The sequence below is a fragment of the Equus asinus genome, chromosome 8 (assembly GCF_041296235.1).
Source record: "Equus asinus isolate D_3611 breed Donkey chromosome 8, EquAss-T2T_v2, whole genome shotgun sequence".
Taxonomy (NCBI): Eukaryota; Metazoa; Chordata; class Mammalia; order Perissodactyla; family Equidae; genus Equus; species Equus asinus.
The window spans coordinates 62,071,991-62,331,309 of record NC_091797.1 but is presented as its reverse complement, the minus strand read 5'-3'; the positions used below and the strand labels follow the sequence as shown (position 1 = coordinate 62,331,309).

Here is a 259,319-nt window from a genome sequence, read left to right as displayed (position 1 = left end):
GCTGTCATGAGTATGCCCCTTGCTAACTGGTCTCTTCTTTAGAACTGTATTTGAGTGGTCCTGCTCACATGTCAAAGCATTTCCCCTAAGGATTCATTCAAGCCTCTCTACCTCCACCTCAAGTGGAACCAATATGCTATTTACAAGGGAGGTCTCTGAGGCAGAGAGATGGGTGAGATGACCTGTCCACATCCCCCCAAAGGTCCAGTGGCAGGTCTCTGGTCTCTTATCTGGGGCTCTGTTCCCACCCTGCTACCTCCATTCTCCTGGAGATCTCACCCACTACATGGTTTCTGGTTTGCTCTGCTGGGTGTGAGATGTATCTGAGAAGATGATGAAATGATAGCTCTTTTGTCACCATCCATAGGGCAGGGTGGGGGAGGTTGGAAAAGAAACTGTGGAGGAAGTCACTATGGGCACAGAACTAGCCCCATGCCTTGCATGCAATGACTTGGACGGAAACAGATCCAGTTGTCAAATTGATGACTTGGCAGTTGGACACCCAGCTGCTGGGTGTTTCCATCCTGATTGAAAACTCTGTGTGACATGGCCATGAGCAATAAACCATGGAAACTAGTGCGAAGTAAGAGTTTGTTCACCTCTTGGCCCTCAAGAATCCTGCCTCAGTGGGCACCACGATGCATAACAGAATATGGTTGGACCAAGGGTGGTCTAGCATAAATGCAAAGTTATCATTTCAGGAGCAGGGGAAAAGCTGCACACATCCCCAAAATTTCTGAGGAAAAGAGAAATTAATTCAGAAAATGTGAACACAAGCAAAATAGAAAGAAAAAATTTTATTGAGGCTTGCTACTGCAGACTTCACTTTTAAGATTCATTTCAGCAAAACAAAAAGGAAAAGAAACATTAGTATCTCTTTCATGAACTATATAAAAGTAAACAGACCCATAAAACGAGTTTAAAGAAAGAATCCAAACCACTTTCTCACCAAAGAATCTTTAAGAAGAAAATATGCTGCTTTTAAAGATCCCAAAATATTCAATAAAAGATTCAGAAAGAGTTGCTGCAAATGTTTTGTTTAGAATTTAATTTTCAGGTTGAATCCATTTAATTTTTTAAAAACCCTGAATTTACAGAAAACAGATAAAATGGTAATAAAGACTGAAATTGGTTGTATATTCAGGAAATAAACCTGCTCTAATGCTAACTGTTGTACCCGCTTCACGGCTAATGCTGGTGGCCTGAGTCCTTTGTGTTTCCGCCATCAGCCAGACTGACAGTCAAAAAGCGACTATGAAAGTCCAGATCACTCGTGCCCACTCGTCAGATGAATGGAAAATGCTACCTTGTAAATAAAATCTACCTTTATTTTCTTCCCAATCATAAAAGCAATATATACCCACTGCCAAAAACTGAGCAAACAAGGAAAATCACAAAGCAAAGAAAATTAAAACTGTCAATTTCACATTCCAGAGGTCCGCATTGTTAACACTGGGGAAAGCCTTTCCATATTTTTTTAGTTCTTATGTCAATAAAATAAATAGAGAAATAAGATTTAAATATAAATGATATGTAAATATAAATAAAATATGCATAAAGCTCTGCAAAATGAGTGCATTTTATTTCATCATATAGCTCTACCATAATTTACTTTATCAGCCCCCTAGTATTAGTCATGTCAATCTTTTCAAATTTTTTAGTTATAAAACTGACAAAGTTCTCTTTTTAATGTTAAAAGTAGATTTAGTCTCCTGACCTTAACTGAAAGCAAAAACCAAAATATTAAACAACACATCCAATGCTATGCTTCTACGAACTTCCCATGTTATTTTAGGCCCCAGGACCTTTGCATGTGCTAATCCCTCAATCTGAAATGGTCCCTCCCTTCTCTTCATCTGCCTACAAACTCCTGGCTTTTGGTGGAGGGTGCTTAACTACTCAGTCCCAAATGTTTCCATTAGGGAGAAAGGACTTACACTTCATTCCCAGAAGTGAATAATATGGGAAGCATAATTCCATATCTTCTCTTCTTCCTCTCTCAGTGCTCCTGAGACATGTCATGTAAGAATATAGCATTAGTGGGCCCATCTTTCTCCAGTGGATAGAACTAATGCCAAAGCTCAGGCTTTCCTGTGACTTCCTTCTACACTCTTGCTTTAGTTGTACTTGATACAGGAGGAGGCTGGCCATGGTCACAGTCCTGGCTAGGTAAACACGTATCTTCAAACTCAGTTGCCCTCTTGCTATAATCCACAGGTCTTCACATGGAGAGGAGGGCTGGAAGCTCCAGGGAGGTCCACGTGTCATTCTTCAAACTAGCTTAATTAGTTATAAAGTCATAAGTGGATATTTCGATACCTATCTGATTTCTATACACAGAAATCTATGTCTGCTTCAGCGTCCAGAACTGGTTCAGAACTCAAAGGTCTTCCCTGGACCACATCCCTCACAACAGAATTAATCTTTTACACACACATTTTATAGCACTCAACACAGTGAATCACGATTATGTCTATATATATGCATATGCCTTTCAAGTCTAAGACCTCCTTGGAGGCAGAAATTATCTTATTTATATTTTTATTTCCAGCACCTAGTATAGTACCTGGCACATAAGAGCTACTTACTAAAAGTTTGTTAAATAAGCAAATGGCAAATTGTCAGCAGCATCATATATTTTTAAGCAATCAGACCAATTTTTATCCAAATAGGTTCCCTAGAAACATTGGATTCTTATGATCATCAGAAGTCCCTAGAACAGTGATTCTCACATTGTAGCATGTTTCTGAATCATCGGGAGCACAGAACAACTGCTAGGCCACCCCCACAGTTTCTGGTTAGTAGTCCGGAACCCCAGGATTTACATTTCTAACAACTTCCTAGGTGTTGCTGCTTCTGCTGGCCTGGGGACCACGCTTTGAGAACTACTGTCCTTGAACAATATTTTCCAAGCTAGCTATCGTCACAATCACCTCTGGTGTTTGCTAGGTTTCCAAATACCACTATGATATTCTGATTCCGAAAGGTGGCCACAGGAATCAGACATCTCATACGTGATTCTACTGTAGCAAATCCATCCACGGACCACTGGAAATCACTGGACTTGAGCCACATTCACAAGCTAACTTTGGAATGAGATGTAAAAAATAATTTCCTAGCGATTTTTCTGTGACCTAGCTGAATTATTAACTAAAATAATTTTCTGCGGAAGTCTAACCCAAGATACCTTAGCTGCCCTCTCTATGATTTTGGCTAAACTTCACTATTTAATTCTTGACTTTATTATATACTATAGGACTCTGTCCTTCTGAACTTTCTGATCTGGATACAGCAAACCTCAGGATAGCAATTCCCAATCAATAAGTATTAATTAGGTGCCTGCTAAGTGAAAACCACCATGAAGGCACCAAGGGAGAGAAAGAAACAAAGTATTCAGTTGTTATCCAGAAAGACCTTATCAGCTGATTGGGAAGATAAGAAGTAGATACATTTTTTAGAAAGATAGCTAAAAATTCCAAATAACACATGACAATTATCAAGGACAAGGAATGCTAAAGTAACTTGAAGGGAGAGGCGGATGGATAGCTAAAGCTGGAGATGTAATGAGTAACCATATGAAGGAGAAGGCGCTGCTGAGCTGCATCTGAAGATAGAATTTAGGGGGCTGGATTATGCCTAGAATCAAGTTCCAAGGAGAGCTTGAGACCCAAGCCAATTGTAAAAGGAAAGTCCTAGTGAGAGAATAGGACATCTTGACTTCTATAAAAACAGCAAGGGTGTCTTTGTCAATTAGCTATTGGCTCTCTTCTGCAGGTGACATTGCTCTGGAATAGTACGAATGTGATTCCTCAGTGCCATCTGGCATTTTCTGGCTAAGAACAGCTCTTGCACTGAAATGCAAAAATGGTAGCAGTTAAAATAGTACAGAGAAAATGGCAACCTGTGTTTATTGACATGTCTTAGCATATAGAAGTAGGAGTCAATGACTACTAGACTTTACAGAAACCACATTCATTTGGGGAGCCCCAAGACCCTGGAATGCCTTTCTGCACTACGCAATAAAATTGTACAGTAATTGTTGCCTTTGGGAAAAGAAGTTAGAGTAGAAATTAAATGAGCTTATGATGAATAACGGCCTTTGATTTTTTTTTTGGAGCAGGCATGTGTGTGACCACCTACCCTTTAACTTGTTGAAGTAAACACAAGCAGCAATGATACCATCAAGGAGTTCCTTAGTTATGGAAAACCTTGTGGAACCTCCTAAAATAATTCTATAAGGTAATATTCTATTTATCCCATCAGTGAATATGGGGCCACATATGGAATCAGAAACAGAAAATATTCAATATTTCTAAATCAAAGGCAGAATGCACTGAGATAAGATATAATTGTTTTAGTATCTACACTAGCACCATCAAGGACTACCTGTGGATGAACAGAGTACTGAAGAGGCACGTCATTGCCTTGTTGCCTTCAGGCTGTTCAAAAATCATCTGCCCACATCTACATCTTTGGCTAAGGGCCATGACCAGATGGCTGTGCTTTTACCAATAAACTCATCTCCTAGGAAGCAGTTTTATGGGCAATGGTGGACACGACTCAACCTTGGTCAATCAGATTCTCTCTCATGGGAAATTGGATTTGGCACATTGAGAGACTGGGTCAGTTACTATCAGGAACCAAGACAAAGTCATGGAGACTTGAGGCTGATGGCCACATTGAGCCATAAGCAAGCAGAGGGTCCGGACTGTGTGGGAAGAAGGTTGAAGATACTCTGGTCATGCAACCTGATAAGAAAACTGCCAGATGACTTTTCAGTTCTTACAAGACCCAGCGGACTCCCAACACTTTGTTTCTCATCAGAACTTAAAGAGGGAGCTGAGCATGGCTCCTGAAGGGCCTGAGCCGTGGTGCAGAAGCTCTTGTTCACAGCAGCTCAACTTACGTAGCCCAGTAGGTCCATGGTTTTGGTTTCAGAACCTACTTGCTTAACTGTTCATAATCCTTTTAAATATCCTTTCCTTCAGCAAAATGAATCTTTACAGCTTTCAAGTGAATAGACATTATTGCTGGATCCAAATGGGACCACACTGGCCCCGTTTTAAAATCTAGAGTTCCTCGGAATGCTGTGAGAAATCAGCTGACAGTATCCCAAGGCTGTCCTGTGGCAATAGCATGAATGCCATGGGCACTGATGTTTCGTAACCACGAACTTTTCAAGGGATTTTTTGCCCTTCTCTTATTCAGGAAAGAAGTCTACCACGAAGCTTATCAATCTAAATTCAGAAGAAACAAAAACTGGGTAGTTATCAATATGAAACTAATCCTTCATTCATAAATATGAATGGACAAATAAGATCACCAGACATTTGAGCACAACCACCAAAAGGAAACAAAAAGGCCAAAAGATACAAAGCCTCAAGGAAACAGAAAGAATTCACTACCTAGAAGAGATTTTTTAAAAATATTTAATGAATATCTTCAAAGAATTTGAGCAGATATTGTATTTATAAAACAAGAATAGTATGATTGAAAAGGGAAAAACTAGAGAACAGGAAAGAGTTCTTATAAATTACAAATATAATACCTAAAATATGAAATTCAATAAAAGACCTGAAATATAAAGCCAATGAAACTCTCCTAGTGTTTACAGCAAATGGCAAAGAGATAGCAAATTTGAGGGACAGAGATAAGATTCATAGAGGAGTAATACAGGAGTTGCAGAAATCCACCAGCTGGCTAAGAGGAATTGCAGAAAAAGAGAACAGAAAATCTGGATGGGAGAATTTTTTAAGGAAATAATAGAACATTTCCTCAAACTGAATAAAGGCAAATCCTCACATTTGATGAGTCTATTGAGTACCAAGCAGGATGAATAAAAATAACTACGCAACTAGTACATCCTTTTGAAATTTCAGAACAACAAAGATAGAGAAAAAAATCCTAATAGCTTCCAAAGAAAAAAGCAAGGAACCACCCAACTTTTCCTTAGTCACATTAGATTCAGAAGATAATGTCAATGTTTTCAAAACTCTAAGGAAAAAAATATTTTGAACCCATAATTCTATACCCAGTCAAACTAGCAATGTAGCATGAGAGTAAAATTAAAATATTTTCAGACATACAAAGACCCAGTTTATATTCCATATTTTCTATCTTAGGAAGTCTTCTGAGTATGTATTCCAGTAAAACCAATGAGAAGACTGGAAAGATGACATATGAATTCTGGACTGGCCTTTAGTCCAGGAGGTCGTTGAAAAGAAGCCCAAGGATGATGGCTGTAGAGCAGATCTGGACACAACAGGTCCAGATTAGAGCATTCTGGGGGGGACCTTATCATGGAGGGCCATCCAGGGATAAAAGGATTCTACACAGTAGTAATTAGCTTTATTATAAGACTGGATACATATGAGCTTATGGTGAAGACCTAAGTTTCTTTCTTCAAGTAAGAAAAAAGAATTCCAATTAGAAGCACCTGGTAAACATAAAGAAAAAACGTCAGGATTCAAAAATGAAGGGAAGAAAAATATGACTTGATTTTGAATGACTGATATAAAGTGTAAGAACAGAAAAATTCATGCGACCTTGAAGCCAGGAACATTCTGCTTCAAATGCACAGGAATCCTGACCTTAGACCTGCAGAGCAGGAAATGTAATCATTAGCTTCTTCCTTGTCTCTGAAGTCAACATCTGTATAGTCTTAATAATGTCAATGCTGCTTATTAGTTTTCCAGTTTTAGAATCCACAGAGAGATAAAGCACAGAAGATTTAATTATGGTCATAGAACAGAACAGAAATGTTTTCTGTTATCAACTTTGACAAAGTAAAAGCACAGCACAGTGGACAGAAGATGGAAGGTGAAAGGGTGATGAGAGATAGAGGGAAGGCCGGGGAGTTGTGATCCTAGAAGTGTGAATCAAGAGATAAAGTTTGTGAGTGTAGAATGGTGGTGACCAGGGGCTGGGGATTGGGGAAAATGGGGAGATGATGGACAAAGGATACAAACTTCCAGTTATAAGATGAATAAGTTCTGGCTCTAACGCACAGCACAGTGATTACAGTTAACCATATCGTACTGTCTATTTGAAAGTTGCTAAGAGAGTAGGTCTTAAACATTCTTACCACAAAAAAGATACGGTAATGTTGTGACGGGCTGGAGGTGTTAGCTAACCAGACGGTGGTAATCATTTTGCAATATATAAGTGTATCAAATCAAACCTTAAACTTACATAATATGTCAGTTATATCTCAACAAAGATGGAAAAAATAGACAAAGTTTCTGGAATAATAAGTGGAGATTTGTTATTAATATTTATTGTTATAAAAGTAACCGAAAGAAGAATTACAAATTAAAATATACCTGTAATACCTATAATAAAGGAAGGGAGAAAAGGAAATGTGATAATTCATCAGTCCTCATCTCAAGGCAGTGGTCAATCTCTTGACCGACAGTACCAGTTAGTCCTCTATTGTAAACAGCAGAACTCACGATGACTAGTTAAAACAGAAAATAAATTCCTTATGGGGTTCTGGGTAGCTCACAGAATCCCCAGAAGCTCATAGAACTGGGCAAACAGTTTCAAGCGGTGCTGAGCCCAGCTATACTGCAGGGGCGGGCACCGGAGTCCTGCTATTAAACCCACAGACAAAGAAAAGCGAATGTCACCTCCTTCAGCAGCTCTGCAGGAGCGGTTGTATAGACTGCGCTCCGGCGATCGCCCATCCACACCCCGCGGCTGGCGCAGCCTCTGCAGCGTCCCCACCGGCGCTCAGGTGTGGAGGGCAGACGTTCTGCCGCGGTCGCCCCACGAGCTCCGGCACTATCACCTCACTCAACAAAGAAAGTGGATTCCATACTCCTGCCTTCCTCCCTCCGCTCCCTTCTAGGTCACAGTCCAGGGCCGGTGTTTCTGGTTGGCAGAGCCAATGCCACAAACCTGCTCCTTTCCGGCAAGGGAGGCTGGAGAATGAGTTTTGGTTTCTACCTTAAGGAGGTGTGACCCATAACGTGGGACATCTCCAGATAGAGAAAAGGTGTTCAAAAGACAGCGGACATCACAAACCTGGTAACTGCCCATCACACTCAGTGTGATAAATCAAGTAATAAGCATATTTCAAAACACGGCAGTAATAAGCATAATATTGGGAACTATGGCATTTGTCCACCAGAAAAGCAAGGAGAAACAGGTAAAAGTAGTTGCCTCCACATAGCGGGATTGCGGTGAAGAGGGGCGTGGTGGGAGACCAGAGCTTTTCATTATAAATCCTGTTTACTATTGTATTTTACACATTACCTGTGTTGCTTGGATGAAGTTCTTAAACTCACCCTAAAACACTTTAACGATGATATGGACTCAAAAACGTCAAAAAACCTACCAGTGTCACCTGCCCCGCATAAATTCCTACTTAAAAAAACTCAGTTTTTCATGTTTAAACATTAGCCAAATGCAAGTTGATATTGAACTTATCGGAAACTTTTTCTTTTCCTATAAACACTGATTTTCTTTTATTTCAAGAGAGGAATTTTTTTTATTGTCTGTTGTCCTGAAGAAATATAGGTGAATGTACAGCATCCTGGCAAATGATCCCGAAGCTGGGAGGTTCTTTATGACACAGCAGTTTATCCAGGCAGAGTGGGACTTGAGCTGCCAGGAACAGGGCGCTGAGCCTGCCTCCCGATCTCAAAGGCAATGCAGACATCGCCTCCTGCGTCCCAGGTCTTCTCTGATGTTTCCTAATAATCTATATAGAAACCAAGCTGATACGATTTCATTTTTCTTCCCTTTTTTTCTGCTTTGTTGTGCATAAGGTTTGTAAAAGATCATAGCTAGTTTTGACTATGAGCCTCTCATTTGCCAGGTGCCTTTTCACTGGTTCTTTCTTTCACTCATTTGTTCCGCTAAGTTTACTGAGCACCTGTTATGTGCCAGGCCTGGTGCTAAGTATTGAGAATACAACAATGAACAATATAGATCGAGCTCTATAAACTCTGCAGTTGTATAGGGCAGCATAGTCGTTAAGGCTACGAGCTTGGGGCACAGACTCACATGGGTTCAAGTCCCACATCACCATTAACTAGTTGCCTGACTTTAAACCACTTACCTTCCTTCTCTGTTCCTTGGCATCCTTGTTCTGAAATGGGAATATTATTTATCTCAAAGGATTATTGTGAAGATTAAATGATATATATGGAACACTTGGGACATTATTTCAGTGAAGGGCAGTCAGCAGGAATAGGCAATTATGACAGTTACACAGCAATACGCACTGGAATAGGTTGTAAAAGGAATCCACATGGGGCCACCTATTCTTGCCTGGGTGAGTCAAAGAAGGCATCCCAGAGGAAGTAAGATCTAAGCTAAGGACAAATAAATGAGTAGGATTAGTAGCTGAGAAATGAGAGGAGGAGAGTGTTCTAGCTGGAGGGAAGAAGGCCAAGAGAGTTTTGCAACTTTCAATTACATTCAGTGTGGCTGGATGTGGAGCATGAGTCAAAGGCTCACCAGAAAGGGAAGCAGGAACCAAATCAGGGATTTGTAGAAAACGTTTTAAAAGTTTATCTTTCTTCTAAGAGCAATGGGGGGGGGGGGCTATTAAAGGGTGTTCAACAAGGGAATATTTTGATTGGATCTGCTTGTAGAAATATCACTCTGGCTGCAATGTAAGGCATGGAGGGAAAAGAGGAGGCTTGGGATGAGGAGCCCCATGAGAAGGCTTATATTGACTAGGAGAAATAATGGTGGTGGGACAGGGACAGTGTGGGGACACACGGAGGTAGAAACCATAGATCTGGGCAAAAGATTTAGTGGGGGCAAAGGAAGACAAAGGGCGGTCGAGGACGATTCAACTGGATGGACATGGAAATGTTCACTGAGATAGAGAACACAGTAAGAGCAGCATATTTTGGGGTGAAAGCAATGAGTTTATCTTTGCACATGTTGAGTTTGAGATGCCAGTGGGATATCCAAGTGAAGATATCTAGTAGGCAGTTAAAGAAGTGTCTGACACCCAAGAGAGCTCTGGGCTGGAGACAAGGTAGAGACACTCTAACAGCATTTCCTACCAGAGATTTTTCTTTTCCTTATTGAAAAAAGTTGCCCATAATTTCATGGTCCTGAGACAAAGAGGAAATCATCTTAATGCAGATCTTTTTCGTTTGGTGAAGAATTATCTTGCTCGGTATCGCATTTAGTTACATAAGTGTGGACCTCACTGTCTCATTAGACACGTATAATAAGTCCTTTGTGTTTTAAAGGGCTTATTTAAAGGGAGTATGTACTTGAGTGGGAAAGAGTATGTATTGATCAGGATAAGCTAGGTTCTGTGGTGTAACAAATAATGTGAACAATGCTAGGGGTTCATGACAGCAAAGGTCTACTTCTCATTCTTGCTACATGCCCATTATGGGTCAGCAGAGAGCTCTGCTCATTGTGGTCTCTGAAGTACTCGTAAATACAGAGTAACTGTATTTCTAACCTTGTCCCTGCCTACCAGAGGGGAAAGAGAGCTCTGGAGGATCTAGGACCAGCAGTAACATGCTTTTGCCTAGAAGGGACCCATGTCACATTTGCTCAAAAGTCATTGCCAGAACTAGTCACGTGGCCCCACTAAATCAGAAAAGGGCCAGAAAGAGCAATAATATCATATGCCTGGGAGGTAGAGAGCTGGACAATTTGGTAAATGGCATTAATGACTAACACATGGGGGACCATGAACCTGGAGCCTATCCCAACACAGCTCTCACGGACCATCCTAGAAAGTGGCCACGTGCGTGAGCCAATCCTGAAAACCTTTAACACTTAAGGATCAGGAAAGAAGGATCACGCTGTCTCTTTTGGGGTCATTAACACAGGGGGCTACCTTGGCTCCCAGATCTGCTGGGAGAGGGCTCCCATCAGCACCTATGGTCGCAGCTGCTGGCGTCATGATCTAGACCCCCTGCCGTTCCGGCTTCCTGAGCACAGGAAACACTCCCCTCCATGTAGCACCATCTTCCACTGAAGGCTCAGTTGCCCCCACTTTCCTGAATAGCCTCATTTCCTCTGAGGGAAGACTCAAATGCCTCTGTGTATCTGTGTGGCCTGTGTCATCAAAGATGCTTCAGCATCCAGCTGCTCGGGGCATTAGATGCAATCTTACGACATTAGGTGACCAACACCACATCTTCTATTGCATTGAACCCAGTGCCCTGAGTAAGTACATGGGGGAGCAGATGGAATGATTTTTAATCCTTCAGGCTTTGCCCAATTTGGGTAGGAGCCCCTGTCCTTGATAGGAACCCTGGGAAATGGGAAACCCACGCTCAAAGAGTCACTACCATCAGGACAAGACTATCCAATCCCTAGTGATCACTGTGGAGATGGAGGTTTGATCCACTGTCCACACTTTATGTTCAACTCACCAAATTCAGCCTCTGCTCAGCCGGCAGCATTCACCAAGCCAGCAGAAGCCAAGATAGGGCCAGGCTGGATTGGACTCCTCCCCCTCAAGAGGCCTGCTGGCTCCCTGAGACTCCTGGACCCATAAAAGGGAAGGCAGCTGAGGCTGGGCTAGGGAACTGGGGGCTGGGGATGGGTATGACCTCCACATTTCGCACATCAACATGTGGTGCCCAACCACTGACAACTGGAGACGACTGGAATATGCTGTTTGAACATAAATTGTGTGGTGGACATTCCAACATATACATGATAATTGATGTCATCAATACGAATGGGACTGTGTAGCAAAGATTTATAGAAGAAGAAGAAAATCCAGGACAGAAACCAAGTACCATCAACTTTAGAACAGGAAGGAGAGAAGACACTGGAGACTGAGAAGAAGTGTCCACAGAGGGAGAAGGAAACAAGCAAAGTGTGGTTCTTGGAAGCCAAGGGAAGACAATGTTTCAAGAAAGTGGAGTTGGTCAATGTTCCTGAGAAGCTGCCTAAGACAAAGACAGTGATTAGTAACAGAGATGGCACTGGTGACCTGATCAGGGCGATTTCAATGGAAGGATGGGGGTGGGAACCACATGACAAGACGTGGACAGCAACAGGGAGATGAGAAAGGACAGGTGGGAATGTAAGCAACATCATACGTATCACCTCCAACCATCATATCCAACCTGTAAGCCAGGTATTATTTCCTACACTTTAACAAGTAGGAAACAGAGTTACCCATGGCGGCCGAGCTGGGAGACAGCAGAGCTGAGATTTAAACACAAGCCCGCGTGGCAGAAAGACAAAGTCCTTTCCACATACCACTGCCTCCCCCAGCACCCCTGCCACCGTTTGTGTCCCTAACCCTGCCGACATGTCCCATGGCAAATATTGGAATGAACCTTTTATACTTCTGATATAAAAAAGCACTAAGCAATAGGATGGAGGTATATGCATATCCTTGTCTGGTAGTCAGAGAAATGGAGTCAGATGAAAAACCGGAAGAAAACAGCAGCAGCTTCATCTTCTTTTCATGGCAACGTGTGTGTTTGTTTTCTTGGGCCCAGTTCATGAGTCCCGGCTGCACATCTCAGAATTGGTTGGACTCAGATACCCCTTTGCTGTGGTGCAAAGACGCTGAACTGCCAAAAGCATGTTACAGGCTGTGCCTCTTTGAAGAGCCAGCTTGAACTGATTGTTCTTCAGCTTTTCACATAAATTACAGAACATGAGGCCCACAGCTTCGCCCAAAGTTGTCAACAGGTTTTAATTGTCTCTGCTTTTCCGTACACACAGATGGTTTCGTTAAGCTGCTCTGAGCAGACCTCTGCTGCTGTCTCCACTAAGGAAAATCAGACACAACAAGTGGAAATCCATTTAAAAAGAACAATTATAATAAAACAAATTCTGCAGTAACTGTTGTTAAATTTTTCCGGAAGGTAAATGCTATATAAAGGAAAACAGAAGTGACGGGACAGAGATAGAGGTAAGGTAAGACACACCGTAACGAAAATGTGGACGTTTAAACGCAGGTACAGAAACTACCAAGAAAAGTAAGGAGAGGTGTTGGGAAAAGGCAGATCTCTTTGATTAACCGTATGTATAATGGGACCTCAGTTTCAAGCTTCTGTTTCCAAGTGCACTAAGAGACGCTACCAGTGATGCAGCAATTCCACCTCCAGGAATCTCACCTTCACATATGATGGGGAAAGTGTATACAGTTATGTAGAAAGGTTACACTAGTGAAGCCTAGTTTATCTACATGACAAAACACCGTTTACTTACTTGTTAAAGTTAATGATATGGCCTATACGTAACGGCATCAGATCACTGTAATTTCTTTTTTTTTTTTAAAGATTTTATTTTTTTCCTTTTTCTCCTCAAAGCCCCCCGGTACATAGTTGTATATTCTTCGTTGTGGGTCCTTCTAGTTGTGGCATGTGGGACGCTGCCTCAGCGTGGTTTGATGAGCAGTGCCACGTCTGCACCCAGGATTTGAACCAACGAAACCCTGGGCTGCCTGCAGCGGAGCGAGCGAACTTAACCACTCAACCACAGGGCCAGCCCCTGAGATCACTGTAATTTCTTAAGTGAGAAAAGTAGAATATCCAACAATGATTCAATCTGTATACACAATCCCTACCCTTACAGCCCTCTGTGAGCAGGACGACATCTGGTAGTAAACTTGTCAAAATGTTCACAGTACTTAAGTCTTAGCAAAGAGCTTTTGGATTATTTTCATTTTCTCCATCTTACCGCTCTCTATTATCTGAATTTCTTACTCTTTAAGAAAATACATTATCTTTAGAGTTATAAAAAACAATGAAGCAACTTTTATTTTGAAAAGGCAAAAATAAATTATGAGGTGACCAAAAACTATGGGATATCACCTGCTGGAGCCACTGTGGACACAAACTCGGAGCCTTCAGTGTGCAGGGCAGACCGCGCTCGGTGTAGCCCTGCAGGGCAGAGAAGGGAGGTGACGAGACAGGGGCGCTCTGCAGGTGACAGCGCCCCATGCACTTGTCCTCTGATGACAAGGACAGCTGCCATACCCTAGTTCTGTGCACATCACCTGGCTCAAAAAGCAGCACTCGATTGTAGATATTGAATAATATATTTCCCTTAGGGGAGAGACACACATGCGCACTACCAGGTACTCATTTGAGAAGAGTGATGTGTGATAGCCCCAGAAGGGGAAAAAGGCACAAAGTTAAGCAACCTGGGCTTCAAATCCCTCCTCTAGATTCCAACTATGTGAACTTGTGCAATTTTTTTAACTCTCTGATGCTCAGATTTCTCATTCGAGAAGTGAAAGATAATAAAACATACACAGATAAAGATGATCAAATAGGTAGAATGAGCGACATAGTGTATTTAAGAGCCTACTATATATATAGTGGGTGCTCAGCATGTACATATTGTTAGCGTAATATCTGTAAGATTACCAAAACAGTGAGAACCCCATGGTTAGCAGATGGATGATCTGTGCTCTAACGCTGGTTTCGGTGGTGACCGCGAGACTGGACGGCGCCCTGGGCTCTGTGTCTGGATCGTATCTACCTCAGCTCTCCACTGTGGCCCCAAGACGATGTTCTATGAGGAAGTGCCTTGCAGAAATGTAAGGATGCTTACCAAAATACTCACAGTTGTCCTTTAAAATAGGAACCAACACAAAAAACAACAAACATATGCTTGTTTCCATTGCAGTCTTCAGTTCTAGGAAGCCGTCTTAAGATCAGGTCAGCTTAGGAGAAGTTCTCACAAAGTGATCGTAATCATGGTCACTTAAAAAACACATTTAAAAAAATAAGCAATACATCCTCATGGCACAAAATTTGAAAGGTATCAAAAAGAACACCAGCAGAAGGAAGAGTCGCTTTCCCTGGTTCCGTCCAGTCTCCGTTTACCTTCCTTGAGGCAACCACTGTATCCAGTTTCTCGTGTCTCTTCCAGAGATATTTTATATGTTAACATGTATATACACAAACACATATACACTAGACATATACTTGTGTGTGTGAGAGCACACACACACACACACACATACATTTTGTTTACCCAAACAATAACATAATGCACTCATTGTTCTGTACATTTTTTAAAACTAACAATGTGTTTCCCATATCAATATATAGAGTTGCCCCACTCTTTTTAATGACTGGATAGTTTTCCGTAACATGGATTTACCATAGCTATTCTCTATCAACAGGATTCTACGTTGTTTCCAACATACAATGCTCCAGTGGGTAGCCTTATATATAAGTCATTTCACACATAGGAGTATATCTGAGATGAATATATAGAAGGTTAAAGGGTACAAGTAGTTTACATTTTGAAAGGCATTGCTAAATTGCACCCCACAGAGTTTGCATCAAATTACGTTCCCACCAGCAATGTATGAGAGAGCCTGTTTCTCTACTTTCTAGCCAGTGGAGCATGTGCTATTAATGTAATAGGTAACAAACAAACAGACAAAAAACCAATGTGTCATTATAGTTTTAGTTACTATTTCCCTTATTACAAACAAAGTTGAACGTCATTTTGCTTGCTTGAGAACTATTTGTATTTCCTTTACAATGAATTATTCTTTCATATCTTTTCTGCATTTTCCTGTTTGGTCGTTGGCTTTCTTATTGATTTGAGTTTATCAGTCTTTTCTTTGATGGTGTTACTCATTCTTAGGAAGGATTTCTCTACTTAAATTTTTTAAATCTTATATATTTTTCTAATACTTGTAATTTCCATTTTTAATATCTAAATTTTAATCAACCTGTAGATTTCTGTGTGTTTGATCTGTAGGATGGGAATCCAAACGCTTTCTCAGATAATTATCAAGGCAATCCAAAACTGTTAGCTCTATAGTCCCCATTTTCTCCGGCTATTTTGAAATTCCACCTATATCATTTACTAAATTTCTGTATCTATTTGAGAGTGTTTCTGGACTTCCTTTTCTGTTTTATTTATCTGTTTTTCTAGCCGTGTACCAACATCACATTGTTTTAACTTTTGTAGCTTCAGGATATGTTTTGATATCTGATGGAGACAGCCCTCTCTCTTTCTCTCTCTTTTTTTTTGATGTTTTTGGCCATTCTTACTTATTTGTTTTTTTCACATGATGCTTACCACCAATTTATCTGGTTAAAAGATTGCTGGAATTGCATTACATTTATGGATTAACTTGAGGAAAGCTTTATGAAGTTGAGTTTTCCACCCATGAAAAGGCCATGGTCTTTTGTAGTAGAGTTCTTTATTGAATGAAGGTAAACAAAAGTCAGTCTCCACTCAGAACTCTAGCACGGAGTTTATTCAGAATCTACAGGCCTATTTATTTGATTGACACAAAACCTTGCTTTGCCTTAGATGCTCTCTTTCCATTTTTGTAGAAAAAGATACTCAATAGCTTAAATAAGGCTTCTGTGAATGTCGCATTTGCACACCAAGGGCAGAACCACGACTAAATGAGTCACTCACACGTGGACTGTGTCTATTTAATAATGCATCAGCCTCCAAATGCTCTAAAATCAGTTAGATAGGTTTGCCCAACCCAAACACAGCTTAGTTCCGTTCCTTCATCCCAAATACTGCATGACACATCACTCAACAAAAAAAAAAGATCTACAATGATCTCATTTGGAACCACTCAAGAAAAGAAGGATTATTGATTGGCATTTGACAATTAACTTTGGAAGATATTAAATTTCTTTTACAACTGATGGTCTTAGAAATTTTTATTATTGAATATTCTCTTTATATAATCGTCACAGTATCTGACAATTTAACAGTGTAATTTGTAATCAACTGCCATCAACTTCCTGGATAAAGAAGGAGACCTTCCACTGATTATTAACTGATTTTTCTAAGGTCGCACAGAGACTCCATCAATGAGCTGATTAAAAGAAGGAACTACCGCCTGATCACAAGAGTGAACCAGCTCACCCAGCGCTGTTCCAATGAAACGTCATTCTCGAAACACAGTCTGTTAGCTCCGGGCTCGTTTTTAAACAGCTGCATGTTCATTAGCTGATTATCTCCCTCATACATAGTTCTAGGCTGGGCCTAAAACTAGCTAGTTTAAGCCCAATAATTGTTCTCCTATTCTCACTACTAATCCGTGGTCTGATATGGCAGGGAAAAAGGATGGATGTAGTTAGAGACAAATAGCCCTCCATTCAATCCGAAGCCTGCCCCTGAACTTGAACAAGTTATTGAAATAAGTGTTTCTGATGATGTGGCCCATGGACCACATGTACCAGCATCGCCAGGGTGTTTGTTTAAAATGTGCACTCCTGGGCCTCATCCCTAATGTACTGAATTAGAGACTGTGGGGCTCGTCAAGTCATCTTCATTATTAGCAAGCTTCCCAGGAGATTCCTGTGCAAATTGCCCCACTCTTATTTGCTCATCTGTAAAATTGCACATGACCAACCTTCCTCACAGGGTAGTCTTGAGGGTTTCAAGTAATTATATATGCAAATCTCCTGGCACATAGAAGTAACTCAGTAACGTTACTTGCCTTCCTCTCCTCTTTTTCTCTTCTACCAAATAATAAGGAAAAATGAAGACAAATACAGTATGTTATTTTAAAGTTTTATTTTGTTCTTTGCTAGGAACTCATGAAGCCACTATTCTCTTCTTAGAACTACATAAATCCTAATTACTTCAAGCTCAAAATTTTTCATGAAAAGCATTTAATTGATGTTACGGATGTAAACTCACCAGATGACCAGCCAATTTTAAAATATGATAGGCAGCAAGCCTCCACAACATGTATGCCAGTTATCAATTTATTGCCTCTTGGTTCTAAATATATACTTCATTACCTGCTCTCGGAAAATGGATATGGCCCCCTTAAAGTTTTCCTCTGCTGGATGGCATAATATTAAGCTTTGCCAGTAGAAGAGGAAAGGATTTTGCTTCCTGGTTTTGGTGTGCTTGCTTCACTAGGCTCCAGCAGCGAGCAGGGTTTCTCCAGCACCCAGCTCCTGTAGCACGGGTGGCTTCCCAGTGCCCAGCTCCTGTAGCACGGGTGGCTTCCCAGTGCCGGGTGGCTTCCCAGTGCCCAGCCCTATAGCATGGATGGCTTCCCAGTGCTCAGCTCCTGTAGCACGGGTGGCTTCCCAGTGCCCAGCTCCTGTATCATGGGTTGCTTCCCAGTGCTCCGCTCCTGTAGCATGGATGGCTTCCCAGTGCCCAGCTCCTGTAGCATGGGTGGCTTCCCAGTGCTAGCTCCTGTAGCATGGGTGGCTTCCCAGTGCCCAGCTCCTATAGCATGGATGGCTTCCAAGTGCTCAGCTCCTGTAGCATGGATGGCTTCCAAGTACTCAGCTCCTGTAGCATGGATGGCTTCCCCAGCACCCAGTTCCTGTAGCATGGGTGGCTTCCCAGTGCCCAGCTCTTGCAGAGTGGGCAGAATCCCCAACACCAGATTCCTGCAGTGATCATAGCTTCTCCAGTGCTCAGCTCCTGCAGAGCATGGAAGCCAGCAGCTTCCCAAACTCTCCCTTCACGGTTGGATGCAGACTTCTACTTCTGGCCACAGTGAGTTAATGGGAGCCTAATTGAACCTTCTACCTTAAACAACTAAAAAATTGGACAAAATGTGTGAAATAGTTTTCAGTTATTAGATAACAGGCATCCCAGGACAGTTATCTCTGAGAGAAGGGAGGCAAATAAGGGGACTGTCCAGCTTAACACCGGGAGTGAGTTTGCAGGCCACAGTGAAACGAGGGGAACTCAAACAGAGTCTAGGGTCTCCCCGAGTGGAGGAATCAAGTTTAATATTTGCTGAGGCCAGAGTTGCTAAACTTCTCAGGGCACGGTGCTAGAGAAAAGAGAGCTGACCAAAGAGAGAACTTAGGAAATCTTCAGAGGATCCTCGTAAGTGCTTAAGATGTGTGCACACATGTGAAGGAGCAACAAATGCCAGACGGAAACACCCTGGAAGGGAACAGGTGGAACAATCCCCAGGGACAGAACTTGTTTGTATCCCACTTGCTAGGATAGAAAGACCTCCAATTACACAGAGTATTGAGTAGTGGGGCAAAGTATAAAAGCCATTCTAAACTTGCCATGTCAGTCAGCTCAGGCTGCTATAGCAAATACCATAGACGGGGTGGCTTAACTAACAGATGTTTATTTCTCACAGTTCTGGAGGCTGGTAAGTCCAAGATGAAGGTGCCAAGGAGTCAGTTCCTGGTGAGCGCCCTCTTCCTGGCTTGCAGACGACTGCCTTCTCCCTGTCTTCATATGGCAGAGAGAGAGAGAGTTGGTGTTTCTTGCTCTTCTTACAAGAACACTAATCCCATTAAGGGACTCCACCCTTATGACATCATCTAAACCTACTTATCACCCAAAGCCTCCACCTCCAAATGCCATTACATTGAGAGATAAGGCTTCAACACATGAATTTGGACAGGATACAAATGTTTAGTCCATAACACCTGCTTAACAAAACTTCAAATTGAGCCTCTCAAGGATCAAGCAGTTTCCAGGTAAATGAACTGTATTCCAGAGCAAAGTCCAAAAGTATCTAAAAGAATGACCTCCCCCCCCAAAAAAAAATCAAGCACAAAACCCAAAAAATTCACAATGTCTAGCATCCAATACAAAAACAGCAGGCATTCAAAGAAATAGGAAAATATGGGTCATAATTAGAAGAAAAATCGGTCAATAGAAACAGACCCAGAAATGATAAAGATTATAGAGTTAGTTGATAAGGATGTTAAAATAGCTGTTATAAGTGTATTCCATATGTTTAAGAAGGTAGAGAAAAGCATAAGCATCACAAGGAGAAAAATTAAAAATATAAAAAAGGCCCAAATTAAACCTCTAAAGATAAAAAGCACAGTAGATGGGAATAAGAGCAGATTCAACACAGCGGAAGAAAACATAGTGAACTTGAAGTCATAGCAATAGAAACTATCAGTTATGAACACAGAAAGAAACCCCTCCCCCACAAAAAATGAATAGAGCTTGAGTGAGATGTGGGACAATATCAAGCAGCCTATCGTATATTTAATTGAAATCCCAGTAGGAGATGAGAGAGATGGGGTAATAAATAATGGCCTAAAATTTTCCAAATTTGATGAGAGCTGTAAACCCACAGATCCAAAAAGCTCAACAAATCCCAAGTAGACAAAACATGAAGAAAACCATACTAAGAAACATAATCAAATTGCTAAAAACCAGAGATAAAGGAGCAAAGCCATTTCAATGAACAAAGAATAGTCTTTTCAATACATAGTGCTAGAACAATAGGATACCCATATGCAAAAAAGTGAACCTTGATCCACACTTTACACCATATATAAGAATCGTGGAGTAGATCACAGACCTAAATGTTAAACTTAAAACAATAAAAATTCCAGAAGAAAATATTTGTAACCTTAGATTGGTCAGAAATTTCTTAGATGAGATTTCAAAAGTATAAATCACATTTTTTAAAAGTTGTAAATTGAATTTCACCGATGTAAAACCTTTTGCTTTTCAAAGTACACTGTGAAAACTATTAAAAGACAAGCCACCAACAAGGAAGAAATATTTTCAAAAAACTATGGTAAAGGACTTGTATCCAAAATATATAAAGAATTCTCAAAAATAAGAAAATAAAATGCCAGTTAAAAAAAAAGAGCAAAAGATTTGAACAGGTACTTCGCCAAAGACATGTAAATAGCAAATAATCAAATGAAAAGATGCTCAATATTGTTGGTTAGGAAAATGCAGATTAAAACTACAAGAAGTAAATATGACACCAAAATCACAAGCAACAAAAGAAAAAGTGGATAACGGGGCATCATCGAAATTAGAAACTTTTGTGCCTCAAAGGAAACTATCAAGAAAATGAAGACAGCCCAAATAATGAGAGAAAAATTATTCAAATTATGTATCTGATAAGGGACTTGTATCTAATATACATATATTGTGTTATATATGTATATATAATAATTCAATACATATAACAATTCAATAATAAATGACCCAAAGATACTTACCCAATTTAAAAATGGGCAAAGGATCTAAATAGATATTTCTCCAAAGAAGATATACAACAATAAGTACATGAAAAGATGTTCAACATCGTTAGTCATGGGCAAAATGCAAATCCAAACCGCAAGGAGATAGCACTTCAAACTCTCTAAGGTGGCCGAAATAAAAAAGATAGATAATAACAATAACAAGGCTTGGTGAAGAATGGGAGAAATTGGAACCCTCACACCACTGGCAGGAATGTAAGATGTCACAGCCCCTTTGAAAAATACAGTACCTCCAACAGCTTGACAGTATCTCAAACAATTAAACATAGAGCTACCATATGATTGAGCAACTCCGCTTCTAAGTATATACCCAAGAGAAATGAAAACATACATCCACACAGACGCTTGTACACAAACCTTAATAGCAATATTATTTATAATAGCCAAAAAATGGAAACAACCCAAATGTCCATCAACGAATGAACAGACAAAATGTGATATATTCATGCCATATGAGATTATTTGGCAATAAAAATAAATCATGGACTAAAACATGCTACACCATAGATAAACCTTGAAAACATTATGATAAGTGAAAGAAGCCAGTTGCAAATGACCACATATTGTATGATTCCATTTATATGAAATGTCCAGAATAGACAAATCAATAGAGAAATAAAAAAAGAGTAGTGGTTGGCTAGAGTTGGAGGGGATGGGGGGACTTGGGGGTGATGGCTAAGGTGTATGGGGTTTCTTTGGGTGTAAAGAAAATATTCTAAATTTGAATATGATAATGAAGGCACAACTCTCCAAATATACTAAATGCCTTTGAATTGCGTACTTTAAATGGGTGAACTGTGTGTTATCTGAAGTATACCTCAATAAACTTGTTCATAAATAATAAAGAATGGAAAAAAAACCCGTACAATCTGTTGCCATTAAACACCTATTTTAATGACAAAACAAACAAATGAAAAGCCATCCCTAAAGTGAAGGTCATTGTGTTTTGGGGAGAGTTAATGTCTGGCTTCCATAGAAGAAATAAAGTCTCAGGGGGGCACATGGTGCCCTGGAGGGAATGTGTTGCTTACAATTGTTGAGGCCCCAAAGTGGGACCTGTATCAGTCAAGGACACAGGCTGGTATTTCTGACATGGCTTCTGGTTGGCTGTTTGGCTTTAGGGTTCCCAGCCAGTTCAAATAATTGAGCTTAGTCCTCGTTTTTGGAGGGACTGCCACGGGGAGAGATTATAACCTGTCCCATTGGTCCACACCATCAACCTGGTGGCATCCGTCCACTCCATGGAATGGCTGAGCTTCACAGACGTTTTATGTGACAGGCTGAGTTGCTGGGGCAATCCCTTGCTGTTTCCAAAGGATTTCTTGGTAAGATTAAAAGGAATGGCTGTCTAATAGGGGTCTGGGCTCTCTAGTGAGAGGTGGCAGACCCAGTGGTGAGTCTAATTTCAGTTGCCTGCAATTGTAGAGCAAAAGGCTTTGTGGGGGGCGGGGCGGGAATTCTGAAAGACAAAGGTCATTAATGTCCTTTGTCCACTAGTCACCCTGCAATCTAATGTGTTCCCTCTCCAGGTGTCAAAGTTGTTGTCCTCACTCCACAATCATGAACTCAACATTTTCCAATCCAGTAGGTGTAACTTCACCTTTTGTACACTCATTCCCTACTTGCACTCAGGCCTTTCATCCAGAAGTGCCAGGTGCAAAAAGCACAAGGATGTTTCATAAAACTTACAGAGATCCATTTTGTCCCCCACCTGGGACACTATAGAGGGACTCAGACAGCAATGTACTCAACCAAATGGTCATTATCCTTATGATCTAGGCTAGTGGCAATCACACAATAGAATCCAGGTAGCTGAACCTGAAACAAATTTGAATCTCCTAGGCCCCTTTTGGCTGGGCTGCCACCCTGAGGGTGCACAAACCAGTCCAGCTTGGAGTTGCTGCTAAGGGAAAGAAAGTAGCATCATGCCTAGGAATTGTTGGAGTGGAATCCCAGATATTCATATAGAACTAAAGAGCCCCCCATTGCTTTCATCCTGATCATTGCCTAGGAAGCAGCCAAGAGATAATCCTTTTCTTGGGACAGCTGGATTACTAAGGTATGTGGATCAAGAGGACATCTACATGAGTGACTTGGACAACTTGATAAGCAGCTGTGATTGATTTCCATAGTTCACGGCCCCAAAGAGAGATGTCTTTAATCTGACAGTCTGTTGTTCTCCAAGCAGCAGGCCAGATGCGTAGGCCATTGGCAACAGTCCAAGAGTCAGCAAAATATGACAAAGTTCATCAAAGACTGCTTTGGCTGGAGCTGAGAATGGCTTGTGCGATCCAGAAGTGCAAGAGAATTAACTCCCATGGGGCTCACCCTGGACAAGTAGGATACCGGAGCAGGTACATAATTCCCTCTTCTCCCAGATGGGCTGTCCTGCAACACAGTTATGTGGCTTCTTGGAGGACAGCCACAGGAGATGGAGCAACTGCCAGGCACACCTGAAGCCAATTCACTCACGCATCTCCCTCTGCCTCTCCCATCCTTCTTGCTCCAGCCCTTGGTTCCTCACTCTTGCTCTCTCTGAGTTTACTTCTCAATAAAGTAGTAGCACAAAGGGCTACCAGACAGACTGAGACAATGAGAAAAAACCCCAGTGAGGAGTTTCGCTTATTACATTGCTCTAGAAAAATCACCACTTTATAGCATGGTGACTAGTTGTACTAGAGAAGCTTATTGTGTTGCAACTTTTGTGATCAGCTTCTTTGGGGAGGGGAATGGTAATTTAAAAGCAAAGTCTAATGTAAAACTCTCCGATTTTCTCTTTGTTAACAACACTTATATTGCTGAGCTGTACAGCACTATCATCCACCTGCTGCCTACATATCCTAATCGCAGGCAAGGTAGGTGGGAGGAAATAAACAGCCTCCTGAGTGCTGGCCTTGCAAAACCAAATCTGTAAAGCAATGACAAATGACACATTTTGCAGCAGAGCAGGACAATAATTGGATTTAAAACAAAACAAAAGAAAACTGACTGAAAAGCATCTTTTTAAAAAATTTGTGAATCAGACCTACAATTCATTAGCACACCATTTCCCACTTCCCATCTGGAAACCAGAAATATTGACAATATACATCATGTAGCAGCATCCAACAAAATCATTTAAGAATCATACATTCGAATGTGTGCAGAGAATTTGTATTTTATTTGTGTTTTTTTGTGTGTGAGAGGGGTGCTTTCCCCTCTTGGAGGAGTTATGATTTAGATCAATTTTTCCAGCACTGACTCTGAACTCAACACATTCTGGGGTGTTTCAGAATTTATGTCCAACTTAGCATTCTTCAGCCCCACTATTTCTTTGTAAGGTATCCCAGTGGGAAACAACCAAAAAAAGCATTTCTTTTTTCTTCCCTAAGACTCTTAAAAGTCACGTAAGAAAGATGAAATGACCAACAATGGCTCCTAAGGGGAGTCTGAGAAACAGAAGATTCATGAGGGCTTCTTAATGCATGAGTTTCTCTACATTCACAACCCCCATAAAAGTCAGAACCCACAGGTTGGAGGATGCAGGGCCGGAGCTCTGCTTACACTTTTAAGGAGATGACTAACGGGATCAGATGTCCTCCTCCTCTCGCAAGGCACGGCCCACAACCCATTGGAACACACTGTCCAATTCTTCCTAGTTCAACCCCTTCCACTTCTTGTTGGAAAGACTTGAACTACATGAAGATGGCCAAGCTGAACAAAAAGTTTTCCACACACCAGCCATTTGACTTAGCCCTGAAACGTGCTCCAAGTCAACACTGGTTGAATGTCAAGGACGCAGCAGAATATATTCCACCACTGGTTCCCAGCGTGACATCCTCCATAAAAGGCCTGTCCTTGCAGGAAAAGCGATCAGCTCAGGCATGCCATGCAGTTGAACGCATTCTGTGGACACCCTAGTCAATAAATATTTACTTTGCCTTGATTAAGCGTGCTATTGTCTGAATGTTTGTGTCCCCCCAAATTCATATGTTGAAATTCTAACCCCCAATATGATGGTGTCAGGAGATGGGACCTTTGGGAGGTGATTAGGTCATGAGAGTGGAGCCCTCATGGATGAGATTGGTGTTCTTATAAAAGAGGCTCCAGAGAGCTCCCTTGCCCTTCTGCCGTGTGAGGATACAACGAGAAATCCCTGACTCGGAAGAAGGCCCTCATCCAACCATGCTGGCAACTCATCTCGAATTTGCAGCCTCCAGAGCTGTGAGCAATAGATTTCTGCTGTTTATAAGCTACCCAGACTGTGATATTTTGTTACAGCCCAAATGGACTAAGACAGAGCGTATAAGAGGCAGAGCAGAAGAAAAACACTTGGATGGCGGAGCATTCATAACCTAGAGCAGCAGATTGCAAAACAAATCATACTTGCTCTCTCGTAACAATATAAATTCCTTACTGAAGACCAGGGGAGCAGAGAAAGGCCAGGAAGGGAAGGCCACAGCTGGGAAGAGCCTCCCACGCAAGTGGAATCACGCTAGTCCATGGGCTGGTGGCCGAGAAACATGGGACCAGAAATTTTCTGTTAAGAAAAAAACAGTTTCCACATAGTTCAACCTTTTGATTAAGCATGACATATAAATGAAAAAAAAATCACATCTAAGATGCTGCCTCATCATGAAAAGCTGCTGATGGAACAGATTGAGGAAGCGAGAACAGCATTAACAATCTCAGTGTTTGGGGCCTGGAATTAGACAACACAGATACGAGCACAAGCCTTTGGCATTTAGCACAAATTACCTGTTCTCTTTTCCTTTTTTGGGTCTTGATCCCAAAGTTCTGCAGGCCTTTCTTGAAGAGAAAAATCAGCAACAAAAGCCATTTGACCAAGGGTCAGCTATTTTCAGTGCTATTGTTATGACAACTCTGGCTTCCAAAAGGATTATTAAGAAAAAGGGCCACCTCTTTGAAATCTACATCAAGTTGTTAAGGCAACAAGACCAAGATTAAATCTGGAAATGTTCGCTCCGCCGCCCCCTTCCTCCACCCTTTTATCTATCTCGCATGTTCCTGTTGGTCGTGCCAACTAGCTGAAATCATCCTACATCTCTGCCACCTCATCCCAGCAATCAAAGAGAAGTGTGGATCTGAAAGGTGGCATGATGCATGCATTGATGTGTAGGTTACATTTGTACATCTGTGGGCTCGTGTGCAATTCTGGAAACAGTTCAGCAAATTTCCCCCTAAATTCCATTTGTCAGATTTAGCCAAAGAGGCAGCAATCCCTTCTCCAGATAAAGAAAGGGCGTCAGGAAAACCTCAGTAGCATGTGTTGGATTTCAGCAGGCAAAGGCTGGAGGAAGGACAGTCCAAACGAAAGATACAGCACTTACAAAAACCCAGGGGTAGGGAGTTACGAGATGTGTGCAGATTTAGCTAGAGTGTACGTAGCGTATACGTAGGAGAGGAGGGGACAATAAGTCTTGAGAAACAGTGAGGACATCTGGGAGTCTTTAAGAACCAAGTTTGTAAATAAAGGAATGAGTGACATGCAGAGTGGAGCTTTACTAAGAGTGACACAGCAGCAGTGTGAGAAGGGACGAGGACATGTGGGGCAGTGACACTCAGTGGTCCTGTCAGTAGTCTCCTCCACAACGGAAGAGAGAGCTACGATTCTGCCCCTGAGAATGGTAATGAGAGGTCACTGGCAGGAGGATGTACGGTGAACTCGGCAGGCAATGATGAAGTGCAGGGGGAGGGAAGGAGGGCTGGAGAGGAGGGGAGCCTGGGAAGGAAGCATGGTGGGAATGGGAAGTTTAGAGGAAGAGCAGTTTGGGGGGGCAGACAATGTGTTCTAATTTGAGAAGTGTCCAGCAGGCAATGGGGAATTCGGATGTGGAGCTCTTGAAAGAGATTTGAGCCAAAGATTCAATCTACATCAAATACAGTGAGAAGATGAGCCTCCTGATGGCAAGATCATGAGAAACGAGAAAGGGACTGAGAATGAGACTTCAGTACTCAGTCCCCTTTCTAACCAGGCCATTTATTGGTCCGGGGCTTGCAAAACCAAACCCCAGGGAGCCAGTGAGAAGAGAGACAGCTTCTCCAAAGCAGTGCATGTGGTCTCCTGAAGGCTAACGAGTCTGCCGGATCCCAACAGTCAGTGGGGGGGTTTGGCCGTTTCCCCATCCCTGGACGTCTGAGCTAAGAGGGGCCTGGGGAAAAGCCTCCAGCTTCGCACAACTTGCGACCCAGTTTCCATCTGGCTGACAGAAGCTCTTCCGGCCTCGGATGACAGGGCTGAAAGCAGCTTAGTAGAATGGGTGATGAGTTATACGAACACACTTTCACATTAATTGAATTCTCCTCAGTTGGACTTCTGCAAAATGAACTTTTTTTTGAAGTGCTACATTTTATCTCACTAATAAGAACTCAACTGGGTGGAGGAAGACTGCTGATTGAGTGGCATTTTCTGCACATTTCCCTAGAGGGATGAGGCTGGTCTTGGAGGAGGTGGTGGGAGGAAGGGACCCAAGGGGCCCTGTGTGTGAAGTTAATGCTTCTGGAGAGCCCTCCACCTTACCGAGACCATTGGCTCCCATATCTGGGCAACTTACCTTGGGGAGTTCTTTTATCCTACCGATTCCTTAATCCAACCAGACCCTCCATTAAACTCTCAGGAAGTGGAGGGTCACCATCTCTCCAGGTATCTTTGGGACAGCCTGCACAAGGGCACCTTCTTCATGGATCACGGCTTTGCAAGAAATCCATGCTCTGTGATTTTCAAAGGTTGCACGAGAAAGGAATTTTCTTGGCGAGCTCTCTAAGAGTGGGGATGAAGACTTGCTGATTGGAAAAAAAAATGTTCTAAAACTGTCATTTGTTTTCACCGTGATATTTGTAACATCAAATTACATAAAAGCTTCACATAAGATTGGTGTCTTTAGCAGAAGAATTTTGGATCAAAAATGGCTGAGAAACTTCACAGCCTGAGATGATGCTACACTTTAGTTTTTCAAATTGATATCAATTTTAGCAGAGTCCTTTCCTGTTTGAGCTCTGGACAAGTGCAAACTCTGGTGTCCAGAGGGACACTGTGGTCCCCGCATTAATTAAGGAGAACACACAGCATCCAGGTCAGAGCCTTAGCTTCCCCCGCAAAGCTGACAAAAGAGGGCACCTCCCTCTCTTTCACACCGTCTGCAAACCCTGGCTTACATTCCCGGGGAACAGAAAGGCATCTCCATCACAGGGAGACCAGCTCAGGAAGCAGTTCTTTTCTCTTTCCTCCAGCAGCAAAACCAAACATCAAAACCCACAAAGCTGAGAGCCAGCATTTAGGCGCACATCTAAATGGCTTTCTTAGTTTGTCTGACTCACACCCCCTGCTCTTTTAAAAACCTTAGGAGACAGCGAATAATTTGGGCAGCGAGTAGGAAGATCTAGTCTCAGCTCTTCATCTCCTCTGCATCTGTTTCTTCATCTCTAAATGGGAGCTAGTGATTCCATCCACTTCACAAGAAGGTTTGGAAGGTCAGAAGGGTTCACCAAGTCATGGCAAGGGACGGAGCTGGGGACAGGAACCCAGGAGCAGCTACACCATGGAGCAGAGGCTTCACGGTGTAAGCCTAGCTCCCCTGCTCTGATTCTGCTCTTTTCTCGTACCTTTCTAGGTGTGGGTAGAGCATTTTGCAGCCATGAGAACTCTCATGAGCCTAGATTATCAACAAAAGATGGTAGAGCTCCAGGCTCCCGCCCCAGTCTAGGTTTTTGTTTTTTCGATTTGGGTTTGTGGCTGCAGCTTCCAACCTCCTCTCTCAGGGAATACAACACAGATTCAACCTTTGAGTGTTAGGTGCATAAGAGTTGGGCTTCCAGGCAGGGGCACCTTCCCGGTGAGCACTGGGCCCAGAGCCACGCCCGCTCAGGTCTGCACTATATGTCTCCCGTGTCTTAGAGCTCCTGACCCTACTTGCTGACCTGGCCTGAGGCTCCAACCACAGGCTGCCACACTGCAGCCAGCTCTGCCTGCATCCAATCAGAAACATCTCCTTCTGTCACATATGGGAGGCAATGGGGAGAAAGTCCTTCCGGCAAGCACTAGGCCTGTCGGTTGACATTTTGTGACTTCTTTTCCAAGAGATTCAAGCTCTTGGCCTCTAAAAGTGGCCTCTTATGGGTCCACAGTTTTTTCTGCCTCATGCCAAGTTTCCAGGGGTTTCCCACATTACCCCTCACCTGCCCAACTCAAGGTCTCAAAATGGCTCCCGGGTCCTGAGGCTCTCCCCTTGACCTCAGCACAAACTGCCAACTTCTCTGTGGAATTCTCACCACAAGTAGGAGACCAGCCTCATTCCTTCAGTTGCCTCTTCTTTTTCCACTTTACCCTCAAATCTCCTTTTAAAAAAATTTACCAAATACTTATAGAACAGGCTCTGTGCTGGGGCCTGGGGATTGTTTCTCTGCCATGTTGAACACGGGCCCCTGGTATTGACTGCACTCACTCAACAAACATGCACTGAGAACCTACAGGTGTCAGGCACTAAGAATGTCGTGATGGGCAAGTTGGCAGGAGCTCCTGCCTTATCGTCTATCCAGGTAAGGAGACAGCAAACTAGAGACAAAATGAATAAATAAAATGACTGCAAGTGTTAAAAGGGCTGGGAAAAACCAAAAGGACTGAGGTAGAAAGTTAGGAGGTACACCTACTCTAGATATGGTAGTCAGGAAACCTCTTTGAAAAGGTGACATGAAAGCTAAGACCCAATGGTGAAAAGGAGCCAGCAGGATAGAATGGGGTAGATGCATTCCAGGCAGAGGAAACAGCACATGCCAGACCTTGGCCTATTTGAGGAACTGAAAGAAGACCAATCTGGCTGGATGTTAATGAGAGGAGGTGAGTGGACTGGTGAAATACTTGGACAGATGATGATAAACACTGCATGTGAAGATATATTATACAGAATCTTGTAGGCACAGTAAAGAGTTTGAGTTTATTCCACTAATGAAATTTACAGTTCGTCCCAAGGGTTCTGGAACCTTCATGACAAGGAGCTTTGGCAGTTTCTCTTGGCATATCAGAGTTCCTGATGTGAGGCTGCATTCCTGCCTTCATCGTATATTTTTGAGAGCTGCTCTGTGCCAGACACCCAGTAATCATATTAGCTTCCTGTCATGAGCCCACACCAATCCACATGCACGTATATTGGCCCACGTGTGTGTTTTTTATTTCTTTGTGGTTCTGAAACAGAATCATATTACATGCAATCCTTTACAACTTATGTTTTTTTCACTTAGCAATGTATTGTGGCCATCTCTACTGGTTTTTGCTCAGGCTTCCTCAGTATGTATGCCTCACCCATACATTGTCATCAGCCTCAGCGCCTCCCTCCCCCAAATATACACTGGGGATAAACCATGATATGAGATTACAAATGCGCCTTTAAAAAGGCGTAGCATAGACTTGCTCACTACACTTTTTTTCTTAGTGGAGCAAGCACGCACCATTGCAGATGAGTGGTCTCTGTCAAGTAACTTTTGGGTTTATTTCACACACCTTACCCAAGGTAATTTCCTTCACACTATAAAATATGATGGGGCGGCGGGAGGTAGGGGGTGATTCTGGGAGATGTGAAGGATTCCCAGCCACACATTCAGTGAGTCCTCCTCCTAGGCAGTTGAACATGGTGGAAAGAGCACAGGTTTTGGAGCCAGCCACACCTGGGTTCAAATTCTGGTTACTCTGCCCACTGGCCTCAGGGACGCATCTGAACCTCACTGTCAGTTTTGTCATCTACAAAAAGGGGATAGCAACACACGGTGGAATATTGTTCAGCCCAAAGCACCTTGATGACGTCATGCTCAGTGAAGTAAGCCAGTCACGAAAGGACAAACACTGTAGGATTCCACTTGTACAGGGTCCCTAGAGTAGCCAACTTCATAGAGACAGAAAGTAGAATGCTGGTGCCAGGGGCCGGGGGAGGGGGGAGGAGTTAGTGTTCAATGGGGACAGAGTTTCAGTGTGGGAAGATAAAAAGAATTCTGGAGATGGATGGCGTGATGGTTACACAACAGCGTGATTATAGCTAACGTTACTGAACTTTATCCTTAAAACTGGTTAAGATGGTAAATTTTATGTGATGTGTTTTTTATCAAAAATTTTTTTAAAAAGACTAAAAATAGGGGATAGTAATACCTACCTCATAGGGTTAGTAGGAGAAGAAGAAAATACTTAGTACAGTGCAGTTCCCCCGCCTCCCCAATATACACACACAAACGCACAAATACATACACACACACACACACACACACACACACACTCCTTCCACTCAGCTATTTCTTCAGCCTCCCTTGCCAAATTTCCTTGTAACATAGACACCAACAGTAAGAACAAGTCATGTGCAATGACCTCTGCCCTCAGGAGTCTCCTCCGTCTGCATTCTGGAAGATTCTTCTGTCTCCTATCTTTCCTTACATGAATTCCCATTCCAAGGCATTTCAAGACACTCTTCGAATAACGGTTCTTAAGTTAGGGACATCTGCTCTTCAGTCTCTGGAAACAATTTATTCCTCTAGTCAGACTCAGGGTTTGGAGAGGCTAAATTGACAAAACATTCATGTGTGCAAACCATCTTCACGGGGTTTCCGCCATGCATGCGCCTCTCTGCAGTTGGAAACGTGAGGCCCTGGTGATTTCCCGCTCTGAACAAGCAGTGGGCTCCCAAATTGTCCAAGAAGCGTGAAAGAGCAGTGCTCAGATCCAGATCACTGCTGACGGCTGGCCCTGCGGGACCGACTCCACGCCTTCAGAGCCCTCCCCTGCACTCCTCTTCCCACAGATGTGCCTTGGCATCTGGCAGGATGTGGCCTTTCATGTAAAGAGTTGATTCGATTTCTTTTTCTTTTCTCATTCTCCAAACTTCTACAGTCTAAACCAATAATTAACACACTTCTCCTATGATGACAAAGTTTGTTGAAATGACTGTGCTTGCATATGCTCACAAATAAATTCTAGATTTAGGAAAAAAATCAATAGATAGGTTTCCTGGTAGGAGATGGATAAAAGTGAGTGTTTTTTGAAAGGTGTGAATAGCTCTATTACCTTCAGAATCCTACAATTTAGACATGGTGGGGGCTGTCGAATCTGAGCTATGTATAATAAGACATAATATTGACTTCTATTTCTATAATAAGCACTTAAAATTTTTACAAAGTGTTTTCAGATACATTAACACATTTAACTCAAAATAAATGAAGGAGATATAAGTGTCCCCTTTTTAACGAGGGAAAAACAGCCTCAAAGAGTTGAGGTGTGTTCAAAGCCACCCAACTGGCACAGGGCAGAGGTGGGCTCCGAAATAGCCATCTGTTGGCTTCAAATTTTTTCTGCTTTTTTCACCTCATCACTGAGAAAGAGAGAATGGATCAGACGAAAACTATCTAAGGACTCAGGAGGCCCTGGGCATGCTGCCTGGATCAGGCACAGGCTCAGAGATGAACTAGAAAAGAGGACCCAAGCTTTCCCAAAGGCCTGGAGAGAAGGGCCGGGCCATGAACAAGGAACTCAGGTAACGGGACATGTGAACTTTTCAGAGCTTGACAGTAGAAGCAGAGACTTCTTCTTGGGACCAACAACCACACAATGTGTAGCTGCTAAAGGCTTAGTTTTGATGGAAGGCTGTAGGAGCCAATGGAAAGGCTGTGTCTCCAAGCTCAGCATCAGAAGAAACACTCCAAAGGGAAACTGCCAAAGGCAGGGCCGCCTCGTTTCATTAGATTGCAGTTTCACCTTCCTAAGTATGTTCTAAGTAAAGAGCTCACATAAATCAGAGACTCCACGCAACAGCAGTAAGCAATATAAAGGTTACGGAGAGAATGAGACCCCCAAACCTGTTCTAAGTCCAAAAAATAAGATTTAACTTTGCTCCCTCAGAATCTGCAGAAGTGTGCTGAGAAGGAGAAGAAGATGCTCTTTGGAGCGGTTGTTGCTGTGGCTGCCACATGCAGTCACTTGAAACACAGAGTATTTGTTCTCATTGTCCCATCCTACCCCACTGCCAGGATCTGGGGTGCACTGAGTATATGAGAATATACTGTGCGCCCCGTCCCTGGCCATTGAGAAAATGGTGCCACCATTGCTGCTTCCCAGTGTTGGGGTGGAAGAGAAAAGATTTCTTTTTTTCTCTCTCTCTACTCCTGGCCACCCTGACTTGGGCTCACAGGTTAGAGTTCTGTAGCCACATGGTTCTTTTTAATAGATACAGACACAAACACACATACTTTCCCCAAGACCTACCTGCCTGCCCCCCAACCTCCAGATCCCCAGATTTTCAGCAGCTGAGACATTTTCTTCTAATATTTTGTGCTAACCACTTCTTGTCCCAGGATAAATCATATTTCTCCTTGGTAAAACTCCACATTATAACAGTTTTCATCCTGATTCAAAAGGCAGATGGGCCTTTTACATAAGAGAGAAGCATCAGAACTGAAAGGATGGAGTATGGTTTGGGGGACAGAGTATTAAGAATAAGTTGACTGGATCAAAGAAAAAGGACGCCCTCAGAATACAAAGATCTGGGCTTTTCTTCCCTGAACAATTCAACTGAGAACCATACCATAGCTCTTCCCTGGAATGATGGAGTGAAGATAAAACAAAACCCTTTGGTCCCCTCAGGTGAGCCCTGCATGGCAGAAAAGGCATCTAATGATGCAGATTTAGTTTTCTTTCTTTTTTAAAAATGCCAAGACTCACACTTTCTATAAGTGAGTTTGAACATATTAACCTAAATCTCACTTTCATGTTCCAAGAAAACCTGTCCTGTAAAACCACAGGAAAGAGGAGACTCTTCGGTTGGGCTCCCCAGAAACTGATCCTGAGATGAGGATTCAGGTGCAGATGACTTTGCGAGAAAGGGCTCCTAGGGAAAGGTGATAGGTGAATGGAGGAGCAACAGAGAGAAGGGAAGAAACCAAGGCAGAAGGCAGGCCCAGGCAGAGCCCTGCAGAGGCAGCCTGAGCCTCCAGGGCGCTCAGGAGCGTCAGGGGTGTTCTGCAAGACAAGGGTACTTGGGTACCCACCAGCCACTGGACAAGGGGCATAAATTCCTCTGGCACTGCCTGCTTTCAGACTGTACAGCCCAGGAAGGCTCCAGTGTCCTGAGGCTGTGGAAAAGGAAAGCACCCTAGAACCAATGGGCACACAAAAATGGCACAAAAGAAAGTAGAGGTGATCTGAGCAAAGCACTGACATCATCTGCTATGAGGAGCAAAGGTTGCAGTTAGAGAGACTCAGTTTCCCCATACACAAGATGAGGTTGGCTGACCACCCTGTACTCCTGGTGCCTTATCTGTGAAATGGGGAAATACCTGCTTCACTGGGTTGTTGTAAGGGTTAAACAGACAATTCAGGAGGAGCACATATTAAACACTGAGAAATAGCAGCTGCTACAATTATTTATAAGCAAGTATAACAGTACTCTCACCTGGATCTATGACTCCAGTTATTTTGCCAAAAGAAATGTAGTGACCCCACATGTATCTAAAAGTCTCAAAGACCTCCGCCACCTCTCAGCAATTTGGAGAGTGCATTCTGGGTTACCTAGAAATTACAGGTCTCTGTAAAGCATGAGAAACTCGGACAAGATCTATGAGCAATTTTAAAAGCAGCTTAAACAGCAGACTTGTTTGGACTGCACACAAAGCATCTTTTTAGATGAAATTCATCTTCAGGTCTATACAGGGGTTTCTGCCTATTCATCTCTCAAACACAATTATAAGGAGAGCTTTTAACGTGATAGTCTATGAGCATCAACCTACTATTAGGTTATCTCGCAATAAGCTAAGTTAGGAGCCACGAGGGAGCTGTTTTTATGACATTAGAGTAGCACAAAATGTGATTTTTCTCTAGAGAAGACTTTTGAGGATTAGAAGGAATTAGTCACATCTTCCATGTGGGGGTTTTACCAGTTGTGAAATTATGAAGAAGACCCGGCTCAACAATTCCAATATTGCAATATGTCACTTAGCTGTCTTGTTACTTAAAATTACATGGTTTAGAAGACAGTGACTTTAAAAAGAATCCAACTGAGGCTGGAAAGAAAAGGGAGAGATGCAGACAAAGCAAGGGGAAAGTATAAAATTGCTGAACATTTATAGAGCTAAGTTTAACAATTCTGGGCTCATTTAATACATTTCTTTCTTAAATAGCACACTGAATAGACATGTTTATCCTCTCAGTGAATTATATGTTGGAAATGCTCTCATTAAACAGTGTTTTTTTAAAACCTACAATATTGAATCTGAACTGGGTTTAATATGTTGCTAAATATTCAAATGAGTCACCTCGTTGGAAGGTTAAAAAAGATGAATAGACTTTCACTGGATAAAGATGATTAAGCCAATTCAAGACCACCCTTGTGCTATATTTTTCTAGCCTCTTCCTTAGCTTACTCTCATTAACTACCCTAAATGAACTACAAATAATGACCAGGTCCTGTCCTTTATATATGAAAATTAGGCCATTAGTAAGCTTGTGACTCCTGAGGTGTTTTCCAGGAGTGGTGAAGGGTGTCAACTTTTTCAGGTCCACTCTCCAGGTTCCCCTTGTCCTCAAAAGCATAAGTTTGCAAGGTGGTTGGTCAGGGTGAGGTGGAAGCTAAAGGACTCTGAAAGAGATGGTTCTAATGAGCTTGGTCTCATTAACATGGTGTGATAATTAGGTAGCCTAGCAGAACAAATGCAACACTAGGCAAGTTGAAAGAGATATAAATAGCTCTGTGAAATGTTAAATGCAAAGCTAGGAGTGGTATTATCCCTTCAAGAACTAAACAAATCACTGACTAGGATAAACACTAGCACTTATCATCAGAGATGATAAAGAAAAGACGGTAAGTGTTATGGCTAAGGGATTATTGCCACCTACAACTAACTGAATTCCAAAATATATATACATATTCTTTTTTGTGTTTTGCTCCTATCATGATAAAACAAATCAAAGATGTCAAGAGAGTCCAGGTTTATTCCAGACAATTAGGAAAGAGTATCTAATTCAACCCAAAGAAGTTTATTTCCATATTTTGACTTCAGAGACTACTCACTCTGTATACACTTTCAATGAAGAGTTAATTTGTCTCTTTTTACAAAAAGCTTGATTGAACCAAACAGTTATCCCCAAATTGACAGATAAATTAAATATGATTCTAATCAAAATTCCAGCAGGATTTTGTATGACCTTGACAAATTCATTTGAAAAATTATCTGGAAGAAGAAAGCAAGGAAACTTGCCCAACCAAGATGGATACCTCCAAGATGAAGTAATTAAAAAGAAAAAAGGGTGGTCTTGGCATCAGAAAAGACAAAGAGACCAATGGAATTGAATAAGAAGTATAGAAACAAACCCAAGTAAGTGTGGGAATCTGTTACATCATAGAGATAGCACTACAAAACTATGGGGAAGGATGGAATTTTTAGTAGCTGATATCAGAATTAGCTCACAGCATGAAGAAATATGTCTACCTAATGACATATAAAAATACAAATCTAAATTGATTGAAAACCTAGATATGAAAATTAAAACTCTAAAGCAAATATAAAAAATATTTTTTAAAAACTATTGTGACATTAGGATGCGTGGAAGGACTTTTTTGTTATTGTTGTTGTTGTTTGCTGAGGAACATTTCCCCTGAGCTAACATCTGCTTTTTGTATGTGAGCCACCACCACAGCATGGCCACAGACAGATGAGTGGTGTAGGTCCACACCCAGGAACCGCACCCAGGCTGCCAAAGCGGAGCACATCAAACTTAACCACTAGGCCACCAGGGCTGGCCCTGCAAGGAGTTTTAACACTCCAAAAGCATAAGTGAAAAAGGTGTTGACTATAACAAAATTGAAGGTTTCTATTCAGTGTAGAATACTACAAAGTTAGTATATAGATGATAGAACAGGAGAAGAGATATGCAACAGCTAAAACAAACTGAAAGTTAATGTCAATAGTCTAGAAAGCACTCCTACAAATCAACAAGAAAAATATAGAAAATGATTTTAAAATGTCCAATGAATATAAATATGTAATTCAGAGAAGGAGGAAACCCTAACAGCTAAAAACTTTATGAAGAAATATTCAACCTCATTCACCAAGAATCAGAGACACGTACATTAAAACCACTCTATGCCCATTCTGTTGGCAAAAATGTGAACGTTGGTAAATACCAAGTGTTAGTGACATTGTTGGCATATAGGAAACTTATGCACTATTGGTGTGAGAGGATATTGGTTATGGTATATTAGACTTTTGTTTGAATCTATTTGCTACCTCTCCACCACTTCCATAGGAGGGATATATTTCCTCTCCCCATTGGGCTTGGCCTTGTGACTCAACTTGGTCTCACAAAGTGGGCCTCCCTGTGTACTTCCTGCTCCTGGACATCAAGCTTGGTCATGTGACTTTTTTTGACCAATAGTATGTTAACAGACTTGAGCAGAGGCTTGAAAGGGCTTGCTTGGTTGGGCTTGATCCCTTGTGCTTCTGTCATTGCCATGAGAAGAACACGCCCTAGCTAAGTTTGTCAGTCCAAGGAGGATGAGAGATGCATGGAACAGACCTGAATCCAGCCTGAAACCTAAGTCGTCCTTGCTGAACTCTCAGCTGATCCATAGATGTATGACCGATAATAAATTATTATTGTTTTAAGTCATTGAGTTTGGGGACAGTTTATTTCGCAGCATTATTTTGGCAACAGCAGACTAATACACTGATATAGTATTTGGTCAGTACTTAGTGAATGTAAAAAGCATATATGCTATGTAGTAGAAACTGCCTCACAGCCTCTTCCACTCTTTTCTTATTTGGACAGGATACCTCTTGTATTAGGTTACTCCAGAGAAATACAATCAACAGAATATATATATATACAGCTAGAGAAAGAGATTTATTATAGGAAACTGGCTCACTCAATTATGGAGGCTGAGAAGTCCCATGATCTGCTCACTGAAGCTGGAGACCCAGGAGAGGCAGCGGTGTAGTTCCAGCCCAAGTTCAAAGGCCTGAGTTCCAGAGAGCTGATTGTAGAAGTTCTGGGCCAAGTGCAGGGGAAGAAAACCATCCTAACTCAAAAACAGGGAGGCAGACAATGCAAATTTTTCCTCACCCCACCTTTTTTTCTAGTCAGGTCTCCAACAGATTGGATGAGGCCCACCCACATTGGGGAAGGCAATCTGCCTACTCAGTCTACAGATTCAAATGTTAATCCTGTCCAGAAACACCCTCACAGATACACTCAGAACACTGTTTAACCAAGTAGCTTGGCACTTCATAGCCTGGTCAAGTTGACACATAAAATTAACCATCACACTTCCCACTCTGAGAGTCAAAAATCCCAGACACTTGCTTCCCCAGTCTCTATTGCAATATATATAAATGCTAGTCAATGAGACCCAAGGGAACACCTACGAAATGACTTGTGGTAAAAGTTTTCCTCTATGATAAAAGAGATACATGGGAAGCTGTAACTCTTTCTTCATGGTTGTGATCATGTCTGCATGTGATGGCCAGAGCTGCTGCAACCACCTGTGACCGCTGGGGAAAATAACACTGACTTACGGAGGATGGTAGAGCAGGAAGGTGATTACATTATCTGATTGCATTGCTGAGCTGCTGATGCTTCCTCTAGAATTCGTTATATGAGACAACTTAGGTTCTTACTGTTTAAGTCACTTTTAAGCAGGAATTCTAAAAGCATCCCTAATTATCTATGAGTCGACCCACTAATCTCAACTCCCAGATACGAATAGGCTCATGCGTAAGAGGACAGGTGGGAGGATGCCCATTGCAATATTGTTTTGTGACAGCAAATACTTGGAGGCCTGCTAAGTGTCCACCATTTGGAAATAGATGAATAAAATGCCTACAATAAAACATTATGTAATAGTCAGAAGTAGTGAACTATATCTACACAAGAAATTTGAATATATCTCAAAAACAGAGTGAAGAAATGAAAGTAAAAACTGGAATGAGATATATAACACAGTGCCATTTATGTAAGTAAAGAATGCAAACACACAAAACTATAAATTTTCCAATAATTCACATATGCTAAATGAAAATTGTTAAAAAGATTACAGTGCATGCTTAAGTGGAGGATGATCTACTTTCGAGCTCATTCATGTGGTGATTGGCAGGATTCAGTTCCTTGTGGGTGGTGGACTGATGGCTTCAGTCTTCACTGGCTGCTGGCCAGAAGCCTCGCTCAGCTCCTGTCCTCTACAGAGCAGCTCACAGCACGGCAGCTTGATTCCCTCAGAGTGAGGGAGGGAGGGAGGGAGGGAGGGAGGGAGAGGGTGTCCAGGACGGAAGCCAGGACCTCACTTTTGCCATATTCTATTTATTAGGAACAAGTCACTGGGTCCAGCCCACATTCAAAGGGAAGGTATTACACAAGAGGGTGAGGACCAGGAGGTGGGAATCACTGGGGACTGTCTTTGAAGTTCCCTACCATGGCCCTCAAAACCATGACCAGTGAGGATCACCTACAATGAATTGAAGAGTATGATTAATTCAGCTTTGTACACCTGAGGTTCAAAACATGAACGTGAGATCAAGTGGCAAAAAGAAGCAGTTGGGCTTTGACTTTTATATATTTGTAGGTCAAGTGGTGGCTAATTGACATGAAATAATGCCTTACAGAGTAGTTATTTAGGTCAAAATGTTGGCTTTAGCTTTGCAAATATTAAGAAGCACAGAAAGAAAATCACAGTTTTTAATTATTTAAGATCAATATGAAGAGACAGAAAGAAAAAAAGATGACTATTACTGTAGCTTCTATTGAAAGAAGCAGATCCAATTCAGATTTAGAGTAAAAAAATCCCATTCTACGTGCTAAAACTTTTTGCTGTAGATTCGGGGAATTTTATAATAGGAGAAGCTTTTAACATTTCCTCTTTTAACAGGTGGATAATCAAAAGTCCAAATGGTCAGTGGCTTCCCTCCGGCCAGAGCAGCCACCTCTTCTTTGGTCAAGCAACTCTTTCTCAGGCAGACTCTCCTGCCAGGGGAGAAGTGTGATCATTACAGTCTCTAAGCACCTTCTGGTCTGATTCTAAACGGGCTAGACTTGGCACAACCCTCCCTCCTCTCCCAGGAAATTCGCACCAAAGACTTAATTGCATTAAAATGTTCTGTATTTAACTTCTGTCTCTGCTAACAAGCAAACTTTCAACAACAGTCTCCATGTTCTTTCTCGAGCAAGGCTTCTTTTACTTTGTTTCAGCACTATTTTACTAAAGCTCTCTCATCCTTTTCATGCTCCTCATCACAGTGTAAGTCCATGAAAAATTAACGCCCTTGCTCAGCAGGGAAGCTAGCTTCTTTTAAAGGAATTTTCTGGCAAACCCAACACCAGGACATGCATCTGCAAGCACATCTGCCTTAGAGAGGTACAATGTGTTACAGAAGCTTCTCCCTAGACACTGTGGATCTCAAGGCTGCGGCAATTACAGTGGATTTCCTTTATGTTTCCTTTATCATCCCTTATTTAGCTCTTTCATGTGACAGTACTTTTTGCCTCCATGAACTTGCGAAACTAAAGTAAGTCACTGTAAATCTGTAGGAGTCATTATGCTTTCTTGGACTCCATGGCCATGAGGGAAAGCTGGTATCTCAAAGTCCATTGTCTACAAACAAAATGGCATTTGTAGTTGCTGAATAAAACAGTTGAACTTTATAGGTAAGACATTTGTCCATACCAAAGAGCTTAAAATACGTGTCAATTAGAAAAATATGCAATGGAACAAGTAGATCCAAGAGCTCATCACTGTCATGAAAGTTCTAGTCAAAGAACTTGTGTAGTGTCGCACTTAATGAAAATTAAAATTGTGTACTTTCTTTAAGCTAAAATTATAATTACAAAAATTATAATTTTTTTCAATGCATCAGATTATTTTTATTCGGTTGCAACCAACCATTTGGATTAGGATTTTAGTTACATCATATTGTGAAAGAATTCCTCTGGGTATATTATGTAAGAGTAACTCAACCAGACTTCACTTGGTGAATTTGATCCTATGGCCAAAAAGAACACAATTCTCCACTACTATGCCCATCCCCCTTCATTCTCCCATCTCTTTGACTTAGCTTACTCCGGAGTCATACCTGTTAGACATCATCTCAGAAACTCACAAAACCCCCAAGTAGCTCAACTGCTTTAAGATAGAAGAGGGCACGGTCACAGGAGATTGATACTGGTTGATCGCCAGTGGAGAAACTTGTCCAAGTGAATTTGCTTTTCAGTGCCTTCATGCACCTGTTTCCTCCCTCTGTACGAGAGCCCACAGGACTCAGCAAGCTGTCTGTCTCCTCCGTTTGTCCTCCATCTCTGCTTCAACAGCCTAGACAACTTTTAAAATCTTAGTCAGCAGAATCAACCTAGATACTCAGTTTAGTCTATAGCCTTTCACTCTGCTCATGCCCTTTCCACCTTTCCACCATGCCCTCTAGGTGTGCTATTCCATGCATCCCATCACCCAGCTCCAAGAATAATGCTCACATTTAAGTCAGTTCTTGGTTCTGACAGACGAGCTCATTCCCTAAAGCCTCCTCAAAGGTCGTAATAGCCCCAGAACTTAGAATGAATGGAATAAAATATATGGTGTTTTAAAGTCAGCTTCACACATAAACATGCAATGTTACTTTCTTTCAAAATATTTCACCTGTCCACCACCTTCTTCCTTAAGTTTTTCAGGTAATAAAATGAATGAGCATAGGACATTAATTTCCGTGGGGTGTATGCATTGTGACAGGCGTTAAAACAACAGTAGTAATGATCATACCTCTTTGATGAATTGGAAGAAAAATCAGAAAAACTCTAAAAGGTCTTTTCTCCCCTTTCCAAGGTTGTTCATGAGAAGAGCTAAATCTCTCAGAATCAGATCTAGCCACTTCCATTCCTCTTATATGTGCTTCAGTCCACATAGAAAGAATCTGTTAACCATCACCTTTATAGGATGCACAGTGTGAGATGGCTGCCAAAATAGCTAACACAACCTAGTGCTACACTAAGGGAGGTGTAGAATCCAGAGCCCAAAAGAGAATAGTTACACTATGTGGTCTGAGAGCAGCATACAACAGACAGGAGAGAAAACACCCATTTAAAACACAATTTTAAAAAGTAGTCCCTTAGTCAAAAACTACTCTGGTCCAAATCCACTCTAAATCACTGGAAGATTCAATAGAAACTCAAAAGGAAGTGCACACTAATGGATTCTCAAAAGAAAAACATATTATAATGGAAGCATCTTACTCCTCGGCAAACGCAACAGCTGCTCTGATCGCACATGGAGTATTAGGTTTGATTCTAGTGCCATATTTTAAGAGAGTCAAAGATAAACTGGAATACATTCAGAATGAGGCAACCTATTTTGAAAATTTTTCATATGATATATATGGTTGAAAGACCTGGTGATCTATACCCACCAGTGAGGGAAATAAGATAGCTGTCTGAAATAATAGGATAGGCTAGCCAGTGGGATTAGAATTATAGAAGAGTGGTTTAGAAGATTAATCAAGTAAAGTCATAATCAAATAAATGCAAATTAAAACAACAGTGAAATGCCGATTACACATCCCCACACGTCAGGGTACTGGGATATGCAAACACATATATTTATTTTTCAATGGAAATGCCTAGTGTTTCATTAGTAGGAGGGCTGGGAAAAGCTTTTGTGCTACTCAATGTGGAAATAAGAATTAAAAGCCTTAAAAGTGTCCATACCTTTCACCAAATATTTTCACATCTAAGGAGTTATCTTAAAGAAAATGACCAGAAATGTTTTTAAAGACTTTTGTAAATGAAGGTTCATCAGAACATTAATTATGCTTACAAAAAAATGGGAGGAATACTAAATATCCAATAAAAATCTCTGGATTTTCTACACTAATAATTACATAGCATTTGCAAAGTGCCAGTCACTCTAAGTATTTTCCTCATAACTTCTCTAATCCCCTCAACAGCCCTAGGAGGAGATATCATTACCCCCATTTTAAAGATGAGGAAATGGAAGTGCGAAGACGTTACACAGCCGATGGTCTCATAGACAACGTGTGGTAGAGCCTAAATTCCAAAACAGTCATCTCGGCCTCAGACTCTACATTCTTAACCACTACATGAAGTCGGTTAAAAAGTCATGGCATGTCAAAGTATAGAATACCATTTTTAAAAATGAAATGAAGAAGGAATATGATGAGTTTGATGTGGATCAAGGCTGCCCAAGGGAGAGTAGCCAAAGGCGTCCTGGCCTACGTGTCAATCTATATGACTCGATTCATATCTAAAGTTACACGACCACACGATAACCAGACCCCACCTGCACTGAGACCATTTTAATGACTTTTTACATCATCTTTCCTTTGTCTAGTAAAAATAAGTCATGTACCCGTGCCTTATAAATTTAGCCCTAACCCTCAATACATTGCAGCTCTTCACTGCCCATGGGTCCTGTCCCCATGCTATTCTCTGAATGAAAGAGCACTACTTCCAGACCTTGAGAGTCCAAGAAATCTTTCTTTTGACTCCTCGGCTGGCTGAGCCTGCATCAAGCTCACTGGTGTGAGTTAGCAAAATCTACCTCAAGCCCCTTCGTAGAAAACTAAGACCACATTTGCCCTTCTTCAGTCATCTGGCCCCTCACCTGTTCTCCAGCTGTTCAAAGACCTCACCCCAGCGCCTTGAGCTGGAATTCCTTCAGGCCAGAGGTTCAGCCCACTAGAGTAGCTGAGGGGGCAATTACAGTCTGCTCAATTTTTATTCTCCTTTTCAGCGGCCACTGTTTCACAGGATCAGTGGACAAAAGTTTCTAGGAAGCACGTTTTTGCTTTTACATTCCTCACAAAAATGTTTTCAGGCAAATTAAAAAACCAAAAGTTAACTATGGGTTATTTTTTTCTTTTCATTTTAGGTTAATTAGGAAAAAATGGGATGGTGGAAGTCATTATTAAGGGAAATTTTAAAACAACTTAGGTCAAGCTCAAGCACCTTTCAAACGAGGTCAAAGCTTTTTGCATCTGTGAGATAATGGGAAATATATGTTGCTCTCTGCCGCTGGTTCCTGTCACACAGCTCCTAAAACCTTCATAATTTCCTAAATGATAAGACACTAGGAGCATCTTTTGTTCAAATCTTGGTCTTTGACCTCTGTTCCTGACGTAGAGCTCCCGAAACCCTTGTAATTTCCTGGGTAATAGGAGTGCCTTTTGTTATGATGAGGAGACTCTGGGTGGGCTCCTAGATGGCTCCTGGATGAGAGCTCATCACTGGAAAGACCAAGCCATGATTAGAAGCTTGGAATTTTCAGCCCCCCGCCCCCGCCCCATTCTCTTGAAAAGGGAGAAATGCTGAAAATGGAGTTAACCATTGATCATGCCAATGTGGTGAAGCCTCATGAAATCCCAAAAGTATAGGGTTGAAAGAGCTTCCAGGTTGGTGAATATATCCACACAGGGAGGATGATGCACCCCAACTCCCCGGGGACCCTCCCAGACCTCGCCCTATGTATCTCTTCATCTGGCTGTTCTTCTGTATCCTTTATCATATCCTTTAATAAACTGGTAAATGTAAGTAAGTGTTTCTTTGAGTTCTGTGAGCTGCTCTAGCAAATTAATCAAAACCAAGGAGGGGGTCATTGGAACCGCAGATCTCTAGCCACTTGGTCAGAAGCACGGGCGATAACCTGGTCCTGCAACTGGCCTCTGAAGTATGTGTGTCCGGGAGAGGTGGGGGCAGTCTCGTAGGACTGAACCTTTAACCTGTGGAATCTATCTCCAGGTAGATACTGTCAGAATTGAATTAAATGGTAGGACACATAGCTGGTGTCACAGAGAATTGCTTGGTGTGGGGACCACCCTCCCAAATACTGGACTTGGTACACAAACCATTATGGCATCTTTCCCTCTTCATGCTGAATAGTTCCCTGTTATGCTGTAGAGACAAACAAGAAACATCTTGGATAACAAAAAAAAAACACAAATACAATTGTTGTTTCTTCTGTATTGGAAACTATCTTGTTTTGACTTTTGACTCACTTGTAAATACAAGCACATGTTTTAAACTCGTGCTATTTTTCTCCACAAATTCCTAAGAGCTAGATAAAAACATAAATGAGCAGATGGAGGGTTTTATAAATCTCCTTATTAATACCAATCAGAAGTAGAAAAAACACATAGGTGGAATTGCTTCAAATGATACAAAGAAGTTTGTCATAGCAAAATAAGTATTATCTCAAGAACTGTTCAGCTTTCTCAGTATTCCTCCAGAATTCCAAGTTTGATGAATAGAGAGTCTGTGAGAGCTGGCAAGAGCCGGGCGTCACCTTAATCTTTTAATTCCTTTGGCTTGAACAGTATCAAGATTTGTGGACAGTCTGATGTCCTGTCAAAGATATGTGACTTCCCAGGGGAGCCTGACATTCCCACGGTCACTCCCGGCTGTAAGTCCCTCGTTTCTACTGAATTAGTTGTAAAAATGAGTCATGTCAGCCTCCTACATGCTGTTTCTGTTCTGTGCCAAATCAATCCAGATAGGGAAATGGTGCTGTCCTTCATTTTCATAAAAACAAACAAATCTCACCAAACAAGCAAATAAGTAAAACTCAAGCTCACACCAATGCTCCATGTGGCAGATTTATTACAAGTTGGGGGCGATCAAAGAAATTTATATCACAGCAATGCAAACAACCGGAGCTGAATGGAGTCCAGCCCTGTTCCCAAGCTGCTTTTGTCACCTGGTCAGGGACTGTGCACTGGTTCCACCAACACAAATAAAGCCTCTGCTGCTCAGCATCCTGCAAACTGCCCTCTCTTCAGTTCTCTGCGCTCGACCGCTCTCTCATAGCAACGTAAATATACACCAAGAACAGGTTATTTCCAGCGCAGAACATTTAGCTCTTTCATTTTCTTTTCTCCTGCTAAACCCACGTGATTTATGTTATTTTTTTTAACAAAGGCATTGCCCTCCAACAGGAATGCTAATGTGGCTATTAGTAAGTTTTTTTTAAATGCCACTTCCATTGTAATGATAGACTCTTACAAGTCATTTGGGCCAAGACTCTTAACAGGTAAGAAATCCCAAAAAATAAAGATTAAATGACTTACCCCAAGGTCTCATACCTTCATAGTGACAGAGCTAGCAGGAAAATCCTGTTCTTCGGATTCTGTCTGGTGTATTTTCCATTACTAAATACAAATATTAAAATATCTCAATACTTACTAATACCAACCAGTGGGAGAAAGTTTTAAATTCTGTTTATTTATTGAATACATTGTAAGAGAGTAGAACATCTATTTAATGCACAACAGTCCCAGGAATTTTCCATAAGTAAATATTTTTGAGCATATATTTGTGCTAAATGTCAGCGTAGAGATGAAGAATTCAAAGTTGAGTAAAATATCTTTGTCTGGCATACAAATCCTCTGTATCATGGAGCCAAACTACCTTTCCAAATCTATGACTATAAATACTATCTGTATGCTGATGACTCCCCAAACTTAGGCATCTCCACCTTGACCTCAGCAGCAAGGTCCGTATTTGTGCACCTAAATGCCTTCTTTACCATGCCAACAGGTTGACTAATAGGAAAAATGGAGCTCTTGAATCCTTTCTCAGCAGCTCCTTAAATAGTTCCTTCCTTGGATATGCCATTTCAGTAAATAGCATCACAGCTGCCCAGTGGCTCAGGCCAAAAATCCTCAGAATGATCTTTGATTTGGCTCATTCAATTATAACCTATGCCTACTCTATCAGCTCCTCTTCCAGAACACACTCTAAATCCTTTCCTTCTGTGTCCACCATAACCACCCTGTGTAAGCTCCACGATCTCATGACTAGGTTGCTATAATCGTCTCCTTACTGGTTTTCCTCCTCCGTTTCTGCCTCCTGTCTATTATCCACAAGGCAGCAAAGGGATTTGTTAAAAACATAAATCCTATTACAATAATCTTCTACTCAAAACCCTCCAATTTCTTTCCATGACAGCATCACCACCGAGTTCCTTTCTGGAGCCTGTGATGCCTGCTTCATCCGGCCGTCTTTGTCCTTGTGGTTAAGTGTATCAACCTCTTCCTTTAAGAGTCTTATTTTATGTCTTGTTTAAGAAATCCTTCCTGGGGCCAGGCCATGGCTGAGTGGTTAAGTTCACGCACTCCACTTTGGCAGTCCAGGGTTTTACAGGTTCGGATCCTGGGCTCGGACCTGGCACTGCTCATCAGGCCATGCTGAGGCAGCATCCCACATGGCACAACCAGTGGGACTCACAACTAGAATAGACAACTATGTACTGGGGAGTTTTGAGGAGAAGAATAAAAAAAAAAAAAGGAAATCCTTCCTATTGCAAGAACATAAGGACATTTCCTTAAATTGTTTTCTCTTCTGCCTGGAACTGATTTTGGTATATGATGTGACGAAGGGATCCAACTTCATTTTTTCCACATAAATAACCAATTACCTCCATACTGTTAATTGCTATTAATCCCCACTGGGAAAAATCACATTTCTACGAACGGGGTCTGTTTCTGGTTCTCAGTTCTGTTCCTTTGGTCTATTCTTCTGTAGATCTGAGCCAATACTGCATCATAATCATGATTATAGCTTTCTACTAAATCTTAGTGTCTTCCGCAGGAGTATATTGGTTATTGTTCGATCTTTGCTCTTTCACATACATTTTAGCATCGGCATTGATTATAAATCAGCATTGATTCCAAGCATAGCATTACATTGAATTTATGAATTATATTGAGTATGAACGAATATCTTTACAAATTGAGTCTTCCTATTCATAAATATAGTATATCTCTCAATTTATTTACATCTTAGTTAATAACTCTCAATACAGTTTTATAATTTCCCCGATAATCTTTTGTTAGATTTATTACTGGCTGAAATGCTTTTATTGCTATTACAGATAATATCATTTTGATGTATTTTTGAAGTGTGACTGCTACCTTCTTTATACTGATCTTGTATCTAACCACTTTGTTAAATATTTATAAATCTCATAATTTACCCATAGTTGTTTTTTTTGGATGTTCTTTGTAGAAAATTATATTATCTGTAAATAATTATAGTTTCATTTCTTTCTTCTTTTACAGTTCTTACCTTTTTTCTTTCATTCTTGTTTTTCTTTTTCTTTCCTCTCTCTTTTCTCCCTCTCTCCTTCTCCTGAGCCATCTTTGATCTCCAGAATAGCGTCAAGGAGAAGTGATTAGAATTTGCAGCACTGTGTTGAACATGAATTTATAGGGAATATTTCTAATGTTTCACCATCACATATAATATTTGAAGAATGTTTTTGTTAGAGACACCATATCAGATTAATGATTTCTAATTTCCTAGTAATGTTAATTATGAATAGATGTTGAACTTTATCAGATGTTATATCTGCATCTGTTGAGATAATCTTAAAGCTTTTTTTCTCTAATCTGATCACTGATAAATTACAATAAAATAATCTTCTAATAATAAACCAATTTTGCATCCTAGTATAACCCAAGGTGACCATGTTTTTCATATACTGCTGGATTGAATTTACCAGTATTCGACTTAGCACATTGCATCTATGTTCATAAGTCAGCTAATACTATCTCTGTCCAGTTTTGGGAATTAAGATTATACTAGCCTCATAAAATAAATTTCCTCTTTTTCTACTTTCAGGAAGAATTTCTAAATATTGTAGTTATCTCTTCCTTGAAAGATTGGGGAAACCCACCTACAAACCCTTCTACGCCTTTTTGTGTGTGGGTGGGAAGATTTTAAACTACTAATTTTACTTTTTACTTAAATGGTTATAGAACTGTTCACACTATCTAGTTTTAGCTTGATCTGGTTTTGGTTAGTTAGATAGTCCTAGGAATTTAAGTCTTTTAAGCCCTTTAGGTTTTCTAATGGCTGGCATATACTTTTTCATAGAATTTTCTTTGGTTATGTCTTCTGTGTCTATGACCATGTCCCTTTTTCCATTCCTAATTGTTTACTTGTGCCAACTCTCATTTTAATAGAGTAAGTTCACTGGAGGTTTGTCTATACTATTACTATTTTTCAAAGAACCAAGTTTTGACATTATTGATTTTGTCTGGTGTGTTTTTGTTACTATTTTATTAATTTCTGCTCTTCTCATTGTTTTTATTTTTTTATTCTTACTACTTCCTTGGGCTTACTCTGTTTTCCTTCCTAACTTAAGTTGGCTATTGAATTCAGTAATTCTTAACCTTTCTTCTTTTCTTATGTAATCATTTAGATCTTCCTCAAATTACATCTTTAGCTTCATCCTCAGGTTTTGATATTATTTTCATTATAATGCTGTTTTATGTCTCTCAGATAGTAATTCTTTGATATTTTTCTAGACCTGCTTTAAGGACTAGCACATGTTAATTTTTGCAAATGCTACATATACTCTTGAGAAGAAGATGTGTTCTCCAGTTATTGGGTACAGGGCTCAATATATACCCATTAAGTCAAATTTTTAACTATGTTTCACATATTCTCTACCCTTGCTTATGTTTTCTTAACCAATCAAATACCAGAGAGGTAATTTGAAACCTTTCACTATGACAGAGGATTTGTCTATTTCTTCTTGAACTTGTGTAGATTTTTGCTTTCTATATTTTGCATCCACTTTATTAGTGCATATAAATTTAGAATCATTATGCACTACTAGTGAATTGAATCTTTTAACATTTCATAGTCAACCTCTGTATCCTCAATAATTTGTTTTGTCTTTGGTTTGATACAAATATAGATACCCTGGTGTGTTTCATTGTGATGTTGTTTGTCTGGGCTTTTTGGTTTGGTTTGGTTTGGTTTTAGGCCTGGTTTATACTTTTCCTTTTAAATTTTCTATTTTCTTAATTTGTAGGTTTGCTGTCTCTAGAGATCATATAGCTAGATTTAGTTTTTTATTCAATCTGATTAAGCTCTTTCAATTGGTAAGTTTAGTCCTTTATATTGATTTTAATTATGAAATATTTGGATTTATTCCAATCATTTCAACCATACTACCTTGTACTTTCCAGTTATCCCACGTTTTCCATGCCTCTTTTTCCTTTCCTTTCATGCTTTTGGATTGATTGAACTTTTTTTCTTATTCAATCTTCCCCCTCTGTTAATTTGAAAATTGTAAACTCTATTTTTATTCTTTCAGTGATCACTCTTGACATTTTATTATGCAAATTTAACAATGTCAAGAGTTAAGCAAGCCTCTACTCTTCTACCTGAATAGACATTTTTTCCAAGAAGACATACAGATGGCCAACAGGTACACGAGAAGATGCTCAACATCACTCATCATCAGGGAAATGCAAACCAAAATCACAATGAGATATCACCTCACACCTGTTAGAAAGGCTATTATCAAAAAGACGAGAGATTGCAATGTTGGCAAAGATGTGGAGAAAGGGGAATCCTTGTGCACTGTTGGTTGAATGTAAATTGGTGCAGCCACTATGGAAAACAGTATGCAGGTTCTGCAAAAAATGAAAAATAGAACGACCATATGATCCAGCAATCCCACTTCTCTCACTTGAACTCTGATTAGACATATGTTAGACCTTTTCATTTTGCCCTCTATGACTGTATACTTCTCTTCTATATTTTTTCCTCTCTTGGCGCTTTGTAAGCAATATCTTCAGAAACTTTCCTCTAGTTCACTAATTCTCTTTTAACTTATATATAACCTTATTAAAAACACACAGTGAGTTCTAAATTTCACTATAATTTTTATTTCTAGAAGTTCTATTTGCTAATTTTGAAATCCCTCTAGTCATTGTTGATAGTCTCTTGTTCTTAACTCATTTTGGTGATCCTACTTTTTGTTTCTTCAAAAAATTCATATTTTACATTTTGTATCTGAGAAGTCTAATATCTAAAGTCTTTGGTGGTATAAACCTGTTGTTTACATCTGCAAATTCGCACTAGCTGTGGTTTGCTTTCTTGAGTGCTTGTGATTTTAATTCTGAGCTCATATGTGGTGGAACTTAAACCATGGGAATTCAGACCAGCTGCAGAGGAATGCTTCCTTTCATGGATGATTTATGTTAGTTTCTGCAAGGTGCCTCGACGCCCTTAAATGAACATTTGTCAGTATCCATGACATTTCTGTGCACTCTTAGGTCCTACTGTCACTTTAAGTTATAAACACAGTTGCAATTTAGAAATTAAAATAGCCAGTTCATGACAATAATCAAAGCCCTTTGATTTAATACCAAATCTAGTCTCCTCCAATCACCTGCAGAGGGAAATCTGGATATTGTCGCTCTTCTCCTCCACCTTTTCCCCCAGCATTTTCCTCCCACCACAGCTTGCCAACTGCAACCTTCGACCCTTCCAGGATCAGAACCATGGGGGCAAAGATTAGGAAAAAAGGAGTCACACAGCAGCAGGGCCATTTTTGTGCCAGATGTATGGTTGGCTGCCTCACTCTCTCATCGACACTTTCAGGGGCACTTGAGAGAGTCTCCTTTTGGGTTTTTCCAACTGCAACTCCTAAGACATGGAGGATGCTCTTTTTTTCCCAACTGAACTGGCTGCTTCCCCTCAGCCCCGGCTCCTTTGGCAGTTTCCCTTGCACAGCTTCTCAAAGTTGGAGTCCATTATTTCCTCCATCCAGGCCTCTTGGGCAGACTTTAAAATGGCTCCAGGCCAGCTCTCCCTCCCACACAGACCACATCTGGCCCACAGAAGAGCATCCTATGGCCTGAAGGGAAGCACAGTCTCTTTCCCCACGCTGCAGAAACTCTCTTTTGCTCCATCTTGCTAGCCAGTGTCTCTTACCCTCCCGATTTCTTGCCTGGTGAATGCAAAACATCGTGTGGCACTGCAATAGGTTATCTTCTTCCAGAAAGCCTTCACGTTGCTTGTGGCAGAAAAGAGAGTCCATGAAGGCAGTCTGCCTGCATCCTGGCAGGAAGTGAGGCCTTTTGGGCCTGTGCTGGATGTTCTGTGAGGGCTCTTCTCTTGCTGCTTGTTCTCTCTCTGTGGCTTAGCCTTTGGAGTCTCAACCGATGGCCTGAGCTGTCTACAGGACTCCTCCTCCTTGGCAATCTGAACTGAAAGTTATGTCTACGCAGCACCATGTGCATGTCAGCATCTTTGTTCAGCTTTTAAGCCTCTTAGCAGCTGCTTCTGTTCAGTTTGTCAGCCTTTCACTCTTCACATGCACAGCTTAGAAGTCAGGAAACGCCTTGAAGAAAAATTGCATGCAAACTCAATTCTCTTTGGTTCCCTTTTCTCTGTGTCCGTGGCCCATCAAGTCCTGGAAGCCTTGGATCCTGAACTCCAATTTTTTTGGCTGTGGCAAGCTACGAGCTGCCACCTTCTGCCTGGGTTCCACACCCCATGACAGGACCTGAATCAGCAAATGCTCTAAGGGGACAAGGACAGCTGTAAAGAAAGGACTCACTTCAGCGCATTTTCCTCCCATCTGGTATCTTGGCCCTTGGAATCCTGGCAACCCTGATTGCTCTTTGATGCTTTCAGACTATTTTACATTTTATGTTATTCAGCTTTCTCTATTCTGATACGAACTACTCCTTCACAGCCAGGAATGGAAATCTCCTTCAAGGTTTCTTTTTGTTTTTTCTTCCAAGAAATGTACCAAGTGGCAAATTTTCTTATTTAATGAAAATGTCTTTCTTTTGGCTTTAAATGTGAAAGATAATTTGACGTAGGACAAAATTCTTGGTTCACAAACACCTTTTCCTCAAAATTCTGTAGATGTTGCTTCGTATTCTTTTTGCATTTAATGTTTCAGAGGAAAACTCTTATGTGAGCCTGATTTTTGTTCCTTTGTAACAGGTGTTAAAATTAATTAAATTAATATTTCGGGCAAGATGCCAAAAAGAACGATGCCAGTTACAAAGCCATGTCTGCAGAGATTGTCCGGGCAGGTGGTTGAGAAGGGATTTCACAGAGTCCCCATAGATGGGGGGGTGGGGGGGGTGCGGGAGGCGGGATGAGCGGTGAGGAGGACTTCCGGGAAAACCTTTGGAGCCAGGTGAGTCCTACCCCCTGGCTGGCTCGATCACCTGGACTGTGTGTGTGTGTGAGTGTGTGTGTGAAAGAGAGAGGAAGCTCAAAGAACTACTCAGAAACCTTGAGATTAGGAAACCTTTTTCGCACAGACCTTCTCTTAATGTTTGTATATGAACCATGTCTAAAAATTAATAAATATCATATGGGCTCGACTAAATTAAACATGCACAGAAAAAAATATTTCAAGGAAACACACCGAAAGGATTAAAATATAACTTGGGATCTGGGTGATTTTTATTTTTGTCTTCATATATTTCTTTATTTTCCAAAAATTTACAAAGATATATACTACTTTTTATAATTAGAAATCCCGTTTTTAAAATATCTAAATATTAAAATTTTACCACACACTATATATGTATGTATTTTTAACATACAACTATGTAAAAAATAATCATCCGGCAAAAAAAAAAAAACCCCAGATAGAAACCCCCCGCCCCAATAACTTTTGTTTTTCTCTGAATAGTGATTTCCCCCGAGATATCGGTATTTTCAAACTTTTATATAGTGGGGGGATGGGTTTGGGGCAGTACCAGCTCCAGACGTTTGCTAAGCCCATCTGTGTACTGGGTGGTCTGAGGAGCAAACAGCAAGCTCTCTCCAGCCCCAGACGCAAAGTTGGCCCCAGGCCTCACTCTGCCCCCCTCTGCTTGGCTCTTTCCCTTCCCTACCTGCTCCCACTCCCTCCACCTTCCCTCCTCTGGACACCCATGCAGCTGACAGCCCCGCTGAACCCGCCCTTGGTAAACATCCTCGCCCCTTTTGAGCACATTTCCGAAGGCGTCGCGCAGCTTCGAGGGCAGGGCCGCGCCCGGGCCCAGGCTCGCTCCCAGGCTGAGCTCCGGCGGCGCTTCCCTGAGGCCGTGCAAGGGGACAGGCGCCTCTGCGCGCCCGCCGGCCCGCGCCCCGGAATGCCTGGCCCCCAGCTTCCCTCGGGAAACCAACCAGGACGCAAGGGACAAAGAGGCGCACAGCGTGAGAGACACGGTCCTCCCCCCAGGTCAGTAATTAGCGCGGCCGGGGGAGGGGCCGCCCCGGCACGGTCGGGCCCTTAATGGCTCCCGCCCCAGGGGCCGCCTTCAGATCGACAGCCAAGTGCAGTGCCATGAAAAATTCATCAGCCTCTTCCCGGGCATGTCCCAGATCCTCGCGTAGCCCACGACCCGGCAGAAGCGAGGGGGCCTTAAAGCAGCCGCAGCCGCAGAGGGGAGGCCGCGCGCCGGGGAGCCGGGCGCACGCCGGGAAGGCAGGCCCCGGGCCTCCGGAGGCCGCTCCAGCCGGGCAAAGGGGTTCTGGGAACCAGCGGGCCCAGCCCCGGCCCGTCTCCAGTCCTGCCGCACCCACCTGCCAGGAGCGCGCGCGCCGCCCGGGCGCTCAGGGGCTTGGCCCGGCTGGGAGCCATAGATGTTCTCCAAAACACCAACGGGCAGCACGTCCTGGGCTCCCAGGCCCCCTGGAGCGTGTGGACAGGCCAGCCCTGGCGACTAGGCCTCCCAACGAGGGCCTATTCCCTCGCCACCAGCTCCCGCAGCCACCGCAAGCCAGAGCGCATCGCCCTCGTCTTGCGGGGCGGCCAGGGCCCGGAGGTGCTGCGGTCCCGGAGCTGGGGTGGTGACGGAAGGTGCGAGCCAGAGTTGGAGACGTGCAACAGAGCCGCAGCTTTCTGGAGGCCTCTGCAGCCCCTGCCATCTGGGCATTGCGCAGCCAGACGCTGCGTGGGCCCCCGGAGCTCGCCACCTCCGCTCCACGCTGCCAGCCACGCGGCCGCGGCTGCAGGAAAGCTCCCCGTCGGGGACTGCGGGGAGGAAGGCCGGCCCGGCTCTCCTGCTCCCCAGATCTCTGCATTTTGAAGTCATTTTCCTAAAATCGAACGTTAAATAACCACCGATGGCTTGCCTACGGGCCACGCAGTGCCTTGAGATGCTATATTCTGACCTCGTTGGGATGCGCAGCATTTTTCTGCTGTTTAGCTTTTGAGTCAAACGCGGTGACTAGGGAAGTTTTAGATGCAGGTCAGGCTTTCCCAGGACCTCCAGGCCAGGGAACGCGCTAGAGCTTAGGCCAACAGCGCCATCTGGTGGTTATGGTCGACACGTGCGGGGAGAGCGGGCAGAGTGATGTAATGGCCCACATCGGTACCTTAGAGTGGGCCGCGCAGCAGGCCCCGCGCTGCCACGTGTTTTATAGTCCACTTTTGCTTGTAAACGAGTCATCGTGCAAGGGGTCTCTCCACTGGACCAATCGGTTGTATGTTGTAACTGAAATTGCCCTCTTTGACTACCCAATATAAAGCTGAAGGGGACATGGAGATCAAAACCCAGCCTCCCCGATTCACAGCCGTGAAGCAGGGTGGTTGGGACCTTTCCCGGGTCCAGCCAAGCCGGGACGTGAATCCACGCCTCCTGACTCCCAGCTGCGGAATTGTTTTACATTCTTATGCTCTCCACCACAACCAGCTCTTTCATTGCCTCAGGACCGAAGAAGAGAGTCGTCATTGCCTGAAAAACTTTGGGGACACCATTCTGGGAGGGGTCTTCTCAGTGCCTCATCTCACCAGGGCTGTCTCTGGCACACTCTGACCCTCTGCTCTTCCTCTGCTCTTTGCCCCTGACCCTCACCCTGGTGCACACTGAGCTACTTGTCATGCACCTTTTCGGGCCAAGAAGAGAAGGTCACCATACTGGGGACGGGGCAGCGGCAAATTTAGGCTACTGGACTTCAGATGAGCCTCGCTGAGACTTGGGGCATTCAATATTTGTTGATTCCTGCACTGCAGGTATTCCAGATATTTCCTTCCAGTCTTGGGCGCTTGCCTTTAGGATACCTCGCAGTTTGAGAAACAAATTCTCCCGCTTTCCAGAAATGAAGTTTGCCTCCCGCAAGCTTCCTTAGTGTGGCCTCTTTGCCCTTAAAATGCTTGTATTGTCTCCTATCTTTTCATTCTCTGTTGCCTCTGGGAAAAAATCCTTTGTCTTTTCCAAACCAAACGCATCTACTTTTGCCTCTAACATAAAATATTAAGCCCGAACAAAACAGAAAAAAAAGGAACTCAAAAGAGAAAATACAATAAGTGGAAGGAAACTTCAAGAAACTATCCATGGCATTCTCAGGAGAATGGAAAAAAGATATTGGAGACCTGAAAAAAAGATGCCACAAGAAAAGGAATACTCAGAGGCTAGAAAAAGACCTCTGGAAATTAAAGAATATTATAGCAACAATGAAAGATGCAAAGGAAGAGTTAGAATAAAAATTTAGAGAAGCCTCTGAAAGTCGAACAAAAAGGCAAAAAGGTAGATAAAAGAAGAAGAAGAAAACTACAAGATGAGTTCAAGAGGCAGAATCAGCTACATAATATGAGGGGTTCAGTGAAAAATAATAATGTGGGGTCCTTGTTTAAAAATCATGAAGAACTTCAAGGTGGTGGCTGCAGAGCGAACCAAGCCTGGGGCTGGTGCCCTGGACACAGCTCTCTGGTCCCTCCCCTGTCCCTCACAGTTCAGGGATCGCAGCAACCCATGTCGTGATGACCCCTCCTGATCAGAGTTTTGACCCACAAGATCACTGCCTTTTAGACTGCTTTCCAGTTGGTGGGAGGCCAGGGTGCCATGTGCAGTACAGTAGCCTTAGCCACACGTGGCCATTGAGACTCGGATGTGGCTAGTCTGATGGCGACTTGCTCTAAGTGGAAACACACACCAGATTTTAAAGATTTAGTGTGGAAAAAGAATGTCAAATAGCTTATTAATAATGGTGTTGTATTGATTACATGATGACGTGATAATGTTTTGGAGGTATTGGGTTAAATAAAATATATTATTAAAATTAATTTCACCTGATTCTTTTTACCTTTTAAAATGTGGCCACTAGAAAAAAATTTTTAGTGTGGCTCCTGTTGTATTTCTGTTGGACAGCACTGATCTAAAGAGATTATTACTGAGCCACAGGCACTAACCTAGTTACTTCTGTTTTATTTCTCACTCTCTTCTTACAAGGTTCCAGGGCAGCAGGGCTGGCCGTGGCTGTATCCATCAGTTTCCAAGAAGAAAACAGCAACCACTCTAGATATTTCAAAATGAAAGGGATTTAATGTAGGGAATTAGGTTACCAAATTGTTAGAAAGACTGGAAGCGCAAAGGGGAAGGTAGTGTTTCCAGAAATCCAGAACTGCAGAAAGGTGCCACCCCCCACCCAACCTGTAGGAGCTGGTGCTCATGGGAGCCTGCGCCACTACCCCTGCACTGTCGTTCAGCAGCTCCAAGAGCTCGTGGTCATGTGCTGGCTGCACCCAGCCAGGAGCCTACTCACCTCTAGCCGCTGTGGGGGGCCTGGAACTGTTGGCACTACCAGAAGAGCCACCAGTCACCCTCTGCTGTCACTGGGCTGGAGTCACTGACACTGTTGTTGGGAGAGGGACTGCCAGAAACATGATGGCGTCTATCTTCTCAGACTTTCTGATCCCTGTGAATGCCTCCAGTCGGCAGACCTAAGTAGAATTCACCTGGCAAGGGAGTCTGCAAAATGTAGTCAGCACGCTTCCAGCTCTGGTAGGGAGAGTAGGGTGAGGCACAGGGGCCTTCCACAGAATCTGTTCTGGAAGAGGAAACTGGTAAATGGAATTGCATGTGCTGGAAGGAATGTACTGAATGGGAATGAATTACTGATAGGGACACAGAAAACTAGGATAGCAATAAAAATTTTAAATAAGTCAACTATAAACTCTAGGAAAAATAAAAAGCTGTGAAATAGAGGAGATATAATCAGAGTGCACTATGTGATTCGGCTGTGAGCAATGTTTCTCTGGTCATAATAATATCAATTCTGAATGTTAATTTACCGAAAATGATGTGTAATTTTATTGGGGTGATGGGGCAGGTGGGAGGGTGCAGATGACAGAGCTGGTGAATTGGAGCTCTAAATTTTCAGCCCCCATGGCAGTAATTTAACATATAAATTCAAACCTGAAGGAGAAAATCAAGAAATAGCAGTACAAGTTGGTTAATTATATGTTTGAAAGTGAATCCTCAAAGAAAAAACTAAATAGTTAAAACAGAGAGTAGGAATCTGGATTGGGGAGTGGGGCAATGGCCCCGCCGTTCAGGGTGATAAGCGCTGGGGAATTATAGAATGTGCTTTAATGATGTACATATATTCCTTTGAAAAACATAAAATTCAAAAAGAAATTTTTAATTTCATAAGTAAGGAAAACTTCCGCCTCCCCCAAAGCCCTCTACTTCTCATACAGCATTCATTGTATACACAAATTTATGGTAATGTTGAAAAGAAAATGCCATTACTGTCAGAGTAAAGCAATGCTTGACAGCACTGAGTGGCATGATTTATTTATGGAAGGAAAAGTTGACTGAGCAAGAACCAATAATTACCTTTACTCAGTATTCTTTACCATAAATCCATATAAGTCTAGTCATTCTTTGGATGAGCAATTATGGTTTCAAATACTGTTTTGGAAGGATATATGGAGCATGTTGTTTCAGTCTGTCAGCCATGTCAAGGTTGTTAGTAAGATAACTTTGAAATCTATGTTAATTCTTCGAAGCTAAATTGTATCTGGACAGAAACATTTACTGCTCACCAAATATCCACCTTGATGTAGTCAGGTAGGGCCAGGTGGCATTCTAGCCAATAGGCTATGAGTGGAAGTGATTTGTGTCCCTTCTGAGCCAGAGCACTTGGAGGCCAGTGCTCAACCTTTCAGCCCTGTCCTTTCCAACCCTGGTGAGTGTTGAGAAGAATGTTACAAGACTGCGGCAGCATCTCGGGTTGCTGAGTCACCACATGGAGGAAGCTTACCCTAAGAGTTGCCTATCATTCAGTGGACCTCGAGTGGTTGAGAAATCAACTCTTATTGTTTTAAACCTCTAAGATTTTGGCATGTATAGGTTACTGAAACATAACTCAGTCTATCCTGACACAATGTTCTCTTGTTTCACTTACTATATGTAATTTTAATATGTGCTATTTGTAGAAATCACTTACTAATCCACCATCATAAATCCGTCAATGGGTGTATTTAAGCCATGATTCCAATAGGAGCAATGGGTTTATGCTGAGTCCTGTGTACTCCCTTGCTCAAGTCTCCTAAAATGACTTTCTTTGAGGTGATTATTGGGACAGGGAAATGCAACAGGTGGCCACATAACAGATCTTTTCTCTGTGTGAAGTTAACTCAGCTTTGAGGGAATTGAACCCACAACCAAATAGCCATCATGCTCTGGCTAACTGACAACTCACAAAGGAAACAGAATGAAAGAGGTTAGACTGTTTAGACCGAGTCAAACATTTCAATCAATCAATCAATAACATTAATTCAAAGCCTGCTGGGTTCAGTGTGTTGAGCCTTGTATGATGCGAGCCTGAAAATGAGTGGGAGACATTGATTTTCCCCAACATAGGAAAGAAGAGTCACCGTGGGAAAACAATGTTAAACATTTCCATAAGACAGCATCTCAACAGAGACACAATAATATACTTCAAATTTCACGATTGTGCTGAGGCCAGTAGAGGAGACTGGAGAAGTCACTTGGTGGAGGACTCACGGGGATGGTGTTTCAAGCTGGGCTTGTAAGAGGCAAAGACAAGTATTAGTAGAAAGGTGAACAGAACACACACCAGATGAAGACAGTGGCACAGAAAGAGGTTCAGGAAAGAACAGGTACTGTGCGGAAGATCAGATCAGCATGGATGGAGTGAGAGTTCCTGTAGGGGATAAAAAAATGGCATGGGGTCAGGGACACATTAGCCAGGGACCTTGAAGTCAGTGATGTAAATATTTAAGGAGAATTGTTTGATATAAAATGATCTGGAAAAGAGAGAGATTATAGAGGTGGGGAAAGAATACCAACTAGGGTTTAGTGCACTGATTCAACTATGAATCAGGGGTTTGGGGTTTGGAAAGGAAGGGGAAAATCCAAAAGAAAGACTCATAAGGATTTGAAAATGGATTAGATGCGAGGGTGAAATGGGAGAGAGACCATATGACTGATTCCGAGCTTCCAAGCTTGGCCCAATGGAAGGGTGTCTGCTTTGGGGTAAATGAGGAGCTTCCAGATCCAACACCAGGATTTTCCTATAATCCCAGGGGGAAGGACAAATTAGACCACAGCAAGAGCTACAAGCGAGCAGGTAGGGAAGATAACGACCCTAATCTGTTAGCTTTTTGAGGCCAATGATCACATGTTTACTTATCTTTGTGCCCTCTTCATTCATCTAATACAAGGACTGGACCCTGGAACCAATCAAAGAATAATTATTAAATGAGAGAACAGATCGATTCAAAATGATTGAGCTTTCCTGTATACCAGAGATGTCAGCATGATCTATAACTTTCCACTACACACCTCAGGGGTTGAGGTCTCTATTCAGGAATCACCAACGGATTTCTCATGAGAAACTGACTCTGAGTGGCAAAGGAGCCAGGTTTACCAACACTGAGCTCGTAATAAAACCGTGGGCAGCAAAGGGAAGTTGTGATTCAGGATAGATGGTTAACCGTCTCCTGGCCAATTAACCGGGCACTGGTCTGAGTCCTGGGCACGGGGCCAAAAGACCGAAGGGATGCTCCCCTGCCACCACAGTGGAGCATAAGTGCAGGCTCTAACACCCATGTGACTGGTGGCTCGAGTGCTGGGTTGGCCATTGTAGAAGCATGAGAAGCTACAGTACCCAGAAGATCAGAGATGGGTGACAACATGCCGGCAACTTGGAAGAGCAGTGTCAAGGCTGCAGCCCTGTCACGGTTTTATAGAGACCATTGGAGCATATTTATTCATAAATTCACTTAAGAATTCTTCCGCGATCTCCCAGAAGTACTTGAAGACATGGGAAGTACTGCAGGGAGCTGAGGTCTGAACGTCAGTAAACAGAGGCCACATCAGACATAGTCAGGGCATAATCAGAGCCTTTGCCCAGAGTTCATGAGACTGTAAGGGTGGCACCAAAGCTGGTGCCAGCTGTGAACATTTGAAGGTGCATCCAGACAAGAGGGGCCACTGCTGGCCTGGGAAAGGGGAAGCCAGTCAAAGGTTCTGGTCAATAAAATGTACCCCATATGTTGTATACCAATTTCTTGCTATAGTAAAAAAGAAATTTGCAAGGAATTGGTAGACAGTTAACTGCCCTACACAGAAACTATTGTACAGACTTCTGCTCCACTGAACTTTGACCTCCCAGCATACCTTGCACTTTCCCACTGGTACCTAACCACCCTCCACTCTCTGCCTCTTCTTTACCAAGAGAGCTTCTGCTCTGTTCTGTGTGGTAATGCGCACGGCTAGTGCTTCCAGCTGGTGTGGGTGGGGGGAGGCCACGTAACACACTTCTGGGAGGAGGCAGAAGTCTCTGGGTGATGCTTCACTGGGGGCTTCCTTGCCCTTTCTCCTTCCCCTTATTCTTGCACAGAATGGAGGCCCCCAAGCAAAGCGGGAGTGACCGGCTATCTTGTGAATACAAGGCTAAAAATCACAAAAACCATGCAGACTCAAGCCACGTGCCCAGGAGAGCTAAGCAGAAAGACAGAAGGAGATTAGGGCCCCAATGGGGTCGAGGAGCCACTATAGCAATCCTGGGTTGCCTACCACCTCGAGACGTCAGACGATGAGAGAAAAATAACGTTCCAATCGAGTTAAGCCACCCCCTGGGCTTCCATCACTTGTAGCCAACACAGCCCCAAACTGACCCACTGTTTCTGCACCTTTGCTCAAGCAGCTCCCCCACTGAAGGGCTCTGTTCCCTCTTCTCAACTGATCATTCCTTTATACCCCACCGCAAACCCCGCCTCCCTCCCAGGCCCTCTCTGCAGAAGCGACCCCTCTCTCAGATCCCTCCTCATCTGGCTCTGCACTCTTCGATGGTTGTGTCACATGAGTGGCGTTTCTACCTCCCTGTATTTCCAGTTAACTTATCCTCACGATGAACACGATGCATCTTCTCAACTACTTTGTAATGTTCTGATGGCAGAGACCATGGCTGACCTGTTGCTTTTTGAAGTTTTGTTTTTAACTTCCACAGAATCTTTGCCCTCAGTAGAACCTGGTTCCTACTGAGTGCTTCCCTTCTCAAATGCTGGGTTAGAAAAGCAATCTAATCCTTGTTTATGCAGTGTGGACGGTGAGGGCAAGAGTGGGAAACTTGTTCAAAATCTTTTTAAAATGTAATTCCGGAGGACTTTTGCATTAAAGTTCATGGGCTATTTGGTCTCAATTTCAAATTTATAGTACACTAATCGTGATTCATTCAGCATCATAATGCCAGACCGGCCCACACACATAGCACCAGACACAGCCAACTACTCCCAGAGCTGCTGGAAAACGCCAGCTCTGGAGGTTCCTTTATTTGAGCATTCCTGACTATTCCCAAGGAAATGCTGAGTGACTCATCCTGTCCAACACCTCCACCTCTGCATCCTGTGCCAGGTCCATCTGGCTTCCTATGGCCAAAATAGCATCCTGGGAGGACTGTCCGACAATGCACCAGAATGCAGAGATGGAATGGTGAAGCCTTTTCAGAGGCTCTTGGATGATTTTCTGCAACAGAAAAGAGCAGTTCTTTCCTGAACCAGAATCTTTTGTTGACCCCATGGACTAAAGTTTCCCACGCCACCCCATCTGCCCCCACCCGGTCCATTCCAATTCATTATTTTCCGGTAGGAGTAAACTATGCCGGATGTCCAGGAAATGTATTGCTCAAGAACTTCAGCTTGTCTCCTCGGCTGGTCCTCTCCAAGGTGGAATGGATCGCCACAAGGCAGCTTGCTGAAGTAGGCACCTCTGATGTCTCTGCAGCTGCACAGTTCATTGATTCTAATTTCCACGCTGTTGCGCGACTGGGGAAAATTCTACCAGGGTCCCAGGGTCTGTCAGTGCACAGTCAGCCCGGGCAAGTGCTGCAGCAACTCACACACACCCAGGTGCGGAACAGAGCAGGCTCCGGCCTCACGACGTCGGTCGGGTGCAGATTAAGCCACAGAAACCTGCCTTTGACTCATCCCTGTTTCCCCACCACACTGCGTTTAAATTTGGACTCACGCGGGTCCTGCATTCAAAAGTTCTCAGCGTTTTTCCCTACCTGGCCCTGCAAACGGTTTCCCCAACCCCGGGAGCCTTGGGAGGCGGGGCAGACCAGCCAGATGGCCACTAGGGGGCTCCCTACTAGCATCTGTCAGAGCCAGAGGGCTCAGTCCCTGGAGTTTTTTGGTATATTCGACACGATTTGTCAAAGTGTTTATTTTCTCCTTCCGTAAAGATTTGGAAAGCAATAATAACGTAGCAGACGTCAAGTGAGGAGGAACTTCTATTGTTTTTTTTCCGTTTGCTTTTGGAAAGAAACTGAATTTAACATTGACCCTTAGTGTGGAACCGGGGTGGGGGTGGGGGTGGGGGTGGGGGTGAGGGACAGCAAGTCACCCGTGGCAAACCTCCAGAAACCCCCCAGCAGGGCCAGCTGATCCCACAGACGTAGGGCACAGGGCATCTCTGTCCCTGTAGAAGAAGGAATCTTGTTAGAGCTACCCAAATACAGTATTTCAGAAGGAAAGTCTCGGTATCCTTCTTTTTTATTGAAATTCACATGCAGTTTTGAGAAAATGCTGAGAGATCTCATGCATGCTTTACCCACTTTCCCACAATGGTAACATCTTTCACAGCTTTAGTACAATATAACAACCAGGGTTGGGGCCGGCCCCATGGAATAGCAGTTAAGTTCCTGTGCTCCGCTCCAGTGACCCTGGGGTCACTGGTTTGGATCCTGGACACGGACCCAGCACCACTCATCAAGCTGTGGCAGCATCCCACAAAGAACTAGAATAACCTACAACCAGGATATGCAACTATGTATGGGGGCTTTGGGGAGAAAAAAGAAAAAAGAGGAAGATTGGCAACAGATGTGAGCTCAGGGCCAATCTTCCTCAGCAAAAAGTACACTTAAAAAAAACAAAACAGGATACTGACACTGATACAACCCATTGATCTTATTTAGATTTCCCCAATGTTATTTGTACTCCTGTGTATGCAGTACTACACAATTTTATCGCCTGTAGGTTCATACATCCACCACAGTCAAGACACTAAACATTTCCGCCACCACAAGGATTCCTCGTGTTGCCTTTTTACAACCACCTCTCTCCCAAGACCGTGGCAACCACTAATCTGTCCTCTGTTCCTAAAATTTTGTTATTTCAAAAATGTTATATGAATGAAATAGTACAGTATGCACATTGCCAGGATTAGACTTTTGTTTGGACTCAGCAGCATTCCCTAGAGAGGCAAGTCACAGTGGGTCTGCGCCCTGCCCTGTGCTTGACCTTCACCTGTCCAAGTGCATCTGGCTGACTGAAGATTTGGCTGTTAAAGAAAACGGCTATGAACCGTTGGGCAGTGTTTTTAGCACTGCTGGCTAATGATGCTGAACGTTTTCTTGAGCTTACTTCCTAAATGTATACCCTCTACAGTGAAATATCTCTTCATCTCATATGCCCATTTTCTAACTGAATTGTTCTTTTTTTGACTGTTAGGTTTGAGAGTTCTTTATGTATTCTGGATACTACTTCTTTGTCAGGTATTTGGTTTGCAAATATTCTTTCCCAGCCTGTAGCTTGTCTTTGCATCCTCTTCACTGGACTCTCACATAGCAAAAGGTTTTCATTTTAGTGAAGTCCCATAGATCAACTTTTCCTTTCATAGACTATGCTTTTAATGTCAACTCTAAAAAGTCTTTGCCTGGCCCTACATCCTGAACATTCCATCCAACTTTTTTCTCAAAGGTTTATGGTTTTATATTTAAGTCCAGGATCTATTTTGAGTTAATTTTCATATTAGGTGTGAGGTTTAGGTCAAAGTCAACTTTTTTTTTTTGCCAATTTTGTCCAGTTGTTCCAGCACAATTTGTTGAAAAGCTATCCTTCCCCCGTTGTGTTGCTTTTGTACCTTTTTCAAAAACCACTTGGACATCTTTATGTGGGTCGAATTCCGGATTCTCTATTTTGGTCCATTAATCTAGATGTCTATCCCTCCCCCGATACCTCTCGGTCTTGGTTACAGTAGCTATGCAATCAGACTTACTATCAGACAGACTGAGTCCCTCCTCTTTATTCTTCTTTGTCAAGACTGTTTTATCTATTCTGGCTCCTGTGCCTTTCCATGTAAATTTTTTAATAAGCTTGTTCACTTCTATGATAAATTACTTTGCTGATTTTTATGGGGATCCCATTAAATCTATAAATCAGTTTGAGTAGAATTCACATCTTTATTATGTTGAGTCTTTCAATCCATCAACTGCTTTCTTTCATTAGCCTTCTCCAATTTTCAGCCTACAGATCCCACACATATTTTGTTACAGTTATCTGTAAGCGTTTCATTTTCTTTCAAATGATTGTAAATAATATCATGCTTTTTTAAAAAATTATTTTATTGAGGTCATATTGGTTTATAACACTGTGTAATTTCAGGTGTATGTTATTATATGTCAGCTTCTGTATAGACTGCATCTTGCTCACCCCTAGTAGTCCAGTTTTTATCCATCACCATACATATGTGCCCCTTTACCCCTTTCACCTAGCCCCCACCCCCTTCCCCTCTGGTAACAACTAAACTGTTCTCTTTGTCCGTATGTGGTTATCTTCCACATGAGTGAAATCATACGGTGTCATCTATCTCTGCCTGGCTTATTTAGCTTAACATAATATCCTCAAAGCCCATCCATGTTGTTGCAAATGGGACAATTTTGCCTATTTTTATGGCTGAGTAGTATTATATTGTGTATAAATACCACATCTTCTTTATCCATTCATCAGTTGATGGGCACTTGGGCTGCTTCCACATCTTGGCCATTGTGAATAACGCTGCAATGAACATATGGGTGCGTAAGTCTCTTTGAATTGTTGGTTTCAAGTTCTTTGGATAAATATCCAGTAGTGGGATAGCTGGGTCATATGGTATGTCTATTTTTAATTTTTTAAGAAATCTCCATACTGTTTTCCACATTGCCTGCACCACTTTGCATTCCCACCAGCAGTGTATGAGGGTCCCCTTTTCTCCACATCCTCTCCAACATTTGTTACTTCTTATATTGTTAATTATAGCCATTCTGACAGTTGTAAGGTGATATCTCATTGTAGTTTTGATTTGCACTTCCCTAATAATTAGTGATGTTGAACATCTTTTGATATTGTGCTTTTAAGTTCAGTTTACACATGTTCGTTGCTAGTATGTAGAAATATGATTCATTTTTGTGTGTTGATCTTATATCTGGTGACCTTGATGAACTCACTTATTTGTTCTAGGAGTTTGCTTTTTTGTGGATTCCCTGGGAATTCCTACATAGACAATTATGTCATCTGCAAATAGACAGTTTCTTCTTTTCAGTTTTATTCCTTTCCCTCCTTTTTCTTGCCTTATTCCAGTGGCTAGAACTCCCAGTACTATGCTGAATAAGAGTTGTGAGAGCAGACGTCATTGCCTTATTTCTGATCTTCAAGGGAAAGCATTGTCTTTCACCGCTTAGTGTGATGTAGGCTGTGGGTTTTTTGCAGATGTTCTTTCTCAAGTTGTGGTAATTCACCTCCATTCCTAAATTGCTAAGAGTTTTTGTCATAAAACGGGGCTGGATTTTGTCAAATTATTTTGTTACGTCGATTGACATGATCCTATGATTTTTGATTACAACATGATAGATTACATTGATTAATTTTCAAATGTTGAGCCAGCCTTGCATAGCTGGAATAAATCCCACTTGGTCATGGTACATAATCTCTTTTATATAATGTCAGATTCAGTTTGCTAATATTTTGTTGAGAATTTTTACATCTAAGTTCATGAAAGATAGTGGTCTGTAGTTTTCTTTCCTTTGTACTATCTCTCTGGTTTTGGTATCAGGAAAATACTGCCCTCAAAAAATGAGTTACAAAGTGTTCCCTTCTCTTGTGTTTTCTCCAAGGGATTATATAAAATGGTTTTAATTCTTTAGTTTTTCTGTCGAACTCTTCAACACGCAGGAGAGAGTTAAAGTTGCAGACCTGAGACGGTGATCCTTGTCAAGGTCAGTTGATGTCTGGTAACTTGGATGGTAAATAGCTCCCTACAGTGATATACCACATTCCCTAAATGCTGGGAGTGGCTCACCGTACCTAAACTGTTAGTGTGATGTGGCTCATGCTGAACCACCGCTTTCCTTCTGGCATCTGGAATTTCAGTGACTGTGTCATTCACGCAGGCAGTGTATGCCTAAATGAGCAACCCCGGATAAAAACCCTGGACTCCTGGGCTCAGGCGAGTGTCCCTGGGAGACAGTAATTCACACGTGTTGTCACACCTCTTTGCTGGAGGAATTAAGAACTGTTTAATTCCACTGGGAAATGACTCTTAGAAGCTTCCACCTGGTTTCCTCAGGACCTTGCCCCATGTGTCTGTCCCTTTGCTGATTTTACTCCGTACTCTTTTGCTGTAATAAATCTTAACCATGCGTATAATATGCTGAGTCCTATGAATCCTGCTAGTGAGCCAACAGACCTGGGAGCAGCCTTGGGGACCCCCAAGACATGCTGTGAAACCATCTGGGCCAAAGGATTTCTTTTTTAGGATGGTTTTAATTGCAAATTCAATTTATTTAATGGTTATAGGTGTCTTCAGATTATCTGTTTTATCTTGGTTGAGTTTCAATAGTTTGCTTTCAAGGAAATGATGCATTTCTGCCTGGTTTTCAAATTTATGAACATAAAGTTGTTCATAGCATTCCCTTGTTATCTTTTCAATGGCTGCAGTGTCTCTATTTCATTCCTGACATTGGTGATTGGTATCTTCACCCTTTTAATTTTTGTCAGTCTTACTAGAGGTTTTTTAATTTCATCATTTTTTTCCAAAGAACTAGCTTTTTGTTCATAGATTTTCTCTATTATTTTCCATTTCATTGATTCCTGTTCTATATTACTTCCTTGATTGTGTTTGCTCTGGGTTTATGTTGCTATTTTGGTCTAATTTCTTGAAGTAGGAATGTAGATTATTAACCTGAGATCTTTCCTTATTTCTAATGTAATTATTTAGTGCTTTAATTTCCCTCTCAGCTCTGTGTTAGCTGCCTCTCACATTTTGTGGCATCTTGTGTTTTCATTTTCATTCAGTTTTGTGTGTTTTCAAATTTCTTTTGAGACATCTGCTTTGAACTATGGATTATTTAAAAGTGTGTTGCTTAATTTTCATGAGTCTAGAGATTTTCCTGTTGTCTTTCTGTTATTGATTCCTACTTTGGTTCCGTTATTGTCAGAGAATTTCAATTCTTTTCAATTTGCTGAAGTTTGTTTTACGGCCCAGGATGTGACAGAGCTTGGTGAATGTTCTGTGGGAGTTGAAAGGAATGTGTATTCTGCAGTTGTTGGATGGAGTGCTTTATATATGCCAATGAAATTCAGCTGGTCAATAGTTCTACCTACGTACTGTCCGGACGTCCTACACACTTACTGATTTTCTGGCTAGTCGTTCCATCAGTTGCTGAGAAGGTGTCATTGAAGTCTCAAACTATAATCGTGGATTAGTCTATTTCTCCTTTCAGCTCTGTCAGTTTTGATTTGTGTATTTCGAGGCTCTGTTTTTGGTGCATGCATGTTTAGGATCATTATGTCTTCCTGGTGGATTGATCATTTTATCGTTATGTAATGTACCTCTTTTTCTCTTGTAATTTTCTTTGCTCTGAAGTCTACTTTTTAGATACTCGTGTAATCACTCCTGATTTCTTTATTATTGTTTTCATGATTTATCTTTCCCTATCATTTTACTTTCAGCACATGTCACTGAATCTGAAGTGAGTTTCTTGGAAACAACATATAGATAGGTCATATCTTTTTCTTTTATCTATTCTGCCAACCTCTATCTTTTGATTGGTGTGTTTAGACCATTTTCTTTTAAAGTAAATGCTGATATATTAGTGTCTAAGTTTGCCATTTAATTATTTCTTTTCTGTTAGTTTCTTTTGTTTCTCTTTTCTTGTCTTCCTGTGGGTTACATGGACACTTTTTAGTCTTCCATCTTGATTTATTTATGGTTTTTTTAGTGTATCTCCTTGTATAGTTTTCATAGTGGTTGCTCCAGATATTATAATATACATATGTGGTTTATAACAATCCACCACTATCAACATAAACACTGAGTAAGTGGAAACCTCGCTACTATTTAGATCCCTATGCCTTCCTCATTTTCAAATATTGTTGTCTTGAGTATAAGATGGCAGTATAATTTTTGCTTCAGTCCTCAAGGATGATTGATGCAGAGTTCAAGAGTCCCTAACTTCTTCACACTGCAAGTTTGAGGGTTCTGAGAACACACTCACTTATTACACTGACTGCAAGTTCAGGGGATTCCAAGACCACAGGAGTCTTGATAATTTGCTAGAAGGACTTACAAACTCACTGAAGGCTATTATGCTCAAAGTTATGGTTTATTGCAGCAAAAGGATACAGAGTAAAAATCAGCCAAGGGAAGAGGGCATGGGGCAGAGTCCAAGAAAGTTCCATATGTGGAGCTTCCAGTTGTCCTCTGCCAGTGGAGTCATGGACAGCACTAACTTCTCCTGTCAATGATGTGTGACAGTATTCATGAGTATAGCCAACCAGGGAGGCTCACCTGAGTCTTAGTGTCCAGAGTTTTTATTGGGACTTGGTTATGGCTGGATGGCTGCCCTTAGTCTCCAGCCCCTCCAGAAGTTGAGTTGACACCAGGTGACCCAAAGCCCCCACCGTAAATCACTGTTAGGATGGACTATCTGATGTGACTCAAGGTCCCCAGGTAAACAAAGACACTCTTATAGGTAGGAGATTCCAAAGGCTTAGAGATTACCTCCCTGGAGCCAAGTGCAAAGGCCAGACCTCTCTATAGATAAGGTTAATTCTTTACTATACAATTTTCAAAACTTACGAGGAAAGGACAGTCTACTGTATGTTACCTGTATTTCTACTCTTTCCATTATCTCCCTTTCCTTCCTGTTGATTCATGATTCTTTTTTTAATCATTTTTGTTTGAAAATGTCCTTTAGCCAATCTTTAAGCATTGGTACAATAGCAGCAAATTCTTTTAGTTTTCCTCTGTCTCAGAATGTCTTTTTCCCTCTTCATTCCTGAAGTATTGTTTTACTAGATAAAGAATCTGTGGTTGACAGTTCTTTTCATTCAGCACTTGAGAAATATTATGCCACTTCCTTCTGGCCTCCAAGGTTTCTGAAGAGAAGCTCACTCTCATTTGAATTGGTGTTCTATAGATAATGTGTTGTTTATCTCTGGCTGCTTTCAAGATTTTTCCCTTGTCTTTAGTTTTCAAAAGTTTCCTTATGATATGTCTTGGCATAGATTTCTTTTGGCTTATCCCGTTTGGGATTTTCTCATCTTTGTGGATCTGTTATTTTGTGTCTTTTGCCAAATTTGGGAAGTTTTCAGCTATTATTTCTTCAAAGTCTCCTCCTGCTCACTCTCTTTTTCTCTTCTCAGACTCCAATGATATAAATGTTGAATCTTTTTGATTTTCCCACAGTGCCTGAGGCTCTGTTCATTTACTTTCAGTTGGTTTTTATCCCTGTTGTTCACATTGGGTGAATTCTATTGTGTGTCCTCGAGATCACTCATTCCATCTGCTCTCAGTGAAGAGTGCTGCCCCTGGCTGCTTAGCGCTGCTGGGACACCCAATGGCCAGTGGTATTGGGCACACTTACTGCAACCCGAGGGATTCCCATTCGATGTGGGGGAGGAATCAGCCTGCCTGGGCTGCCTTCCAGTGCTAGCTTGGAGTTGGGAAATGCCATTCTGGGTGGCCTTCATCTGTTGGTTGCAGGGGATATAAGATGCCCAGCCTCTATGTTGTTCCTCCAGTCCCAGAATCCTTAACAGGTTTATCTTTTCTTCCAGAGTTTTCCTGTGGTTGTCTCTTGCGTTATTTCCAGGGTTTATAGTTCTGCTTCAGTGAGGAGGAGCACTGAGAAAAGAGGACTCAACCAGTCCTTGGAAGCCTACAGAGGGCTAAGCAGGGATGCCCAGAGACCAGATTTAGGATCTATGGGTCAGAAGAGTCAATATATTTGTGCATATATAGGGGCCTGTGCCTATACTTGGAATAATTCTGATTGGGTGGAGAGAGGAATTAGAAGTGACCCAATGGCCAAATAGCACAGCATGACCTGTGGCTACTGGGATAGCTTTGTGGGGCATGTGAACACTGGGGAAAGCTCAGTTTAATGGGAGAGGAGGGCATCACATTTATAGAGTCATGAACTTCAATAACTATTATTATACTTCTTCATCATTTATAAATAGGGAAACTGAGGCTCAGGGAGGTCAGTCAACTGCCTCTAAGAGGGAGAACTGGGCTTTGAAGCCAGATCTGCCTGTCCCTAGAATGCATGCCCCTTCCACTGCACCTCCCCACCCTCTGTGAATGGGTCCAGACCTCTGTCTCTGAGGTGAGGAGGACACGCTTCCCAGCAATGGGGCTAAATTGGCCTTGGTTCTCACTTTCAGGATTCTCTCCCTTCTTCAGACTTGGCAGCAGTGAAGTATCTGGGCTAAAACCAGGGAAGGTGTTTTAACTCCAAGCATGAGAAAACTCTAAAGTTTCTTTAAAAGAGCAGGTGTGAGGTGACCGACCTGAGCCATATTGGCCATGGGTCCCTCTTCTTATCCTGCCCATTGCAGCCTCATCTCTTTAGAGGCATATCCTGGGCCCACTCTGCACATAGCATGGTACTGTCCTCACTGCCCCTCTGCCAGCCTCCCCACTCCTGGTGAGGATTCCTCACCCTTGGTGCAAACAAACACAGGTACATAAATGTGGTTGGAATCAGAAGGAAGCTGGATGAGGTGCGGTTGTCATGAAGAAATGGCTAGATCGGTGTTAACACAGCCTGGTGGGGAAGAAGGATTTGTTTTGTTCCTTGTAGTTAAACACTGAAAAAGGCTGAAACGCACGGAGACAAACTCTCCTCCATTCTCATCTCCAGTAAGCCCAAATTGAGATATTTATTGGAAGTGAATTTAAAATTTTTTAAAATCTCTTTCATCCTAGAGGGAAAAAATTATGTGGAACTGGTATGCCCTGTAATCATGGCTATAATGAATCTGTGGAAAGTCTGTGCAATTCGAAATGCAACAGACCGGAGCTGTGCTGCTCCTTGGCTTTGCAGCCTTGGCTCCAGAGTAAAGACTGCAGGTTTGAGAGGTGATGATACAGCATAAAACCCAAAGGACATCTTTTGTCAGCTTCTCTGTTACATCATTATCTACAACGTCCTGTGGATGTCACTTTTGGGGGGAAAGTTTTAAAAATCAACTTTCCCAAGTTTGACTATAAATCTTCTGGAAATTAAAGATGAAAAACACATTTCTTTTTCATTGGTCTCATTTGTCTAATAAATGCTCTAGGGACTCACAGCTCAATCAAGGCTTCCAATCTCCTGAAATTAAATTATCTTCCTTTTGTAAGCTAGATAAAAATGATTTAAGTAGCAATAATAATTTGGTTCTTATCTTAGTGTTATTGACTCCATGGGGTTATCATCAGTGTTTTTCCTCTCCCATGTTATTTATTTCAAGAACAACCTGGGATTACTGCAAAAGAACGAGAGATTATTTCACTAGAGAGTATGTTTCCAAAACAGTCATACTCAGTAAATAGAGGGTGCCCCTTTTATCTTTCAGAATAAAAGTGTAAACTCGAAGCTAGTGGCCTTCCCTAAATGAAAGTGGATTTAGTTTCCCCAAAATCAGAGCATTCATAATAAATATAGAGCATTGTTACATAAAATGAGATAAACATGCACATTAGAATTACAGAAGAAACATAGAAAAATGTCACTATCCTTTGATGAGGATAGTTCATCTTGGTATGTTCCACTTATTTGTTTATTATACAGTCATGAGCCACGTTAACGATGTTTCAGTCAGCAACCGGCTGCGTATACAAGGGTGGTCTCATAAGATTAGTACCATATAGCCCAGGTGTGTAGTACATTATACCATCTAGATTTGTGTAAGGACACTCTATGATGTTTGCACACCAACAAAATCACTAATGACACATTTCTCAGAATGTATCCCTGTTGTTAAGCGACACATGACTGTACTTACACAAACCTAGATGATACAATGTACTACACACCTAGGCTGTATGGTATTAATATTATACCATCACAGTCACATATGTGGTCTGTGGGTGACCAAAACGTCCTTATGCAGCACATGGCTGTACACTCTATGATGTTCACCCAATGACGAAATTGCCTAACAACGCATTTCTCAGAATGTATCCCCATTGTTAAGCAACACATGACTGTACAAACATTTATTTAACTAGACACAAGGCCAGCCTCTGTGGATATAAAGATGAATAACCCAGAGGCTTGGAACTCACACACTTTACAGATGGAGAAGTACACGTATTAATAAATAATGTTGACATAGTGTGTAAATGCTATAGTTGAGATATATAACTGGGCCCTAAGTGGGAGGGAGTTTGGTATGGGGGCAAACCTGGAATGACATATATTCCAAAGTGTCACTGTTCAATAGAAGTTTTTGTGATGATTGAAATGTTTAATCGCTACACTGTCTGATATGATAGCCACTTAGCCACATGCGGTTATTAAAAACTAGAAATTTTTAGTTTTATTTCATTATGATTAGTTTAACAGACACGTTCAGCTAGCGGCTACCATATTGGATAGCATAATTCTAAGGCAACTGTTCTCAAGCCTTTAGTCTAGATCATAACCACCTAAAGATCTTCTCAATTCCGATTCACTAGGTCTGGTGTGGGTCCCAAGAATTTGTGTTCTTATAAGATTTTGATACTGTTGGTCCACTGACCTCACTTTGAGAAGCACTGTTCTAAAGGACTCAAGTCCTTGGAGGCCAGCATAGGGCCAACATCTGCTCTTTACCAGGTAGACTTACTGTGAAGCAAGTGAAGTCAGCTCCAGGGCCCTCACTTCCACAGCCCCTTCCAAGACCACAGAGGGGCCTCAGCAACGTGTTCACATGGTCAAAATTTGTAAAACCAGGGATTGGTTAAGACCACTATCTTCCACTCTGACAAACTCTCCATCACACTTGCCCTCCTGTTGGGTGATGTGGAGGGGCCGACAGCACTTTGGGGACAGTGCTAAAGGGAGACGGAACTGGGCATCCATTGCTTGGCTAAGTAGGGTATATTTTTGTGGTTTCCAGTCACTTACATGTATAGAGTTACTGAAGGTAGTTCTGATGTAGGAATTACATCCAGGAATGTTCCCACCACTCACTTTACTGACTCACCAGCACTGAGTAGAAGGTTCAGGACTGGAAGTCATTGTCTCACAGAGACTGTATAGCACCAAACAGAAGTATGCAAGTCATGGGGGAGAAACAAGACTCGAAATGGAATCTGTGGAAAATGTTTCCAGTCATCAGACATTTATAATTGTAAGTGGAGGATTCAGTTCATATAGGCACCTAGTCAAAATGGAAGTTCTCTCCTATAGAAATATATTTAATGACTCAGCTAATACAATTATAAACAAACCATTCCCTTTTTCCCTTTTTGAAAAGAGAAAAATATTTTAGATAGAGCTTGAAGACACCGTTTTACCTGCAATTTGGCAAGTAGTTTTGGAATGTATCTATAAAAGAAGTGAAAAATTAAAGAGTACCAATTTGGATATAGAAAAGGGGTATTTATTTTGGTCATCATTAAATTTATTTATTAAAAAGCTAAGAGAAAAATCCAGCGAAAAATTAATGGAATATAAAACAAAAGCCATCAAGATAAGTGATGTAATCAGCAGGAATTATTCACATTTTGAGAAGTGAGTTGTAGTAAAAAACCTTTTTCTTTATATTAAACCAAAAGTAGTAATTCATTAAGAAGAAGTGATACATTTTGAATGGAAGTAAAGAATAGGCTCTTTGGTTTGTTTAATATTCCAGTCAATGAAGAACAATAAGTTCTCTGAGCAAAATGGGAAAATATTTAACTCTCACTGGTTTGGTACAACAACAATAACCTAAACTCAAACGAAGCCACAAGGGGGGCTGGCCCCATAGCTGAGTGGTTAAGTTCGCGTGCTCCGCTGCAGGCAGCCCAGTGTTTCATTGGTTCGAATCCTGGGTGCAGACATGGCACCACTCATCAAACCACGCTGAGGCGGCGTCCCACATGCCACAACTAGAAGGACCCACAACGAAGAATATACAACTATGTACTGGAGGGCTTTGGGGAGAGAAAGGAAAAGAAATAAACTCTTTAAAAAAAAAAAAAGAAGAAGAAGAAGCCACAAGGGCCTTGATGACAAAATGGTTTACAAGTAATGCCAACTCAAAGATTTTTTTAGAGATTAGCCCATGTACAAGACAAGTTGAAAAGTCCTTAAATCTTATAGCTATTATATGAAAGAAGCTCAATAGATGTTTTCCCAAATTTGACAATAATTCTAAAAATTAACCAGTAACAAATTGGAAAATTAAATAGTCATTTTTTGTAAACTATCAATAATTCAAAAGACTTCAATTAACAATGCTAGAGGAAACATTAAGTTATCTTTCTAGTTTCTTTGCAAGAAAATATTACAAAATTGCCATCTGAAGAGAGTAAAGCCAAAAACATCTAGGAGATTTTGTAAGGACATGAGGACATGTGCAGACTGAAAGTGAAGGGGTGGAAAAAGATATCCCAAGCCAATGGAAATCAAAAGAAAGCTGGAGTAGCTATTCTTATATTAGACAAATAGACTTTAAAACAAAAGCTGTAATAAGAGACAAAAAAAGGGGTACTACATAATGATGAAAGCATCAACTCAACAAGAAGATGTAACATTTATAATAGTTACACATGCAACATAGGAGCACTTAAATAGAGAAAGCAAATATTAATAGACCTAAAGGGAGAAGTAGACAGCAATACAATAATAGTAAAAGACTTTAACACCCAACTTACATCAATGGATAGATCATCCAGATGGAAAATCAATAATGAAACATTGGCCTTAAAAGACACATTAGACCAGATGGACTTAATAGACATTTACAAAACATTCCATCCCAAAGCAACAGAATATACATTCTTCTCAAGTGCACATGAAACATTTTCCAAGATAGATCATATGTTAGGCCACAAAAAAAGTCTTAATAAATTTAAGAGGACTGATATCATATCAACCATCTTTTCAGAATACAATGATATGAAACTAGAAATTAATTACATGAACAAAACTGAAAAATTCACAATTACGTGGAGAATAAACAACATGCTACTGAACAACCAATGGGTCAAAGAAGAAATCAAAACAGAAATCAAAAAATACCTTGAGACAAATGAAAATGGAAATGTAACTCCCGAAATTTATGTGATGCAGCAAAAGCAGTTCTAAGAGTGAAGTTCATAGGGATAAATGCCCACCTCAGGAAACAAGAAAAGTCTCAATAAACAACCTAACTTTACAGTCAAGGAACCAAAAAAAGAAGAACAAACAAAGACCAAAGTTAGTAGAGGGAAGGAAATAACAAAGGTCAAAGCAGAAATAAGTGAAATAGAGACTAAAAAGACTATAGAAAAGGACAATGAGATTAAGAGTTGGTTCTTTGAACAGATAAACAAAATTGACAAAACTTTAGCTAGACCGACCAGGAAAAAAGACAGAGGACTCAAATAAATGAAATCAGAAATGAAAGAGATCTTACAACTGATGTCACAGAAATACAAAGGATTATGAGACTACACTAACAAATAGCACAACCTAGAAGAAATGGATAAAGTCCTAGAAACATACAACCTGCAAAGACTGAGTCATGATGAAATAGAAAATCTTAACAGACTGATTATTACTAAGAAGATTGAATCAGTAATCAAAAACCTCCTAACAGATAAAAGTCCAGGGGCAGATGGTTTCACCGGTGAATTCTACCAAATATTCAAAGAAAAATTAATGCCAATCTTTCTCAAACTCTGCCAAAAAAGAGAAGAGGAAGGAACTCTTCCAAACTTATTTTACAAGGCCAGCATTACCCTGATACCAAAACCTGACAAGGTTGTCACAAGAAAGAAAATTACAGGCCAATATCTCTGATGAACATAGATGCAAAAATCCTTAACAAAACATTAGCAAACCAAATTCAACAATACATTAAAAGAATCATACACTGTGATGAAGTGGGATTTATTCCATGGATGCAAGAATGATTCAATGTCCACAAATCAGGCAAAGTGATACACCACATTAACAAACTGAAGGACAAAATCATATGATCATCTCAATAGATGCAGAAAAAGCATTTGACAAAATTCAATATCCATTTATGATAAAATCTCTCAACAAAGAGATTACAGGGGAATGTACCTCAACATAATAAAGGTCATATATCACAAGTCCACAGCTAACCTCATACTCAATGGTGAAAAGCTAAAAGCTCCTCCAAGATCAAGAACAAGACAAGGATACCCATTCTCACCACTTTTATTCAACATAGTATTAGAAGTCCTAGCCAGAGCAATTAAGCAAGAAAAAAAAATAAAAGGCATCCAAAAAGGAAGATAAAACTGTCACTACTTGCAGTTGACATGATAGTATATATAGAAAAAACCTTAAAGAATCCATCACAAAATAGTCAGAACTAATAAATTCAGTAAAGTCGCAGGATACAAAATCAATACACAAAAATCTGTTGCATTTCTATACACTAATAATGAACTATCAGAAGTAGAAATTAATATAACAATCTCATTTAAAATTGGATCAAAAAGAATAAAATATCTAGAAATAAATTAAACCAAGAAATTCAAAGACCTGTATATTGAAAACCTCAAGATCTTAATGAAAGAAATTGAAGACAATACAAATAAATAGAAAGATATTCCATGCTCATGAACTGAAAGAATTAATATTGTTCATACTACCCAAAGCAATATAAAGAGACAATGCAATTCCTATCAAAATTCCAATGGCATTTCTCACAGAAATAGAATAACTAATCCTAAAATTAGAATGGAACCATAAAAGGCCCTTGCATAAAATAGCCAAAGCAATCTTGAGAAAGAAGAACGAAGCTGAGGCATCACGCTCCCTGATTTCAAACTAATTACAAAGCTATAGTAATTAAACCAGTATGGTATTAGCATAAAAAGAGACACATAGATCAAAAGAAAAGAATAGAGAGCCCAGAAATAAACCCACACATACATGTTGAATTAATTTATGACAAGGAGCCAAGAACATATAGTGGGAAAAGATAGTCTCTTCAATAAGTGGTGTTGGGGAAACTGGACAGTCACTTGCAAAAGAATGAAACTGGACCATTATCTTACACCATACACAAAAATTAACTCAAAATCAATTAAAGACCTAAACATAAGACCCGAAACCATAAAACTCCTAGAAGAAAATGTAGGCAGCAAGCTCCTTGGCATAGGTCTTGGTGATGTTTTTTTAAAATCTGGCACCAAAAGCAACAAAAGCAAAATTAAACAAGTGGGACTGCATCAAACTAAAATGTTTCTGTACAGCAAAGAAAACCATCAACAAAGTTATAATGCAACTTACTGATAGAAGAAAATATTTGCAAATCATATATCTGATAAGGGGCTAATATCCAAAATATATAAAGAATTCATATAACTCAACAACAACAACAAAAAATCTGATTGAAAAATGGGCAGAAGATCTGAATAGACATTTTTCCAAAGAAGACATACAGATGGCCTCCAGGTCCATGCAAAGATGCTCTACATCACTAATCATCAGGGAAATGCAAATCAAAACCACAATGAGGTATCACCTCACACCTGTTAGACTGGCTGTTATCAAAAAGACTAGAAATAACAAGTGTTGGCAAGGATGTGAAGAGAAAAGATCCTTTGTGCACTGTTGGTGGGAATGTAAACTGGTGCAGCCACTATGGAAAACAGTATGGAAGCTCCTCAAAAAATTAAAAATAGAACTACCATATGATCCAGCAATTCTGCTTCTGGGTATTTATCCACAGAAAATGAAAACACTAATTCGAAAAGGTACATGCACCCTCATGTTTAGTGCAGCATTATTTACAATAGTCAAGATATGGAAACAATCTAAGTGTCCATCAACGCATGAATGGATAGAGAAAATGTGGTATATAGACAATGGAATATTATTCAGCACTAAAAAAGAGAATGAAATCTTGCCATTTACAACAACACGGATGGACCTGGAGAGCATTATGCTAAGTGACATAAGTCAGAGAAAGACGAACACTGTAATCTCTCTTACATGTGAAGTCTAATATACATATGTCAAGCTCACAAATACAGAGAACAGAGTGAATTGCAATAAAGCTTCTATAAGCAAATGTACTTAGGAAATGCTTTCTTCACTATTGCACCCCCAGTGCCTAACTTGGGGCCTAGCACATAGTAGGTGCTTAATAAAAACTTGTTAAAGACTAAACGAAGAGTGAAGCCCATATGGAAATAATAGCGAGCGATTATCCGCAATAGTGCTATAGCATCCGTGAGGGTGTGGGGGGCAGATCAGGGGAACCTTCTTTTTACACACCCCATTTTGCTTCTCCTCAGTAACCCAGATGTCCTGGTCCTGTGAACAGCACTCTGCTAGATGCTAAAGGTCTAAAGTTGCATATTACAGTCCCTCAAGGAGCTCTAAGTCCAGATGAGGACAGAACCCATATAAAATAGAGCGCACCCTTTGATAAGTGCCCTTGGGGTGCTGAGGTAGTGTGACGGACACCAGAGCAGAGAGCCCACCGGGGGCCAAGGCAGTAGGGAGACGATGGTGGAAAAGTAGCTGTGAAGCAGAGGAAGGGAGAGGAAGTGGGGGAAGAGGGGGACAGACAGGGCGTGGAGCTGGGACCCACATGGCCTGCTCAAAAGGAGACAGAGGCAAACCACTTGGTGTGAACAGGGAGGTCAAACAGGAAAGTTCTGAGGGGAAAGGTTGGAACTACTCTGGGAAAATCAACTGAAAGCCAAGAATACCAAACCAAGGAGCTTGACTCCATCCTGAGGGCAGACAAGATCATGCAAAGGGTTCAGTGCAGGAGGAGGCGGTAGGGGGTGGGGGTGGAGGTGGGGGTGGGGGTGGAGGTGGAGGAGGGGGGGTGAGGGGGGGGGTGGGGGGCTTCAGAACACCTCCCCACCGCACAGAGGAGCACTTGGAAGCAGAGACTCCTGCTGAGCAACCAGACTGGAGCCCATTCCACCAGCCGGGGAGAAGGGACCACAGGCCCCGGGTTGAGGAGGGGAGTGAGAACAACAAAGGAGGGATGTGGCTGAGATACAACGCAAAAAAGAGGAGCTTGGGGTTTGGGTTTTTTTGTTTTGTTTTTAACATTTATTGAATGTCCAGTGTACAGCAGATGCTTTCATGGACTACTTTATTTCATCCTGAAACTACCCTGGGAAATGGAAGCCATCATCGCCATGACACATGCAAGGAAAGTGGGGCTCAGTGAAGTGAAGATTCTCACCGCAGGGCAAGCATGACCCAGGCCGGGTATCCCGCCATCACATCCTCTTCGGGCTCACGCTCTTTCCACCCCACGCTGCCACGAGAGGGCAGAGAGAGGCTGAGTCAAGAGTGGCTTCTGCGTTTGCAGCGTGGAAACAGGGAGAGTGGAAACAGGGAGGTCTGCCCGAGAGCTGGCTGGCGGAGAGGAGGGGATTGGCTGATTTTACGGGGAACCTTTTGGAGGCGTTGATTTCTCTTCAAACAGCTGGAGGACAGCGTCATTCTCCTTGCTCTCCCAGCCTGACAAGTATTTTTGGGCCCTGGGACTTTGAGAGAATCACTCCGCAGCTGTCCCTGACATTCTAAAATCTGTTCCCAGTTTGAACTGAGTGGCGTCTTCCGTCTTGAATGTGAAAGCTATTGCAAAAAAGGTTGTAGAAAGCAGTTTATTTCAGCTTTTCTTCATTGCTGCAACTGACCTTCTAAATAAAAATACGCAATGCAAACAGGCCTCCTGTCTCCAGTGAGGGGAAGTCTGGGAGGTGAGGTCCAGAGACGTTCAAAGTTGGACGGTCTCAAAGCTATCTTCCAGAGAGGCGCTGCTCTGCCTTTCTCCCAAAGGGCAGACCACGGTCACGCCTGACGTTAAACCAGCGCCGCGAGAGTGCTGCTGCCGTGCCTGTGTCCTCCGTTTTCACCAACGGTTGGAAGCTCCATCCTTGGAGAAAATTCAGACACTGGGGGATGCTCAGGAGAGATGTTCTGTCCAATAAAGGAGGAAATATATATGAATTGGCACAAGTGACATTTCAAGAAAGACGTGATTTATTTAAATATTTCCTGACAAATCGGTGTTAACCTCTTAGATAAATCTTCCAAAGACAACTCCCTGCAGCTCGAAACATCCCGCTCTTACAAAAATCAAACCAGCACATCACTCTAAAGTTTCCTCCTGCCGTGGAAAGTGTGAAAATTAAAGAAGCACAAAAATGGTGATGCCACAACAGGAAGCTGGCTTTGAAGACCCTGTAGATGGCCTTTAACGTTTGGGGAAATGGTACTAAAAATGAAAGTAACAATCTCGGCTTGCAGCAACGAGTTGAACACTATTTTTAACTTTTCTTTTTAAATTGCACAAGTGGTATGTGGTCATTGTAAAACACGCAAATGTTATAGAAATATACTTCTAGAATATCCCTGCCTTCACTGCCTAGCACAGATTGTTAGACTTTTGCAAAAATTACGTATAGAATTTCAGCATAAAATTCATAGTATATATTCCAGGGATAATGTAAAGAATTTAGATGGTGCCATATAGGATCATGCATGGCTCTACACCACAATAAAATGACCCCAGTGTCGGCATCAACTCAGCTCAAAATACCTTTTTGAGGTGATGAGCAGTGGTTTGGAAATGCCCGCCCACAAACGCAAGGCGGGACATGAAATATTTTTACCAGGACCAAAAAAAATAAGAATAATACAAATGTCGGTGTGAGGTTGCCAATTGTCTTCATTGTGAAGAATTCTCTTTTAAGCTGAGAATCTTTCTTCCCCTCTTTTGGTGTTAAAATATCCTTCCTTTAAAAACAATTACAGCAATAGTAGACGGTAGTTTGGAATTTATTTTCTAAAGCCATTTATTGCAAAATAAAAAGTTATTAGCGCTAGTTTAGCTCAATTTTTTTCACTACCCCAAGCAAATATCCTATAACCATTAAATAGCAACTCCCCATCTCTCCCTCCCCCAAGTCCCTAGTAATTTCTACTCTACTTTCTGTCTCTATGAATTTGCCTATTCTAGGAAACTCAGATAAGTGAAATCATACATTTGTCCTTCTGTGTCTAGCTTCTTTCACTCAGCATAGTGTTTTCAAGGTTCATCCATGTTGTAGCAAGTATCAGAATTTCATTCCTTTTTAAAGCTTCAGTAATATTCCATTGTATGTATGTACCACAGTTTGTTTATACATTCATCTGTTAATGGACATTTGGGTTGTTTCCACCATTTGGCTATTGTGAATAGTGCTGATATGAACATTGATGTACAAGTATCTGTTTGAATCTCTGCTTTCAATTCATACCTAGGAGTGGAATTGTGGCATCATATAGTAATTCTGTTTAACTTTCTGAAGAACCGCTAAACTGTTTTCCACAGTGGCAGCAGCGTTTTACATTCCCCCACCATGCACAAGGGTTCAAATTTTTCAACATCCTCACCAACACTTGTTATTTTCCATTGTATCATTTTATATATGTATATAATAGCCACCCTAATGTGTAAGAAGTGGTATTTCATTGTAGTTTTGATCTAAATTTCCCTAACGACTAATGATGTTGAGCATGTTTTCATGTATTGTAGATCTTCTTTGGAGAAATGCCTATTCAAGTCCTTGGCCCTTTTTTGAATTGGATTATTTGTTTTGTTGTTGAGTTGCAGGTGTTCTTTATATATATTCAATATTTATCCCTTATCAGATGTATGATTTGCAATTATTTTCTCCCATCCTGTGTACTATCTTTTCACTCTCTTGATAGTGTCCTTTCATGCACAAAAGTTTTTAATTTTGATGATGTCTGTTTGTCTAATTTTTCTTTTCTTGACTGTGCTTTCAGTGTCATATCCAAGAGGTTATTGCCAGTCCAATGTCATGAAGATTTACCCTTATATTTTCTTCTAAGGGTTTTATAGTTTTAACTCTTAAGTTTAAATCTGATTCGTTTTGAGTTAATTTTTGTATATGGTGTAAGCTAAGGGTCCGACTTCATTCTTTTGCATATGGCTATCTAGTTTTCCCATCACCCTATATTGAAAAATCTATCATTTACCATTGAATGGTCTTGACACCCCTGTCAAACTCACCATATATGTGAGGGTTCTAAATGACCAGTGTAAGCAGTGTAGTATGTTACAGAATGTGCAGTTTGTATAGTATGATCCTGGGCGGGGAGGTTGAAAGAATATTTCACAAGATGTCAATAGTGATTATCTCTGGGTATCAAGATTATGGGTGATTATTTTTCCTCTCTCTCCAGGTTCCCTGCCCCATCTCTCTAAAGGGAAGGGTTTTCCTGTATATCCCCAAAGTCCTTCAGTTAGAAATATTACTTTAAGAATGAGAATCAAAAGAAAGAAAAGGAAACTGTAATGTACTTTTGGAAAAAGATGTCACACTTTGTTAACTTCTTGGGGATCATAAACTCTTGGGTGAGGGAGAGCTCCTTGCTTTGCCTCACTTGTATGGCCCACTGAGTCCAGAAGTCCAGTTGCCTAGGCCAAGAGGACGAGCTTTTTGGGCCATAGCCACCCTCTGTATTTCATCCACTCAGACTGAACTGTTTCATTGAGTCCCTCTTATGTACCTAGGCACTGGGTGTACAATCGTGAAGGGGGAATAAAAGAGAAAGAAAAAGAAGGAAAGAGGGGAAGGAGTGAGGGAGGCAGATTTCCTGGTACATTGCGAGGGAATCTGACCTTAATGAATGAGCCTGTGAGCAGTGCTGTGAAGAGGTGACGTCCCCTGGCTGCACAGCCTGTTTTAGGGGGAGGCGCCCCGTCATGGCAGAGAAGCTTTCTCCAGGAAGCAAGTGTTGAGCAGAGCTCTGACTGGAGCCCAGGCAAGGAAGGGGACCAGAACTTTCCAGAGCGAGGCAATGTCATCTTCTAGAGAGGCTGGGACAGTGGAGAGCAGGTCACTATAGGAACTGAGTGAGGGTCACGGGGCTGGAGCGGGAGAGACCACACCAGGCAAGGCCTTGTGGACACGTTCAGGGGGCACCACTGAAGCGCTTTGGCAGGGCATCTCTTCACAGACTTGCATCTCAGCGGGGCAAGTCTGGGTGCCGCCTGGAGAATGGATTTGAGAGAGGGCTGGAGTAGATCCTGGGAGACCATGAGGAGCACCCCCCAGGCAGGGGGCAGAGGGACTAGGGATGGACAGACATGGATGGAATGAGAGATCCTTGCACAATCAAATGGAAGCACCTGGTGGTGGACAGACTATTTTTAAGTGACTTCATCTTTGAGTCCCTGTTGGGGAGCCTCCAGTCTTGCAGTTCAAAAGCTCAAACAAAGGAAAGATCAGCTTTTTCAGCAAGAAGTGACGACTCAGAGCCATGGCTTTTTAACACAATTAAATTCCAGGTGAGCAGAGGCCACAGCCATGTTTTGCCTGAAAAGTACAAAGTGCTTTTTCCCCGCTTTATTCACCAATAACCTTACAATTGGAGCTGACACATCCAAGCTTCAAAGGAAAAGCAGAGAGCTCAGTTTCTGAATATTAAGCGACTTGCCGTGAAATTGGCTGACCCTTTGTTTCAGTGGTGTCCAGCAGAGAGAGGAAAGGGGCCATTCATTAGACTCTTTCAAGGGCTCGCCATTTCACCAGGCACCTTCCATGGCCTCTCTCTTCTGAACTTTCAAGGTCCTGTTTTCCTTTGTCACTTCACATTTCTAATGGGAAGATATTTCTTCTAATGAGAAGATATTTATGTCCCACATAGGCCCATCCATTTAGTCACTTGCCATGGGGTGTAGGGCCTGACTTTGACTGAAGAGCAAAGCCTGCAAACTAGATTACTGAGAAACTCTTGAGCCTGTCGCTCAAGGCATCTCCCAGTATCTAGTTTACTCTAAAAATAAAAATATTAATAAAAACAGCTACTATTGATTATTGTTGACCTTTTCAAAGGTAAAGAAACTTACATTCAGAGAGGTTATGTGACTTGCCAATGCCACACAGTAGAGGCGAGATTTCAGCCAGGGGCTATCTAACTGCAAAACTGTTTCCTTTTGCATTGCTCCAATTTGCACACCCCTCACTGCCATTCTTGCAATTCTTCTCTGACAGAGAGAGAGCTAGGGTCAAGCCTGCCCCGTGAAGCTACAGAGGCCAAGGCTCCTTAGTTTCCAAGGACTGGAGATGATTTGCTTTGATATCACTAGAAGGGAAGGTGAGCGAGCATGAAGGCAGAGGAGCAGAGGCCATTTTCTCAGGGGTCGAGAACTTGGGCTCTGGAGTCTAACTGACTTTCAACTTTGCCCCACCATATGTGTGATCTCGGACTAGTTACAAACTATGCCTCAGTTTCCTCACCTGGAGAATGGAAATCATCACAAAACAAGTGCGGAATCGCTTAACTGAAACCTTCGGGTACAGCTGTATTTTAAAATTCAGAATTTCTTTATTTTAGAAAGGTAGTGGGGTTTATATTTCCTAATACCCCAGTGGGCACCGGTGCAGGGTCCATTACCCATTAACCAATCAGGTTAATATTTCTGCAATAAAACAAATTGCTATTCATCTAGGTGAGATAAATTAAGACTGTACATTAGGATTACTAAACTGATGAGACTTTTTCCACCAAAAGAATATTCCAAAAAAAAAAGGAAATCTTTTATTTCTCAAGACTTTGAGATTTCGAAGTTGTGGATGGGGAGTCACGGAGCGGCAGCTGCCTCTTTTGTGAGACTTCAGTAAGTGAGAGAATATACATTAAAGTGCTCAGAATAGTGCCCCGCAAATTGTAGGGTCCCGCTCACTTGGCTATTCGTATTCATTCCAGAGTAGAAAAACACAGGCTACTTCAAAGATTATTATTCACACCTTAAAATTACTGCTGAGTAAACTGACTACTTCGGGTAATAGAGAACTCTCCATGATACTTCAGAAGAATTCTAGGCGAATCCAGCAGCTACAGCAGGAGAGAGAAGTCAAGAAAATTTCCAGGGGTCTGCTGCAAAGAACAGGTAAATTATTTTATTCCAACTACCACCTGCCAGTCCAGCAAAATGTGCTCTCAAATAATTTGGACTGACTGTGCCAAGTGCAATTCCCATAGTGACCAGCTGGAAGTTGTGGGACCAACTGGAGTTGGAGGTAAGTATTGAATCCTGAGCTTGGGGGTCAGGTGACAACGGCAAATTAGGAGCGCTCTTCAGATCGCGTCAAAGAAGTCTCTCCATTCTTTACCACACTTCTGGTTTCCTCCCTAATGCCTTACCTTCAGCTTGTTAAAATCACTTCAGTCTTATCAGAATGAAATCTTGAGTGCGTTCCCAATGTAAGGAGAGTTTTATCAAGAAGTTGCTAATTTATCCCAAGCTGTAGAGAATGTTTAGACAATGTAGTCTTTTCAGACTATCTTACCTTCTCTGAATCTCAGGGCAGTTTCTCCTGCTTTGATCAGATACTGCAATTTGTTGCCCTTTTGATCATTGGGAAACTGATCAGAATCCTCTAGAAAGCCCACCTCTTCCTTGGCCCAGAGTACCTGTTTCTCAAACAAGCAAAAATCATTTCTGTTTGTAGTTTGTCACAGAATTTATAGACCCATTTAGGAACCAAGTACTTTACATATTATATCCCCAGAATAACTAAACATTAATAATGATAATAAATGGAGCAATAAGAAGGAAATTGGAGAAGGCAGTTTTTCAGATAGACTTGCTACAGCTTGTCTGTTGGAGCAAACAGCTATTGGAAAGCCCTGATGAACGACCAGTCTGGGGCAAATTAAAAAAAAAAATTAAAGGGTTGAGTGTATACATGCAATAGTGAGCTGAAAACATTTCAGTAAGCACAGTCCAATTTTCTATGTGAAACCCAGGCAATTTTTCAAGAAGTGAAGTCTCTTTTCTTTTATAAAATAGTTGTACCAAACAAATTTGTTGGCTGTCTCCTCCCACTAGGAATTAAGCTCTGTGAAAATAGGGACTTTGTTTTACTGTATTCCTGGTGCATGGAGTTCTATCTAGCACGTTGGAAAGCTTAATAAATATTTGCTGAATAAATGAGTGAATGAATCTGAAGTAAGTAGACAAATAGATGAACTGTTCCCTGTTTTCTGTAGAAAGCAGGCTGTTTTTACACTCTCTGTCAGGTACATACACATAATATATGATATTAAGAATCCAGTGGGCTTTATGGGGATCTCACACTTTCCTTGGGAGGAGTCTTCTAGAAGTCTGGGAGACTGTGGAAAGACTCTTCTGCAAAGCTCACTAGGCTGGCGACAGCTCTACAAGATATTGGTGTAGCCCACATAACAGTGGGTGTGAAAATAGTCAGAGTAAAAGCTCAGCAGTCAGCCCAGGTGGCTGCTAAATAGTGTTACACAGGAAGTAGCATGGCTTCCTGACTTCTGCACACTAGGGGAGCTGTTTTTAGGTTGCACTCAATCTGGAAGACCATCGCAAGAAGAGATCAAACCTGTCTCTTCCCACTATAGTGTGGCAGAAAGAGAGGAAAGGAGCAGTGGCAGTGCTATACGAAGGGAAGCCGTTGCCTAATATAATAAACATCTAAGGAGCATTAAAGGAGAGCAGCCATGGTTGAACACGACGATGAGGAAAACACATTTGCCATCAGAGACAAAGAATGCTGTATTATCAGTGTTTAGTGTTAAAGAATAGTTAGGGCTATCTGCCATCTGCTGGCACGTGAAATTGGCCCAAAGCCCCTTCCATGCAGTGTGGAAGTGCAGTGCCCACCCCCAGATCCGTTCACTTTCCCAAGGGGGCTGTATTGCCACGTCTCTTTGATGTAAACATGAACCTCTGCCCTTTCCTAAGTTCGCTGAAGTACAATCTCCACTTAACTTGTGTGGTGACAGAGCAGAGAGGGCTGTCACAGAGCACCCACACGACAAAAACTTTAGAATCTGTTCTTACAAGACCTTCAGCTCGTCCCTCCTACAGACAGGCTGCTTCTCTCCCCTACAGCAGCCCTGCTCCGGCTCACTTCTCCCTCCCCTCACTCCTTCCTCTTTTCTTTTCCCTGTTCTCTGCAGCAAAACCTAGTCCATCTTATCTCCTCATGTGGAGCAGCTTCACCTTTACTCACTCATGTAGCTGGACTCTTGCTGTCACAGTCTCACCTTTTCTTCTTTTTTTTTTTTTAAAGATTGGCACCTGAGCTAACATCTATTGCCAATCTTCTTTTTCTTTTTCTTCTTCTTTTTCTTCTCCCCAAAGTCCCCCATCAGTATATAGTTGTATATTCTAGTTGTAGGTCCTTCTGGTTGTGTCATCTTTTATTCTTAAAATCTCTCCTTATGGGGCCAGCCCAGTGGCATAGTGGTTAAGGTCACATGCTCCACTTCATTGACCCGGAGTTTGTGAGTTCGGATCCCAGGTACAGACCTACACACTGCTCATCAAGCCACGCTGTGGTGATGTCCCACATACAAAATAGAGGAAGATTGGCAACAGATGTTAGCTCAGGGCCACTCCTCCTCAACCACAACAGCTACAAAAGTCGTTCCTTAAACATTAGTTTTCTTCTGAAGAACACTTTTAGTGACAGCCATCCTGATGACATTTTTACCCTGCAAGGAAAGAAAGGTACTACTGCAAAGCAAACATCTAGGAAAAGAAAGCAGCTCGAGGCACAGAGGAAGAAGATTATCAAACACAGTAGAAGAGAAATCTGAACGAGACCAGAACAGCACAGCTTCCTTAGCCACAACGTGCCAAGGTGTTGAAAGTCAGTATTAGAGCCTGACAGTATATTTGGTTACCATTTCCATGTATATAACCATATTTTAAATAACTCTTATAAACTGATTCTGATTTTATTCTGTAGTTAGGGAACAGGACATTCTTGATAAAACTCTCTCGTCTTCATAAAGCTTCTGCTTATAGAACTCCTCAAGACACTGTGCGTTGATTGATTGATATGGGTGAGCCAGAACTGATTATTTCAGTCAAATCCTTGTTCTCAGTAAGCAGAACTCCTTAGAGGAAATAGCTTACTCCTTAGGCCTATGTGATATACAAAATTTTGTTCGTCATATAGCACAAGAATGTTTTGTTAAGAAATAAAATCGTTTTTAAAAATTGTACACTCTGCAAGAGACCAAATCCTATAATGTAAAGCAGAGATTCTCAAACTGTGGCCCCTAGACCAGCAGCATCAGCATTGCTGGGAACCTGTTAGAGAGGCAAGTTCTCAGGCCCTGCCCCCGCCCTCCTGAAGCAGAAGTGCGAGGTGTGGAGCCACGATCTGTGTTAACAAGCCCTCAGCTGACGCTGATGCCCACTCCCATCCAAGAGCCGCTGCTCTCACGCCACCATGCCTCCAGAGCCGTTCAGTGGTCAATTTTGAATGTTTTCCAGTGCCAATGCAATCCCTGAATAGTGATTCTTTTTATCACCAGGTCCTTTGATTCACAGAAATCTGTGGCCCAGTCCTCAGCTGACCGGGTTTGCCTGCTGGTGGCTGCTCAGAGCTCTCTGTCAGAACATCTGCCCCCTGCACTGCCCTCCTAGGTCCTTCTCCTGGTGTCCTGGTGCTGGTCAGCACCAAAACAATTAAATCCCCAGTCTTAAAAGGGAGGCCCTCACAACCGCCTTCTCCCCCACCCATTCCACCAAGCTGAACCCAGAAATAGAACATAGCTCCCTTTTCAGGGCTATTCCCTCCACCTCGTCTCCAGAGACCACATCTGCTCCTCCCAGAACGAGGCCCTGTTCTGGCAGCTGCACAATTCACTGCTGAAATCCTAGTCTGGAGAGCGGGGTTGAAGCCAGAGGAGAGATGCCAATAGGGCAAACACCTCATTCCAGATTCCAAATGTCATTCTGCAGCCCTCCAAATGCCAAATGCTGCCTGACAGCCCCAGCCAGGTCCCTAGTCTGTGGCCACATAAGAGGCCTGCGGAGACACGTGGGGCCTGCTGATGGAAAACACATGGTAGCCTGGGCTTTACCTTTCCTGAGTTCGCCGCTCCACCTGGCAGTATGGGCTCTAAGGAGGACTGTTTTGTGGGGGCCCGAGGCATAAGGTTATGCATCACTTGCGAGCTCCTCCCCATGAAAGCAGAAAGTCACCATCCAACCTACCTCAGACCCAGACTAGCCTCAGCCTGTTGGCTCAACTGCCCGAGGTCCTGGGGGAGCAGTATTCAAATGCCTCTGCCAACTGCCTTTTGGTTCTCACAGTTGTGCCCCAGGAACATATATGAGAAGTGAAACTGAACATGTCACCCCCCTCAGTGAGGAGAGAGGAAGAGCCCTGAAAGCCCTTTTTATTGGGCCTGTTATTCTTCTGTTGGTCACTCACACACCCTCGCCATGAAGGCTTTCATGGCTGCCTTCCTTGTCTGGACTCTGATTTCTGCCAACGGCGGCGGCGGGGAAGCCTGGCCCACACACACAGCCTGCAGGGACGGGAGCTTGGAAGTGCTCTACCAGAGCTGTGGTAAGCTGCTTCAACATTTGTGTTTATGGGGAAATTAAGGCCCACAGATGTGGCTGCTAAGCGCTTTGCTGAGGTGGGTAAAGGGTAAGGGACCAGAAACTGAACACTTTCTCCACTTGGAGCAGGTCTGCGAGGGCCATTGGGAGCCCTTGGGAGGAGAGGGGTGGAGTGGGAGAGAGCCTGAAGAGACCAATAAAGAGGATAAGAAAAAGACATTGAGAGTCTAAAATAGCAATTCACTGATACCACAAAGCCTGAAAAAGAACAAAATGACCACTGAGTTTACCAAATCATGAAGCCTTGCCAGTTCAAAATTAGGAAAAGAGGCTTCTCGTAGCACCCCTGTCTCCAGCTGTGCACCTGGGATGTCTATCCAGCTTATTTAGTTTGCAAGTTGAGTGAAAAGATCACTTATGCCAAAAGAGAAGGTTCCTGTCTTTCTGATGATGCTCCTAGAGCTTCCGTCACAGCAGCATCGCTCATTAATTCAGCAAATGCTTATCTCGCAGGTATCAATTCCAGGGTTTTCTCTAGTGCTAGGCACAAGAAAAGGGAATGAGCCACGGCCATCACCCCAACGGGCAAATAGCTGTACCAACAGAAATTGCAATTCGATGGATAGAATGCAGGCAACTGCCATAATCAGGGAGTGAGGCGACCCTTTGGGATGCGTATTAGTCTCCTAGGGCTGTCATAACAGAACACTACAGAATGGGGGGCTTAAACAACAGAAATTTATTTTCTCACAGTTCTGGAGGCTGGAAGTCCAAGATCACGGTGTTGGTAGGGCTGGTTTCTCCCGCAGCTTCTTGCCTTGGCTTGTGGATGGCTATCTTCTTCTGTCTTCACTTTCCTCTGTGCCCACACATTCCTAGTGTGCCTTTCTCTCTTCTTAGAAGGACACCAATCATGTTGGATTAGGCCCCCCTCATTTAACCCAGTTGCCTCTTTAAACACCTAATCTCCCAATACAGTCATATTCTCAGGTACTGAGCATGAGGACTTCAACATATGAATTTTGGGGAGACAAAATTCAGTCCATAAAGGGGACCCGAGTGGGGAGAAATGAGCCCAGCCTCAGGATCACATCTTGAATGAAGATTAGAGGAAGTGGCTCACAAAAAGTCACAACATTGTGGAATATGACACTTTGGAGGTAGACAGGGTACAGAATGCTGTTTGGACTGAAGGCGGTGGAAGGGAGGTGCCCATTAAGCCTCTAAGTTGGCCCCCCATAAGCTGGTGTGTAGTGGAGATATTGCACTTGAGCACATAGCTGACCCCTATGACTGCCAGAGCTGCCTCAGAGAGGCCAAGATGGTCAGGCTGGTCTCCGGAGCCATTTGTCCAACTTGACTTTACTCCTTTAAAAAGAAGGACAGGGAGCATTAAAGTGCCCGCACACACAAATTTTTAATGTAAATGCGAGTGAATGGTTGGATGCTGGAGGTATTGATTTCGTTATTCTTGCTCTTCCCATGTGGATGGGATGCTTTCTGCTGGCATCTATTCATTTTAGGTACAGTGTGAGAAGCAAGACTTGAGATGAATGGACTGCTCAGGATTTTGTTTTCCCAATTCACCCTCCCATAAAAGGTTGCCATGGCAGGTCCATCTCCCTGAGCAGCCTGCAGCCTGCAGCCAAGCCTGGCACAGCCTTTCAAGACACTGGCAGGAGAGGCAAGAGGAGTGGATGCATGGGGGAAAGAATAAGAGCCTATCACCCACTTCCGGGGTTATCTCCTCCCTCTGAAGGGTTGGTGCTCCATGGTGTCAATGAATGTCGGGCACAAGCCCTTCCCTGGGCACTTGGAAAATAGGAAGGGAGGAGACACAGTTCTCATCCAAGACCAGTGGGGGATCAGATGATTACACAACAGGGTAAATGCTCTGTGTGAAGACAGGAATGGAGGCATGTGTCATACACCCGGGGAGGTTGTGGTTGGAGAGGGTGAAGTTGGGGACGAAATCCTTCGGGGAAAAGGTCATCAAGCTTGAATTCAACCTTAAAGAATGATAAAAATAGTAATTAGAACATCTCATGTTCATGGAAGGTTTATATGTGCCAGGCTCCATGCTAAAAGCTTTCTCTGTGTTATTTCTTATTTTACAGATGTGTAAACTGAGGGTTAGAGGTGTTAGGTAACTGTGCCAAGGCCTCACACGCAATAGTAGCAGAATTACATCCCCGGTGGCCCAGAGAAGGTATTGAGTGAATATTTGTGGAATTAAAATGAATTGATCCCAGGCCTGCTTGACTCCAGAGTCCATGCCATTATTCTCCTGCTGTCTAGACTTTTGTTGGAAGGCAAGTGGAATAGAGGTGGGAACTGGAAGGAGAACTTTGGCAGAAAGAATGGCCTGTGTGAAGGCAGGGAGATGTGACAAGGAACAGAGTCCAGGGAGCCACAGAAGGGCTGGAACACAAGGAAGGGATGAGAGATGAGGTGGGAAATGGGATCAGAGCCCCAGTGTGATGGTGAATTTTATGTGTCAACTGGACTGGGCCACAGGATGCCCAGCTGGCTGGTTAAACATTATTTCTGGTGTGTCTGTGAGGCTGTTTCGGGAAGAGGTTAGCATTTGAATTGGCGGACTGAGTAGAGCAGATCACCCTCACCAGTGAGGAGAGGCATCATCCAATTGGTTGACAGCTTGAATAGGACACAAAGGTAGAGGAAGGGTGAATTCACTCTCTACCTGACTGCTGGGCTGGGATATTGATCTGCTCACAGTGGTCCTGGCCCTCAGGCCTTCAACTACACCACCGGGCTTCCTGGGTCTCCAGCTTGCAGATGACAGATCGGGGACTCCTCAGCCTCCATAATTACGTGAGCCTATACCTTATAATAAATCTCTTTCTAGATTATAGATCTGTGTGTGTGTGTGTATATATATATAATATATAATATTTATGGATGGTTGCCTGGAGCACGTGCAGCTCATTCATTACTGTAAGTAGTCTAACTTTCCCCTTGAGTAACCCAGACCTGCATGTGCTGCATTCACAGAAGGTGTGTATATATCTGTACACACACATATATGTATATTCCACTGGTCCTGTTTCTCTGGAGAACCCTGCCTAATACACCAGGAGACTCAGACAAGGTTGAGCTGCATCCTTTTGGCAAAGAGGAGGATACATTTTGTAAAGATCCCTCAGGTAATGGGTAGGAGCATAAATGTTAGATTGAAAGCTATTTGAGGCTAGAAGCAGGATTTGTAGCCTGTAGGAGCAATAATCCAGGGGAAAAAAAAGAAGAGAGCCTGAACCAGCATCATTTCGACAGCCTTAATGTCAGTGGGAATCTTTGGTCCACTTTGCGGTCAGCATAAAGGAAAGCAGTGTCCTGGGAGCTTCTCCAGGGATGGGCCCTGCCTCTTTGCTTGAGAGCTTTTGAGTTATCAGGGGCTGAATGGCTGCATACCCCTCCCCAGATGGAGATGGTCCCCTCTTCAGCTGCTGGATTCTCAACGGGGCAGCCCCCCAGGCCTTCACATTGATAACATACTGCAAAGGCTACATGTTGTAAACACCAGCCCTGGTGTTTAGACAGCTTAGTGCACATCGGGGGCTTCTAGAATCCCAACATGCACAGTGCTGTCGGAGGGTTGGCTGACAAGAATACAAGGATCCATTGTTGTCTGGGTTAGAGCTTCTCTTTTAGTTGGGGGAGGGGGGAGATCCTAGGCTAGAAACTGTTCTGAATAATACAATAATCCTTCAAGGGAAAGAAAGAGCCTCTTAAGCAGTCACTAGGCTCTGAATACTGACCAGGAAGTGAGCAAAATTTTCTGAAAAAGCAGAAGTCTTGATCTGTCCAGGTGTTAGTGCTACTGTAAAGAAAAGAGTGCCAGTTTTTACAAAGGCAAAAGGGGGAACAAAAGCAGTCAGGGGCCTTTGTTTTGTTAAATCAGAAGATAATTCTGAGGGCTAGAAAAAGCCCAGGGACCCACCCCACGCACATGCCACAAAGATCCTCCACTGTATTTGTTTATACGCTGCCTCCATCACACAAAGGCATTAGAAAACACCTGTGCTGGGAAGATGAACTTGGAAGTGGGAGAAGCAGGGTGAGGGGAGGGAAGGAGGGGGGACTAATAAAGCCAGGGAGGTGAGGACACGTACAACAGATGAGCCGTGTGAGGGATGAGAGCTTGGGGTCTGGAGTCAGCGGACCTCATTCCAACCCTTGGGCAATCTCCATCCTGGATTGAAAGTGGGTGTATGAGTTTCCTACGTCTGCTGTAACAAGTTACCACTTGGCAGCTCAAAATGACACACATTTCTTCTTTTCGAGTTCTGGAGGGCAGACGTCTGAAGTCAGCTTCACTTGGTCAAAGGCCACACTGTCTTGGAAACGCGAGGGGAGGCTCTCTTCCCTTGCCTTTTGCCTTTCACTGCTACAGCTGCACTCCTAGCATTTTTGGCTCCTTACCCCTTCCACTGTCCTGAAAGCCAGCAGCATAGCATCTCCTTTCTTCTTCTGTCACGTCTCCTTCTGCTTCCCTCTTGTGAGGACACCTGATAAGGATAATCTCACTATCTCAAGATCCTTAACTTAATCACGTCTGCAAAGTCCCTTTGCCATGTAAGGGAACATTCATAGGCTCCAGGATTAGGACATGGGCATCTTTGGGAGCCATTATTTGGTCCATTACCATAGGGGTAATAATTTTCCCCACCTCTCAGGGCTGTGTGGGGATTAGGTGAAAAGGATGGCATGAAAAGTGCTGCACACATGCTACAGCTTCAGGAAATCTTTGCTGCTGATGACTTGTCATGTATTTTACAGTCACTAAAGGTGTGTTTGACTATGCGCTTTCTTAAAACCAAATCAAAACAAGGAAATTACATTGTTTGCAAAATAAAACCAGTTTTTAAGGAAATGTTCAGCTTTTCCTGGGATGAGCTGTGAGACAGATTTCTCCCTGGAGTCGATGGCATCTCAGACAGCATCTCCGTAAGAGATGCCGCGGTGTCTCACACCTCCTGTTTCTCACGGTGCCCCTCAGCGTGGACCAACGGCTCGTCACTCAAATGCAACTCAGGATCAATTTTTCAAAGGGCCACGATAGACGCTTCCGTGAATGCAGCACTAGAAGGTCTGGGTTTCTCAAGGGGAAAGTTCAGCTACCTGTAGGAATGGATGAGCTGCATGTGCTCCAGGCAGCCATCCGCAAATGTCACTATTACTGCCGTTCTTGTTGTCGCTGCAGTTATGGGGGTTTTGATAAGAGTTGGAGAGCAGATATCTAGGTTGTATTTTCTGGCAAGAGCCTTGCGTGTAGACCTCAGTGCTGCCATTTAACATGCTTTGACGTCAACAAGGCAGAAAGGACGGTCATAAAAAGTAAGAGACCTGTGACACATGCCTGCAGGCTGCCCTTTTGGTTTCTCTGATGTTCACAGTCAACCTGGCCATTCAGGTGGCTCCTAGGAGTAATCTAGGACAGGGCAGGGTCAGCAGATGAAGCCCGCAGGCCAGACCTCACCTCCTGCCTGTTCTTTTGTGGTCAATGAGCTAAGAATGGCTTTTACATTTTTAAATGGCTAAAAAACTCAAAAGAAGACTAATATTTGTTGATGAGGATTTTAGGCTGGTTATTTTTAAAACTGCAGATGAGAAGCAGGCTCCGAGGACTGGAATTTTGCTTGCCCTTTTGAGAGACATTCGCACTTGTGAAGGAAGGGGGGATGACCTTGTAGGGACCCGAAATTGGCCACCCCAAGATATGTCTCTTTGGCATCGGGATTGTTTTGGGCTGATTGCTTTTGATAAACTGGGACAGGGAAGGAGGCTCTGAGGAATGGAACTTGCCCTTGTTGGGACACATTTACATTTGTAAGATAAATCTCTATCTGTAGAGGGTGCCTCCCTCTCTGTACCAGGAAGAGGAGGAGAGATGACCTTGTCCCTAGAAGCTCTTAATGGGGAAGGCAAGAACTTAAGTTGGTTGCTGTCTGGCAATCTCATGTAACTGGTTTAGGGTGGTGGCGTCTAACCTTTCTAACCTTTACTTAATCCGATTTGATTCTTGTCTAAAAGTCATGGGATCACCCAATGACCAGACCCCACCTGCACTGATACCATTTTAACTTTTTTTCATGTTCTTTCCTTTGTCTTGTAAAGAGATGAATCATATACCTATGCCTTAAATTTAGCCCTAACCCTCAACTCGCGGCAGCAGCAGGAGCTCTGACTGCCCGTGGGTCCTGTCCCCACGCACCAGCTCTGCCTGCCCATGGGTCCTGTCCCCATGCTATTCCACACTATTCTCTAAATAAAAGAGCACTACTGCCAGATCTTGAGAGTCTAAGAAATCTTTCTTTCGACTCCTCGGCTCACTGACCCCGCATCATTTGTGACATATAAAACTTCTACGAAATTCACATTTCTGTGTCCATAAATAAAGTTTTATTGGAACACAGCCGCACTCATTCATTTGTGTGTTGTCTGTGGCTGCTCCCGTGCTGCAACGGCAGAGTGAGCACTGTAATAGTGGCTGCATGGCCCACAGACCCTAAAATATTAACTATTTGGCCCTTTACAGAAAAAGTTTCCTGCTCCCTGGCCAAAGTTAAAAACGAATCTCTCTAGCTCTTCGCCAGGTGAGGCTCTCAAGTTCTGAGTCTTCCAGATGATTCCAGCCATAGAGAGGCTGCATGGCCAAGTGAACTTGACACCAAAACCACCATGATTGCAAGGAATTTGTAGGATCCCTTCGAGAGCATCATCATTGCCTTAATAATTTCTTGCTTCTGCATAACATTTTACAATTTATAAAGTCTTTCCATTACAAGGTGTCATTCAATGCTTATAAACAGCCCTAGGAGGTACCTAGGATGTTTATCTTCATTTTCCAGGTATAGAAACTGAAGCTCATACATACTAACTATCTTAATGAAGTAACATACCTGAGCCATGATACAAACCTAAGTGTCTGATTCCATGCCCAGTGACTTAAAGCTGTACCATGGAATTCTGATACAGAGTAACCCAGGCCATCTTGCCCCAGAAACTAGGCTGCAGATGGGGGAAGGCACAGCTCAAAACACTCAGTCTTTGGGGGAAGAGTTGAAAACCCTTAGTTCTCCATGGACTAGCAAAGAAGGAGGAGGAGGAGAAGAAGGAGAGAAATTTGTCTTCTGACTCAAGGATTGTCTCCTCTTCCCCCACCCCCTCTAGCCTCCCATCTCTGCACACACTCAGGCCTGGGCCAGCCTGGCTCTTCCCAAGGATCCGAGGTCCATCGGGCCCCGCAGCAGCCACGGGTAGAGGGACCCCCTCACTCTACCTGTTTCAGCCGTGCGTACCAAGTTCTCTTTATTGAAGGTGTCTGAAATGACATCTCCCAAATTAAAAGAAGTGAATGGAGGGCCACTTGCTGGTCAGTGAGAACAGCTTATTTTGTGCCAGGAGCCCTCCCGTGCAGTTGGCATACTAATTTCAAAGGGAAACCCTATTTCCCTAACATCCAACAGCAGTTTCCTCTGTGGAAAAGTTGGTGGGTCAGGAGGGGGAACCCATCTCTGGCAGGAAGATGAGGCTGTGGGTGGTCTCTACAGCACCTGGCCAGTCACCTGGAGGTTCTAGGGTCAGGGGACCACGGCATCCAGTCACCATGCTTCAAACTTGCAGTTGACAACTGCTCGCCTCTCCGTTGGGGCTGTCGGCCCCATCCACTCTGCCTAAACAGGTTTTGTGTGTTGCTGAAGTTTGCTACAGGCTGGGCATTTCATCTGACCTCCAAGAAGTCCTTAATTCTAAAGTCAAAATCAGGCCACGTGCACCTGAGTAATCCATCAAGATAGTCAAACGGGACAATTAATCAGACTTTAAGAATGCAAAGCAACGCTGGCAACATCTCCTCCAAGACAGAGGGTAAACTGCAAATGACCCAGCTGCCCAGCAGAATGAACAGGCATGTGGATAAAATGTGTTCATAGAAACATTTTTTTAAAACTGCCCTGGGAGGAAAGAGACGGGGAAAGAACTGCTTCCCTCAAAATGTAATAATTCTGAAGCAAATGGAGCATAAGACAAACACAAAAGAAGGAGCATCAAGAAATAATAATAATGGAAAACAGTCCAGGCCACATAGTCATTTAACAATACTTTAAAATATTGCGCAGAGAAAGCAATTTCTCTCTTAGATTATTTTCCTGGATTAATAGGGATAAAAAAACTGTGCGGTTAAAGAAAAGCAGACAAATAGCCACAGAAACAAAGATGCAATTCCAGAGGGATAGCTTGGACGTGCAGGATTAAACAGCTAGCTGCCTTGAGCAGAGCAAGGCCTCTTTGCCGAAGCTTAAAGACAGGAAGTTGATAAAAATATAAGAATGTCACCACTGAGATGCAGATTTTTTTTAATGGGAACAGGAAAAGGTTGAAAGTGGACAGCAGCTGGAGAAGAAGGAATCCTGTGGGTGTGTCCTGCTACCGGGCCGCAGGTTCCTCCCTGCATCTGCGGCGTTTGGTCGTCATTACCATTTACAGCCAAACCTCCAAGGCCCTGTTAATTCTCCTAAGCACTTTTTAAAAGAGACACTGAGTCACTTAGTGAATAGGGGCCTAAAGAGGGAAAAAAGCCAAGAATCTGAATCTAAGAGGCCTCTTCTGTACAGGCAGGAAATGTCCTCCCAGTGGCTGTTCAGGGCTCATCCTCAGGCAAAATCTCCAGGGGCGGCTTTGCTCATGTGTTGGAGGAGAATCTTTGGAAAAGTAGAGATGGGGCGGGTGGGGGGAGGGGAGGCTACAGCTCTGCAGCTATTTTTGTAGAAACTGCAGCATAGGGGACACACCCCCAAAGCAGCCACCAGTGTGAGGTCCCGGCGGAGGCTTCAGACTCAGGGGTGCAGAAGGGGGAGTCTTAGGGACAAGAGCAGCTGTTTTTCCTAAGGCCAGGAAAGCCAAGGTGAGAGAGCCGTTTCCCAGCTCAGCTTGTGCAGCTGGAGCCCCTGGCAGAGCCCAGCAGGCACCTGGCTCCCAATGACGAAGGAGCACCCAGCTGGCAGAGCCCTCAGCAACACCGAGAAAAGCAGTCACGCATAAAAGCAAAGCAGCAGCTTTGCTCTGGCATCCTACACCAGCCAAGTGGGCATCGGAAGAAGATCCCCTGGGAAACAAGTATTTGCACATCGGGCTGGGTGCGGCCGACGGGTGATTCATGCTCAGTGGGCAATGTGCTAGTCAGCATCGCCAGCCTTGTGTGGGATCCAAGAAGGCACAGTTGTGCATCCCTTCTTGAAATTCTGCACCAGTTCCCCTGCAGTGCTTCTCTGCCTGCAGAACAGAAATGGGCGGTAGCCAGCGCAGTGGCCGGGAGGGAAAAGAAAGGATCCTCAGCCCACAAATTGCTGTTCTGAGCACAATTGATAGCGGAAGCTTCACCCAGGCTGCCTGCTGTCAATGGGCTCCCTTATTTGAGGCCTGACACCTGCCCTCTGGCCAGGTGGAAACTGAGCTAGCTCCCGTGAGAAATCCAGAATAGAACGATCAGGTTCCCCCGCCTGTTCGCCGTTAGAATCCTCTCCCATGGCTGGGCTTTTTCTTACAGGGCTTCTCTGTATGTTGTAGTGCTCAGTTTAGTCTTCCTATACTGTAATAAAAATATCTCTTTAAACAATTAAACTCTACTGGCATAGTTAATAAGTCAAAACTTTGTAAATTTCACAAATTAATTTTATCACAGACATACATACATTGGTCACAAATTTATTATTAGAATTGTCTGAAGCATTTAAATTAATACAGCAGATCTTTAAAAATGCTTTAAAATCCTTAAAAGCAGGCAAAGCAAATACGAATTATCACAGTGATTATTTCATTTATTATTACCTTTTTTCTTAAACTAGTGTTAAAATATTGATATCATGAGTTTAAATTTCTTTATCACCTTCACACTAATATTCATTCTTACCTGTATTCTTACACCTTCTTGGGGTTACACTTAGCTCAGTATTGTCCTTGGTGTCTAGTATGTTCCAGACCAAAGATGAAGGCTATCAACACAGACCAGCCGAGCACGCAGGTTTTGAGTTACCAATCAGTGGATTCTGGGCCTGGGGGCTGGTCAGCAAGTGGAGGTCTCTATACTTAAACTTGACCTATTACATCCTGAAGACCTTGGAAGACCCTTCGCTTCACAGAGTTCCCTGCATCCTGGTGCTTTTTCCTCAAATGCCGTGTGCTTTGCCGGGTCATTGTGATGTTCTTCATTGTCCTAGCATTACTGTGCATTAACCTGGTTGGTCAGCATTGCTGGAAACGTATGCCTGCCACAGTAACGTCAAAACTAATAGAGGGACCATTTAGAGGAGATGATGAATTTTGCCCGCATGGTTAAGGCTCATCTTTACAACATTCAGCTGATTCATCTTAGAACATAGCATTGGATCATCTTTCTACTTGGATCTTCTACGTGATTGCTGGTGCTGATTTGACTATTGTCCAGCTTTCTATCCAATTTTTGTATGGGATCATTTGAGCTGATCCATCCTTCTGTCCTATTTTTTTCCAAGTTCTTCTGTTCTATTTTTTTCTGGCTCATTCACAATTCTTTGTCCTTACTCCTACCTTCTTACAAAGATAGAGAAAACCACATAGTTCTCTCTGGTCTATCCATACGGGTGGAAACACTCTGAATCCCTAAATAAGTAAGAACAAGGCTTCGTGTTCATCTGGTACTTGGGATGTAACCCAACCTACTTCCTGTCATTGTTAAGCCTGCATCACCCAGACATGCTTGCTAAGTAATTCTTAAAGACAGAATCACGAAAGATGACGTTTTCAAGAGCTCAAAACAACAGACACAGTCTTTCTTCCTATTCCTGGCAACTGCCTGGTATTGCTAATGCCATTTGCCCCAACCAGCAAAAGAGAGGAAGCTCCCAGTGGTCTCCTGCCGCAGCCCTCCCACCCCCCCACCCCCCACCCCAGGTCAGAGACGGGCATGACAGGCTACACTGGCAGTGGCTTTCCGGATTTACAATCCCTCGGCCAGCGTGGTGGTAGAGGACTGTGGTCTTTCCAATCACAGTTCACGGTAGCTGTATATCCACAAAGGGAGGAAAGGGAACCTGCTCCAGCAGGGGGGCAGGTTTCTAAAGTGGCTCTTGGATGCAGCCTTATGCTCTGTGAGGCCAAATGATCAGCTTCTGACACTCCCGCCTTGCAGCCATCTATTGTGTAAATGAATGTTAATTGACCCTGAAAAGAGTCAGGCTTGGGGAAGGGGTGTGTTGCAAGACCACCTATTTCTCCACAAGCCTGGCATTCTGCAGACAGAATGGGGAGGGTCAGCATTCTGCCAGTCCCTGCCCACAGGCTCAGGGTACTCTGAGGACCTCTTACAGAACTGGGAAATGTTCCAGCCAAACAGAACCTCAGGGCTTCAGTCCAGGCTCCTCCTTGTTTAGAAGAGGAAACTGAGCCAGAGAGGCAGTGTCTCCTAAACACAGCCACAAAGCTAGACAGCAGTGGAACCCGAGAGGACGCTCCCGAGTCAGCGCTCCTTCCTCCCTCCAGCATAAAAGCCATGATGTGAACTCGCTCAGTTTCAGGTCAAAGACAGCACATACACCAAGACCAGACCCCCTCCTTCACTCCCACATCTCCAAAGAACAAAGGATCCTCTTTCTCTGCAGCCCTCCTCTTAAGGTGATTTGCTCACATCCCTTCTTGCCCAGGCTCCTATAAAACATGAGCCTTTACATATACAAAAGATCTATGGGCTCCTTTACAATACTGAGAGGACCAACAGTTCCAGAAACATACTATCATTGCAGACTTTACATAGAAATGGCGTAGTCTCACAGAGCAGCAAAAGCAAGAGCTTGTTTAGCATGAGAGCTGACTTCTTCTATGGTATGAGCTCAGTAAGATTCTAACAACGTCTAGAAAACAAATAACCTTGACAGAGGACACCTGACAAAAATATAAAAGGTAACTTGGGCCCTTAAAGCCCTGAAGGTTGATGCCAGCAGACTGCTTCTTTGGTCTTTTCTTCATACATAGAAAAGCTTGCTAAGTGCAACCATCTCCAGGCATCAGCAAGCACCCACTTCCTTCACCCCCGGCCCCTGGGGTTATCTGGCTCGGGTCTGGATCCCAGATGGAGGCTATTCCGAAAGGGGAGTGCCAAGAGCCACAATCCTCCAGAGACTCAATTCTAGCCTGACTACTATCCAAGTAGTGTGGACAGTGGGCAGGAAGATCATTTTTCCAGGGTGAAAAACAGCTCCTTCGCCTCACATTTGGCTTTCGTTTTAACTAAATCAAAGGGCAGTTCTTATGTAAGTGAGTGGGTACATTTCCAAAAAGAATACCTGAGGAGAAAATTGCCAAAGGCTCTTGGTTTATTTGAACCAGTGGTTGAATAGAGCGTAGGCTCACCAGCAGATATCAAGTGTCCTAACAAAATTCTGTCTGAAACTTTAAAGCTGATAAAGGAAACAATGAACAGGAGGCTCCTGTGCAAACACTGGCTGGTCTCCGGGTCTCAGCAGTGCTGCCTTCCTTGGGAGGCGGATCTGCAAAGTTCTGGGAAGTGGTGACAGGAGAACAAGCAAGAGAAAGAGAGCCATAGCTACCTTCCTGCAAAACCAGTCATCTCCCTACATCTCACTCATTCCAGAAGATGTAGAGCCAGGGCCAAAAACCCAAATACCCTTGTGGAAAAGGCAAATTATGAATGAAGTGGGCCAGTTGTAATTTACAACTGAAAGTGACAGGGACTGTAGCACTTGCCTCATCTCAAGGACAAAACTACTGTTCTGGGGCCGACCCGGTGGCGTAGCTGTGAAGTGCACACATTCTGTTTCGGCAGCCCAGGGTTCACTGGTTCGGATCCTGGGTGTGGACATGGCGCCGCTTGGCAAGCCATGCTGTGGTAGGCATCCCACATATAAAGTAGAGGAAGATAGGCATGGATGTTAGCTCAGGGCCAGTCTTCCTCAGCAAAAAGAGGAGGATTGGCGGTAGATGTTAGCTCAAGGCTGATCTTCCTCACAAAAATAAAGAAAAGAAAAGAAAACTGTTCTGCTCCGTCTGATCACCATGTGAGATTCTGGTAGCTGTGATGTAGAATCTTCTAATTTTTCAAAAGAAACTAAAATTCCTAATCTAGAGTACAACTTCCTAACTTATGAATATGGCACCTAGTCAAGTGCTTTTAAACAATGTACAGGCCAAGAAAATGCATCTGAAAGCTAGGACCAACCCAGGAGCTAGCCATTATAGCCTCTGCTGTAGAGAGGGGGGATTTCATCTGGTCATGCCTTTTTTTGCCACCCCCACCAGAGGACCTTCCCTTCCTGGACTCAAAGCATCTCTAAGAAACCATCTGACAGTTCATGATCACTATCCTCGGTATTAAAGTGATGTCACCACATGAATCGCCAAGAATACCAAGTATGTAATAGTTAGGTATCTACATACTCAGTCTGGAATATTCTTACTGGCCCCAAAATCGAGTATTCAAATATGTCCAGTTCATGCTATTTCCACCATCATCCAAACACCTGGACTTGCTAGTTAGATTTTGTGCCAATTTTGACCCAAATCTGTTGAAATGCCTCTTGCTACCTACAAACATCACTAAAATGTGTATTTCTGAAAGATAGCAAGAAAGTAGGAAGCCTAGAGTATAAATTACTCTAGAAATATAACAATTTCTTTGAATCTACAATATTTATAACACCATATACGTAGTCAATTCTCACTATAAATGAGAGGAATTGGTTTAAATATTAGTTTTAGAATTTCCTCAGAAATCGTCCCTGACACAAGGAATTGAGTACAAAAGTTATTTGAGAAATGATCCTAGGAAGCACCAGAAGAGAGTGAAGAAGTGAGACAGGGAAGAAAAGGAAGCCAATCCAGGAAACTGCTGTGGGCAACTGGGGCTTGGTCCTTCTGGGGACCCCAGGGAGACCCTGTGAAACGTGCCTTGTAGTGGTCAGATCTGAAGGTAGAAGAAACTGGGGTATTGATCCTGCAACTGTCTATCATGGCTGTTCTGGGGACATTAACCAGCACTTCTGGCTTGACTATGTATGGAACAGGCTCCTCACGCCAAAATCCAGAAGCATGGGTTATTGCAAGAAGGCTTTGGAGAGAATAAATGCTCCACTACAGTATCCTTGAGCATTTGAATCTCTAATACACATGAAAGCATTGGTAAACAGGATGCTGGAGAAAGAGAGACCAAGACAGTCCACAAAAAAATGACCTAGGCATCTAGGGAAATGGCGGAGTAAGGAATCTTCTGGCCTACATATCATGAAAAACTATCTTGCTATAAAATATCTGAAAATAATGGGTAAAATGTGATGCAAATCTTTTTAAATGCATAGCTGAGCTTGCAAAACCGGATGGGAGATCTCCAGGAGCCAAAACAAAGAGAAAGCCCAAATTCTGAGTGGAGACCCAACATTGAAACTGTGTCCACCCGCAGAAAATGTGTCTCCATGAACCAGAACTTAGGCTTCAACGGCTGTGGGGGAGTTTGTAAACAACGCCCTGTGCTGTGCAAGGTGGCAAACTGATCCTTGCATGACGCCAGGACCTTCAAGGAGTTATATCCACCATAAAAAAGTGGATACGACAAAATACACTATTCAGCAAAAAATGGAAGACCAGGAAACTTACCTAACTCTGCCTGGCCTCTGGAGAAAATAAGTCTTCCCTGAGAATTGGTAGCTCTAGACCTGATATCACAGAGATTTGGGGCCCAAATGTATACTACCTTTACGATCCAAGAAATCCCAAACCTAGAGATGAAATTAAAGTGGGTCTTGATTGGGAACGCCTGGGGCATATTGGCAGCAGGAAATGTAAATCACCTCTGGAGGGACACACACCTTCAATTCAGAGTTCACAGAATTTTTAAAGATTGAGTTTATAATCCAAAATTTTAAAACACAAAGAAATAAACCATCATGAGGGCAATTCAGCAGGAAAAAAAAAAAACCATCAGAGTTATACCCCTAAATATATTATATTTGGAAAATAGAAGAGGAGTTTGGAAGATGGTGGCATTGGAGGATCCTGAACTCAGCTCCTCCCACGGACACAGGACACCTACACCACCTGTGGAACAATTTCCTCTGAGAGAGATCTGGAAACTGGATGAAAAGAACCTCCACAACAAGGGACAACATGGAGAGGGGTGGAAGAGGCAGAGATATAGTCCTGCTGAGGGAAAAACCACACCCCACCCCAGCCACAGCGCTTCACAGTCAGGAGCCAGCTCAAAGGTACAGAGCTTTTCCCAGAGAAGCAGGAGATTTGAACTCCACATTAGCTACCCCAGCCCTTAGATCCAGCACAAGAGAGACATGATCCTAAAATTCCTGGCTTTGAAAACCAATGGAGAATAAACCCAGGAAAACTATAGAATTCCAGGGAGAGGAAACCTGCTCTTAAAGGGTCCATGCACAGACTCACTTGACCTGGAGACCAGCATAAAAAAACACCAGATAGAAAACTGCATAGTCCATTGGTAAAAAAAAGGTGCACTTATTAAGCTCAGAGCACACCTTGGAGAGGTAGGAGGCAAGTGGGTCCACCCCCCAGAGACTGAGACACTGGTGGCGGTCATTCTTGTGACCTAGTTCAGCCACGCTGACACAGACACTGGCAGGCACCATTGGAATCATTCCTCTAGCCTCTTAGTGAAGAGGCCTGCCCTGCCTACTAGGGTACCTGAGACAAGTGAGTGCAGGCATGGCAGACAGCCTGCCCCAGGGACTGGCCATGCCCACCAGCAAGCTCACAGCAGACGTGTGCCACTGGACCTCGCAAACAGCCACACAGGTGGTCTGCCCTGCCTACCAACACCTGAAACGGTTGTGCACTGCCCCACAGGAGAGGGAGGGCTGCCCCTCCCATAGGCACACCTGAGGCAGCTGCACACCTCAGGGCCACATAGCCAATTGCTCTGGAGGCTTGCCCTGCCCAAGAGTGAGCTGGCAACAGCCACATGGCACACAGCTAGCCTCACTGGAAGCCCCACCCACCAGCACATCTGAGGGAGCTGACTGCCACTGGGCCATGCCGTCGCCACACTGGGGGCCTGCAGCAGTTGTGCACTCCTGGGCCTAGCAATCAGCCACACTGGGGGCCTGACTGACTCACTAGCAAACCTGCAGTAGTTGTATGCTACCAGACCTCCCAGCCAGCCATGCTAGGGGCTAGCCCCACCCAACAATGTGCCCATAGCAGCTGCACATGGCCAGGCATTGCAACCAGCCAGCCCAGGGGCCAGCCCAGCCTACCTGTGCATCTGCAGCAATAGCAGCCCTACCACAACAGAAGGCCTCCTGCAACCCCTGCAGGAAATACCCCTGGAGCATTTGGCACAGGTGATGAGACAGGAGCATGCTGCTGGATCCCATAAGACATCTGCTACATAAAGCCACATTTCCAAGATTGGGAGACATAGCTGATCTACCTAACACATAGAAATAAGCACAGAGAAGTAGGCAAAACGAGGAGACAAAGGAATGTTTCCAAATAAAAAAAAAACAAGACAAATCCTCAGAAAAAGAACTAAATGAAACAGAGATAATGATCTACCTGGTAAAGAGCACAAACTAATAGTATAAGGATGCTCACTGATCTGGAGAGAAGACGAGATGAACACAGTGAGAACTTCAACAAAGAATTCAAAAATATAATACAGAAACTGATATATAACAATGTACCCCTGAAATTTACACAATGTTATAAGCCAATATGACCTCAATAAAATAATTTTCTAAAAATTAGAAAATATAAAAAAGAACCAATCACAGCTGGAGAATACAGTAGTGGAAATAAAAAATTCTCTAGAGGGAATCAACAGGAGAGTAGATGACACAGAAGAACAGATCAGCAATCTGGATGAAAGAGTAGAGGAAATCACCCAAACTGAATAGAAAAAGAAAAAAGAATTAAAAACAACGAGGACAGTCTAAGGGACCTCTGGGATGACACCAAGCATAATAATATTCACATTATAGGTGTCCCAGAAGGAGAAGAGAGACAGAGGGGAAGAGAACTTATTTGAAGAAATAATAGCTGAAAACTTTCCTAACCTGGTGAGGGAATCAGATATCCAGGCACAGGAAGCACAGAAAGTACCAAACAAGATGAACCCCAAAAGACCCACACCAAGACACATTATGATTAAAATATCAAGAATTAAAGATAAAGAGAGAATCCTAAAAGCTGCAAGAGAAAAGCAACAAGTTCATGCAAATGAAAGCCCCTAAGGCTATGGGCGGAGTTTTCACCAGAAACCTCATGGGCCAGAAGGGAGCAGCACGACATACTCGAAGTGCTGACAGGAAAAACCTACAACCAAGAACACTCGTGCCTGCGAGATTATCACTCAGAACGGAAGGAGTGGGAAAGAGCGTTCCAGACAAGCAAAAATAAGAGCTCGTCACCACTGAACCAGTCTTACAGGAAGTGTTAAAGGGACTTATGTAAGTGGGAAATAAAAGGCCACAAATAGGATTAAGAAAATTATCAAAGAAAAAAAAATCACTGGTAAAGGCAAATATGCAATAAATGTAGTGGATTAACCAGCTATAAAGCTAGTATGAAGGTCAAAAGACAAATTATCTCTTTCCATGATAAGAGGTTAAGGGATATACAAAAATGAAAGAGGTAAAATATGATATCAAAAACATAAAACGTTGAGGGAGGAATAAACAAGTAGAACTTTTAGTACGAGGTCGAACTTGAGCCCGTAAACTTAATATAGATTGCTATTTACATAGGGTATTGTATACGAACCTCATGGTAACCCCAAACCAAAAACCTATAATAAATACACAGAAAATAAAGAGACAGGAACCCTAACATAACACTAAAGAAATCAGAAGGGAAGAAAGGAACAGAGAAGAACTACAAAAACATCCAGAAAAAGGTAACAAAATGGCAGTTAAGTACATACTTATCAATAGTTACTTTAAATGTAAATGGACAAAATGCTCCAATCAAAAGACACAGGGAGGCTGAATGGATAAACAAACAAGACCCATATATATGCTGTGTACAAGAGACACACTTCAGACCTAAAGACACTCACAGACTGTAAGTGAAGGGATAGAAAAAGACATTCCATGCAAACGGAAACAAAAAGAAAGCTGGGTAGAAATACTTATATCAGACAAAATAGACTTTAAAGCAAAAACTGTAACAAGAGACAAAGAAGGGTACTACATAATGATAAAGGGAACAATTCAACAAGAGAATATAACATGTAAATACTTATGCACCCAAGTTGAAAATACAACAACAACAACAACAAAAACCCCACATAGACACGGAGAATAGATTGATGGTTACCAGAGGGAACATGGGGAAGGGAAAGGGCAAAAGGGGTGAAAGGGCACATGTGTATGGTGACAGATGGCAACTAGACTTTTGGTGGTGAACACAATGCAATCTATACAGAAGTAGAAATATAATTATGGACACCTGAAATCTATATAATGTTATAAACCAATGTTACCTCCACAAAAAATAAATTTAAAAAAATGAGGTAACATGAGTTCAAATGCCAGTTTTGCCATTTCTAAAGAATATTTATAAGATACAGAATATAAAATAAGAATGTGTCCTTTGTTTAAAGAAATAAAAGAGGAAATCTAAAACATGAGCAAGGAAAATGTGTCAGAAAAAAGATTAGAAAGCTTTGAAAAAGGATCAAATAGAAGCCCTTTAAATGAAATAGTCACTGTTGAAATAAATTAATATTTAGATTAAAACATAGATTTAAAAGTAGCTTAGAGAGAAATAATGAACTGGATGAAAGATCTGGAGACACTACTCAAAATAGATTACAGAGAAATAAAGGGACAAACAATATGAGCTACAGAATAAAATAGAGAAAATGAGGAAAAGGCAATTTCTGAAGAAAAAGTGCTAGAATTTTTTAGAATTAATGAGACACATGAATCTTCAGATTCAGTGAACACAACAACTTCTTTGCAGGATTTGTAAAAAGAATTCCACAACTAGACCAATCAGAGTAAAACCACAAACAACAAAGGAAAAAAAATACTGGTATGAGTAGCAGGAGAAATTACCTAATGAGAAATTATATTTAGGCTGATAGCAGATTTGTAAGCAGCAACAGCAACATAATCAGAGAAAAGAGAAAGTAGCAATCAATCTAGAAGTCTATATGATTCAATAATGAGTGAATTAAAGACTTTTTTTGAATAGACAAAATCTAGAGTTTGCCACCAAAAGACTCTCAGTAAAGGAACTTTCTAAGGGACACATCACAAAGAAATAAAAGAATCCTACAAGTAAGTTCTGATATGCAGGACGGAATGGCAAGTAAAGAATTGATAAACTTAAATAAGCAATGAATGTAAGGGTGATAATAATGTCTAATTTGAAACAGGAAGGTGTTAGTTTTCTATTGCTGCATAACAAATTACCCTAAAACTTAGCAGCTTAAAACAGCAAACAATACTATCTCACCATTTTTCTCTGGGCAGCAATTTGTGGCGGCCTAGTTGGCAGTCTCTGATACAGGGTTTCTCACAAGGCTGATCACGGTGTTGGTCTGGGTGGCATGCATCTCAACACTCGACTGGGGGAAGATCTGCTTCCAGTCCCTTGTGAGTAAATGGCCATAGGCAGGCCCCACAAGGTCCACTCCGAGCTCCCTCACATGGCTGTTACCTGGGTTCAGGTCCTCAATGGCTGTTGGCCAGAGACATCGGTTTCTTGTCACACAGGCCTCTCCACAGGTCTACTCAGAACATGGCACCATGCTTCCCTGGAGTGGGAGCTCTGAGAAAGAGAGTAAGTGAGGACAAGAAAGACAGACGTCACAGGCTTTTAGTGGCCTAATCTCAGATGCAACGTCCCAACACATTTGCCGTGTTCCACCGCTTCGAAGCAAGTCTCTGGGTCACTCAAGGGGAGAGGTTCGTATAAGAGGCATGAATACCCAGAGGAAGGATCAGTGGGGGCCGTGACGGAGGCTGCCTTCCCCAGGGGAATAATATAGCACAAACCGCAGGTAATAATAGCACATGGAGGAGGGGCTGGTGATGGAACAGAAAGCATTCTGATGTCCTTGTCCTTGTATTTTTCAAGAAGAGAGTAAAGAAAATGTTTAGCTTTGCAAGATGAGAAAGTTCTAGAGATCTGTTGCACAACAATGTGAACGTACTTAACACTACTGAACTGTGCACTTAAAAATGGTTAAGATGGTAAATTTAATGTCATGTATTTTTCACCACAATAGAAAATAAATAAATAAATAAACGCCAAGGAAAAAAGGAAACAAAGAAAAAAAAACATATTGGAAGCATTCCCTTTAGAACCAAGAATGAGACAAGAATGCCCACCATCACCACTTCTACCCAACATTACCCCGAAGACCCTCACCAACACAGTAAGACAAGAAAAAGAAAATGCTTAAGGATTTGAAAGGAGAATACAAAATATTACCATATGCATATAATATGACTGTCTACATAGAAAACCCTAATCTAAAAGTTATTGGAATTAATAAGAGAGTTGAATGCACAATTTGTCTGTAACCAATTTATTACATTATTCCAGGAGATAGCTAGCATGTGGTGCTTTGGTTAATTCATTTTCATGGCTGTAGAGTAGATCCCTATTTGTGCAGACTACAATTGTATACATTCTCCTTTTGACAAATATTTAGGTTGCTTCCAATTTTTTACAATTACAAATTGTTGTGAGCGGCTATTATCCTTATATCAAAAAAAGCTTCCCAGCCCATAGGGACTTTACTCTCGCTTCTCTGAAGCTTAAGTCCAGGCAAAGGTATTGAGAAGAATTGCTCTAGTTTCACTAGTTTTGTCCAGTAACATTTCCATACAGTAACAGTTTTTAAACACCATGTTCTGAAAACACATTTATTTAACAGAGGGTAAGAAAAAGTGAACAACATCCAACTGGTTCCAGCAATGGTGTGAAAGAGAAGGGTGAAGTGTCAAGTCATGGGTCTACTTGAAACTTGGCTGTGATCGATTGATGGGTAGCGTTTCACTTGTGTTCAGAGATGGCAAGGGGCGGGAAGGCTGTGGCTGTTCAGCAGGAGCACTGTTCTCATTTGCTAATCTCAGTCAGGTTTCCCATCTTGTTTTTCCTGTCAGTTTGCTATCTCCCAATCTAACCTTTTTTATATTTTTAGCAAAAGTGTTTTAATCCTTTAATCAAGGGGAAAATACTAGGATTCTATTGATTCGGGAAGCAGAGGAACGAGCCCTCTCCTTGGTTAAGAATTTATATTGCTGGCAGAGGGGCCAAACCAAAGGCAGCTGGTTCTTTTCTCCTCCAGCATCGACCTGTCAGTGCTTGTAGCCCAATATTACTCGGATCCTGTTCCCAGGTGGTCTCTGTTACACAAATGACAAAGTACAAATGAGAAGTGTGGAGTTTCCCATAGAAACATCTCCCTCCTTCCCATCAGGGGGAGCTCTATTGATATTGGGATGTCCAGCGGACCCACTGTGGCTCCATCTCAAGATGTAAAAGATGCAGGAAACAATGGTGAGCAGGTTTTGGGAACGAGGAATTCTGCTTCCCTGATTTCAGTACAAGACATCCTGGTAGAAACTCCCGTTGGGTACCCACTTCTTCTCAGGAAACCTCCACAGTATCTTTCGGGAGACTCGATTCCATGCCATGAAGATACTGTGCCTCTTACTCTCTGATGACGAACAAGTCTGTGATCCTCTTTGAACGCTTCCTCCTCCTTCAGATGCCTTTCTGTGGGGGCACTCTTCTGCTCATTCTAAAGCAGGGTAGTCAACAGTCAGAAACAGTGTCACTCTGTGGTCCCTTCACAGACCTGCTAACAGTGAAGAAGAGGGTCTTTACACGTGTCATGGACTGAACGTTTGTGTCTCCCCAAAATTCAGACGTTGAGCCCTAAAGCGCAGTATGAGGATATTCGGAGGTGGGGCCTCTGGGAGGTCATTAGAGTTGGACGAGTTCACGAGGATGGGCCTCCATGATACCATTAGTGTCCTTATAGGAAGAAAAGACCAGAGCTCGCCCTCTGCCGCGTGGAGAAGTGGGCCCTCTGCGAATGGGGAAGTGGGCTCTCACCAGGAACCAAATCAGCCAGCTTCTTGACCTTGGACACCCAGCCTCCAGAACTGCAGAAGTAAATGTCTGTGGTTTAAGCCGCCCAGTCTGTGGGATTTTGTTACGGCAGCTCAAGCTGACTAAGACAACCCATGAGCTCTGTCAACAGGCTTGCTTCCTAGAAAAAGGGTAAATTGGGTTTTTTCGTCTTGAGGGTCTGATGGGGGATTGGAGGCAGCAGTGGACAATTCATCACCATGTGTGGGGAGAGCAATCCTCAAGGGGGAGAAAAATATATTAAGTTGATCTTGTGCTAGAAAGCATTTGGGAAATAAGTCTCAAGAATTAACACTTGTTCTGCAGGCATCTGTGACGGAGTGTGGCCAAAATTGCCTCGGGGGCTGTGGACGCCTCATGTGGAAGGAAGGGTGGTGGCTGAGTAAGGAAGGCCCTGTCACAGTCGTCCAGGTCGCCTCCTCCCCAACCGGGGGCACTGGCAGCAATTAGCCGTGGCTGCTCGCCTGCTCATGCACTTCAGGGCGCCTATTATACGAATCATTCCTGGGGACATCCTTCTCAAGTCTTGGAAGGAGTCTTGCCAGAACCTCAAAGCCTGAGTGTGTATAGAGTATCGACCTCACGTGGGACTACAAGCCCCTCTCCTGATTTCTCCCCAGGAAACCAGCTTCTTTAGCAAGTGGTTCCTTTTAAGAGGTCCTGCCTACTGAGTCTGTCCTGCATTGCTGGAGGGAATGTAAAATGTGTGGCCACTCTGGAAAAGAGTTGGGCTATTTCTCAGACAACCAAACCTACATTTATTTAACTCAGCAATCCCAGTCCTGGGTATTTATCCCAGAGGAATGAAAATTATGTCCATACAAAAACCTGTATGTGAAAAATCCTAACAGCTTTATCTGTAACTGCCCCAAACTGGCCAAATGCCCTTTTACAGGTGAATGGTTAAACAAACTGTGGTACATCCACACTGCGGAAAAGCATGAGCACCAAACAGGAATGAAGTATTCATACATGCAACCTGGAAGGATCTCAAGGGCACTGTGCCAAATGGAAAAAAGTCAATCTCGAAAGGTTACATACAGTATGGTTCCGTTTCTGTGACGTTCTCAAGATGACAAAATTCTATTGATAGAGGAGAGGTTAGTGGTTGCCAGAGGTAGGGAAGCGGGAGATGGGGTAGGAAGAGATAGTCAAAAGGAAGTAAGAGGAAGATCCTTTGTATCTGTGTCTTGATTGTGGTGGTGGTTGCATGAGATAAAATTGCATAGAATTACACATGCACTTTTGTGTGTGCAAACACATACATGCACACGAGTGCATGAAAAAACTGGTGAAGTCTGAAGGTCTGTAGGTTGTACCAATGTCGATGTCCTGGCTTTGATGTCCAGTTATGTAAGATGTTACCACCAGAGGTGGCAGGGCCTCTCTGCACTCTTTTTGCAACTTCCTATAAATCTATCATTATTTCAGAATAAAAAGTCTAAGGAAAAGGCCTGGCCTCTAGCTTTGAGCATAAGTCCCTGCATCTCACTTGCAGGAGCACTGTCAATAGTGCAGGCCCGAGCCTCCACAGTCTAGGGCTTCTGAGAAGCTGGCACCAGAAGCAAATGAGAAGCTTAAAACCATGCCAAGTTCCTCTTTTTGCAGGTGAGGGCCGGAAGCTCAGTGAGGTAGGGTGATTGCTAGCTGTCCTCCCCATATTTAACTTTTGAGTCAAGTGGAAGGAGCTGTTCCCAGGACCACTCCAAGAAAGAATGGCCTAAAATGGAAGAGTGTGAACACCTCAGTTTCCCTGCAAGATGAGGGCCAATAATGATGGTGGAAACTCTTCCTAACCCAACAGCCAGGGAAATGCGCATTTCACCCAGGTTCGCTCCTTCTTTGGAAATATATGGGAAGAAGATAGAAATCTATCTTTCTGGTACCATTTTAAGCAAAAGAGGGGAAAAAAAAATAAGCCTCTGGCCTTTCCAGAATCCTTCCAGAGGTGATTCTGGGATCTTTCAGGTCTGTTCTTGTCCCTGCAAAAAACACCCACCTCTGACCTCAAGTCTTCCAAGAAGAAGCTGAACTGGCTGCATTTATAATATTCAAGGTGAACACCACAGATGCAGAGAGGGCTTGATTTCACGAACGGCTTTGGTCTGCAAATGTGCAGCTCCCAGAAATCCTACACTCTTTAGGACTTCAGAATTTTGTATGTGTTGTTCTCTCTGCCTCGAGGTTCATAGAAGCGAGTCCACGCAGACGATGTAGACGGACCGTCTGCCTGGTTCATACTCCAGCTGTTACAGACGTGTGACCCTGGGCCATTTCCATAAACCTGCTTTGCCTTAGTTGCCTTCGCTCTAAAATGGAGATAACAATAGTATGTCTCTCTTCAGGCTAATACACGCATAGTGCTCAGAACAGCACCTGCCTGTGGTCAGAGCTCTAAGAGTGACCACTGCATCACCTTCCCCGGTCCTCTGCAGCTTGCAAGGCTGAGCTCTGCATCATCTTCCCCTGGTGGCCATCCCTGACCACCCTCGCTGGGTTATGTGCGCCTCCCTTGTTCTCCACACACCTGTGGCTGTGCTGGGTGGCGACCGTGTCTGCCTTCTCTTTCTCCTACACTCTATGCTCTGAGAAGTCAGGCGCTGTGCCTTAAAATGAATCATCTCTGTGTCCCCCCATCTGGCAGAGTGCTCAGCACGGACAGGGGCTCAAACACGTGGCTGGATCCATCAGCAACAGGTATCAGGCTCTGGTCTCTCCTGTTGAGGTAGCATCTGCAACTCTATTTTCTTGCATCTACCAAAAATAGGGAAAATCAAATTGCTGGCTTGCTCTGACTTCAAATATGTGACTCAAACACAATCTAATTGAGGGATATTAACCCCTAGTCTGGATGCTGAGAACTACAAGGGGGAAAGTAATCTTTTTGTCCCCTTGTATTAGGAGAGGGCAAATTGAGGTTAAGACTTATTAAAAGGGAAATGTATTAGCAAAACATTTGAAGAGCTAAAGGAGCAGGTGGGCTGTTTCCCAAATCAATTACTGTTCTATTACCGCTAAGGTGATATGATCCCTTACTTTTCTTCTGTGTGATTGTTTATCAACGTGTCTTCATTCACTCAACAATGGTTTACCCCGTAACTATCCCATAGTGCAATGAGCCAGTCTTGTCAGAGTGGGGAATTCGGAAATAGTAAAGGGACTGTGTGTGGCTTTGCATTATATTTTTCATTCTCAAATTCTGAAGGAGTTATTGTTCAGAGAGTTTGTAGCTTCTAAGGGTTTCTTCTAGCTCTCTCCTGAAAAAAAAAAAAAAATGTTGTGCTTTCTGTGTAGCCTGTATTTTTGCCTGTGTCCAGGAACAGAGGCAGCCTCTCGACAAGAAAAAGAGTGCACAGGAAAAAAGCAAAAGGATGCGTTGACATCCCATCCCCGAAGGTCATGAGGTCAGATACACACAACACAATACAATGCACTCCACCCAAGTCATATCCACGGGGAGAACGAAACCCCAAACTCCCAAGACTGTGGACCCTGGCCACCTCTATAACACAGAGGTCATAGGAGGGTGAAGCCGATGAGGCCACAAAAGATGCTGCTGGTATCTGAAGTAACTCCTTAATTAAGGCCGAATGTCTTATTTACCATCACAAGTTGTTTAATTTCAGGAATTGCTTGGACCCCCATCCACAAATGATTGGTCTCCTCCGCAGCACAGAGCTCTGAGCAGCCCTTAGGTGGCCGCACTCCTAAACCGGCTCGGAGCTTCTCCGGTCTTAGTCCTCCCGGCCCGGCACCTCCCGCTCCCGTGTGCCAAAACGCTGCTGTGCTTGCGCGTTCTTCTCCACATTCGGAGTTTGTATGGACGCACCCTATGTTTTATGCTCCCTCCTCCCCAACAGCTCTCTTGTCCATCACTTTAGCTCTATCCTCTTTGGCCCTGCACCCCCATCTCAAACCCTTCCGTGCCTAGCTTAGTGTTTGGCACAGAGTCAATGCTCCTGAAACAAAATAGAAAAAAATTCTCTTAGGGGCTGTTACAAGGATCCTAATTAAGCAGAGCCCTGGCTTTCCTGAAAGAATGCCTTAACAAATCACTTGGGTAGCTGCTGAGTCTCCTGGGGCCTGATGTGTTTCCGACTCCTCAGCACTGAGACAAGGAAAAGTATTTTGTTGTTTCTTTAGAGAAAGAAGTTAGAGACATGAAAAGGGCGGAGGGCGGGGGGCGGGGAGCCAGGAATAGGGTGACAATAGACTGGGGGGAGGAGGATGCCTCCCTGAAAACTCCAAATCTTTGCAAATTCTATAAAACCTGTGAAAAGGTTTGTAAGGAGACTTCTTAAGAAATCTCTGAAGGGGTTGCGCTTTTGGCCTAGAGTGATGCGATGCACGGTAGATCTAGGCCCCACTCATAAGATCACACACGCAGGCAGTGAGCTGAAAATTTGGGTGGCCTGTAACAGTGGTTTTCAAACGAGACTGGACAATAGAATCTCCTGGGGACATTTAAAAGTCTCGATGCCCAGGCAGCACCCAGATGATTCCAACGTGCTGCCAAGTTTGAGAACCAGTGGCAAAGAACCTCCTCAACTATAAATCGTGTTCAGTGCGATCCTATTTCTATCTCAAGGGCTGAGACGCACTAGCTGACATCTAGGCTTTGTTTCAGAAATGTCTATTGAACTTAACTAAGTTATTTTAATCCTAGACTGTTCTTACGTTAAAAAGAAAATTTTTAAAAGAAGTTGGTTTCATTATCTATAGCTGCAATGAGAAGAGTCAATATTGCCCTTCTATCCACTCTTTTTTTGCCCGGCTATCAGGTGTCTACTATGTGGCTAGCACTGGCCTAGACGCTTTACATGCATTAGCTTTTTTAATTCCTACAAAAACCTCCTAATGCCTCTACTTTTTCATCTGTGCTCTGCCAGTGTCCTTTGGGTTGAGAGCAGCTGCCGCTTTGCAGAGTAACAGTGACCCATGCAATCCTAGCCAACAAGTCTATCAAAACTGGGAAGCTGGGTTTGTCTTGTCCCTCCCTGTGATCAACCTGAAGTGTAAGAGGAGCAGGGTCTTGGCCCATGTGTTTGGACTCATCTTGCCTCTGTCCAAAGTGCTGCCTCTTTTTTGAGTTGGTTGGCTGTTTGTCTCTCCCACACGGCAGTGTGAGGGCAGAGCCACAGCAGGCTGAGTCTGGAGACTTGAGACAGTCACTTCGCTGTCCTAGATCTCAGCCTCTTCGTCACAAGATGGGGAGATTAAGACCTGAGGTCCTGGCCACTCACAAGACTGGGGAGAGAATCAATGATTCAAATGCAGTTTAAAACTTCCTGGCATTTTGGGTTCAAATCCAGTTCTACAAATGAGCAAAAACAGGGCTGATGTCAGATGTCACCTCTCGAGCAGTTTACCACTCCCTACTCACTCATCCATCATATTCCACAGCACCAGAGGCCAAGGACAAACACCTTTGTTGTTGTTACATGCTATCAAGTCGGTTCCAACTCCTGGGAACTCTGTGAATGAGTGATGTCCACAATGTCCTGCCCTACTCAGCTTCTGTAGATGCCTGCCTATGGCTTTCTTTATGGGGTCAGTCCATCTCATAGTTACTCTTCCTCTTTTCCTGCTGCCTTCTACTTTTCCCAGCATTATTGTCTTTTCCAAAGAATCCTGCCTTCTGGTGATATGCCCAAAGTAGGACAGCCTCAGTTTTACCATTTTTGCCTCCAGCGACAGTTCAGGCTTAATTTACTATAGGATCCAATTGTTTGTCGTTCTGGCAGTCCGTGGTATCTGCAGAGCTCTCCTCCAGCACCATATTTCAAATGAATCTATTTTTTTCCTGTCAGCCTTCTTCACCATCCAGCTTTTGCACCCGAACATAGAAATTGGCAACACAAGGGTGTGGATAACCTTGGCCTTGGTCTCTAATGACACCTCCTTACACTTGATGATCTTTCCCAGTTCTTTCATTGCTGCCCTTCCAAATCTCAGTCTTCTCTTGATTTCTCGGCAGCAGTTTCCATTTAAATTGATGACTGAACCAAGGTAAACAAATTCTTTAACAATTCCAGTGTCTTCATTGTCTACATTAAAGTTGTGTAGTCCTTCTCTAGTCATGACTTTTGTCTTCTTGATGTTCAAATGCAGGCCTGCTTTGGCACTTTCTTCTTTCACTTTCATCAGAAGTTGTTTCAAGTCATTGCTGCTTTCTGACAGTAAGATAGTGTCATATGCATATCTTAGGTTGTTGATATTTCTTTCACCAATTTTCACTCCTCCTTCCTCTGAGTCTAGCCTAGTTTTTCGTATGTTATGCTCTGTGTACAGATTAAACAGACAGGGAGAGAAAATGCACCCTTGTCTGACGCCTTTGCCTATAGGAAACCATTCTCTCTGTTCGTATTTCGTCCTGACAGTGGCTTCTTGTCCACAATACAGGTTACATATTTGGACAATCAAGTGCCGAGACACACCCATCTCTTCCAGAGCAGCCCATACATTTTCACAATTCACGTGGTCACAGGCTTTACTGTAGTCTGTAAAACATAGACTAACCGTCTTCTGCAATTCTTTGGAGCACTCCAGTAGCCAACGCATAATCACAATCAGATCTTGTGTACCTCTCCCATTCCAAAATCCAACTTGGACATCAGGCATTTTTTGCTCCATATAAGGTCAAAGCCTTTGTTACAGCACCTTGAGCATCAGTTAACTTACGTGGGAAATCAGAGCAATGGTCCTATAGTTACTGCTCTCCTTGACATCTCTTTTCTTGGGGATGGGGATACACATTGAGCATTTCCAGTCTGTAAGCCACTGTTTTGTTTTCCATATTTTTGGCATAGTCCTGTTGGGATTTTGACAGATTCGGTCTCTGTGGCTTTTTATGGTCTCTAATGTTTATATTATGATACAAAAACTGTCTCCTCTTAAGCTGATGGAAACCAAACTCAAGTTATTCAAGGGGAGTGGAATTCAGAGGCCAAAGGGGCCACGCATGTTCATTCCCCTTTTCCACCAACAATGACTTCCACTGGATTCCATTTCTTTTGCAGTTAGAAGCAGACAAGTGAGGGATCCAGAATTTTGAATTTGGCAGCCCAAACAAACCTGTACACTCAAAAATGCATTCACCAGGCTTCCCAGGCAGCCTGCAGGGTGTTGGAGTTCTTGCCCTCTCATATTATGAACAGTAGGTATTCCACTGTGATGGTGTTCATTCCATTTTTGCTGTTTGACATCAAGAACCATGTTTAAGCATTTTGAGTACACAATCTACATATCCAAGATCAAGAAACAAGAAGCCAGATCATATATTTGACTTTGGATATGTGAGTCAATTCCCAATAAAATGCCAACCAAAGAGTCTGGAATGGGGATGGAGCTACTATTATTTGAAATAATAATGGCCCTTCAGGGGGCCTTGCTGTGCTATTCTATAGTAACAAAATTTGACAAGTAGAAAAAAGAAGAGATTAGGAAATAATAGAACAACATAGCTGGAATATATATACCACATTATAAGTCATTTCTTTCTCTTTAAAGGCAGGGAAGGAGTATGAGGGAAGGAGCGGAAGGAACATACGACAGTGACCTCAAGGACAGAAAAGAGGAAAGTTAACTTTGTGTTGTGGTGGTAATGAATTCCCAGCAATGGCTTCTCACTGAAGCTTTATGCATCATCCTCTTTTTAGGGATCTACCATGACCCTTGAATGTTACCCTATGAATCACACAAAAAAATTCAAACACCCCAATCAAACTACAGCCCTGCAAAAAGGCAAACTTTCAGATCCGTGCACAACTAGATCTGTGTCATAAACAGAGTACTGGCTTGCAGAATTGGTAACCTAACCTAAAGGAAGAAGTCAAAATCGTGGTCTGTTATTTTGTTTTATTTGGAAAAGAATTCTGAGAGATGGCAGAATTCTATCTACTACTATTTGGCCTGGGACTAGATTTTCAACCACACTCAGAAACTCCATCCTGAGTGCCAAAACAAATCTTCCCATTAATATGATGACAAAGTTAATGCTCTAGCACCTTCCCAGAGAGCCTTCCAAGTGTGGAACGGGATAAATATGACTGGTCTCACAATCAGGCTTCCCAAGTAACTGGCACCCATCAAAGCTGGAAGTAAAAACTCAATTTCCCTTTTGTTATCATCAAACTATCTGACCTACTCTCTTTTTCACCTATTTATCCAACCAACTGTCATTCTTGGGCACGTCCATTAGACTGGACACTGGTTATCTGAAGATGAATAAATAAAACATAGTTCCTAACCTCTCACAGTTTATACTCCAGTGTAATCTGCGAGAGACGCAAACTAGCCATAATTACCACACTACGTGATGATAAAGGTATGATAAAGACACACACAGCATGCCCTGAGAGACCAGAGGAAGGATGGGTGAGGTATCCTGGAGAGGGGTGTAGTTGAGCTGGATTGTGAAAGTGTGGAAGGCAGAAGAGAGGCAAAGTTTTCCTACGTGAGATCTAAACTTCCTACCAGACATTTATTGGAAATTGACCAAGTTGATTTTTACACTGCAGATAGCAGGAAACATGTTTGCAGAAAGTACAGAATAAAAGCAAGAGCCATTTATCCGGCAAACACTGAGTTAGCATCTGCCATTGGGTGTGCATGTCAGAAATGATGGGAAGGAGAAGAGTAATCAAAAACATAAGAGGATATAATATGATAATATATAATAGAAAGAGCCTGCCCTTGAGGATCTGACCCTGGTTGAGGAGACAAGGCATTATCATATAAAGCATTGAGTAACTACACAATGCGTCTGTGTTACTAAATAACTGGCATAGATCATAAATTCATACGGATGGAGAGAAAGAAGCTGAGGGGATGAGGTAGTGTTTCCCGGAGAAGCAGAATTTGGATAGGAAGGAGAGAAATCATTGCCAACAATGAAAGCACAAATCAGATCATGTCATCCTCTCCTCTAAAATCGTCAGTAGCTCCCCAGGCACAGTTAGTAGCTCACTCTTTGAGCTTCCCGGGAGCAGGACATCCCTATTTATAATACTCTTGAAAACTAAGATGGCTTCTTCTAATCTCTATATCCCAAGCACTCAGCATAGTGCCTGACACCGGTAGGGCACAATAAATCCACCCCACAAACATTTGGAGGCATTTGAGTCCAAAGCTAACTGTTGACCATATAAGAGCAAGAAGGATTGTGTACGCACAGCTAGAAGGGCTGTTGAGGATTCAGGCAATAGGACACAAAAGGCCCCCTGTGATGGGGAATTTTATGCATCAAATTGGCTGGGCTCTGGGGCCCAATTGTTGGTCAAGATGTTGCTGTATTTGTGGATGTGATTAACACTTGCAATCAGCAAACTTTGTGTAAAGCAGATTATCCTCCCTAATGTTGTGGGCCTCATGCAATCAGTGGAAGGCCTTAAGACAAGGGACTGAGATTTCCTTAAGCAGAACCAATGCAGTCTCAAGACTGCAAGATAGAAACGTGGCCTGAGTTTCCAACCTGCTGGCCTGCCCTGCAGATTTCAGACCTGTCAGCAGTCCCCAACCCAGTCACATGAGCCAATTCCTTAAAATAAATCTCTTAATAGATAGATCAGTAGATAGAGAGATATGATATATACCCTATATAAATATGCTCTCTCTATATATGTTATATATATTCTATATACATGTAGAATACAGATTATATTGGTTCTGTTTCTCTGGATAATCTTATTATACTCCCTTTTATCAAATAACAAGAGGCCATCGGCGCTATCTTGTTAAGCAGTCAGAAGCAGATCAGCTTTACTAACACTCTGTTTGCCCAAGTTTTCTCTTCTTCTGTCCATCCACTGTTAGAGTCGATCTCACCAGTACATCTAAGGCCCCCTTGTCTCATTGTCCTTCTCTACTCCCTACTCCCAAGCTGTGCCTCTCCTGGGAGCATGCTATGAACCATGCTTTGTAATATCCAACACTCCTGGAGTCAGCCTGTTTTCTGCCAACAGCACTTTCAGGAAGCAATAACAACTTTAAAGTAATGTGGGCTACAGGGAATGAACCACAAAGGTTAAGGCATGTTAGGCAAGGAGTCAGTGTTCTGGGTCTCAGGATGTAGACTCATCTAAGTATTTGGGGGTGCAAGGAGAAAAAGAGAGAGTAGGAGAAGGAGGGAGGGGAGAGGGGGAAAGCGGAATGGAGGAGAGAGGAGAAAGGAGAGAGAGAAACAGAGGGAGAGAAAGAAAGAGAGAGAAGAGGGACAGAGACAGAGACACAGAGACAGAAGATGAGAGAGACAGAGAGACTGCCTTCGTGCAGCAGGAAGGACAGGGACAAGCTTAGGAGGGACTTAGATGTGGACTTGGGGAAGCTAGTGGAGGTGAGGCTGGAGGGGTGCCTGCTCTTTTTCAGGGTGGCACTGCTGTAAAAACTCCACTCTCCCATGGGAGCAGGAAAGCCAATGTTTCACCCACTTTGCAATAGTTTTTGAAACCTAAGCAACAGAACTGTAAGCACATGCACGGATGCATGCGTGCACACACCCACATCCACCCATACATACACACACACACACACACACACACACACAAGTGCACGTAAAACTGGCAAAATCTGAACAAGCTCTATGGGTTGTACCAATGTCAGTTTCCTAGTTTTGAGATCGTACCGCATGTAAGCTGTTACCATGAGGGGAAGCTGGGTAAAGGGTATGTGAAACTTCTCTGTATCATTTTGCAACTTCCTGTGAGAATATAACTATTTCAAAATATAAGATTAAAAAAAACCTCAAGCAGAGCTATGCAGTATGAAAAACGGGACTACCAGCATGAGAGTTGGCCCCTCCTTTATCCCTCAAATCACTCAACCAGCAACACAGAGGCTGCAGGGCCCCGGAAATGCCCAGGACTCCAGGACTCAGCTCCATGGCTTGCCTGAGACTACCCTGAGGCAGGCCAGCAGAGCGCACCACCTGGGTCCCATCGGGCTTGCAGCCCCTGCTGTCCTCGGGGGAGGAATTGTGCTTCCAGAGGCTGTGCCCTTGGGTTTCATTTTCTTCCCCCACCCCAATTCCAGTTGAGACCCCAACACTGGCTTGAAACTACCAGGACAGCTTGACCTCTCCTGGACAACCACCCGGTTCTAACCCAGCCCAGGACAGCAGCGGCCACCAATAGAGTTTAAAGCACAAAAATGGTTCTGGAGCTGAGATTTGTTAAGATCCTGCACATGCTAAGCCCCACCTGTTTGTCTAAGTCTCTTTCACTCCGTGAAGGAGCCCTAGAACTGTTCCAGGATGCAGTTGACGGTTGCTGCCCTTAGTGTGCAAGGCAGATGCTGCTGGCTGCCTTCCCGGAGCCTCTTCCACAGCCTGGCAGGATTCACTCTCAGCCGTCTAGAGGAGCCTGCTTCCAGGCACACGTGTCCCGGGGCGTGGGGCCCAGGGGCAGTGCGGGGCATGCTGGGCTGCCTCTGAAACTACTATCCTCCCGTGGGCAGAAGCCACGGGTGTCGCCAGAACAGACAGAAGGGAGTGTAACATAGAGGCAAAGGAAAACTATGTTGAATAAACAGATTGTATATTTCACCATGAAGTTTTTGCTTCTTTGCTCAGCTCATTTGCCGCTATACAATGAAGTGTCTGCTGGAAATATTTATGTCTGCTCTGGAAGCCCTGGAACACCAACCTTCATTAACTTTCCAATTTTATTCTTTCAGAAGATCTCAATTCAGATAATCTAATTCATATGAATTAAAAATTACCTGAGGCAAGTGTCCAGGGGAAAGTCTCTCCCCTCACGCTCCCCCGACATCAGTTCTCATATTATACAAGGAGAAGTACTTAAAAAATGCAACCCAGCATCTTTTATTTTGGTAGATGATTCTGAGGCATTCTTCTGGTAATTGAGAAAGTAATTCTTCAAAGCAATGATCCCCACCAGGGCCGAGTTTGTCTCCCAGAGGTCATTTGGCAATGTCTGGGGACATTTTTGGCTGTCATAGCTGGAGTTGGGGTGGGACGCTACTGGCATCTAGTGGGTAGAGGCCAAAGATGCTGCTAACATCCTACAATGCACAGGACAGGCCCCACACAGAGATTATTCAACCCAAAATGACAAGATTAAAAAACCTTGCTTTCAAGTTCTCAACATGTTTACTACATAGAGCCCTTATTATTCATTCAGCAAAAAATTACTTGGAACCTAATATAATCGTAAGACATTACGGTGAGCCCTGAGGCTGGGAGCCCGCCTCGCAGCATCTAGTAGAGGAATGACAGGGGTACACAAGAAAATACAAGGTAATACGGAGCATGCTAAGTGCCTGAGTGAAAACACAAATCAGTAGAAGGGAGGGTGTGAGTTTGTGAGAATGGGATTAGGGGACCGGGGGAACTAATGCCACTTTCCCCAAGACAATTGCAAACTGCATATCACTCTCAAATATAAAATGGAAATAACTGCTAGGAAAGATCACCAAACCCCTAAGCACTTTTTAAGCAATCTATCTGTCTGTTTTTACATACAGATCCTCAGAGAGAAGCCACATACTGCTTCCTTTGTGTTCCTTGTTAAGAAGATTTTCCTGACAATATTTTTCCAGTATCAAAGAAATGTTTTATTTCCTTCTTGTGAACTTAGTTTATTCTCTCTAGCTATAGCTTTAAAATATTGATAAACATAGAGTGTAATTCTGTAACTGCTAATTAGCTAAGTGATGCATACTTAGCCTCTTTTCTCTCTCCTCAGATAGCAACTCAAATTTATTTACAACGTTGAAGACGCACTTTCCTATACTTCTGTTAGTTGGCCTCTCTTTCTCAATACTGACTGCCAAATATGTAGCAGGAACAATTGTCTCCATAGCCGCTGCTCCTGTTTTCCAAGCTGAAAGAAGCCCTGGGACAGCACAAAGATGCTTATGAAGGAGTAATATGAGCATAAGAGAAAATGACGTCCCCCCCAGGAAAATTAGTGACCAGAGCAAAGGGGGTTTGAGCCAACAAAAGTGAACCAGATTAGATTTGCAAGGCTCAAATTGCCTAGTGATCCTTTTCGTGGCAGATTCCACAGACAATTATGTATCTTCCAGGTCAGCAATGTGGATGATAAAACTGTCTGGAACACTATCATTGACAAATGTGAGCTCCTAGCTAAGCTGAAATTGAAACCAGTTATGAAAGAGAATTACCAGATGCCATATGTCTGCACACAAAATATTCCAGGCAATCTTACAAATCAAATAATTAATATACGTCCTAGAGGCTTTCCTTTGTGAATGCCTCTGCACAATACTAGGTGGCAATTTTTTATTTGTTTGTTTGTTTATAAGTCTAGATTTGAGTGTTGCTTCTGCAAGTTAATATGACCTCTCTGAGCCATATTTTCCCATCTATGAAATGAGAAATATCATGCCTCTCTCTCAAGATTGTGATTTATTGTAGCAGTCTAGATCCGGTCAGAAAAAGAGAGACCATGTCAGCTATTATTTTTAACAGAGAGAATTTAACATAGGGAAATGGTTAAGCAGTTGTTAGGGAACCAAAAAGCAAGAAAGGAGCAGTGAGGAAGCAGCTACCGCCCTGAGGGCTAGGAGGGCAAATGGCAGAGATGGGGCTATTAGAAGCTGGAAGCTTGAAAGAAGAGCCCTGTGGAGCTGAGACACAGACTTCCGGGGAGGCAGTGACAGCTTCCGAGGCACTGTCATCGCAGAAGCTTAGTGGCCTGCAGAGATGAGACTCAGCTAACTCTGGGAAGGTGCAAAAGAGAGCTGAACACCAGAACCAACTGCCACTGCCAGAGTGATTGGCCATCACTGGGTGACACTCTCAAGGATCAGGGAGTATACAAGAAGGAGCAAGTCCCTCCTCCCGCTCAGCCTTAATCTCCCTCTGCACCTCTCTGGCGCATGGCAAAGGAGAAACATGATTGCAGAAAGACCCAGCTTCTCAAAGCAGAGTTCAGAAGGCTAGACCTAGAGCTGAGAAATAATAGTTTAATACCTGGCCCATTCATCCACTCATTATATGCATGTATGGAGTGCTTACTGTATGTCCAACTGCGAGGCTCTGTGCTGGGGAGTCCGGATAATTAAATGGAAAACTCTTACAAAGTTCACAGCTCAGTGACTAGTACAATGTGGACCCTCGGTTAAAATCAGCCTTCCTCTCTCGGGTCCAGTGGTAAACGTAAAGGAAGAGGAAAGGGAAAACAAACAAGCAAAACAAAACCCTGGCTCCTGGCTTCAGGAGTTTTGCATTCAGATTAAGTGTTGTGGGATAAGGGAAAGAGCAAAGTACAAGGTAGTATTTGTTTGGACACTTTAAAAGTATTGCAGACATAACTGTTTTGAGAATTCAGAGAAGCAAACGAATATTTGGGGGACTATCAGGGAAGTGTTCGCAAAGAAGACAGGAATGAGCAAGACCAGAGCATTCAGACGATGGCCAAAACAAGTAAGACCGTTAGGAATGGGAGAAAGCCAGGAGCAAATCAAACGTGGTGGGAATTTGCAGGGTGTTTACAGAGCCACCCCAGTCTCAAAGACCGGATGATGGATTCATGATGTGGAGTGTGGAAAGTGGGGCCAGTAGAACATTTCTTAACTGCACTCTAAGGCGTAGACGAGCCACTGGAGCTTTTTGAATGAGAAGAGGTCACGTGTAAAACATGTTATCTTTGTAGTCCCTATCAAATCTAACACAAGACCTAGTATATAGTGAAATATTTGGAAAAAAATTAGTACATTGAATGGGATCAGATGGAATTATAAAGGCAGGGCTTCACTTTGAAATTTTGCATATACAGTAGTCCCCCTTACCTGTGAGGGATATGCTCCAAAACCCCAGTGGGTGCCTGAAATCGCAGGTAGTACCCAATCCTGTATGTACTACATTTTTTCCTATAAATACTTATTTGAGGTGCAACAGCAAAACTAGCACGAATTTCTTTTTCCTTCTTCACAATTTCATGGATATAAGATTCATTCTTACCATAGATCTTAGCAAACTCAGCATACGAGTTTTTTCTTTCCTTTGTCAAGAGTTTTCACTTAAAAGAAGCACTTTACAGCTTCTCTTTGGCATATTCAAATTGCCAGCATCACTACTCTTGCACTTTGGCACTATTATTAAGTAAAATAAGGGTGACTTGAACACAAGCCCTGCCGTGCTGAACAGTAGATCTGATAACTGAGACGGCTACTGAGTGACTTGCAGGCGGGTGGCATATACAGCAGGAATACACTGGACAAAGGGATGATTCACATCCCAGGCAGGATGGAGTGGGACAACTCAAGATTCCATCCTGCTACTCAGAACAGCATGCAATTTAAAACTAATAAATTGTTTTTTCTGGACTTTTCCATTTAATATTTTTGGACCATGGTTGACCATGGGTAACTGAAACCATGGGAAGTGAAATCTTGGTTAAGGGGGCACTATTGTATTTCTCTCTGTTTTAATTATAATAATAAATACCCTGTTAAATGTTTTGTGCAATCAATGAGCAATTTTAAGGCCAAAAGTTCAGAAATAAAAGAATTTAAACCATGATAAAACTTTTAACAAGTAAAGATGCAACTCACCCATCAAGACACTGCTCATTTCACAGATTGAGACGCCACCGTCAGAGGGAACAAGACATTGACCAGTGTTGACTTGGTAGAGACTGGGAGGGCAGTGGAAAGCCTCATGGACTTATGCAGACAAGGTGTTGGGCAACGCGTTTTTGAATCAATTTGAGTGCTTTATATAGAAAAGAATAATACAATTGGTGTGAATTTTGAAAATGAGTTTGCAGAGTATACAGTATACTTACAGCTAATCTGCTGTTTTCTTCTTGGCAGATCCGTTACAAGATTTTGGCTTTTCTGTTGACCAGTGTTCCAAACAATTAAAATCAAATCTCAACGTTAGATTTGGAATCATTCTGAGTAAGTCAAAATTATCAACATGAAATAAAATATTGCACAACCTCTTCCTAGACCACACACCCAACTTATGAGCCATATTGGCCAGCCAAGCCACTGTTCCCCACCACTGTGTGGAATTAACTCTATTGCTATCTTCATTTTCAGCTCTCTTTCTGGGTAATATCCAGAGAGAGTAGAATTCTCATTTAACGCTGTGTTTTTGTACTAAAAAGACTCTAGGCACTCATTCAGATGATATAAGGCCTGGAATCAGTACATCCAGCAAAAAAAGAAAATATTTTGAACCCAAGTATTGACGTGTGCTCAGGAGAGCTTTTGCTTACTTATCTCAGTGACAAACATATCTGCCGTCAGCAGCATGGTTTGTCTTTGCATCACTTCATTTCCCAAATATCTAACACAAGTTCTTAAACCTTGACACAGGCATAGACATGTAACCTCTTTTCCCTCCACCCCAAGTCGATGAGCTCGAATGCTTTCTGATTGTCTATTTTTATATGGTCATGCCATCACAGTTAGTCATTATATTGCTCTAGCTACTAGAGTATTTCCTTTTTCTGAAACAGTTTTATCAAAACCAGAGCAGAAGGATCTAATAAACTTAGCATGTGGAATCATTCCAGAGAAATGGAGGGAACATTCCTGGAGTCCAAGAACTCTCCTGCAGCTTCGTGTTTCCAGAACCTTACATGATATCTGGACTCTCTAGCAGCAGCTCAATCAATGCTTTGGGGAGAGAAAGAAAGAGAGAAAAGAGGAATGGAAGGAGGAGTGGGTGGAACATAAAAAAGGAGGAATGTAGAAAAAGGCAGAGAGAATTAGAAGCCAGGACTGCAGAGTGCCCTGAAGCTTCCCGTGTAACTATGGTACAATATCTGCCCAGCGACAGGGGGAGGTATGCTGGCTCAACCACACCCCACCACTGTCAGGGGAGGTACACAATACCCTGCAGCTATCACGTTAAGAGGCCAGGGCATTGGGGCAGGGAGGTGCAGCCGATTAACTACCTTGCCCCAAGTAGACATCGTTTGTGAAAGGGCTGTGTTTCATTCCCAAGGCTGTCACCATAATCCCCCGTAGCATTGCCTAAATGCCGTTTTACCAAGGAAAGAAGAAAACTGTTCCCCATACAGTGCAGATTTCTAGAAAAAAAAGATCATTTGGCTCATGCTTTTATAAACTTTGAATGCTTTGATATACAGCAAACCCCACACTCATTGTAAGGCTTGCCTTCTCTCTCCCTTAGGAGAGGACATCAAGCAGCTGTTTCTTGACGTGGCTTTCTTCACTAAAGGATCGTCCATTCTGAATTACTCCTACCCAGTCTGTGAGGAGGATCTGCCCAAGTTCACCTTCTGCGGAAGAAGGAAAGGGGGTAAGCTGTCTCGCTAACTGCTTGCTGAGGCTCGGCGACAGATGAACAGCAGCTTGCAGCTGAGGATGGGCACCCAGGCTGGAGTCCTGGTTCTACCCCTTACTTTTGGACAAGCTTCACCTCGCTTCTCAGCGTTTGTTATGTAAAAGTAACTGTAAGGCCCATCCCACAGGGCCTACCTTACAGGGCAAGTGTGAAAATCAAATGAAACATGCACATGAGGCACTTTACAAACAGAAAATTGTTATTGTTAGTGGCAGCACTTTATAAAAAAGGGCTGGCCGCAGAAAGAACCAGTAGCTCCCGAAATCCATTGAGACTCAAAGTGTTTCCAGGTTTCTCCTCAGTGATCTCTTTAGTTACAGTGTCTCCTTGATACAGCAATGCGTATGAAAAAGAAAATAACTGAAGCTTTCTAAATGTTGTTACTGTAGTCTTCCCCATCGAAGTCATTGACTGATAGGGGCATGAGGCAGCTAGACTCAAAGCACAGAAGCATAAAACCCATTTTATCATCTTCTCTTTCTCCAATTCATAAGCCCCCTAGACCCTTTGCCGTACGTACCCTGAAGAGCCTGGAAACCCCACTCCAGCCTGTCCCCACCTCTCCTCTCCTCCTTGTCAGCACCCACTGTCTTCACCAAGGCCCAGAGATGCCTCCCTTTGTTTATGTAACTAAAACTTGGGCCTGATCCGTGACTGTCTTTCCCCAGTTGTTTTCCTCCTTCCAGGGCCCCTTCCTATTCCCCTTGGCCAAGGGGAAGCATACCCCTAGCTTCACATTCCAGGGACAGCCTCATATCTATTTCCTCATTCAAGGAAACTAGAGGGAAATCACCCAATGATGCTTTCTAAACAAAGGATCTAGAAGAAATTAGGATCCCCTTCCCAAACTAACGGATGCAGACAAAGGAAGTTTGTGCAAGAAAAGATAATAAGGAATTTAAGGGAGCGCAGCCGGATGAAGTGGGTGGACTTGGCTGTGGTGTGTCACTGATGAGCCTCAGCTCGGCCCTCACTCCTCACCCCCTCTCTGCTCCCCCAAGTGTGGGACGTGGTAACTCTATTACAGCGCTTGCCTTGTTGGCCTATAAACGTCTATTCCCACTTGTCATCCCCAATAGACTGAGCTTCTTGAGGATGAGGTCATATCATCTTTGTCTTTTTATTCCCAGGATTTTGAATGTGCCTGATGCACAGGGAGTGCTAAATAGAGGACACAAACCGAGTAAAATAGCTAACAACATGAGGCATTTGTACCAGGCACTGTTCTAAGAACTGTACGTCCAGTAAGTCATTCACTTCCTACCCCAACCTTGCGAGTTAGAACTATTAATTCTCCAGCTTTATAGATGCAGAAACCGAGCCACAGAGAGATCTAGCAACTTGCGCCAAGTCACAGAACCGGCTCAGACCCAAACGGGCTCGATCCAGGGCCCATAATCTTAGCTTCTGAGGGATAAACGAACAAAAGAACAAACGATGAAACGTATGAATGGTGACTTTGGGCCAGGAGTTTATTCAAAATTATGATTTAAGCGCTCTTTCTGGCCAGTGATCTGATTTTGTTTTGAATTGGGACATCTTCCCTTCCTGGCTAACCTACCATCGCCTGATTAGTCAGTTTTCCTCGCTGAACTTCCCTGAAGTATTTGAGGAATCGGGCACATTCCTGTATTTCCTCAGCACGGTGAGCTCTTCTTTACCGTGGTCCCTGTTGAACCTTGTCTACCTGCCCTCAGCCAGGCCCTATCCCACACTCCTCACCCCGCAGTCAGTCATTCTTTCCTTCTTCCCTCCTTCCTTCCCTTCTGGCCTCCGTCCCCCCTTCTCTCCCTCCCTCCCTCCTTTTTGCCTCTAACACTAAGTCCTTACTCTGTACTAGTACTTTGGGGAGGCTGAGTGGTCCTGCCTTCAAGGACGTTTATGATGGTCTGGAGGAGATTACAGACTCACAAAACAACTATTCCAAGTTGCTGTGTGTGGCGTGTGTGTCAAAGAGGTACAAGCGGAACGCCAGGACGCTCGAGAGGGAGAGCTCGTCCCCAGCGGGTTCCACCTGTGAGAACATGGAAAATCTGGGAAATTAATACAGAATCATTTTCCTGTTTGCCTTAAGGTTATTTGAAAGCCTGTTCCAGGCTTTTCAGCATTCTTTTAATATATATAATTTGTGCATAGCATAATAAGGCTGGTGGTCTGCCAGCATTCCTGAGTTTATGGAATGTATTGGAGGAACTCAAAGGGTCTTGAGCTGATAATTAGATAACAACCCCCCAAAGAAAGATTGACAACTTCATAGGCTGCCAGCTACAGCCAGCATCTATAGTCCTATATCCTGTCTTTTGTTTATCTTTCCAATTTTTCCCCAAAATAAGTATTCTTGAACCCAAAGGTGGAAACAGGTATGCTTGGAAGTACTATCGGCCTAGTAAGAAAGAACCCATACTGGGCAATCCTCCTTTTCCTTGGGTCGTCTCCCTATCTCCCCCTGGACCGTGGAATAGCTTCCTAACCGGTTCCCCCACCTCCCTACTGCTGCCAGCGTGGTCTCCTGGAATGCAGACCTGATGATGTCACCCCCTCGCCAAAGGACCTCAAGAGTTCCCATTTTGATAGAACAAAGTCTAAGCTCTTTTTTTAATCATTGAGGTAACATTGGTTTATAACATTATATAAGTTTCAGGTGTACATCATTATATTTCAGTTTCTATGTAGACTCCATCGTGTTCACCACCCAGAGACCAATTACCATCCATCACCGCACACGTGGACTCTATTACCCCTTTCACCCTCCTCCCTCCCTGCTTCCCTCTGGTAACCACCAACCTAATCTCTGTATCTATGTTTGTTTGTTGTTGTTGTCTTCTACTTATGAGTGAAATCATACCGAATTTGATTTTCTCTGAATTATTTCACTTAGCATAATACCCTCAAGGTCCATCCGTGTTGTTGCAAATGGCAAGATTTCATCTTTTTTTGTAGCTGAGTAGTATTCCATTGTATATATATACCACATCTTCTTTATCCATTCATTCTTTGATGGGCACCTAGGTTGCTTCCAAGCCATTGGCTATTGTGAATAGTGCTGCGATAAACATAGGAGTGCATGTATCTTTACACATTCATGTTTTTGTGTTCTTTGATGATCAAAGTCCACCACAAATTTGACCCTAGCCTGCTTCTCCAGCTACATCTTGCACCACATGCACCTTTAGCAACAGCTTCATCAAGTCCTTTGCCACTTTCTGACGACACCCTGTATTGTAACACATGACCTTGTTTGGATGGTTTCCCCATTGATTTTACACCCAGACCTAATTCAAGTATCACCTCTCAGAAACTCTCCTCCAACCCCTAGCTAAAGGAATGACTCCCTCTGGATGCTCCTAGAGCATCATGTTCCTGCTTACCTCAGCCAGAATTGTATTCTATAGTTAGATGTGTGTGTGTGTATGTGTGTCTACCCCATTAAACTGTGAACTCCTTGAAGGCAGAAATATTCCTTGCTTGTCTCTGTCTCTACAGACTTGATAAAGAGAGCCTAGCACAGAATAAAGATGCAATAAGTAGTTGTTTTATTGAATTTGCATATGATGAACTGAATGCAAATATACCAGCCCACCTCAAAAATGACTAGCTAATGATGTTTATGCATGCCACAAAGACATAAGGCACACCAAATGCTAGCAAACAACCTATTGTCTTGGTCCTTCAAGTTTAAGAAAACCAAACTAGTTTTTTCCCCTGTGAATGGTTTTAATAGAATTAATAAAACAGAAGCGATATTGTTCCCCTAAACTGAGGTATCCAATTTAGTTTGGCAGCTGGAAAGGCAGGTGTTTACCATATGCGAATACTGGGCAGCCCTGCAGCCATTTATTTGTTACACCGCTGTGGAGTGGATAACTGCACAGGCAGGCGGAGAAGCCAGCCCCTGGGGAATTGCCAGGAAATTTCATATAGCATAAAACACTTAGAAAAGTGATATACAAATGCAGCATGAACGAATAATTATGTAAATTCTATAAGCCAGAGAAACTAAAATCTTAAATCCAGAGACTTCTTGGGTTATTACTCTTTTTTAACCCACTCACAAACCTACTGCAGGCCTGATTCTATTGCAAAGAAGTGATTAATTCTAAGACCAGAAGGGGGAAAAAATGGCACCGAGGCAAACTGAAGTTAATGCAAACCCAAGCTGCTTTGGGCATATTAAGCAGACCACGGGGTCCTTCTGGGGCTTGGGTGCTTCTTGGCAGAGCAGTGAGAAAACTTGGGGTTCACTGCGAGCAGCATGGAGGGGCGTCAGTTGCAGCTGAGCTATTCGACATCATTTCCACGGCCTTACTATGCAACCTGCATGCACCCCGCTGGCTGTTCTCCAAGCCAGACGAAACTACAAAATGGGTCAGGCTGAGTGAGACTATGAGGATAAAAGCCCGTTTCCTTCTCGTCTAGTCTCCCTCAGCTAGCTCTAAGGCAAGAGCTCACTAGATTCAAAGACCAAATGATGCTCTTTGGCGTTATCATTTATGGTGTGATTGGCAATGTGGGGGAAACAGCCTACATGTCTGAGTATTGGAGAAGGAGAAGTAGATCATTGTTCAGTCAAGCAAAGGTACAGTATGCTGTGCTTTTAAATGACGTTGTAGGTGATTACTAAATTACATGAAAATATACTCATAAGAATATTGTTAAGAGACAAAGAAGCTTACTATAGAAGAGTACTCACTATTGGATACTGTTTTTATTAAAATGTGGGTAACTGTATACACCCAAAAAACTGAAACGGTATACACTTAGGTGCTAATAGTGGTTATCTCTAAATGGTGGAGCTGCCCATCTTTATTTTCACCTTTTTGGAAATCTCTTTTGCTTTTATAAGAAATTTATAAGGTTACTCTTTTAAATGTTAGTCGATCTTTGTGGGAAAGAACAGAAAGAATGAATTCTCTTCCTCTGTAGGGTAAATAAGAGTTTTTGAAAAGAATCATAGCCTACTTCATATTCCAGGATATTTGGAGTTAAGCAGAAAGTTCGGAATCAAAGTGTTGCTTAGCCTGTCAAGAGATGGTCTCCCACCCGCTCTGGACTCTGTCCCGGCGATGCCTGCGGGCCCCTTTACCCAGCTGTGGGTTCACCGAGAAGGAACCAATATAAGCCACTGTTTCACTTCCTGCTCTGTTCATGTTCCCTCAGTTCCTTTCTCTTCTCTGGGTGCATCGGCTCATACAGATTCCTTTGCTTTATTTGATTCGGATGCTTTCAAACTGGCCCCATCAGTTTTTAAGACTAAATTGGGATTAGATTGAATGTCCTCAATGGCCACGCCTGATTACTAACCATAAAGCTGCAGTACCTCCCTAATCCTCAGGTTAAAAGAAGAGTAATGCCGGGAGGACCTCCGCGTGCTAGCCAGCTTTGGTCCGGTCCACAATCACCAACTGTGCCCTTCCCCCGGGATCTCGATCTTGGTGCACATTAGTTAGAGCCCTGCTGTTCTATGTGGTGGCCACAAGCCACAGGTGGCTACTCAGCCACAGAAACGTAGCAGGTCTACATTGACATGTGCTGTAAGTGTAAAATACAGACTCGATACCAAAGATTTAATATGAAAAAAAGAAAGTAAAATATCTCAATCACTGTTATACTGGTTACATCCTGAAATGATAATATTTGTGATATATTGTGTTAAGTAAAATATATCATTAACATTTATTATTTATCAACAATAAAACATTATTAATACATTGTTAAAATTAATTTCACCTTCTAAAACATGGCTACTAAAATATGTAAAATTATATATGTGACATTATATTTCTTTCGGATGCTGCATTATAATATCCCTTTAAAATTTTGAGGATTCTAAAACTCCCCACCCCAGACCAATTAAATCAGAATCTTTGGGGGTGGAACCCGGGCCAGGTGATTTCAGCATCAGCCGAGGCTGAGGAGCCTCCCTCAGCAGCCGGCAGGGACTGCCCCACAGCAACCAGCGTCATCAGAGCACTTGAGGTGGACCAGGGACATTGCCAGGTACCGCGTGTACACTAACTAAGGTGCTGCTTGCATCAGCCTTATGAAGTGTAGAAACTATTGCTATTAGCCTCATATTAAATCGAGTCCCAGGGAAGTTAAGTAACTTACCCAAGGTCACTCAGCCAGCAGGCGGTGGAGCTGCATTTCTCTCCCGGAAGTCGGGCTCCAGAGACTTGCTGTAGACCCAGCTGGTACATACCCTCTTTGAACATAAAGAAACTCTGCTGGAGAGGAAGTCTGACTCATTTCAGCCCTCCACTAGGACTGGAATAAAGATCTAAAATGCATGACCAAACTGTAGGAATCAAATGATCGTCTTTGGGCACAACCAGCCATTATTTAAGACAGTGTTTCTCAAAGCATGGTCCCCAGACCAGCAACATCAGCATCACCTAGGAAATTACTAGAAATGCGTGTTTTTGGTCCCCACCCCGACTCAGTGAACTAGCAACTCTGGGGTTGGGGCTTAGCACTCCGTATTTTAATAAGCACTTTAGGTCACGGGCCAGCAAATTTTTCCATAAAGGGCAAGATAGTAAATATTTTGGGCTTTGCAGGCCATAAGGTCTCTGTTGCAACTACCCAACTCTGCTGTTGCCGCATAAAAGTGGCTATAGACAACATGGAAATGAATGGGCAGGAATGTGTGCCAAGAAAACTCTATTTATGGACACCATTTTCTGAAATTAAATTTCATATAATTTCCCCATGTTGTGAAATATTATTCTTTTGAGTTTTTCCTACCATTTAAAACCGTAAAGAGCATTCTTACCTCATGTCTGCTCAGAAACAGACACTGGCGGGATTTGGCCCACAGGCCATAGCTTGCCAACCCTGTTCTGAGTGGTTCTGTTGCACGCTTAAATATGAGAGTGACTACTCTAAGGTAAGCCAGAAGTCAGGGCTCTTCCCCAGAGCTGCTGAGCACAGGTCCCCTCTGGCTTTCACTATGGTGAACTCTGACCGAAGGTTCAGGATAAATTTAGATCCAGGTTACTTGAGAAAAGGTAACAACTTTAACTATACTTTATCAATGCCAACAAATCAGATTTGGGGCAAAGAAAGGGGATTTTACACAAAACTGATGAGGGGGCAGCTTGCAGGGAAGAAAGAGCGCCTTGGAAAAAGCATGGCCTCCTCCCCTCCCCATAGCTGCCGTTTACAGGCTGGGGACAGAGGCCCTTCTTTCTGGAGAATCATTTCATCTCTGGGTCTCAGTCACTTCATCTGTAGAATGGTAGTAACCATAACTCTTCATTGGATAAGAGTGGGCTAAATAAGAAAAGAGGCAGAACATCCTGGTGCATCAGAAAGCATGCAATGAACATGGTCGCGGCCCGTCTCTCTCTGCTTCCTCCCCTACCTGAGGGACCATAAGGCTGAGGTGAGCAGCCTGAGCAGCCTGCAGCTGCTTTATAAACTGGCTAGGGTCTCCCATAGAAAGGAGCCTGAGGGGAGGATTCTCGCTCAGATAAGCTCACTGGAAGCCAGGGGGCAGCCGGCCCAACACTGCCAACCTGCTCAGGATCCTAGGATCTCCTGACTGGTGACTGAAGAAGTCTTTTCTTGTTGTGTCTTTTCATGCTGTTTTGTTTTCTTATCTCCGTTTAAGGTCAGTCTCTAAAGTTCTCATTTTCTGCTCCTGGCTTGACTTCCTTCCAGAATGAGTGGTCGTGGGAATGTCCACTCCCTTCAGGGAAACCTGACACCTGTCCACAGAGGTGTGGTCTGTCCCCATGGCCCCAAAAGACTATCCCACAGTGCTCTGATACAGGGACTTTCCCAAAGTCTGGGTTTGTCACCACTAACCGACACCACAGAGACACCCACAGCCCTGTCCAGCTTGGAAGTGAGTTGCATTCACCCCCGTCCCTTTCATTCTCTTCTGATTTGTCACAAATTCAACATACCTTGATGCCATTCTCAACAAAATGGGGTTTGTTTTATGCAATGAGTTTCCTAGAGTATTCCACCTCAGGAAGATGAGAGTGAAACAAGAGTGAAATAGAGCAAAAAACTGGTTGTAAGACTTACTGTTGAACAAGAAACTAAAGTGTCAGTTTGAGAAGTAGGAACAAGCCCCTCCAGGACATGCTCCCACTAAATAAAAAATAGGGAGGAAATTACTCAAAAGAGCAGAGTGGCTCATGTCTTAGCTATCTAGAATATATTATGTAGAAACGAGATTCTCAGCTGGAAATGAACCTGGAAGTTTGGGCAAAGACCCAGATTAAGGCCATAAAGTAAACATGATGAATGTCAAAAGACACTTCACTGTCGAACCTGTTTCTGGCCAAATCCCTGTGAGTTCTGGCCAGGGTAGGTCAACCCAGGCAAAAGGCATTGGTTTCAGCACTAACCAAGTAATCGGCTTTCAAAAATGACTTGTTTGTTGCTTCATGGATTGACTTGTGAATGTCAGTTGTACCCAGTCTCTTGCCAAAACCAATTAAAATTAAAGGCATAGAGGCATTAAATAAATAAATAGTGTATTTGTGTGTACACTGGGTATATGTGATCACAAACTAGGAGACCTGTAGGCCAACGGATCTTCTTTGAGACCTCGACAGCTGTGATTGACATGGATGAAACACAATGAAAAGCTGAAAGTTGTGTCAGAAGCCCAGAGAGGTGCAGAAGACAGTAGTCCCCATAAGAACTGCTGGTGCACAGTGGACCTGTCCCTGTATGTGTGTGCTAACCATTTCCAGTAGGAGCAAAATCTATTATGAAATACATACAGTAGATATTGACATACTTCACTTCATGCAATATGTAAGCTCCAGAAAAAAATTCGTTGTGGACTTAATTTTAAATGCATCTGGAAAGCTTGTAATTAAAATAAATATCACAGTGACTCCTTTTGCATGCTGAAGAATAACTCTAGTAAAGGAAGTAATTGCTCCCTGGTTTATCTTTTGTGTAAATCTGAACTTTCCTACTTTAAGTGTTTGTTCAAAGTGGGGAATACATCATCATTAGATGAATTTCAATATATGACAGAATAGATCCCCTGAGAGCTATATTTAAATTCTGACATGATGTTGCCCCTAAGGCAGATCTTATCCCTGACAGCAGCTAAGGAATCCTGCAAGCGAACTCACTGACTTTGCCTAGACAAATAAGACATAGTGGGCACTCATGCTGGCTACCTGTCCTCCCTTCCTTTCATTAGCTAGGATGTTTCTCTCCTGTCCTGGTTCATGCTGAACACATGTGTCAGCCCATCCTCTGAGCATCATTAATTACAGAACCTTCTCAATCTGACCATCTGTGACTACTCAAAATTTGCTCTTAACTGTTCTATCTAGACCAGCCATTCAGATTTCATCAGCCAGACGTCTATTGCCCTAGCTATCTCTGTTTCCATGTGCTCCTTTTCACAGGTCTAGGAAATGAAGGAAATTTGGAAACTGCCTAGATTTGGGAAAATTGTCATAAATACTTTCAGCAAAATGTCTTTTGCCTTGCACTGCTATAGTAGAAGACAGGGCAAAAACACCTTCCAGGCAAGTGCTCCCTAGCAGAAGCCCCTCCATTAATCTACGCCATCCACCTGACGACCTCTATAAAGCACACCCACAGCGTGCACCCCTGCTGTGACCCTCACCATTCAGCTGTTTTGCATTCACTGCACACATAGCAGCAAATGTGAGCCCCAGGAATGCAGGCATTGATTTCTGCTATAAGAGGAGGGGACCGGGGAACAAGCAGCTTTATCTGAGACCTCAATTTTAAAATATGTCTTCTCTGGGCTATCACTTCTGCCCTGTTTGCTTGCGTTTGATTTCTGGGCCATTTTAGACCACTTGCTCCTACAAGCTCCCTTGCTTCAGGCTTTCTGCTCCGTTGGTCCCTGCCCTTCATTCTCTATCTCTCCGAAACCCAGCTTCTGGTCCTGTCCTTCATCAACCACTATTAACAGCCCAGGTGACAAAGTGGCTTCGATGGGAACTCGCGTGTCTTGGTTCTACTTCCCATGGATAAACCAATAGACCTGTGGTGGGGATTAATGGTTCTCTGCCACCTGGGAAATTGTACAGTTTCTCTTGCCATCATCATCCCCACTGTCATTTTGTAGCTGCAGGCAGCATGCTACCAAAATCAATGTTATTCTCCAAGAACTGTCTGCTGCCTGCCTCGTCACACTGCAGTGCTGCATTGGAGACCAGGGGGCTTAGCCCAGTCCAGTGGTTCTCAAACTCCAGCACGCGTCCGCATCACCTGGAGGACTTGCTCAGCCACAGATTGTTGGACCCGCCCCCAGTTTCTGATTCAGTAGATGCAGAGAGGAGCCTGAAAAATGTGCATTCCTTACAAGTCCCCAGGTGAGGTTGATGATGCTGGTCCAGGGACCGCACTTTGAGAAGAACTAGCCTAATGATGGATAAGCACAGGGTTGGAGGCTAGACCTAAACAGAGCTGAACCTTTACCAGTTGTGGTTATGTGACTTCAGGCAAATTACTCAATCTCTCTGAGCCTCAATTTCCTCATCTGTACAATAAGGAAAATACTGGCAACCTCATGGGATTGTTATAAGGATATTATATATATATTATATATTATAAAGATTGTTATAAGGATAAAATAGGATAACATATGCAAAGCCCTTAGAACAGAGTTTGGCACACAGGAAGCACTCAATAAGTGATAAATGGTAGCTACTTTATGCAGCTGACTAGGGATTTCTTGAGCAAGGGCTCTGAGCCCCTGAAGTCATCAATCTGAGCGGAAGTCTGCGTTTTATTCTGAAGGCCTGGAGAGGCAGTAGAGCCTTTAGGCTTAGAAGTTTACGACCTTTTTCCTCAGAGGTGGCAGGAACGTGCCTCTGGTCCAAGCTGTGTTTTCTCGGGTGGCTGGCAACCCGGAGTCTCCACGGCCCCCTCGCTCATTTGGAGATAGCCCGTTCGTTAGCATTTCTCATGGAATTGGAAATTTGAAGCACCATCTCTTCAGCCTACAGCCTTTCTTCTCCTCATGTTTTATTCTTTGTCTGCATGCTTCAAGCAGCTGTGGATTTCCTGTGTGTGATTCCTGGGCAGCCACCGCTGCTGCAAATTCATGGAAAATCAACAAAAACAGTCGTTTATTATTGCATTAGCAGAAAACTTCCACTCTTGAACTGCAAAATATAGAAGTGGAAACAATGATCACAGTAGAGAGAACACCAGAAATGACCAAGCAAAACACGACTTCTTCTTGCTAAAAAAAAAAAAAAAGAAAAGGAAGGAAACATTGTTGCCTATTAAGGAATCTTAAACCCTGGGGAGGTTTCCCTCTATCCTCAATTCAAACCCATTCATAAATGAGCCAGTAACATGTTGAAACTGTCCTTTAACATCAGTCAGTTCTTTATTTTAGTTGAGCCCAGCATATTGAGACTAATGATGACCTAGGACCAAAGCATTTCTGGTGTTCTAAGACAATACAAGCTCCTTTACAAATTCTCTGCCTGTTATGGAATTTCATAAATCTGGCTCAATGACTCACACACTTTCGTGTAATAATCACTTAGGAAGCTAATTGAGAAGGCGACTCCCAGCTCCCATATACTACTCCAAAACTTTGATCCCAGGAGTTGCTGGTATTTGCATTTCAACAGACATCCTGAGAGCTCTGATGTGCATGGACCCCAGGGACCCGCAATCTGAGAAAGGCCACCCCCTGCGATGACTATTTCTCTTTCCTGCATCTGCCGCAGGTTTCTGGAGCTCAGTTTCTTCCCTTCTCTTTTCTCCCATCACCATCTTCCTCATTTCCGTTTCTGGGAATCAGCCCACCAATTCGCAAGTTGTATTTTGAGGGTTATAAGTGTTTATCCACAGCAATCCAGAAATAGGTTGGTGGGAAAAGAACCTTAAACTCTCTTTTCCTTCCTTTTGCCAGAAGTTGTGTATGTCTAGGATGGAAGCTGAGCAGCAAAGACAAAACGGTCTCGCAGGAGGAATACAGTTGGAAGCAAATGATTCACCTGCTGGGCCTCCATTCCTCATCCATGACTGCGTAATTAGCATATGTGGCTATTGCGCACCAGACATGTGGCCAGTTCAAAGTGAGGTGTGCTCTAAGTGCAGAATACACGCTGAATTTTGAAGACTGTGCAAAAAAATAGTATGAAAAAATTTTTAAGTATCTCATTAATACTTTTTATATTGGTCACACATTGAAATTGTAATGTTTTTAATATTTGGCTTAAAATATATTATTAATTTCACTCATTTCTTTTTCGTTTTTTTCAAATGTGGCTACAAGAAAATTTTACATATATGTGGCTCACGTCGTATTTCTATTAGACAGTGCTGACGGAAAGCTGCACTATCCTATAGGGTAGCCAGTAGTCACCTGTGGCTATTTAAAACACTTACATTATACTGAAAATTCAGTTCATCAGTCACCCTAGCCGCATTTCAAGTTCTTAATAGCCACATGTGGCCAGCAGCTGCCATATTGATGATGCAGATAAAGAACATTCCCATCTTTGCAGAATGTTCTATTCGACAGCACTGACCTAGTAGTTTCTATATTACTCTCAAATTTTTTTACCCATCTGTCCTGAGTTCAGTTGTACAAATTTAAGTTGGAAATTTCACTCTCTAGCCCCAGTCCCTTTCTTTTGCTGAAATCTTAGATTATGCTGGTGTTGTGGTTCTGAAGGGCCTTTGTTGGAAGCCAACGAACCACCACTCTTGGCCCTTTTGAGATCCACCACTTCGAGCCTCCTCTCTTGATCCAAGACCACTGTATTAGTTCCCTCCTGCTGTAACAACTTACCACAGACGCAGTAACTTGCAACACAAATTTGTTCTCCTACGTTCTGGATGTCAGCAGTCTAAAGTCAAAGCGTCAGTAGGGCTGTGTTCCTTCTAGAGGCTTTGGGGAGAATCTGTTCCCTTGACTTTTTCAGTTTGTAGAGGCTGCTGGCATTCCTTGGCTTGTAGCTGCATCACTTCACTCTGCTTTCATCCTCATATCATCTTCTCCTCCTTTTGATCTCCTGCCTCCTCTTATAAGGACCCTTGTGATTATTTTGGCCTCATCCAGATAATCCAGGGTTATCTCCTCATTTCAAAAGCCATAACGTGATCACGCCTGCAAAGTTCCTTTTGCCAAGTAAGTTAATGTATTCACAGGTTCCGGGGACTACAACGTGGACATCATTTGAGGGGGGTGGGGTGGAGCCTTACTAGCCTGCACAACCCCCAAATGGAAAACCGATACACCTTACCTGACAGCTACATACCAGGTAAAGAAGTCAAATAATTGTGCATAATCCAAGGAAAATTCAAACTCTGCATTTCAATGAAAACGCCCTCACAAAGTCAAATAGTTCTGAGAATGTCACTGATAACACCCTCGCTCATGTACCTGAGACGAGATACAAGTGCTTCTGTTAGGAGATCACACTACCGCTCAGAAAAGGTTTGCCTGTTGGGCGATTATCATCACCCTTTCCTAGACCCTTAAAGCTCCCACCTGCCATGTGCCCTACTAGAGGAGAAACTATTTGGCTAAAAGTCAGTGACATGACCCATTCCTGATAGAGAAAGAAGGTAAGACAGCAATGGGCTCTTGATAGAAGTTTGTCACTGGGAGGAAGCCAGCGTACTACTAGAAAGACAAGAGGCAGGGATAGCAAGCAAATCTCTGAATTGCTGGAGAGCTGTAAGGAGCGGGACCATGAACAAATAAGCCGTGGAAAGAGTCTCAATGAATAATTTTAGAAATGATCCATTCCAAGTACATAGTTGTCCTATGTACCTGAATATTTTGAATATTTACAAAGTTGTGCTATCTACTTGAATACTTTGAATATTTACAACTTGACTATTTTCAAGTTGTAAATAACATTAAGTTTCTCTAGTAGTGAAAGGCCCTGAGGCAGACCCACCAGCCTGCCTGAACGGACAGGGGAAGACATCAAATTCACCAGCAGAGGCAAAGCTACGAGAATTCGTGTAGTTCTCCAAACTCTAGTTGGACAGTTATGAGCTCCCAAGTACAGTTGTGATTCTGAAAAAGACGGCAGCAAGGATCCCAGAACATACTGACCTACGTTCACCCGGAGCATCCACATGCCGTGGAAATAAAAATGAACCTGTTCTAACTGCTGAGCTCCCAGTAGCAACAGAAATAATCCTCCCAATAAAGGGTCATCTGACACACCGAGGGATCCCAAAGTTTGCAAATCCAGCTTATTAAAGCATACTTTATTTATTGTAGGTTCCACCACATGGGTCCACTGTTTAGTGACAGTAAAATCCACCCAACGGAATAAAGAAAGCAGAAACCGAGAGGCTCGCTGGGCACCTCTCCCCTCCTTCCTCTGCTCCCTCTTTTCTCAAGCTTGCTGGCTCCCTCATGGCCACCCACCTGCACACCTGTGGTCTTCACCTCCTTGTCTCTCTTTCTCAGCCCCTGTCTTCTCCCAAAGCGTGAGGCTCAGAGCCTTCACAGGGACAATCCAGGGCATCCATGCTCCCTCCTGCTATTTGGCACAAGAGTCAGAGAACAGGTTCCAGTGTGTTCAGGTTTAGCTTCTAGGCTGGGGGGCTCCATCATCAGAAACAGGTCCGAGTACATCCACAGCAGGTTTCCAGCTCATATGTGGCCTTTGTACAAATTAGGAAAACGTGCACCTTCTGCCAGGAAGCACTCTTAGCTCGGGGTCCCCTCAGCAAAGCCAGAGACAAGGACTTGGATGTGGGTAGTCTACTAGGAAGCAATGCCAGGAAGCAGGCATGAGAAAGGAGAAAGAGGGACTCAGGGCAGGAGGAAAAGCCAGGAAGTGATGTATTAGGGAGCTGATTACCAGTGTGGAGAACTGGGCCGCGGCACCACTGGGACCCCTGGGGAACACTAGTGTATGTGTCAGAATTGTCCCTCTGAGAGTCAGGAGGCTGCAGCTTCTGTCCCCGGATTCCAAGTCCTTCTGGGTTGAGGGCTTCCTCCAGGGGATAACATCCCTGCACTTCCCAGTTGTCCTTCATGGGTCTGCGTGCAGCAGAAAGTATGGAGAGGTGCCAGGCCCTTGACCCGGGAGGATGTCGGAGAACATGGCTAATGCCCACCATGGCTGCCATGTTTTCACAGCCAGCTAGGGGATGTGATGCAGGACACGAGGAGTATCTGCGGATGGGACCAGCCCAGCCTCGGGCTGCATGGCCTGACCTAGTGGGGCAGGAGCTGGATTTCTGCTCCTACTCACCCCTTTGGCCAGGCCAGTCTGCACAGCTGTATGTGGTGTGGCACAAGGTCACCTCTGAGATAGTACAGGCATGCTTACCCCACTGAAGTCCTCTGGAGGCCCCCCCTAAGGAGAGACATGATTGCAGAGGCTGTAGGGATTTACAGGAAAAATGGTCAGGAGATGGAGAAACTGACAAATTAGGATGCATGAAAAAAATACAATAAAAAATAAAAACCAGGGCTAGGCTAAGCCTGGAGCTTCCTACCTTCGGGCTTCGGCTATCTGCCACTTTTTCAGGTCTCTTTAGGGAACCACCCCAAGGCAGGAAGGGGGATGAAGACTGTGTTTCGAGCTCACTTCAGGGAAGTCATGCACTTCTTCACACTCCAGAGACAAGGCTCTTGGTCTGCCTGGAACATTCTCCCTCCCCCCTCCTCACCGTGTGACGGCTGCCCACAGGAGCTGTTGTAAGGGGGCCTTCCCAGAACCCCAGCTCCCCCACTCACTGGCAGTCAAGGGCAGGGCTGTGGCCTCCTAGTTCGACAGTGCCCCCTGAGTGCCCCCCTGCTGGACCCAGAAGGCAGGGAAGAGGCTCAAAATGCTGATTACACGAATAAATGATATATTTTTTAAATCCTTGTTCTGAATATACTAATTGGCCTGTTTATGATAAATTGTAACTCTATTTTTACACTGTCAAGCACCCTTATAATGCTTAAATATTGATGACATTTTTGTAATAAATTTGGAAGACTGGAGAGAATTCCAAAAAGATACTAGCAAGGGTTAGAAAATGGCAGGAATGCTGCCTAACAGAATCCAGGCATCAGCAAGCACTTTATCTGCGCTGGTCACTGAGAACGAGAGGCCTTAGAGCAGACACAGCCCCGAGTCCCATTTCATTCTAACCCAAAGCCGCTCGGGACCTTTTATTTGTAGAATTTAAAAATCAATTTCCTCTCTAAAAAGATACTACGTGCCAAACACACAAAAATCTGGGTCAAAAAAAAAAAAAGAGCCAATTTGCAGAAATGACTTCATATGCTCAGAACCAGGGAGGTGAATTTCTTTAATCCACTGCACGTTAAAAACCGGTAAAGATTTCAAACGCAGGAGAGGAAGAAGTGGAGACAAATATACTGGGGCTCTTTTTATAGAGCTGGAGTGTGAGAATGTTAATTAAAGGAATCTCAGAATCAGAGAGGATCTGAGAAGGGAAGGAGCGAGAATTTAATTTTAGGTGTTGTTTTATCAGGTTAAAAAAAAAAAAAAAGACAGTTTCATGAGTTACTTGCAGCAATTCTTAGGAACTTCATGGGGCCCCAGAAAAGCTCCAGTTGAAACTATAAAGTGTAAGAGGCCAATTTAATGACAATCTCTCACCTCAGTCAAGAACCTATTATTAGTGAAGAGCACAAATTAGCAAATCTCAGAGCATTAAATGAGCATAACAAAACGTTACATATCATTCAAATAGTATTCCTCAAAAAGCCATAATCATCCTTTTTAAAGACACAAGTTAACAAAAAAGGCATGGACAGAACTTAGCAGGGGTGCACACTGGCTCAGCAAAAAGGTCCCCAAACCTAGACTCAGCGCGCCCCTCAGCATCCGCCAAGCAAGTCTGCATTACATTACTCCTCTTACATCCAGAATAATAACACAACTAATAACTACTGTTTCCATCCTCACTGGGGACCCCATTCTGCTCAGTGAGTTTACATAGAAGTTCTCTTGTTCTCTTAATGCCCTGCGGGAGAGGCATTCCTATTTCTGTTTTGCAAGTGCAGAAGCTGGCTCTCAGGATGGTTAAGCATTGTCTGCAAAGAGTTAGTGAGCAGGAGAGCTGGGTCCCAAACCCAAGCCAGCTTCCTAGGTCAAGTCGTTTGCACTACACCACCTTAGAACAACATGTGAAAGCATAAAGCGAATAACAAAACGTGTCCGAGGGAACCCAACCAGACCAGACATGGACGGCACACTCAGTCCCCATCCTTGGACTCTGCTTCAGAGCCATGCTGTGTCCCATACCCTGATGGCCAGCATGAGTGATTTTGACTGGTTCATGCCCATAGCAGTCACAGTCCTTGAGTTGCCAGTGGCAGAAACCTATTCCAGCCAACAAAAGCTAAGAGACTTTCTGGAACAGCTATCTAGAAGTGACAGAATCAGTGAGAAGGCTGCAAGCCAGGGGAAAGTAGGTAGCTCCAGAGACTGGTGAGTTGAAATGAAACAAACCATCTCTGCGAGAACAGACTGGTCCTGGGTCTCCTTGTCACTGCTTAGATTGTTCTGGATTGAGTCAGAGAGTATCCACTAGGGAAGAGAGAATTTGCTAAAAAGAAATCATGCACTGGTAGCTGGGCCACTCTGTTGTACATGGATTATGACATGAATGGTATGCCCTTGGGTTGTACAACACACCAGCTCTACAACTGAATTCCAGGCAGCCCCTCTGAACCATCTGCACTTGCTAGATACACCACCCACTCACACTGCTCACTCCCCACACACTTAACTTTCTGGATAGCTAGTTATTCTACCTTCTTCAGTTGCACTGGAAGATTCTTAAGGATAGACTCCAGAACACCAACATCTCTATTTCTAAGTACCACATCATAATCATACAGAACAGTAGTTTCCAATAAAACTCTTGCTTATATCCACAACCAAATATATATTTCCATTTAAAAATGAATGGATCAGTACATGTAGTGGAACGAAATGGGAATGTTGTCCATCTGGCATCCACCATGTTCGCATTTTACCCTTGGAAGGTACTAGGAATTGACCATGTTCAGGAAGGACAGATATGTTGAGGACACGGACACTTAACAGAAGCCAAGGCTACAGAAGGAACGGGTCTCCTGGTAGAAGTTCAGGTCTCAGACACCGCGGGGAGGGCTTTGAAAAGGAGGATTATCCTCATGCCTAACACCATCCATGAACCAATAAGTATTTATTCACCTCCAGCCTCCTCCACCATCCCTTCACCCCCATCACCAGATTGGCTGCTCTGAATGGCTCATTCCCTAATCCGCTCTCTTGTGTCAGTACATCCCAGGCCCAGACCCTTCCAGCAGGTAGAGGATTACAATAGCAGGAATAAGACTGACGTTAGCTGGCTCTGGATCTGCTCCTTCAATAACCTCATTCAGTAACTACATATTGCTGTGTGTTAGACTCTATGCAGTGTACTGGGAGCTGTGCAAACAAGATGACACAGAAACCCAGGCTAGTGAAGGAAGCAGCCCTCTAAACAAATGATTCCAAATTCTGGGTGGTCACTGATTCAAATGCTTCACGTAATATTCTTGTCTACTCTTGTATCCAGCACCTAGTGTAATACCTGACCTATGTGAGATGGATGCTCAGTAGTGTGGATTTGTGAACGCATATATTAATGGCAAACACTTACTGAGTGCTTAGTATGTGCCAGGGGCTGTTATAAGGGTTTTACATGTATTATGTCATTCGATGCTCACAACTCTGTGAGGTGGATAGTATCATCACCCCACTTCCTGATACGGAAACTGAAGCATGGAAAGGTTATGTACCTTACCCGCTCTGTGCTCTTAGCCACTCTGCCTATCATAATGCTAAGCGCACAGTGCTGGGGATTCACAGAGGAGGAAGTCACTATCTGAGGAGCTGGGCAAGGTTTCAATCTTCAGTATTGACGTGGATGGCCCACCTCGCACTGTGATGTCTCAGCAACTTGACCTCTGTACTTTCAACAACTATTTCCATCATCCCACCTCGACCGCTGTCCCCCACGTCAATCCTGCATTTTGTCATCAACAGTGAATGCACCACTTCTGAAATCTCAATATCAAGCCTCTGCCCTCTGGCTTCACCATATCCTTCCAGCTCACCTATTCTGGGACCTTAATTACAATAATGGGAACTCCATTTAACCAATTCCACCACTGTTTTCACTATCAACCAACCCCTCCTGCCTTCCTTTTCTTCCTTACCCTCCTTAGATTCCACGGTCTATTACTGTAAGCTTTCCCCTCTATCTATTCCCAACAGCCTGGCCTTTCTCTCCTCGTCACTCTTGTCCAGCGAAACTCCAACCTAACCATCTACCCTCTCCATTCTTGCATCAGAGCTACTGAATGATGCTGAGGAAATATACCTCTGGAAGGATTGAAGTATCTTTAAATTCATGGCCACAAACCTTAAAAAAAAGTATTCAACATTGCCTCGCAATCCTATTGTTTTTCAAGTGAATTTCTTCCCCACCGTGCATGATGACTATTGTATACCATCTTCTTGCTCCTCGATGCGCCACAGCCCTCACTCTCCACTTTCCTCCACCTCTTTGACTATGACCTTAACAGCAGAAATCAGACAGGAGCCCAGGCAAACCCTTCCCCTGCCACCTTCTTAAACACTTCATTTCTCCAGTTATTCCATCTCTTCTGCATCTTCAATCTCTCTCTTTCTACAAGGTCCTTCTCCTCAAATGACAAATATCATATAGTATCTCCCATTTTAAAAAAGCAAATCACTCTTAACCCCACACCCTCCTCCAGTTATTCTTTTTTTCTGCTTCTCTCTAGAGCAAAACTTTTTACTTCCTCACCTCCATATCGCTCTTCAACTCACCCCATTTGGGCATTTGTTCTCACTTCTCCAGTGTTTTTGTGAAGGCCAGTAACTGACATCCATGTTGCCAAATCCACTGCACATTTCTGTCCTTATCTTATGCTGACTCTCAGCAGCTTTCAACACAGACGATCATACCCTCCTTTTTGAAAAGCGTTCGTCTCCGGGCTTCTTTGATCCCACCCTCTCTGTTTACCCTGCACTTCATGGCCATTCCTTGTTAGTCTTCCTTTTGCTCTTCTTCTCTACCCAACTGAATGCTGGAGGGCCTCAGGAGTGGTCCTGGCCCTTTCTGCTTCTCTATCTATTAATTCTATCTTCCCAGGGGAGGTCTCATCCTGTCCATGGCTTTATCACTGTCTACATGTTATTGACTCAAATATTCAAGGCTCTATCCCTGACCTCTTCCCCGAAATTCCAGATCCATGTATCCAACTGCTTTCAAGGACCCTTAACAACCACCCCCCAGATATAGAGCTCTTTAGTCACACACACACACACACACACACACACACACACACACTTAAACTCCTTCCTCCCCAGGCTCCCCCATCTTAGTAAATGGCACTCCCATCTACCCAGGTGCTCAAGCGAAAACCTTGCCTTGCCCTCACTCTGCACATGCAGCTCATCGGTAAGTCCTGTCTCCCAATACAATCATGATTTCATTTGTTTTGCTCTGTCTCCACCACCACCATGCTCACCAACCCAGCACTAGCCTCGCCCCTGAAGAGCCTCCAGTCTAGCCCTCTCCACACAGCAGAATGATCCCTTCAAAACACAAATTAGGCATTTTCACTTGACTGTTTACTACCTTCCTCCTTACTATGTCCTCAAGATCCTGAAATACCTCTCCCCCCAACCTCCCGCCTCATCTCAACATGGGCTCTTTTGCTTGCTATGCTTCAGCACACGGGTCCCCCTTCTGTCCTCCCAGCTTCCCAAATTCTTCCCCATATCAGGGCATTTGTCCTTATTCTGGTGCCCTGAAGTGCTTTTCTCCCAGCTCTTTTGGTGGTTGCCTCATCTTCCTCCCTCAGTCAGGGCTTAGCTCAAACATCATCTCCTTAGAGATGCCTTCCCTGATCCCATCCTATCAAACACGGCATCTCCCAATTCATCCTTTTAGCAAATATTTACTGAGTGCTTCCCACACATTACTGTTAGTGCTTTACATTTTTATTCTTCACAGCTCCATGAAGTGGGCATTGTTATTGTCAATATTATACTCATCTTAAAAACCAGGAAACTGAGCCCAAAGAGACCATGATTATCCAAGGTCAAACAGTGGAGGTGGTCTCAGGATTTAACCCTGAGCAGCCTGACTCCAGCCTGGCCTCTTAACCATGCCACTGTCTGCCTCTCTCCCGTTACCTGCATGTCTCCTTCTAGCACTTTTTACAATCTAGATACTGTCCTGTTTAGTTATTTACAAGCTTTGAGCCTCCTCATTAGAATATAAGCAATGTTTGGACAGAGACCTTTTCTCATCGCTGGATTCCCTAGGGCACGGTGAGCCGCATCATATGAGCAAAACATTTTTGTTTCCAATGATTATAAAACATGATCCATGTTTTCTGTGTTTTTCAGAGCAGATTTATTATGCCGGCCCTGTCAATAATCCTGGATTTGAAATCCCTCCGGTAAGGTTTTGGTTTTCCGTTTTGTTTTGTTGCTTAACTATCGTATTAAGCAGATTCTTGAAGAAGGAGAAGGAGCGAAGGAGGGGGGAGAGGAGGAGAGAAGGAAGGAGGAAGGGAGGAGGAGGGGATTAAACAGTTTAGAACTTTTCACAGGCCGTCACTAAGAAAACCTTTTCTCAGTACGGCTGTCACCTCCTAGTGGGCACTTACAAATGCCTAACACCCTGGTTTTGCCATTTTGGAATCCAACACTTTCCATCCTGTGGACCGTGGACCGCTGGGGATCCTCTGGGCAGACACCCCACTGAGAGGCACACCCGGCATCCAGTTCTGCGGGATGGCCGTGTCTGCAGGGACTTCATGTGGCCCGAGCAGCTGGGGTGTGGGGGGCAGCCACAGGCCTGTGTCATTAGCACTCGGTAAAGCTGGCTGTTCCACAACCGGGAAGCCTTAACGGTCAGGCCCCGTGTCCCCGTCCTTACGTAATTATTCATGGGCTGCCAGCAAGTAAATAAAATGTCCACGTCCTGAGCCTTCACTGGTGAGCCTCTCAGCTAAGGGTAGAATTTTCTGCTAGTTCCTTTTTACTCAAAATAATGCTTTATAAAGTGTCTGAATTCAAGCAGCTCTGACATAAGCAATAAATTTTCAACATGCTGCTCCGGAGAGAATCTCATGAAACAATATGAAAAGAATCACTAAAATTAATCATTTTAATTTTTTAGGTTTTCAACTTCATCCTTTCAGTCTTCCAAAACCTGTAAATGACTCTAGAAAAGGATCTCTTTCTCCATAAAGGATCTCTTGAACTTAGTTTCGTTTCTCTTGTATGTTTCCTTTCCGCCCAGCCTCTAGACTCCTAGGTTCAAAGCCGTCTTGGCTCTAGACCATTTCACACCTTCACTAACCGTTGCTCCAGCAGCCGGGAAGTTTCCAGCCTTCCCTGCCTCCTCAGGGGTTCTTCTCCAGAGTTTTCTCCTCAGGCCTTTCAGTATAACAGCAGAGTTCTGCAAACTCTCTTCACTTCTAGGATGTGGGATCTAAATTCTCCAGTGTTTTTTCTTTAAATCTTTCCTATTTGGATTCTTTTTCCTTCCCCATTTTCCTTCTGACCTTCTCACTGAAGATTGACTTAATGTTTGCAAACAATTGATTTCCATGTTGCATTATGGGCTTTTTTAAAAAACCAGTTCCCCTTAGCAATAGCTATGAAACAGAGGGGCAAAGAACTTCTTGAAGTCATAGAATCACTCAGAAAGAAAATTTACCAGAGATGTAAAAAGCTTTATTGCAATCACCCAGGCTGCGTAGGTGAGTGCCCTACCTACATTCTTTGACCAACAACAGTGCTCAATGATGTTAGCCAACGTGAGGGCAAAGACAGTGGTCAGGTCTCCTGGCTCTTGGCCTGGTTGTTCAGCATCCATAGAGTCTCTGTGCCTGGTCCTCCTACCTCTTCCGCACCTGATGCCTAGGCATGGGAAACAGAAACCTAGCTCTGACCCTGCCCCAGCCTGCTGACACCTGGCCAGATATGACAGGGAACATTACCCAAGGGGGACAGATGCAACCTATCACATATGCTGCAGAGGCATCTGGAGGCCTTAATCCCAACATGGGTCCCACACTGGCCGAGGACCAGCTCAGCCAGCCCAGGCTTCCCTGGCTGACAGCCAGCCAGCAAGGCTCAGAGACTTTGCTTCCTAATATGGGATGGAGACACAGTGTGAAGCCTTTTGATTTTAAAAGTCCTCCCCCAGATCCCCTCCTCCCACCAAATCCCCCAGAGATGGGCTCTGTGCTAATTCCATTCCTGCTTGGCTGAAAACTTTTCCACTCAGCAGTCAATCTTCAGTGTCTTGGTATTATTTTCTTTTTAACATAGCCAGTCCCTTGGCCCAGACTGAAGTCTTGCCTGCTGCCCTGCATCTGTCTGTGATGCTGTTTTCTGAATTAGAATTTAGAGATCCATGGGCTTCCAAAGCACATGGATAACAACTTGTAGGTACAGCCTGAACTGTCTAAGTGCCAAGGATACAACCACAAATTCCTAACACGCTAATTCAGCGCTCTCCTCAGCAGCAGAAAGGCTGCTGCTCTCTGTCCATTGTCCCTACTCTGCCCCTCCTGTCCTTCCAGCATGTTCCTCCACTCACCTATACACTGGCACAGTTGCCTAAATACCCTCGCCTCTTAAACCAGAGTACATACATCTTGTAATTCATAATCTAGAACCCTTTCCTTCAAATACTACATCTTTTCTTAGGTTTATAACACGATAATGAAAAATTCATTTGGTTTTCAATAATTTTGTAGGGTGTGTGCTTAAATACACAAGGACAATTAAAAGAAAAGTAGATGATGATGATGTTGATGATTAAACACAATCAGAAGCAAATTTGAGCTGGTCTTTACTCATAATAAATTCTCTAACTTGTACACTGCTTTGGTTAAATTCCTAACACTGCTTCTGAAACCACATCTGCTCCATATTTGAGCAGACTCCTGGGAGCCTATTCTGTCACCGAATCCTCCAGTTGAATGGTGCCCTGGGTCACCCGCCTCAGTCCTCCCACCTAGAGCGGAGCCTGGCTCTCCGGAATATAGTTTTCAGTGCTGGGGAAGCTGCTCGCTTCTGGGCCTCTGCTAACTGCTGGAAAGTTGCTCTCTTCTAACAAAAACTGCCTCTGGTGTAACTTCTATCCAGTAGTCTGACTTATTCCTTCCCTCCAGCTTATACAGATTAAGCCCCTTTTCTTCTTCAGGTGACAGGCACATCGAAGAGGGGCCAGGAGTCTCCTGTGCATCCTTCCCTCTTGAGCCCTTTGCCCTTCTTACCACTACCCCGCCGCAGAGCTCCTCTTCTGCAGACGGTCAGTCTACAGAAGCATTTCCAGTGAGTGGTGTGTGGGGCTGGGCGGGCCTTCAGCAGTGAGCAAGACAGATGTGGCTGAACTCTGGTTCTTTCTGCAATTCCACAAACAGCCTGGCCAGCAGCTGCTACCTCAGACAAAGGGAGTCCTCTGTGGAGTGTTGTTGCCAGAAAGGAACCCTAAAAAGCAGCTATACTTTTTCTGATGGAGTATTTTGATTTCATGAAGTTGAATTTTGCTCCCCCAGCAGTTTTCTTCATCTCAGCAAATGACGCTTTATCTTGCGGTTGCTCAGGCCAGAATCCTTGGAGTCACCCTTAACCCCCTCTTTCTCTCCCACCCACATGGGTTTCCTCAGCAAATCAGATCGGCTCTTCTTTCAAAATCTATCCAGAATCCAAGCCCCTCTCCCCATCTCTACCGTCTGCTCCGAATCATCACCCTCTCTCACCTGCCTGTTACAATCACCTACTTCCTGGTCTTATTGCTTCCCCCGTCTGCTCCTTCTGTCTCTTTTCTACACAGCAGCCAGAGGGATCCTATTAACATGCACCTCAAATCAGGCCACTCCTCTGGGGAAAATGGTCTCATGACCTGCATCCCTTTCAGAGGAGAAGCCAGCGTCCCCACCATGGCCTGTGAGGGTCATCCCCAACCCCCTCTCCTCTCCTTCCTCTTGTGGTTCTCTCTCCCTGCAGCCCCCTTGGCCTCCTCTCTGTTCCTCAAATGTGGAAGCGCCAGCCCCCAGGGCAGCCTGGCATGCTCCCATCCACCGCCCTCCCCACCTGCGCTCCCTCGGTGGCATCAGCATGTGACGGAGCATGCATGCTTCCTTATTATGGGTGTGGCCTGTCTCTGCCAGCGAGCCGTAAGCTCCACAGGACGGGGCTTGGTTTGTCGGGTTCTGCTTTTCCCGAGGATCTAGAACCGGACCTGCTCACGGAAGGTGCTCGATAGCTATCTGTTGAATGGCTGATGGTTCTGTGGGCCACACACCTTAAGCTTTACCCTGTGTCTCTTTCAGGGAGAATACCAGGTTTTGCTGGAACTGTATAATGAAAAGCATTCCACCGTGGCCTGTGCCAATGCCACCGTCATTTGCTCCTGAGCATCGCGACAGCGCAGCCAGCTCAGTCCCGTGGGGACTCCAAGCTCCTCAAACCGAACCTGCCATGTAAGAACAGTCGATGCCTGAGGGAGCCTCCGCAGCAAGGCTCATCCAGGTGCAGGTGCTGGTTTTAGCCCCAGGCCCAGAGGGCCCCAGACTCCACAGCTGTAAGGAAGCCCTGAAAGACCTGCTTCTGAGGCGCCCCCCGGCCATCACTAAGCAGCCTCGAGGGTCCGTCCTTCTTCTCTAGTGGTTACCTCACAGCAGACCGAGCTGCTTTTCAGCCCTTTAGGAGCCCTCCTCAGTTACCCAGAATAAAGAACGCTGGCCCACAACTGCTCCTCACGGTGTGTTCAAAGAATCATATAGTACAACCCTGCATTATAGTGTAATTTCCTCCAGCACAGTGCCAGGTGCTGGCGTAGCGTTAAGTACTGCTAAGATTCAGGGTGATGACGGCCCTGCTACAATCGGAGCGCTGGGGACATGTGCCGTTCCTCGTCCTGGGCAAGCCCCACACCCCTGGATCGCAAGGGCCGAGAAGCTGATGACGCCTCGTAAAGAGCCGCATCAACATCTCGCTTGCCCACGCCTCATGATCCTGTCATCCTGAGAGCCTGGCCATCCCCGGCCTCCGCATACGGCAGCTCTCGTCAATGCGTTCCTGAATTCACTCAGTGAATAACTGCTCAACATCTGTGTCCCAGGCCCTGTGCTCGGCACTTAGGATACTCCAGGGAGAAAACAGATGCTGTCCCTGCCCTCATGGAGCTTGCAGTCCCCTGAAATATTAAAAAACCACAAGTCAACCAGGAACACATTCATTTACGTCCAGAAACACCTTCTTCGAGGTCCTCCATAAAAGAACAGTTTGCTTGTCTATGGTCAGAGCCATTTTGGCAGCCCTGTCATCTCCTGTCCCCAGATGGGCAGAATCATAGAGTGGGTTCTGCGGCCCCCTTGCCATCCTGTGTTCTCCTCCCCACCCCTTTCCAGCATCTCTGGGCCCAATGTCTGGCCTTCTTGCTCCTGCTGTGGGACTGGAGTCAGGTGACTGGGTTGACTTTTTATCATTTTCAGGTCTCTTATATTCATAAAAGTCCCACTATGTTAGAAATTAAAAGAGGAAAAAAATCCATAGTTTAAAAAAATGTTTGTTGCTATTAATTACTGTCTGTACATAATTAAACTACCCAGAACAGCAGGCCATAGGTGCCTGGTGAATGAAAACTTTAAAACCAGCACCTGAGGTTTTCTTGGCTCTGGAGAGACAAAACTATAGCAGTGACCTTGCCTACGCTCATAAATGCTTGGGAGAAAAGATGCGCTGTGAAAAGACGTGCCAGGCTCAGGAGCAAACGTCTCAGCACACACGGGGGCAACACTGTCAAGTACACAGACAGCAAGCTGAATTTCTGATCCTTCCCCGTTCCCTCTAGCAAGACATCCCCCGCTCCCTTTCCAGTAACCAGCTTCACGTCCAGGAAGGGCCGTGGGTAGATTCAGAGTACTCGCAGGCTCCAGCAGCTTGGCACAACTGTCGCAGCTTCCAAAGACAGGGCAGGGAACAGGACACAAGCTCATTTTTTATTTTTCTACAGCTCAGCTGTTCCCTTTCCTGTTCGTCACTGTCTTCTTAAAATTCACTGACAATATGTGCACGTGTGTGTGTGTGTGTGTGTGCAAGAGAGAGAGAGAGAGAGAGTTTCAGATGCTATAGGTTTGGGTTAAATGGGGCTGACCCTAGCTATGATTGGGCACACATGAATACACAGCAGATGCACTAACACTGTAATGTGAGAGAAAAAGAGAGTTCTTCTCTGCTCCCAAATCTGTCTGTCTTAATGTCTGGTCATGGGCCTTAAATTTCCCTTGAGTTTCCCTCCAGTAAATTGAGAACGTTTTTCACCATTTTTGAGTCTCCTATTAAAACATGAACAGTCCTGGTAGGAGAAACGCCAGAATCATTATCCCTATTTAACACTCTGGCAGAATGTGGTGACTAGGGTGAGGTTTGGGGTCGATCCCAGGAAGCAGGAGGTATTAACGGGGAGGGGGGCAGCCCCTAAGCATGCTCTCCTGGGTTAGCCACCTATGTGTGCCTGGGGGCCCAGGAGGGTGCATGGACAAAGAACTTAACTTACTTCTCACCTTCTCATCAACAGAGTTTGCTACTGTTGCAAAATCATCATCAAGTATTCTAAAAATTTCTCCTCAATAAACTTCCCTGAAAAAAAAATCACTTTGGTTCAACATTATTATTATTGTGCTATGCCCCCAGAACCCAAGAACTCATGTGGAAATCGGCCAGCTCCAATCATTTTGGTTTCCGCAGCTCTTCTTCACATTTTGAGGGAAATTTCGACCTCTCTGTATTTGCTTTTTTTTGAGGGAAATGCCAGTGCCCTGGGGAAGCTTTGCCAGGATAGAGTCCAGGCAGAATGCTGAAGATCCAGCTGGGCAGTGTGATGCATCCCTCAGAATATCTGGGCTGTAAGGAGCAGAGACTGAACTCAATCTGGGTTACGCACATGGGGACCGTGCTGGCCCCCATGACGGCCACGCCTCCGTGTGGTTTAAGCATCAGTCGTGGTTGGCTGCAGAGGTTCACACTGACCCCAGCACTTCATCTCTATTTCTCTGCAGTCCTTTCACCTCTGGCCTCCTTGCAGATTGGCTTCCCCCTTGGACAGTCCCTCCTAGGATAGCAAATGGTTTCATACTTGTTCAAAGTACAGAGGTCAGGAGATATCTTTCTCCCCGAAGCCCTGTGTGCATCCCGAGTGCAATGACTTGGGTCACGTGACCACTCCTGACCAATCGCTTTGGCCCTGCACTGATTGGCTTAGCCTAAGCTACGGGACCCATCCCCAGGGCTGGATTGGAGTTAGTCCCACTGGAACCACACTATTCCCTAAGTGGAAACTGGGAGAGCTGGACAGGGGTGAAGGGGAAAAATAGAAGGATGCTGGGGTGGAGAGCCTGTCTAGGGTCAGACTGGCAGCCTTTCAATTCTAACTCTCCCCTGGCTGTTAAGTGGGCAGGTGACTTAAATCCTCTAATCCTCAGTCTTCTCATCTGAAAGTGCCAAGGTTAATAACACCAGCTTTATAGAAATACCGTGAGAAGTAAATGAGAGGATGCGTGGATAGCATTTGGAGCAGTGCCTGGCATAAATGAAACATAATAAAAGTGATGGTGCCTTAGTCCATTCTGGCTGCTATAACAAAAATACCACAGACTGGACAGCTTATAAACAGCAGACATTTATTTCTCACAGTTCTAGAGGCCAGGTTCTCACAGTCCAAGATGAAGGCTCCAGCAGATTCCATGTCTGATGAAGGCCTGCTCCTGGTTCACAGACAGCTGTTTTCTGGTGCATCCTTACATGGCAGAAGGGGCGAGGGAGTTTTCCCGGGTCCCCTTTATAAGGGCACTAATCACCTAATCACCCCCCAGAGGCCCACCTCCTAATACCACCACATCGGGGGTTGGGATTTCAACATATGAATTTGGGGGGGCACAACATTCAGTCCCTAGCAGGTAGATACTCATCTGTGGTGCTAAAGCCCCGTTCCCTGACTTTCCTCTCCTACCCCTCCTGCGTGATGGGGGCAGACAGTCTGAGCCCCACCCTCACCCACAAGCCCACATTCCTTTTTAAGTCCTGGAATCGTTCCTTGGCACCTTGATTTCTTCCAAGTGTAGCTAGTTTTATTAGACTTGGGAGAGGGCCTGTTCACTGAGCTACATGCTCCAACCACCAACCCTGCAAAGAATTTAAGGGAAACATTAGGTACAAGCTTTTCCCCCAAAAGAAATATTATAACCAGGCCAAAAGGGCCTAGGTAGGAACACGTGTGTAACATTTAATTAAACTTGTTTCCTGCAAAAAAAGATACACATTCAAGAGGAGAAGAACTAAATGTAACATCTGCAAATTTGACAATTACGTCTGTCTTCTGAAAAAATAACCCAAAATAGCTAGTGAGAGAACAGAAAAGGCTACATCCTGATATTAACCCGGGCTTGGGAGGGAGGGAGAGTGTACCTCATCTTAGCACTTCAGTCTCGGATTGAAAGCAGCTACTTCTCCTCAGTCAGCAAAACAAGTTCCTCCAATTTCCCAGTCATTTTATCTGGCAAGCAGGGGCTCCTGAGGACTCAGAAAAGAGCTCTTTTGCATCTAGTTTGTAAATAACTTCAGTTGTTCCATTTGGAACTGAAGCCTTCAGCTGCCTTCAAATGCACCAGCCTGAATTTTTTTCTCCTCTAACCCAGCTTTCCTTGCAAATGTGTGACAAAACCAAATTCTTTCCTCCAATATCTTGGTCTCTTCCCTCCTGAGTAAAAAAATTTATGCATCGATGTTGTTTCAGCTGAAAACAAGGCTTTCTTCCTCCAGCTGATATTGTTACGAATTCCCTGAAACCCAGCCAAGAATGGAAAGAAAGAAAACATCCATGCCATGTATCATTTTATTGTGAGCTTCCCTCCTTTTATTCTACACAGAAGTTGTGCAAAAAAATTTGAGAAGGGGCCAGAGAAATGATCAAAGGGATAGGACAAGGTTTCCACATAAAGATAGACTGAAACAATGAAAATGTGTGAGGATAGAAAGACATCCGAGCAGTCAGAACAACGACACTAATAATTGTGGACAAGCTAACAATGATTTGAGTATGTGCTGTGTGCGAGGCGTTGAGCTAGATACTTGACCTGCATCTCAATATCAACCCCAATAACCACCCATGGGTGGTAACGTGATGACCCACGTCCTAGGAAAGGAAGTTGTGGGTAGAGAAGGGAGGGAACTCGCCCCAGTATCCCCAGCCCAGAGCTCAGCAAGCTTGATTCAAATCTGTCTGACCCCAAGCCCAGGCTCTCCCTGGCTGCTGCTGCCTTGGCTGTTGGAGACCTTACAATAAGGAGCACTGATGGGTTTAGCGGTGGGCTTACAGAATCAAAGTCAAGCAGCAAACAAGCTAAATACTGGAGTAGGCAAAAAAAAAAAAAAAAAAAAAAAGGAGTTATATTAATTCATTAATGAGAGCATAACAAAAAAGAAATTTAAGACCATGATGCTTAAGGAGTATACTGAACCACTGAGTTTCATGAATTGGAGGAACTCTGCTATGTTCTTCACCAAAAAACCCTTTGATCACTCACTGTCAGACCCACCTGGATGGATGGACTGCGATAGTGGCTTTTTCACTTTCTCTCTCCTCCCTCTCTTCCTCTTTCCTCCCTCCTATAAATATTTATTCAGCATCAACCTCTTTCTGGCCAGTGTATTAAACAGAACATAAAATATAGAAAATGAATAATATATAACTTAATCCCTGTCCAAAATCAGCTTATATTTTTGGAAAAGGGAAGAAGGAACATATTGAAAATCTCTTGCGCTGGATAGCCCGTGGTCAATAACAAAAGAGAAGAATGAAACGTGCTTCATGGTTTCCTGGGGAAGGACGTGATTTGGCTATGTGGTGGAGGGAGACCATGAGCTGGACCTCCAAGGATGGATGAGACCTTGGAGGTCCTAGTACCCATGACAGGAGCAGTCCAGCAAGGTTCCCTGGCTGTCAACTTGGTGTTCCATTCCTGAGGACTGGGGCACACTGTATTTTTGCTACCATTAGGGAATGAACTCAATTTTAGACTAAATAAAGTGTATAATAAAAGAGAATTTCACCCAAGTGCATGCTTTTCTGTTAATAGTTGTGATCTCTGAAACTCAATGAATGAACAAGTGTTTATTGAGGCCGACTGTGGACCCAGGCCTCCTACAGCCACTCTAAGCCCATCCCCCTGCCAAAGAGTCCCCTTGTCACCCTCCTGAACAGTTCCTTCACACCCTTCCCTGTAAGAGGTGATTCTCTTTACCGGTTTACCGGGTGCATCCTCACCCTTTTCATATCTGACTCATGTCCTCTGAATCCCTTTAGGTGGTGGAAGGCGTGGGGCTGACCCAGTGGGTGAGGGTTCCATGAGTGTGGGACGGATGAAGGAAGGAGAGAGACAGGAGGCCAGGCTGAGAAGGGCGTCAGAGCAAGGAGGCAGCATGGAAACCCGAACAAACGCTGTGCTCTGGGAGCTGAGAGAGGCAGGAGGCAGGGGCGGGCGCAGCCGTTCTGAGGGTGGAGAGCAGGAGGTGCTCCCGGCAGCCAGCACACGCAGGTTTGGTGCCGCGAGGCCTGGACAGGCGGAGCTGCCAGCTGCCCAGCACTCGGAGTCCTTCAGCTTTCCTTCCACTGTCACTCTTCAGAGCCTGACATAGTGCTCAAAAAAAAAAAAATAACAACACTCATGAGCCGTAACTTTTACCAGAGCCAGGACCATGGTCTTTGTCACATCTTCTGTTTTAGTCCACTCCGGCTGCTATGACAGAAATACCATAGAAGAAGGAGCTTATAAACAATAGACATTTATTTCTCCCAGTTCTGGAGGCTGGAAGTCCAACGTGTGGGCAGATTTGGTGTCTGGTGAGGGCCTGCCTCCTGGATCACAGACAGCCATGTCCTCCCACGGCAGGAGGAAGTGAGGGAGCGCTCTGGGGTCCCTTTTATAAAGGCACTAACCCCATTCGAGAGGGCTCCACCCTCAGGACCTAAGCTCCCCCAAAAGGCCCCACCTGCTAACACCATCACATTGGGGGGTAGGTTTCAACATATGAATTTTGAAGGGACACAGATATTCAGAGCACAGCACCTCCCTTCTATTTTTCCTTTTCCCACCTCATTTTTGGTAATGAAATGAAAGGAAGTGAAAGACATCTTAACACAGAAACACTCCCTAGTGGTCCCTGGTGTCAAGTCCAACCTGACCTGTGTCTGCAGCTCTTAGTAATGACTCCTCCACCAGCCAGGGTGGCAAACATCACATCTAGAGTCATTTAGAAGAGAAAAGTGCTTGTCACTCTGACCTTGCTCCCCGGCCACAGCATTTCACAATGAGTCGGATTTGCCCACTGTTGCCTCCCAAGGGACCAAGCTATTGGCCTGTCCGTGCTGGGCTTTCTTCCTCCACATCCACACCCTGATGGCTGTCCATCAGCAGTTGTTTGTTTTTTGTTCAATTTTTAAATTGGATTTTATCGTTCAATATTTTATGTGTTTTGACTTCAGGATTTCACAGCCACATTCAGGCTTCCAGAATCTTGGAATCAGGGACAAGCCACCAAAGTCATCTCTGAGAGCCGGGGGCACCTGTTCTTGCTCTCAGGGAGCTTGTTCCCAGAGGCCTCTCAAGACTGGAGAGCAGCCCTAAAACATTAGTAATTAAAACTCAGCTCAACTTTGGCAGGAAACCAATCCTCACCTTAGCAAAGGACACGTGCCATCTCTTCTGGATATTTGTGGGGTGGAGGTGATGATGTTCACCTTGCCTTGAGGGTGAGCTCCTGGGTGTAGAGGTGGAGTGGAGAGGACAGCCTGGTGTCCCGGCGCCCAACCCAGCCCTCCAATGAGTGACAGAGCCACGAGGAGAGAGTAGCTGCAGCCAGGAGCGAGACAGGAGCTGACTTCATAGGGGATTCAGACAAACTCAGGGCACCTGTGGTATTTTGCAGGGCTCCCATGGCAACGTGGGACAGGGGCAAGAGGGTAGAACCCAGCATGGTTTGCTCCAAAAGCCTGGGGAATGCAGCGCAGAATGGGGAAGGAGAATCAGGCCTGAGCACGGGTGCCACGCTGTCCCCAAACACACACCACAGCGACACTCTGCTGTCACAGCGCCTCAAGAGCTTGGACGACAGCCCTGGGGGGAGGGTGCTGAAGAATGGAATGGGACTGAAAAGAACCACTCTTGCGCTGATGTGAGATGCCCAGAAAAAACCAGCATAGAATGTGAGGAGAGTCTGGAGAGATTCTGTAATAAGCAAGTGGGGCGATAAGTCAGTGATATTTAATTAAGTCATTGTTCTTAGAGTGTCTTCATGTGAACCCACAGACTGACACATAAGAAATTCTAATTTTGATGGTGAGCAGGATTTCCCTCCCCTAGAGCGACCAGATTGGGAATCTCATTTCCTTACCAAGTGCTTCCACCCCACTCCTTCTGTTTCCCCACTGACATCTGGAAGTCCATTTGGGCCCCTGTGTAACCTCCACACTGTCCCCATATGATTGTTCTTCCCTCTGCTCAAAGACAGACAGGATGTATTGCGCCTGCTGTCAATAGACTCCCTTCCTCACCATCCTCCTGACAATAAGCATTAGAACCTATTGTCTGTTTCTACTCTGGACTGAAGCCACCCCTTAAGCCTCGTAGCAGATCCATTTACCTACCTCCCAAACTACATTTGTGGTGGGGTCAAGAGGAGAAAACACTCCAACTCAGGGTAAATTACAAAGTATTAGACATTTATGTATATGAATGAACAACAATGAAATTGGTAGAGCAACTTGTCCGAGTTGCACAGACAGTATTTATAACTAACTTTATTAGCCAACTGCTTAGAGCTTTACTGTGCCACTTCTTCACCAGGTTCCACAGAAACCAGGTGTGGTCTCGGCTTCAGGGGCATGAGCCAGAAGCCGTATGGTGAAGGCTCAGACTAGCAAGTTAACTGGGAGGTAGTAATTTAGCTAATGAGATGTGAATACAGTTAGAGTTGCTGTGGGCCAGTCTCTAAGTGTATAACAAGGACTCCTTGGGCAGCCTTCCAACATGTAGAATAGGCTTTATTTCAAAGAAACAAATGCCTTGTCACACAACAAGACCAAATGCTATGCTCAGGACTACCACTAGGATAGATGGCACCTTTGTGTGAATTAGAAAAAGGTGCCCCCTCTGGATGAAACCAGAATCAGTGGCATATTATTTGGCAAGAAGATGACACCATTGTGCCAAGCAAAGTGGTACCTGTCCTCTGGGTAGGCATAGACTCATGCCCAGACACATAGCTTGGTATGTGGGCACATGCTGGATTTCAGTCCCCAATCTCCCCTTGTGCAGTCCATAACCTACACAACTTTACCCAGTGGCCAAGGCCAAGCTTTGGAATCTTCTCCTGCCACCTGGCACATGTTGAAGAAAGCAAGCTAAGTAAAGGGAACATTCTGCCTCAAGAAGACATTGGTCTCTGCCTGGTGATTGATGGTCCTTGATCTCATCATCACCCCACCCTACCCGAGTGCCCCCTTGCCACTACCAACCAACGAAATTTAGTATAGAGGTGTCCTAGCTCAAATTGTTCAGGAAGCAAAACTGCTAAGTGAAACAAACACATCGGCCTCCCTCTAATCTTGCTTGTTCCCTGTCATTTTTCATATCAGCTTGGAACTTAGCTTGTTCCATTATAACAACAAAAAGTCACTAACAACCTTGTTCCATGACAGCCTTGTTCTTATTCAAAATACTACCACATCATCAACTTTGGACTATCACTCGCTCCACGAAGCTGTCCATCTCTGATGCCCAGGCGGGGTTAAAGGCCCCTCTCTGGGGCTGCCCTGACACCTCCCCTTGCCTTGACCATAGCATGACACTAGCCATGTTTCACTGTAATTGTTTGCTCACTTTCCGTGTCCCCTATTAGGACATAAGCAACCTGTGAGCAGAAACAAGGTCTTTTTCACCTTTGAACAAATTTCTAGCACTTAACTTAAAATATTTGTTGAATGAATGGTCTAAGGAAGAAAAATAACGTTGATTGTATGTGTGTTCGTTTGCTGCGGCTGCCGTAACAAAGTACCACAAACTGAGTGGATTAGAGCAAGAGAAATGGATAGTCTCACAGTTCTAGAGGCCGGAAGTCTGCAATCAAAGTATTGGCAGGTCCCTGCTCCCTCTGAAGGTGCTAGAGAAGAACTCCTCTGTGCCTCTCTCCTGGCTTCTGGTAGCCCGAGGCGTTCCTTGGCTTGTAGACGCACCACTCCCATCCTCCGTCTTTACCTGGACTTCTCCCTGTGTGTAGTCACCTCCTCTTCCCTCTGTGCCTGTCTATCTCTGTGTCCAAATTTCCCCTTTTTTAAGGACATCGGTCATAGTGGATTTGGGCCCACTCTAATGACCTCTACATCAATATATTTTACATTATGTATCGTTTACCAAAAATTTTTTTAATTAAAAAAAACTAAAAGTAATTCATTCTGAGTCTATTTTCCTTAGTGGGCAAGGAAAAGAAAATGGAACCATAAATGTTTAATACTTGACATGCCCTTCCCAATAATCTACTATTTTTTAGAAAGTGTTCACTGTTGTATAAACCTATTCAGATTTCTTTGATCCTGAAATTTTGGCAGACATTGACACTATAACAAAAGCATGCTCAAAGGCATTGTTTAAATTTTTCTCAAAATATGTTGTCCCTTGTAAGAGTAGCAGTCCCTTTAACTGAGCCTGGGAACAGATTCAAACTCTCTTAATGGGACAGGAAAACATCTCTTATCAGAGAAACACAGAGAACGAAGATCTTGGCCTTCTTGAGCTTCTTAATACTAAGGAGGTTTTTTTATCCCCTCTGTCTGTCTTTTTCTCTAAAGGAAAGGAATGAGGCAGGGAGCTCTGATGCAAGGCAAGCCAGCGAATTTGCTCACATAGCCCAGAAAGAGCGCACACCAGAGAAGATAACGCTTCACCAAGAATCAGGGGCCTTGAGCACTGTGACCCTGCATTTATCTGAAATGTTTTTTTTTCAGTCCTTAAGTGCTTATTATGGGCTTGCTTTTAAGGGCACTGTGCTGGATACTTTCTCATAAATTAGATAATTTGAAAGTCATCACTGCCCTGTGAAGTAATACTATTCCCCATTTAAAAAAATTTTTTTAAATGAAGTTCAAAGAGGTTAAATAAATTACTCATTTACTACCATTAAAACTAGTATCTGGTCAGAGTAATTTAAGTGGAGCTATTCTTAGCAGAACCGCGTTTTTTATAAAGCTTGGAGACCAGTGGATGAGTGGGCAGGGCGGCGGCCCCTCCAGGGCTGTCGTCCGAGCTCTTGAACTACGGAAGGCGCAGCCTCTCGGCCCTCCTGTTTGGAGGCAGCACTGCGCCCTGCCCTGCCGGCTTGCCCTTCCTCCCCTTTGTGCTGACACACAGGGAGTGCTCACCTTGCCCCTCCCACGAGGCCCTGTGAGGGCCCGCTCCCAGGGCACTTCCGGTTTCGTTGGCGAAAACACAGGGCAAGTACAAAATGTGAACACATGACCCTATGGCCCCATCTGGATTAGTGTCCTGCCACCGCTGTAGCAAATCCCCACAAACCCAGTGGTTTGCACAACATAAATTTATTATCTTTCAGCTCTGGAGGTCAGAAGTGGGAAATGGCTCTCGCTGGTCTAAAATCAAGGTGAAGGCAGGATTGCAGCTCATTCTGCAGGCTCTACGGAAGAATCCATTTCCTTGACCTCAAAACACCCACATTCCTCAGCTCATGGCCTTTTCCTCCATCTGCAAAACACTGCATCTCTCTATGGCTTTCTGCCACAGTCACATCTTCCTCAGAGCCTCTCCTGCCTCCCTCATTCACCAAGAGGGATGCTGTGATTACACTGGGCCCACCTGGATAATCCAGGATCCTCTCCGGGTCTCAGGGTCCTCAATCACACCTGCAAAGCCCCTCTTACCATATAAGGTAGCAGGTTCTGGGGATAGAGATGGGAACATCTCCCAGCGCTCTTATTCTGTCTTCCTCACCAAACCCGATTGGGGAACACGGCCATGCCCCCAAAGGATGGGCTGACATCAGCAAGATTCTTCCTAGATTTTTAAAAATTGAAATGAATCCCTTGTTACATTAAAATATTCCAACCCAGCGCTACCAAGTAACAGCAAGTCCCTGATGATCCTGAATCACTCATAGTTAGTTAGAGAGAGAGAATGGTTTGTCTGAGCTGGCAGAGTCAGTGTTAAAGCATTTGTGCATGGCGTGGCAGTTCCTCAAAAGTTAAAAATAAAATTACCACATGATTCAGCAGTTTCCTTTCTGGGACCCAAAGGAATTGAAAGCAGGGACTTGAACAGATATTTGTACCCTCATGTTCATAGCAGCATTATTCACAATAGCCGAAAAGTGGAAATAACCCATTGATGGATGAATGGATAATGAAAATGTGGTGTATACATACAGTGGAGCACTATTCAGCCTTAAAAAGGAGGGAAATGCTGACATATGCTACAACATGGATGAATCTTGGGGACACTATGCTCAGTGAAATAAGCCAGTCACCAAAGGACAGATACTGTATGATTCCACTGATATGAGGTCCCTGGAGCAGTCAGATTCACAGAGACAGGAAGCAGAACAGCGGTGTCAGGGGCTGGAGGGGGAGGAATGGAGAGTTAGTGTCTAATGGGTGCAGAGTTTCAGTTTGGGAAGATGAAAATGTTAGGGAGATGGATGGTGGTGACAGCTGCACAGCAATGCAAATGTTCTTAGTGCCACTGAACAAGTGATGAAGATGATAAGTTTTAGGTTATGTATATTTTATCACAATTTATAAAACGTCTTTGCGGATATTTTTAAATTTTGATCATTGATTGAGAAATGAAACAGAAATACCAAACAGAGCAGCTTTGATGAAGTGCACACTCTTTCAGTCAGTTCTTAGCTTGTTTTTTCAGCTCTTCTATTCCTAAAGTTTACACTGATCTAAACGGTTAGACCAGGGAGAGACGGCAAGAAGGCCAGGCTGCCCACAACGTGCCATCCTCTGCCTTGGAACCTAAGCCCGGATTTCTTTCTTTATTTCCTTGTCGCATCCCCTGTCCTCCCAAGTCTCCTCTTCCAGTGGCTTCTTGGGAGCTCGTTGACAACCTGGTTGCCCCAAAAGCATCTGTTGCTGCAGCTTTTCTCCCCGCCAGCCAGCCCTGCTCAGAGCTTTGGGGCACGCAAGGTGATTCACATGCTGTTTGCTCCTGTGAAGGGACCCGCAGAGCTCCAAATCTTATGGTGTAGACCACAAATCCAGGCTTACACTCACTTTCCTGTCTTATGTTTGTAGGCCTGGAAAGTTAGATTTTCTAAAATGTCCCCAGTTTTCATTAGGGCCTTTATTCTTCCCTTCTCCTTGTTGAGAACAGAACACAAGTGTCTCTAAGGCTCTCAGTGGCCTAGCACACGGGCCAACACGGAGATCCAAATCCAGCGAAAGAGCAAGCGTGGCTGCTCAGAGTCTTATCAGAATTCCCAGGTCGACCCAGGAACTCCCAGGGCCCCCCAAATCCTCCGAGACACAGGCGCATGGGGGCCCCAGGGCTGAGAGGGAGGAGGTGGGATATGGAGGCAGCCACATGAAGCTCAGCTGCCGATGGTGCCAGCCAGCCACACGGCTCCATTCTGTGGTCAGAGAGGGCCACAGATATGGGGAAAAGACCACGTTCTGAGGTAGGAACCAGTAGACGCTTAGGGATGGTTTGTAACTCTGTCAATAGAGATAAGGCACATAAAGTGCTCAAGGCAACACTTGACACGCATACAGCAAATGTCTAACAATGGAAGCTATCATTGTTATCTGGTATTATTACTATTAAATTACTGGGGACATACTTAAATCCAACCAAGAATGTGTGTTGGGCTTAGCATTTAAATCAAAAATGATATACCCTAACCAAGCATTTTATGACCCGAATAAAGACCCAGTGGTCTTTCTTCAAGGAGCTTAGAAAAAGAGAAGCAGAGAAGTCACAATTTGTGTCTCTGAGAGCTGGGACCACAGGAGAGTCCCCTCTGCTTGGCAAGTGGAATGAAACTCGTGTTCTAATTCCACGATTGTTAAGCAGGCTTCCAGGTGTGACTTGGTTTCTCACATAGACTTCTGTAAAGGCAGAGTGGGGGTGAGCCCTCAATCCTTGGATAAAATGGGAGTAGGGTGAAGGCTTGAGGTCCAACCCGCCACGGACAAGCTCCTAACATTGAGTGAGGGTTTTCACCTCTCCGGGCCTCAGTTTCCTGGGATAAATGATCTCAACCATCTCTTTGGCCCCAACATCCTCTATCTTTGAGCATTCCAGTCCACTGGCACTTAACATTTTTCACAGCTACTGGATGAACCTAGTATTCTTTATCAATTCACTTCTCCTGAGTTTAAGATGAGCTTCTCCCTCTGATCCTGGTTATTCCAGGGAAAAATAGTAAAAATTTAGTTTCTGGTTTTACCTGCCTGAGAGCAAAGCCCCACATCATGGAGAGGCACCCAAGATTAAGTCGCACTGTCTTCAGGTCCCTCAGCTGCAATAAGCTCCAGCCTCTTTTCCATCTGCAAAATAAAGGCAAGGTCATACTTCAGTCTGCAAAGAAATATTGAGCTTTGAGAAAAAAAACTTCATGAATCATACATTTGCATAAGCGCAAGTTATACTATTTGTTTACTTTCCAAGTGTCTCTGGGTAGCAAATTTACACCACCAGTCAGATGGGGAGAGGAACTGTGGTCTCTTTAGTTCTGATCGCTACCTCATCTGGTTATCCTCCTGAGCTCCCACCTATCAGGCAGCAGAGGAAAGGTGATTAACGGATAGACTGGTTTTCAACCTTAGTTAGATTCAGTAACTTAGACCGTCCCTTTGCAATTCGTTCTTGGGGGAATTATATCTCAGTCCTTTATTTCTATGCCCACTTCTTCCAAGACGGTATCTGGTGCATGGGGAGGAGGCTTCCTGTGCCCTCACAGTGGTGGAGTGAAGGGGTTTGGGGATCCAGGAACTATCCTCAGCCCCATGCTTCTCTTGGCCAATCTGGCACTAAGGTAGAGTTGGCTTGATCTTGTCTGTTGGATCTGCCAGTCTGCTGATGACGTCTGTGCCTCATGAACCTGTGCTCATTCTTTCCAGTGGGTCCTCCCCCTGACTCAGCCTTCTCTCAGCTCTCACTGGCCAAGAGACCACTGAATCTGAATTCCCTGGCCGGGCTTTGTGGTGGGGCCCCTCACCTTACCACAGCAGGCCCCATGGCTGGCTCACTGGCTTTCATGGGAGAAACTAGGTAGAGTTGAGAGCGTTAACGTGACTTGCCGTCTGTCCAATCATGTCATACTACATGCTGGATTGCCCCATGTGGTCATAAATCCCTGTACAACAGCATTTTCCTCCAGTGTTCCAAATGATGAAGAGGGAAAGCACGCCCCATCCTCTGTTCACTCCCATGTTCTTTTTGACCTCTCTGTCACCAGTGGTATCCTGGTAGTTTAACAACAGGCTCTCTGGGGATTTTGGGTGTTTGCCTATTATCATGGTGTAAATATTCCCACCGTGTCCAGTTTCAAGCTGCCAACTATTTAACCATCAGCTTGCAAAATTCCTGAAATTGTAGTAACCAGCTCCAGCACACCGGAGACTCTGGCACTCTCAATCCTCTCCAGCACGAGGACAGACCATTGCAAGCATCTCCCACCCAGCACCTCTCCTGCCTCTTTCTCACTACTTTTCCTCTCATCATCACCCAGGATGAGGAGGGATGAATTTTCCCTCTTTCTTCTACCCAGCACAGCAAGCCAAAGAACTAAAACAGACGTCTTCTCTACGCTGTGAAATGACCTCTAAGATCTCAGCCCCCCGGGTTTGGTTCTTGAGAGGCTAAATAGGAGCTAAAAATACTAGAGAATGTTTTCCTTCCCCAAAGCTTAATGTCAGGCTGTAAAAATCAAAAATGTCAGAAGCTGAACATTCTCTTATTCACATTGGATCATTTCTATTGACCCACCTTCAAGTTCACTGACTCTGTCATCTCCATGGAGCCTATTCAGTTTTCAAACTTTTGGCTATTGTATTTTTCACTTCTAAAATTTCCATTTGGCCCTTTTTTCCATTTAGCATCTTCTATTATTTTGCTGAGACTATCTTTCCACTCATTTCAAGAGGGTTTGCCCTTGTATCTTGGAACATTCTTACAGGTGCTGCTTTAAAGTCTTTGTCGGATACTTCAAACATCTGTGACCTCTTGGCTTTGGCATCGGTTGGTTCTTTTCCAATGAAATTAAGGTTTTCCTGGCTTCTTTATATGCTAAGTAATTTTGGATTCTTTTCCTGGATAATGTATTTGGATATTACAAGACTCTAGGATTTATTTCAAACCTGTGGGGAATGTTGATGTTCTTGTTTCAGCAGGGAAACCGCTTCATTTAGCAGACTCTGCTGGGTTCAGGCTGCAGGTTCTGACCAGTCCCCTGTTGCTGCGGTTTAAATATCAGTACCGTTCTCAAAGCCTCTGCAGTGCTGTTCAGATGTGACCCACGTGTGTGCCCCCCAGTGGACGGTCTGGGCGCTGGGCTATGGTTTATCCCGTGGGTCAGCTCTCAAAGTCTATGACATTCTCTCTCGAGTCAGATCCGTGCCTGTGTAGCTCTGGGGGAGCCCAGGGGTTCACGAACAGCTTTCTGAGGTTGCTTTCCTGAGCTCCTGCCCCTCCATGGTCTCTCCAATATTTTATGGTCCCCTGGGGCTGCTCTTTTTGGTCTCTAGCCAGAAAGGTGGGGCTTTATTTACCTCACTGCCACATGCTCGCTGCAAGTCAGCCCATGTCTGGGACCAAGCGATGGAAGAAAGAGTTAAAAAGAAAAAAAAGAAAAAAGCAACAAGGGTTTAGCCCACCCTGTTGGGACCTCAGCTCCTCCAATCAGAGAGGAGTTTGCCCTCCCTTAGGGCCTGGGCCCTTCACACCACCTCAGGATTGCTTAGGTACTGGGATGCAAGAGAACAGGGAAAAGGGGAAAAAACAAGGATTTTCCCACTCCCTCAGCATTAGGAGAGCCCCTTCTCACTCCTCGAACCTGAACCAAAGAGGTTCTCCTGAATCTTTCTCTGTGCTGATGCCGCCTTCCAGGTTTCAGGCTGCTCTGAGTCCAGGAAATGCCAGAGAGGGAAAAATGGGGGCTCAGCACCTGTTTAGGGGCACTTCAAATGCTGATCTTCTTCCCCAGCCCGCTTGCTACTATCAGATTCCTCGAATAACTGCTCCATGTACTCCATCCAGGCTTTCTAGCTGATTGCAGTGGGAGAGACAGGGTGGAACAGGTTTAGTTCATGTTGCCCAGAACCAGAACCCCTACAATGCAATCAGAGAGATCTTTCTAAAGCACAGATCTGGTCACGTCACTCCTTTGCTTGAAGTTCTCTAAAGCCCCCTGTCTTGTGCCCTCGAACCCCTTCATCTGTGATGCCATCCCCTGTAATCTCTCCAGCTTCCAGCCATTCCCACCTCCAACAAACTTCCAATCACCCCATGTTCTCTTTGAATATCTGCTCCAAAGCCACACTGCATGGCTGGCAGCTCCTAGTAGTGCACAGTGGCTTCCTGACCTCCTGGCCTTTGCACATGCTGCTCCCTTTTTTCCTGCTGCTTCCTCATGGTCTTAGTTGAGATGTTACCTTCTCTAGGAAACTGTTCCTTATCCACAGGATGGATCCACTTTCCCAACAAGGAGCTCCCATCACATTCTGTTACAGCACCTGATCTCTCAGAGCTACAATGATCTGCTTAACTACGTGTGCTCCCCACTGGACTGTGAGCACCTGGTAGGCAGGCACTGTGTTGTCACTAGTGTCTAATAGTGGGTCGGGCACATCAGAGGTTCTAATTAATATCTGAGGACTTGAACGGTGTCAGTATCAACAGTGCCCCTAACCTGCTGCCCCCTTGGTCAAGGCCCCTGATAACCACCTGCCATTTTCTTCTCTGTCAACAATATGCTCCACCTGGATCTTTAACTCTATCCCAGATCCTGGTTTGCATGTCTCCTGACCTCCACTGTCTGGACCCCCAGATTTTCAGCCTATCTTTAGACTCACGTGACTAAGGGCTGCTCCCTCAGATGACCACTCCTTGATCTCAGTCCATCTCTGTAGAATTGAATTGTATGAGTTCCGACAGTGCCCTGGGAAGTAGACTTCCTCCCCCAAACCTCTGCCTCCTTTGTCCGAGCTCCCAGTGACCACCAGATGCTGATCAAGTGGACCGTGATTTCCTGGTTCCCTTTACCACCCCACCCCATCTGTCTGCCTGGACCCACACTGCCCAAAAGAAATCTGACATACAAACCAGAGACAAAACTTTAAATTTCCTAATACACACTTTTGAAAAAGGAAAAAGAAACAGGTTAAGTTAATTTTAATAATATATTTCATTTAAGACAATATATACAAAATATTAGCATTTCAACGTGTAATTAATATTAAAACATTATTAGGAAGATACTCTACATTCTTGTTTTCATCCTAAAACTTCAGAATCTAGTCTGTATTTTATACTTGCAGCATCTGAATTTGAACTAACCTCATTCCTAGGGTGTAATGGCTACGTGTGGCCAGTGGGTACCATATCAGACAACACACGACTGGAGATTGTGTATTAATGTTAACAGAAATAGCTAAAACTTATAGTGTACTTACAACATTCCCAGCACTCTACTGACCCTCTAAGACTTTTCATGCGTTATCAGACTTAACCCTCACAGCAATCCCATAAGCTAGGGACTGTTACTAACCCCATGTTGCAAAAGAGGAAACAGTCTGACCGATTAAGCCCATGCAATTCAGTGGCAGAGCCAGGGCTAGAACCAGACTGGTGCACTTCAAGCCCATTACTGACCAGTCCTCGCACCGTCTCCTTACCTATGGAACCTTTAATTAAACATGGGATTTGCCGCCCTTCAGATGCCATACATTGAAAATACACATGAAAGCTAAAAGTGCTTTGGCTAACATAGCCAAAAAGTTTTGATGGGTAAATTCATATTTTGAAAGTCATCAGAACAGCCATATCCTTCCGGAAAACTCCTCCTGTGCCATGGCTGAAGAATGGTTCTGGGTTGAATCAATGACAGGCCCGGCAAAGAGTAACATTTATTATGTCCTCAAGCTTTGAGAGCTTCAAAAAGAATCAGTTTAGAGAAAGGTGGTTTTCAACAGATTTGACAGACAATTAAAATCAAGCTGGTTTTCTTTGTGGTCCCTTCATTCAGCAAACTCTGTGAGCTCTGGGGCCAGTGTTCTTAGCCTTCACACAGTGCGGGGATTTTAGCTGCTTTCTCACGTGCTGTTTTCAAAGACTTCTCCACGATGAACACAGGTGGTTTCCTTCTCTTGTCCTTGCTAACTGAGAGGGACACCCTCTTCGCAACAGGAAGCTGAGATCTGCTCTCCCCCTCGCCATATGGAATAAATATTATCTCCCAGTAACAGTCCTGGGTAATTAAACTTGTCTTTGTGCCACAACTTATCCTCTGGGAAATATTTACTCCTTTAACCTTCAGACTTCACATACAAAACATAGACTTCTTTTCTGTTTCAAGAGCCAGAAAATCAAGCAGTGACTTACACAAGTTAGAAGTTTATTTCTCACTCCCATAAACCTAAGCAGTCATAATCAGGGGGGCTTAGGTTTGTTTTATTTTGTGGCTTCATCCTCCTCCACTGATGGCTTCTGTCTCATGGTCCAAAATGGCTGTCCAGGTCCAGTTGTTTCATCACACTCCAGCCAGCAAGATAAGAGAAAGGGCAGGGAAGGAATAACAGCTTCTTTTAAGGACCCTTCCTGAAAGTTGTGTATACAGCTTATGCATAGACTGTATTGGCTAGAACTCAATCGCAAGGCCATCCAAGCCTCAGGGGAGGGTAAGAAATGGAATCTTTGCTCTGAGTGTCTGCAGCAGCAATGAGAATGTGCCTCTCCGATCTCTGACTGCGGGGAGTGTACCTGTGCAAGGGCCCCAGCTGCTACACCCTGAAATCCATCACCACATTTGCAGTGAGGCCATGCTTCCCACAGGCTGCTCCCAGCCAGTGGCTGAGCATCAGGAAGACTAAGGCAGGCTCCTTTCCGGAAGCCGTAAGACTTCTCCGACGGGCAGCATCAGCTTGAGAACTGTGTTAATCATCTATTGCTACATGACACATTACAGCAAAACTTAGTAGCTTTAAAACAACACACATCTATTATCTCACCGTCTCTGTAGGTCAGGGATCAGGAACAGTTTGCCTGGGTCCTCTGCATCAAGAGCTCTCACTGGCCAGCCAGGGCTGTGGTCCCATCTGAGGCCTAACAGGGAAAGCATCTGCTTCCAAGCTCAGCTCGCGATGGTTGTCAGGATTGAGCATCTCACGGATGGACCGAGGGCCTCAGTTCTTTCCTGGCTGTTGGCTGGAGGATGCTCTCAGTTCCTTGTTACATGAAATTTTCCAACATGGCAGTTTGCTTCATCAGAATTAGCAAGAGAGAGAGTCCAGTAAGATGGAAGTCACAGTCTTTCCTAAGCATCATGGAAAGAGACATGCCTCACGTTGTCATATTCTAGTCCTTAGAAGCTAGTCACCAGGTGTAGTCCACCCTCAAAGGAAAGGGGTTACGTAAGGGCATGGGTATCAGGAAGCAGAGGTCATCGGGTATCATCTCTGAAATCCGCCTATCCCAAGGATCCCAGCAGCTTTGCAGAACTTTCCTGAGAACTGCACTGGCGCCTAAGAGGCTGCACCCAGCCTGCCTGCCCTCCCCGTCTCCTGCACTTGGGGTCAGACCTGCATTGTGGTCTGGTTTCACTCCCCATCTTCTCTAATAGACATTCCCCCTAAACAATTCCTTACATGTTTCGTCTCTTCTTAGCATCTGCTTTTCAGAACACCCAGATTAACACAGTGGCCCCGGGCCGGCTAAGACTCTGTTGTTGAGGAAGAAGGGGAGAAAGACTCTGAGAAATCTCTGCCAATATCCTTAACACGGTTCTGAAATCAAACCCCTGTGGATCTCAGCACATTTGATATTAAAGGTAAAACACAACCTCCCCCCGAAAAATAAAATTTAAATAACTGGAAAAACTTATTTCTACCTCTGTCAATATATGTGTGCTGTGTGTACTACAATAACCCTTCAACTAACTCAAAATTTAAATTTCTAGAAAGATCCTAAGAATAAAACCAATATGAAATAAGGATAACAACTGATACCAAATCTTATATTTTTTATTGCATAAAGACGTGCTTTAGACTCAATAATTTTTTATGCTACAATTTTCACTTAAGTCCTTAATTTTTTACTGATTGTCCAAAATGGTTGGTAGATTAACCTAAATTTGCTAAGAAGTCAGCTTTGGAGAGCAGGCAGGAGGTCTTAGCAACTCAGAAAAGGGCTGAAGACTTACTTTAGACAAAGCTAACACTGAGTCAGAAGCTAGAATAAATTGCTTTGATAAAGTCTTTTCCCTATTGAGAACAATCCACCGTGTTTTTATTCATCATTCTTGTGTCGGCTTTATCGTCGTTGCTAATATTATATATATCAATAAACACTCTATCTAAAAAATAATTCTTCTCATTTCCGTTTTGCACCACAGAGAACTGGCAGAAAGAGGGAGAGTGGCATGAGTAACGTACAGTTTCCCTAGGAAGCCCATACTGTGTAGTTCACAAGTTTGGCCAGGAGGTGGCAGTAGTGACCAATGAGAAAATCCTGACGTTCTGCCTCTACCAGCTTTTCATTGTCCTGCGATGCTTCCTGGAGCTAATCTGATGCTTATGAAAGCGATTTCCTTCTTACAAAAACACCAGGCCCAAACAGAAACTAACCTCATCCTGCAGATAAAGAATGTTTGTGCCTTGCAAGGCTTGTCAAACTCTCTCAGCTACAGCCAAAACTTAAGTATTTTCCCAGCAGCGAAAGGCAGCTGCTCATTTGAGGAAGCGGAGTGGGCACACGCCCCCACACTGAAGGCCGCACCTTACCGGACCCGCCCTCTGGGTGCTGGGATGGCTGTAAAGGAGGAGGACCCAGCCAAGCAGCCAGACTCATCCCAGCTCCGGGAAGGCTGAGTACACTGAAGGATTCTGCAGGAAATGACAAGAAGCTGAAGAACTGTTCCGTTGAGGTAAGAGCTGTTCGCAAGTCCTGAGTCACTCAAACCAAGTCCTTTCCACCAGCAACACCCAATGTCTTTCTCACACAAACCCAGGTCTGACAGTCATTCCTGAGAGGGGTTTAATTGAAACGGCATTATTGCCACCCTTTAAACTACAGAATGTAGTGGGCTTGCTCTGACAGTGAAGGGTTCTGGAAGATCTGGGAATCCTAAGGAGTGAGACCTGACCCTGAGGGCAATGGGCACCATTCAAAGGGGTTAAGCAGGAGAGTAAGGTGGCTAACTGAATGTAGAAGGGCAATGAAAAGGAGAGAGTAGGAAGGTCTCACCAGTCAAATAGGCTTTCTATCCCCAAATCTCAGCAAGCAGCCATTTTTCCTGGATTTCTGAAAACACATTTTGAAGGATGCTGAGAAGTCTGGGAATGTGCTCTCAGTCTCCTTCCTCCACTGCATCTTTGGAGGGGACGTGGTCCCCATCTCCATATGGTCCCCAGGGAGACCAACGGTGGCAGAACAGCTTGTGGGCGGTGGCATCCTGGGGACTTGGCTTCAGGATTTGGAAAAGTAGCGTCAACTCCCCAAGCTCCGTCTCCTGCTGTGTTAAGGAGGGGTAATAGTGCTGGCCGCAGGCCTGTCTGGGGGTTAAATGAGATCATGTATGAACGTCCTAGGACGGCCCTGGAGCTAGAGGGAGCGCTGGAGAAACAGTAGGTGTCATAGGAAGAGACTTGACCTGGGAAACGGTCAGGAAATAAGGCAAACTCATCAGCAGATGCTGAGTGCGTCCTGAGGCTCATCATAGTCACCAATCCACAGAGACCCTGCACACACACACACACACACACACACACACACACACACAGGCGCCGAGTCCCTCCTCCTCTCCGTCTGCTTAGAGTCACTTCTTCACTTCAGCCAAGAGGCCCTGTAGGCTTTCCTTCTTCAGCTGCATGAAAATGCTTCCAGAGGGCCCACCCTGTGGTCCTCTCCCCTGAGATTCTGCGCCCCTGGGATGGCCCTGACTCTGGCTCGCTGTCCCGGACTTACCTGAGCAGGCCTCTGCTTTCACTGTGGCCAGAGAAAAGTCACCTGCTGGTTTCGATAAGGGTAACAGAAATGTTTGCCGATGTGGCATCAGAAACCTTGAGCCAGCCAGAGTTCCTGCGCTGTTTGAACCACGGGGAAGCGAAGGTGCCCTGCAGCGGTTAGGAAGAAGATGGGAGCTCGCAGCGGCCGCACAGGGAAACGCCACTGCAGATAAATACCACTTCCACACCTGTTAACGCCCGAGAATGAGCTCGCAGCAGCCCAGGTGGCCTGGCGGGTGAGCCCGGCGGGCCGCTGGCTCGCGCTGTCGGAGGCCCAGAGGATGCGCACTGTGGAGCCGCGCGGCGCGAGGGGGCGCGTTCCCGCTTCTGTTCCCAACGCCTTCACGTGCCAGACGTCGGGCACGGAATGTCGGCCTGGCTTCTGTGGGCGGCTGGAAGCTTCTGGTAAGAATCCCTACACAGGGGTTCTTACAGGAGCAGGGGGTTGGCGGCGGGGCCCAGCCTCTTCTAATGTAACCGGATTCCTTTAACAAAGCGTGCAGGCCGCGTCTGTGCCCCACACGCGGGTTTGAACGCTGGTTTGGAATGTGTTTTTGCATCAAAACCGCAAGGCTTGGGGCAGTGCGTTTGCAGGACTCCCCACAACCAGTTGAGCGCCCTCTAGGCCTTGCGCAGACAGCGGGAGCCAGGGCTAGGGTGGCAGGTCGGGGGACTGGACGCAGGTCCAGCGGGAGGAGAACGGCTGCGGAGGGCTGGGGACTGAGGCAGGCGCCGCAGAGGGGCGCAGAAGCGCCGGGAGATGAGGGAGGGTTTGGGGAGCTGCTTTAGGAGCTTGGACCTGACCCTCAGGACAACGGGCGCCATTAAAGGGTTTCAAGCAGGGGAGCCCCCTGATCAGAGAGACTGAAACCTTTCTGCCCATCAAGGTATTGGGACAGTGGGAGCAATCTCTGACCCCAGACCTGGAGCCCTAGCGGCTCCCGGACGGCAGGGAGGAGAGTGAACACGGAAGGAGGGACCTGGGCTCCCGCCACAGTGGGCAGGGAGGGGACACTGAGCATCTGGGCTTCAGTGAGGAGAGCGGGGGAGGGAGAGCAGCCGTTTGTTCGAAAAGCCAACAGGGCACCAAATCCCAGATCAGGGAGCTCGTTTCAGGTGGGAGCTCTGGTTAGTGCAGGTGCACGCAAATCGGGGGACGTCTGCATTCAGCTTTCTCGGAAATGGAGTTTCCTGCAAGCCTGGACACCGCTGTCGGCGCAGACATAATGACGGCGTGGCAGTGCCGGACTGAAACAACGGTGCAAAGTGGAAAGAATGGGTCTATTTTATGCGAGGCATTTGTTATCTCTAAAAGTGTGACAAATACCAAACTCCATTGCCCTTCAAGCCAGAATACATTGATTTCTCTTTATGCCCGGATATGAACTGCCTGAAACTTGAGGCTTGTGGGAAGTAATTTAAGGTTGAAATATTTTTATGATATAGCAGTGTTTTTCTAAAAGCAAAGATAGTATAAATAAATACACCTGCAGCAGCAATGATAAGGGTAAAATTTTCTATTTAAATATATTAAATAAATCCATGGGCCCCACCAAGAAAACTCAAGGACGCACATATGTGTCCCTCATCGTAAGTCAGTCACTGCTGGAGCCAACAGGCCAGGCTTTTGACCAGAACTGTTTTTATCAAAGCCACACCAACTTTGCACAACTGAGTTTTTGTTCTCCGGATTGCACATTTTATAATGTGAGCATTTTAATTTCACTTGCCTTTCATTGCTTTAGACAAATGCCAGGATTAACAAAAACTTAACCAAAAATATACCCAGAGAGAGAGCCTTACGATATTGAAACTCGTCCTCCCGAAAGCAAGAGAGTTTCTTAGCTAAATTACAAAGACATGGGCAGGCTTCCACACGATTTCAAAAACAGTTTAATGGCAAGATGGCTCACATATTTTTCCATGAATACATTAGAAACAGATTGATGACTATTGAAACATAAAACATAAACACTACTGTATTTCACGGAATCTAAACTAAATTGGTATAAGATGCGCTGTCAGTTAATGGAGCACTCAGAAAGGAGAAACGCTGACATCTAACTACGTGTGTCACAATGCTTTCTTGGCACTTTTTTTATTTTAAATGTATTAAAAGAGCTCTTTTAGATCTATTTGGACATGGAATTTTTTAAATCATATATCACTTTTCTGCATACACAAAAAGGGAAATATAGACTAAATAAATTGGTTAAGGTAGTAAAACATTTTCACAGTCAGAATTTACCTCTTTGAAATCGCTCTTCGATGCAGGACCTTTGAAATCCATGTTTTCCCACACACCTTTGTCCTGTGAGCCATCAGGAGCTCCCAGGAGAGTTTGGTAAGGCCGTATTTCTTTTCAAAGTGCTCCACAGTTGTCCTTGGGATTTTCCCCCAATCCTCACCCATTCTCTAAGCTCTGATGCTCATACAGTGGCAATGACAACTATGTCACACTGCTGCTTAGTTGACAGCGAGTGTAAGACATGGAGATTTCAAAACGGTTAAAGCATGAGAAAGTGTTCCTCCTAGAACCGAGGAAATGGCATGAAGCGGACTGAATGTCTGTGTCCCCCTCAAATTCACATGTTGAGATCCTACCCCCTCAAGGTGACGGTGCTAGGAGGTGGGGCCTTTGGGAGGTGAGTAGGTCCTGAGGTTGGATTAGTGCTCTTATAAAAGGGACCCCAGACAGCTCTCTCACCCTCTTTCTGCCATGTGAAAATACAACGAGAAGTCTGCAGCCCAGAAGAGGACCCTTGCCTGACCCTGCTGGCACCCTGATCTCAGACTTTCAGCCTCCAGACCTGTGAGAAATAAATTTCTGTTGTTTGTGAGCCAATAGGCTACGGTACTTTGTTATAGCAGCCTAAGACATAAGGTGACCCGAATTTAACATGTATTTTTGCTGTCTCGCACGTCCACGTCCCCCCACCCAGATGCAGGGGTGTGTGTGTGTGTAAAGATAACTTTTAGGGAAGGAGGAAAATCTGACATCCATAATAGAAAGTAGGAAAGACCACATTTGAAAATAACATGACAAACCCATGATTTGGGCTTGTGGCAGTCAACCCTCCAGAATGTCTCCAGCTAGTGGGCCGTGTGAGTCAGCAACGTGAGACCTACACTATGTGTGGTTAGGAAGGCGGGGGAGGCGGCAGAGGGGCGGGGTCAGGCACAGTGCTTTCTCATTTCACCTGCCCAGCGATGCTCATGTTATCCACGCTCTCTAAGCTCCACACCTCATCTGCAAAAAGGATAATTATAGTTCATGTCATATAGGGCTGTCATAAGGAGTAAATGAAGTAACCTAGGGAAACGCCGTTAATAAGTGCCAAACGCATTTTGGTCCCCCCCTCCCATTTATCCTTCTGTCGATGTACAGCCCCACACATCACTCCAAAGGCTGAAAATAAATTGGAACCACCATAAGAAAAACCAAAGTTGAAACATGGTTTTGTCTGTATTTCACTGAGATTCCTGAGTGGAGACGATGTCTCCTGAAAATCACGTTTTTTTCACCAACACAAAAAATAACATTGGGGTATTTTTTGTTGCATTCTACTACGAAAGGTGATCTTTTAAGGAAGCGTGCGTTAGCATGGCCAGTCTGTGGAGAAGTGGTTCTGTCCCGTCCCTTGGCACCCGTGGATGGAACAGAGAGCCTCCTCTCTGGCAGTGGCAAGTCCAGCCACGGTAGACAATTAGTGATGACACAGCACCATCCCGGCTCGGCTGGCTCTGAATGGTTTCTCCCCTCCCTTTCCTCAGGCACACCAACTGCGACAGGCTCCTGGCTGCGCCCACATAGAAGCCCCAGCACAGGGCATGCAAATGCAAACCTCTGCCTTCCAGGAAACTCAGCAAACCTTCTTTCCTGAGGTTGGTTCCAGTCAAAGGTGGGGCTCAACTGCAGCGGGCGGGAAGCCCAACACGCAATCCCAAACTCAGCGATGGCGTTCTTTCATGCCTTTGGGAGACTAATTATTCACTTCGCCTTGGTTCCCCATCCTTATAGTGAGAATAATATTCTTACCTCCTCCTCTACAAGTGTCTTCTGAGGACTAAGAATTTGGGAAACGTGGCTGTTTTGTAGCCTCTAATAGGTGCAACATAGAGGGAATGCTAAATACCACTATGGCATAATTGTGGGTGAACTTCCAGCCTGACCATTAGTAAACCATATTCCCAGGAGTCTAGTTTCTACCATTACTCAAGGCCATCATATAGACAGGGGATAATTCTCTCTCTCGTTCTCCCTCTCTCCTGTTTTTGGTCTGTGCAGCTTATTTCCTCTCTGCTTCTGGAAGCAGCACTCCTTTCCATTGGGCATCTGCACCTTCCTTGCCCTAACCAGAGCACCCCCATCCCATCCCACTCCTACCTGGGGATCCCAGGCAAAGACTCAGGACACAGGTCTGGCTAGTTATAAGAGTCCACCTGCCTTAGCCTGGGGTTCCCTGAAAGCAGAGTGTTCCATGCAGTAGCTTATTTGTAAGGAGAGTCTGGGGAGCAGGAGCGAGGAAAACAGGAAAAGTCAATACAAGGATATGTTATCAAGTTGGCCACCAAGGCGGGTGCCTGGAGAAAGACTTTCCTACGGCTTTTGAGAGCAACCTATAGAGTACATCTCAGAATCATCTGCCTGAGGGATGAGAGGGAGCAGCATTTATCCATTGGCTCCTGCCCCCTCCCTGACTGGCCCCTGTTTCCAGGATGAGCATATTTAAGTGTTGGGGGAGGTCCGGCAGCTGTCCCTCACCAGGGTTTAGAGAACTGCGATGGGAAGCTGGAGGCATCCCCAGCTGAGATGGATGAGGCACGTGTGCAACCCACAGAATCCTGACGGATGGAGTGTGGATTTAGCACCAAGCAGCCCTGCAGAGTAAGGAACATCATGAAAGGAAGGGCTCACCCCCATTGGAGAGGACATTCTGCAGTTGACAGCAATGGAGAAGGAGCCCCTTCAACTTGTTCTTGGAGGACGAGCGTTCAAACTTCTGATGTTTGTGATAAATTTTCTATGAACATATTAGACACTCAGGAAATCCCAAACAAAATCTTCTTTTAGTAGACATATTTATCTACATTGTACAAAAATGAAGGAGCTATTTCCTACTGTCTCTTTACTAGCCATTTCAACATTTTATATTGTGTGATCTGTAGAATACCAATTCAATGAGATGATTTATGAAAAAAGTGTGCCAGAGTCAAATAAATTTGACAAATACTGTACACTACCACATTTTTTTTGATTCGAACACTCATTTTTTCCAGTTCTTCAACATTTTTTAATTCAGAATTCATCTTATAATGAATGTGCAGTGTTTCATTACTTCCTGTTATGGGCTCAATTGTGTCCCCCAAAATTCCTATGTTGAAGGCCCAGTACGGCAGAATGTGACTATATTTGGAGAAAGTGCCCTTAAAGAGGTGATGAAATTAAAATGAGGTCCTTAGGTGGGTCCTAATACAATCTGACCTGTGTCCTTATAAGAAGAAATTTGGACACACAAAGAGATGTGTGTGCACAAAAGGGAAGACCGTGCGAGGACATGGAGAGAAGGCAGCCAGGTTCAAGCTAAGGAGAGATGCCTCGGGAAGAACCGAGCCGCCGTCACCTGGATCTTGGACTCCCGCCTCCGTGACTGTGAGAAAGTCAATTTCTATTGTTTAAGCTGCCCAGTCTATGGTACATTGTGATGGCAGCCCGAGCAGACTAAGACACTTCCGATAAAGCTGTTCTTAACCCAGTGACACTTTTAAAATGACAGCAGTTCAGAATGCAGGAAACACGATATATTTCAGGGAGATTCACAATGCACATTAACATATTAAATCATCTGAGAAAGCCTGCAGCTTCTTTACCTCCAGAACTTGTTCCCGTTGCTTAATCGCCATCCAGAAGCACGCTCTGGGTACCGCAGCACGGCAGCCTCTATAGGAAGCCTCAGGTGAGCTAACTTCCCTCTGATACCTGTTGGCAATGGATTCGAAGAGGAGGATTGGGAATGCCATTTCTCACAGGAGTCAAGGTCATTCACACGTGAGCAACCTGACACCTTCAACAAAAACTTCCACAAATTGAGGGTCAAGAACAATAAAAAAAAAACCTCAGTGATGGGGCCGTTAAGTTTGTGCGCTCTGCTTCCACGGCCTGGGGTGCACCAGTTTGGATCCTAGGTGCGGACCTACGCATTGCTCACCAAGCCATGCTGTGGGAGGCGTCCCACATATAAAGTAGAAGAAGATGGGCACGGATGTTAGCTCAGAGCCAGTCTTCCTCAGCAAAAAGATGGAGGATTGGCAGCAGATAGCACAGAGCTAATCTTCCTCAAAAAGCAAAAACAAAACCAAAACAGTGATAATCTATGCCCTGCTTATCTGGCATACATCACATTATGGAATATATAGGCAGCCGTCCCTTGCACATTTCCCATAGGCATGAATTTCAGTCACCCTGTGGTAACTGAAGTAAATAACACCAGTCCCCCAACAACACAGTTCCAATTTCAATTCCCACAGTGTATTAACTGTGAGTAATTCCATCAGGTCCAAACTCTGCTGCTTGCTCTTCAGGCCACAGATCACTACGTAAATTACAGATGTCATCATGATTGGGGACCAACCACGACACTTCCTTCAGAGTCTGTCGGTGACTGGTCACTGTGCCTCTGTTATCAGTTCACACACCGACAGCAAAGCGTGTAGTTGTCTGGCTTCCTTGTCTCCCAGTGATGAACCCACATGACACTTGACAGAAATGGAGAATCAAAAGAGAGAATTACACAATAAAGATGAAAGTGTAGCAAAGAAACAAAAGGTGATGACGCTGGAAGGGAAAGTCTAATCAGAAGTACATAGGGTTGTAGGGTAATAGTCGACTGTGGCAATATTGCGGCTGCTGTTGTTCAAGGGAGTCTAGACGTGCAGCCAGAGGGACTTCCGGGACGTATTGAAGTAAATGAGGAAAGCGGGGGTAACGAAAAGGATGAGGATGCTGGCAAAAAAGGGTCATGTTAAAGGAACTCTCGGAAATATTTCATGGCATTGAAAGTGCAAAGAATAAAAAGTTGGAAGCTGACCCAGATTTAGAAAGGAGTACGATAATTCACCAAGGTATAGAAGAGATGCTTGGTGCATACTGTAAGCTCTGCAATGAGAAGAAGGCAAGCACTGTTCAAAACTCTCAAAATTTTTTTCACAAAGAAATAAAACACTATTTCTCAATATTTCTAAGGTTCTAAATTATAGTATGTAAATAAATATTAGTTTCGTTATTTTTTCAATTTCCTTTTCTTGTGGTCCTACTCTTAATCATTCAGCAAATGTTATTGAACCTACCATGGTTGAGTTGTGTGAGGGACCCAAATACCAAGGCTACAAAAAATAATTACCTCTTTAAATTCAGAAAGATCCTTATCTGAAATAAACAGCAAAAATCAAGGATGTGCAGATGTTACACAAGAAAACAGGAAAAAAGCAGCATACGGAAAATAAGAAATCCCAAATTTTAACCAATAACCATCATGGCCGCATATAGCCTACACTAGGAGAGGCATCTGTGACACAAACTCCTCCTCAAAAGGATGAACCAGGTCTAGGAAAAGAGATTTTCCCAAGGCAAGTAGGGTTCTGTTCAAGGTCAACAGGCATCAGAGACAGAAGTGTATATGCCTGAAAATTATGAGAATTCTCTTTTCCTGCCATCAAGAAGTTAAACAGAAAAATGTGTACCTAGATGGCTTTTAGGGGAAGGGAGGAAGGAAAGAGAATGGGACCCATTTCCTTCCTTAATCAAAAAGAACAAAAGTTTTAAATGAAACAATGAGAAGATGCTATCATTATCAGACACTCTGTGTGTGTGTTGGCTGTTAGTACCAGCATGGCCTGGAGCTCTGCGGACCACAAAGTTACTTCCCACCTCCTTGTAACACCTCTTGTATGAACATTGCTGAAAACATTAGTGGCAGTACTGATGTGTGTTGGTGTGTGTGTGTGTGTGTGTGTGTGTGTGTGCATGAATGAGTGTATGTCCCAATGGAACCCAACACAGGCTGCTTGAGGACAATCCATTTCCATTCCCCTCAGAGTGCCCAAGGAAAGTCTCATTAGTTGGGAGAGTGAAAGAGAAAGGAGCAGACAGAAGAAAAATTTTCCTTTCGCTTCGTCTTCACTCTACTCCTAAATACAGGTGACTTTGGAGTTGAATACCCTAACACACTATTTCCTAACCTTCACTCAGTTGACACAGACCTGTGACCCTGTGGAGAAGCACACACCTTTACCCTCACCCCATAGAGAAATAGACCCTTCACAACCCACCCCTACAACCCCACCTACTCTATTTCTGCAAACACACACATTCAACTGTCCTTGTTCCTCTCTTCACCATGGTTACCGGAGCTTCCACCCTCAACTTCCTTAAACCAAAAATTGGCAAAGAGCCCAAGGAAGTGAATATCCTCCCAATGAACCAACATTTTGCTCTGCACTGTTTGGATAACAGTACCCTAACAGAATACCTGGAAGTTACAGAATATACTCATTAAACATAGTTACCAGTTAACAAGCCCTTGACATGTCTTGGGAATCCCAACGGAGAGTTTTCTGGGGACAGAGGGCCAGGTCGGTGCCTAGGTCCTGCTTGGGAATAAGATTTCATTTCAGAGACCACTTGCTTCATTACATAAGCATGTTTCAAGGACTGAATCAGGCCCCTGGGAAAAACACTGTCGTTAATGTGTGACATCTGTCTTGGGCGTGGAAGGGGAGTATTACATATTTGCCATCCGAAATGGGGCGCATTCTCAGGCATTGTCTCACTCAGTCCTCACAGCTTCCTGGACAATAAATACCAGTCTCATTCCATAAACAAGGCATCTGAAGGGAGGGGTGCCTTGTGTCTGGGAGATGGGGCCACCTCTAAAGAACGGCTTTGGCTTTAGGACTCCCCATCAGCCTGGCTGAAACTTTCTTAGACCGTAGATGCCCTTCCTTCTCTCTGCCCTCCAATGGGGCTACACCAGCATCTCATCCAAGGGTTCTCCCAGTCTCCCCTGCAAGGCACCTGGTGCCCCTTGGGAGCTCCCCACCTCTTCTCTCCGCTCCTAGGTGATGACTACAGGTAAGTCCAGCATAACCTGGTTGGCGATGTGCTGCACCTGATAGGAAGGAGACAAATTACACACCAAAGTTGCTGCAAGAATTAGCTGTATTGACTTGCATGCGTTAGGGGAGCCCTCCTGGGACTGGATTTTGAGGGATCTCCATCAGGGAGCCATAATGTAAGAATGGAGAAAGCAGGAATGCAGTAACTCAAGGGCAACTTTTCCAGAGTCAAGATTTAACATTCTGGCAGGGACCCGAGGGGCTGGACAAGTCTCTGCTGGAGAAATCAATGGGTAATCCTGGGTGAAGTAAAGACACTGGAGCTCCCCTGGTGGGTGGCTGAGGAAATGAAGAGGCAGTGGGAATTCTGTAATGAGTATATTAGGTGAGGCAGAAGACCCACCAAAGCATGATGCTCCACAGGAGGCCCAGAGGACACACCTTTACCAAGGCCATTGGGATGCGCTAGTAAGGGAGCACCAGCATCACCAAGATGCTCAGCAGTAGCTCTGCTCTGTAGGCCAGAGTTGACTGTAGGTGGGGTGGCTGCAGAACTAGGCTCATGAATATCCATGGTTAGAAGGACAGAGGGCCCTGAAGTACTAGCAGCCAGGAACATGCACTTAACCACCAGAACCCATGGGGCCACAAGTACCTTACTGACTGGTGAGGTCTCAGAGGCATCCATAGGGGCATGACTATGAGAGAGTTGTGGACCTGGTTATCAGAGCATGGTGTCCCCAAGGGCAAAATGAACAGGCAGCAAAGGAAGGTGCTGCTTAAGACCTACAACAACAAAGGCAAGAACAGAGGAGCAGGAGGCTGCAGGGATGCCCCGATAAAACATCATGGTCCCTTGTTTAGTTTCTGGATCTGAGCCAATGTTCGGATTTGGAACCCATTGACTCAAGAGGCAGAACCCTGCATCACCATGGCAAGCTGTACTGTGATGACAGTCACGTTAGTTTCCTAGGGTTGCTGTAACAACATGCCACAAGTAGGTGACTTACAACCACAGAAATGTAGTTTCTCACAGTTCTGGAGGCCCGCAGTCTGAAATCAAGATGTGAGCAGGGCCGTGCTCCCTCTAAAATCTGGAGGGCAATCCTGCCTTGCCTCTTTCTAGCTTCTAACAGTTTCCTAGCAATTTTTGGCTTTCCTTGGCTTGCAGTTGCATCTCTCCAATCCGCTGTCTTCACATGGCCTTGTCCTTGTGTCTTCATATCATCTTTCCTCTATGTGTGTCTGTTTCTGTGTCCAAATTTCCTCTTTTCATGAGGACTCAAGTCCCACTGAATTAGAGCCCACCCTAATGAACTGAATGAACTCAGTGTGGTTAAATCTGCAAAGACCCTATATCCAAATAAGGTCACATTCACAGGTTTGGGGGTTACAGTTTCAACATACCTTCTTTGGGGGACACAATTCAACCCAGAACAATAGTCCCTCCCCAAAGGTCATTTACTAGGTGACAAATCACTGGCAAAAGGGGGAATTCCCAGACAGTTCAAGGACTATTGGACACAGGGTTTGAGTTGACAACAACACCTGGAGACCCAAAATGTCATTGTTAGAGTGGAGGCCTCCAGGGCGTGTCCAGCTCACAGTGGTCCTGTGGGGTCCACTGACACGCCTGTGGTTGTTTCCTTGTTCCCTAACTGCACAATTTTAATCGATATACTTGGCGGTTGGATTAGCTTCAACGTTGGGTTCCTGGCCCTTGGGGTAAGACCTGTCATAGTAGAGAAGAGCAAATAGAAAACTCTGAAAATACCCCCATCAGCCAGGGGAATAAATCAAAAACAGTTGTTCTGGTCATCTATTCCTTGTTTCAGCCATCTGCTACTGGAACTGTGGCCAGAAGCTGTGGCCATAAAAGAAACCATAGAGAAGGGTGTGGGTTCCCGACCACTTGACCTCCCTCCTCTCCTGCCATTTTATCCCCTACTGGTTCTTCCCATTGGCCAAACCCAACCAGAGACCAGAGGGCACAGGAGCCCAGGTGGTGACACTGTCCGTAGGGCTCAGCTTTCAGATATAGAACACACCAAGAGGGCAGAAAATGGATAGGGAGGAGGGTGGGCAAATGGAGAAAAACCAGCACAACTTGTTACAAAAATGAGTAAGATCCTCTTTTGATGGCAACTCTCTCTAACTATACATATATTGAGAATAAAAGATGTTGGAGGGGCCACATGTTCAAACAATTAAGGAAAATAGACATTGACAGCAATTGGCGTGGCAGGCATTCTTAATTATATGAGCTAATGAAGTGGAATTTCTGGATGACTTACTCCAAAGCAATTTATATTTGGCTTGGAAAGCAGAATGGTTTGAAAAACAAACAAACAAACAATAATGCATTCTGGGGAGGGTGGCAGAAATTTGTACCACCGTTAAAGACCTCAAGAGTACAAAATGATGGTTCCACTCATATCTCCATTTAGGTCACCAATCTGGTCTTGCAAAGCAGAACAGATCTTCGGGAATCTTAGGGAATGAATATAATCTACAACAAATTAAACAAATAGTAGTTCTGATCACAGGTGCTGTGCTGGATGTAATCCACAGTATGCAGTCATTGACCTGGCATTCTTTTCAATTCCAATCAAGAAAGAGGATTAGGAACAGTTTGCATTCATATGGGATAGAAAACGATATTCAATTAGAGCTTTGCCTCAGGGCCATGTAAACCCTCCCACCTTCTGCCATAAAACAGTCTGGATATCCCACAGAATATAATGACATCATGGTGACTGGACAGAAGAAATAATAGGTGGCGGGTTCACTGGAGACTTTGGTAAGATACACACATTAAAGAGGATGGGAGAGAAACCCTATGAAGATTCAAGGACTTGCATTTCAGTGAAGTTTTCAGGGGTCCAATGGTTCCTGAATATCCCCTCTAAAGAAATACACAAATGGCTGTATCTTACATCCCCTACCACAAAGAAGGGAGCACAGCGTCCAGTGTACCTCATTTGATTCTGAAGGCAACACATTCTACACCCAGAAACGCTACTCCAGCCACTGGGTGGCACAAAAGGTTCTAACTTTGAGTGGAGCCTGGAGTAGGAAAGAGCTCTGCAGCAGGTCCGAATTGCAGTGTAAGCACATCTACCACTGAAGCCATATGATCTGGTGGATCTGTGAGGTCGGAGGTGTCAGTGGTGGGACAAGATGGAAATGATATATCTGAGATCAAACCTGGGCAGGACCAAAGGGCTGATGGTAAGTAAGGAAGTTGCATGAGCTGGGTAGGCCAGACCCCCCCTGTTGCTTGCTACTGCTCTACCAAGGTCCCTCCCCCAACTTGCACCTATGACCATATTAAGTGGGGGTGAGTTCCATATGACCAGTAAAACATGTGGAAGGACATATGGGAGTGAGCATGAAGTATGAAGATTTCTGTATTACATATTAACACACACCAGAAAGTATCCATCACAGGAGAGGCACTAAATGCTCAAGTAATCATTAAAAAATTACTTAGCTAGTTGACCTTAGCCAACCTTCATCATTGGCCAACCCAGAACTGGTGCAAGGGGCATATGAATGGAGTTGCCACAGGGCAGACATGGTGTCCATTGATGGGCCTAGCTACACTGACTCATTTACCAAGGTTAGTGGAGCTACTGCTGCCTCTGAACGTCCAAACTGCTGCCAACAGAGACCTTGCTGAGACCCTGATATAGAGACTAGTAGCTACTTGGTGGCAAATCTACTCCACTGGATCCCTTCCATCCTTGAAGAGCCAGTAGTTCATCTTCACAGGATAGGTAACTATTCCAGATATGGGTTTGCCTTTACTGTCTAAAGAGCCTCAGTCAGCACCACCAGCCAGGGCATTCCAGGAAGCCTGATTCACAGACATGATTCCAAACAGTCTAGCCTCACACCAGGGGACCCATTTCATGGAGAGGGAGGTGCAGGAGTGGGCCCATAGCTGTGGGATCCACCGATCATATCACATACCATACCATCCAGAATTAGCCACATAGATCCTGGAAGAGCCTCCAAACAGTGCAGTTGAAGTGAGACCTCAGAGGGAATCCCCTGAAAGGATAGAGTGCCATCCTTCAGGACACATTAAATTAGAGATATGTCAATGGTTCTGTGTCTCCAATCGGAAGAATACATGAGGGTGGGGACCAAGGAGTGGAAGCAGGAGTGGGCTCCACTTACCATCACTCTCAATTGACCGCTGGGGAATTGAATGCTTCCCATTGAACTAAAAGCCCTAGCTGATGCCAGAGCACCTTGAACTCCTGTGTCTGCAAGCTAGCAGGTGAGAAACAGAGCCACCATCCTAGCAGGAGCTGGTGACCCTGATGAGCAGGAGGAGGAGGAGCTCCTTTTACACAATCCAGGCCCGCTCTTGATCCCGGTCAATGCGGTGATGTCATGCTCTCCAGGGCTCAGGCTGTGCTGGAGGAGAAATGGACATTCCTTGCTGAATAGGGTCCTCTGGCTACTGTTCCCAGGGATCCCCTTTGGTGGTGATGCATGGAAGGCAGGGGTGGCAGCGACATAGAAAGAGAACTCACTCCAAGAATGTAGGACGGTAGTCTAAAGAGTTAAGAGAAGACATGGTGGAAGATGTGTTTTTCTACCTTTATACTATAAAATTCACTTCTTTTTGAGAGACAGTATTCTTTTCATCACACATACACAAAATTTTTTTTCTTGTGATGAGAACTCTCCAGATTCACTCTCCTAGCTACTTGAAAATATGCAATACAGTATTATTAACTATAGTCATCATGCTGTATGTTACATCCCCATGACATTCATTTTATAACTAGAAATTTGTACCTTTTGACTCCCTATACTATAAAATTCAGAATAATACATTTCACAACAAGAGGTTGAAAAACTGTTCACATTTTTCTGCATGCTCTAGGTGAGACTTGGGATTGTGGTCATCATGAACGAAGCACAGTAATGACTGAGAGAGTCACTGGAAGCCAGTACACACACAGGCACTCTTGATGAGGCAGCCTCATGAGCAATGTAACCACCATTAAATACACGGTATTAGGAAGCTGCAGAAGAACTACGTTGTTTCAGTACAAACAAGTCCAGAAAAGCCGCAGCATTGTGAGTCATAATCACGTTGCATAAGAGATTTACAATTAGCTAAGATTTTTAACAAAAAAGAACATGACGAGATGGTTCCTGGACCCAAACAGAAAGAGACAGTACCTGGACACTAAGAAGAATCTTCACAAAGGAGGACAATAAATAAATGTGTAAGTGCATTTTCTTTACCCATAATTCTAAATCAATCAATGAATCAATCACTACTCCTTGCAGGGGCCCATGAATTTGGTAATATATTTTTTAGTCAAATTTATGGTAGACAGGGCTTCCACAAAGGTAGATAAATATCTGCTCTAGGTTTATCAACAATTTACCAAGTTCTTTTTTTGTTGGGGTATAATTGACCTTTAACATTGTATTTGTTTCAGGTGTACAACATAATGATTCGATATTTGTATATATTGTGAAATAATCACCACGGTAAGTTAACAACCATCACCATACATAGTTACAAATTCTTTCTCTCCTGTGACGAGGACTTTTAAGATCTATTCTATCAAGTTCTGAGATGAGCAAGGATTGTGCTAGACATCATGGATAGAAAAGAGAACAAAACATGGTCCCTGACTCGGTCTAACTCGGTCTAAGCTTGTAGCAACGTAGACAGACGTATACAGAGGGTCCTGGGCAAGGACATAGAAAGGGGAGAGGGAGAGAGCACATGCGAATGGGTCCATGCTGATGCTCCCTGTTAGATTCATCGGAAAGGCCACAATGAGAACAATAACTCTGTTTGAGGACCTGTTTAGTGGGACTTGTCAGCCATCCTCTGAATCCAAGTTTCTTCTCCTCTGATTAAACTTCTCTTTGCTCAGGTATGCACTGATCAAAGATTCTAGTAAGATGCCTGTGGCAGGCATCACAGAGAGAGACCCAGATCTGTCTGTTCCAACAGCCTACTCTGAAGTCACCAAAATGAAGGAAGAGAAAAGAGCTGAGTATTTAACCAACTTCCCTCTTCCAGGAGGTTGCAGAATCTGGGTTCAGTAACAAGGTCCTCCTAAAGAACGCTCCCCACAGAGCTGCCTAGATATAAAGGTCTTTCAGGAGAAGATATGAAGAGGAAAGATGAAGGCACTAGATTTTCCAGGTTTTTTCTTTGGCTCCTGGTCAGAATCAGCTGCAAGTCTCCACTAAGGGGGGATGTCCAGCCCATCTGTCATCCTTGGTCATACAAGGCCCACAGGATCCTCATCAGGCAAATGTGGGAAATGCTGGCTGCAGGGCTGTATGAGGACATACAGGACTGGTGAGCAACACTGAGAGCCCATTTTTGCTTCAAGAATTGCCTATCATTCCACTTATATGAGCGAGCCGTCAAAATCATAGAGAAAGTAGAAGCGTGGTTGCCAGGGGCTGGGGGAGGGAGGAATGGGGAGTTAGTGTTTAATGGGGACAGCGTTTCAGCTTTACAAGATGAAGAGAGTTCTGGAGACGGGGGATGGTGCTGGCTGTACAACATTATGAATGTATTTAATACCACTGAACTTATGTTTAGATGGTAAACCAATTTTGTTATGTGTATTTTACCACAATGGAAAAACTTGAAAGAAAAAAATGAATGAAGAGTGTACTGACACACTCCATGCTATAGCACGGATGAACCTCGAAAACATGCGAAGTGAAAGCAGCCAGTCACAAAGGTCCCATATTGTACGATTCCATTGATATGAAACATCCAGAATAGATACATCCGCGGGGACAGAAAGCAGATGGGTGGTTGCCAGAGCTGGGGGGAGGGGGCAATGGGAGAAACTGCTTGACTGGGATTTCCTCTTGGGGTGATGAAAATATTTTGGAACTAGTTAGGGGTAGTGTTTGCACAACATTGTGAATGTGCTACATGCCACTGAGTTGTTCCTTTCAAATGTTTGTTATGTGAATTTCATCTTAATAAATTATTTTTTTAAAGTGAAAAAAAATTGCGTATCAGTCTGGTGGGTGTGGGTGGGGGTGGGTGGGTGCTGGGTACCCAGGTCCAGTCTGAAGGTGAGGACCTACACCACGGTCTGTGCAAAGAAGCCCTCCTGCAGGCTTCAGCAACCTTCCGTGCTCCAGAGCCCGCGGAGCAGTCATTTTCTCCTTCTCCTTGGGCTGTCTTTAGGCATTCATACAAAGATAGGCCCTGTGTATTTGCAGGGAGACACCAAGGACGTAGCCTTGGATCGGAGCAGCAGAGTCAGCGAAAGCAAAACCCAAGTGCTCAGTCCAAGGGCGAGCTAGGCGCCCTCTGCTCTCTAACCGCAAGCTCCACGCTGCAGGGCCGCGGGGCCCTGGTCCGGCTTTCACCTAGGGCCGTGGCAAAGGCCTTGCAAAGCCCTGTGCAGGCCCCCTGGGAGACCAGAGAGGAAGAGGTGAGACGGCTACCAGTTGGAGGGCGATGAGATCCACACACAGAGACAGCAGTAAGGAGGAGGTGGGAGATGAGCTGGTGGCTTGAGGAAGAAGTGAAGTTACTGTGAGACATTTTCTTTTGGGAGAGGAGAAGGCAAAAAGCCCAAGTGAAAAAAAAAATCCTTTGATGGGGAAACACTGAATGTACATGAAAGGGGGTAATGAAGAGCGATGAGGCAGAGGAGATGGGCAGGAGATCCCAGGAGAGAAGTCAGCTATGGGGAGAGAAGGGGAAAGAAAAGGAAATGTGGAGAATGTGTGAGGGTGATGTGTGGGAAACTTCAGGAAGCACAGAGCAGATGGCCTTAATCTTCTAAGTGGGAAGGAAGGCCACATCGAATTTTCTGGGGGGGGTGGCAGGAGGCCAGGCTGAGAGGGGAAGCTGGACTATTCCCCAGGGGCCACAGAGGGGTATAGAATAGGGTATCTGGGTGAGTAACAGCAGTGTTTCCCAAGCTTGCCTCATGAGAAGAATCCCAGGAAGGGAGTGTCAGAATGCAGATTCCCAAACTCCTCCCCGGAGACTGATTCAGTAGAACTGGGATAGGACCAAAGATCTACAATGATTACGACAGCCTGAGTATATGCTCAACATCACGCAAGTTTGGAGAAAAGAGTGAGTTAGGAACTGTTGAGCAGCATGAAGAGCCCACGAGAGGCTGGATAACATGACATTGAGGGGACTCATTTTCACAGCAAAATGTTGCTGCCCAGTAGCCCATGGGGAGAAAACCAATGGTGGGGTTTAGCATTTTGAGTGGGGTCTCTCCAGGAGGGTGGGGTGGGAGGTCCATGGCATGGGGGGTGACTGTGAGCACAACTAAAATGCTTGACCTTGGACCCATACTTGGCCCAGACCAGAGTGAAAGCACAAGAGTACTGACAAACTGTGAGAGAGAGAACCGTAGAGGGTATGGGGTCAAGATGGGGAGGTCAGCGAGGGTGAGGAAACAGGCGAGGTCTGAGTGGAAGAGGGGAAGTTCTGAGCTGGACATCAGGGAGGCTGAGTGTAGACACATTCCCAGGTCACCCACTAGTCCACATCGTCCTCAGGCAGCAGTTCCACATGTGTATTTGGGGAGAAAATTACTTTCATACCAAAATAAACACATCCCATTGATTCATCAAATAGTAAGTTTTAAAAAACAAAGACTTCCAAGGCCTTTCTCCTGGCTGCTCCAGGCCGTGCTCTGCATCAGGAGACGTGGGCAGAGTTTGAGAAGCGGAGCTGAGGAATCTATTCAGGTAACAGCAGAAGCTCCACGGCTGGCAGTGAAAGGGGGACCGCTCAGTGGGGACGGGTGGCCCGACTTAAATCCCTTAATAATTGGAACTTTACAGACTTGCCAATAATTGACCGTTTTTACTTATATAAACGGCTATTTCATGTGATTCAATCTAAATCTTAGATTCCCTTCAGAGGTCTCTCTTCCCCAGCACCGCCTCCCCCATGTGGCCTCAAGGGGGCACTGTTCCTCCTTCTAAACTCTGTCCCAAAGGGCAAAGGCCACTTCCTTGGCTTCCTGAAGCACCAAGTTACAGTTGGAACAAAGACGACTATTTCAAAGGAAGTAACCAGAGAGAGACACGAATCTGGACAGTGCGGCTCCTTGACCCCTAAAAAGTGGTCCCCAGACCGGCAGCATCAGCGTCACCTGGGAGCTTGCAGAATCCCTGGCCCCTAACCAGACCTACTGAATCACAATCATTTGAACAGGATTGCCCACGTGATCTGAATGCACACTGACATCTGAGAAGCACTGGTTCTGCTTACTGGGCATCTGCCTTCCCAACCCCAGCAACCTGGGCCCTGAGGGTTAACACCCGCCTCAGGCACACTCACTCAGACCCCTCCACTCCTCAAAATGGACAGAACAGCTGGCCCTCTCAGGATGCTCCTGTGTATGGATTGACTTCTTCTCTCAGGGAGTGGATAGCTATCTATTCCTGTGGAACAAATGACCCCAAAACTTAGATTAAAACAACAAACATTTATTATCTCATGGTGGGCTAGGGGTCTGGACATGGCTCAGCCAGGTAACTTGGACACGGGGTCTCGCTCACAAGGCTGCCAAGTGCCAGCAGTCATCACAAGGCTCCACTGGGGACCACTTCACTTTCAAGCTCATTCATGTCAGGGAGTCAGCAGACCTCAGGTCCCCGCTGGCTGTTGCCCAGAAGCGTTAATTCCCTGGCCCGTGGGTCTCTGCACAGGGCTGAGCAAGACATATCAGTTTGCTCCCCTCAGAGCAGAGTCCTGCAGGGGAAAGGGAGGGGCAGAGAGAGAGACAGACAGACAGGGCAAGCAAGACAGGAGTCACTGTCTTTTGTAACGAAATCTTGGAAGTGACGTTTCATCACTTCTGCCATATGCTTTTGGTTAAAAGCAAACCACTAGGTCCAGCCCAGGTTAGGGGGAAGGGATTACACCAGGGCATGGATACCAGGAAGTGGGGATCATTGGGGACCATCTTAGAGTCTGCCTACTTCAGGGAGTGACATCATATTTAAGGGGCATGCCCCAATAGGGCAGCCATATCAGAATATGAGAAAACACTCCATGGTCATATGGTCAGGATGACTTACACTCATATCAGGAGGCTTATTCCCTTTTAAGAGTTGATTTCAGAGTGATTCCACATTAGCATCATGTGGGGAACATTACAAATCCAATGAAGATCAATTGAATCAGAATCTCCAGGCGTTAATATCATTCTTTTCAATTTCCTGGCTGATTCCATTGCAGAGCTGGGATTGACAATTACTGCCTCAGATGAACAATTTTAAAGGCTGGGATGCCAGGGCTGGGGTGAAGGTCATTGGGAGAAAAGGCGGGGTGGGCCCGGCAGCCTGGAATTCTGATGGGTGACTGTGGAATGGATGAACAGGAAAAGCAAGCCAGGGATGCAGGCCTCAAGGAGTGTCGGGCCATCTTGGAAGGGAGGAGATAAGAGTGACAAGAGATAAGTGACTTTTTACAACCACCTACCTTAGCAAAACTCCCATCAAGTCATGAGGCTGGATGACACTTGCAAGAGGAAGGAAGAAAGGGAGGGAGGGAAGGTAGAAAAAGATATCTATCCATTTTTAAAACTTGTCCTCAACTCCAGCTGACGGTTTCAAGAAAACAGAAAAGAAGGCTTAACCACTGAAAGTGCCTCATAAGCTTTTACTCTATAGTCCATAGACATACAGAAATTTAGAAGTGGAGAGGTCTTGTGGATTACCTCACCACCTTCATTTTATGGATGAGGAAACTGAGGCACAGAGAGGTCATGTGAAGGGTCTCGGCATTGCTGGGCTTAGAACTCACGTCTTTGACCCTGAGCCCAGTGCTCAAATGGCAGCCTTCCCACACAGCACATCTCTCTCTCTCTCTCGCTGGGTGGGTTTTATGCTTTCTCCTACACACCAGGTGAGATTGAGATTTATTGAAGATTTAGTCAAGGGAGATAACACACATTCTCTTATCAAACGCCGTGTCCTTGGAAAGCATTTTTCCCATAAATACGTCAACAAGGGGCAGCCCACAGGAGGTTAGTGGCACAGGATCCGAACTGCGGTGGTTAATGCACTCTGTTTATTGGGAACAAGTCCACGGGATGGTTAGAGCCCCAAGGTCTAACAAGCTCCTGGCTTGAGCTGCACCTGCTCCTGCGAGGGAAGGAGCTTGAGTTCAAGCCACAATCTGAGTCTGAAATGGACCTTAATTGCTCCTTTATCCACAGCAATAAAATGGCCCCATTCTTCAGGCGAGTCCAGCCTTTCCCTCTCCTCCCTGCGCCTCTCCTGCCTGATCCATATCTTATCCACTGTTCTCATTCTCAGGGCCAGGCTCTCCCATCCTGTTGCTATGGCCACGAGCCTCACCCAAAGCACACCAGCGCCGTGGTGTCCACAGATTTTGGCCGCCATCCAGGCAGATGCAGAGCAGTTGGGGAAGAAACGCTCTCTTCTGGAAGCTGGTCCAAGGCTGTTTCATTGGACTCTCCCAGCCATTGGCTGCGTCTTCCAGAGCTGCCGGCTTGCCTGCTGTCTGTGACTGAGAGGCCTCTCCCCTGCACTGGCTCCTTGGGAGCCTCTAACCCAAATCTTAAAGAGCTAAACAAGGCTATACCCAGAGCTCAGAACCCTGGCTGGTTACCAAACACCGAAAACGTTACCAGTTGCCACCAGTTCCAAATCTCTAAGCTCTTAAGAGAGTTGTGAGGAATGTTGCCCCGAGAGGTCCAGGCCTGACCCATTCTTGACGTGTTTGAGTGTCCTTTTCAAGGATCCCAGTCCTGAGACCTGAACTGGCTCTCTTAGAAAGAAAGAAATGCACAGCAGGGGAGGCAAAGAGGCACACAGCTAGAGAACAGAGACATAATCTCTTTAAAAAGGAAGGAAAACCATCCCTCATGTGACATGCCCTCAGTGCACAACCATCCCTGGGTGATTCGTGTCGGCCCAGCTATAAGCAAGGAGAGCCTCTGAAGGGCTCTGCAGTAAAACCAACACTTCCAAGTAACGTCTGGCCCTTGGGTGAACCACCTGCTTCATCCTCGTCAGGATTCTGCCCAGAATCCTGCGATGGGAAATGCACGCAGGAGCGCTCTGCAGGTCAGAAAGCAGCACAAAAACGGAAAACGTTTTCACTGTGCATTCCCTCCACTCCTCCACTCGGCTCACAAAGCGAGGAAGACAGGCCAGCCCCCCGCCCACGGTGTGTGCCCACATTGTCATAGAGCCTTGGACGTGTGTCAGATGTTCTCCCTGGTGAGAAGGGGTTGGGATGGGGTAGGCAGGGGCTACTTCTCCTGGCCAAACCACAGCAGTTCCAACCCCCTCTTGGTGTCCAGAGCCACCGAGCCCCCTCCCAGGTCTCATTTCGGCATGGATCTCCTGCCTAGAGGTACTTTGCTGAGGGCTGCCATGTCTGTGCTAAGGAGGTGCTAAAAGAGAATGAAATATTCAGATTGAGCGGCCTGCGAGAGGAAGGGGCTCCAAGTCTTCCTTAGAAGTAATACAGAAAATTCTCTCTTTTCAGTGGAAGAGAATATGATCATAATAACCAGTTAAAAATTAATGAGAAACATGCCAAAAGAGGCTGTGGTTTTAGTTTCTTTAGAATTTTTGGTGCTCACTTGGAAAAGTTTATTCATCTTACTGTTTAAGTTCAAACATTTTCATAAAGAGTTATGGTTTAATTTTTAGATTGAGGAACAGCGTGTTTACCTGTACAGCTGGCAAGCAAGCTTTGGGTAGAAGCCTTAACATCAGACCACACGGCCGTGCCCAAGTCCTTGTCAAACCATCACTACCACCAACTTTTAACAACATCCCCTAAGAGCAAGAAAAAAAGATCCTGGGTACCAGGGCTGAGAAAGCCAATGTTCAAAGGAATGACTACCATCACATTTCCCAGCAGAGCCGGCACAAACCCTGCGCTTCCCTTCCCATTGTCTTTCCACCATCCCCTCCCCTCCCGGTACCCACATCTGTCCAATTTATTCAAAATGACTGCTGGTCTCTGCGAAGAGTATTTAGATGACCAGAGGCTGGACAGAGTCCAGCAGGAAGAAGCCTCAAACATGACTGAACAAAAGGGCCTGAAATATCTTCCGAAGTTGCTGGCACTCTATAGAGACTTGCACCATCTTCTGAAAGACGCGGACAGCTGGAAACTTGCTGCAGCACCGACGGTTGGCCCCTCGTGCGCTTGTGCACGCAAACACTCTCCCCCTCCAGAGCACATGACTGCTATCTCTGCATCTCTCACATTCACAGGCGTAGCACTCAGCCTCGCCCATGTCCCGAGGGACAGCTGCTCTGAGACCCACCCTGAAGCTAGGCGGCAGGATGAGCAACGTTTTCCACTGTGAGCAGGAGGCAGGCTAAACTGCGTGTGAGTGAATCATGAAGGCCCGAGAAGGAGACAGATTACGAGGAAACTCCACTTAGTAAAGGCCCACGAGAACAGGCGTGGAGGGGAGACCTACCACTTTCTAAATAGATAAGGGAAAATCTTAAGGTTTTTTTGGTTTGTTTTTTGTTTTCTACTGAGTTTCAAGTACTTGGAAAGCTCAGATGCAACTAGCAGCTGCGGACTTCCTGAACCTTTAAAAAAATAAAAAGTGTATTAGGACCTGATGCGGCCCAGCTCAGCAGATTTGGAGCTCAATAGATGTCAGTTCCAATGGGGCCCTGCCACTTACTAGCCGTGTAAGTCACTTATCCTCTCAGAACCTCCACGTGAAGCTTGTTGCAGCCTCTACCGCTGCCCTGCTGTGAGGCTTAAACGCAAGAATAGTCGTGGCAGGCAGGGCAGCGTCTGTTCCACGTGGCTGGCACATAAATCTGCTCCGAACGAGTGAATGCATATATTTTCAGCGTCTGTTACACAGTAGCCACTCAGTAAGATTTGATTTGTCCCTTCCCTTTCCCAGGTGAGCAGTCACCAGAGAGCTGGTTCCAGTAGCTCAACTCTCAACTGAGCCAAAAACGCAGCTGTCTAGAAAGGCCAGGTCAGCCCGGCAGGGCCTGGGGAGTCTGCGGACCAGGTTTGCAGCCCTGCTACTGTCACCAACTAGCTGTGCAGCTTTGCACAGAGTGATCACAGTCCCCTCCTCCCTCCTCCTAGCCCCCACTTTCTCCATTTTCAAGGACACCAGACTAGATCTGTAGTTGTAAACCATTTTGTAGCATCAGAACCCTTTCTTCACAAGCAATCTTACATGGAAACCCAAATGAATAATCAGGAAAAGGCACAAAGGCCTAAAGCCTGAGTCTGCTCATCTTCCCAGCCCACTTGCTCTTAGAGGTTGAAGAGAAGGCGCCCCCTGAGGAACCCCTCCCAGGGTTCCTTGGAGCACAGTTAGAGAACCACAAGACTCTATTCTAAATCTGACATTCTGCGATTCAAAGCGCTCACAGGGTAACTTGGGCATACTTTGAGCCTTGCAACATTAGTCCAAGACTGATGTGTAACACATCTCAGAAAGAATACCACCAAGACTTTCCTTCATACCCAGCTTCGCAGACCTGCTGCCTGGGCAAAAGTCACTTGGCAGGAAGTCCCTTTTAACTGGTTTGAGCTGGAGACAGCGGCCCTGACTCTACAGCCTTGAGGGAGGAGGGAAAGGATGGGGAAGTAATATGAAAAAAAGGTGTAATCTTATCCTGAAGAGAGTGTCCTGTGGACATAAACCAATTCAAGGCGGCTGTAGAACTGGGAGCTGCAGCGCCTTAGCATGAGCAATCAGGGAGGGGTGGGATGTGGGGGAAGGAGCACTGGGCAGGAAATCAAAACGCCTAATCCCAGGTCGGCATTAACTGCTGACCTTGAGCAAATCACACCTGTGTCTCAATTACCTCGATGGCAGGGCTGTACCAGGTAACCTCGCTGGGACTCTTCCAGCCATAAACTTCTGTGATTCCGAGAATTGCAGGCACTGAAGAATGTTGATAACGATGTTGTCAACTGTCAGTATTGGCATGTTTCAGCTACTTGTGTTCATTGCCCCTAAATATTCTTCAACTGTGACATTAGTAACACATCTGAGGCCATTGGCAGGGCTTGGGTTCTGCACGTAAGGAGAAAGAGACGGTTTTGAGTCTGTAAGACCAGTCTGTACAACGTTTCCCAGAGGCCTCTGTACTAGGATTAAAGCAATCTTGGCACATGTGGGCCCTGATCAAGTCCAGAAAGTTGGGTGAACATTTACAGGCTGGTAGAAGCGTCTGACTCTCTGCAAAGATTCACCATAGCTCTGTTGCTTGGCTAATGTTTTCTGAGGTCACGTTCTGAGGGTCTCAGGTTTACTACTTTTTTACTAATATTTTTTTCACCTCCTAAACTGGATGGCCCTGAAGTTGGAAGCAGGGGGAGCTAACACAGAGAGGCAGTGAGACACAGTGGCTTACGTTAACCCCGGAGCAAGTGGACTGGGCATCTTCATCACGGGTGACTCTCACAAGGCACCCATCCATCTGGGGAGAGCAGTGTGGCAGACACAGTGTCTTTAAGGAGGGCAGATGTCCTGGCGGGGTAACGGTTTGGAATGGCATCCCACCTGGAATCTGATGGCAGGGCCTGTTGCTTGGTCCCTTTGGTCTTCTTTAGCTTTGAAGTTCCAAAGTCTTATCAGGACTAACTAGGTGGCTCCCAGTTTTACGTATCCATTTTTGTCAACAGCAGGGAAGGGAGCCATGTAGCCAGGTAAAAAGGGGAGCCACAGCAGTATGAGATTCACGCTTAGGGCCAGAGTTCCTCCCATGTACATCATGCTTTCAACTGCATAACACAACACTCAGCTCAAACCAGCTTTAAAAACTAGGACAATTTTATCTCAGATGATAAAAAGTCTAGCAAGCTCCAAGGGGATGAAAACCAGTGATTTGGTGATAGCATCAGGAACCCAAGTTACTTCGAGCTCTTGGCTCTATCATCCTCAGGGTGTCTGTCGTTCGGTGTTGGCCTCAGGCAGCTGGTGTTATGGTTTCAAGACCCATCAGCAGTTTCACATCCAGACCAGTAGGGCCTACTTCGTGGGCCATTAGTCTGCGTATTTGCACAGGTTCCTGTGCTCAGAAGGGCCCCACATTTGGTTTAATGGTTTGCTGTCGCCATCCTGAAATTCTTAATTTTATCTTTCAACTCATGTGTTGTGAGTGAAGTCCTATGGGACAGTGGAGCATGTGTGTGAACAGAGGAGATATACACAATATGTGTGTCCACCCTTCCCTACTGCCACATTCACATGCTGCATTCGTGATGCGCCCAGAGCACAGAACCCCAGTGGACTCATGATGAGTGGCAGTCCAGTGAGACTCAAAGCCGGTGCTGAGTAAGTGGGGGTGCCGATAGCCCCTAAAGGCCATGCTTTTTGTCCAAACCTGAAACTGCTTTGAACACAGAAGACAACAGAGTTCTAAGAAAACAGGAAAGACCAAGGGAGCCTATCTGATCCTTTCTAACTCACGCTACTTCCCTGTATTAGCCCATCACTTACTCTGAAAATGATGACATAGAAGGAGAGACAGAAGTGGTTGGCTAATACACCTGTGTGGACTACTCCAGAAGAAAACCCAGTAAATTCCAGCTGTAACTCAAATGCCTCAATTTCTTGCCTTGTTCCTGTTCCTTAATTTTCCCCCCTTCTCTCATCAATGTGGCAGCAGGCAACTACCTAGCTGTGTGCAATAGTTCATCGCCCAGTGAATGTCTGCCCAGAACAGAATATCTTCTTGGAAGCTGTCCTCCCGGCCTCTGGCTGTGCCCCCACTCTCCTTTCCTGAGCTGTCACAAGATGTGAGCCCTTCAGCTTGCTGTTCACTCCCTTAGAGCAGCAACTCTCCAACTTCTTCAGTCCCCGCAAGACCTTCTTGTGAAGAAAACAAGGATCATCTACCCCAGAGCTGGGAGGAAGATTTATTTTTCACTGTACACCCTTTTTAACATTTAAATTTCTTACCCTGTGCGTGGATTAGCCATAAAAAGGATTTAACATGTATATATTTTAATCATCTGCTCTTACTTGTTTCTGAAAATAAAATGAACAAACAGACCTCTTTCATAAAAACTAAGGAAAAAACTTCAGAATCTGGACTTACATTAAGAAATATCATAAGTGAGCTAGAATTCATCCCAGATAAAAGTATAGATCTTTTTCAAAGAATGACATCAAAATGCCAGAGGCCAGTCATCATTTCTTTTTTGAGAATACTAGCAAAACACTGCCTACCTGGACCCCCACTGTGAAAACAAGCACCGAAGAGTTTCCTCTGCCCAGCCCATTCTCACACGACTGTCCCCAAGCTGGGGCCTCACCCCTGGCCAGCCTGCCTGCCTGCCCGACTCCTCCTTTCTCAACAGCTGGTTCTCAAGCACAAGCGGGATAGAGGAAGCAGGTCACACGGGGAGCACATGCTGGGAGGGAGCACATGCTAGGAGTGGGAGGGCTGAGCTGTAGTGGTTTCTTCTTCCTTCTTCCATTACATTTCATTGTGCTTTAGCAACTCTCCAAACTGACTCATGCACAGACTTGTTAGAGAGTAAAAACTGTTGGAACCAGAGGAAAGCTGAAGATGCTTTAGTCCCCCTGCTCCCCTAGAGAGTGGCGCTCCCAAAGACCTGCAGAAATTGCATGAAGGAGCCAGAGCTAGAACCCAGGGCACCATGCTCCTAGCCAAGTCCTCTTCCAACAACAGCTACCTTCCCAGAGTTGCCCTTCATGTTTTTGCCCAAGACCAACTTTTGTCCAGAAACAAGATAAGAAGACAACTGCTCTGTTTCTATTGCCACGCTATAGCTCATTCCATTTAAAGACAGAACACTACTGTACGAATCTACCTCCATCACTAAAGCAACCTGGATGATTTCCTTCTATTTCTTAAAGAAGACTGATGAGTGTCATAGAAGCAGTTGCCTGCATCTGGGTTCTCAGCCTCGCACTGCTGACATCTCAGGCAGGCTAATTCTTGGTTGTGGGAGCTGGCCTGTGTTTTGTACAATGTGAAGCAGCATTCCTGGCCTCTCCCCATTAGATGCTGGTAGCACCCTCTCCCCTTGGTGTGACAATCAAAAATGTCTCCAGACATTGCCAGATGTCCCCTGAGGGGCAAATTATCCCCAGTTAAGAACCACTGCTCTACTGGAAACTAGATTATTTGGTTGTCACTAGAAAACACTTATCAAGAAAACAAATTGTTCACAATTATTGTAGTCAAGTAGTATGAAAAACTGATGGAGCCTGAGGCATTCCTCTGGCTTAGCTCTTCCACATGACCTGCCGAGCCGCCACAGTGGCCAGAGTCCAGAAGGCTGGCAAGGTGATGACTGGAGCACCCTGCCCCTTCAGCCTGGTGTCCTGGGCCTGCAGTTGATGGGGAAGGAGCTGTGGTCCTCCTTCACAGCAGAGCCCCCATGCCTAGGGGCTCTTAGCTTTCTGCTCTGGAGTCAGAAGTGGACTGAGATTCATGTGATTAGGGACAGGTGCCTTTGTGTGTGTGTGTGCACGCGTGTTTCTTTTTTAAAAGACAGTATACAAATAATACATACATACTGATTATAAAAACCTAACAGTACAGAGTAAACATTACTTGCAGGAAGTGGAAAGTCCCCTCCATCTCACTCCTCTCCCCTTAGTCAACACGCAGTTATCACTTTGCTGTGATTTTTCTGGATCTTTTACCAGGTATTTACATAGATAAGGAAGTGATTAAAATTTTATTATTTTTAAATATAATTCTAGGCTTATTTTTCTGTGGCATTTTAAAATATTCCATGTCTGTACATGCGACTCATTCTTTTTTGTTTTTAAATTTATATCAACTTTATTGAGGTGTATTTCCATACAGTAAAATGCTCCTATATGACAAATGTATACCTGTGTAGCTACCATCACAAGCAAGGAACAGAACATTTCATTCACCCCAAAAATGCTCCTGTAAGGCCCCTTCCCAGCCGATCCTTTCCACACTTAGCCCCAGGCCACCACTGATCTGCTCTCTGTCACTACAGATTAGATTTGTTTTTTCAAGAGTTTGATAGAAATGAAATCATACAGTAAGTACTCTTTTTGTGTCTGGCTTCTTTCTCTCAGTATAATGCCTATGCAATTCATCCACAGAGGTTGCATACATCAATAATTTGTCCCTTTTTATTGCGATGTAGTGACCCATTGTATGGACATACCTGAATTTGTTTGTCCAATCACCTACTGATGGACTGTCGGGTTGCCTCCAGTTTGCGGTCACTATGAAAAATGCTGTTATGAACACTTGTGGTCAAGTCTCTATGTGGACGTGTTTTCATTTCTCTTGGAGAGAATGAATTTCTCAGAGAGCAAATGCTAAGTCTTATGGTAAGTGTATGCTTAAGTTTATAAAAAATGCCAAACCATTTTTAAAAGCAGTTGTACCGATTTATATTCCCACCAGCAGTGGGAAATGCAAAGGCGGGAGAAGAGGATAAAGAGGATGTGAGGCTTTGAAATGCAGACATGGAAGGAGAGTCCCAGTTAAGGGGCTTGGGGATGGTCTCCTTAGCCATGGCAAAGAAGGGGGAGACTACAGTGGAAAGTTAGGGATCCAGTTCCTGCAACAGTCAACTGCTGGGCGAGGGAGAGGGAAATTGATGATAGTGTTAATTCATTTAGGGAATAAGATCTTCTCTTCAGAAGAGATCGCATGCCCTAGGTAATGCACTTGGAGGACTGCATCACTGCATTTTGTCTTAAGAGACCTTATGTCCTTTGTAGGCTTGGAGTAAATAATGGGTGGTGATAAATGAGCTGTCAATATCAGGTAAACAGAGAAGTGTCATCTACATACCAGATAAGGATGGAGTTGCAGGGGAGGGTTAAATCTCTCAGGTTTGCATTGAGGATCCTAGGGAAATAAGCAGAGGCCTCAATAAACTCCTGAGATATGATGGTCCAGTATATTGTTGACTTTTCCATATGAAGGCAAAAGGATATTGTGAGTCAGGGTTGAAAAATATACTAGAAAAAGCAAGCGTAAGTCGATAACTGTGAGGTAAGTAGTATTGGGCGGATAGAGGCCAGAATGGTGTTGGGGTCTTTCATAACCAGAGGAAACCTGGAATTGACTATCTTGTTTATTGCTCTCAAGCCCTGGAACTAGCTGGTATCCAGTTCAGCTTCTTTATGGGTGGATGGGAGTATTACAGGAACTAGACATGGGGACTAAGATACCCTTGTCAAGAGGCCTTAAATAATAGGTGGAAGGCCTTAGAGTATTCTTATTTTAGAGGATATTAGGGTAGTGTTGGGAGTAGTACAGAAGGCTCTAGTCCTTCTTTGAGAGGCTCAGCCTTTCAGATTTGGTCTGTGTCAGTGGAGTGAGCAGCTCAAAGGGAGTCAAGTACATAACTTGTACTTGAAGGTTTCAAGGGGTTTCAGGGGTTTTTACAGGAGCAAAATAAATCCAATGGTTAATGCGAGCAATGAAAGGGCAAAGGTGTGAGGCAGGGAGCCAGGGGTCTAGAGCATGAGGCCCCCGGGGGGGGGGGGAGGAGGGGGCCAAGAACACTGATAGTCCAGTTGGGAAGTGGCTCTCTTTCCAGAACATTTACTGGGTGGTGGAGTTAAGCAGAAAACTGTGCTTGGTAGTGAGGGATCCTAGTGGACAGAGAGAGGTTCAGATAAAGGCAGGCACGTGGACAAGTATCAAGGCCCTTCATAGGTATGGCTGTGTACCCCGAAAGAGGGTGGCGGGAAATAAAAGGTGTTAATGATGGAACGTGTTGCCCTTGGCCCACTAAGGAGGGGTGGGGAGCCCATTCGTGGGGATGATTAGCTCTGCTTGCACATTCGTGTGGACACGACGGGGAGGGTCCCAAGGACAAAGTCATCAGGGAGACAGATTTTTGGACTCTTGCATTTTGCATGTTAAAGCCATGCAATCCCAAGTCCAACGTCCTTTCCGTTCACAATATCTGCAGGTGTCTCTATCTGTGGGAAGTTTTGGAGGAAGCAGATTGCCCTGGGTGCCTCCTCCTAGTAGGTTAAGTTGTAAAGCCTTCAGTTTGCACTGTGTTGATTTGGCCTTTTCTGCAATGGAGTCTCCATGGTGTTGAGCTAGTGCAGATTTTCAGAGAAAGGAGCATTCTGCCGATTTATATCATGTTTTTGGATAATATCTCTAATTTCTGGTTATAAGCCATTTACAAAATTAGTAACAAAGACAGACAGGTTCAGTTGTCAAGAGCAAGACTAAAGTAGTGCTTCCCAACATTTTCCAGTCTACATCTATAGTTAGAGGCGGCTTCATCTCTTGGTTGCCTGCACTCTTGTATCTTTGACCAATCAATTTTGTGTGTGTGTGTGAGGAAGACTGTCCCTGAGCTAACATCTTTGCCAATCTTCCTCTATTTTGTATGTGGGTTGCCACCACAGCGTGGCTTGATGAGTGGTGTGTAAGTCAACACTCAGGATCTGAACCAGCAAACCCCAGACTGCCGAAGCGGAGCATGCAAACTTAACCACCACACCAACAGGCCAGCCCCTGACCAATCAATTTTTGAGAGGAGAGAGTTGGAACAGATTCTAAAGTCTCTCCCCAATGATTTTAGCCTATAAACTTCAGGAATGTTCTGATTTTTTTGAAGGTCCTCATGAAGAGTGGTTCATTTAGCTTTCTCAACCCACAAAGTGGTATCTCTGGGGCCCACTAGCAGCTGCACAAGTTGATAAAAACCAAGGACCCCAGGAGAATATTCCCCAAGGACCAGTCTGAATTGACTGTAAACTCTTCCTTATTCTTACTGTCTGGAAAGTCTTGAACGATAGCATGTAAATCTGAGTGAGTCCTTGTTGAGGTGGGCGCTTAGGTCATTAGCCTTCCATCACAGGTGAGAAGCGCCAACAATATGGGTTAAGACAGGGAGCTGGGGAGCAGGGAACTCTACTCGGGGCAGGGAAGGGTAATGGGAGGAGTAGGGGCTGAAGGAGGAAAGGAGGAAAAGGGAATCTGCAGACTAAGGAGCAATAGTGTATAGGGGGCGAGGGGAGTGCTAGAGTGGGACCCGTGGAGGGTTCTGGGTGAGGAAAGTATGGTGAGGTTTTGTTGAGGGTGAAGGAGGAGCAGGAGCAGAGAGCGGGTAGTGAGAGAGACAGCCTTAAGGGGCTGTACAGTTTGAGATAGATTGGAGACCTTGTCTCATTTTTTTTTTTCCTTTTTCTCCCCAAAGCCCCCCAGTACATAGTTGTATATTCTTCGTTGTGGGTCCTTCTAGTTGTGGCATGTGGGACGCTGCCCCAGCGTGGTTTGACGAGCAGTGCCATGTCTGCACCCAGGATTCAAACCAATGAAACACTGGGCCGCCTGCAGCAGAGCGCGCGAACTTAACCACTCGGCCACGGGGCCAGCCCCGACCTTGTCTCATTTTTAAGCCTCTTTGTATCAAGCAAAATAAGCTGACCATAGATGAGGAGAGCTCTTAAAGCCCTGAAGTTGGAAGGCTCCTCATAGATGGACAAGTCTAGGGAGATTCTAGGTGCCCAAAGAGGCCACTGCAGCTCTAAGTCGTCCTCAGTAAAACCCTGCCATTTACTGAGGTAATGACCTGACCCATGCAACAGTGGGAAACATACAATCAGAGGGGATTTTCCCAGGGGGTTGAAGAGTGGATTGGAAGTTTCCCACAGTACCAAGCTTAAACAGAAGCCAGCAACAAAACAAAAGCAAGAGTGCTCCAACAGAGAATCAAAATCAAGTCCTTACCATGCTACCGCGGACAAAGGTCCAGAGCCGAGATCAGGAGCTGGACTCACTGTGGGATCCCTGGAGCACAGTCAAAGAAGGAGCACAACAGGCTGGAGAGGTCTCAGCCCTCAGCACTGGAAGACGGAGTCCAGATGCTTCCAGCTCCCTCTGAACACAGCTCCAACCTGTCAAAGGCAAACAAACAGGCAAGGACATTGATTTATCCAGACTATAGTGGTAGGGAGAGCACTCCAGATCCAAAGATAAGAGGGTCTCCACAGTGGTTTTGTCTAGACGCTTACAGGGAGCAGTAGACAAGTCCCAGGCGGGTGACTTCACAGTTGGGACGTTTTTGTAACCACGGGAGTCTGTCAGTTGGCTGAACAAGAAATGTCTATCCCTATGTCTAGTTTTGGGGGACAAACAGTTCAGTTAATCATTTATGAAACAAAGATGGGAATTTGGAGGTCTGTGTCTGGCCTTGTGACAGGTAAACAGGGAGCCATCCATGACTCTTATGGGGGTCACAAGAATGAGTGGACAGGGAGTGTATCAGTCAGCTTGGGCTGCTGTAACAAATACCACAGATGAGGCGGCTTAAACAACAGACATTTATTGTCTCTCAGCTCTGGAGGTGGAAGCATGAGATGCAGGTGCCGGCTGGGCTGTTCCCTCCCGCGGCCTCTCTCCTTGTCTTGCAGGTGGCCGCCTCCTCCCTGGGGCCTCACATGATCTTCCCTCACATGGTGTGTGTCTGTGTCCTGATCTTCTCTTCTTACAGGAACACCATTCAATTGGATTAAGGCCCCCCTCTTTTGACCTCATTTTAAATCGATCACCTCTTTCAAACCCCATCTCCAAATGCAGTCACATTCTGAGGGGCTGGGAGTTAGCACTTCAACATATGAATTTGGGGGGACACATCAGCCCATAACAGTGGGTCTTATCCAAGGCACGTGGGGAAGGATGGTTCTCTGTGGTAAGCCATTTCCCAGAGCATAAAAGGATGGGAGATTTCAGTCACAGACATCACAGGATTAACCTTCGCTGTTCTCTCGGAGCGCCGGGCTCAGGTACAGTTCAACCCCAAGGAGGCCCCTGTGTTTGCCCCGCCCCACTGAGGCCTCACTGGCTGATGGTGGAAAGAACCTGCGGAGACCAAGAGGGGCCAAGAGGGCTACTGAAAAGAGCCAGCTGAAGAAAGCAGCACAGAGAAGCAAAGACAGCATCTGTGGGGCTGGTGTGGGGGGCAGCGGGAATGTGGTGTGATGTTGACAAAGGGGAGGGAGAGAGGAAGGAGCCGGCCAAGCAGCAGGAGGCCTGACTCCAAGAGAGGAAGGATTTTCAGCCATCACCGGGAGACCTGGAACCTGCGAGGCAGATGGGTAGAGGATTTTTTTTCGAGAAGTCTTCACTGTATTGGTCCATGTGATGCCTGGTCCCTCACCCCTTGCCAGCTCCCTCCAGAATCTTTCAGCAAACATATTCATTGCTCTTCAAGACGCTGAAGGCTGATTCGTGCTCCTTTGTGCTGAGAAAAGCCTCGAAGCAGGGGAGCAGGCAGGCTCGTCTCCTCTCTCATCCGCTAGCCACGTGGACGCACATCTCATCTCCTTCCTGGATTGTAGGCTCTTTCAGCACAAGGACCTTATCTGCCTCATCCTTCTGTCCCCTTTGTACATAGTAGAGGCTTCCATACAAATATTCCCGGGTCCCTTTGAAAAGTCTATAAACTGGTCACTTACGAGTCATTCTAAATTCTTTTATGCACCAGATTATGTTTCAGTTTGTACCACCTCTTGAGGGCACCGAAGTGCCAGTTCTTCCATCTCCCACGTGTCCTCTGCAGGCAGGAGCTGCGTGACCATCTGAACCCTTCCGGACTTGCGATAACCCTGGAGTGTTGAAAGAGAAAGGCAAACAGGCCTGCTTGTTTTCCCAGTGCGCCACCTTCAGTGGAGAGAGGGGGCGGAGCCAGGAGGGCACTCTGTGAAGTCGGGCAGAGTGGGCAAAAGGGCCTTGCTAAGCGACCCCAGGGGCAGGCTCCCGATGCCCGGCCCCAGCCTTATTAGCCTGGGCCTTCCTCGAGGAACTCTCTTTCATGATCTGAACTTAGCTCTATGTTTGGAAATCTGTTAGGAAATAAGATAAGTGCCAAGAGAGAAATCTGGGGGCTGCAGGCACAGGGTAGGACAACAGGGAGGAAAGTCAGCCCGGCTTCCCACACGGCCTCCTTGGGAAGCATACGGAGCATGAGGCGCCGTGTCCCGCTTCCTGCTGCCGCCCTACCAAGACTGCGCAGCGGCTCTGGGGGAAGCAAGGGGACAGCAAAGCAGAGGCCTGGAAACTACACAGAAGGAGAGAAAGGCCAGATCCAGCGTCTGAGTGTGTTTTCTTTTCGGGAGATGCTGCGAGGCGTGCAAAAGTGAGCGGTAATGACTTGCAGTAACGTCTGCAAGCGCCAGGATTCACAGACTCGGGTCCAGCGGCTGCTGGCCGCCGTGCGCACAGCGGCTTTTCTAGCTCTGCTTAGCTTCACAGTTCTCCAACACAGATGAGCTGGGGGACGGGGGGGCTTTAAGATCTGTTTGTGTACCATTAAAGCAGACCGGCTGTCTTCTGAAGGCTCTCTGAATTTCCAACTTTAAAAACCACAGTAGAAAAAAGCCCAGAAAAATAAATGGAGTTAAAACATAAGGTTTTCCCTGTGTCGACGTGCCCATATTCTCCCTCTGAAAATTACTTACTCGGAGACTCACCCTCCACCCAAACGTTGTTTTGTCTTAAAATAAAAACAAAGACAGCAGAGCAAGCAGATGGAGCAGAAAGAGTGAGATGTGACATTCCTTCGACAGTCACTTCCTCATGTCCACTTCCAGGAATAAACAGTCATTCTACGCCCAGCAGAGGAAGCACTGTGTCCCTTTGAGAAACTGGGTCAACGACACCTTGACATCAGTTTAATGAAAGCACCTGGGACACTCATCTCTGTCCAAAAATGTTTTCATTAAAATTCAGCTAAAGTGATGTGCTGGGTCAGCAAAGACGACCATGAAACCAGGACCTGGATGCAAAGTGAACGGTTTCTCCTGCTAATTTTAGTGTTTGCATTATAGGGTTTACATTGGTCCTGGCATCTGTCTGCAGCATGTGGCCATGTTGCATAATAGCTTGCAACCCACTCCAGCTGCAGGAGCTGCCTGTGTGGGGAGGCGGTTTGCAAACAGCTGCACAGCAGCAGAGAAGAATCCTCTGTCTGCCACTTCCTGCCCCTGCCCAGCTGCCCCAGAGATGCTGAGGGCACGTGAGCAACCGCCCCCTGCACACACAGGGCTCGTACTCCAGCTAATGAGAGCCAAGAGACAGTTGAGATGAAGCTGAGTTCTTGTGAGTGATCTGGAGACACCCATTGTGCTTAAAACAGATCCTTAGATTCTGGGCTTCATCTCATTTAAAAAAGACATTGTATATGTTATTTACAGTAAATAAAATAATGAGGAGATGAGAAAGAGGAAAGGAAAATAGCTTTCAAAAGCCATCTTTTAACTTCCCAAGGAGAGCAGCTCTCAGCGTCTAGAAAGAGCTAAATCCGTACTTGTCAGTGAACAGAAGAGTCTGCTCTCTGCAGACGTACCAATTGTATGAGGCCACTGGTCAGCCGCACAGAACTGGGAGTTGGTGCAGTGGCCATGCCCTTGAAGCTAGCTGCTGTGTGAGACCAAGAATTTGTCCCCACAGCTGGTGATCAGTAAATAGGTTGATCCATCTCCAAAAAATGTGCTCTTCCTCTATTCCAAGAGAGGCTTGCAGTTCTCAGCTTAAGGCATCATATTTTCCACATCCCAGAGCTGGGACTGTCATCCTGAAACCCAGTGACCTGACATCCAGCACACGCAGTGGAGTTAGAGACCTCTTGATCTCCTACTGGTGGCCTGAGAAAAATACGGACTGTGGAGGGAGAAAGCCAGGGTGCAAGCATGGGTCAGAAGGCTGGGAATTCCCAAGTGTCATTCGGCTCCTTGACATCTGTGGCTCTTTGGGGCCCAAGCACCAGTGGTCAGCCCGTGACAAACACACCCCGCTGGGAAAGGAGCCATGTGTGAGAGTCACATAGCTTCTCCGCCAATCTCATTTTCAGACAGCTCTAAGCTCCTTTCTAACCCTCCTTCACACGTGCTAACGACAAAATGGCTGGAGCCAGTTTGAGTTCTGCTTGCTTATCCTCTACTGGGCTGATGAGCAGCGAAACACGTAAAGGTGGGCAAAAGGGAGCAAGGGTCTTGAAATAAAACACGAATTGGGTGAACGGATGGCTGCCTAGGGTTTGTCAACCAGCAACTATGTCCACAGGTATGAAGCATGCCTCGCGTAGGCTGAAGGGCTCTTGGTTGGCAGAAACACACAGAAAGGGTGTCTTCTCCCTGGGGAGGTTGGACAGGCTCAAGGAGTGCTCAGAGGTCACAGATGCAGGAAGTGAGGTCTGAATGTCTCCAGGAGCGTGGGACACAGGGAAAGGAAGTTTTTTGTAGGGAGTCCCAAGGCCAGGCCCATGGCTGGGGAGGAAGGCGTCCAGGGAACTCTCACAGCATCACTTCCCTACATGGAATCAGGCCGTCCACAGACACACTCAGGAATGCAGAATGGGGCTGGACACAGAAAAGACGGTGAGAAGCAGCAACACCAGCAGAGGAGGCCAAAGGTCAGGAGTGAACAACTGTAAAAGAACCAGGTTACTTAACAGGGAAATGAATAGGAAGAAAGGCCAGTTTATATCCGAAGCTGCTCTGTGCAATTCATTCATGCATTCACTCACTCATTCCCCTCCCAATTTCTACAAACATTTCAAGAAGTCCGTATCCACATACCTAAGAGGGTGGGTGAGAAAGGGTCCCTAAGGAGATCAAGAGAGGCAAACACATTTGGTCATTGTGTTTCTAAGCCGTGGCTTCCAGTCACAGAAAAGTACTTTTCACTGACTGATGAGAATAAACATTTAAATGGACATTCAGAAAACAGTTTCTGGTCGTCTGGTAGTTGGGTAAGAAACTCGACCTTATTGGGAGATGCTCCCCTCTGACACCCCATGCTTTGAAGGCCTCATCCAGAGTTGGCCCAGTGTCAGCTGCAGAATTCCTGCTGGCTTCAGCAGTTCCTTTGTCTCTCGGGCTTGTCTTCAGGTTCTGACAAGCGTATGAATTTTCCCTAAATTTTCACGTAACACAAAAGAAACTTCTGTGCTGTGGAACTTTGTTGGGGGTTGGTGTCTTGCCTGTGGCTCGTGCCCTATCACTTATGTTCATCTCTGGAGCTGTGCTGGAAGGAGAGTTGGGGACATCTGCTACCATCATGTGCCTGAAGGAGGCCACGGGGGATGGAGGGGAATGCCCTGGGGCTAAATCGGGAGACCTGGTGTCAGCACCTGTCCTGTCAGCACCTGGCTCTCGGTGCCTCATTCCCACCACTGAGAACGAAAGGAGGAGGGGGGATTGGTCTAGACTAGGGTTTCTCAATCTTGGCACTATTGACACCTTGGGACAGATCATTCTTTGTTGTGGGGGCTCTCCTGTGCATTGTGGGATGCATCGCAGCATCCCTGGCCTCCACCCACTAGATACCGGTACCACCTACTCCACTTGTGACAATCAACAATATCTTCAGACACTGGCAGACACCCTCAGGGGAAGGGGTTTCCCCCAGCTGAGAGCTTCTGGGGTAGACCTGCACTGTCTAATCCAGAAGCCACATGTGGTCATTGAGCATGTGAAATGTGGCTAGTTCAAATTGAGATGTGCTATAAGTATAAAATGTGCACTAGATTTCGAGCATTTAAATGAAAAACAAGGGGCTGGCCTGGTGGCACAGCAGTTAAGTTTGCATGTTCCACTTCTTGGTGTCCTGGGGTTCGCCGGTTCAGATCCCGGGTGTGGAGACAGCACCACTTGGCAAAAAGCCATGCTGTGGTAGGCATCCCACGTATAAAGCAGAGGAAGAGAGGCATGGATGTTAGCTCAGGGCCAGTCTTCCTCAGCAAAAAGTGGAGGATTGGCAGTAGTTAGCTCAGGGCTAATCTTCCTCAAAAAAAAAAAAAAGAAAAACAAAAAATAACATAAAATATCTCATGAATATTTTATACTAGTATATTATATTTTTTTATATTTCACATTGATTATATATTGTAAGATAGGTGGGGTTTTATTTTGGTGAGGAAGATTAGCCCTGAGCTGACATCTGTTGCCATCTTCCCCTTTTTGCTAGAGGAAGATTGTCACTGAGTTAACATCTGTGCCAATCTTCCTCTATTTCACGTGGGATACCACCACAGCATGGCTTGATGATTGGTGCATAGGTCCGTGCCTGAGATCTGAACCTGCAAACCCAGGGCCGCCAAAGGGGAGTATGCGAACTTAAACTGCTATGCCTCCAGGCTGGCCCCTGTATGATAGTATTTTTAATGATAGTATTTATCATACATTGGAGTACATGAAATAAACTATAAGAATTAATCTCACTTCTCTTTTTTTTTTTTTACTTTTTAAAATGTGGCTACTAAAAAGAATTGAAATAACACATGTTGCTCAAATTATGGGGCATCTGATTTCTATTGTTCCACACTGTTCTAGACGCGACTGGCTAAGGCCCACTCTGCTCAGATCTCCAATTCTCTGCGAATGACTTATTACCACAGGAGCAAAGCAGCCATCTTCCAGGACTCCCTGTGGCTGTGATGGACCAGACAGCTGAGGCATGGTAGAGTGTGAACACAGAATCCTGTCGGAAAATCTCCCATGCTCACCCCAAGGTGCATCTGACTCTCTCCTCCATGAAAAACTAAGTGAAGTCTGCAGCTTCAGCATTTGGAGGCAACGCCCTGCTCCGTCCCACAAAGGAAGCAGCCCCAACTGTCAACATCCTGCTCTGGTCTGCTGATGGATGCAACAGACGCTGGGCACCCCACGCAGAAGCCCTTGGAAGCCTGCCTCCCCATGGCCATTTTCCTCCCAACCAACTCATAAGAGAGTCTGGGACCTACATGCTCACTCCATGATCAGGAGAGCTGGGTCCTCGTAGGAACAGGCAGAATGCTTCACAATTTGCTAAGTGCTTTCCACATATATCACTTCTCTTAATTGCCACGATAGTCAAGTTAGCTGGACACTAGGATGTCCCCATTTTATTTATATGTGGCCAGGTGGAATTTTGCTCCAGAAACTCAGCTCATAAGAAATGTTAATTTCTTCATTTTTATTAAATCAAATTGATTCAATCTTACCCCTTTTTGCCATTATCACTTCTCACCCCAGCTCTTGCAGTTGTTCAAAAGGCAAAGGTCCCAGGGTCATCAGAAAAGGAGAAGCTTCAAGGTGACCCTTCTGGTTTTCTGTCCCCCTGGTTATCCCTGACCTGTCATTGCCTTGGCCAGCTTGGTACCTTGAAGAGGTCTGCATGCTGCTTAGAGGGAGCCAAGCAGCCATTCCTCTTTAAGGTTTGGCCACCTTTCCAAGAGCTGGGACTGTGACAGCACAGGACTCAGATTCTTGGGGCTTCTTCTGGAATCCCCAACCCACCAACTCTTTTCTGGCTACAGGAAAACACCTTCCCTGCCCCTCAGCTTTTTCCTCTCACTGAAAACAAACAAAGCAAAAGTCGCCATCCTCCATCCCCGACTCCCACACAGCCCCCATTCTCTGGGCACTAGCTGGCACTATCTCCTAAAAGACATTGAGCTTTCAAAACGAAATCCAGGAGGGTGGGTTGGGATTCAGGCAAAGGCTTCCAGTCTGACACCACAAACCTCCCGGCAAGATAAGATCTGACCTTCTGGGAACGGAGGTGTAAAAAAAGACAACAGACAAAATGCAATGTAAGTCTATAAATTATGCTGTTTCCACAAGTGGAGAAAGTGAGACTCTGTGGGGTCAAGTGACATGCTCAATATCAGGTTTCTGGTAAGTGTCAAGAGGGACTCAAACCCAGGACCCCTGACTCCACCTAAATATATCAAGCGCTGCTCCCCCTCCTCCACATTCCAGCCCAAATTAGCAGAGAGCATGCAAAGAGCTCTGCCAGCTCTCTCTAGTCCTGTGCTGATGGCCACAGGGAGGGGGCGGCTGGACCTTCAGGCCCTCGTCTCAATTCCTAGAACTGCCTTCCTCTTAGGAAACTCTTAGCGTGATGTGGCTACCACACTCCAACTGACCTAGTTAGGACGCACTTCCCTTATTCCCTTGAGCATACCTGGAACTTGATGGAACGTTTAAACAAGTCTTTGTTTAGATCACCTGATTTACAAGCTATTTTTCTCTCTCAGCTCTCTATAGAAACGGTTAAAGGAAGGAAAGTATTCAGTGAAGCCCAGAGGTGCTTCAGGGGATGTGCAAACATGTGATTCCCACTGCAGCTTTCTTAAATGGGTGGCTGTGGATGGAAGGGCTCACTAGAAAAGCCCGTTTAGAGCAGGTGTGGAAATGTGGGGCCATCTTATCGTACGAGTGGTTATCACCCAAGGTAACTGAATGGCTGACCAAAATCGTCTCTCATAAAAGTATAGAAGCAGTCTTAAAATTGGAAAGGACGTTTGCCATATCAGTAGGCCAACCTGTGGAACATGCAGGCATCTCCACTTAGACAGCTGCCTCTGGCTGTGAAGTCTACCGGCAGCAGAAACAAAGGGTCGCGGTTGATGTCCCCACAGGGGGCCAGAATCACAGAAGCCAGCATCACTTCCACAAATGTGTTCAGCAAAGGCTTCTGCTGAACTTTAAGGAAGAAATATGTACTCTACTCAATAACCTTACAAAATGCTACAGCGCGAAATAATAGAACTGGAAGGATCTACCCATAAAAACATAGCTTAGTAAGATATGGGAGAATATGAAATAGACAAACAAAAATCAAGTACATCATAACGCCTCACAACACTGGATGCCTGTTAGAAACCGAGTCAACAAAAACTGAGTTTCGCGAACACAAGGTTGAACGGCAACAACTAGACTAAAGAGTATGCACTGAATGGTTCTATGCATATAAAGTTTAGAAACAGGCAAAACTAGCCGTGGAAAACAGTATGGTGATTCCTCAAAAAATTAAACATAGAATTACCACACGACCCAGCAATTCCACTTCTGGGCATACATCCAAAAGAAGCGAAAGTAGGGTCTCAAAGAGACACTGGTACCCCTGTGTTCATAGCAGCATTATTCACAAAAGCCAAAAGGTGGAAGCAACCAAGTGTCCATCCAAAGATGAATACATAAAATGCGGTCTACACATGGAACGGAAGATTATTCAGCCTTAAAAAGGAAGGAAATTCTGACACGTGCTACAACGTGGATGAACCTTGAGGACACCATGCTCAGTGAAATAAGCCAGACACAAAAGGACAAATACTGTGTGATTCCACTCACATGAGGTTCCTAGAGTCGTCAGATTCACAGAGACAGAAAGCAGAATGGGGGGTGCCAGGGGCTGGGGGAGGGGAATGAGGAATTAGTGTTTAATGGGGACAGAGTTTCAGTTTTGCAAGATGAAAAGAGTTCTGTGGATGGATGGTGGTGTTGGTTGCACGACAGTGTGAATGTACTTAACGTCGCTGAACCATACACTTAAAAATGACTAAGATGATAAATTTTATGTTTTTGCATTTTACCACAATTAAAAACTAATTCTTTAAAAAAAGAAAAAAACAGGCAAAACTAAACTATGGCGTGAGATGAGGACTGGTGCTGGAAAAGGGGCACAGGGTGGGCTCCAGGGTGTTGGTCACGTTCTGTCTCTTGATCTAAGTGCTAGTGTGGGAGTGTTTTCATTTGTGAACTTTTAGAAAATTATACATTTAGGCTTGTGGCACTTTTATGAATGCATGTTGTACTTAAATTAAAAGTTTAAAAAAGTTATATTAACCAAAATTTAAAACCAACTATAGAAGAAAGGCCACAAGGATGAAAGATCATCTAAAGTCTATAATAATATAATATGATAGACTATTAACTTTTGCTCACATTTTGTTCTATAATAGCTTCTGGAGCTCCCAAGTTTAGGAAGCCACTTCTATTTTTGTTTTCCTTGCCACTTCTGTGAATGGGCAAGAAAAACCACGCGAAAAAAGTCCGTTTTTTTAAAAAAACTTTCTCCCAGGAATCCCTCCCCACAAAGGCTGCTCAGCCCAGTCTGGGTTTAGTCGAACAGTCAGAGTTAAAAAGACTCAGGTGTGTGAAGAGCTCCCCGTGCGAGCCTTGTCGAGATGGGGTAAGCCGCAGGTGCACCCTTACCTGAACCAGCCCGCAGCCCATCACTAATCAGAGCTTAATGGGCTGTGTTGCTCCAAGTTCCCTCTCAGCCTGGCAGGCTGGTGCCTCTGGACTGGTTCCCAGTTTGGGGGTCCCCCCTCAGGTCCCCTTTCACACTCCCAGCCAAAACTTCTCTCTGCAGCTATCCAGACCCTCAGCCCAGGGTTCTGCCAGAGTCTGTTGTCTGTTGGATTCCCTTGCAGAGTTGACTTCTCAGGTTGCTCCTCCCTGTGTGTCTCATGCTTTCCCGAATGTCTGCTCCCCAGTGCTGCTCACAGGCTCAGGCTGTAATCTGACTAGCTTCCCCAGCAGAGGTCCCAGACCTCCTCTCTCTCTGCCTCCTCATCTTTCTCCCAAAGCTTTCATTTCTGTTTATCCCAAATCCCCTTCCTTACCTGATCACGAGCCCAGATGAGACGTAGGGCTCACAGAAGACAGTTCCACATTTCATTTCCTTTTGGTTCTTTTAATCAGGGCTTTTAAAAGATAATAATATTGGCATCTTACAATATGCTAAGCACTGAACTCCTCTAATACTGCTCACAACATCTTCCTTCACTAAGGAGGACACTGAGGCTGGGAGAAGTAACTTGCCTCTGATTCCACAAAGTGGCAAAGCCGAGATGGAAGGACAGCCTGGATTCGGCGTGCTTCCCTATTATCTCTGGTGGACCTGGAGCCTAGTGTGAATTCTCATGACCTGAGGTCCCACTGTTGGGGGTTCCACCATTTTCCCCAGGTGCCATGACATTTGCATCTCCCAGGCTTCCTCTAACCACTGTTGGAACAGTAACCGCAAATCACAGAATGCTGGGAACATAAAAGAACTCTTAGAGGTCCTCCTCTGGTTACACCCTTTCTTAAAACATCACATATAAGCCCAGGGCCCTCTGTTCACCTTTGATTTTACCCAAATAAATGTGCACAGCTCAGCGGGAACCCAGCTCTGGGGAAACACTTCTCTCCCCAGAGTGGGAACTGGCCTTGAATAAGATGTTATGGAAAAGGAAAGGGCCACCTGAATGAGACAGAAAACATCTCCCAAAGCCCCACTCTGCCATCTTTGAGCTGAGGTGGGGAGTAGGGGGAGGTGTGGCTATAAAACAAACCACGTCTTGAGGTGGAAAATACACATGTATTTCAGGCCCAGCTCTGTTCCCGAGGAAGCCAGCAGTAAGAGCTAGCTTCATCCTTTATCTGCAAGGCCTCAGCACCCAGAGCAGGACCTGCCGTCAGGCCTGGACAGCATGTGCACAGGGCGGCCCTCGCTTCAAGAAACTACTGCAAGAATCTGGGGCTGAGTCCACACCACCAGGCACCCAAAGACAAACAAGGCCAGCATTTCAGGCCTGTTCTGTCAAAGGCTGGAAACTTCTTTATTTTTATCTTTTCAGAATTTGCTCCAGATTTTTGGAAAGGAGAAAAAGCTCCACTCTTTAAAGTTGCATGGGGAAAGATGTGTTTCTTAATGACAAGTTTTTGCAGCCAGAGGTCCAAATAAAATTAAAAAATGCTTCTTCCATTTCTACAAGGAGTGACCATATTGGAGGTGATCCAGTTGACCTAAACCTCACATGAAAATCAGGCTCATTATGTCAAATTTTAATCCCACCTTCTCTGCCTTCTGTGCTCCCTGCCCGCTCCACAGGACAGAAGAGAGTGACGGCTTGCCCCCAGCAAACAGCTATCCCAGCTCCCCAGGAACTGGTGCACTAATCTCGGTGACCACCCCCCTCCAATTTAAGAAAACCTGAAGAAGCCAGTTCTGCTCTCTGATTCACACAAGCCTTTTTCCCCCAAGAAGCCTCACCACATAAAACAATCTAAGCTTGCGAATACCAACTTCCATGTTGTTTCCTGCGAGCAGCAGAGCTCGAAGCATGATGCTTCACTTTTGCCAGATTTGGGCCAATTGGAGAAAGATACGAGTTCCTCTTTGAGCTTCTTTCCATCACTTCTGGAGGCAAGCTTTCCAGCTACCAAAACAAAATGTTTCCTAATTTTTCCTCCCACACCTATGAACTTTGTTCCTTGATTAAGTCCTAGATTTCCCTAGAAACAGAACTGGACTATGTCCAAACACTTTCTTCAAGTTCTTCAAACATTAACTCAACAGATGTTATTTCGAGAGGTTTCTGTGTTCTCCCTCACTCTCTTGGCTTTGGAGTTGGTTCTCGAGACGCCAACTGGAAAGTCTGAGGGGTGTTTCAGCAGCAGTTACCCCATGCCTCACCTCACCCCCAAGCCCCTCTTGCCAGAAGGGCAGGAGAAGGAAGCCCCTTTGTGTGCACAGCACGGAGCTATAAGGGAGCAGCAAGGGCACTGTGCTTGCCTCTCAAGACCCAGCAAGGAGCTGTAAGGGAGCAGGTGGAAAGGATGAGCAATAGGATAGGTGGGTCCAAGGAGTGCTCCTAGACTAGAAGAGTCCAGTCATTTCACATCTGGCAGTGAAACATTGGGCCGTTTCTCTCACAGCCACACACATCAAAGCTGCCTGACTTTTGACATCTTCCACCTCAAGAGCAAGGGCTGGTTCTTTGAGCTGGCTGGAGGGAAAGAGACAGCTTACTCAGAAGGAGTCTTGCTGCGGACCCTCCATGAAGGCCTGGGGCGTCTGTTCCCAACGGAGCCTGGAAGCCGAGAAGGCAGGAGCCGTTAGAGGGCAGCATGTGCTAACTCATAACTCAGCGCAGATTCCCTTTTTCCAATTACAGGGTGTCTCAAAGAGCAAAAGCACTGGGCTTCCATGTCAGCAGAAAAACAAGTTAGAAAGACACGGGGGAGGGCAGGGTGGAAGAGAGAGAAACATCCCTCCAAGCGCAAAGCTGTGCCAGTGAAACACTGCTCTTGGAAAAGCCAGGCTGCGTGCCCCAGCACATGCTAGCAATATAAAACTGTGGAGATACAGGCTTTCCAGAGAAGCCAACACCTCCTGCCCCCTTAGACCGCGTTTGATGGGTTCCGTGGCCTCTAGGCAAAGAAGCCAGCACAGATGCCCAGGGCCTTGAACAGAGAGGCGTGTGGGGAGACTTTGGGCGCTGTGCCCTCTGTGTCACTTCACTCTTCAGCCTTCTGGAACGAGAGGACAAAGGAGCGCCTTGATGCTGGCAGACGCTGGGGGCACGGCGGGGTTTTACAAGGAAAGACGAAATCCTATCCTACCAATCGGGATATATCATCTTTGTTTGTCCATGGGGTGACCCAGTTCTGAGACCAGTGCTTGGCTCTGAACAGACATGCATCACACTCCCAGCTCACACCCCAGGGCCTTGCCAGAGAGGTAAGAACGTGGCATCCTTCCACAGGACAGAGGCGAGCTGGCATTTGGGCATCCCCTGCGAGAGCAGCTCTGCATCTCAAAGGGCTCCCGTAAACAAGGGTGGCCTTTGTCCCTCCTCCTGCAGCACACCTCTTTCTGCTTCACCAAGGTGTCCCACCTGAGCAGAGGGCTCTGCATGCTGACAAGAAAAACCTGGAGCAGTGGGCTGGGCCTTACCTCAGTCCAGGTCACCAGAGGCAGGGAGCAAAGGGGACTTGTGCAATCTTATTATTCTTTTCTCCCCACAAGCTCTTTGGAACAGCCCCGACTGATGATGCCAAGGGACTGGGAGACCTTTGAATGACAGTCTCTGCCCCAAAAGGCCTGGGCGGATTTGAGTGTCAAGCTGAAGGTGACAGGTGACCAAACTCCCAGCACTGCGCTTTCACCACATGCACAGGCCACAGGGTTCTCACTCCATTCTCCTCCCCACCCTGACCCGAACTCCAGTCTCCCTTTCCTCTCCTCTCCTCCCTGAGCACCACCCCCACCCCCTCCCGGCCTCAGGACACAGCGGTGAGTCCTGAGCTAGTCCCCGCGCCGCACTGTGCTATCGTTCAGTCTGTTGCTATGCCTGGTGTTTCTTTATGGAGTGATCACTGTTTATTGAGCTTTATTCACATATATTTTGTTTTCAAATCCTGCCTACTGAGAGCCAGGTGCAGGCCTTGAGCAGCAGGCTAGCAAGACTGGCTAACAAGTGCCAGGACCTCTGAGCGCCCCAAGGCTGTCCACTTGGCCATTGGGATGTGCCTGTGGGCCCTCCTCCTTCCTCATTCAAGCCAATGGCTTCCAGCGAAAAGGACTATGGAGCCTCTAAACTGGGGACATGCTAATTATAGAAGTAACACTCGCAATCTAGAATAGAATGCTTGGAACTGAATGGGGAACTTCACGTTGCTGGGAGGGCCTCCAATTTCCAACAGCGTTGGCCTAGGGATTCAGACTAAGTTTCCCACTGACAACAATTTAAAAGCTGGACAAAATATAAAAGAACTCCAAGTCTGTCTGCTTGAATTTTAAATACTGAGAAATAAAAAATATTAGCTGTTGATGCAGGGAATACTGAAGGACTGAACCATTCCTCTCCGATCATGTAGGCATCAGAAGCAAACTTATTGGTACTAGAATTCAAAGATCAGTTGTGGTTTTCATGAAATTCTCCCCATAAATTATCCAAAAAACTATTAAGGCAGACAAAAATGATATTGTGTGATTGATTGATTGGTTGCTTGAAGACTCATTCCACCTAGCTAAAGGAGACAGCTCTGCTCTGTGCCTTTGGGCTTCGCTGCTGGACCACTCCTATACAGACTACAGAAACCATCTGCCCTTGTTGTTTGCAGCCATAATGGAGGAAACCATTCAACTCCACTCCAGCCTTCCCATGTCTGTATTAAACTACCATTAGATATTCTCTTGACCTGAGCTGTTAGATTTTTACTCCCACTCACCAATGAGGCCTTATTCTTCACTGTCTGTGATTTAGGGCACATTCTTTACCTCCCTAAACCCGTTTCCTCCTCTCTAAAATGATAATAACAATAGTAAGTATCTCATAGTGTTGTTGCAAGGATTGCATTGGGCACCATGCAGCCAGCCAATTAGTGTTAGTTATTACTATTGTTATTAGTATTAGTATCAACCATAAAAGGTTACGACTGGCATCTTGTTCAACTGAATATCCAATGTATGAATCTCTCTGGAAACATTCCACCAAGCACTAGGACTTTTCCAACAAGAGGGACAACTTCTACATGAAGCAGTCCAGACCATCTTTGGACACCCTTGACTGCTGCCAAGTACTTCCTTATGTTGAAAACGAAGTCTGAGTCCAGGGAATTTAGTCCTCCTCCCTGGAGCCATAAGTCTAGTTTCTCTTCCTCAATATTTGAATGTGGTTATCACATCCTTCTTCACCTCCCTATCCATCCCTAGTTCTTTCAACTTATTTGGCATGGTGTGGTTTCCAGCTCCTTACCCTCCCGGTTGCTCTTGGCAAATGTGGATGGTTGGCTGTTTCCCTCTTATGTGTAGTTCCTGAGCAGCATGACTTACCCCAGACATTGAGCTTTTCTAATGTAGCCTAACCTCAGATGAGCTTTTGTAGGGGACAGGGTCATACCTGCTGGTGGCTCCTTTTTACTCTACTCTTGGCTAAAAACTTTTAAGTCTTTTTTACTGCTCACTGACATCTCCCCCATCCTGGTCTTGTGCCATTCATTTTCTCATCCAAGTGAAGAAAGTGGCTTTTTCCTTATTAGACTCAGCCCATCTTCAAGCCTTCCAAGATGTTTTCAGATCTTGACTCTGGCACCCTACATGTTGCTAGTCTCCCAATGTTGAGTAGCCACCAAATTTGGTAAAAAGTGAACTTTATGATGTCATATGGGTAACCTATGAAGAAGGTGTTGGACAAGACTTGGCTGGGGAGTCCCTTCTTCTGGGGGGGCCCAGCTCTGATATTCAGAGCCTCCTCATCAGTTATCCCCACCAGGCTGTCTTGCCCCACTGCCTTCTGTCTCTGAACGGTGTTCTGCCCATTCTAGGCCTTTTAAGTGAGTGGTAAGGAGGATGTCAAAAGGCTTTGGGGAAAGAGAAGGGGAAGCATGCATGGGAGGAGGTAAGGAAGAGAAGAGAAAAGTTGAAGCACAAAGTGTTCAGGGACAAAGAAAGAAGAGGAATGAACAAAACAGGGACAGTAGGGAGGAAACAACAACCAGTGAAGACAAATAACTGGATAAGTTAAAAAGGGAAGAAGGAGAAAATGTTGGGGGAAGTAGATATAGATTAACAAAAGAACTTTAAGTACAGCCATTTGGATAACAATATGGAAGATCTTCAAAAAATTAAAAATAGAACTACTGTATGATCTAGCAATCCCCTTTCCGGGTACATATCCAGAGGAAACGAAATCAGGATCATGAAAAGATATGTGCATTCCCATGTTTTTTCACAGTAGCCAAGATATGGAAACAACCTAAGTGTCCTTTGACAGACAAATGGATAAAGAAAAGGTGAGATAGATAGATATATAAAAAAATATTACTCAGCCTTTAAAAAGAAGGATATCCTACCATTTGCCACAACATGGATGGACCTGGAGGACATTGTGCTGTGTGAAATAAGCCAGACATAGAGAGAGAGATACCGTATGATCTCACATATATATGGAATCTAAAACAGTCAAATTCATAGAGGTAGAGAGTAGAGCAGTGGTCACCAGGGGCAGAGGGGAGGGGGAAATGGGATAATGTTGGTCAAAGGGTTTCAGTTATACAAGATGAATAGGTTCTAGAGATCTAATGCATAGTATAGTGACTATACTGTAGTTAACAATACTGTATTGTATACTTGAAAGTTGTGAAGAGGATAGATCTGAAATAAAATCTTCTCACCACACACACACACACACACACAATGGTAACTATGTAGAGGTGATGAATATGTTAATTAGCTTGCTTGTGGTCATCTTTTTACAAAGTATACATATATTAAAACATCAAGTTGTACACCTTAAATATATAGAATTTTTGTATGTCAAAGATATTTCAATAACCTGTTAAAAAAAAAAGAATTTTACCAATGAAAAGCAGAAAATACAATGTAACAAGAATGACAAAATGAAAACAAGGAAGGGCAGCAGAGAAGGCAGAACACCATGGTAACGGCCATTGAGGAGACAGGAGCAGCCGGACTGAGAAGTCCTCCAGGCCAGCCCTATCGCCCCGGGATGGGAACTAAATACGAGTTTTCCATGCATGTTACCAGAGTGGCCGATGGTGCCCGCACCCAGACAGAAGCAAGAGCTTCCCAATCACGACACATTTTGATCTAAAAACACTGATTTCACAGAAAGATGGTTTTACTTCCTGAAAATCTTTAGGCATAGGAAATATACATTAGTCTTTGCAGAACACAGCTGCCTGGAAATGGCAAGATTGAGTGAAAAGCCTCGAAAACAAACCTTGATCCTACTACGTTATGTAACTCAGCAGAAGCCTAGCATCCTTTCTGTCTCAGGCTCTCCAAACATTTGGGGAATGCAGCCTTTGACAGATGTTTGCTGAATGGACAGGTTATGCCTGGAAGCAGAGGGGGAGGGGAGGGCACGTAGATCTTACGCAAGCTCCGCATTCAGTGGCCAGAAATGTGTGTCTCGGGCCCACCCGCCTGCCATCTTGCGTGGGCATTGAGTGTATTTCTGGATGGCAGTTTCTTCCTTTGGAAAACAGAAATTAATAGGATGATGATGGTAACACATTTATTTCCATGGGATTTTGAGTTTCTCTGTGAGACAGCAAGGCCATTTCCTCATGCATATACCACCTTATTTCAAACCTATTGAAGTTTGATGTGCTTCCTGTGTTCTCCTAGCCTCACATATCTGTAAAACCAACCCAAATAAGACAGCACCATAGAGCACAAAATGCTCAAAGATATTTCTTTAAAGCAATGCTTCCCAAAAATTGTTGTATGCAACTTATAGCAAGAAACACATAACATGCCTGTCCAGTACACACACACACACACGCACACTCAACTGAAACAAACATTTCATGAAACAATATTTAACCTTACTATATGCAATACATACAATCTGGTATTTTCTATTCTGTTTCGTTTTTTAAAATACTGGACATAGCTTACTAACAGGTTACAACTCACAGTTTGGAAAACACTGGCTGGGGGCATCCAATTAGAGATGACAGATTGAACACACACATTTATCACCTCTCCCTTCAGAGATCCTATTAAAATGGTAATAAAGGAACAAAATGTCATAAACCCACAAGGACAAAGAGCACAGAAGAGGGATATCAGTACAGAGGAAACTCAACAGGTTTTTAGAAGGGAAACCATTAGGTCCCCATCACAATGAATGACAGGAAAGCCCACACCCGCTGTAGCAGACAATTTTGGTTGCCTTACTCTTCCTTGTAATAAGATTCAGATTTTACTGAAAATCCCCACGTTCCACTGCAAGTCATGTTGTCAGGGAAAACTGACCTCATCTTCAGATTTGGTGAATAAATCTTGATTAGTCTAAGACAATCATATTAATTTTATTCCCCTTGTCTAGCGATTCATTTAGGAAGAGCCAGAACACCTAATTTCAGCCATAGGGCCATGAAGGAAAGTCTGCTGAGGATGGGATCAATTCTGGGAAATATCCTACAGTTTTGAAAGAGTCAGGGGAAGAGATAATCCCAATTTCTGCCTCTAGAATATAAACTGCTGCCGTATTTTGGCTACAAAGGAAGTTACCCAATGTATTCTGGCAGAACAGATCGATTTTTCAAACCTGGGTCCCTGAGGATGTAACTCAGCCACTAAGTGAATCAACCCCAGAGTCACCTTATCTCATGACTTCTTATTACACAAGATAATAAATCCACTTGTAGTATGAGTCATTTTAATGGGGCTTTCTTTACTTTCAGCAAAGCATCCTAACTTATATACCAAGGCTCATGATCATAAAATTCCACCACAATAAGGACAAATAGAGGTGCCTAGAACTTCCAAGGAGGGAAAAACTACGTAACACACAAGGGAACAAGAATGAAAATGGTTGGACAGCAAATATGACATCGGATGACAGAAGAGTAATCAATGATTTCAAAATTCTAAGAGGAAACAGTTTTGTACCTTCAATTGTATAATTAACCAAATTACTGATCTAGAATGAAAGCAGGCGAAGCATTTTTAGATATGCAAGGATTAAGAAAATTTCTCTCTCATACACCTTTTCTTAACTAGTAGTAGTTGATGGGTTTCAGGGAAAGGCAAGAATAAAAGTGAAGAAAAGGAATGAGAAGGAAAGAGAAGGGATCCAGGAACCAGTGAGCCCTCAGCAGGCTGGGAAGATGACAGCTCTGCTGCAGCTCTTGAGAGTAACCAGTCCAGATGGGAGCCGAAAGGGAGAAGGATCCAGGAAAAAAATAATTAGACTTGACAGAGTAGATAATGTGGCAGATCTAGTGACAAAGTGATAATCAGGAAGAAATTAAAGACATTATATTAATTAACTATTGCTGTATAACAAATTCCCCCAAGACTTACAGACTTAAAACAATAAACATTTATTATCTCACGGTTTCTGAGGGTCAGGAATCTGGGAGCAGCTTAGCTGGGTTATTCTGGCTCAGAGTCTCTTCTGAGGTTACAGTCTGGATGTTGCTGGGGCTCCAGTCAGCTGAAAGCATGACTAGGACTATCAGCTCAGCTTCCAGCACGGCTCACTCACATCGCTGTTGGCAGGAGGCCTCAGTTCTTGCTGCCTGTTGGCAGCGGGCCTCAGTTTCTTTCCACATGGACCTGTTCATAGGGCCGATTAAGTGGCCTCACAACATGGCAACTGGTTTTCCCAGAGCAAGCAATCCGCGAGAAAGATCAAGGAGGAGGCCGTAATGCTTTGTATGACCTAGTCTCAGAAGTCACACATCATCGCTTCCACCATATTTTATTTGTGAGCAGCGATTCACTACCAACAGCCCATATAAGGCAAGTAAAATACAAGCGGTCTACGTTTTGAAGGAAAGAGAATCAAAGAAATTTTAGACAGACTTTTACACTGCCTCAGATATATATATATGGCATGTAAGTAATAAATTAGGCAGATAGGAATCTTAAAGGAAGACAAAATGCTATAAAAATGTAATCATAACACATTACTCAGATTTGCTATAAACATTATTGACCCAGTTTTGGTATTATAAACAGTGATTATTGATTTAACTAAAAATAGTGATATAACTATATGAGGAGAATGGGGACAGAGGAATTGAAGAGTATGAGAGAGCTCATTAATCCTAGTAGGAAGTCAATAGATATTTTCTATAACTGATAAATCAAAAATAGCACCATAATCAGGACAGTGTGCTGTTGGCAAAAGAATAAACAAATAGATCAATGGGACACAAAAGAGAGCCCAGAAGTAGACCCACGTCAATATAGTCAACCAAATTTTGACAAAGGAGAAAGGATAGCCTTCCCAACAAGCGGTGCTGCAACAACTAGACAGCCACGTGCAAAAAAATTCATCAAGACACAGGTATTACATTCTTCACAAAAATTAACTTGAAATGGATCATAGATCCAAACGTAAAATACAAACTATAAAATTCTTTAGACGATAACATAGGAAAGAACCTAGATGGTCTGGGGTTTGGGAATGACTCTTTAGATACAACATCAAAGGCACTATCCACAAGAGAAACAATTGAGAGGCTGGACTTTATTAAAATTAAAAATTTCTGCTCTGCAAAAGACACCACCAAGAGAATGAGAAGATGAGTCACAGACTGGGAGAAAATACTTGCAAAAGACATATCTGATAAAGGACTATAATCCAAAATATGCAAGAAACTATTAAAATTCAACAATAGGAAAACAACTAAAATTAAAAATGGGTGGAAGATCTGAACTAACACCTCACTGAAGATATACAAAAATCAAATAAGCATGTGAAAAGACATTCAACATCCCACGTCACTAGGGAAATGCAAATTATAACAACAATGAGATATCACTACACAGCTATTAAAACAGCTAAAATTCGAAACACTGACAACACAGATGCCGGTGAAGACCTGCAGTAATAGGGACTCTCATCGTTGGTGGGAATGCAAAACAGTACAGCCACTTCAGAAGACAGTGTGGCAGTTTCTTACAAAACTAAATATACTCTTACCATATGACCCAGCAATTGTACTCCTTGATATTTCCTCAAATGAGTTAAGAACTTATGTCCACACAAAACCCTGCACACGGATGTTTACAGCAGCTTTATTCATAATTGCCAAAACTTGGAAGCAACCAAGACGTCCTTCAGTAAGTAAATAGATAAATAAATTACGCTACAGCCAGACAACGGAATACTATGCAGTGCTAAAAAGAAATGAGCTATCAAGCCACAAAAAGACATGTAGAAACCTTAAATGAATATTACTAAATAAAAGTCAATCTGAAAAGGTTACATACTGTATGATTGCAATTATATAACACACTGGAAAAGGCAAAACTATGGAGACAGTAAAAAGACCAGTGGGAGTCAGGGGCTGGGGGAGGGAGGGCTGAATAGGAGAGCACAGAGGATTTTCAGGGCCGTGAAACACTCTGTATGATATTATAATGGTGGATACATGTCATTATACACTTGTCAAGACCAGCAGAATGTACACTACCAAGAGTGAACTCTAACATAAACTACGGACTTTAGGCGATGATGAGGTGTCACGTAGGTTCCTCAAGGGTAACAAATGTACCACTCCGGTGGAAGATATTGATGGTGGGGGAAGTTATGAGGGACTCAAAGGGTACATGGGAAATCTCTGGGCTTTCCACTTAGTTTTGCTGTGAACCAAAAACTGCTCTAAAAAATAAAGCCTCTTAAGAAACATAGCGCTATAGTGGTCTGGTCTATCAGCATAGCTCTGCTCTTCCTGCTCCCAACTCCCAACCAGCCTGGCCCACCCCTGTTCCTGGCTCTTCCTTACAGTGGGGTCTTGTTCCCATATGCCCCCTGCCCCCATACTTGCAGCCTTCCCAACCATTAGCATCCTGCACCAGAGAGGTGCACTTGTTACCACTGATGAACCGACACGGACACATCATAATTACCCAAAGTCCATTGTTTCAGGGTGTGGATTACCAGAGGGAGTAAAAGTGGACCCAGAGGCCTCTCTCTGGATACAACAGAGGGAGTGAAATAAATTTGTTTTTCAACGAAGAGGCTGGGGCAGGTGGGAAAGGGAGAGGACAAGGAATCATGGTGGCTCATGCCAGAACCCATAGCTCCCTTGGCCTCCTGGCACCCTGGCCATTTATCTCACCTGCTTTACAATCTTGATTCCCTCCTCTCCTCCCCACACACCTCCTTCCGTCCACATCCTGACAGTGCTGATGGAGGGAACTCTGGACCATTTGTGCCACGAACACCATGAATACACCACTAACACCGGCCAGGTGAGCAGTGACAAGGAAGCCTTCTCCTCCTGCTCAGTTCCCACAGCCCCCACAACAGGTAAATCTCAGATGTTCTCATCAAGCCCCACCACATCCTTGTCTTCCCCCACAGTAGACGGTCTGCTGCCTACTGAACAGGGAAGGTAACCGGGTTGTCAGGCATGAATTCCCTGAACTTCCTGGCCCAGGCTCCCCGCCACCATTGCCTCCTCCCCCAGGCTCAGAAGAGGAGCCCTGTCGGGTAGACCTGCCGGAATCCCTCCATTTCCCCTGCGTGCTGACCCCATGCTGGCTTCCCTCGTCCAGAATCCCCTCCCTCTTTTCTGTCCATTCCTCTCCCCTACATCCTTTGTCTTATCATCAAGATTCCTCCAATTAAAACCAAAATAATGACAAAAACAAACAACAAAAATGTTCTTCCGGGAATAAATAGTAGAAATCGTACAAAACAGTTTCACCAGCCGGGCCGTGACGTCAAGCTGACTTTGACCGGGCCCCGGAAGAGCAGAGTCTGTGGGTTTGAATCCCGAAGGCGCCACGGTGGAGCGATCACACCACAAAGGGGCTGGATTTGAGGCGTGGGCGGCCCTCTGGGCTTGTGACTCCTCCCCTTTTCCCCGGCACTCTGAACCTTCCTCCAGGCACACCTCTAGAGAAACAAGAAAGCTTTAGAAGACAAACCATCAGACCTCCATCACAATAAGTGACAGAAGAACCCACACGCTATAGTAGACAATTCTGGTTGCCAACCAACAGTGCCCGTCTTTTTCTTCCTTATAATGGGAAGTGAAAGGGAGTGAATCCCACCACAAACCCCCACCCCAACCTCCCAGCAAAGCCCAGCAAACAGACACAGGCCGACAAGCTCCACCCTCCGCTCCCTGTGCTTCTAACCTCTGTCCCTCTTCTTTGTCGGATTCTTTAAAAGTAGCTTCCCTTACGTCTTTGTTGCCTCCTGCAGGCTGGCTTCGGACCCCTCATGACCCACTAACCAGCTCTTATTAAAGTCACCAGTTCGTGCTGAATTTCCAAATCTAATGGACATTCCACCGCTCATCTTGACAACCGTCTGCAGCGTGTTGACGCATCACTCTCCCAAACCTGCTTCTGCCTGGCTTCACCACCCCCTTCCCCTGATGCTGGCAGCCGCCCAACAACAGCCCTGCGTCTCAGTCGGCATCGCGCTCGCCTTGTTGTCTGCTGACCGCCACTACTTGTTGGCTCTTCCCGGAGCTCCGTGCGTCTCACTCACTATACTTCCTGTGAACACTCTGACCTATACGCTTTCATATATCCCACACCTCATGATCCCCCAATTTGCATTTTATCCCAGTTATCTGCCACAAAGCTCCCCAAAGGGGGTGAAATCTGAAGCTCTAGTCCATGGAGGAAGGTACCAGCCAAGGCGAAGCCCTCAGGAGAGTAGGCAGGGCAGTGGAGAGCACCACTGGGAGCCAGGTGGGAGCTGTGGGCTCCCTGTGCTCCTTTCAGGACAGTTCTGTGAGCTCCGTGCGTTCTGTGAGGGGGAGTTCACAGGTCAAGAGAGAGAGAGAGTCCCAGAGTAGTGCTGGCTTCAGGCTCTGCTACATGGTAAATCAAATGGCTACAGGCCTTCCTTGCTGGTCCACAGCTCCGAGCTAGACCACAATACACGCCCCCAGCTGTTCCCACACATATGTTCTGGCTTCAGTCACAGCGCAATTTTTAACTACAGGACAAGCATGCATCTGTTTTCAGCCTTATTTGGGGGTGAGGGGAGGGGGGAGATTGAGTCATTTTATATGAAGAATCCACTGAACTAAACATTGTTCTTATTTAATTAGGACAAATAAAAACCATAGTTGCTGTGCAAAATAGAAATTGCACGGAACACAATAAGCACAAACAGAAGGGTCTACTGTAACCTGCATCCTTATAAACAGGCATCGCTAAGTGACATCCTGACCATCAGCTGGTCAGACACATACCTAAAATGTTGTATAAAGTCAGCTAGCAGAATTTAGCCGTTTAGAATGTACTGGAAACTAATGTAACACTTAAGCAACATAGATCAAATGAAAAAGCAAATTGTTCCTGTTTAGTGACGAATAATAAAATAATAATGTTATACTCACTGTAAAATGTCAACAAGCTGGAAAAATGTTAAGAGAGCAGAAAATTTGAGCCACATGATGCAAAAAGACAGAAATGGAGGACTCGAGAAGAATGCCACTGGTCTAGGGTCAGGATGGTAAAGAGTTTTCATGCCACGTGGGAACTCCCATCAATGGCAGGCAGCTACCAGGGGAGCCCCTTGGGGAAACTGGGGAGCCACTTGCGGGCTCAGCTGGAAAGATGAAGGACAGATGGCACCACAGGCAGGAGGAGGAGGAACAGTGATGCATATGTTTGCGTCCATGACCTCAGGCCCCCTGGCACTAGGCGGCACCTATTGCAGGCGTCAGAAGGTGGCCACAGTGACGGTGTCAACAGCACTGAGCAACTACGGCCTGAGCAGCAGCTCCGTTTCTATCTTTTTAATTATTGTCTATAACATGACTCCCAAATTTATATCCCAGCCCTGACCTCTCTTTGTATCTCCAAACCCATATATCCAATTGTCTCTTTAAAACATCCACGTAGATGTCTAAAAGTGTTTCCAACACAACGTGTCCAAAACCAAAGTCAGGATCTCAACAAACTTGCTCCTCCTCCAGGCTTCCTGGTTCCACTGGCCTTACCACTGTCCAGTCAGCTGCTCACACCAGAACCTGGGAGACATCCATGATTCTTCCCACTGTCTTGCCACCAGACCTCTGAGCCCATTCACCCTTCTCCATGTTCACGGCTTCTACTCATCCAAGCCGCCAGCATCACTTGCCTGGACTTCTGTAAGGGCCTCCTAGGTTGCCTCCTTGCTTCCATTCTCACCCCCACACTCATAATTCATTCTCCAAACAGCAGATAGAATCACCATTTTAAAGCCAAAGTCGGATGGCTTTCCTGGCACTCAGGATAAATTCCAGCTTCCCGAGGATGACCTCCTGGGGCAGGCGGGGTCCGGCCCCTGCCCACCTCTCCTTTCTCCTGCAAGCTCTTCAACTTGCAGTGAAAACTCTGCTTGTGTGTGTTCCATTCCCACCAAGTTCTCTTGCATCTGCTGGTACTTTCCAAAGAGAAACCAAGTTCCTTTTCAGGCTAAAATGCAAAATATAGTTTGGTTTATCTCCTAAGAAGGCCAAACTCCAAGACTATCTTGTAAAATCTTTTGCCCACTTTAAAATTCTTGAAAAGCAATCGCTGGTCCCCAGCCAGGCTCTCTGCTCCCGTGCTCCCCACCCATGTCCCTCTTGCCCCATCCTCCGCCTCTGGTCTGCACCACAGCTGGGTTCTGCCCCTTCGGAAGCTGAGGTTCCAGCGAGGGTGGTGGATTTATGGTGCAAGGTTACATGGCACGTAAATCTGGGCCTCGGGAATCAGGAGCTATGACATTTTTACAGCCTCTTCCTCCAAGCCCCTGCGTGGATATGAAGCAACTGCAGGCAAGAACATCTGGTTTCACTTTTTTTATTCACTACCACAGCTCCCATCTGACAAAACCCTCAATCTTGCCAGGGTTCTGGTCGCTGGCTGAATGAATGAGCAGTGAGGCAGCACTCTGCTACAGATCTTGCTTTTCCTGTCTCATCGTGGTGTAAAGAAACCACCAGGAATGAAAAGATCACCACCACTGCCCTGAAACAAAGCATTTTCATGAGTCAAGCCCTGGGTGACAACCTGTCAGCTTGCTGGAAGATAAGGAGGGGCATTTCTGGGGGAGGCGGGGGAGAGCCTCCAGGCCTCTCCACTAGCAGGGGCTGTGGCCAGGACTCACATGCAATGAGTGCTGGGACTTGTAGTCTCTGTGGGCAAGATGGCCGTCAATGAGAGCAGTGGCTGGCCACAGAGCAGGACACGTGAGCTCCTTCTTACCAAACATCCTTATAATCTTGGACAGGACTTATTAAAGTCATGTTTACCGTGGTGGCTAAAGATCACATTGGGAGAATGCATCCCAAAGATAAAAAACTGCTCTGATTAGGTCCATTTTTCTAGGCATGACTTATGTTCAACGTGGCTTTGACAGAGCCCCACCTCATGACAAGGAACTTTCCTTTCATCTGCTGAAGAACGCCATACCCAGTTTAGAGAAAAGTGCCCCTCCTTGCCTGTGCAACCAGTAGCTGGTTAGGATAATATGCCGGCAGAGATGATCAGAACAATCAGAAACAGGTCCTCTGAAGAATGTCCCCCACAGTGAACTGAGCTTTGGATCTGCCTGTCCCTAATCACTGTGTACAGCTCGGTCAGACCCAGTGACGGGAGCAGCAATCCTACATCTTCTGCTCCCCTAACTGTGCCCTGGACCAGATGTGCTGAGAGAGAAAGGAAGTAAAACAAAGTGTGAGCAGAACCCTGCACGGTGGTCCTGTGAGGGCAGCCGGAGCAGCCAGTCCTGACCACGGGTCTCCAGTCCACTCTCTCTCCGGGATTTCAAAAGCAGACTCTAGGTCCCTCGTGCTCAGAATCCCTGTGAAGTCCTCACAGCCTGTTAAACAAGCTCCTCTCTACGAATACGTTTTTCTAGCTCTAACTCACTACCCTCCTACTCACATCCTAAATCACATCCTCTAGTCAAGAGGGTAACTTGCTAATGGTAATAGTGACCCTTAATTGAGCACTTACTGTGTACTATGAGCTGTGATAGGCATTTATGTCCGCTATCTCACTTAGTCCTATATCAGTCCTATAAGGGAGTTATCATTATGTTCAGTTTTCACATGACGAAATGGAGGCACAAAAGTTACCTACTGTCATCAAACCTGAAACGGAGCAGGTAGCTCTGCTGGAGGAAACCATGTGGCCAAGTGGACCGGCAGCACAGAAAACGCCTGAGCACTTACCTCAGAGGGGCCTCGCAGAGCCTAGAAGCACTGGTAAGTGGCCTCTCCCACACTCTGTCCCCGTGACCACTCACCCCCACCCCCATCTCCTCCCAGGTCACCTCCAGCAGTAACCTGCCTCTACCCAGGCTGCACTCTGGTCTCATGTGGGGAACTTTAAAAAATACTGATGCCTGGGTTCCAACCCAGAGAGTCCGATGTAGTGAGTCTGAGAGGTGAGTCTGGGCAGAGGGAGGTCTCAGAGTTCTTCCAGGTGACTCTAATATGTGACCAAAGTTGAGTGCCACTAACCTAGACTTACACATCATAAGAAAAACAGAAGGCATCCGAAGGAAACCCCATACCTACAGATGCCCATCAATCCCATGTTCTTCCATTCTATTAGAGAGGCGAAAGTACCCCACCAAAGATCAAAGGCAGGTGACTTGTCAAGGACCTCACTCCCTCGCTGAACTCTCTTACTCTTCTCTCTCCCTCTTCCTCACCTCCTCTCTGTCCACTGCAGCCCTCCCATAAGTATTGAAACAATTTTTTTAAACTTCCATTTACTGCTCTGTTATAGCCAACCTTCATGAAAGAGCTGTCGACAGAGTTTGTCTACTTTCTCTCCTTCTAAATATACACCCTTCAATGCATCCAATCTGACCTCCCCTTACTCCACTGAAACACATCAGCCAAGGTCACCGATGGCCTCCGTATCACCAAATCCAGCCATCGTACCAGACCTTTCCGTCATGTTCAATATAGGAACCGCTCTCTCCTCTTGGTTCCCTTAAGGCCTCAGTTTCTGGATTTTTCCCCCCATTCTGATTGCCCAGTTCTCAGCCTCCTTTGCCAGATTGTCCTCCCCTATACAAACCCAAATGAAGGAGTTGCCCAGAGCTCCACCTTGGGCCCTTTGCTCCCCTTACTTGATGCCCTTTGCCTAGGTAATCTCATCTACACCCATAGTTTTCAAGCTGACAACCCCCAGATTAAGGCCAAGGACCTACTTGGGCAACTGCCAGTTTGAACAATCCGTTCCACTGTCCCAGAGGCATGTCACATTTAACATGTCCTGACTCTGCGCCTCCTCCTCCGCATCCCGTCTCTTCTGATTGTCCCAGCTCTGTCTAATTGCAACAGTTTCTGAATCCTGTCCATTCTAGCACCTTACTATCTCTCAAATCTGTGCCCTATTCTCCCAGCTTTAGGGCTCAATTACAACCCCCTTTCTTTTCTCACCTGAGTCCTAAAGTAGCCTCTTATTTTAAAACCATCACAAAGGGGGTATCAAAATTACGTCCTCAAGTTCTTTGACATGTCTCCCTTCAAAAGGTGGGGTCTAAGTCCTTTACCCTTGAATGGCTAGACTTAACTTTCTTCTAGCAGAGAGAATGTGGCAGAAGTGATGGTGTGAGGCCAGGTCATGAAAGGCATTGCCACTGCCTTAGCCAGCTCCGGCTGCTGCAACAAAATACCACAGAGTGGGGGCTTGAACGACAGACACTGATTTCTCACAGTCCTGGAGGCTGAGTGTCCAAAATCAAGATGCTGGCAGACTTGGCGTCTGGTGAGGGCCCACTTCCTGGTTTGTAGACAGCTGCCTTCTCATTGTGTCTGCACATGGTGGTGAGAGAAAGCGCTCTGGTCTCTTCGTCTTCTCATAAAGGCACCAGCCCTGTCAGATCAGGGCCCCACCCTCATGACCTTGTTTAGTCTTAATTACCCTCCAGAGGCCCCATCTCCAAATACCATCACACTGAGAGCTAGGGTTTCAACATGAATTTTGAGGGGACAAAAATAGGTAGTCCATAATTTCCACTTCACCCCAGAATGGGATCACCCAGTCTGAGGTGAGCCAGCCGCCATGTCACGAGGACACTCACGTAGCCTGTGGCGAGGTTGACGGGAAAGGAGCTAACGATCTGCCAACCACAAGCACCAGCTTGGCAGCCCTGAAAGGTAGCCACCTTGGCCTTTATGCGTGCAGCCTCAGCCAGCATCTTAACGACAACCTCATGGGAGCCCCCCGCCAGAACCTCTCAGCTGAGCAGCTCCAGAAATCCTGACACCAAGAAAATGGGCTGTTGTTCCTGGCCACTATGTTTTGAAGTAATTTATTGTGCAGTATTGATAACTAAACCCTTTATTCCTTTTCCCCTCATTACAGCCAGAGCCATATTTTCAAAATGTAAGTGTGTTACGTCATTCCCTTACTTAAAATTCTTTTACGGCTTTCAAAACCTCCAAATGAACAGCGAAACTCACGCAAAGGGCATTCAAGTCTCTTCAGGACCTGGCCTCTCGGCCTCATCTCTCAAGAGCTCCAGTGAGGACTCGTTCCTCTGGCAGGCCAGAAATGGGTTCCTGTCTGCTGCCCTTCTGTCAGAAACCCTTCTGGAAGTGTTGGAGAACACTCCTGAGAGCTGTGCACACCTTTACCGACACTAAGTGACATTCACCAGTCCATCCGCCGCTCTGGCCTCAGAAAGACTGTCTCTCCCATCTGTCTCTCCCAATAGGAAAATGGTACTGAGCACAGGGGAGGCATTCAATAGGGAATTTTGATGGAAGAGAAGATAAAATGAATAGAACAAAATCATCTAAAACTGTCTGACTTCAATAGCAACCAGTGACTGAATCAAAGAGTACAATTCCATCAGACATTCTCTGTCAACTCATCTAAATACTCCAACTCCAACCATTTTTGGAGACTCTGAGTCCATTTCTGGAAGCTGAGAGCCTTGGAAACAAACTCTGTTTCGCATCTTCCCTTCGGCCAGCCAGGAAAACAGCCCGGTCTGATGGAGTGGTGTTCCTTGCTGCCCCTCACCATGGCCCTGATACCTGAGGCTGTCCTTCAGGTAGACCTGACACCTAGGTGCCATTTGAAACTGACCGTGAGCTTGGGACACTGAGATTTCAGGTTCAGCGTCGGTTTCGGGGGTATGCCTGTGACAGGCGAGGATGGGTGAGTCTGAAAGCCGGCAGTCCTGGCACGTTTACTTTAACCACATGATTTCTGGCATGTTACAATGTGCACAGACCCTGAGAGCATTTAGATGTGTAAGCAATTTGTAGGGGAGGAAAAGCAAGTGGTATTTTTGTACTGTTCGTCTGAGTGATCCGTTTTTCATATATGTTAGCAAATACTAGTGTTAGTTACTCTTAGGAAAAAAAATATTTGTGAGTCAGGATGCCTGGAGTTCTTCCAGAAGGTCACTCAACTTAGTGATTGCCTCACCAAGGTGAAGGACCTGAGGGGTTTTGTACTTAGAAAAATTCTGAACTCCTCACTCTGGCTGACAAAGGTCCACAGAGCTGCGTGGCAGCCCAGAACGCCCTGGCCTCCTCCCACTACTTGCCCACTGGCCCCATCCCGTCACCTGGGGCTGTCACCTGGGTCTTCCTTGCATTCCTCCCAGGCGCTGGGGAACCTTAGGGCTCCTCTTCCTCTAAGGTTTCGCGTGGCTGGGTCCTCCCAGCTGTTCAGTCCTCGGTTGATGTCATCTCCCAGGGGCTCAGTCCCGGCACCATCCTTCCCTGGGAGCCCCTCCTTCTGTGCCAGTCAGGCTGGAGCAAGGAGTTTGAGTTGGGTAAAGGATTGCTGATAATGATAGCTAAGAGAGAACAAGGAAGTCTCATGTCTTCATACCAAAACTTTGGTCCACTCGGCATTGGCAGTAGAGGTGGGAGGGGTGAGGAGTCCTCCTTTTTATTTTCAGCTCTTTCTCTGAAATTAGTGCTTTCAGGGTCTGCTCCACAAAGGAAACTGAAGGGGAAAGAAAACCACCAAAATGTCTGGTTTCACTTTAATGTTAATGGTTTATTTTATTGTCAAGTATTTGCCTGATTGCCTTTAATTAGAAAAACCTGACAAAGGCTAATGCTTAAACAGTAGCAGCGGATAACTCTCTCACAGTTATCTCACCTGAGGCCAGAGGGTGGCCTTGTGCCCTAGGGTGGGCAAGGGAAGAGGGCCACCTTCGCCGAGGGCAAAGCTATGGAGAAGGTCCTGGGAGAGAGTCCTCAGCTGAGCACTCACAGCAGCAGGTGGCGGGTGCCCTTGTTGGGAGGAGAATCGAGGCCAGGCACCAGGAGCATCTCCCGCAGTGCCTGGCTGTGGATCTCCCATCGCTGAGGCCGGGGTAGTTTCCACCACGTGAGTCTTCACCTTATTGTGGACTATTTCATACTCTAATTATATGTCTCTCTTCTTGTCCCATTATGAATACCTGTTTCTTGATCAAATTCACAGCTAAAAAAAGAAAGAAAGTGAAATAGTCTGCCACAATACCTCCCAGATGCTCCCTTCAGAGTCAACATCTGCCGTGTGCTGGTTAACTGACTCTGCGAGGGAAGGGGGAGAAAGCCCTGATGTCGCATTTGCCAATTTCTCTGCTGAAAGTACTCCCTACCGTGGCCAGCTAGCTGCGAAATTTCTGAATATTTAAAAGTCAGCTGACAGGAATCCACACAGCACACCAGTGAACAACGCCCCCTTCATGGCCATCTTAGGGATGTTATAGTCTAAGCTCCCACCATAGCCCCCAGCTAAGGAAAATAAAGACTAGCACCTCCTCAACAAATGTGGGTAGAACTGTTTTCTAGAAGAAATCTGAAATCATCCACCAAAATCTGGATGAGAGTGAATATTTGTGACTAATACTTCATAATCCCCGTGAGGAAACCAGCCCATCGTATGAGAGTCTATCCCCGGTCTGTGCCGACCTCGGCACGCTGCTGAGAGGGCAGGCACCGTGCCTCCTAGTGCTCCTTTGCCCTCGGTGCAGTGAGAAAGTGCTCGATTCTCAGGGAGGCTCCCTGATCCTGAAAGATGCTTAGCTGCCCTTAGGGAGGCAGTTGACCAGGTTAAGAGCCACGCCCTTGCAAAAGTTAGGTCAAAGCTAGAGGTGAACCTGATCCAGATAAGGCACCAGGACCGAATCCCCTGCATTAGGCAGATGCAACAGCTTTCGTCTAGACTGAGCTGGACGGCAAGCGCCTGTGGAGACATACCTGGCCCCAGCTCAGGCCTCAGCCACAGGGTGGGACCTGCCCTGGGTTAACTGGGAATGGCGAAGCCAGGCCAGGCATGAGGCTATGCAGAAAAAGAGAGAGAAGACGTGTATGTCCCACCTCACCCACCCCAACAAAACTAAACACATCCTATCGTAGCCAAAGGGGCAGAAAAAAGACAAAAGCGCCAGGTCTGAGGGAAGAGGTCAGCAAACCACTCAAGACAAGATGGCCCGGCCCTGCTAGAGAATGGCTCTGTGCTCCAGCTCCTCCTCATCATGGAAAAGGAACAAATTTGCTAGAAGTAGATTTTCTGCACCTGTGTGTCACATGTAGCTAAAAATAATGAATCTGTTGCTTCATGGGTTTATCACGTGAACACTTATTGAGCCCTTACTATGGGCCAGTAACTGTGCAAGGTGCCGAAGATAGAAAAGTAAAAAGCAGTCTGAGTTCTTCAGAACTCCTCTCCCTGGCAAAGCTGGCAGGCTCGGTCCTTGCTCAGTCAGGGTCTGGGAGACTCAGCTGGGTGCCCGTGGACTTGAGAGTGTCCAAAGATTGCAGAGCATGGAGCCGAGAGACAGCAGCGAATGGAGCCTAGAGGTGAAGCCAGGATTCAGCTGAACAGGCAGCTCTAGCAGAGTTTAACAGAGACCCAGGCAGAAAACAGACACCAGGTGGGAGGTGAAAGGACTGAAACCAGAGCTGCCAAGACAGAGCCAAGCGGGTTTGGAGTAGAGAGTAGAAGACAGCATCTGGAATATTCTGGAAGTGATAGACAAAGAGCCCCCTCCCCTTTTTTTTGGTGAAGAAGATTGGCCCTGAGCTAACATCTGTGCCAATCTTCCTCTATTTTGTATGTGGGACACTGCCACAACATGGCTTGATGAGTGGTGTGTAGGTTTGTACCCAGGATCCAGACCCACGAACCCTGGGCCACCAAAGTGGAGCACGTGAACTTAACCACAGCACCACCAGGCCAGCCCCATAGGAGGAACCTTTTTTTTTTCACAGGATCCTGTGTCCTCCCCTTAGTTGGGAAGAGAGTTATTAAAGCCACCATCACAGAGTCAGGATCTCTCACGGCTCCCACATGCAGTATTCCAGCAAATCTAAATCCAGTCAGTAGTACCACTATTTGGTGCGCCACAAAGAAAGACATAAACCTTAGCAAGTTATGATATACAACTGATTTCAAATGTATTCCATTCTCAGAAATGTGAAAATAAGGAACAAGGTATATCATAAAATCAATGAAATAGAGTAGTTGGATATAGACATTTGGATAAAATAGATGAGGGGAAAATGGACACTGACAGTGAATTCCCAGAATAGACTGAATTATGGCACAGTGTTTGGGATTCTTCTGTAACGTTGGGAATCCTGGAAAACCATGGGGCCAAGCCTGGCACAGCAGAAAGAAGGGAATGTTGTAGAGGCCACTGGCTTAGCTATCCGTAAGATAAGACAATAAAATCTATCGGGAGTCCCAGTCAGCTAGTTAGGGAACTTTATAAACTTGGTCTGTATTGTCCCACTCTTCTAGGTGGTCTCTCTTCTCTCAGGTCATATCCGTCTGTAGGAGAAATAACTCATCATGAGCACCTGGAGACAGCTGAGCAATTCAAGCTCTGTGAAGGCTTGAATCCGTGATCCCTTTCCTCACAGGCATATAAATTCTGTTTCCTGCCCCTGGTTGGGTTGGCTACCACTTATAAAAGGAAACATAACTATACATATGTATATACAGTCTGGTAAAAATGAGTAGTGACATTGCTCAATGCCCATAAACTTGGGTGTGGTGGCTGAATGACCACAGGTGGGAAGCAGGCAGCGAGAAGTCAGGTCTTGTTAAGGGAAAGGTGTGGCCCTGTTAAAGGACAGAGCTGTAACGCAAGTTGGAAACAAAAAGACCAAGTAAGGCCACTTTGATGGTGAGCCTTGAAGACACGAACCAAAGCACTGTGAGGAAGGGAAGGAAGGATGTCTTTCACACGGACCAATGGACCATGATGGTACAAAATACAGGAAGTCTTTCACAGGGAGGCTGACAGCTGGAGAGCCAGAAAGCACCCCTTGTCTGCCTCCGTGCTTGCCCTGGTACCAGCAGCATCCACGTGGACGAACTCCCTGAGATTAGAGCTGGGGAAACAGTGAGACAGGGCGCTGCTGGGTTAGGCCACAGCCCCAGAGGACGGGACCTGTGTGTTCCTCTGTGTTCCCCACAGTGTGTCCTGCTCCCAGCAGAGGCTCAGGGAGTATTTCTGCTTTTTCAATGAAGGGCATTTCTTCATCACAATGCTCCTCAGCAGTTACCAACACTGGCCTTTGGAACCAAGGACATTCCTGCACAGATTATCTGGGCAGACAAGGCCTTTGTCCAGGCTGGACCATCTAGGACCTACACATGGGTTCACCCAGGGCCTGAAGGAAGGCGTTGCCTTCCCCTAGGAGAAGGAAGGCCACCATGTTCCCCTCAGCCCTATGCGCCAGAGCTGAGGGGCCCTGAAGCTGCTCTAGTCCAAACCCCTCATGTCAGAGGAGGAAACTGAGACCCAGAGAGGTGAAGTGATCATGGGCAGGCCCCAGGTCTCTGCTCTATCACACATGTTCCCCATGATTCCCTGATCCCTGCATGCCCCACTTTAAAAGGGTCTGCATGTTGGTCTGGGAGTGGTGATGAGAGCCATCGTCTGACCCAGCTCACAAAATAAGACACAGCCCTGAGCATGCAGAACGGCAGGTCTCAGACACAGGCCACTGCTGGGCAGGCTGCTGCAGACCGTGGTTTACCATCGACGATGTGCGTTCCACTCGAAGGACCCGGAAGGAATCACGGAGAGCAGAGGAGAACGCATCGCCAGGAGAAAAGTTGGGGGATGCTTTGTGGAGCAGCTTCCCGGCCCCCCTTACTGTTCTCCTTGTTGTGTGCCATCTCCCTTGGAGAGCCCCCTCTCCATGGTTCTGCGGAATCCCGTGAGCAGGTGAGGCCGGCGCATCTGTGCCTGCTTCTCCTCTGCAGCTCTTGTCAGGGTCACTGGGCACCAGAAATGGAAACACAAATGGCAGTTGCTGTGATAAAAGCAGGTGGTTGGCTCTGACCTGGGGGGAAATGGTTGGAGGAATTATTTATGTGCCCCAGGAACAGCAGAGCCGAAATAAGCACTTAAATGGAATGTGTGTGTCCGTCTGAGCGTCACCTCGTGAGGGGAAGCTCCAAGAGTCAGACACACACACGCACCGCAGTTGCAGTGTCCACAGGGCTTTCCAGAGAGCAGGCGACCAAGAGAGTTTGTTGAATAATGGTTTAATTCACTGAATGAAGGATTAAATGGCTGAGTGGATCGGTCAGTGGAATAGATCATCTGCTTCTCAGTCCAGGCTCTAAGATTTGAAAAGTGACACGGCAGAAGCTTCACTACACGTGTTTAAGACGTGATGGTTGGAAACACTTGGGAGTCCAACACAGACGGAAAACTCCTTTCAAGGAAGGAGCTAGAATGCCCAGGAAAAATGTTCCAGCCCCCTTCATCTGTGAATGATTGATAACAGACAAGAATTAAAGATTGGGCAATTTAGAAAATACTCTGTGCCCTTATTAAATGCTCTTGTTTACCTGGAGAGAGATATATATACCATGTACTGGATATACACACCATATGTTTTATATATACACCGTGTACTATATATATGCTGTGTATTATATGTATCCTATACTATGTATACCATATACTATATATATGTGTATATATATACATACACACCACATATACTTAATACGCGCCATATATAAGTGTATGGTAATATATATAATGGCAGTACATGCACTGGCTATTTCCAGTATCTTGATTTAAGATGATTTAAAATCCTGAGACTGCTGATACTGATTTATGGTCACTGGAATGCTGGAAGAACTCCCCAGGAATATGATGAAAACACTGAAAACCCCAGCGTCTGAGAGTGCCCTCATGTCAGCTTAACCCTAATTGCCTACAGTAAGCCCAATTAGTAGCAAATCAGATTTCCCCTTCATTTCATCTGCTGAAGTAAGCTTTGGCAGGAGCATCTGCCAGCGCAAACCCGGGTGGAGAGGGAGAGAAGGACAAGGAGCGAGCGTGGGGACCGTGTATGGGGCTCAGCGCTCCCAGGCCTGCACTCCCAGCGTCACCCTTGGGGCTATGCCTCCTTCTCACACCTCCCAGCCTCCTCTCTGCAGGTCTTTCTCCTGTTTCCCAGTATTCCTCTCATAGCATCAATGTCTTCATTGAAGAATAAACTGTCTTTCATGGAGTGTACAATTTTCATGACTGATTTTTATAAGAATCAAATCTATCAGCCAGAAAAATCTATCATTCCAAAAAAAAATAAATAACTTGAAATCTACTTTTAAAGCAGATTCTCTTTGATCTCTATCCTACTTCTCCGTGTCTCTCTGTCTCTGTCTGTCTGTCTCTCTCTGTCTTTCTCTGAAACACACACACACACACACACACCCCGCCTTTCTCCCACGAGAATGTTCTTTGCTGACCCAGTGATAAGGCACTTCTCGTGGAGCCTGACAGGAGTCCTTTTGGCCTCCAGGGTCATGCAGCCCCTGACCTGGGGCCCAGGGTGCAGGATGACAGCCACAGGCATGGACTCACAGGAACACGAGGCAGCCACAGCCACGGGCGTGTGGTCCCAGGGCACGGATGCCAGCAGTGCTGGCTCCACGTGAATCGTGCCCTGCCAAGGCCTCCTCTCTGCGTCTCAAGGTCACAATAATAGATTATGAAAGAGTGGAAAAGCACTGCAGAGAAAGTGGGCCATGGGGACTTTCCTCTGGGTGAGGAAGGAGAGAACAGCGTGACAACACAGCAGAACCTTCGAACTCTGAGAGGGAAGGGAACTCGTGGGGTCCCTCCTAGCGCGGCGCCTGCAGCATCTCCCCTCGGCGGGCTTTGGAAAGACGTGATGTGGAGATAGCATGAAAGATGGACAACTAGAAAACTGTGTCTAAGTCGTGTTTATGTAACAGAGAGTCTGTCGCAAACATGAATGTGTCTCACAAGAACCAAATACTTTTCTATCATTTCATTTTTTTTCATCCCTTGCAAATTAAGGTGGGACAAATGTTCTCATAAAATAAACATTTCCTGGTCTTCAAAAACCACTGATAAATAGTCCAGGCTAATGAATCCTTGCGTCTCCTCAAAAATATGGGAGGGCTGTTATTCTGGAGCAGCAAATAGAACCAACTCCTCCTTGCGCTCATGGAACAGAGGATCCGACTGTGGGATGTTGGGACACCCTAAATGATGACATTGGTTTCCAAGGGCCTGAAACAGCTGTAGTCAAAGAAAACATTTTATGTACGATGCTGGAGTAACCATAGTTCTAGTCTTGACTTAAAAAATAAATAACTCCACAACAAAAATAAAATTCCTCTATAAAAGGAACACTATTTTTTTTTGTGCAAGCCACACTCACCAGCTTGAAAATGTTTTGGGGTCTTAACTTTTTCCAAGACTATAGCAAGTGGTTTAGAGTAAAATCAGATGCATGAGAATTCTCTAGGGATCCCTGGGCGCTTGGATTTTATTTTCAACACGATTTATTCCCAGGAGGTTCAGCAAAAAGATCACTACATTACAGGATCATATCCCGGATGTAAAATGTCCACGGGGGACAGCCAGAAATAGAGTTGGAGATTCCAGAAGCCTTTCTAGTCTCTCATAAATTGGTAGCAGCAGCCCTGCCTTCTGCCCGCCCCAAATGCTGCTTCTAACTGTGTCCTCCTGCCATCTCCTAGTGGCTGCCGGCGCTGGAAACCAGTCTGACCAGTTCCTGAGCCGCCAGCCACCTTCTCTGAATGTCTGAGCTATGGGCCCCTTTCCTCTGAGCTGGCCTGCGGGAATGGCCAGGTGTGTGGGCGCCGAGGGCACCCCTGCAGGCCTGGTCAGAGGTGGCCCACACCGCCCAGAGAAGCTGCGGAATGGTCACGGCTCCACTGAGACCCCACGATCACACAGGCCCTTCGCTGGGAGAGCCAAGCTCTTCCCAGAATAGCTCACGGGCCGGAGGCCTTAAATCTCAGCTGGAGCTTTTCAGCTCTGGTTTTTCCTCCCTGTTATTTATCTTCTCTCTGTGGCTACAGGCAGGTCACCCCGTGGTGCTGCTGTTCCTTCCTCTGTGTGAAACAGGGGGGATTACTATTGACTCCCTGATGATTCATCCTGGATGTTCCCAGCTGGCCCAACCACAGACGCGAACCAAGGCTGCGTGGTGCCTCCCTTGAGCACGCCTTGGCATCAGCTGAGCTGTAAGGATGTGGGCATACCGGGACCAGCATGTCCTGGGATGCCAACCTCCCCAGGACAGTGCTGCTGCCCTGCGAGGTGCAGGGGGAGCTGGGGGAAGGAGGGTGCAAAGCCCAGCTGTCAATGAATCCAGCATTCCCAGCCTGGCCTCCTAACAAAGGAGGTGAGAAGGGCAGGTCCACGACATCCCAAAACAGCTTCCTCCCGATAAAATAAATATCCAGGTCCTCTTTTTAAATGTTTTTTCTTAATCAAGAAATAATTAAAATATGTAGGAAAGTACAGACATAATATAGCAAAGTCCCAGGTACCTACCAATTAGCTTTAACATTTTGCTGTATTTGGTTCACATCTTGTTCTCTAAGAAAAAATGCTATCACTCAACAGAGCACAGGACATTTCCCTGGAGGGATCTTAGAACCACGAGCGCTCACGCAAATGCAACACCAAATGAGCCCAGCTCGGCTTCCGGACAGCACGACTATGAACGCTGTGTATTTTCCCTAGTCCCCTGTGCTGTGAGCGGCCAGGCACCTAGTTGGGGCACAGCTGCTGCGACTGACGTTGTCGCAGGAGTTCCCTGCTTGGTCTCATGTCCTGTATACCAAGGCTGGCTCACCACTTTGCAAATGCAGCAACTCCCAAATCCTTGAGCAGGCAGCCCTCCCATCACCCCCTGACCTCCATCCCTGCTTCCCCTCCCCTCCTGAGCTCCTGAGCCTCACCCACCCCTCCACGTCCCCTGTCCCAGGCTGTCCACAGGCACCGTTTGGCTCCAGTTCCACATCCTAACCATTTCTATGAATATAGGCTTTGTGGACTGTTTATTCATGTGACATTAATCCCAGAGGGGACTCAAAGCAGCGTCAATGCCTTTATCCTTGTTTGCCTTGGATTGTCTGCCACTGAGCGCTCACTGCAGCCCAGGTGCTGAGAACGTGCTCCAAGGAGGCCTGGGATGGGAGCCAGTGGGCAGAGAGGAGAGTCAGCCCATCTCCCGGGATCCACACGATCAGAGGGAGCCGCGGGCCTGGCAGTGTGCATTCTTTGATTCCGAATCTCAGCCGCGCATCTGGACACCGCGCAGAGCCTGGTCCCCAGAGCTGGGCCTGGGAGGGTGCACTTTGCTCTACACAGAGCAGGAGCCACGTGCTCCTTCGGCTACTTTTCTGAAGCACCAGGTCACTGCTTTTCCCCAATTCTGGTGTTGAAACACCCCCAGGGTTCTCTTTGGAGCCCGTAGAGCTGAACAAACCTATGATTTTGAAAATGAGAATAACACCCATCAGCGCTTCTCCTTCCGCAGGGGGTGAGTGTGCAGGGGGAGCAGAGAGCCCAGGGCCTGACCAACAAAGACGCATTCTGTAATTCCAAGGAGACCCCAAAGCTGTTGGTAGAGGGTGGCAGTGTTTCAGGAGGGGCAGGCGGATGTGCCGGCAGCCACACGCCTCCCCTCCTAGCAATTTGTTCCTTCTCAGGCTTGAGAAGGACAAACCTTGCATCTGGGCTTGCGGAGCAGCCTTTCCTAGCCACTGCTCAGAGGCAACAGGGCTGTGCCCGGCTGGTGGCAGCTGTTCCCTTGACTTCCCGGAGGAGGAAATTGAGGTTGTAAAACTGTGATAGGAACTGAAGCTGGACCATCTCTCCTCTACCTCACACCCTGTTTACTTACAAGCATGCCCACTCACACGTGCCACACACACTCCACACGTGATTCACCCATCCGAGGGAGCTGGAGGAAGGCCCCTCACCCCTGCTAATGACATTCGTTTGCATACAAGTTGCACATCCATAGTTGGGCTGGCTGGTGGGCAGGGCTGTGTTTGAGAAAACCCCCTTTTAACGGAATCCAGTGCTTGCCATCCTAAGAGTTCACAGCCATGTGTAACAGGAGTCTCCCGATCCGGGCCATGGGGCAATACTCCATTTTATCTTCTCCGGGGAGCTGGCAAGACAGAGTCCCTCAGGTGAGAGAGAGGTTTCTGGAAGCACGGGAATTCACAGTAGTGGATTAGGCTGCAGCGAAGACCCTCCACGCCCCCAGCAGAGAGCCAGAAGGACTGTGAAGAGGCTTCACATTCCCAATAAGCACTCTTCCAGAAGCCTGCCCGCCTCCCCAGAGCAGCACGTGACTGCGGGGGAACTGCTGCAGCCTCTGCTCTGCCAGGAGGACATGCCATGTTCTCTGCTGGCCCAGTGCATGGGACAGAGTGCGAACGGGCTGAGGGAAGGGAGGGGAGCAGCTCGCATCAGACTTCAAAGAGAGAGGTACCTCACAGGCGGGCCCAGAGAAGTACACTCAAAAGGGAAGGAGGGAGGGAGGAAGGGAAAGAAGGTGGGAGGGAGGAAAGAAAGAAACTGATTCATTAATAACTAAGCTATCCAAGAAGGATCGTAGTAGGACGCTTTTTTTTTCAAGAGTGATAAGGATGCCAGATTGCCTGAGACTTTTCCTATCAAGGCGCACTCATTTCCAAATCAAATCCCTTGCCTTCTATATTGCCAGTTCTTAAGGACTGTATTTTTTTGCTCAGACATCAGTAAAGCTTACAAGGTGTGGTCTGAATCTTACCTTAGTCCCTAAACCGTACTTGAGGCTGACTGCTCAGGAGTCAGCTCTGTTCAGACTGAGCACCTGACTGTCACCAACACAGGATTACCACCTATGTTTCTCTCAGCCTGTAGAGGAGAAAGACACCTGCGGTGTGACAGTCATCAAAGTCCCAGCCCAGGGCTTAAGGGGTCCTGGGGGTCCAGGAGCAATTATAAGGGGTCCTTGAAGCCATATTCCCACCAAATACTGTCTAAAGCAATACATCCAATATGGTAGCCACTAGCCACATGTGGCTATTGAACACTTGACATATGGCCATTGCGATATACTGAAAGCATAAAATATACAATAGATTTCAAAGACTTAGTACAAAAAAAGAATGTAAACTGTCTCAATAATTTTGCATTATTGATCGCATGTGAACTAATAATATTTGGGTTCTATTGTTTTAAGTGCAATATATTATTAAAATTATTCTCACCTGTTCTTTTTTTATTGTGGTAAATACATATAACATAAAATTTACCATCTCTTCCACTTTTAAGTATACGGTTCAGTAGCATTAAGTACAGTCACATTGTTGTGCAGCCGTCACCACCATCCATCTCCAGAATTTTTTTTTTTTTATTTTTTTGCTGAGGAAGATTTGCCCTAAGCTAACATCTGTTGCCAATCTTCCTCTTTTTTTGCTTGAGGAAGAGTAGCCCTGAGCTAACATATGTGCCAATCTTCCTCTATTTTGCATGTGGGACACCTCCACAGCATGGCTGATAAGTGGAGTAGGTCCGTGTCCAGGATCCGAACCCACAAACCTGGGCCACCAAAGGGGAGTACCTGGAACTTTAACCACTCGGTCTCAGGATTGGCCCCTCAGAACTTTTTATCACCCCAAACTGAAACTCTGTACCCACTAAATAATAATTTTCCATACTTCTCTCCCCCAGCCCCTGACAACCACCATTCTACTTTCTGTCTCTATGAATTTGACCACTCTAGGAACCTCATGTAAGTGGAATCATACGGTATTTGTAATATTTGTCCTTTTGTGGCTGGTTTGCTTCAGTTAGCATGATGTCCTCAAAGTTCACCCATGTTTTGGCATGTGTCAAAATTTCCTTCCTTTTCAAGGCTGAGTCATATGTATAGACCATGTTTTGTTTGTCCAGTCATCTGTCATTGGACTCTTGGGCTGCATTCAACTTTTGGCTATCGTGAATAATGTTACTATGAAAATGGGGGTACACATATCTCTTCAAGACCCTGCTTTTAATTCCCAGAAGTGTAATTGCTGGGTCGTTTGGTAATTCTATTTCTAATCTTTCGAAGAATCTCCATCCTGTTTTCCATAGCAGCTGCACCATTTACATTCCCACCAGCAGTGCATGAGGTTTCCAATTTCTCCACATCCTCACCAACATTTTTTATTTTCTGTTTTGTTTTGGGTTTTTTTTTTTTTTTTTGATAGTTGCCATCCTACTGGTTGTGAGGTGATATCTCATTATGGTTTTAATTTGCATTTCCCTAATGACTAGCGATGCTGAGCATCTTTTCATGCACTTCTTGGCCATTTGTATATCTTCTATGGAGACTCATCTGTTTCATTTTACTTTTTTTGATGTGACGACTGGGAACTTTAAAGTTACATATGTGGCTCACATTTTATTCCTACTAGACAGCTCCAGTCTAAAAGGAACAAAGGCACAAGCTCTATTACACAGGAATGGTTTGACAATGAAAGGAACCGTGATATTTAAACTGCGGAAAACCTACTTCCAATTGACAATCTCTAGGTTTCTCTCTGATCATAACATATCGTGCTCTCTTTCTCTCTCTGCTGTAAGAACGTAAACTAGAGCTTTTATGTCAGAGGAGAAAATGTCAGGAGTCATTCCCTCTGTAATGAGGAGGCCCCTACATATATACAAAATCGAAAGATTCAGGGGACCCTCTTGCTTCTGTACAGTGGCCTGGCTCCTGTCCCTGGGGATCTTGGCTCCAGAGCTTGCTGATGTCCCAAACCTAGGGGAAGAGGTGGCCACGTCTGAAAATTCTGCTGGTGCAATGTTGCACCATCTGAGGGAAGAACGCCTAGGGCTGGGGAGAGAAAATGTGGTCTCCTTGGAAACCAGCACTACTGGTACCTTCCGATGACGACACTAATCGTGTTCCAACAGAGGGACTGGATGCCATCAAGATAACTGCAAGTTTGTTCCACTGGAATGAAGGCATTCCTTGATTCTACAAACCATCCCACCCACAGAGGCCGCTACCAGCAGATCCCTGGGAGTCAGAAACTGTGTCTAGAAGAAGACAGTCATCTCTTTCCACCGTCATCTCTTTCCACCATTGAACGGTAATATGAAAAGAGTGGGCTCCAAAATACTGCAACTTTTTGTAAATTTTCCTATTTTCCTTGAAGAAACAACATTGCTAGTCCAGATTTCCTTCCCTTTTTTATCTTACAAAAAATCTCACAAAGGCATGGCCCGACCACCAGGGAGAGGTTGAGCCCACAACTGCTGTGGCCTATGACTTAACTTAAAAGGAAAAAAAAAAAAAAGGAAGAAGAAGAAATTTTGTGGGAAAAGCAAGAACTATGGTGAGGCCTGTTATTTCTTCTTTCTAATGAAGAGCAATATGTTTAAAGCAGGTCAGCCTCGGACAGCAGTTGTGAACATGGTTTTAAAGGAAAATGAGGGCAATATTTTAGTGCCAAATTGAAACAATAGGACCTGGTCACCTATTATGAAAAGATAATGTAAAGAATAATACCAGGTAGAAGATATTTAAATATACCAGAGGAAAATGCTGTATAAATATAAGGCTTTAGAGTTTATATATAAAATGGAGCTTATATAAACTTTCTTTACTATCTAGATTCATATAAATACAGGGACATTTGATATTTTGGTAATAATAACAACTCATACTTGGAAACTCCTTTTAGACCTGAAGTTTTAACCCCTAATATCTCTGTAATATAGTCATCTAATCTCTTACGTCAGTTTCTTCATCTGAAGAATTAATTAGAGATATAATTTTCCCTATATGATTTTGGGAGTTGTTGTAAGCATCTAATGAAACAATAGATGTGTGAACATTTTAAAAAGTTGAGTACCACAAAAATGATTATTATAAAAGTAAATATAGTTCATTATTCTAGACTTCCTATCAGGGGGACTGAGAAAACATTGATTTTTCATACAAACTGATGAAAACTGACACTGGTCACATTAAAGACATAAAATACAGGATTTCTCACCCAATCAACCAATGTGGATCATCTTTTTAGGAGGCTGATAGGGAAGTTGTGGTGTAACATGCAGCATGAAGTTCATACTTAATGTACAAAAAATGGATGAGGGTTGGGAGAGAGTTAACAGAAAACTGAAAATAACGCTGTCACCTCTGCTATTGTGTGCAGAAAGTTTCCTGCAAGCAGCAGCCAAGTTCCTGGAGAGAAAAAAAGTGTGTGCATGTGTGTGTGTGTTTCATAACCACAAATCGCTTAGGTGCTGTGTGCCTTTCTCCATCCTTCCTTCCTTCCATAAAAGGAAAAGCATCAATGCAAGCGGCGCAGGTCTCCGCAACCTTGGGGCTTCTGTCTCCAGTCCCGCATGAGCTGTGAAACCAAAGAGTAGCCGAGGGCCCGTAGAACCCATTCCTCAGCCCCACCGGCCTCTCGGACCAAAGCAGGAGTGGCAGCGACACAGGTGGTTTGTTTTTCAGGGTCAAGTTGGCACATTTCTAGCTTAGGGCTCTAGGTAAATGTTTAGATTTCATTTTCTGTCGTATGGTGTTTAATTCCTCCGCGTCAAAGGCAGGCCCCTGCAGGCTGCCCTCCTACATCCTTTGTCTCCTCTCCTGGCCTGGTAGGAAGTCAAGAGGTGAGAGGAGAGGAGAGAGGAGAGGTGAAGAGAGGAGAGGTGGGGAGACGGGAGGTAAGGGGAGAGGAGGCGAGGGGAGCAGAGAGGAGGGCACAGACGGGAGGGGCATGGATGTCTGCAGCATTCCCAGCTCTCCCCAAGAACCACTTTTCAGGCACATCACACTCCTCCCTCCTCCCTCCCGTGGGCTGCCCTGCACCAGCACTGGGAATCAGGCTTGTTTACACAGCTCATTATGCTCGCTTTGCAGTTGCTATAGCAACCAGCAGGGGTCAGTTTATAGAAGGAGAGGAAGTTCACTTTTGGGGAGTTAGCTTTCCAGCTCCTGTGCAAAGCCCAGCAGAAAACAAAAGACCCAGACACCCATGGAGGAAGCACACTGGAAATTTTCCTATGAGCAGAAGCATCATCCAGAGCGTAACACTTCCCTCACCCATGCCACATTTCTTCCTTGCAGAAAGAGCTGTTCCAGAAGAGCTGAGAGGAGAGGGAAGGCCTTATTGCCTCTTCCAGACTTCCCTGAGCCCACGGTCCTCTGGCCTCCTGCCCTGCCTTACTGGCCTGTGGGCAGTCGTTCATAGTTAGGAATACGAGATCCTCCACCAGGGTTCATGTAAAGCAATAACTTTGAACAATATAATGTATTAACTGAGGATCAGAAAGATCTTTCCAAACTTATTCCTCCCATCTTTCTCATGGGCAGGGAGGCAGCACGCTCTTGGAACAGAACGCCTGCCTCAGGGCCAGGCCAAACAAAATGGAGCCGTCCACCTACGCCCAGCATGCTGGGGGAACTCCCGGGACGCCCATCCTGCAGAGACTTCCCAGCTCCAACCTGACCAGCTAAGCGGACTGAGCAAATAGAAAACACAGGATGCCCAATTAAATGTGATTTTCAGATAAACAATGAACAGGTTTTTGTATAAGTCTATCCCTCGCAGTATTTGGGCCACACAGAGAGTAAGTAACCAACAGGGTCCTCATCCTCCTCCTCACTACCACCGCCGCCAAAAGAATGACAATGGAGGAGTTCTCTCTCAAAAGCAAACCAAATGCCAGCTTAGCCTTCAGGACGCTCTGACCCTCGGACTACCTTGCTGATCATGAAAAAATGAAAGAGGTCATTTACATATATGCAAATAGTGAACTAAAGGCGAGTCAACCTAGCAACAGGCAGGTGAGTCCCTGACCTTCCCTCAGATCCAAACGCCAGTATGAGCCACCTGATGGCCAAGGAGACAAGCATTCAGGGCTGGGCTTTGTGAGGCCTCTGACTCTACTTTTTTACTAATAGTGAAAGTCAGCTTTCTAGAGAAGAATAATTTTTATTTTTTTGACAAGAAGAGCATTTTTAATGTGCTTTTTTTTTTCAGGAATAAATACCATTTGTTTCCAAATGTTACATTGGGAAAGTTTGAGTGGAGAAGAAGCCCGATAGAATTGGCAAACTGTCTCTGTCCGTCTGGTTCTTGGTGGTTTTGGTGTTTGTGCACACATGTTCACAGGGAAAAAATGACATTTTCACTCATCAAAGTCACACTCTTTCTAGCAGGTCCTCTGCTAAGAAGGTTTTGCTGCTTTGTCACCAAGGGAAGGCCAGCTCAATGAAAGCTTTGCTGAGTTCTGTAGAACTTGAAAACCTAGGCCACTAGTTGTAAGGCAATAACATGTGGTAGCTTTCCATCTCTTTTGACCTTAAGCCCACAAACTCTAAACTGACAGCAAATAAGGGGTCAGCCCCGACGGCCTAGTGGTTAAAGTTCAGTGTGCTCCACTTTGGCGGCCCAACTTTGGTTCCCGGGCGTGGACCTCCACTACTCATCTGTCAGCAGCCACGCCATGGCGGCAGCTCGCATGAAAAAAAGAGGAAGATTGGCCACAGATGTTAGCTCAGGGCAAATCTTCCTCAGCAATAAATAAACAAATAAATAAACTTCAGGCAAATAAGCCAAGAAGCTTAAACTTACATGAAAACAAAGCAAATCGTAGCAATAATATGTTCTGTAAGGTCCCTGCCAACTCAGACTGCAAGGGTTCCCACAGCTCTAACCTGAAACAGGTATAGTTGAAGGAAAACTGTCAAGATAAACATCGTGTACAATAAAAATGCTCTCACCTGTTACTAACTCTAAAAATCTCAATACGGTTTTCATCAAGAAAAAAAAAAGTGTTATTCTAGAAGCTGATGCTTCAAGTCTGGAGCTGTGAGCTCTGATCTTGACTCTTCTGCTTCTGGATGTGACCCTGTGAAAGTCTGGGCAGTCTAGGACTTCGTTTCCCCACAGGCAAAATGCAGAAACTGGACCGTTATTAAGCGCTCCTTGCCTAACTGACAGGGTATTGTGAGAATACCTATAAGCCACTCTGAGCTATTCAGACAGAAGGCAGGAAGTATGAAATGTGATGATTTGTGCTATTCAGTTTTTAAACAAGCAACTTGATTTAGGAGTTGGAATCAATTTAGTTTACTTTGGTTTAAAGCACTTGGAAATGACAATTTTTGAAGTCTTATTTTCATTTATTTAAAAAACTAACAGTTCTTTACTCTTTTTTTCTTAATCATTTGCTAATAAACCCCTACATCTGAAGCTCAAGCTGTCAGACAGTGTCTCTTTAACACCATTCAACAGCTGTTAAATGGGATAATCACCTGTTTATCCTCATGTCACTAATTCAAATGCTAATTGCACTCAAGACTCTGGCTTATTCTCCCACTCAAGCCAGACCAGGTGCTCAGCGCTCTGAAAGGATGCTACAGTAATCATGGGCCTCCATCCATTCACCTCCAGAGGCACAGATGAAACAAGGCAACAAACACACGCACACACACACACACACACACACACACGGCAGGAATAACCGTGAAAAATTAGAAATGATCTAAATGTCAAATAACAGTGAAGTGGTGAAATAAGCCCAAGCAAACAACCATGAAATCTAGTAGGATACAATCATTGAAAGGATGCTCATGAATATGGCTAAATCATGTGTAAAAAAATACCTGCCTATTTATGTTGAGTGAAAACAGTAGTAGGTAAAACTGTTGTGTGATTACAAATATGGAAGAAAATTTTGCACAGGAAAAGACAAAGAGCATATGATAGTCTTGGAACCAGACTCAATGGCTCTTCCGAGGACTAAGAGCAGGAACAAGTCTAGGGCCTGGGGATACAGAAGTTCCTGTTTTGACAGAGCCTACGTTCTGGGGAAGAGGACAGATAAAACACATATGAAGAAATCACAAATAAGATGTGTTCATAGAGTGATGTCCTAAGAAAATTTACAAAGAGTTACAAGGTAGAAGGACCAGAGGGTCTGCTTTAACTTGGGTTATGAGAGAGGAGACCCCAGAGGAAGCTAAAGGATGAGAAGCCCCAGTGACAGTCCCCGGACTAGAGTGGCCTGGCACGGTCAAGGAACAGGCGGCAGGTCCGAGTGCAGTAAACGAGGGCAGACAGTGGGTTTGGGGAGATGCGCAGGAGTTGGGGCACACTGAGGGGAAGATGCAAGTGCGGAGAGAGAGAGACCAGTTACTGCACGGGCCCAAGTACGAGAAGTGGGAGCACAGAGTGGGGCGGCCACCGTGGAGATGGAGAGGGGTGGACGGATTCAGGAAATATTTTGAAGGTAGAGCTGGCCTGAATTGCTGATGAATGAGATTGAGGGGAAGGGGTGGCAGAGATACTGAATAAAAAAGAGAAGAACCTCATGTGACTCCTAGGTTTTTTTACCTCAACAACTGAATCAATATATGACCACGTCCTGGGCTGAGAAACACCAGTGGAGGAACAGGCTTGTGGGAGAAAATTGAGAGTTGTGTTCTGTCCTTACCTGGTTGAGATGTCTATTAGACCAAGTGGAGGTGTGGAGTAAGCGGTCAAGACGCGCTCAGGGAGGAGTCAGGGCAGAGAGGGCCGTTTGGGAGTTATTTGAATGATGAT

The 259,319-nt window shown here is 44.7% G+C and overlaps 1 protein-coding gene and 2 long non-coding RNA genes across 4 annotated transcripts; 1 reads left to right on the top strand and 2 right to left on the bottom strand.

Moving 5' to 3' along the window:
* Window positions 1-80,245: 80,245 nt before the first annotated feature.
* On the bottom strand, window positions 80,246-90,319 carry LOC139045893 (uncharacterized). The gene is made up of 3 exons (XR_011505234.1): window positions 90,212-90,319; window positions 86,517-86,640; window positions 80,246-81,129 (listed from the first exon to the last, which is right to left on the bottom strand). It is a non-coding gene; the product is annotated as an uncharacterized lncRNA (long non-coding RNA).
* Window positions 90,212-157,675, top strand: LY86 (lymphocyte antigen 86). Its single transcript, XM_014842687.3, has 5 exons — window positions 90,212-90,569; window positions 128,513-128,599; window positions 129,846-129,974; window positions 151,412-151,464; window positions 155,362-157,675. The coding sequence occupies exons 1-5, from the start codon at window positions 90,443-90,445 to the stop codon at window positions 155,443-155,445; spliced, it is 480 nt and encodes a 159-aa protein (XP_014698173.1). The 5' UTR covers window positions 90,212-90,442; the 3' UTR covers window positions 155,446-157,675.
* A 3,509-nt stretch (window positions 157,676-161,184) lies between these two features.
* On the bottom strand, window positions 161,185-229,970 carry LOC106832095 (uncharacterized). Of its 2 annotated transcripts, XR_011505232.1 has the most exons (5): window positions 229,844-229,970; window positions 210,162-210,328; window positions 184,194-184,302; window positions 169,550-169,649; window positions 161,185-161,727 (listed from the first exon to the last, which is right to left on the bottom strand). It is a non-coding gene; the product is annotated as an uncharacterized lncRNA (long non-coding RNA). The 2 variants fall into 2 exon arrangements; XR_011505233.1 differs by lacking the exons at window positions 161,185-161,727; window positions 169,550-169,649 and adding an exon at window positions 180,199-181,572.
* Between the last annotated feature and the right edge of the window lie 29,349 nt (window positions 229,971-259,319).

Coding starts and splice junctions, on each gene's coding strand:
- LY86 (XM_014842687.3), top strand. CDS start 90,443: ATGAAGGCTTTCATGGCTGCCTTCCTTGTCTGGACTCTGATTTCTGCC. Junction 90,570..128,512: donor AGTGCTCTACCAGAGCTGTG/GTAAGCTGCTTC, acceptor TCTTCTTGGCAG/ATCCGTTACAAGATTTTGGC. Junction 151,465..155,361: donor CTGGATTTGAAATCCCTCCG/GTAAGGTTTTGG, acceptor TGTCTCTTTCAG/GGAGAATACCAGGTTTTGCT.